Consider the following 205,046-nt stretch of genomic DNA (forward strand, 5'->3'; position numbering starts at 1 on the left):
CCAGATATGCTCGCAGTCATCCCAAGTAAAAGCAAACAAATACTGACTCTAGGTCCACTGGAATACTAAAGAAGGCACTACATAAATGAGTCACAGTGTCTCACTTCCAGCTGCCGAAAGAGGATGGGGCTTTGGTACTACCAGATGTCTGGGGATCACAGTGTTGATGACAGTTCTCAAATCTTGTACAGAATACCAGCTCTTCCCAATTGGCTTCCTTACAAGAAGGATTGGAGTATTACATGCTGGCGCAAGGAATAATTAGACCCCTTTTAATATAGTCTTTTGTTACGGATCTTATTCCTTCGGTTGCTTCAGGCCTTAGAGGATATTGTCTGATATTGGGTAAAGGATTAATCGGGTTTACTTCCACTTTAATGAAAGTGGCTGAATATATTTTACTGATGTCGGTGGAAGACTCTGACCATAAGTGGTCTGACAAAGCTTGCCCTAAGCCATCCGTGTCATTAGTGCCAGTTGAGAAGAAAGTTGTTTGATCTGTATTTTTATAATTTCAGTAATTTCTCATTCTGTAGTTTTTCCATTTGCTCCTTCCATTCTAAACCTAAATCCATTTCTTCCTTTTGGGAGAAGGAAAGCATGCATTGTGACGTTCCAACACAAAATGTCTGCCTAAGAGATGTCTGGGAGGTGGGGGAATGAAGAAAAGAATGAGGGCCCTGGGATTCTAAGGGCTTGGACTTGTATCCAGTGATAGGCTGATGAGATAACCCTACCGTTTGTACAGTTCCGTTACTCCAAGGAAGGAGACAACTTAAAGTGGACGAAAAGAGTGGCACCAGTGTCTTTGAGGGCATGTGTCTGTTCTTCATTTATGGCAACGTCCATTTCTCCTAAGGCATTAGTAGAAATAGGAACACCTCCCTTCGATCCTCAGAGCAATCCTGTTCATCATGTGGGATCCTGTTTTTTCACTGGTCCTGCTGTTAAATTTTCTACAATCTTTTTTGAAATGGCCAGGCTTTTTACAGTAGAAGCAAACAGCCCTTTTATCATTAGAAGGAGGCCCTGTCTTTTCTTAAAAGGCCTCATTTGGTTAGTCAGTTCTTGTAGTTGCAAATTCATAATCTTTGAGACCTTAGTTTTTTTCTTCCTTCTGAATTGTCTTAGGAAGTTGATCTGCATAGCTTACTAATTTGTGGGTTTGTATATTCACCCGGTTAAGCTGGTATCTTTTTAACTTAGGTAACCAAACCCTCACTTAAGCCACTGAGGAAAGTAGAATTTATGAGGAGTTATTCTAATGATCTTGGAGGCTAACAGGCATTCCAGAATATTATTTAAAGGTTTTTACAAACCCTTCAAAACATCTAAGCAGAGATTTGTCTGACCTTTGAGTACATTGTTGAGTTCTCCTCCAATCTACATTTTTAGGAAAGAACTGGGGCAAGGCATCAGGAAGAGCCTTGGCTAAAGTCCTTATTCAAAAAAGGGGGGCTTTGGAATTGACCGGGAAGGTGGAGCACCAAAGCCCTACCCATCAGCTCTCACACTTTGGCTTGTTGGGTGAATCTCACTGTCCTCTGGGAATTATGTACTTGTTTTCCCCGCACCCAAGGCCATCTCCCACCTGCAGCCTTTTTTTTTTTTTTTTTTTTAGAGACGGAGTCTCACTCTGTCACCCAGGCTGGAGTGCAGTGGTGTGATCTCGGCTCACTACAGTCTCAGCCTCCCAAGTAGCTGGGATTACAGGTGCCCACCACCACACCTGGCTAATTTTTGTATTTTTAGTAGAGACAGGGTTTTGCCTTGTTGGCCAGGCTGGTCTCTTAACTCCTGACCTCAAGTGATCCACCCACATCAACCTCCCAAAGTGCTGGGATTGCAGGCGTGAGCCACCGTGCCCGGCCTTGGAGCCTCTCTTCAATGCTCTCCAGCAAGCACTGAATAATCCACCTGCTTCGTTTTAGGGAATCTTTGTTTCAGTGAAATAAACCTCTCTGTCCTTAAATTTTGGATTCACTCACCCATTGTCATCGCCTCTGCTGTCTCTGATGCAGATATTTAAAGAAAACGGTTATTTTCCAGCAGCAACAGTGGACAATGAAGCTGTCATGTGTGGCAGGACAGCAGGGAGCAGGCAGTTGGTGAGAACTCAGCTTCTACAGGCAGGAATGGAGTGGGAGAGGCCCTCAGTGGTCCAGGATTTGGGAGGATTCTGTGCCTAGTCCCTGTGAAAGCTGCCAAGTGTGTTCAGAATTATTGGACTAGGTTTGCAGACAGGGAGTCCCCAGAGTTTTGGGGGTTGAGATTTCTTCTTGGTACAGCTATGGGTAGATAAAGCAGATGTAGGAATCCCAAAAGGAGCTAATTTGGAGAATATCTGTTTGGAAACAGTGGAGAGGTGGGTGCAGCCAGAAGCAGAAGTTACTTTCTGCAGGGTTAACCAACGAAGGCTCGTTCACCAGAAAATGTGCCCTGCTGATGATATTTACAGAAGTTACTTTCTGCAGGGTTAACCAACGAAGGCTCGTTCACCAGAAGATGTGCCCTGCTGATGATATTTACAGAAGTTACTTTCTGCAGGGTTAACCAATGAAGCCTCGTTCACCAGAAGATGTGCCCTGCTGATGATATTTACAGAAGTTACTTTCTGCAGGGTTAACCAGTGAAGGCTCGTACACCAGAAAATGTGCCCTGCTGATGATATTTAAAGAAACGGGCTGGGCACAGTGGCTCACGCCTGTAATCCCAGTGCTTTGGGAGGCCGAGGTGGGCCAGTCACCTGAGGTCGGGAGTTTGAGACCAGCCTGGCCAACATGGAGAAACCCCATCTCTACTAAAAATACAAAATTAGCTGGGCGTGGTGGTGCATACCTGTAATCCCAGCTACTCGGGAGGTGGAGGCAGGAGAATTGCTTGAACCTGGAAGGCTGAGGTTGCAGTGACCCAAGATGGCGCCATTGCACTCCAGCCTGGGCAACAAAAGCAAAATTCCGTCTCAAAAAACAAAAAAAAATGTCTGCTGCAGGATTGCAGGGGGCATCACAAGTGGTACATTAGTTTTTTTTTATGATTTCATAGACAAAAATTATTTTTTGAAATCTGACAATACCAAATGCTAACCAGGATATAGAGAAACAAGAACTTGACAAATGGGATCTAGTTAAACTAAAGAGCTTCTGCACAGCAAAAGAAACTACCATCAGAGTGAACAGGCAACCTACAGAATGGTAGAAAAATTTTACAATCTACCTGTGCGGTGGCTCATACTTGTAATCCCAGTACATTGGGAAGCCAAAGCAACGACCAGCCTGACAAAGGGCTGATATCCAGAATCTACAAAGAATAGATTTACAAGAAAAAATCAACCCCATCAAAAAGTGGGCGAAGGATATGAATAGACACTTCTCAAAAGAAGACATTTATGCAGCCAAAAAACACATGAAAAAAGGCTCATCATCACTGGCCATCAGAGAAATGCAAATCAAAACCACAATGAGATACCATCTCACACCAGTTAGAATGGCGATCATTAAAAACTCAGGAAACAACATGTGCTGGAGAGGATGTGGAGAAATAGGAACACTTTTACACTGTTGGTGGGACTGTAAACTAGTTCAACCATTGTGGAAGTCAGTGTGGCGATTCCTCAGGGATCTAGAACTAGAAATACCATTTGACCCAGCCATCCCATTACTGGGTATATACCCAAAGGATTATAAATCATGCTGCTATAAAGGCACATGCACATGTATGTTTATTGTGGCACTATTCACAATAGCAAAGACTTGGAACCAACCCAAATGTTGATCAATGATAGACTGGATTAAGAAAATGTGGCACATATACACCATGGAATACTATGCAGCCATAAAAAAATAGGATGAGTTCATGTCCTTTGTAGGGACATGGATGAAGCTGGAAACCATCATTCTCAGCAAACTATCACAAGGGCAGAAAACCAAACACCGCGTGTTCTCACTCATAGGTGGGAATTGAACAGTGAGAACACTTGGACACAGGAAGGGGAACATCACACACCGGGGCCTGTCATGGGGTGCGGGGAGCGGGGAGGGATAGCATTAGGAGATATACCTAATGTAAATGACGAGTTAATGGGTGCAGCACACCAACATGGCACATGTATACGTATGTAACAAACCTGCACATTGTGCACATGTACCCTAGAACTTAAAGTATAATTTAAAAAATAAAGATAAAAGGTAAAAAAAGAACTTTCATATATTGCTGGTGGTAACATAAAGTGGTACAGCCATTTTGAAGAACTGATTGCAAGTTTTTCGTGAAGGTAAACACGTGATCCAATAATTCTCTCAAGTATTTCTCAAGATAAATGAAAACATATATCCATAAAATGACGTTTACAGATTTACCTTATTCATAATGGCCAAAAGTCTAAAATAACACAAATGTCAATGAACAAGAGAATGGATAAACAAATTACAGTATATTCATATAATAGAATTCAGCAATAAAAGAAATGAACTACTGATACACGTAACAACATGGATGAATTTCATAAACGTTAGGTAAAAGCCATATACAAAAGAATACATACTATATAACTCCACTTATATTGTAACCGCCCAGTGGTTTCACCTTGTGGAGCTGCCTAGACACAACCAATTTATCAAGACAGGGAAATGGCAATAGAGAAAGAGTAGTTCACACAGAGCCGGCTATGCAGGAGACTGGAGTTTTATTATTATTCAAATCAGTCTCCTCAAACATTTGAGCATTCCGGATCAGAGTTTTTAAGGACAAACATTACTGTTTTTTGTTTTTTGTTTTTGAGACAAAGTCTAGCTCTGGAGTGCAATGGCACTCCAGGCTGGAGTGCAATGGCACGATCTCGGCTCACTGCAACCTCCGCCTCCCGGGTTCAAGCGATTCTCCTGCCTCAGCCTCCCAAGTAGCTGGGATTACAGGCACCTGCCATCACGCCCGGCTAATTTTTGTATTTTTAATAGAGACAGGGTTTCACCATGTTGGTCAGGCTGGTCTCAAACTCCTGACCTCAGCTGATCCACCCACCTTGGCCTCCCAAAGTGCTGGGATTACAGGCATGAGCCACTGCGCCCAGCCCAAACATTACTGTTTTAAACTACTATAGACTCTAGTCCTTTCTAAGAAAAGTTAGTTGAAGCAAAATGAAGCATGTAAATGGAGGTACAAACTGTAGCAGAGGGAAGCCCAGTCCCTGAAAGGCACAAAGTAAGAACTGAGCAGAGGGAGATAACTGTGACCGGACATATGGCAAATGTTTTTTAAAAAATAGAGACGGACTGGCTTTGTTGCCCAGGCTGGTCATTAACTCCTGGGCTCAAGAGATCCTCTTGCTTTGGCTTCCCAATGTACTGGGATTACAAGTATGAGCCACCGCACAGGCCCCAATGACACATAAAGGGAAAGAGGAGGGCCCTGGAATTGTCTACCAGACCAGCTGGTCTACTAAGAGAAAAGGAGATAGAAAATGTGAACTTGATGGAGAGTTAGAAATGTTACCAGATCAAGTGGTTTCTTTGCCTTTCACATGAAAAAAGGAAAGGTTCCTCACAGCTTCTCAACTTCAAACCCTTGAATAGAAGTGACTTCCTGGACTGAGTCGTTGAAAGCTTCCAGAAGGGAGAAGCGCCCCTCTTTGCATGTGTCATCCACCCCCCAATGCCCTCCCATCACAGTAGAAAATAACTGCTGCTAATGTGGCTGAAAACCCTAAGGTAATTGTTAATAAATTATTCCTGAGATAGAATGAAATAAAAATATAATCTTGCACTAAAATTCCACAGGATTTCAGTTAGAAATTGGAAGAGAGGCAAGGAACTTGTACGTTACAGGACATTCAGGAAGAAAAGGCTGTAGATACTGATATGTATAGAAATATGTTAAATATGTTGATGGAAAAAGTAGAAGTTGAACTATGTTTCTTAAAATATGAAGATAACGGGGCCGGGCACGGTGGCTCACACCTGTAATCCCAGCACTGTGGGAGCCCAAGGCGGGCATATCATGAGGTCAGGAGATCGAGACCATCCTGGTTAACACGGTGAAACCCCGTCTCTACTAAAAATACAAAAAATTAGCCGGGCGTGGTGGTGGGCGCCTGTAGTCCCAGCTACTTGGGAGGCTGAGGCAGGAGAACGGCAGGAACCCGGGAGGCGGAGCTTGCAGTGAGCCAAGATCATGCCACTGCATTCCAGCCTGGGCAACAGAGCAAGACTCCGTCTCAAAAAAAAAATATATATATATATAAAGATAACCACTAGAAGACTAGATTTAGGCCCTCAACTTTCAAACTACTTGAGAAAAAAAGAGAAAACTAGCAATAGGAAAGGGGAAATAGCAAGTATATAAATAAAACAGTTAACAAACTTGATTTTACATGTCTATATGAACTTTCATAGCAACACACAGAAACTACACGTTTAAATCAAACACCCTTGGATCTTTTTTTCCAATCTGCTAGGTGTTGGGTCAGTTTTTTAAAACAGAAAACCTCAAATTATCAAAAGTAGAAATTATTCAGGCTGCATTCTGAGTACAATATTGTTCTCAACATCATCTGCAAAAAGAAACCTCCCGCCAGAAATCATTCCAATTGTTAATTATGAAATCCTTCTGGCCGGGTGCGGTGGCTCATGCCTGTAATCCCAACACTTTGGGAGGCTGAGGCAGGTGGATCACCTGAGGTCAGGAGTTCGAGACCAGCCTGGTCAACATAGGGAAACCCCATCTCTACTAAAAATACAAAAATTAGCTGGGCGTGGTGGCAGGCACCTGTAATCCCAGCTACTCGGGAGGCCGAGGCAGGAGAATCACCTGAGCCCGGGAGGCGGAGGTTGCAGTGAGCCGAGATTGCGCCGTTGCACTCCAGCCTGGGTGATAAGAGTGAGACTCCATCTCAAAAAAAAAAAAAAAGAAATCCTTCTAAGTTACTCTTAACATAAATTTAAAGAGGGCCAGGCACGGTGGCTCACACCTGTAGTCCCAGCGCTTTGGGAGGCTGAGGTAGGCAGATCGCTTGAGCTCAGGAGTTCAAGACCAGCCTGGGCAACATGACAAAACTCTGTCTCTACCAAAATGATTTTAAAACTAACAGGGCGCCAGCTATTTGGGAGGCCATGGTGGGAGGATTGCTTGAGCTCAGGAGGTCAAGGCTGTAGTAAGCCATGATCACACCGCTACGCTCTAGCCTGGGTGACAAAGCAAGACCTTGTCTCAAAAAAAAAAAAAAATCACATTTTATAGCACCTAATGAATCAGTGAATCTAACTACTAATCACAGCTGCCGGTATTGCAAAAAGAGACACTGATAGAAATCCTGTGCCTCCTGATGGAAGAGCCTAACACGGTCTATGAAATAGTTTTGTCCGGCTGGGTGCGGTGGCTCACGCCTGTAATCCCAGCACTTTAGGAGGCTGAGGCGGGCGAATCACAAGGTCAGGAGTTCGAGACCAGCCTGGCCAACATGGTAAAACGCCGTCTCTACTGAAAATACAAAAAATTAGCTGGGCGTGGTGGCGGGCGCCTGTAATCCCAGCTACTCGGGAGGCTGAGGCGGGACAATCGCTTGAACCCCGGGAGGCGGAGGTTGCAGTGAGCTGAGACTGCGCCACTACACTCCAGTCTAGATGACAGTACGAGACTCCATCTCAAAAAAAAAAAGAAAAAGGAAATAGTTTTGTCGTTTTCCCACATCCTCCCTGCAAAATAGAACCTGAACCTGATCCAGGCTTTAGAACTGCCTACCAAATTCAGGACAGAGGAACGTATTAAATGACACTGTGGGCCAGGTAAGTTGGCTCAGGCCTGTAATCCTAGGGCTTTGGAAGGCCAAGGTGGGAGGATTGCTTGAGGCCAGGAGTTTGAGATCAGCCTGGCCAACACAGTGAGATCCCATCTCTATAAAAAATAAAATAGACAAATAATACTGTGGAATTGGAATCAGCAAAATACAGCAAGTGGCGAAGTATGATAAATGAGTTTTTCAATAAATACATTGCAAGAGGAAAAATAGGAGATGGATTTGTTCCTTATCTAAACAAACTAAAAGAGGAGAGAGAAAAGGAATTGGAAATTTGAACGCTTGGACATTTGAAGATTTAAAATAGATTATTACTTTTAGATGTGATAATAGTATCATAGTCTTTTTTTGGCATTCTTTTGGCATTTTTATCTTTTAATGTGTCACCTATATGCTTGCTGAAATATGGGTAAAATGAAATGATGTCTTGGATTTGTTTCAACATAGCACAGGAGGGGGGCGTGGCTGAGGGTATGGATGAAACAGGATTTGCTGCGACTTAACAGTTGTTGAAACCGGGTCTTAGGTACATATGGGTCCATGTTATTCTACTATTGTATATGTTGGATATTTTTCACAATAATAAAAAAAGATTATGAAGTCGATACGTGTTACAACCTAAGTGAGAATTATAGCATACTGAACACAGTTTTCAGTGTTGCCTTCCTCTCAAGACCTCATTGAAATGACAGTAAAGACATATGCAAGAGATTAAACCCACAATGGAGAGGAGAACTAGAATGGGTTCCTCAGTGGACCAGCGTTAATAGCATCTAGAAGACAAAGTGACAGGAACACTGACAGTATAAAAGAGCACAGGAAGGCCGGGCACGGTGACTCACACCTGTAATCCTAACCCTCTGGGAGGCTGAGGCAGGCAGATCACTTGAGACTAGGAGTTCGAGGCTTGCAGTCAGCTATGATCGCGCCACTGCACTCCAGCCTAGGCAACAGAGCGAGACCTGTTTCTTACACACACACACACACACACACACACACACACACACACCACGAGGAAGCAATCTAGAATGTCCAAAGCAGAAGCAGATTCAGGCTTCGTAAGACCTTAAAATTATGCAATTTTAAAACCAGCTTTGTTGAGATGTAATTAATGTACAAAACCCGCTCATATTTAAAGTTATAATTTGATGAGATTTACACCTGTAGACACCACAAGACCGTCAGGATAATGAACGTGCCCGTTATCTCCAAAAGGTTCCTCATCTGGCTGCTTCCACTCAGTGTAATGACTTTGGGATTCGTCGGTGATGCATGCATTCATCAGTAGTCGGTTCCTCTTTATGGCTGAGCAGCATCCATTGTATGGATGTGCCACCATTTGTTTACTGTTCACCTGTTGGACATTTGGGATGTTTTCAGTTCTTGCCGCTGGCAAATCGAGCTGCTGGGAACGTTCACGTTCATGTGCCAGCGTTTGTATCTACATGTTCTTTCATTTCTTGCAGGTAAATGCCATGGAGTGCAGTGGCGGGTCGTATGGGGAGGGTGTGCTTAGCTTTTTAAGGAGCTGCCATCGTGTTCTCCAGAGTGCTCGCACATGTTACTTTCCCAGCAGCAGGAGAGTGCCAGTGGCTGAACACCCACGCCAACTGTGGTTTAGCCGGGCTTTTTAATTGTAGCCATTCTAATGGGTGTGTGCTGCCGTCTCGTGATTTTAACTTGCATTTCCCTATCGTGACATCTTTTCATAAACCCGCAAACTTTGCTTGCCATTTGTATATCTTCCTTAGTGAAGTGTCAGTTCAGATCTTTCGCCTAGTTTTTAACTGGGTTGTGTTATTTAGTTCTGAGTTCTGTGTTTATTCTGGATACAAGTCCTTCTGTCAGATATGTGTTTGCAAATATTTACACCTAGTCTATGGTTTGCCTTTTCATAAGTGTCTTTGGAAAAACAAAGTTTTCCATTTTTACAAAGTCCAATTTATTGATTTCCTTAATAGTTCATGCTTCTTGTGTCCTAGTATATTAGTTTTCTGTAGCTGCTATAACAAATTACCACAAAGTTATTCTCTCACAGTTCTTGAGGCCAGAAGTTCAACATCAGTTTCACTGGGCAGAAACCAAGGTGCCAGCAGGGCTGCACTCCCTCCAGAGGCTCCAGGGGAAATTTTTTTTTGAGACAGGGCTTCACTCTGTCATCTAGGCTGGAGTGCAGTGGCACAATCACAGCTGGCTCACTGCAGCCTCGACCTCCCAGGCTCAAGCAATCCTCCCACCTCAGCCTCCCAAGTAGCTGGAAATACAAGTGCATGTCACCCCATCCAGCTAAATTTTGTATTTTTTTTAGACCTGGGATTTCCCCATGTTGCCCAGGCTACTCTTGAACTGCTGGGCGCAAGTGATCTGCCGATCTAGGCCTTCTGGAGTGCTGGGATTATAGGCGTGAGCCACCCCTGGTGCCAGCATAGAAGGAGTAGTGCTTGTGCTTCATGCTCCACCTCGATGGCCATGGTTTACCTGCAGGACTGGCTGACTCTGCTGTCCTGGCCATGTGGCTGCTCTTTGTTCCTGCCCAGTTCTCAAATCTGGGCCCTCCCAGCCACCTGTGAGCCCTCCAACACTGTCAGCAAAGGTGTTTTCCAATTCCATCAGCCAGAGCTGGTCTCTATTACTTGCAACTCAGAAGCTTTCCTGATAAAGCATGTTTACCAGAAGTTCATCGTGAGCACCGTGCTTGGCTGTGAAATATGAGTGGCATTTCCATTTCAGTGGGCAGCAGGCCAGTGGCTGTCATCAGCACCCCTGCTACTCAGCTGTGTTCTGAGGGGCTTAGGCCATGCCCTAAGGCAGGATGGAGAAATGAAGTTTTTCAAATACCAAACAGACACACTGTCTCTATTGCCCGCTATCATCCCCACCGTATGTAAGCTCCATGAGGGTATGGATCCTTGTCTTTTAGGGTTACTGCTGTACATTGAGCACCTAGAACCATGCCTGGTATATAGCAAGTATTCTGTTAACATTTGCTGAATATAAATTCACAAATAATAGTAAAATTGTTCACCTAAAAAATCCAAGAAAATCAACTGAAAAACTATTTGACAAATAAGAATGCAATAAAGTATGTGTTGAGAGGTGAGCATGTATAAATCAGTAGCTTTCTTATATGCTGGTGATGACCCTTTTAGAGATGAACACCACCTCATTTGTAAGAGCAACAACAACAAAATCTAAGAATAAATTTAAGAAGAAATGTTCAAGGGAAGGCTCGTGCCTGTCATCCCAGTTACTCAGGAGGCTGAAGTGGAAGGGTCTCTTAAGCCCAGGAGTTTGAAACCAGCCTGGACAATATAAAGAGACCTCATCTCTTAAAAAAGTAAAAAATAAAAGTTTTTTTAATTTTAAAAAAAGATTTGGGAGGCTGAGGTGGGAAGATCCCTTGAGCCCAGGAGTTCAAGACCAGCCTAGGCAACGTGGCAAAAACTCATCTATACAAAAAATTAGGTGGGCATAGTGGCAGGTGCCTGTGGTCCCAGCTACCTGGAGGCCGAGGTCAGAGGATCACCTGAGCCTGGGAGGTCGAGGCTGCAGTGAGCCAAGATCGTACCACTGCACTCCAGCCTGGGCAACAGAGTGAGAGAGTGAGACCCCTGTCTCAAAAAAAGAAAAATGTTCAAGACTCAAGACATGTACAAAGAAAATCATAAAACTTTATGTTAAAATATAACAGACACTATTCAGGGCCCCCAGGTCCTACCCAGGACTGCACCCAAGCTGACAGGGTCTTCTTTAAAAACAGAAAAAGAAGCCATTACTAAGGATGATAAGACATAGCGTGTTCTTAAAGGACAAAATTGATCATAACGGTGATCATAAAGACAGCTCAGCTTCCCCTTTGCCTCATCTGGGCCCCACAGTGTTCTGAGCACTTGCCATTGAATGACCCGTTTAACACTGTCCAGGACTCATGCAGGCAGGAATGATACTGTTCTTTTTTTACAGAGTGGCGCATCCGTTTTATTGAGGTAAAATGGATTTTTGTACATTCACTCCATGACTGAACTGAAAAGATATCCACCACCCACATAATAGGCAAAGGATTAGTAACGGAATATGCAAATGGATCTAAAAATCACAGTAAATGTACAAACAACACAATCTTTTTTGTTTGTTTGTTTTTGAGACAGGGTCTGGCTCTGTCGCCCAGGCTGGAATGCAGTGGTGTGATCTCAGCTCACTGCAACCTCGTTCTCCTGGGCTCAAGCAGCCATCCCACCTCAGCTACCTGAGTAGTTGGGACTACAGGTGCACCCCTCTGTGCCCAGCTAATTTTTTTTTCTTTCTTTCTTTCTTTTTTTTTTTTTTTTTTTTTTGTAGAGACAGGGTCCCACCATTTTGCCCAGGCTGGTCTCAAACTCCTGAGTCAAGTGATCCACCTGCCTCAGCCTCCCAAAGCACTGGGATTACAGGCGTAAGCCACCATACCTGGCCCCAGCAGTACAATCTGGTAAGTCGAAAAAGAACTGGCACCTCATGAAAACAGAGAAATGGCCAATGAACTGAAAAGACGCGCAGCCTTGGCAGACCCAGGGACGTCATGCTAAAGCAATGAAGCCCTTCCTCCTCTCCGGCTGTGCTCACTGCTGGGAACTGGCAGCTCGGGGTTCTTGGTCCTGCCTGCCTCCCCTCCACGGCCCCTTGCTGCCTGTAGCTCCTCACACCTTAGTCCAGCTCCATCTGCTCATTCCCTGGAGTGCACCCTCAGCTGCCTTGTCCCTCTCACCCAGTTGGCCAAGCCCAGCTGGGCACCGGGCCTGCACCCAAGCTGCCAGGAGTGGAAAGAGAGGAGACACAGCCATGTGGATTGGTTTCATTTTAAATTCATGGCCACCAGCTCAAGTGGACACTTGTTGACTACTACATTTCCCCAGCCTGGTACCACCCAAACATGTCCTCATGTCCTGGCACACAGAGAGGGCAGAGCTGGGATCACACTGCCTGCCCCTCTAAATGAAAGGTTGCTGAGCAGAGCGGGAAGCTGCACCTTTGCAGGCAGGTCAAGGACCTGGCTTCTGGGACCCAGGGGGACCCCATGTGAAGGGGAGTGGGGCTGGGCTTGTCTAGAATCTGCCTGAAGTGGGGACCTGGAAGAGTGAAACTGAAGGAGGCTGGAAGTATTCACCCGAAGGCAGAGAGACTCCAGACCCCGAAAAAGTGGCCCAAGAGGGACAGTCAGCTTTGGTCACCTGGGAGCCCAAGCAGTGTGTAGGCAGCAAAGACCCCCGGCCCTTGCCGCTGGCCTTTGGGCTGTCCCCAGAGGGTCAGGAGCTACAACTGGAGAGGAAGTGGGCAGAGCCCAGGCTGGAGCAGGAGGCATTTCAACTCAGAGTAAAGTTGGGAGTTTTGATGGTTACACCGGCCAGGACACAAAAATTACTTCAGTGAGACCAAATCGAAAATGGGCATGAAAACGGGGCAAGATTTTCACCCGGTGGTGGGTGTGGGGTGGGGAAGAACACTGGGGGAAGGAACAATACAAGTGATTTGTTTCTCTTCTATTAATAACTCGCAAAGCTGCAAAAGTGGGTGGGGGCTTATTCAAATGAATGTAATTCTTCTGTTACCTTCAAACATCAGTGACACTATATGCACAGGGGACCATCAGGGGGCTGGCGCTGGAGGGGTAATTCTTCCAGCTCTGTGGCACCCAGCTGTGCGCCTGCAAACTGATCTGTCTCCCTCCCTCTTGCAGGAAAACACTTTTCTATGAATTCACAATGATATTTGTACTATGCTGGGGCTATTTTTAGGAGTTGGTATGATGAAATATTCAGCATTGTAAACAGTGTGCACACAAACATGTCTCGAGTGTGTCCTTGTACTTTGCTGGTGAGTGGAAAGCAGAGGGTGATCTTTGAAAAGAGGCTGGACTGCTTGCTGGAAAACCTTCAAAACAGGAAGCAGCCACTAGATTCAAGTCACATTCCTGCCGGAGGCTAGACGTGATCCCCCAGGCCGGAATCCCAGCAGTGCTGGGCGGGCGTGTTTATTTGTCCTTGGGTACATGAAGCAATAGCTCCGTTGCTCCTCCGTGAGAGATTGCAGAATGTTCTGGCTGGAATAACCAGTCAAGGTAGTGTCAGAAGACAGAGTTACAGCAGATCTAGTTTAGAGGCCTTCATTGGCTTGGGTTGCTCTTCTAGAATGGGCAACACCTCGTTCTATAAAATAGAGAAAAGGGCCGAGGAAAGCAGAAACCAGAACAGAAAGCTGATTGGTCTTTTCACAGTTAAAGGTTTAAGCAGAGGGCTTCCTTACTGTGCTAGCTGAAACTGGCCTGTTTGGGGATTTGGCTACGATCTCCTTCTCTCCTGATTTCTTAGAAGCTCAAACAATTTTCTCTTGGTGGTGTGGAAACTCAGCGCAAACAACCCTGTTTGGGTTTGGTCTGTTGGGCTTAGTGCGGGAGCCCTGCCCAAAGCCAGTGCCTCCTGTCAATTTCGCTGCACACTGACATGGGACCAACATGCCTAACTCTCGTCTGTCCCGTGGACCCTGTCTCTTTCATTTTTTTATTTTTAGTTTTTAGAGACAGGGTCTTGCTCTGTCTCCTCGGCTGGAGCGCGGTGGTGCAATCACAGCTCACTGCAGCCCTGACCTTCTGGGCTCAAGGGATCCCCTCTTCTCAGCTTCCCAAGGAGCTGGGACTGCAGGCATGTGCCACCAGGCCTGGCTAATTTTTTATTTTTTGTAGAAACAAGTTCTCACTATATTGCCCAGGCTGATCTCGAACTCCTGGCCTCAAGTGATCCTCCCACCTAGGCCTCCCGAAGTGTTGGGATTACAGGCATGAGCCGCTGCACCCGGCTCTGTCTCTTTCAAAGCACAAGTCCACAGTTTTGCTGACACATGGTGGCGATGGGGAAAGGTCAGCAGGGAGTAGAGAAGAGAACACAGGCTTTTGCCACTGTGTGAGGTGGCAGTGGGAGAGTCTGCAGACAGCAGGGGAGCAGAAAGCAGGGGACAGCTAGGGCTGGTATCTGGGCTCTGCTACTAAGGAGCTGTGTCACTTGGAGAAGCGACTCGCCTCTGTGAAGGTCCCCATCTTTAAAATGAGGGTGACCACAACAGCACTGCCCTCTGAGGCTGCCATGATTCCGTGAGTTCACTGCATTTGGTGCCTGGCAAATTACAGTGCTTGGTGGGTGGTGCCTGTGCCTGACACTCCTGCCCTGTGTTGTTACCTCCTAATAGCCAGCGAGGGGAGGTGTGCTTTCCTTATCTCACACAGGAGGGGACTGAGGCTCAGAGAGTCCATGGCCACATGAACTGGGACTTGGAAACAGGCCCTCATGGCTATAAGTGCTGGCCTCATCTCGCGTTGCGTCACCAAAAACAGACAGGATCAGTGATCAGCTAGAGGGGCCAAGCAGGGGCAGGAGGGTGGGAAGAGTGGTCCCTCCAAGGGGACCCAGAAAATGCCAGCGTGACAGCCCTCGGGGCCCCTGGCTGGGCAAGTGGAGGACAGAGCACTGGCCGGAGCCGAGAGCCGGCAGGACTGAGCCTTGGCCTCCGCAAGAGCCCCAGCAAAAGCCAGCCCGGCACAACAGCTTTGCCCCTCGGTGGAAGTCCCCAGGCTGCGTCTGGAGTGGCAGAGCTCGCATTCCAAGCTCGGAGACACTGTCTCCAAGAGCCCTGCGCTTCTAGCCGAGCCCTTTCCCTGGGTCAAAGGAGAATGGTGGAGCTCTTTTGGGTTACACTGAGGGGACCCAGGCCAGGCTTTGTAGGGAAGGCCCTGATGACCAGTAACTCATGAGGACTAAGCTCTGATCTTTTTATCTTGCCCAAATTCCTATCTTAGGGGTCTGGGGAGTCATGCCCTACAAACCATAAATTCTCATGGGATGGGTTTTATTTAACCCTATATATCGTGACTTACTTTCCAAGCTGACTCTGGTATAACATTACGAGACAAAGAATAAAATCAAAATATTTTATCCCAAAACATGTTTCTCTGCCATATCTTGAAATGGCCCTGCAAAGTTGTCCTTTGTGGGGGGAAAATCTCCATCTGTAAAGAATGGAGTATCTAGTAACATAGCTACATTTTTTTCTTCCAGGCCCTCCCAATCCTGAAGAGATTTAAAAATCTAGCACCTTTTAAAGATCTGAATAGGGCCGGGCGCGGTGGCTCATGCCTGTAATCCCAGCACTTTGGGAGGCAGAGGTGGGCAGATCATGAGGTCAGGAGTTCAAGACCAGCCTGTCCAATATAGTGAAACCCTGTCTCTACTAAAAAATACAAAAATTAGCTGTGCATGGTGGTGCGCGCCTGTAGTCCCAGCTACTCGGGCGGCTGAGGCAGGAGAATAGGAGAATGGCTTGAACCTGTGAGGCAGAGGTTGCTGTGAGCTGAGATCACGCCACTGCACTCCAGCCTGGGTGACGGAGTGACACTCCATCTCAAAAAAAAAAAAATCTGCAAAGGAAACATTTGTCATCTATTGTCTCTAAGGGCAGCCACTATGAGATTCAAAAGAACCTTGGTCTCCACAATCTTTTATCTTAACCTGAACATTCCCTTTCTATCCATCCCAGGACTTTAGACAAACTCAACCAATTATCAACCAGAAAATGTTTACATTTACCTATAGCCTGGAAGCTCGCCCCCCACCCATCCCCCCACCCCCCCACCCCACCCCAGCTATCTTGCCTTTCTGGACCAAACCAATGTATTTCTTAAATGTATTTGATTGATATCTTATGCTTCCCTAAAATGTATAAAACCAAGCTGCAAGTTACAAAGCTACACATGAAGACTTAGCCTGAGACCAGTCTAATTGGTTGCAGGAGGGGACCAATCAGAGACACTTTCATTTTTCATCTGCAAAGCAGAAAAGTGGGGCTTGCAAAAGGAGTAGCCTCTGATCCAGAAAACCAAGCTGCACCCCGGCCACCTTGGGCACATGCTGCTTCTTCTTCTTCTTTTTTTTTTTTTTTTTTTTTTTGAGACAGAATTTTGCTCTGTTGCCCAGGCTGGAGTGCAGTGGCATGATCTCGGCTCACTGCAACCTCCGCCTTCCGGGTTCAAGCGATTCTCCTGCCTCAGCCTCCTGAGTAGCTGGGATTATAGGCGTCCGCCACCATGCCCAGCTAATTTTTTGTATTTTTAGTAGAGATAGGGTTTCATCATATTGATCAGGGTGGTCTCGAACTTCTGACCTCAGGTGATCCACCCTCCTCAGCCTCCCAAAGTGCAGGGATTACAGGCATGAGCCACCGTGCCTGGCTGGACACATGCTTTCAAGACCTCCTGAGGGCTGTGTCACTGGCCATGGTCGCTCATATTTGGGTCAGAATAAATCTCTTCAAATATTTCAGAGTCCGACTCTCTTCGTCGACACTCAGCTGAAGAACAAACTTGCCGGCAGAATGAGGCTGGCTCAGGTGACTAAAGAGGGGGCCGTGCTGTTTGCCAAGACACAGCTACAGGAAGAGGAGCCCGCGGGAGGTAGGAAGGCAGGGAAGGAGGCTTTGAGTGGGGCTCACGTGCCTGGGGTGACTATGGAATAAACATCCAGGTGCAGGCAGGACTCAGGCTTAGGATCACTAGGAGAGAGCAGCGTTGAGGCAGGGAGAATAGGGTCTGGAGGCAGGGAACCTAAGGCCGATTCTCTCTGACTACCTAGAACTGAATCAAAAGGAAAACCCTCATCTCTCCACACCCAAGTAACAAACGGACCAGAGGCTACTCCCTTTGCAAGCCTCACTTTTCTGCTTTGCAGATGAAAAATGAAAGTGCCTCTGATTGCTCCCCTCCTGCAACCAATTAGACTGGTCTCAGGCTAAGTCTTCATGTGTAGCTTTGTAACTTCACTTCAGCCTGTGATTGGCCACCTTCCTCAGCCAATCAGACTGGTTGCAGGCCGCTACTTCATTTACATAGGGTGTAAACCAAGTAACCAATGGGAAACCTCTAGAGGGTATGTAAACCTCAGAAAATTCTGTAACCCGTGATCTTGAGCCTCTTGCTTTGGCCTGTTCCTACTCTGTGGAGTGGGCTTTTGTTTTGATACATCTGCTTTTCTTTGGTTGCTTTGTGTGTTTTGTCCAATTCTTTGTTCAAAACACCAAGAACCTGGACACCCTCCACCAGTAACAGCATTATCTGGCACAGCTGCTGGGAAAAGTCACCCCTGCAATTTGCTCAGAGGGTAAGAGACACTGGCTGTGTACTCTTCCGCAAGGCAGCTCTGGACACCAGCTCTCCCATGTCTGCTCCCAACATCCAGGAATTAGCAAATACCCCACCTACCACCAAGGCTGCACCTTATCTGGCTGTCCTGCCTCCAGCCACGCAGGCGCACACCTGCCATCCTCCCTGCCCACACAGAGGTGGGAGGCCAGGATGCCCAGCTGGGCACATTCTCTCTTCTCCTATCACCATTTTTGCTCATTGACGTTGAGGACTAAGCTCTAATTTTTTTTATCTTGCCCGAATGCCTATCTAAGGGGTCTGGGGAACCATAAATTCTCATCAGATGGGTTTTATTTAACCCTATATATTGTGACTTACTTTCCAACCTGACTCTGGCATAATTTTATGAAACAAGGGAGAAAATCAAAATATTTTACCCCAAAACATATTTCTGTGCCATGTCTGGAAATGGCCCTGCAAAGCTGCCCTCCGTGGGGGAAAAGTTGCATCTCTAGTAACATAGCTAGATCTTTTTCTTCAGGCCCTCCCAATCCTAAAAGGATTAAGAGTCTAGCACCTTTTAAGCATCTGAATAGGAAACATTTGTCACCTATTGTCTCTAAGGGCAGCCACTAGAAGACTTCAGAAGAACCTTGGTCTCCACAATCTTTTATCTTAACCTGAATATTCCCTTTCTAGCCATCCCAGGTCTTTAGACAAACTCAACCAATTGTCAACCAAAAAATGTTTAAATTCACCTGTGGCCTGGAAGCCCCCCTTTGAGTCATCCCACCTTTCTGGACCAAACCAATGTATTTGATTGGTGTCTCATGCCCCTGTAGAAGGTATAAAACCAGGCTGCGCCCGAGCACCTTGGACACATGTTCTCAGGACCTCCTGAGGCTGTGTCACAGGCCATGGTCACTCACGTTTGGCTCAGAATAAATCTCTTCAAATATTTTACAGAGTTCGACTCTTTTCATCGACAACACTAATGCCTCAAAAGAAAGAAAAAGGCCAGGCATGCTGGCTCACTCCTGTACTCCCAACACTGGAGGATCACTTGAGGCCAGGAGTTCAAGAAGAGCCTGGGCAACAAAGTGAGATCCCATCTCTACAAAAAAAATGAGCTATTCAGGAAGCTGAGGCAGGAGGATCACTTGAGCCCGGGAGGCCACGGCTACAGGAGCTATGATCTCGCCACTGCACTCCAGAATGGGCAACAGAGCAAGACCCTGTCTCTAAAAAAATAAAGGAGCTCGTGGAAGGTACACTATCTTGCATAGAAGAGATGCTGAGTTCTTCATCCCCTAGTGAGCGCCTTTTCCCCACAGCCCCGCCCTCTGTTCCCTTCCCTGAACCAGAGTTGTGAATTCTCACCTGCTCCTCTCACAGCTGCCAGGTGTTATCCCTCAGGAAATAGCCACCTGTCATGTGTAACAACTTGATCTGCCTCTGAGCCCCCTCTGCACTCAGCTGGTGGGAGGAAAGGTCCTCCCTGGGGGTGTGCCCAGGGCTGTGGTCTTCCTTGGGGAGGGAATGGACTATCGGTCTTCAGAGCTTGCTGGCAGACATCCATCCGGTGGCCCTGTGGTCCCCTGGACTCTGCTGCCCCAAGCTTGGCTGGGAATGGAGCTGCCCCGTGCGGGTGGCCCCAGGCACCCTCAGCTGGCTGCTCCAGCATCTGCCATCCCTGGCTGCCATCTGGGAGGGGCTACTGCGCACCCCGCAATCCTCGGGGCAGGCTGTTTGCCCTGAGCCCCTCTTCGCCTTTCCCTGAGCCTCGGCTTTCGGGAGAAGCATCTGGAAAATGTGCAGGCTGGTGGGTCCTCTGCTCCCTCTCTCTGCATCACTCCTGGCAGAGCACAGAGCCCAGTCCTGCCGCAACGGGATAAAGGAAGGACAGAAGTGTACAGAGAGTGTGTGCAGTATTTCCAAGGCCACCCCATGGGCCTTATTCTTCCCGTCTGTTAAATGCAGATAGTGTGAAACCCACTTCACTGAGTTTGCCGAGGATTACAGAAAGCAACGCATGTGACAGTGGAGCGGGAGACCAGGGTCTGGGGGCAGGAACTTAAGGCCAATGCGTGCTGAATCAAGGAAGAACACCAGGGTCTGGGGGCAGGGAATCTGAGGCCAATTTGTGCTGACTTCTCAACGCTGGATCAAAAGGAAAAACATCTCCCCACCCCGTAACAAAGGATCAAAGGCCATACAGCCCTCCCACTTCCACCAAGAGGGAGAGGGCCTTGGAGTGGCCACAGGGCATCCCCTCATCTGCATAAGGCGCCAATTCACCTTAGCCTTTTTTTTTTTTTTTAGACAAACTCACGCTCTATCACCCAGGCTGGAGTGCAGTGGCGCGATCTCGGCTCACTGCAGCTTCCACCTTCTGAGTTCAAGAGATTCTCCTACCTCAGCCTCCCGAGTAGCTGGGCTTACAGGCATGCATCGCCATGCCCGGCTAATTTTTGTATTTTTAGTAGAGATGAGGTTTCACCATGTTGACCAGGTTGGTCTTGAACTCCTGACCTCAGGTAACCCCTCTGCCTCTGCCTCCCAAAGTGCTGGGATGACAGATGTGAGCCACTGTGCCTGGCCAAGAATGTCATACGTTTATGGTGTGCTATGATCCCTCTTAGGGGTAAAAACAATTAATATATTTGCTCTAAATTCCCTCCAAGCTACTCCAGGAGTATAATTTGCTATTCTTTCCTGGTGAAGCCACCTTTGCTAAATTATGACTGAGACAGTGAAAGAGATCTAATGTAACCAACTCCATCTTCCTCCTAACCTCCAAGCTGTCCTTGTTCATTCCTGGGCGTAGGCTGAACTAACTTTGGGAAGAACTTAGTTTATAGTTTAAACAAAGATGGTAACAGCCCTTTCCCAAAGCTGACCTCCTTCTTGCCTGGGGACTAGATGGCCTTTGTAGGGCTAACATTAGCCACAAGATGAGAAATGATGGTTTAGGAGTCACGCAGCAGGAGGCTACAAGATTCTGACCCTCCCTAAACTGCTCCTAAGATCAGCCCTTGAGATATTGTCCAGAACCTGTACTTGATGGATCAGCTGGTACCACCCAGATCCATAAACTGGCTCATCTGCTCTTATGGCCCCCACCCAGGAAGTGACTCAGTACAAGAAGACAGCTCCAACTCTCTGTGACTTCATCTCTGACCAATCACACTCCTGGCACACTGGCTTCCCCCCACCCACCAAGTTGTCCTTAAAAACTCTGCCCCCTGAATGCTCGGGGAGACCGATTTGAGTAATAATGAAACGCTGGTCTCCTGCACAGCCGGCTCTGTGTGAATTACCCTTTCTCTGTTGCAATTCCCCTGTCTTGGTAAATCGGCTCTGTCTAGGCAGCAGGCCAGGTGAACCCTTGGGCCGTTACACTGGGGCGCTGTAGGCCCCGTTTAGTCCACCCCGGGCCCTCCTGAGCCCCAAGGCACTGAGAGGAGGACAGAGGCTGAGGATGGCAGTGGGGGCCACAGTTCCCACTTCTGAGCCTCCTTCCCTGGGAGGGGGCTCCTCATGTTAGGGGGTTCAAACCAGAGCATCTCCATCTTGAGTGAGGGCTGGGAAAGGAGGCTGGGGCTTGCTGGGCTGCAGTGCCGGAAAGTTAGGTATTCCCAGCCTCTAGATGTTTCTGGTTAAGGGAAAAGATTGACAACATTTACTAAACAGATCCAGACTTAAGAGTGTCCTGATATCCCGATATCTTGAGAACAGAAGCAGTCCTAATTTTGCTTTAAAGATAATATCGATTCTTGCAAAATATAGTAATTAAGAACAGTAAGTCTTCATCACAAACCCTCGTAGCAGAGCACATCTCCCCATGATCTTTTTTTATCGTGTGTATAAACAAGTATTGTACCCTGGGTGGACACATTCCTCCTCTTACTTTTGGGAACACCCTACTCTGTCTATGGAGTATCTGTTCCTTCACCACTTTTGTCAACAAAGAGTCAAACTCTGTAATATATTTGAAGAGATTTATTCTGACCCAAACGTGAGTGACCATGGCCCATGACACAGCCCTCAGGAGGTCCTGAGAACCTGCACCCCAGGTGGTCGGGGTACAGCCTGGTTTTATATCTTCTATGGAGCGGGGGGTGGGGTGGGGTGGGGGGGCATGAGACATTAATCAAATACATTTAAGAAATACATTGGTTTGGTCCAGAAAGGCGGGACCTCTCAAAGTGGGGGTGGGGGTGGGCGTGGGGGTGGGAGGGGATGGGGGTGGGGGTGGGAGAGGGCACTTCCAGGCTACAGGTAAATTTAAACATTTTCTGGTTGACAATTGGTTGAGTTTCTCTAAAGACCTGGGATCCATAGAAAGGAAATATTCAGGTTAAGATAAAAGATTGTGGAGACCAAGGTTCTTTTGAAGTCTCATAGTGGCTGCCCTTAGAGACAATAGATGACAATTTTTTCCTATTCAGATGTTCAAAAGGTGTTAGACTCTTAGTTAACCTCTTTAGGATTGGGAGGGCCTGGAAAGAAAAGATCTGGCTGTGTCTCTAGAGATTCTTCACAGTTGCACATTTTCCCCCACGAAGGACAGCTTTGTAGGGCCATCTCAAGATATGGCAGAGAAACATGTTTTGGGGTTAAATATTTTGATTTTCTTCCTTGTCTCATAAAATTATGCCAGGGTCAGGTTGGAAAGTAAGTCACAATATATAGGATTAAATAAAACCCATCTGATGAGAATTTATGGTTTGTAGGGCATGACTCCCCAGACCCCTGAGGCAGGAATTTGGGCAAGATGAGAAAATCAGAGCTTAGTCCTCACTTTCTTAACAAACTTGCTTTTGCTTTGCACTGTGGACTTGGCCTGAATTCATTCTTGCGTGAGATCCAAGAACCTTTTCTTGGAGTCTGGATTGGGACTGCTTTCCTGTAACACCTGCTGTAACTGCCCAGTGGATTTCACCTTGCCCACTGCCTAGACAGCTGATTTGTCAAGACAGGGGAATTGCAATACAGAAAGAGTAATTTACCCAGAGCCAGCTGTGTGGGAGACAGGAGTTTTATTGTTACTCAAATGAGTCTCTCCGAAAACTCAGGGATCAGAGTGTTTAAGGACAATGTGGTGGGTAGGGGGCCAGTGAGTCGGGAGTGCTGATTGGTTGGCTCAGGGATGAAATTATAGGGAGTCAAAGCTGTCCCCACCTTTTGTTCTTCTTGAGACAGGGTCTCACTCTATCACCCAGGCTGGAGTGCAGTGGCACAATCTTGGCTCATTGCAACCTCCGCCTCCCAGGTTCAAGGGATTTTCCTGCCCCAGCCACCTGAGTAGCTGGAATTACAGGCACACGCCACCACGGCTGGCTAATTTTTATATTTTTAGTAGAGATGGGATTTCACCATGTTGGCCAGGCTGGTCTTGAACTGGCCTCAAGTGATCTGCCTGCCCCGGCCTCCCAAAGTGTTGGGATTACAGGAGTGAGCCACCTTATCTGGCTGAAGCTGTCCTCTTGAGACAGGAAAATAGGGTCTGCAGGCAGGGAACATAAGGCTGATTCACACTTTGACTATAACAGGAAATATCCTCTCCACAGGGCTATACACCGAGTAAGTGACTTTGTAACTTTACTTCATGCTCTTCATTTACATAGGACATACCCCAAGTAGAGGGTATTTAAACACAAAAACTCTGTAACGGGGCCCTTGAGCCCCTATGCTCGGGCCGGCTCCTACACTGTGGAGTGCACTTTCATTTTCAATAAATCCCTTCATCCCTTCCTTGCTTTGTTTGTGCGTTTTGTCCAATTCTTTGTTCAAGACGCCAAGAACCTGGACGCGCTCCACCGTTAACATATTTTGGCGAGCCAGCCAGGAGAAAGAGGTAAGCCCAAAGTTTGGGATTTATTATTCGTTTCTCCTTTTCCTTTCTGCTTCATCCAGGGCAATCTCTTTCTCTCTCTTTTCCTTTCCAAACTGGGCCCCATGTGTAGGTAGCGCCTAAACATGGAAGCAACTGTAGGTTTCCGGCGGTGGCCAGTGAAACTAAGGGGCTTCCATGTGGAGAAACCTGACTGCCACCAACAATTTGCTTAAGGGACCAGGGTCTTTTTCATTTTTTTTCCTCTCTTTCTTTTTCAGTCTTTCAGCGGCTGTTGCCTAGTAGCTCCTTGGAATTGAGGGCAATTGGCTGGGGTCACACCCCGGTATTGCCTGAGGGCCTAGGAACGAATGGGAATAATTGCCCCAAAGGGGAAAGGACTTTATGTATATATATATATATATGTGTGTGTGTGTGTGTGTGTGTGTGTGTGTGTGTATATATATATATTTTTTCTACACGTGGCCCTGATCCGTAAGTGTGACGCAGCTCGGAGCAAACTCGCACGCGTTTCAGGCAACTTAAACCTTTTCTTGGCTGGGCAGGGTGGTTCATGCCTATATTCCCCGCACTCTGGGAGGCTGAGGCGGGCGGATCACGAGGTCGGGAGTTCGAGACCAGCCTGCCCAACATAGTGAAACCCCCGTTTCTACTAAAAATACAAAAATTAGCTGGGTGTAGTGGTGGGTGCCTGTAATCCCAGCTATCAGGAGGCTAAGGCGGGAAAATCGCTTGAACCTGGGAGGCAGAGGTTGTGGGGAGATCTCGCCACTGCACTCCAGCCTGGGGTACAGAGCAAGACTCTGTCTCAAAAAAAAAAAAAAAAAAAAAAAAAACCTTTCTTATGCTAAATTCGTCCCTTCCCCTATTCTACTGGCAAAGGGCAAAGGAAACCCACCCAGCCTCCAGTTCCTGTCTTTAAAGTTCATGGAACAGGAAGCAGGGAAAAGCATGGCCTTATGAAATTATAAGGATGCTAAAAGTCAGGGATTACACTCAGGTACCAAAGGAAAGCTCATAGTGGGCGCTGGAGGGAACACATGCAGAGCGGCACCGGTGCCCACCTAAGGCCAGAGACGTTTGGAGCTCTAAGATTGGACCCCACAGAAGGACACTTCAGGGGATCTTCCGGACCTCAAGCTCTTCAAGGAGGACATTCTCAGCAGAGGTTCTGAGGTCTAGTAATAAGCCCTCCTTAGAATTTTCTCTCACAGTTGCAATGCTGCTTGGCCTCCAAATTTTTTAGAATCTGAAGTTTACTGTCTAATGAGAAAGTGGGATGGCGTCGCATGGATCCAGGCTTTTGTGCTGCTGTTCTAAGCTGGGGGCCTGGTTAACGTGACACCCTCCTTTGGTACTATTTGGCTCCAGTTCTCCTTGGAGTCTCGGGAGGTTTAGCCTTTGCTGAGACTGCTTTACCCGAAATTTTGGTTCCCAGCCTTCCTTGGATTACCTACTGGGGCAAAGTCAAACCGGCGAGCTTGTACTGCAATCTCACAGCTAAGGTTCCAAGCTATTGGGTCTTCATTTATGTGTGTGTATACACGTCTAGATGTGTTTATTTGTATGTTCACTTACTGTTATATGTTGTGTCTACCAAATTGGCTTATAAGTAAAAGAGCGCTCATAAATTAAGTAAATAAGTCTAAGCAATTTTCAAGTTCACATGACTTAAGTATAACTTTAGTAAACAAGCTAGCTTTAAAATTAGTGGTGGAATAAAAATAGAAATGCCTTCAAAATTGTCAGCATACATGTTGTCTGAATTTGATGTTTGTCGTTGCTGGATTAAAATGTCAGCATTAATTCCAGCTGGCAGCTGCTTGGGGCAAGCCTGCCCCCCATTCTTTTCAGAGTCTCGCTGAGATCAATGAATATCTGATTGCTTCCTTTGGAAAGGCTAATCAGAAACGCAGAAGAATGCAACTGTTTGTCTCCCACCTGTGATCTAAAAACCCGCAAGCCTCCTCCCTGCTGCCTCCAGTTTTCCCACCTTTCTGGACCAAACCAATGTTCATTTTGAATATGTTGACTGACATCTCCTGTCTCCTTTGTTGAAAGTAAAAATTAAGTACAGTGAATGAAATAAATGTTTTAGGTAAACTTTTTGTGTAAATTAAAATCTTAAAGTTATTTTTGATGCTCATTCAATATCTGGGTCATTTCCAATAAAGAAAGGGTTGTGATATGGGGAAATATATTTCTGAAATTGTGAAATTGTTCTTATCTATAAATGCCAATGTCTGATAGTTCAGGATTTCCTGCTTTTTAGGATTTCACTGAAGTTTTAGGTTACTAAGGATAAAATTCTAGTTAACATGTAATTCTGTATACAAAATGTACCAGAAAGGGTTACGTTATTAGTTTATAAAAAAAAGAATAATTTTGTCTAATTCAGAAGTTATCTAAAAGTTCAAATTACAGATTTGAAAAGGTTATTTCTGAAACAATGTAGTAAGGAACCATTAAGTACAGGAGAAAGATGTGGAAAAAGTTTAAATAATAAAATCTTTAAAACGTGACACAGAATTGGAGACATTTGGCTAATTAACATTTTCATAGTTAAAGCTCTTAGTCTTGATGAAAGTAAAATAAGAAGTATTGTAAAATGCATCAGCAGCTTGGCAATTTTTTTTTTTAAATATAGTTAAGCACGAAGCTGGATTTAGTGTGAAGCCAATTTTCACATACATGCTTCACACTTTGGAAAATTGTTTCTTGTTTAGTGTGGGTAGTGCTGGAGTACTTCTCAGTCATGTGCCTAAAGTGGATTTCTGGATTGCCCAGAAGGTCTAATGATATTAGGAAACTTAAGGACATTACATTGTGTATCAGGAATAGAATATTCATTATGTGGGTGTTTTGGGGCCCTGGGTAACCATAGCCTCCAGGGCACATTTAGTGTGAAAATTTAGGATTGGTTTTTTATTTGTTTTTGCTTTTACTTTTCATTCATTTGCTGTTTATTCTCTGGCTTTGCTTGTGTATCCACATATGTAAAACCATGCGAGTGAAGACTTTTATTCCGTTCTGTGAATAGTTATTTTGTTTCTTCTGCATTTTTAGGAAGTCATCATTCCTTCCATTTATCTGGAATTCCCAAGCTACCTTTGTCGGGCTGCAGGAATTAATGGAGTACACCAGCTTTTTATCCTTAACTGCACTTTGGGGATTTTAGGCTTCCTGATACTTTAAGCGTGTTGACTATATTCTTACAAATAGAATTTGAGTCATCTTTCTTTCTCTGCTGAGTTTCTCCAAAATGTGTCAACTATATCTGTGAATATTCTGAATTCATGGCGATGTGTTTGTTTGCATACAGTCAGGCAGGGCCGCTCAGGGAGAGAGAACCCGGAAACCTGGCATGCCGGCAAAAGGGGAAGAATTTCTTACCTCAGTCTCTGGCCTCTTTCTCTCTCTGCAAACTGGTGAATCTCCTCTGTGAAGTTTTAAATTAATTGGTTTAATAATAATAAGAGCTTAAATCCAATATTTTGTCAGAAAAGTAGAAAGTGTAATGCCCTTTAGTTCATGTGACTTTAGCAATCTTTGGGAAATAAAGATGGTTTTAAAGATTATTGGTAAAATACAAATGTCTTCAAAATGTAAACGTATGGTCTAAAATATGTTCAAATATTAGGTTTGCTAAATGCTTTAAGGTCATAAACTGTTTCTTTGGGTTTTGAAAATTGTTGGACTTGCCTACTTTCCAGCTAGGTAAGGTCTGGGGACTTGTGGAGTTGGCCACACCCCTGGCTGTGCTGGAAATAGTCAAACTGTATCAGAACATAACTTAGCAGGTCTTACATTAAAATTCACCATTATAACATGCAATTAAGACTGCTAGAAACAGCTTTACATGCAAAGTGTGTAAGAACAGTAGAATGTGTGTGTCTATGTGTGTGTGTGTGTGTTTTGAGATGGAGTTTCACTCTTGTTGCCCAGGCTGGAGTGCAATGGCGCAATCTCGGCTCACTGCAACCTCTGCCTCCTGGGCTCAAGTGATTCTCCTGTCTCAGCCTCCTGAGTAGCTGGGATTACAGGCACATGCCACCATGCCCAGCTGATTTTTGTATTTTTAGTAGGGACGGGGTTTCATTATATTGGTCAGGCTGGTCTCAAACTCCTGACCTCAGGTGATCCGCCCACCTCGGCCTCCCAAAGTGCTGGGATTACAGGTGTGAGCCACCGCAGCCAGCCATGTGTGTGTTTTTTAAAGATTATAAAAGGTTTTTCCTTCTTTAAAATGTCTGAGTCATCATTTTGACAGAATAAGTAAGTAATGGTAATCTGGAATTTCAAAATCAAACTTCAGTTTCAAAATTGTCTTTCCTAATGCCTGGCTTTCTTGGACGAATCAGAGAGCCCCTGAAAGCATCCAGAAATGAGGTAAACAGAATTATTTGATGTGTTTAGGTACACGGGATTGCCACAATGATGCTCAATCTTCTTTAGGTTGTATTTTTGTGAACAATACTAATATATATTCCTAAATTATATGAGATTTCTAAAATTCTAATGTCTAAGTGTATTCCATCAATTATAATTATGGTTATTATGTTGTTTTATTGTAAACCACAAAAATAACCAAATTTCCTTGTCAGTGCTATGCACCTAATTTGGAAAAACAACTGGTATCCAAGAGGATATAAACATGGACTCATGGAGAACCAGGATGTCCACCTTGTCCTTCCTGAGTCCTTAAAGCTTTTATTATTAAAACTTCTGCATTCCATGACTCATCATAGAAACGATATAATGATCCAAATTGGATACATTGGTGTAGTGACTTACAAATTAGTAAAATAGTTTATAACCAATGCTTGATCCCGTATTCCTGGGAAAACAATTAAAGCTTCAGATACATTTGGTCACCTGGTGAACCATTAAACATTTTATAAAGGGATTTCATTCAGTTGTTATTTTTGATGTATGTGTTCTGGTTGTATAAAATCTTTCCCATGCAAGAGGACTGATGTTATAACAATAGATTATTTTGTCACAGTGTATTTTCACCAGGTTGAAAAAAGGCTTTTTATGGTTCAGATCTTCTGGGAACATCAGAGGAAGACTGTCCTTGCCATCCACACTACAACAAAACTTCAGGACCTTGAACTTTGGGTTTATAATGTCACAACTGAGAAGGGTCCCTCCACACTCTTGGAGCTGTGCACCCATTGGAACCCTTAAGGTAAAAATAATCAGGGAAATTTCTCCCAAGACGAGGATGGCATCCTTGTTGTGAACAGCTTTTCCCGAGTTCACAGATTACGACTTCTGTCATGAAACTTCTCTTTGAATACTTTTTCTTGCTTATACCTCTACGAACACTAGAAGTAGAAAAGGATCTGTTATGTGCACTTATGGGTTATACTTTTATTTGTGAAGGAGTTTGCAGCCAGTCTTATACATGGATAACCTTATACTTTGATAGATAAAAGGTGAAGGCCCAATGTAGGTAAGAAATTTTACTGGTACGCACGTTGCCTCGTAATCAATCAAAAACAAAACATTGGTTCACTCCTCTGAACCCACATCATGGATTAAAGAGAACATTGCCAGGAGGCCTTCACTCTTCTAAAAAGGCATCATCTGTTGGGTCCTTTTTCCATGATTTAAAATAAAAGAAGCAATGATTAGAAATGTATCCCTCTTGGGAGGCTGAGGCGGGCAGATCATGAGGTCAGGAGTTGGAGACCAGCCTGGTAAAACCCCGTCTCTACTAAAAAAACAAAAAAATTAGCCAGGTGTGGTGGCGTGTGCCTGTAGTCCCAGCTACTCGGGAGGCTGAGGCACGAGAATCACTTGGACCCTAGAGGTGGAGGTTGCAGTGAGCTGAGATCGCGCCGCTGCACTCCAGCCTGGGCAACAGAGCGAGACTCCATCTCAAAAAAAAAAAAAAGGAAAGAAAGAAATGTTTCCCTCATGATAGGCTCTATGGAAGATTCTCCTGTAAAGGCTACAGTTACGCAACAGACTTTAAATTCTCTTGTGAAAGTTATAATAGAACTGGCTGACCAGAGAAGTATCTGTGCAGCTGCTGGCACTTGTGGCCTATGGAAAAATACAGCAAATGAAGATTATAGAAATTCAGTGGTAGGAGATGGATGAAGAAATTGCTTAGTCAAGTGAGTGAGCTTTTTATGTAGCTCTTTCTTTGATCTATCTGATTTTAAGAGGCTCAGTTTATGAGAACCCTGGCTAAGGGGCGTACTCCAAACTCTTGGTATTATCCTCCCAGTAGTCATAATAATAGTCTCCCTGGCGTGCTGTGTTCTCCAGGTTGTAAATGCTTGCTTGTAGCTATCTCTAGAATGTCACATGGTCTCTCTTCAGCTGAAATAGCAGGAGCTAAAATAAATGTGCAACCACGAGGGCCCCGTAACCTATAAATGATGTGCTGAGACTGGAAACCCAAAATGATGGTAACTGACAGTGGCGTGAAGCCCCTAAGCTTTGGTCACTCTCTCGCCGAAGTGAGAACCTGACCAAAAAGGAGGCATTTTTTAAACAAAATTCTGGGAGGCCATTGTTTTGGACTAAGCATGCACTAGGCCCCAACAAACCAAACCAAACCCAAATGGAGTCACTTGTGCTAAGACTTTAAGGAAACACATAGATTCTAGAACAGACCAGGTTTTGTTTTTTTCTCCTGCAAATCTCTGTAACGAACATTTCTGACTGCATGGGTATCACCTCCGAAGTTCCTATTAAATCTTTTAACCAAATTTATTTCCTCTCGCCTAGAGACCATCAAGCCTCAGATGATCACGCAACAAATGTTCCAGCCAGTTCCAGGTGAAGACACCACCCCTGGCTATCAAACAGCTACCCTTCCTCCACTAGACAGAGCAGGGCGAGAGTTCCATGATTCCCAATAGGAAGGGACTACGCTCCAAGTCAGCACGAAGCAGTTACAGAAAAAAGACCATTGGTCCCTCTGCCTCCCATAAAGATTTATGGGGATCACATATTGGGGGGATATGAGACAGGAAAATAGGGTCTGCAGGCAGGAAACATGAGGCCGATTCACACTTCAGCTATAACAGGAAATATCCTCTCCATAGGGCACACACCGAGTAAATGACTTTGTAAATTTACTTCATCTTTTTCATTTACATAGGACGTACCCCAAGTAGAGGGTATTTAAACTCACAAAAACTCTTTAACGGGGCCCTTGAGCCCCTATGCTTAGGCCCGCTCGCACACTGTGGAGTGCACTTTCATTTTCAATAAATCCCTTCATCTCTTCCTTGCTTTGTTTGTAGGTTTTGTCCAATTCTTTGTTCCAGACACCGAGAACCTGGACACCCTCCACCATGAACACCCATGTCAGGGGCATTCAAATCACAGCATCTCTCTCTTGAGTGAGTGTTCGTAATGCTTATTCCCCGGTGCCATAAAGAAATAGCACTTGAACATAAATTTAATTTCCTCAGCAAGGGCATTTTTTTTACTTTCTGCAGAAAGGGTACACTTGCCAGCAGTTTTGCCATGAGAGTACACCGAACAAAGGAGGCAGGGTCATTTATAACCTGACGTGTCCACCCTACGTCTGTGTCCAGTTTCCATTGGCTGGAACGGGACCTCACATTCTGGTTTTGTCCCAGTTGGCTAGCAACTTATAACAGCCCTGTCGCCCAGGCCGGAGTGCAATGGCACGATCTCGGCTCACTGCAACCTCCTCCTCCTGGGTTCAAATGATTCTCTTGCCTCAGCTTCCCAAGTAGCTGGGATTACAGGTGCCCGCCACCATGCCCGGCCAATTTTTATATTTTTAGTAGAGACAGGGTTTCACCACATTGGCCAGGCTGGTCCCGAACTCCTGACCTCGTGATCCACCCGCCTCAGCCTCCCAAAGTGCTGGGATTACAGGCCTGAGCCACTGCGCCCGCCCGGCTGCAACTTAGAACTTCTAAAAAGAGGCAAAATCATAGGAGAACAAAGAAAGGAGGAAATAACTTGTGGAATGCTGAGAAAGGTAAAAACGCCTTCAAATAAGGAAGAGGAACAGGCTCTGACCTAATGCTTGCTCAGGCTCGTGTAAGCATGCCAGGGCAGATATTTAGGCTCAACTGGGGGAGCTAAGAACTTAAAGGACATTGATTTCTTTATTACAGCTAGCAGATATTTAAGAATGTTAGCACAGGTCTTTGAACAAATTTTTGCCTCTAAGAGAAGTTGCTATTTATTCCTAATTAGATGGGGAGGAAAGTCTTTGAAGAGGAACCTCTACTTTACTTTTTACAGTGAGGGCTGGGAAAGGAGGCTGGGGCTTGCTGGGCTGCAGTGCCGGAAAGTTAGGTATTCCCAGCCTCTGGATGTTTATGGTTAAGGGAACAGATTGACAACATTTACTAAGCAGACCCAGACATAGGAGTGTCTTGATATCCCGATATCTTGAGAACAGAAGCAGTCCTATTTTGCTTTAAAGATAATATCGATTCTTGCAAAATATAGTAATTAAGAACAGTAACTCTTCATCACAAACCCTCGTAGCAGAGCACATCTCCCCATGATCTTTTTTTATCGTGTGTATAAACAAGTATTATACCCTGGGTGGACACATTCCTCCTCTTACTTTTGGGAACACCCTACTCTGTCTATGGAGTAGCTGTTCCTTCACTTTACTTTTGTCAATGAAAAGAGTCAAACTCTGAAAAATATTTGAAGAGATTTATTCTGACCGAAACATTAGTGACCATGGCCCGTGACACAGCCCTCAGGAGGTCCTGAGAACCTGCACCCCAGGTGGTTGGGGTGCAGCCTGGCTTTATATCTTCTACGGGGCAGGGGGTCATGAGACATCAATCAAATACATTTAAGAAATACATTGGTTGGGTCCAGAAAGGCAGGCAACTCAAAGTGGGGGGCGGGGCTTCCAGGCTACAGGTAAATTTAAACATTTTCTGGTTGACAATTGGTTGAGTTTGTCTAAAGTCCTGGGATCCATAGAAAGGAAATATTCAGGTTAAGATAAAAGACTGTGGAGCCCAAGGTTCTTTTGAAGCCTCATAGTGGCTGCCCTCAGAGACAATAGATGACAAATATTTCCTATTCAGATGCTTAGAAGGTGCTAGACTCTCTGTAACCGAAGAAGTTTTCTCAACAGATTCTTTTTCTCTAAACATTCACAAATGCAAAAACACATTTTGTATATTTGTGCATGAGTGATCTACAGAAGTCCTTGTCTTATTAATGAAAGTTCATGGAGACGTGATACCTTTATCACTTACTGTGCACTCACACATCACTGGTTTCAAACATTTCTCACCCGTGTGATGGGGCACTGGGTGCCTCTGAGAACGTGCTGATTTTTGGACTGGACATATTCTCCACTCCTCACTTGACTTCTTGGTTCCTCGCTCATACAGATGTCTCTGTGACTGAAAACCCAACACTGATATCCAGCAGATTTTCCTCTTATGAGATTCATATTCTCTCTCTCCCTTTCTCTCCATGTCTCTATTTTTCTCTGTCAATGCTATTTATTACTGAATCATACTGAATCCTGCCAACAGTCTCCATCTCACATTCTGCCAATCTTCTGCCTCAAAGATAATTAGGGGCAAACTCATCCTTGCCCAAGGTGGGAAAACTCTCCAGACTTATACCAGATTTACAGCCTCATATGAAGAACCATGATCAAACATTATTTGTTTTTATATTATACCTCAAAATGAAAAATGCTTTTTCAAAATAGCTATGGCATTCTATATTCCCACCATTACGCAAAGCAGCATGGAGGCTCCCAAATACATTAAAACAGAAATACCATATGACCAGCGATCCTTCTGGGGCTCCTTCCCTGGGAGGGGGTCCTCGCTTCTGAGCATCCTTCCCTGGGAGACGGTCCCCACTTCTGGGGCTCCTTCCCTGGGAGGGGTCCTCGCTTCTGAGCATCCTTCCCTGGGAGACGGTCCCCACTTCTGGGGTTCCTTCCCTGGGAGGGGGTCCTCGCTTCTGAGCATCCTTCCCTGGGAGAGGGTCCCCACTTCTGGGGCTCCTTCCCTGGGTGGGGGGTCCCCACGTCTGAGCCTCCTTCCCTGGGAGTGTGCTGTACATGGAGCCATCCTGGGACCTCAGAAGCCTGGGCTGGGTTCAGGGGCATGAGGAGCCTGAGGGGCTGAGGGGTGCCCAGGGCTGGGGACCCACAGGGATCTGGGAGGGTGTCTTCCTCTCTGGGGTTTGGTTAACTGTTCAACTCTGACTTTCAGCCACTGCTCAAATTAGCCATTGCCAGTAACAAGGGGAATATTTTGGGCTCCATCTGCTTTTGTTTTATTTCTCTCTCTGTTCAATACTCAAGCAAGGAAAAGGGATGCTGTTCATTGTGGGACTCTTAGAGGCGCTAAACACTTGCAGCTTAAATTGCTGGAGAGGAACTATCTAAAGAGACACCAAAGGCAGGTAAAGTCAGATCTTCAGCATGAGACGTGGGCTTGGGCTCTCATCTGTATTTGTGACTAGGCCTCACCTGCTTTTTTTCTTTTTTTTTTTTAATAAACTTTAATTTATTATTTTTGTGTGTGCGTAGGCATGGGGTCTCATCATGTCGCCTGGAGTGATCTTGAACTCCTGGCCTCAACCAATCCTCTCTCTTCAGCCTGGCTCTGGCCTGGGCGCTGGCCCTCTGTGAGGCTGTGGCTGGACCAGGTGCACTGCAAGCAGCTTTCAAGGCTGCCACTGGGAAATGCAGTGGTGCTGGAAGCTTGGAGACTCCAGGAACCACAGGGCCCCAAAGAGGGAGTTACAGCCCTGGCTCAGGGAACTTCGAGGACTGGGATCCCTGAAGGGCCACAGCTCTTGTCTCCTTCTCTTCACCTGCAACATGGAGAGCAAGGGGCGTGTTTCAGCCCTGTTTGTGTTACTACTCTTTCAGCTCTGCCATTCAGCAGGTCCTGAGTTCTTGTCCTGTGTCCAGGAAGTATGAGGTATGTGGACAAATGGAGGGTGAGCAAGGTGAAGAGGAGCTTCATTTAGTGACAGAATAGCTCACAGGAGGCCCTGGAGTGAGTAGCTCCTCTCTGTAACTGCTCATCCCAACGTCTGCTCAGCTCTGGCTAAGCCCAGGCTTTTATGGGCCTCAGAGGGGAGGAAGTGCGTACCAATTGGTCCATGGGCGGCCATGGGCAGGCCTGGAAAAGGCACCACAAGTCCCCTCTCTGGTCTGCAGGACTGGCAGCCCTGCCCCTAGCCTTCAGGCCCTCCCTGGCCTAAAGGTGGGCTCTCACCAGGGACCCACCCCCTTCCATCCGGGAGCCTGTCTGCCTCCTGCTGCTGTTCATAGTGTCCAGGCTGTAGGTGCCAAGGGCTGCCTGCAGGCCAGCACAGACCTGCCCTCAGACCCCATCGGCTTCCCTCCCAAGCTCGTCAATGCCCAAAGTCTGGAGGGGGCCAGGCAGCAGGGGGTTGGCATGTCAGCAGTGCTCCACGTGTATGCACACCCAACCGGGCTGTGACAGCACCCGGGCTTGGCCCCAATTTTGCTCTGAGATTGGAGTGGACACTGAAAGCAGGGAGAAGCCAGGCAGTGGAAGCAGGCACTTCTGAGCCTGTGAGGGCAGGAGGATGCCTTCCTGGGCCCCCAAGAGTGCAGGGATGCCTGGGTCCACAGCCATGGTTTGGGCGGCTGCAACTGTGCCTGGAGGGTGGGGGGCGCAGGGCTCCTGCCTTCTCCATGGAGTAGGAGGCCCAGGTCTACAACTGTGACTTGGGTGGCTGCAGCTGAGCCTGGGAGGGCGGGGCTCCTGCCTGCTCCAGTCCCCCTAAGAACACAGGGAGGCCCAGGTCTGCAGCCATGACTTGGGCAGCTGCAGCTGTGCCTGACGGGGGTGGGCAGGGCTCTTGTCTGCTCCTTGTAGTGGCAGGCTCCGGTCTGCAGCCACAACTTGGCTGGCTGTGGCTGCACCTACAGAGCTCCTGCTCAGAAGGGGCAGGGATCAACTCAGAAGGGGCAGGGATCCCACTTGTCCCTGGCTCCCGCCGGCTCTGTGGAGTGTGCAGCCCATATGCAGCCCCAGCCACACCTCCCCACTGTACCCAGCATGATGGCAGCCACAGCTCCAGATGGGCCGCCTCTGCCATCATCACTATCATCCAGAGTCCACGTTAGGGTCCACTCTTGGTGTTGGACATTCTATGGGTTTGGACGGATGTGTAATGACATGTATCCCCCACGACAGTAACACGCAGAGCACTTTCACTGCCCCAAGTCCTCTATCCTCTGCCTGTTCCTCCCTCCCTCCCTCCCCTGTCCCCTGGCAACCACTCATCTTTTTACTGTCTCCATAGTTTTGCCTCTTCTGGAATGTCAAAGAGTTGGGATCATACAGTGTGTAGCCTTTTAGATTGACTTCTTTCACAGAGTAATGTGCATTTAAGGGTCCTTCATGTCTTTTCCTGGCTTGATAGCTCATTTCTTTCTAACCCTGAACCACACTTGATGGGATGAACCACAACTGATGGTTCCACTCACCTGCTGAAGGACATCCCAGCAGCTTCCAAGTTTTGGTGAGTATGAACAAAGTTGCTGTAAACATCCACGCGCAGGTTTTGTGTGGACACGTTTCCAGTTCCTCTGGGTAAAAACCCAGGAGCTCAACCTCCACCTGTGTCTCTTAGGCAGCCCTCTTCTGCCGAGCTCTTCCTGCTCTTCTTGTCTCCAAGCCTGGCCCCAGTGCCCTGGCTCTTCTCTCTGCCTCCTGAGTCCTCCCAAGCCTGGCCCAGACCCCGGGCTCACTCTCTCCTCCAGATGCTGCAGCGGTCATTGCCTAGAGACTCACTGAGCACCTGCTCCCTTGTTACCACTGATCTTCCGGGTGTGCGTGTTCTCTAAGGGACTCGTGTCTTCACAGGACAGACTTCGTCGTGCTCCCCTGAGGCTTCTCTCAGGGCTCAGCAGCTTTGGGGGCCAACTGGATGGGTAGTTTGGTTGATGGTTGCTGTGAGATCTCAGTTCTTGTCTTCTTAGTTTAAGGGAGTTTAAACAAGAGACACACAGCAAAGGAGACGGCATGTATAGTGATTTAGTGCAAAAGAAAAATAATATGAGAAAAGTTTGGTGCAGAATGGACGGTACACTCTGAAAGAGAGGATTCGGGGTCGGCTGCTCGTGAGGATGAGACGGCAAAGACTGGAAGGAGGGAGATCCCCTCTATGGGAGTCTTCCATGATTACGCATGAGGAGGTGCGAGAGGCGTTGCTAGGAAGCTTGTTCCGGGTGCTCCTCCAGGTGCGCATGCGCAGTACCCGTCCACGCTTGTTCATACGTCGCCTGTCTCACTGGCATCTTCAACGCTAGGCTCGGTCTGAGGACAGGTAAGCTCACAGTGCGCGTGCTCTCCAGAGGGGAAGGTCCCTACTGAAGATAGCTGTGCTCAAATGAGCTCAATTACACTGCCAATGCTGAGGCTTGCTGTGTTGACCGTACGGTCACCATGGTCGCCATGCCCCGAGGACCTGGTCACTTCCTTGACTACCTGTCCTGCCTCGGGTTTGATGCCCACATTTACAGGGCACTTTGAGATGCTGCTGCTGCCAGAAATGAAAATGTCATTAAGGTGTCACACTTGGCCCTCCTCAATCTATCCCATTGGGCCTCCTCTCTCTGATGGATTCCATGGCAGTGCTGTGCGCACGGGCTGCACGGCTGCTGTGTGGTGTGGGTCCAGGTGCGGGAGAGGCAGGCATTGCAGAGAGACGCCCAGGTGCACAGGGGCGGCTGCAGGAGAGCTTGAGGCTCGGGGCCTGGGAGGGCTGGGAGGAGAGATGTCTCCACACAGCACGTGTGAGCCTAGCACGTGCTCATCACCGGGGAGAGGGTGGGGTGGGTGGAAGAGGTGTTGGTGGAGGGGGATCCAGAACAAAGGGCAGTGTGTCTGGCACTGTGACAGTGAGTGCCGGGCGCTGGCCTTGGTGGGAACAGGCTGGCCAACCCACGTGGCACTCCTTGCCTGCTCCCCGTCCCCTGTGGGTCCCTTTGGTCGCTCAGGACCCCACACCTGCCCTCTCCAACCCACACTCATCAGGCGCTCAGACCTGCAGCTTCCTAACCTGCTGCATGTGGCCTGGTCAGCGAGTTCAAATGACCAATTCCCAGGTCCCAGCCCAGACCTCAGGATTACTGGGGAGGGGGCCGGACTCTGCATTTTAAACAAGGTTTCGATGACTCTGGAAGCCGCACTGTGAACCAAGTCACTCCACTCTTGCTGGAACCAGTCTGTCGGCATCTGATGCCCTCCTGCCCACCACTCTGCTTTCCATTTTAGCGTCGAAAGTGGCTTCCAGCAGAGGACACTTGGGAGGGACACAGCCACACCCAGGACCCAAGGCCCAGGTGAGATCCGGAGGCTGTAGGAACGCTAAGGGGCGGTGCTGGTGGTCCAAGGACGTCCCCCGCAGAGTGGACCAGGAAGAACGTGTCAGAAGATCTCTGCGCCGCAGCATCTGGGTTGCATCCTGTGAGAGACGCCGCGGGAGCCCAGCAGCACGGCGTTTTCTGAGTGTGGCCCCATGGGCAGCAGCAGTGAGGCCTGCAGGGCGTGAGGGCCTCCCCTGCTGCTCCCCTGCCCTGTCACTCACCACATCCCGCATGTGGGGCCTCCCTGCTGGTGATGAAACCTACCACACTTGGGCCACTGGTCATGATTCCTGCAATAACCAGCTCCCTGATAATTAAGATCTGTTGGCCAGGCGCGGTGACTTACACCTGTGATCCCAGCACTTTGGGAGGCCAAGGTGGGTGGATCACGAGGTCAGGAGTTCAAGACTAGCCTGGCCAACATGGTGAAACCCTGTCTCTACTAAAAATACAAAAAATTAGCTGGGCATGGTGGCAGGGACCTGTAATCCCAGCTACTCGGGAGGCTGAGGCAGGAGAATCCCTTGAACCTGGGAGGCGGACGTTGCAATGAGCCAAGATCAAGCCACTGCACTCCAGCCTGGGCAACAGTTCGAGATTCCATCTCAAAAAAAAAGAACTGTCTGCTAGTCATGGTGGTGCATACCTGTGATCCCAGCACTTTGGGAGGCCGTGGCTGGAGGACCGGAGCTTAGGGGTTCAAGACCAGCCTGGGCAACATATGGAGACCCTGTCTCTAAAAAGAAATTGTCGTATCGAACAAAGTTCCTTAATATCTGGAATATGCTGACGCCTTTCTTCCTGGATCTATTCCTGAGAAGGTGGTCACTGAGCTTCCTCTTCCGAGACAGCCTGGCGCTCTGGACGCTTGGCTTCCGCTCGCTGGCTCGCCGACGCCCTCTGCTGTCCACAGTTGGGAGACCTGAAAGTAGCAAGAGCGTGCCCGAGACAGGAGGCTGTGCGCAAGAAGACGTTTACAGCCGTTTTATTTGTAATAGCCCCAAACTGGAAAGCAGACGGGTGTCCTTCAACAGGAGAATAGATACATACACCGTGGCAAATTTGTACAAGAGAACAATCTCCAGCAATAAATAAGAGCACACCACTGATGCGCGTGGCAATTTGGAAACCTTCCACAGAACAGCACACGGATTGCATGGATGCGAAGCTCCCCTCAACTAATCTATGGGGAAAATCATCAGAAAAAATGGGTGCCTCTGGGAAAGTAAGGGCAGGGACTAGCCAGAAGGGGCAGCAGGGCTAGGTGGAGACTCATTCGCCTCTGTGGATACTCTGGTCATGCGGCTTTGGGAGTGCGTGTCCCTTGAAGAGCCTGATCCAGAAACAGTGCCGTGTTTTCTGAAACTGAATGCAACGAAGTGCGGCTTCATCCACTGAGTCACTGCCCATCCCCCCAAGGATCCCCGAGGAGGCGACGCCGAGTCCAGAACGCAGGGAACTAAGTGCGGCTTCATCCAGAGTCACTGCGCATCCCCCCAAGGATCCCCAAGGAGGCGACGCTGAGTCCAGAACGCAGGGAACTAAGTGTTGCTTCATCCACTGAGTCACTGCCCATCTCCCCAAGGATCCGCAAGGAGGCGACGCTGAGTCCAGAACGCAGGGAACTAAGTGCGGCTTCATCCACTGAGTCACTGCGCATCTCCCCAAGGATCCCCAAGGAGGCGACGCTGAGTCCAGAACGCAGGAGAGGGACCGTTCTTCTTCACGTGAGGAACATGCTCCAGGGTCCGGAGTCTACGGAAAAATAGGAGGGTTTGAGAAAGTGAAACCCGTTCATTTTCTGTGGAGCAGAATCAGCAAATGCTGTCTCGGGGGGCCCTGTGGGCCTCGGGAAGCATTTTGGACTAAACCAGAGGATAATGAGACACCACTGGAGGTTTACCAGCAGAGGCGGTGCCATGGGGTTTGCGTCTCTAGAAGATTCTATGGGGGATCACCAGCACGCCCAGCTAATTTTTGTATTTTTAGTCCGTTGGCCAGGCTGGTCTTGAACTCCTGACCTTCTGATCCACCCGCCTCGGCCTCTCAAAGTGCTGGGATTACAGGCGTGAGCCACCATGCCTGGTCCAATTTTTGTATTTTTAGTACAGACAGGGTTTCACCATGTTGGCCAGGCTGGTCTCGAACTCCTGACCTCATGATCCGCACACCTCAGCCTCCCAAGTGCTGGGATTACAGGTATGAGCCACCGCACCCAGCCCATTTCTTTTACCAGTACATCAAAGACTCAACTGTTACCTCTTCAGATATTGCTTCTGGCTATTTCCTGTCTGATCTCTTCTGGAACTCTAATTGAACATATATTAAACTTTTTTTTTTACTCTGTTCTCCATCTCTCTTAACCTCTCTTTCTGATTTTTAATTTTTTGTATCTCTGGGTTGCTTCTGGGTTCTTCTACCTGTTTTATGGTTCACTAATTCTTTCTTTGGCTGTGGCTAATTTGTTGTTAAACCTGGTTTTTAATTTTGATTATTATATTTTCTCATTTCCAGAAATTCTATTGAGTTGCTTTTCAAATATGCTAGTCTATTTTATACAGTTCCTGTCTTTCCTCAGAAAATTTCGTCTTGCTTTTCATGTCTCTAATCATAGTGTGCATAGTTTTAATATCTTTGTCTGGTAGTTTGAATATCTGAAGTCTTTCTAGGTCTGTCTAGCTGTCTTTTCCTTCCCACCCACCCCCTCCTATTTCTTCTCCTGTTTTTCTTCTTATCTGATTCGCTCCCATAATACCTTATTTTCTGTGTCATGATTGTTTTCAGCTGTCCTTGAAAAATTGCTTGTAGGTGTCCTGTGAGCCCTGCACGAAGCTGTCCCTCCAAAGAGGCTGGCATTTGCTTCTTCCAGGCGCCCAGGGGCCGTGGTAATCTGGGACGACTTTACATTAATTACATTAAATTACAGGCTTAAAGAGTTCTCGGTCATGCGTGTGATCCAGGTCACCCATGTGATGCAGTTTTGGACGTGGCTGGCTCATGCCTCTGTCTTCTCTGAAAAGGGTTTTCTCCTGCCCCTGCCCCGCTTGTCTTGCCATCCCTTGATGATGTGGGGTTGGGGGGTGTTACCTCTGATTCACCCTTACCCTCGGGGTATAGCCTTTGGGGCCTCAGTTTTATGGAGAGAGGGCTTCCTCCGACACTCCCCACTGGCTTGGCGTTTTACTCTTGTGCCTCTTGCCCTGAAAGACCATTAAGAACTATGCTCAAGTAAACTGGGGCAGGCGAATGCCCCCGTAGTAAAAAGAGCTGCTGTCTTCAGCCCACCCATCTTGTTCCCGCTTCAATTTAGATTTTTGGCCTAGTAAGTCCTTGCCGTCTCATCACTTCTCTGATGAGTTTAAGGAGATTTTAAAAATCTTAACAGCATTTTCTTTTGTTCTTTTTTTTTTGAGACAGTGTCTCACTCTGTTGTTGCCCAGGCTGGAGTGCAATGGCGCGACCTTGGTTCACTGCAACCTCTGTCTCCCGGGTTCAAGCGATTCTCCTGCCTCAGCCTCCCGAGTAGCTGGGATTACAGGCACCCGCCACCACGCCCAGCTAATATTTGTATTTTTAATAGAGTCAGGGTTTTGCTGTGTTGGCCAGGCTGGTCCTGAACTCCCGACCTCAGGTGATCTGCCCGCCTCGGCCTCCCAAAGTGCTGGGATTACAGGCATGAGCCACCACGCCCAGCCCTTAGCGTCATTTTCATCGTTCTATGAAAGGGTTCGTTCAAATAATCTAATAAAAATATAAGACAAATGTTTATTTTTATAACGATCCCAGTTAACTCCGCGGATATTCACATCATGACCGTGGGTCTTTGCTGGGGTCTAGGCATCTTCGGTTACCAAGCAAACCTCCCCTCCCAACCTAACGTTAACACCTGGGGTGTGTGGACCACGTTTCACAAAACACTCCTCTATATAACCCAGAATATTTGGAGTTTTAGAGGGTGGTCTTAGAGAGAGGTGAGAAGGAAGTGAGGTGGGAGGGAGCAGGAAGGGGGATGCATGCACAGTGGGGTAGAGGCCAACAGCCTTTCCAGGAGCAAAGATGCCTAAGATTGCCTGTGCGGTTATTATTGTTGGACCCTTAGCAAATCTCTCCTTCCCATGAAAATTTTGTATTTGGGTTGGAAACGATAGAGGAATGAGGTTATCAAAAAAGGATTGTGATATGGAACCAACAACATGACCACACCCTCAGTCACAAGCCCCGTGGTAGAGTGATCATCAGACACACGAGTCTCAGAAACCAAAAAGGCTGAAGCATGCTTTGTGCTTCCATGAGGCATGAATTCAAGGCACCTTTTCCAACATCTTCAGGGGGCAGGAAGGCTCCAGGATAGATTTGGATGGCGTGGCTATTTCCTGCACAGTTTTCCACAGCTCAAGCGCTTTCTCATCTATTACTGTTTTTGTTTTTGTTTTTTTTTGATGTGGAGTCTCGCTCTGTCACCCAGGCTGGAGTGCAGTGGCACAATCTCGGCTCACTGCAAGCTCCGCCTCCCGGGTTCACGCCATTCTCCTGCCTCAGCCTCCCGAGTAGCTGGGACTACAGGTGCCCACAACTACGCCCGGCTAATTTTTTGTATTTTTTAGTAGAGACGGGGTTTCACTGTGTTAGCCAGGCTGGTCTCGAACTCCTGACCTCATGATCCACCCACCTTGGCCTCCCAAAGTGCTGGGATTACAGGCATGAGCCACCGTGCCTTTTGAGACAGTCTCACTCACTCTTTGCCCAGGCTGGAGTGCAGTGGTGTGATCTCGGCTCACTGCAACTTCCGCCTCCTGGGTTCAAGCGATTCTCCTGCCTCAGCCTCCCCAGTAGCTGGGACTACAGATGCCTGGCTAATTTTTGTATTTTTAGTAGAGATGGGGTTTTGCCATGTTGCCCAGGCTGGTCTCGAACTCCTGACCTCAGGTGATCTGCCCACTTCGGCCTCCCAAAGTGCTGGGGTTACAGAAGTGAGCCACCATGCCTGACCTTTCTTATCCACTACAAATCCTTGTCCCTACAACCACCTCTGGAGGTAGGAAGTGACAGGAATCATCATCCACATTTTACACACGCCGATCATGCTGTAAAACAGACAGATGGACAGAGACTTTGGGGAGAGCCCCACCGATGACTGCTCTTGTAAATGCTGCACATTCACTCACTACCTGGGAGAATCAGAGGCAAAGACAAAGATGTGAGGCAAAGGGGTTGAGGCTGAAGGAAGCCCTCTGTCAGCACTGGCACTGCCCGTCACGTGGCAGCACTGATGCCCTGGCACCTCGGAATTATAAAAAAAGGGTGAAGCACCAATACTAGTGGCAAACATTTCGCACAAAGGAAAATAATGCCACAATCGCCACCCAAACACAATAATTTCCAGTTATGGACGTCTATTTCCATTTAGCACGTGCAGGCAAATATTATGACAGGGATTTAATGAACACTCTCTTGTCTCTGCTTTTTAAACTCAGTATCTGTTGTGGTCACATGATTGACCCCCAACATTCATTCCACATGGATGAGTCAGGTGAGCTGACCAGGGTTATACTGCCTCTCTCATGAATGATGGTTTAGAAGGGTTTAGATGGTTTAGAAGGAAAGCCTGCTCCAGGGATTCGGGGAAAAGAGGCTGTTCATCCCTTCTTTTGGTCCCTGTCATTACTGAGTGTGATGTGTGGAGCTGCTGCAGCCACCTTGGCACCATGTGGCTAACCAGCCTTAGGCTGAGGATGGGGGTAAGAGGGAAAGGAGCCTGTGTCTTTGGTGATGATGATATGGAGATGTTTAATCAGCCAGTCTTGGTGTCTGCCCTATCTCTGGATTTCTCACTATGTGAGGTGATAGATTTACTTATTCTTTAAGTGTGTTGGAGGGTTTTTTCTTTTCTTCCTTTTTGGTTACTTGCTGCTAAGACATTGAACTGATATAATTTTATGTCACAAGACCTTTTTTCTTTTTCTTTTTTTCTTCCTTTTTTTCTTTTTGTTTTTTGAGACAGAGTCTCGCTCTGTCACCCAGACTGGAGTGCAGTGGCATGATCTCAGCTCACTGCAACCTCTGCCACCCAGGTTCAAGCGATTCTCCTGCCTCAGCCTCCCGAGTACCTGGGACTACAGGTGCACGCCACCACGCCTGGCTAATGTTTGTATTTTTAGGAGAGACGGGGTTTCACCATCTTGGCCAGGCTGGTCTTAAACTCCTGACCTCATGATCCACCCGGCTCAGCCTCCCAAAGTGCTGGGATTACAGGTGTGAGCCACCGCGCCCGACCAAAATCTTGTTTCTCTATAGTCCTCACATCTGTAGTTTCTCCACAGTCCTCACATCTGTAGTTTCTCCACAGTCCTCACATCTGTAGTTTCTCCACAGTCCTCATATCTGTAGTTTCTCTACAGTCCTCATATCTGTAGTTTCTCCACAGTCCTCATATCTGTAGTTTCTCTACAGTCCTCATATCTGTAGTTTCTCTATAGTCCTCATATCTATAATTTTAGATACATGCTTTGAAGCAGTTTCACATTGATGGAAGAGTGGCAGCAATGGTGACTGTACCCATGCTGTCCCTCATCCAGCTTCACCCTCTTCCTTCTCTTCTTGCAAAAACACTGCTCTTTCATTGGAGCTTAATTCAAGTCTTTCTGAGCAGACACTTGATAAGCGGTTTTCTCCTCGGCATTCTTGCAGGATTTCCTGACACTTCTCTTAGGACCTGGTTTTTTTCTACCCGTGGGTTCAGTATAGCAGATCACCCCACTCATTGTCTATTTTGACTTCCTTCTGGCACCTTCCTGGATGTAGAGATTGAAGAGTTAAACGCCAGCTCCTCTGGCAGCTCTAGGCTTCCAGGTGCGATTCAGTTTCCACTAATCAAATGAAACTAAACAAGATCTGGGGTCAGGATTTGGTTAAGTGGGAAGAGAGGCTCTGCTGTGAGAGTCATCATTTTACTGCTGTGGATCTAATGGGTGTGGCATATTTCTGGGACCGAAAGTTGTGGTGCCTTCCTGTCCCCCGGAGGGAGTATAGCTGGTGTTGCCTGATCACAGAGCCAGTGGTGGGGTCGGTGGGTTTCTGAACACAGTCTTTTTTTTTTTTAATTTAAAAGTAAACTTTAATGTCAAAAATGCAAACTTGGGGAGGACAGAAAGATCACACATAAGGCTGCCACTTCACACTTGGAGGGTTGCACAGCAGCCGGGCAGAGAGGCTCCTCGTGTCCCAGATGGCAGGGGGGCAGCAGCCAGGCAGAGGCGATCTTCGCTTCCCAGACGGGAACATGGTCTTTTTTGAACTGTGTTTTTTCGAACTCAGTTCTGTTTTTGTCACAGTGGGTGTTCCCTTGCTGGGCTGTCTCTTGGGGGTTATTCTGGGAGTGACATCCTGAGACCCAGCCTGGACCCCATTCTACCAGTCTCTTGATGATTTCATAAGCAGTCAATTTCTTGTTTGAAAATTATTTCTGCTAAAAATTGTGTTGTTTCTTCATATGCATTTGACCTATGACAGTATTATTTCCTCAAGTGGTTGTAAGCAATACATCCTCAGGGATGGGAGCCTGAGACGTATCTGCCTGGCTGAGTTTGAAGACAAGAGATTATCATTGTCTCGTTATGGCCAGCGTCGGGTCACCGTAGTGCATGGTCAGCATCGGTTACCATAGCGTGTGGTTAGCGTTTGGGCATCTGCAGCCCCTGGGCATGGTGGCCTGGAAAGACACGTTGGCTGAAGGCCTGGCTTTGGCCGGCCAGATGGCCCCTGTGTAGCACAGGATAATACAGAGCTAAATGCAAGGAGTGTGAGGGTCTTGGGCTGGAATGGTGGCCCTTGCCGGGGTCTGGGTAATTGTGAACACCCTGAGGAGACTGGTCCTGCTTTGCTTGAAGACTCACGGCAACCTCACCTGTGGTCGTCACAGGCCAGGAGGCTGCAGTTCCCTCTCCTACCTTCTCTGTGGTTCTGGGCCAGAAGGGTGGTTAGAGACTAGCCTGCTGCAGGGACCAATGACAAAGTCAAACCTGGGCAGAGAAGCTCACACATCAGAGGGGCTGCAGGAGCTGATCATGTATTTTGGCAAAATTGTGGGGAACCTATGAGGAAATGGATTCTGAGGGTGCCAGACCACGGACGGGGATGAGAACCTGAAAAAAAATGTAATCTGACGTGATCCAGACTTCCAGAGGATTGTAAGAATAGGGCAAAGAATTATTACATAGACTTCACTTAGATTCCTCAAATATTTTACCACATCTACTTCATAACTATGTATTTATGCATGTGTACACATGTCTGTTTATACCATTTTATGTACATATAATTTTTTCAGAACCATTTGAAAGTAAATTATAAACATGAGGCCCTCTTTCCCCAAATAATTTATTGTGTATTTCCTAAAAACAAGGAGATGTTCTTATGTAACCACCTAAAAACTATTAAAATCAGGAAATTAATATTGGTATAATATTTGCTAATCAAATTTTCCCACATCCTCTAGGCTGGGCGCAGTGGCTCACACCTGTAATCCCAGCACTTTGGGAGGCCAAGGCGGGAGGATCACTGGAGCCCAGGAGTTCAAGACCAACCTGGGCAACACAGGGAGACCTGTCTCTACAGAAAATTTAAAAATTAGCTGGACATGGTGTGGTGGTGCACACCTGTAGTCCCAGCTACTCGGGAGGCTGAGGTGGGGGGATCACTTGATCTCAGGAGGATGAGGCTGCAAGTGAGCTGTGATTGCACTACTGCACTTCAGCCTGGGGAACAGAGCAAGACGCTGTCTCAAAAAACAAAAAAAACCCACCAAAAACCAAATAGATTGTCCCACATTCTACTAATGTTTTTATAGGAAAACAAACTCCTGGATGGCGAGTTGGCCTTTTGTGGCGTCTCTTTGCTTTCCTTGAATTCAGAGCAGCCCCTCAGCCTGCTTTGCAGCATCTTGATATTTTTCTGAGCGCTGGGCTACAGTTATTTTGCAGCAATGTCCCTCAACTTCAGATGTTTGCTCATGGTATGAATTTGGGCAGAAATACCTCAGAAATGAAATTGTGTCTCAGTTCTCTTTTGAGGCTCATAGTTATTTGCCCTCTTACAGATGTCGTTAATGTTAATTTCTCGGTTAAACGGGTGCCTGCCAGGTTTCCCCTCTGTAAATATACCATATCCCCATTTGCTGTCAATAAGCACCTTGGGAAGAGGTGCTTTGAGGTCACTTACATATCCTACTTCTCCTGTTTCTCAGCCGACTCTCACTCGGTGCCGTTTCCACTTTCTTGTGCTGTTATTTGGGGCACATTTTTCTCGACGCGGGTTTGCTCACTTGTGAGTAAGCAGAGATTCTGCGCTCAACGTACAAACTCCAACAATGGGAGCAGTTCCAAATGGGCATTTGTTTCAGTGAGATCTGAGCTCAGTGGTAACTTAAGTGGAAAGCATTTGAGAGGCAAGCAATTCCTTTATGTACACGAAAGCCTCTGAATGCTCAGGGACACAGGTGCATTGAAGTGGATTTTTTTTTTTTTTTTTTTGAGATGGAGTTTCGCTCTGCCACCCAGGCTGGAATGAAGTGGTACGATCTCAGCTCACTGCAACCTCTGCCTCCTGGGTTCAAGCAATTCCCCTGCTGCAGCCTGCCTAGTAGCTGGGATTACAGGCGCCCACCACCATGCCCAGCTGCTTTTTGTATTTTTAGTAGAGACAGGGTTTTGCCATGTTGGCCAGGCTGGTCTTGAACTCCTGACCTCAGGTGATCCGCCTGCCTCAGCCTCCCAAAGTGCTGGGATTACAGGCATGAGCCACCGTGCCTGGCCGAATTTTTTCTTCTTTTTTAACAGTGATGGGGATTTGCTCTGCCACCCAGGCTGGAGTGCAGTGGAATGATCATAGCTCACTCTAGCCTTGACCTCCTGGGCTCAAGCAGTCCTCCTGCCTCGGCCTCCCAAAGTGTTGGGATTATGGGTGTGTACCACCACTGTGCCTGGCTGAGGGGGTGAATTCATTTCTTGCCACCCCCATTTCCCCCTGGAGGGCACAGAGGCACTCCCCTCCCCAGGACAATAAGACACCCATCAGTGAGGCAGGAGCCTGAATCCCTGGATGGCACCTCAGTGGCTGTCTCTGGAGGCCAAGGTAGAGGGGTTGCTGCAAATGGGCTTCCTGATTTCAATGGAGAGTTGGACCCTGTGGAGGCAGAGGTCGGGTAACAGCTCTTAACTGCCAAAGCAACACAGGTGAAGTTACCTTAATTGTCAGAAGAATTGGGTGGTGATCAGAACGGCTTGACCCACAGGAGTGTTTTGTGGTAGTAAATTGCCACGCAGTTGCCAAGAGTGAAATAGATGGGAAGCCCACTAAGGGTCTATTTACCCCCTTTTTTTTTTTTTGAGATGGAGTCTCGCTTCCATCACACAGGCTGGAGGGCAATGGCACGATCTCCACTCACTGCAACCTCCTCCTCCCAGGTTCAAGTGATTCTCCTTCCTCAGCCTCCCAAGCAGCTGGGATTACAGGCATGTGCCACCATCCCTGCTAATTTTTGTATTTTTAGTAGAGATAGGGTTTCACCATGTTGGCCAGACTGGTCTCGAACTCCTGACCTCAGGTGATCCACCCGCCTCAGCCTCCCAAAGTGCTGGGATTGCAGGTGTGAGCCACCGTGCCTGGCCTATTTGACACATTTGATTGAAATAACAAACTCTAAGTTAAGCAAACAGAGCCAGAGCCTTCAGTCACTGTGTAGAAGTTCCAGTTCCTCAGTCCACGCAAGGACCTGAATCCGTTCACAGACCCACAGTCCCTTCAGTAAGGGAAAGGTTTGATGTCCCTGGGGAAGGATCCTATGCCAGCACCAGAAACATGTTTTTAGAAAGTTCCTCCAGCTTTTCCTAAGGAAACTGCAGCCAGGTTCCCTAGACTAGGCGCTGGGGAAAGGGGCGTATTCAGAGCTGTGGGAGATGACTGGACACTAACTCAGAACCAACATGGATCACCAGGAGACAGAACCCAGTGACCTGTTGGGCAGAGTGAGGGTTTATTTACTTATTTATTTATTTGAGACAGAGTCTTGCTCTGTTGCCTAGGCTAGAGTGTAGTGGCGCGATCTCAGCTCACTGCAACCTCCGCCTCCCAAGTGATTCTACTGCCTCAGTCTCCTGAGTAGCTGGGACTACAGGCACGTGCCACCATGGCTGGCTAAGTTTTGTATTTTTAGTAGAGACGGGGTTTTGTCATGTTGCCCAGGCTGGTCTCAAACTCCTGACCTCAGGTGATCTGCCCACCTCTGCCTCCCATAGTGCTGGGATTACAGGTGTGAGTCACCATGCCCGCCAAGAGTGAGGGTCTATAACGAGCAGAATGAACACAAGTTTTGCTGTGAGTCCAACTCCCAGGGGGCCCAGTCCATGACTCTAGCCTGTGGTTGTTCCTTTGCTTTTCAGAATAGAGTCAGAATAGACAGAAATATTCAGTGATGGATGGGATTCCCAGATCTGCTCCCTGATTCTGGAAAGATGGCCGTAAGGTGGAAAGTTCCTGGGATCCTGTGGGACCCCTGCCCGACACCACGACAGTAACCCCAAAGCACTGTTGCCTACCTGGGGAGAATCACGTAGATTAGTGCCACATCAAAATCTCGAAACATTTGGGGGTGGTGATTTCTTTAATTCACTTTCTGGCCTGCGTGGAAACAGATGGATGATGGGGCAGGACTGTGAGTTATCCTAAGCTTTGTGAAGTCGTGATCTCAATTGAATGGCTACTGCAGATGGGGCATGTTGATTGAAACAATGGAGCAAATCAGTTCACTTCCCGGCATCTAGCATGTGACTATAGAACTGGCAAATGCATTTTGTTTTCTCTGTACCAGCAATCACAGAATACCAGGAAGAGTTCACTTTCACACTGTAGGGACATCAGTACACCTTCACAGTCTTGATTCAACAGTAACCAAGTCTGTTCTGTGCCACAGTTTAGTCCAGGGCGGCCTTTGTCATCCCCACCAAATGATGCTGATCAGTTGTGTTGCAAGCATCACAGCCACAGGACCTGATGAACAGGAAGTAGCAAGTACCCTGGACACCTGGCTAAAGGCACACGGGTGCCAGGTGAGGGGAGAAGATAGTCATGAAAGTTCGAGTCCCCCCTCAGCATCGTTTCTGGGGCTCAGAGGATGGGAACATGTCAGAAAGTCCTCCAAAGTGAGGGAGAGGCAGTCTGCCATAACCTGTACGTGTCACTATTAAAACCTCTTTGAATATTGGAGGCTGATGTGGTTAGGCTTTGTGTCCCCACCCAAATGTCATCTTGCATTGTAACCCCCAGGTGTTGAGGGAAGGACCTGGTGGGAGGTGATTGGATCACGGGGGCGCTTTCCCCCATGCTGTTCTCGTGATACTGAGTGAGTTCTCACGAGATTTGCTGGTTTTATAAGGGGCTCTTCCCGCTTCGTTCTCTCATCTCTCTCTTACCTGCCACCGTGTGAGACGCACCTGCTTCCCCTTCCACTGTGATGGTAAGTTTCCTGAGGCCTCCCCAGCCATGTGGAACTGTGAGTCATTGAATCTCCTTTCTTTATAAATTACCCAGTCTTGGGTATTTCTTTATTGCAGTGTGGGAACGGACTAATACAGAGGCCATATATACAAAATTTGGGTGTGCTTTCCTATTTAACAAGGAACTTTGAGTGAGGTTCAGAGCAAGAGAAATGCTGGCCTGCTGACTAGGCTGGCAGACAATCCTTTCTTCCACTTGGCCCTATGACGTGGTGAACCCATGGCAATCTGAGTGTCTGAGGAGTGTGAGAATGTCATATGGAGGGCCAGGCACATGGGGCTCACACCTGTAGTCCCAGCACTTGGGGAGGCTGCGGCACGTCGATCACTTGAGTGCAGGGAGTTCAAGACCAGCCTGGGCAATATAGTAAGACCCCATCTCTTAAAAGAATGTTGTGTGGAGCCTGTGGCAAACCTTGACAGGACAACCACAGTCATGGTTATTGATGAGTATTGTTGAGTGATCGCCTCATCAACAGGTCACCATTCCCTTTTGAGAAACAGCTGCTGGCTTGCTCATGGGTTGGGTAGACAGTACATTTCACTACAGTTCACTAAAAGATCATGCAACATAAGCTGTCAATCAGTACCTGGTGTTGTCTGATCCACCAAGCCATAGAGATGGGCCTGTCCAACAAAACTATCATAAACATGGAGGCAGTACATGTGAGGTTTGTTATGGACTGAATAGTGTTCCCCCAAAATTCATATTTTGAAGGCCTAGACCCCGTTTGCAGACAGGACCTTTAAGGAAGTGAGGTAACCATCAAGGTTAGGTGAGGTCATCGGGGTGGGTCCTGACCCAATGGGACTAGTGTCCATAAGAAAAGGTGTGGCACCAGACGTGAGCACACACAGGAGAGACCATGTGAGGACCTGCAGAGAAGGCGGCTCTCTGTGAGGCAAGGAGAGAGGCCTCAGCAGAAACCAACCCCATCAGCACCTTGATCTTGGACTTCTAGCCTCTAGAGCCGTGAGAAATACACTTCCATTATGACAGCCCCAACAGACTGACAGGAGGTTGTCCTCAAGCGTATCCCAGACACCCTGAGACACCACATGAGCAGGAGGCTCGCCCTCCAAAGGCACCCACTCCCTCTGCAATCCTTGTTCCTCCACCTGCATTTTTGGTTTTATGGGGAGTTCCCTAAAACAAGTTGAGGAATGAAAAATGGAGCCTGGTGTACAGATGGTTCCGCATACTAGGCTGGTGCGGCGGGCCGGGCTCAGCTTCACGGCCCTACTCCAGCTGGCCCTGATGGACGGGGTGGAAAGGAGTTCCATGCAGCTGGCCAAACTTCAAGCCTCACACCTGATTATCCTCTCCTTTACCTGGAGGGACAGTTGATGATCAGGGGCTTAGAAGGCACAGGTTTGGAGGATTGGGGTTGAGGAGGTATGTGGACCGACAGAACGTGTGGAGGGGGCTGGAGGTGAGGGGGCTTTTGTGCTCCACGTGCGTGCTCCCCAGGGCTCCTCCTGCACCTGCAAGCTCGGTGGGGGTGGGGGTGGGGGGCGTGGTTCAGGGGATTCCCAGCTCTGCAGAGGTCGCCAGATCTGCTGCTCTATCCCAGCCTTTCACAAAGCGCGCATCGGTGTGGCCGTGGTGGCGTGGATGGAGATTATATGTGGGCTGAACACCAACAAGTGGGTGCGGACCTTCCTCCCGCTTTACCCTGAAGTCCCAGCCCGGAGCACGCGGCCGTGGTGAGCTGCGATCCCAGGCCCCGGCGCAGCGCTGAGATTGTGGCTCTCAATCCGCAGCAGCTGCTTCATTTGCTCAATGCCAGACTCCAAAAAGCATTTCTCTCGCAACAGGCCAGGGGAGGCAGCGTTCGGGGATGGGACGCCAAGAGTTAAGGGTGAGGCCGCACGCGTGCAGCTCCCCCGTGCTGCGCATGGCGCTGGGATCGGCCTGAGCGGCGGGTGAGTCCCTCTAAGCCGGCGGCGCCCGGTGCCCGTCACCCGAGCCGCGCCGGTCCCCGGCTCCCTACGCGCGCCCCGCGGCCCCCGGGCTATTTTCAGCCACGCCGAGCCCTGTTTTAGGAGCTTGCACAGCGGCTCCGCGGAGACCGGGACTGCGTGGGGGAGGATCGCGGCGGGGGCCGTCGCCGAGCAAGGAGCGCGGCCGCGGGGACCGCCCGGGAGTGGGGGCGGCGGGGCGGGCCGGGTTCGGGGCTCCTGCCCGCGGTGACGGTGACGCGCGCCCCCGCCCGCCGCCTCTGCCATGGCCGATCCGGTCCGTCGGACGCCGCCCAGAGTCGCTCGCGGGGAGCCTCGGTGAGCAGCGGCCGGGGTGGGGCCGCGACCGGGGGCCGGGCCTCTGCGCTGCGTCTGGCACGGTGCGTCCGGGACGCGGGCGCCCTGGCGGCCGTGGGGCGGGCGGGGGGCGACGTCCCGAGGGAGGGGGTCCTGCGGCAGAGACGCCCCTGTCTGGGGCGGGGTCCTCCTTGCCTCTCCCGGCGGCCCCCCCCCCCACCCGTGGGCGGGTCCTCTCCACGGCACCCCCTGCCCTGCACAGGCCTCGGCGCTGGCGTGACGCGGCCACTGGGTGGGGCCCGCGCAGGTGCTGGGCCAGGGCTGGGGACCCGCATCTCCGTGTCTCCGACTGTGCCTCCTGCGGAAAGGGGCGCCGTGCGATTATTTTTATCTTGGTGTCTGGTTTTTAAATTTCACAGCCCCCATTTCAGGGATGGCCAGCGTGGCCGTGGGATGCTGATGATACGGGAAGCCAGAGAATAAAGGCTTTGGTGGAGGTCGGGAGGAGGCGCCGGCCTGGACAGTTTTCCTAGAAAATATTCTCTGCGTGCACCCGCGACCTTGCCTCTCGTGGAAAGCCGCTGGGAGTTGGAGCGGCTCCCTCCTGCCCCCGTCTGAGGTCTGGCTGGCTGTTTTCTTGGTGAGGTGCTGGAATGCACAGGAGGCTCTCCTAGGCAAGCTGTCTGCAAATGTAAGAAACGGGGTGGTGACGCGCAGACCTGGGATTCGCTTGCAGAACCGTAGGAAATCCGTTGTCATGGAGGGAGCCAGGGAGCTCTTAGGTGTTGGGGAAGCCTCCCTCCACCTGCGGGTGGGTGGCAGGAGGAGAAAGTGCCAGGCCGTGTGTCTGCAGGGGCTGAGGATTAAACGCAGGGGTCAAAAGACCCCTGCTGGATTTGGTGGTGAATCAGTGCTGGCTTTGGCAGCTGGGGCAGGATTCCCTCCCTCAAGTAAAGGGCAAGTCGGGCTGCTCTGCTGACCCCTTAGTAAACTGGAGTGGGGAGGGCGGAGTGTCTCCAGGAGGCTCAGCGGAAGGCGGGCAGGCACCCTGCAGCCCTTTCAGGAGGAAGAGCCTGGCCAAGCGCATATCTGGTTTGGGCTTCAGTTGCCTGGGCCACAGCGCAGGCTTCCCCCTAACCCTGCCCCGGGGGCCTGGCCCAGGGCTGCTCTGGGGCTGTAGAGAACAGCAGTACCAATTGGCCCAGAGTCGGTTACAGCCTTTGCCACAAATCTGGAAGAAGCCGGGAATGTCACTCCTTGTCTGGCCTGGTCAGCTTTCTACTACAAAGTAATATGCCTGGCAAGAAGCAACTTATGTAACAAGTTATAGTTTGGAGTTCATTGAGGATATAGTTTAAGTAGGATTTTTCAAGCAAATTGATCTGTCCATGGACAAGCTTCCTGTTTTAGGACATTATTTATATTGAAAATAGCTGCCCAGACATGATTCTGGCTTTTATTGTCAATTTCCAACGATAGCCACTGAAATCCAGATTTTGAAAGGGAAAGATGAAGAGGACGGGTGGTGGGTTCAGTTCAGATGCCCCAAAACAAGCTGTCACCAGCATGCCCTGCAGTCAGCGTTTCTCACACTCCAGGTGCCCCGCGGGAGCCCACGCACAGGGCACAACCCCCACGGCAGTCAGCTCATGGTCAGCAGGTTCCAGGCTCTGGGGTTTGGTCCCACAAGTGTGCATCCGTGACACTTTTGCAAGATCTAGGAGTTTGTGGAAAATGGCATAACAATAAACTAATTTTTAAAAAACAATGACACAAAGGAAATAGTGATGATCAAAATAGTCAACCATGGCCAGGCGTGGTGGCTTACGCCTGGAATCCCAGCACTTTGGGAGGCCCAGGTGGGTGGATCACCTGAGGTCAGGAGTTCTAGACCAGCTTGGCCAACATAGTGAAACCCTGTCTCTACGAAAAATACAAGAATTAGCTGGGCATGGTGCGCCTGTAATCCCAGCTCCTCGGGATGGTGAGGCAGGAGAATTGCTTGAACCCAGGAGGCAAGAGGTTGCAATGAGCTGAGATCGCGCCACTGCACTCCAGCCTGGGCAACAGAATGAGACTGTCTCAAAAACAAAAAACAAAAAACAAAAAAACAAAACCATCATAAACATACTTGCTGCATGTATGGCAGGCTCTGTTCCATTTCTTTACCTGTGTTAAGGGGTGTGGGTGTCCCCCTGTTGGGGTACAAGAGCTGGGCTGCAGGGGCTCAGAAGAAGCCCGGGATGGGCTGGGAAGAGCTGCAGAGGCAGGTGGAGGCCACACCCTTCACCCAGCGGAGCCGCTCGTGAGGCCACATGGGGAACCAGGCTCAGGCCACATCATCAAGGAGCATGCAGTTCAGCAAGGGAGGAGGTGCAGACATCGCCTAAAATCACCAGAACTAAGGAGTCTGGAGTTGCAAAATCAGCATTCAAACCTCTGTCTCATTTTTAAAAATATTTAAACATTTTTTATAGAGACAAGATCTTGCTATATTGCCCAAGCTGGTCTTGAACTCCTGATCTCAAGTGATCCTCCTACCTTGGTCTCCCAGACTGCTGGGATTATGGGCATGAGCCACCGTGCCCAGCCAGGACCTATGTCTCTTAGCTGTGATTCAGGAGCTTAGTCACCTCAGCTTGGGCCCGGATCCCACACCAGGCCCCTGTCTGCCCTGCCTTGCCCCCTCGGGTTTTGACATCCCCCCATACCTGCAACCCCCAAGCAGAACAGTCTCAGTCAGGCCACCCACCGTTTCCCAGTAGGGCCAAGGGCTAGACCCTTTCTCCCATGGCCCCTGGACAGCGTGCTCCCCGCACAGCTGTGAGGCCTGGCCCTCCACACCTGCCAGGACTTCCTGCTGCATGTCACCTGCCTGTGGCTCACTGGCTTCCCCGGCAGAGGTCTCTTAGTACAGCAGCACATCTGTGCACTCCAGAGAGGCGACCCCCACTCCCTCCATAGCGCTGGGCTGTCAGACCAGTGAGGTCTGAAAATCTGGCTGGCCCCCCATTCCCTACAGCGGCATCTGGCAAAGGTCTTGAAGATGGGGGAGGCTTCATTTCTGGCCTCCTCTCTCGGCCTCCAGCCGCTGTATTGACTTGGCTCTTACAGCCTCTCTGGCTTGCCCCCACCTCCACGCCTCAAGTGCTGGGGTGCCTCTGCAAGTCACGCTGTGTGTGGAGGTCTCACTGCTCCCCAAGTCTTTGCCATGATGCTAAGCACTTGGGTTCCTTCACAAGCTCGTGCTTCTTTGTTTTGTTTATAAAAATTCTGAAATTTCAGAAGGCTGGGGTGAAGACAATCAGTACTCATAACTAACACCTGCCCAGGTGACTTCTGTAAGTCATTAGGTGCTGCTGTGGACCAAATTGTGTCCCCCAAGTTCACAGGTTGTGCTCTGTCCCCCAATGTAATGGTATTGAGGGGTGGGCCCTTTGGGAGCTGACGGGGTGAGATGAGGTTATAGGGTGGGCCCCCAGGATGGGATGGGTGCCCTTACAAGAAGGGACATGGGATCGGGCTCTCTCCACAGGGCACAGAGGCAGCTCTGTAAGCCAGGAAGGACCCTCACCAGGAACCAAACCGGCCGGTTCCTTGGCCTCAGACTTCCAGCTCCAGAACTGTGAGAAATGTCTTGTTTAGGCTGCCTGGTCTGTGGCATATTGTGATGGGGATGAGCTGACCGAGACAGGGCCCTCCACTCGCTCCGTATCTATACATCTGCTGGCTGCCTGCTGACCTCCTGACCGCTGATGGGTTTGCAAACTCCCCCAGCCACACACAGAGTTTGGATCATGCTATAATAATTTTATATCCTGCTTTTTAAAAATGTCACATTCATGAGCATTTTTTTACTATTCAATTGTTTCTTTAATCAGTTCCTTATAAAGTATTTTGGGTTGATTTTAATCCTTTACAATTGTGAACCACTCCCGATGAGCTTTTTTTTTTTTATTTTCATTTTTTTTTTTATCGTGGTAGATAAGAACACTTAACATGAGATAAATCCTCTTAAATTTTAAGTGTACGACACTTAAAGGGTCAATGACCCTTGGTGGTTGGTGCAGGTTCAGCGCAGAATAGCAGATTTCTGGAGGTTATTCCTCTCACTTAACATTAACAGAAACTTTTCTCTGTTGAGAGCTCCCACTTCCTGGCCCTGGAAGCCTCCCTTCCAGTCTTTATTGTTGTGATTTGACTGTTTTCAACACCTCATAGAAGTGGAATCGTGCAGTACTCAATTTTCTGTGCCTGGCTTATTTCACTTAGCGTGGTGTCCTCAAGGTCCATCCAGGCTGCAAATGGCAGAAGCACCTGTGTCTCGCGGCTGAGCGGCATTCGTCAGATGTGCACACCACATTTTCTTTTTGAGATAGAGTCTTGCTGTCACCCAGGCTGGATGGAGTACAGTGGTGTGATCTCAGCTCACTGCAACCTCTGCCTCCTGGGGTCAAGCGACTCTCATGCCTCAGCCTCCCAAGTAGCTGGGACTAAAGTGTGTGCCACCATGCCCAGCTAATTGACACCACATTTTCTATAAACATTCATCACCTGTTTATTTTAAGGCTTTCCTGTGGATCAGACAAACTGGAGTGCATGTGTTTCAGAGAGTGGAGAGCTGGCTGGGTCCCGGTGGGCTGGAGTGGGTGGTAGGTGCCAGTGGGAACAGCCAGGGCGGGGAAACCTGAGAGGAGGTGAGAGGATGAGGGCCGCTGTGTGCAGGATCCCGGCAGCATGGGCTGTGTTCTGGGAGCTGCTGCCCCGGACGGGCACAGCGGTAAAAACCAGGAGCCAGTGTGGCCCCTCTGCCGCGTGTCCCCAGGCCCTAGGAGGTGCATCTTCTGGTGTTGGGAGTATGGGAGACTTGGCTGGGGCTGGGCCAGCAAGGCCAACACCCCCACTCCATTCCCTCGGCCAGTGGCATCATTGAGCACCACGGTCAGGAGAGGTGGAAACATAGCACGCTGCCCCCATGGCCCAGGCTGGGTGGGCATGTGAGCTGCTAAGAGAATTTCATTGTCCGTTATAGCTGGCCTGAACTGTCGCGTGGCCAGCCTGTGCCAGCAGACACCTGCTCTGCCTGGGATCCCCACCCTCTGAGGCCCAGGCCTGTGCCCATGGACACCCGCTCTGCCTGGGATCCCACCTCTGAGGCCTCTTCCATGGCTGCCTGTGTTTCTTTTCTTTCTATCCTTTCTTTCTTTTTTCTTTTTTCTTTCTTTTCTTTTCTTTTTTTTTCTTTGAGAAAAAGTTTTGCTCTTGTTGCCCAGGCTGGAGTACAGTGGTGCCATCTCGGGTCACTGCACCCTCCACCTCCCAGGTTCAGGTGATTCTTGTGCCTCAGCCTCCCAAGTAGCTGGGATTACAGGCATGTGCCACCACACCTGGCTAATTTTCGTATTTTTAATAGAGTCGGGGTTTCACCACGTTGGCCAGGCTAGTCTTGAATCCTGACCTCAAGTGATCTGCCAGCCTCAGCTTCCCAAAGTGCTGGGATTATAGGTGTGAGCCACCGTGCCCCACTAGTTTGCTTGCTCGCTCGCTCCTTCCTTCCTTCCTTCCTTCCTTCCTTCCTTCCTTCCTTCCTTCCTTCCTTCCTTCCTTCCTTCCTCCCTTCCTCCCTCTTTCCTCCTTCTCCTTTCACAGGGTCTCTGTCACCCAGGCTGGAGTGCAGTGGCGTGATCATGGCTCACTGCAGTCTCCACCTACTGGGCTCAAGTGATCCTCACACTTCAACCTCCTGAGTAGCTGGGACTACAGGTTTGCACCACCACGCCTGGCTGATTTTTGTATTTTTGTAGCGACGGGTCTCTCTGTTGTCCAATCTGGTCTCGAACTCCTGGGCTCAAGTGATCTGCCCGCCTCGATCTCCCAAAGTGTTGGGATTCCAGGTGTGAGCCACGGCGGCCTGCTGTGTTTCTCTTTTCCTCTTCACTCCTCTTCATGGTGCGGCCACCCTGGATCACCCGGAGTTCCTCCCTCCCCATCCTGGCTGCAGGGATGAGTGCAGGCTCTCAGGAACCAGGGGCTGCGTGGGGAGAGGGCTGGAGCCCGTGTCCTCTGACAGCCAGGCCATGGCATCCTGGAGCAGCTGTGGAGAGCCTGTCTGTCCCTTTCCTCTGGTTTTGGAGCTCTCTGCCATCGTAACTCACCCTGGATCATTAGGGTATTAGAAATAGTTAAGAAAACCAGGTGCTTGAAGAGCTGTTTTGTATCAGCTTTACTTGGCTGGTCCTATAAAAGGCTTTTCCTTTGGGAGCCCAGGGTGGGTGGATTGCTTGAATCCAAGAGTTCGAGACCAGCCTGGGCATCATGGCAAGACCCCATGTCTCAAAAAAAAAAAAACAAAAATTAGCGAGTTATGGTGGCACGTTCTTGAGGTTCCAGCTACTCGGGAGATTGAGGTGGGAGGACTACTTGAGCCCAGGAGACAGGTTGCAGTGAGCTGAGATCACACCACTGCACTCCAGCCTGGGCAACAGAGCAAGATCCTCTCTTAAAAACACAAAAGGCTTTTCCTGGTTGGGAAGCTTTGTAATAGTTTATTTCTTAATGTGGCTGTGTTTTGTTCCCTCTGCTGGTCAATGTCATAGGCTGTTTGCATTTTACTTTTTAATTTTTTTCTTTTTGAGTCTCACTCTGTCACCCAGGCTGGAGTGCAGTGGTGTGATGTGGGCTCACTGCAGCCTTGACCTCCCAGGCTCAAGTGATCCTCCCACCTCAGCCTCCCTAAGTGCTGGGATTACAGGCATGAGCCGCTGCACCTGGCCCTTTCCGTTTTGTGTGTGTGTGTGTGTGTGTGTGTGTGTGTGTATGTTTGTGTTATACAAATCTGCACTGTACCTTTTGTATTATCCACACATGGTTTCTAACCTGGGCTTTTCTAGGTTGGAGTCTGCTGCAGCAACGCAGAGAGAATCCAGGGGGAAACGGGGTTGGATGCTGTTGCCCCCAAAGCACTTCTTTCCTGTTTTAGTTTTTAAATGTTTTTCAGTCCTAGTCAGGATTCCAGCAAAGCATTTCTCTGATGAGAATCCCACAGGCGCCTGGGCTTTACCAATGTGGGGGTCCAGGAGCCCGTGGACACAGGCAAGCCCGAGGGAAATGTTTTCCACCTGGACACAGCATGACGAGGAGGGCTGGGGGGAGCGGGGCCCTTTCTAGCCCTGGCTCTTCATCAGCTGGACCGTGTGGGGAGGAAGAATTCTCTGCCCCGCCCTGGGCTTCAGGTGTCGGTGTTAATGATTTCCTGGGTGGTTTTCCTTAACATTTGAATTAAAATCCCAAGAGGAGAATAAGGATTGGAAATAAGCTAGGAATTAAACTCAAGTTGAGTTTTTTGCTTTTTGAGCAATGAGATTCAAGATCTTTCCTCTTATCCTCCTGGGCCTGCGTTTGATCCCAGCATGGTCCCAAAATCCATCCAAAGAGGGCGGGAAGTGCACAGACCTCGGGGTTCAGTAGGCTCTCGGGCAGTTCAGATACCGTGTGTGCAGTAGCGCTTGTGGCCCACCTGGGGACACAGGCTGCAGCCTTGATGCTGCTCCCCTGGGACCAGCCCAATGCCTGGTGGGGGGGCTTCTCTGGGCCCTCAGCTGCCCTTAGGGCCGCCCTTCCAGGTGGCTCGCCACAGCTCCTGCTCCAGTGCCCTTAGCAGACATTTCCTAGACACGTCTCCTGGTCCAGGCATCATGGACCTCCCTGGGGTGAGTAGTCAACACAGACACAGTCCCTGCCTGCTGGGAGTGGCCAGTGGCTGAGACAGACACAACTTCAGCCGTCGTGCAAACAGGTCATCTTAGCAGTGACCACTGCCACCAACGAGTTGTCACAATTCTGCAAGAGCTTGTGACGGGAGCTCACCAGTCTAGTAGGGAAGCTCAGAGAAGGCTGCCTGGGAAAATAGTTATGGCTGGTGCAGAGGAGGGTGCGGCCGGTGCAGAGGAGGGTGCAGGAGGAGTGGGAGAAGCCAGTGTGGCCCAAGGGAGCTGGGGTGCACCTGGTTCTAGAGCAGCCTGGGGTCCGGGCGCGGGCTCTTCCTCAGGGCAGCAGGACGCCACCGCATGCTGCACTCAGGATGGAGGTTTTGTTTTAAATTGTGGCGAAATACACATACAAGTCACCATCTGAACCATTTTTAGGTGTGCGGCTCAGTGAGAGTAGGTACAATCGCGGTGCTGTGCAAACCACCCCCAGAACTATTTCATCTTCCCAAACGGAAACTGTACCCCCCACCCAGCGCCTGGCACCCCCACTGGTCTTTGATTCCTTTAGGGCCTCAGCTGAGTAGAATCATGGTATTTGTGTGTGTGTGTGTGACTGGCGTGCTTCACTCGTGTTGCATGCGCGTCAGGATTTCCTTCCTTGAAGGCTGAATCCTACTCCACGTAAGGGATGTGCGTTTTGCTGACTCATCATCCGCGGGTGGACACTGGGGGGCTGCACGTTTCAGTCTTGCGAATCATGCTGCTGTGAACAGGGATGTGCACATGCCCGTCCGAGATTCTGCTTTCAGTTCTTTCATCCCGTTTTCCACAGTGCCTGCCTCAGTTGAGGTTCCCACCAGCCGTGCACGAGCGTTCCGGTTTCCCCACATCCTCACAACACTCCCTTTCCACTCTGTTCCGTTTTGATCCCGGCCATCCTCACAGGTGAGCAGGTGGCTCGCTGCAGCTGGGTCTGCGTTTCCCCAGTGAGCAGGGATTCTGAGCCTGTTTCATGCTTGCTGGCTGCCTGGATGTTGGCTTCTCCCTTCTTCCTGATGTGATTTTGGGCATGTCTCTGTCTCCCCGGCAGATTTTAAGCTCCTCTAGGAGAGGGTCCGAGGCTGACTTAGCACCGCACCACCCTCCACCCGCACCTGGCACAGGTGGGTGCTCAGGAGAGGCAGCTTCCCTAATTAGTGAAGGGCACGTGTGGCTGTGCTGAGGCCCTTGTGTCTTCCAGCCCTCAAGGAGAGCCCGCGGTGTGAGCTGAGGTGTCGAGAGGGAAGTGTACTGAGGTCTGCAGCTCACTTGGAAGTGAATACAAAAGTATGATATGTGTTTATAATTCTTTATTTCAAAAATATACTTCAGCTGGACACAGTGGCTCATGCCTATAATCCCAGCACTTTGGGAGACCGAGGCAGGAGCATCTCTTGAGCTCAGGAGTTCCAGACAAGATTGGGCAATATAGTAAGACCCCATCTTTACAAAACATCTGGGAAAAAAATTAGCTGGGCTTGGTGGCACATACCTGCAGTCCCAGCTACTCAGGAGGCTGAAGTGGGAGGATCACTTGAGCCAGGGAGGTAGAGGTTGCAGTAAGCTGAGATTGCATCACTGCACTCCAGCCTGGGTGACAGAGCAAGATCCTGTCTTAAAAAAAAAAAAAAAAACTACACACACACACTCTTTATATTCAGTTTAAGGTAAAATTTACACACAATGAAATGCGTGGATCTTGAGTGAGTTTTGATAAATTCACACACCTGTGTAACCCACACCCGGCAGATATTACAGAACATAGCCATCAGCCTAGAAGGTTCCTGACACCCCCAGCTTCCACGCTCCCACCACAGATGCATTCAGCCACTCTCTGACTTCACATAGATAAAGCCGTCCAGGGGCCAGGCGCGGTGGCTCATGCCTGTAATCCCAGCACTCTGGGAGGCCGAGGCTGGCAGATCACAAGGTCAGGAGATCAAGACCATCCTGGCTAACACGGTGAAACCCCGTCTCTACTAAAAATAGAAAAAAATTAGCTGGGCGTGGTGGCGGGCGCCTGTAGTCCCGGCTGCTGGGGAGGCTGAGGCAGGAGAATGGCATGAACTTGGGAGGCGGAGCTTGCAGTGAGCCGAGATCGCGCCACTGCACTCCAGCCTGGGTGACAGAGCAAGACTCCGTCTCAAAAAGAAAAAAAAAAAAACCATCCAGGGCGTCCACTTTGCACCTGGCTTTCTGTTCTCAGCATCGCGTCTTGGGTCTTCCATTTCTGTGTGTGTCCAGCTCGCCTCTTCTTACCGCCTCGTGCTGGTCAGCTGTGCGCATCCGCCAGGGCTTATTTCATTCACCTAGTTTAGGCTCTTTTAAATCAAGCTGTCATGAACTTTTAAGTTTTAAAATAATTTTAGATTTACCACAAAAGTTGCAAAAACAGAAGAGAATTCTGTATACCCTTCACCCAGGTTCTCCTAAGGTTTTTTCAACCTAAGAGGAAGAAGCTGAGGCAAAATTAACCCAAGTAGAGAGCTATTTGGGCCAAGCTTGAGGAACTTGCCGCTTGGGAACACTGATTAAAGTTGCCCTTAATATACACTGTGATTAGCAGCAGTTACAACTGGATTTTTTTTTTAGTTGGGGTCTTGCTCTGTTGTCCAGACTGGAGTGCAGGGGCATAATCAGAGCTCATTGCAACCTTGTACTCCTGGGCTCAAGCAATTGTCCTGCCCCAGCTCTCCTGAGTCACTGGGACTGCAGGTGCCACCACACCCAGCTATTTAAAAACATTTTTGTGTGTGTGGAGACAGGGTCTCACTATGTTGCCCAGGCTAGTCTTGAACTCCTGGCCTCCAGCAATCCTCCTAAAGTGCTGGGGTTATAGCCATGAGCCACTGCACCCAGCCACAAGCAGGTTTTTTAAGGTAAAAAGGCGGGGCAGGGAGTGGACTGATATAAAGTTGTTTGTCAGAAATTCTCATTGGTTTGCAGAGATAACATTGATTGGCATTGGCTATCCATAGCTAAGCTACAGGCCATGGGTTATAGTGTCTGGTGCAGCATTACTGCGTTAATTGATAGTTACCGTGGCAATAGCAGTTTCCAGAGAGGAACGCATAACTCAAAGTGGAGGAGTAGGGCATGACTGCTGCCTCGTTTTAATGTGTCTCTGGGCCTGATCATTAAAAGGACCCGCATACTTCAGATAAAGTTCTTTTTCTTTTCCAGCTAGCATCTCGTACAGCCACAGTGCATTTGCCAAAACCAGGACACTAACATTGGTAGAACATCATCACCCAAGCCACACACCTGTCCTAATCCCACAGGTTCCCGTGGGCATCCTCCTCCTGACCCAGGGTCCCCACCCACCCCCGCAAGCTGGCCGTGTGCGGAGCTGTGTGTCCCCCACCCTCCCGCCCCGCCCCCCGCAAGCTGGCGGTGCATGGAGCTGTGCGCCCCCACCGCGCCACGAGCTTTCAGTGCACAGAACTGAGTGTTCCCCACCCCCCGCCCCGCCCTCTGCGAGCTGAGTGTCCCTTCATGGAGCTGTGTGTCCCCCCACCCCGCCACGAGCTTTCAGTGCACAGAACTGTGTGTTCCCCACCCCCCGCCCCGCCCCCCGCGAGCTGACGGTGCATGGAGCTGGGGTGCACGGAGCTGTGTGTCTCCTCGGGCTCCTCCGGCTGTGGCGCCGCCTGTGTCTTGTATTGTGTGGCCTTGGTCCTTCTGAAGACTTCTCGTCGGTTATTTCATAAAGGGTCCCCAGTGTGGGTTTAGCTGGGGTTCTCTGGTGACGGGAACGAGGTCGTGCATTTTGGTAGGAACAGCATGGATGGTGCATCCTCCGCGTGGAGCAGAGCAGGTGTGATGTTGACGGCGATGTTGCTGGACCACGGGGCTGAGGTTGTGTCTGCTGGTTTCTCCTCGGGGAAGGGGCTTCCTTTTGGGAAGTCCCTGTTCAGAGCTTTCCTCCGTAGTTAATGGCTCTCCGAGCGCTGCTTTGAGACTGTGCAGGGCCTGCTTCTTGGGCCTGGTTCTTGAGTCTCTGCTCCTGGCCTTGGCACCGGGTGCTCTCGGGCTCCCAGGCACTGGCCTGTTGTGCTTTTCCATTCCCTGCGATTTGCTGTTAGGAAAGGCTGTTCCTTCTCCCCATGTGTCTGTTTGTTTATGTCAGTAGGGACACGTGGATACTTATTCCATGGGCTAAAATCCGGTAATGACAATATTTGTTTTGTTAAACAAATCACTCCAGCTTTGAGCTTCAGGAGCTCCTGGCTGGCTGCTGTGTTCTGTTGACCAGCTCATCATGGTTTTGCGGTGTGTGTGTGTGTTTTGTTAAGTATTTCCTTACTTTCTGGAACCATCAGAAATTCCAGGCTTGACTGTTTCTTTTTTTTTTTTTTTTTTTTTTTTTGAGATGGAGTCTTGCTCTGTCACCCAGGCTAGAGTGCTCCGCCTCCCGGGTTCACGCCATTCTCCTGGCTCAGCCTCCTGAGTAGCTGGAACTACAGGCACCCGCCACCACCCCCGACTAATTTTTTTTGTATTTTTTGGTAGAGACGGGGCTTCACCGTGTTAGCCAGTATAGTCTCGATCTCCTGACCTCGTGATCTGCCTGCCTTCGCCTCCCAAAGTGCTGGGATTACAGGCGTGAGCCACCGCGCCCGGCCTGGGCTTGACTGTTTCTAAAATCCTTAGTCCGTGCTTTCTTTGGTGGAGCTTTTTTTTTTCTTTTTAATGTTGCCACATTGTTTCTTTACTTCTCTGCATGTCCTGAAAGCTGCTGCTGGTCCCGGCCGACTCCATCAAGTTAATTGACCTTTTTGCCTGGAAGCCTTGAGGATTTTATCTTTAGCTCTGAAATGGAATAGTTTCACCAGCATGTCTCAAAGTTGGTGGTCTGGGTTGATTTTCTAGCGGCTGGCGAGCTCTTTGCACCGTGGATTCGGGTCTGTTTCTATGTAGGGACGGTCTTCCGGGAGCACAGCTATAGCTGTGAGCACCGACCCACGGCTTTGCTTCCCTTCCTTAGGGCTGGGAGTGCTGCCCTCCTCCTCACCTTCCACCTCCTCCTCTTTCTTGCTGACCTGTTACTTTTCTCTTTATGTCATTTTATTTTCTTGTTTCTCCCCTTGCCTATTCTTCAACTGCCTCTTATTAAATTGTCATTTGTGTTATTCTCCCTTGGGCATCTTACAATTTATTTCTCATTTTTGAGATGCTTTTTTTTCCTGAGTTCAATAAATTCTTTTTTCATTTCTCTGATTTTTTGCCCTAAGCTGTTGAATTCCTAAATCGGGGTGTTTTTCCATACCCTTGAATGCTGTTTGCGTGTGCCTGGTTCTGTTTGGATGTACAGGTTTCTTCTGCCTTGTGTTTTTTCTTTTTTAAAAGTGGGGGAGGTCTCACTATGCTGCTCAGGCTGGTCTCCAACTCCTGAATTCAAGTGATCCTCCCGCCTTGGCCTCCCAAAGTGCTGGGATTACAGGAGTGAGCCACCCTTCCCAGCCCTATGGTGGTTTTTAACAGGGAGGGAATTTGTATCAGTTCTTTTTCCTGATTTTCTTCCATAGTCTTCTGTGACGTTTTTGTTTTGGCTATTTTTGATATTGGGATATTTTACAAGGTTCCCAGCTTAATGAATCCCTTTTCTGTCAGCCTGGCGATGTCCACACATTTTAGTGAGGTTTTTTTGTTTCGTTTTGATGATGGAGGTTTGTGAATATTCCCAAGTTCATGGTCATATTCTGTCTCACAGGACCTTCTCTCTTTCTCTCTCTTTTTCTTCTTTTCTCTTCCTCTACCTGATTGCCAAAGGGAGCTTCTCTCTTCCTTTTTGCCTTCTTTTCTCCCCGGAAGCTCTGTGTTTGGAGGACTGATGTTTTCAGTTGCATGCCGGTTTCCATCACTCTTGCCTCTCTGAGCCGGGTTTGCCTCTCTGAAGAGCTCACAGCCCATTTCCTGGCCCTCAGATCCTCGCGCTGCCCGTTAACAGGGTCTGGCTGCTTGGGTTCTCTGAGGCTTCTTTCCGGCAGTGACGGAGGCCCTGCCCAGGCACCTCTCTGGCTCACCCACGTGGAAAGCAGCTTTCTTCTTTGTGGTGGCGTCCAATGGACCCTTCATCGCTCAGCTTGGGTCCCTGTGGTTTCTGCTGGTCGCCTTTGCCACCAGAGGGCGGGAAGTAGTGGGGTGGGGAGCGGGAGGATGTGGGGCCTGGATTTGTTGCTTTTTCTCTTTTTACTCAGTTACTTAGCAGTTTTTGGCACTCTCCGTCTTCATCTTCAAGTCATGCCAAGGGTGTAGTTTGGTGAAGGATTTCTTGAGGTTGTAAAATTATTTTACATAATTTAGGAAGGAGATTTGGGGGGGGGCGTTGATTATGGTAACAGCCTACATTAGCTTCCACCCTGATCATTCCCATACAAGGCACATTTTTTCATTTCTTGTGGAGAACCTTCTAGGGGTAGAACCACTGGGTTGTAAGGTAGGTGTGCATTTTGACTTATAAGAAAAACAAAACACCACATGCACCATTTTGGATGAAAGTTGTTCTGCATCCTTGCTAACATCTGGCACGGTTGGTCTTGTTAATTCCAGCCGTTCTGGTGAGTGGGTACCTGCCTGTCTTTCCTGGCACGGTTGGTCTTGTTAATTCCAGCCGTTCTGGTGAGTGGGTACCTGCCTGTCTTTCCTGGCACGGTTGGTCTTGTTAATTCCAGCCGTTCTGGTGAGTGGGTACCTGCCTGTCTTTCCTGGCACGGTTGGTCTTGTTAATTCCAGCCGTTCTGGTGAGTGGGTACCTGCCTGTCTTTCCTGGCACATTGGTCTTGTTAATTCCAGCCGTTCTGGTGGGTGGGTACCTGCCTGTCTTTCCTGGCACGGTTGGTCTTGTTAATTCCAGCCATTCTGGTTGGGGGGGTACCTGCCTGTCTTTCCTGGCATGGTTGGTCTTGTTAATTCCAGCCGTTCTGGTGAGTGGGTACCTGCCTGTCTTTCCTGGCACGTTGGTCTTGTTAATTCCAGCCATTCTGGTTGGGGGCGGGGGTATCTGCCTGTCTTTCCTGGCACGGTTGGTCTTGTTAATTCCAGCCATTCTGGTTGGGGGGGTACCTGCCTGTCTTTCCTGGCATGGTTGGTCTTGTTAATTCCAGCCGTTCTGGTCGGCGGTGGGGGGGGTGGGTACCTGCCTGTCTTTGTGGGTTTAATGACCATTTCCCTGCCTGCTCCTGATTCTGGCGGCTTCTTTACGTCTGTTGGACATTTGTACACCTACTTTTGTGAAGTGCCTGTTGGATTCTTTTGCCTATTTTTTAAATTAGGTTGTTTATCTTTTGACTTTATTTTTACTTTTTTTTTTTCTTTTTGAGACGTGGTCTCCCTTTGTTGCTCAGGCTGGAGTGCAATGGCACCATCTCAGCCCACTATAGCCTTGACCTCCTGGGCTCAAGCCATCCATCCTCCCACCTCAGCCTCCTGAGTAGTAGGAGACCACAGGCATCGGCAATCACACCCAGCTCATTTTTATATTTTTCTGTAGAGATGGTGTTTCGCCACATTGCCCAGGTTGGTCTCAAACTCTTGAGTTCAAAGTGATCCACCCACCTCAGCCTCCTAAAGTGCTGGGATTACAGGTGTTAGCCACCACGCCTGGCCAGCAGTTATTTTTCTAAAAGCATATTTAAAACATTATCCCAGCCAGTTGTGGTGGCTCACACCCAGTACTTTGGGAGGCAGAGGCAGGAGGATCATTTGAGTCCAGAATTTTGAAACCAGCCTGGGCAACATAGTGAGACCTTGTTTCTACAAAAAATAAAACCACAATTAGCCAGGCATGGTGGTGCATGCCTGTAGTCCCAGCTACTCAAGAGGCTGAGGGGCAGAGAACCACCTGAGTCTGGGAGGGTGAGGCTGCAGTGAGCTGAGATTGTGCCACTACACTCCAGCCTGGGTGACAGAGTGAGACCCTGTCTCAACAACAACACAACAAAAGCATGATTCCATTGTTGTGTGGCTTCCATTGTCCCTATAAGAAGTCAGCTGTTAGTCTAAATGTCCTTCGTTTGACCTTGAGCTTTTCCCTTGGCACATTTTGTTATTTTGTCTTTGTCCTTCCTGCTCCTTCTCCTCCTTGAGTTTTCTTATGTAGATCTAGATTTTGACTTATTTTGAATCTTCAGATTGTTGTCTTTCATCAATTCTAGAGAATTCTGTCATTATATCTTCAACTTTTGCATCTGGCAAGTTTTCCCCTTCATTTCTCCTTCTGAGAGACCTACTCATTCTATCCTTTATCTCTCGTATCTTCTTCTCTGGGTTCTGCCTCTTCGTTTGTTTCTTTGTGCTTAATTCCAGGTAATTTGTTCTGAATTATCTTCAGAGCATCCGTCCTCTCATCTGTTGTCCAATCTGCCACCAAAAGCGTCCATTGTGCCTTTCATTTTAATTATTACATTTGTTATTTCTAAGAATGTTCTTTTTATTCAAATTTGGTATATCACCTTTTATAGTTTTCTACTCCATGAAGTTATTTTCAAGCTTGTAACTTATTTCTTCAAAGAAATAGAAAAAGTTTATGTGGTGGGGAGTAAGGGTATATGGGAATTCTGTGCACTTTCTGCTAACTTTGCTGTGAACCTAAAACTGCTCTTAAAAGTCTAGTTTTAAAAATAGAATTGTTTTGTGAACTGTATTTGTCAATTCCAAAGTTCAAAAAGTCTGGGTCTTTTAATTGTTTGTATCCTGGCCCTTCCTCTTGTGCCTTGTTTCCTGGTTTCCTGGTTCTCATTGGCTGCATGTTAGGACATGTTTGTGGGGTTTCTCTGAGACCTGGGATCAATGTGCCTCCCCCAGAGAGGGTCACAGTTGCTCCTGCCAGGTAGCTGGAGGCTCTCCAGTTGGGAACACTTCAAGCCCTGGTTTCAGTCTGGAGTCCCTTGGTCTGCTGAGGTCATCTGCTGATCAGTCTCTGTCACCACCCTCAAAGTTGGGGTTTCTCCTTCCTTTTCCTTTTCTTCTGCTGCTGCCTACCAAGGCAGGCTTCTCTGCAGTCCTATGGAATTGGGGTGAGGCAGAGTGTGGGTTGTATAGTTCTGTTTCCTCTTACCCTAAGGGTTTGAACAGGGGAGACTGTCCTGTGGAACCCCACACCAAAGCAGACATGGGCTTTGTCTCTCATCTCCCTCATCCCCACAAGGTGATGGAACACAGGTGCAGGCTGGGTGCTGGTGAATGCCCTCAGGTGAGCACTGCTTTGGTTCTTCAGTAACCTGCTCATGTCTCTCAGTCTACGTGGTCCCACGTAATGTGGCCTCTCAGCACTTTTGTTACCTTAAGTGGGAGGTGAGTTCAGACCCCAACCAGCCCTAACCTAACCGTAGTTCTGACCTCACCTCGCTTGCCATTACCTGAGAGAGCTCTTCCAGTCCTCATTGTTTCCATGGATTGAAGAGGGTTTGGCGCTGTTGGAGGAGTGGAGCAGTGAGAACAAAATGCCGGCCACTGAGGATGTGGTGGCTCACGCCTGTAATCCCAGCACTTTGGGAGGCCGAGGCGGGCAGATCACGAGGTCAGGAGATCGAGACCATCCTGGCTAACATGATGAAACCCTGTCTCTACTAAAAAATACAAAAAATTAGCCAGGCATGGTGGTGGGCACCTGTAATCCCAGCTACTCGGGCGGGGGCTGAGGCAGGAGAACAGCGTGAACCCTGGAGGCAGAGCTTGCAGTGAGCTGAGATTGCGCCACTGCACTCCAGCCTGGGTGAGAGAACGAGACTCCGTCTCAAAAAAAAAAAAAAAAATGCTGGCCACTGAAAGCAGGGCTGTGAACATGGGGCTACCACGTCAGTTTTCAGCTCGTTTCTGGAATGGCCAAGGATGGACCAGGGGAACTTTGCATGAACTTGGAAGAGGACATGGAATGAGGCCTCTTCATATAACTTCCCTTCCCAGTGTCTGTGTAAACTGTGGTTCGGAGGAGCTGGCAGGCTCAGGGAAGGTTCTGTGACTGTAAGGGGCATGCCTGGAAAAGGCCTGGGTACCCTCCTCATTTTTTCCCCAATAACTTCAATTTACCAAGAATTTTTAAAAAGGGCGTGTGTAGGAAGACCACCAAGAAGCTTCATCTGTGAAGAAGCTCAGAGAAGAACTTCTTGGTTCGTGTTTCTGGTATCACTCACCTGCAGGGGTGCAGGCCAACATGGGAGGCTCTGCCGGAGGTTAGGGGCTAGCTTGGCAGATATGGGGGGAGACAAGGTGTGGTACAGGTGGGGTGTGTATGAGTCTAGGCCAGAACCACCCCTGGGTAGCCCACCCTACGGACCAGTCTCTGCTAGGGCTGACGCCAAGAGCTAGGTCAAGAGTCAGACAGAGGCAGGATTAGTACCATAGATTAAGGGAGGAGGGGGTCACCACTAGATTTCAGCCCGGGCTAACAGATAAGACTAAGGTGTGGTCAGTGAGCTGAAGTCAGGAATAGAGAGAAGCAGCACCACGGACAGCACTGAAGCTGTTCCCCTGGGCTCGGGGACAGCTGCCCACTTCTTCACAGAGGCAGTTGCAGCTTCCTGAGCCAGCCCTGGCACTGAGGCCTGGGGATGGGGAGAGTCCTGCACTCCTACACTGAGGACCCTCTGCTTGGGGATAGTGAGAGTCCTGCACTCCTACACCGAGGACCCTCCGCTTGGGGATAGTGAGAGTCCTGCACTCCTACACCGAGGACCCTCCGCTTGGGGACAGTGAGAGTCCTGCACTCCTACACCGAGGACCCTCCGCTTGGGGATAGTGAGAGTCCTGCACTCCTACACCGAGGACCCTCCGCTTGGGGACAGTGAGAGTCCTGCACTCCTACACCGAGGACCCTCCGCTTGGGGATAGTGAGAGTCCTGCACTCCTACACCGAGGATCCTCCGGTGCACTTGGAAGGTGTTGGATGCTTTGGGGGCTCAGGGGGCGCAGATTTCTTAGGGCTGCTGGAGTTGGTTTTGTTTTTTCTCTCTCCAGGGGCCTGAGCAGTGATTCTAAAGTTGGACTCTTAACTGGGAGGTGCACAGCAGATTCTTTCCTCAACAGGAGTAGTGCCTTTCTCTGGGAGGCATAGAAAACAAATTGCTATCAATAGAACTCTTTTCAAGACCTTTACAAATAAACCCCAGAAAGACAGAAGCAGATTTCAAATAAATTGTCCAAGTATCAATGACAAACATGTCCTCTATGAAGACATGCAGAGTTCATGCAGGCAGGTCACGTTGGCCACCAGCATTGATCAGTACTTGGTCTCAAAAACAGTGGCTAAGAGCACATGATTTGCAAATGGCATAAGAAAATTAAAATGCAACATCTTTTTTTCTTCAATGTTTGGAAAGAAATTAAAACTGAGCAGGTCTTGCCAAGAAGCCCGCAGGCCATGATGAAATGGGATTGGGAAGCAGGAGTGAAGGAGAGAGGCAAAGGATGGATGTGTGTGTGCAGTTTGTCCGCCGGCAAGCGGGGTTTGAGCCATATCAGTTGGCATGTGCCTCGGTCTTAATTAATGCCTGCTCTCACTTCACTGTCTTTTTATCCCGACATCTTAACATTCTATCTGAACTTGGTCAACTGGAGACTAATGAGCTTCCCCGTGGTGTCCTGGCTCAACCACCCTCTTACCCTTGCCTCCCCCAGGATTTGTGTCCCACTGTGCCATCAGGCGACCTGGGGGTGCAGAGAGCCCAGTAATTAGCCTTCTCCCCATGGGGTTCCTGGGCTTCTGCCCCCTTCCTGCCTCAAGTCTTGTTCAGATATTCTGAAGAGGAATTCCAGCTGTCATTTTCCCTGGAGCTCCCCACAGTGCATGCGGATGGTCCAGAATGAGTTTCCTTCCAAGTGCTGTGAACGTGACTCCGCCTGGGGCCACTTGAGTCCGCCTGGGGCCACTTGAGTCCGCCTGGGGCCACTTGAGTCCGCCTGGGGACACGCGCTGCCCTTGCCCGTCCATTTCCAGCCAGCATTGCCTGCTTGTTTGTGGTCAGTTCGTGTTTGTCTTTTTAAAAGTTTGGCTCAGAAGTTGGAAAATATGGATGAGTCTGGCCTCATTCCTGGTGAGCGGTGGGACCCTGGGCACCTTCTGTCACCCCCACACTCGGTTTCTCCACCAACAGTGAGGGCGCCTCTCAGCACATCGCCACCGGGCTGTAAAGCTTGTCCATGGCCTGTGGAGGTGATGGGTGCAGCTCATCCCCAGCGTCTCTGCTGCTCACTGTTGTCCACGTTTAATTGGTTTAATCGCAAGCTGTGAGCATGTCCTCTGCCTTTATTTTGCATGCAGAGAAAGCCCTGGAAACCCAAATACCCACTAACCCCATCCAGGTGTCAGGGTCCCATCTTTTCCTACAGGGCCCTGACTTTGGTGCTGGAGACCAATTGAGGCCATGTGTTCCGTCCCCTTTGTGGCTCTGCGGCCCTTAGAGTTCCTGCACCTGGTGTTCAGCGGCCACAGGACACTAGGGCCTCCTTATCTGCCACCATGAGGGCCATCGGACTTGGGCAGTGTGCGCTGGGTTGAAAGCGAGGCAGACCGTGCCTGTCATTTTCTTTTTGTGAGGCCACCGAAGCTGCCAGCAGAAGCCCTCTGAAGTCCTCACAGTTGCCCTGACCCATGGGAGCCAAGTGGTCCCCACCTCCCGTCTGTACTTTGTCCCGGTGCACCACCAGTGAGGCTGCTGAATGCCAGGGGCATCGCCACCCACACCCACTGCAGGAGGGCTCTCACCTGGCCTGATGGTGACTGATCCATTTCCAGAATACCAGGCACCCGGGGGTCCAGCTCCCACCCAGTGGTCCAGATCCCATCCAGGGGTCAGAGGTCCAGCTCCCGCCCTGGGTTCCAGGTCCTGCCCTGGGGTCCAGATTCTACCCTGGGTTCTAGATCCTACCCAGGGGTCTAGAATTCCACCCTGGGGGTGGCTCTCAGCCTATATCCCCCAAGTGCTCATCCCAAGCGGAGCTCAGACAAGGACCTGTGTGTAGCATGTGGTATTTTAGGAAGGACTCCGGGGAAAGGAATGGGGGCTGGGAAGAGTGAACCAGGGAGGGAGGAAGGCCAGCCCCAGAGGCTGTGCTGGCTGCTGACCACTGCTGTGGCAGCATCTGGGCGCAACCCCCTGGGACCCTCGAAAGAGCCGGAGAGTGAGCCTCACTGTTGTCCACCCCAGGAGGGAAGAGGCGTGCGCTGACTTCCTGGCTTCAGACCCACTGGCTGGATGTGCATTGGGTGTGAGCTCCTTGCACACCAGGCTTTGCGTGCATGAAAGAGGCCTCATGTCCTGCGGTGCCAGGAAGCCCAGAGCCCAGCGTGGGCAGGAGCACGCCGCCGACTGCCTTGCCACTGTATCGCCCTCAGAGGCTGGTTGCACAGGAAGGATAAACGTGGGACGCTCACAGGACACACGCTGCCCCGCCGGTTAGTGTCAGGACTGCATGAGACATAGCACAGAGTGCATTTAGGAGGGCCCCGGCATGTGGCACAGGCCCCACGAGGCTGGCGATTCCTGTCGTCACCTGAGCAGCCCTGCACGTGTGTGTTCTCCGCTTGGCCTTCTTCTCCTTCCTGTGCAGGTATCTCTGCTCTTTCGAGTGCAGCAGGGGTGTCGACCCCTTGGTGCTGGGCGCTCAGGGCTGAAACGAAGGCAGCTGGGTCCTGTGTCAACCCCAGTGAGAGGGACGCTGTCTCCAGTGCCATCCTGTTCAGTGCCTCCCTCCCTCAACCCAGCATGAATGCAGTGTGTTCTTTGCAGTGGTTTTGGATCAGATACACTAATAACGCACATAATGGTGCTGTGTCCACACTGTACACTGGTGCGTATGAAGTGGAGACAGGGTTTGGGTGACACTCAAACAGGAGGGTCTGCAGTCAGGGCCGCATCCTGGGGCTGGACGGGGCCAGATCCTCAGCCCCTGACGACTCAAGTCCAAATACTGCCTGCCACGTCCTTCCCTCAATTAAGGGACTGGCTTGGTGGCTGGTGTTTGGGGCTGCTTGGTGGTGGGAGTGAGTCTCAGACCCTGTGAGAGCCACCGACCTATGGGAACAAGGCTGAGGTCAACACCTTGGGGCCCAATTTATTCCCATGGATTTGGCAGTGACTTTGGAACGAGGCTGCTTTCATCTGGTGATGGATTCGTTTGGCACCCATGGGTGGAAATACAAAGTGAGGGCCTCAGAGCTGATCTCTGATGTGGTTTGTGGTTCACAGGGCTCTGGAAGTAGCCCCTGCTGCAGCCCAAATCAGCTCCGTAGACCAGGCACAGGTGTATCCAGGCCCCAGGGGCGCAGGGTGACGGTCTCCATCGGGAAGAGGTAGCGAGGCTTTTGCTCAACTTCCCTGCAGGTGGGAGGAGGGGCCTGTCCTCCCCACAGCCTTTCTCCGGAGGGTCCTGTGTGCTGACCCCATCTGCTGCGGAGCAGAGAACCCTCCTCCCCGGAGGCTGCTCCCCTGGGCACGCAGGTGGTGAACTTCAGCAATAACTCATTTGCCGTGGGCAGCTGGTGAAGATGCTTCTTAGTATTTTTATGTGTCATTCTGGTTACATGTGTGTGAGGATCAAAAAAGTCAGTTACCCAAAGCAGTGGGGAGGGGACGCACCAGGCTGTTGGAAAATCACAGGTTGTCTTGATGGGTGCTGCATCCAGATGTTTCTCGACAGACGAGGGAGTCATATGTCTTGATAAATCCACCGTACGTTCAAGCGATCAAAAATGCATGAAGTACCCCGGTAATCCCATCATAAGGTCGAAGCCTTGTAAGTTGGCACCGTCTGTGCTTCTGGTTCAGGATTCCGGATGGAGCTTCTTGTGCGGCTCCTTAGTCATCCTTCGCGTCGCGCCCACGTGAGCCTGGCTGCGTGGCTTGACGCCACCGAGGACTGTCCCAGGGCCACAAGCCCCAGCTGCAGTGGTTAGAGCCATCGGCTGCCCGGCTTGTGTCTGTCTGACTCTGAACAGCTGTTCGCGCGGACGACAAAAGCAACCCAGGATGCTGTCTCCTGTGCGTTTTCAGCTGCCACGTCCCTAAAAGAACATCCTGGGGCTTTTGCTAAACTTCCTGCTGATGGAGAGGAGCCTTTCCTCCCCCGAGCTTCCTTCGGACAGCCTCTGGGTGCCGTCCCCACCTGCTGCTGGTGCCACGTCCGCCATGGGGCATCGTGATGAAGCAGCTTTGGAAGACTGGACCCTGTGCCTGCCAGGAGAAACTGTGCGCTGGCCACAGGATTGTGCATTTGAAGCCTTTGATATGAGCCAATAGTTTCCATTTTTTTGGAGATGAAGGTGCAAGAGATTGACTTGTTCAAGTCAGGGTGAAAATGCCCAAGTTTGTATATTTCTAACTTAACACAGAGCCTGGCGTGGTGACCACAGCAAGGATGACCCAGCCGCCCTGTGCAGGAGGAGGCCGGGCTCAGCCCTGAGGCTCTGTCCCTTTGTGGGGCTCTTGGGCCTCCACCGTCTTGATGTCTGGGGGTGCCGAGGCCGACCCCTCAGGGCATGCAGCCTCCAGCAGTCTTCAGAGAGATGCCAGAGTGGCCTTGGAGGATCGCAGCAGGCGCTTAGTGGGGTGGTTGTGGCGAGGGCCCCACCTACCTGCAGGAATGAGGTAGGCCAGAAATTGTCCCCAGGGAGGGGGCCGGTGCCAGGGCATCCCAGCTCCACCCTACCTGTCCCTTGTCACTGGCCTTGCTAATTCACAGGTGTTCAAATTCCCAGCTATAAGCTGACTTTACCTTGGAGAACCAGAGGGACTGAGAGAAAGAGGGAGGGAGGATGGGAAGCTTTCAATCTGGGTTGCTGGAAAGGACAGGGGAGAGTGGAGCGGTGAGCCCTGGAGCCACAGCCACAGCTGCTGGGTTGGGCAGGCCATGCTGTCCCCGGGAGCCAGAGGCTGCATCTTCATGCCCTCTTGGGAACAGGAAGGGGAGATAAAACGTTGCTGAAGGAGGCTGCTGCGAAGACCCTGGCATAGAGCTTGGACCCTCGATGCACTGAGCCCTGTGACGCTGGACGAAATAAGCCCACCTCAGCACCAAGAGAGGGCAGAAACGTGTCTGTTTCCACTAACTCTGGGTAGGGGAATGTTTTAGGGGGACTTTGAAGAGCTAGGTCTTTGCCTCCCCCAAGTTTGAGGCTGTAAATAATGCAATCCTGTGACTGCAAACCGCCGGGCCAGGAGGTGATGATGAGATGGGGGCCAGGCAGGTTCTGGCGGTGGTGGGGGGGGGGGGGGGGGCGGGGCAGTCACAGGGGCAGGCACAGGCAGGCTCTGAAGAGACAGGGAGAGAACAATACGGCTATTCTAGGAGATGCAGAGAAAGCGCTTGATGACTTGCAGCACCCATTTACAATTTAAAAAAATGGACACTTAGCGAATTCGGAATACAGATGAAGGCTTTAACCTGAGGAAGGGAACCTACCAAAATCCTGCAATGACCCTGGTGCGTGTTCCTGCAAGGCAGGAATGAGAGAGGGGTGCAGGCTATCTCGCATGAATGAATTTGCCTCTCCTGAATGATTAATGATGCTTCGTGTCATGGAAAACCTACCTAGCACAAAAAGGTAGGAAAATAATGTAAAAGTATAAAGATTGGAAAGAAACAAAAATATCATTCACAAATGATTTTCTACATAGAAAATACAAGAGAATGGCCAGGCGCAGTGGCTCACGCCTGTAATCCCAGCACTTTGGGAGGCTGAGGCGGATGGATCACTTGAGGTCAGGAGTTTGAGACCAGCTCGGCCAACATGGTGAAACTCCGTCTCCACTAAAAACACAAAAATTAGCTGAGCATGGTGGTGGGTGCCTGTAATCCCAGCTACTTGGGAGGATGAGGCAGGAGAATCGCTTGAACCAGGGGTGGTGGGGGGAGGTTGCAGCGGGCCAAGATCGCACCACTGCACTCCAGCCTAGGCAACAGAGTGAGACTCCATCTCAAGAAAAAAAAATACAAGAGAATATAGAAACAAACTCTTAGGAATAATAGATTTCAGCAAGCTGCTAGTATAAGGTAAATATGAAGTGAGTAACACTCCTGAGCGCCACCTTCTTGCTGGTTATGATGAGGAAAGGTATCAATAGCACACACACACACCTGCCGTGACGGCACACACACACATATTAGGCACCAAAGAGTAAATGCATCACACGTTGTGCAAAACCTTTTGGGGAAAAGCTGTATAATTTCGTTGAAGACATAAAAGAAGTCCTAAATAAATGGAGAACTAGCCTACGTTCACAGGCAAGATTCAATGTCAAAGAGATGTCATTTCTTTCCCGGTTAATCTATAAACTCATTATAATTCCAATCAAAATTGAAACCAGTTTTTATTGAGCTTGGCAAGTTGACATAAAAAGGCCAAATTTGAAGATTATATCACTAGAGGCACGTTGGGGCAGAGCTTGACAGAGACCATCACAGTAGAGAACTTAGGGTCCCCAAAAATGGAGCGGAATTGCCACCCAAGCTGGCATTGCCAGGTCAGCGGTAGCACGGGGCTCTTGACGAGGAAGGGTGCATGCTTGGCTTTCCACATGGAGAAGACCCAAGGGTGAAAAGCTAAAACAGGCCTCTAGGAGGAAACCTGGGGAGATGTTTTCATGTATGAGACACACATTTCTTAAGAAACAAAAACATAAAACAGAGGAAAACATGTGGGTAAAATGGTTCAATTGAAAGTTTCTGGAGAATGGAAGGCAACATAAAAACTGCAAAGACTAGCCGAGGCTTCACCAACACCGGACTCCTATCCAGATCGTAGAACAGCCTCCTTCAAAGCCACGGGTGATGAGCCACAGAGGGAAAGGGGGGCCGGGTGAGCCCAGACGAAGAAACCTGAGAGCCATGGATGATGAGCACACCACAGAGACACTGGGGAAGAGGGGCCGGGAGAGCCCAGATGAAGAAACCTGGGCAGCCAGTGAGTGGCTGATCATGAGTACTCAGGAAATGCACGTTAAATTCAACAGGGAGAAATCCTCTCTGCCCCTCAGACTGCCCATCAGGCTTGGGAGGTGGTGGGAGACAGGCGTTCATCCTGGTCGCTGCTTTGGGTAGCAGCTTGCAGTGCTGAAACAGTCAAAGATGGCTGTCCCTCAGCCCTGCCACCTCCCATACAAGCGCCTGCTCTGAAAGCTCCTGAGCAGATGGGCCTGAGACGCAGACAGGGGTGCTCGTGGCAGCACCATTTACAATGATGCGAAAACAGAACCCGCCTAACTCCCCGTCAGCCAGGAGGAGGTGGGAAACCAACACAGCGCATGGTTATTTCATATGCGGGGATACAGCGAAGATGGACGAAGATCTACACGCACCAGTGCGGATAGCCCTCGAGGACATGACGTTGAGTGAAAAAAGAAAATTGCAAAAGGATATGTAGGGTATGATGCCAATTATGCTATTTCTCCAAAACACAAAAAGCAATGATGATGAATTCATAGTTGTGTAGTAAAAATACAGAAGCCATGCATGGGAATAAAAAAAACAGGTCTCAGTCATGAGACAGAGGGACCGAGGATGGGAGCCCCTGGGGGCAGTCCTGGCAGGATTCCAGGAGGAGGTGCCTTTGCATGACGGGAGCTGGGGTGGTGGGTCCAACAGCTGTGTGCAGGGCCTGGAAGGCGCAGGCCTGTCTGGGAAGGGAGGAGAAAGGGAAGGCAGCCATATTTTGGCTTGGATAATAACTGGTGAATGGCTGTGTCAGGACCTGCAATATAATAGAAGGAAGAGTGAAGTTTGGGGCAGGGCAGGTTATTTTTGGACCCGCCGGGTCTGAGAGGCCCCCGAGGAATTGTATGGAGACACCGGGCCAGCAGGACGGGTGGGTCTGGGAATCAGCGATGGAGCAGCAGAGCCCCGGATTTGGGTGTGATCATGGGAGTGGCCAAGCTCCCCCAGAAAGGACAGGTGACAACTGCCCGTGGGTGGGAAAGGGAAGCCAGGGACGGGCTGTGGGATCGGACTTGGGCCTCATGGTGCCTGGCGAGGCAGCCACGTGAGACATAGAGACCCTCTGGAGGTCGCGGTTTTCCCAGACCCTGTGACACAAGTGAGGCCTGCTGTTTAAGACTCCTTTCCTCAGAACACGTCCTGGGGGTGCTGGCTCCATCCCGGGTGCTGGGGCTCGGTTTCTGGGATCTGGAAGAATTAGGGTGGAGCTGGCAATGTGGCTGGGAGGCCCCTGCTCAAAGCTCAGCTTCTTGAGGACTAGCAAGGATGGTTTTCTTATTCATCTATTCCTGTGTTTTCCAAATTCTCTACAATGAGCACATTTCACTTTTACAACTAGAAAAATGGATGCTATTTAAAGAGCAGGCTGCTCCCTAAGCTGAATGCCGGGCGTCAGCCCGGCCCAGCACCCACCTGCTCTCCGCCTCAGCCAGCGTGGGGATTTGGAAGGGACAGTGTCTCCCTCTGGGCTCCAGGACAGAACTGACCGTCTGCAAGGGGCATGTTTACTGCAGGAATCAAAAGCACATACATGCACGTGCATCTGTTTGGAAATGAAAATAGATTTTTTTTCTGATTCTAAAAATATTGTTTCCAATTCTACAAAAAAAATACATACAATTCAGAAAGATACAAAACAAAATATCAAGTCACCTGAGATCCTATCACCTGGAGCTATGGCCACTTTAGAGCTTGGTATCTACACTTTCAGGGTTTATTTTTCTTGAGTGCAACACACACAGGCACGCGTTTTTAAAAACAAATAATGTGATCATACTATACACGCTTTTTTAAACAGAAATGTGAGCATACGATACAAGCTTTTTTATGGCTGACTTTAAAAAACTTAATAGGTTGTTTATGTCTTTCTGTTAAGCTTGGACTGGGGACATGTTTAAATGGCCCCATTGTATTTGGACGTATGTGCGTTTCCCATCGCTTGTTAAATCACTCCTCTGTTGTTGGACGTCTAGGATGTTTCCAATTATTCCCTGTTATATTATGGACAACACTGCCGTAAGCATCCCTGAGTGAGTTATATTTAAAGGCTTACAACAGCGCCTGGCACGGGGTAGGTGCTATAAAGTATTTGGACTAAAGTCAAATCTGTGCACACACCATCCTTGTGTTGTTTCCCCAGGATCAATTCCAGCAGGAGGACAGCTGGGCTGAGGGGGCACCGCCCACGTCAGGAAGGTTGTCCCCGTGGCCTGCCTCCGACTGAGGAGGAGCCACCCTCGGGGTCGGGCGTGGACCCCGAGCCGCCGGCATGGGAACCCTCTTTGCTTCGGGGCAACACGGGAGGGGTCTGGATCTCCGACCCACCGTTCCGGGTCTGAATCCAGCTCCGGGACCTGACAGGGATGTGATTGTGGGGCAGCCACATGGCCTCTTGGCGCTTCAGCCTCCTCCCCTGTGACACAGAGGCAGCAATGGTTGGTAACCAGGGACAGCGGGCGGCTCCGTCACACGAGTCAGGACATGTAACCCTTGGAGGGTTGTTGCATCACCCTGGACGTTTGGCCAGACGTGTGGCCATGGTTTTAATCAGGACAATTTTTTGCTTGCTCTAACTTATGAGGGTGGCCAGATCTAGACAGACAGCAGAAGTAACCCGAAGTCCTGGCCGGCCCTGTGCCATCCTCTGACATGTTATCATCGGCGTTCACTCTGTGGGCTCCTCTCGGGGTGATGCCTGCCGGTCTCAGTTTTGGGGTGAAGTGACATTTGGCCTTGACTAGAAGAGGCAGGTTGTGGGGGGCAGGCAGGGTGCAGGCGAGGGAACTGAGGCAGAGCGGGCTGGGAGCAGAGGGGATGTAGGGTCCTCCCAGGCTGACCCCCAGAACCTGGGCGTGCAGGCCTGCTCTGGGGTCCAGGCTCCGATGCAGTCTCAGCGCAGGCCCTGGTGGCCGGAGACAGGGCAGGGCAGGAGCTTCAGGCCACCCGCACCGGCAGCCCTCAAGGCTGCCTTGATGGAATCGGACCTAGATGGACTCTAAGCGGCCTCCTGCTTGGAAACCCTGTCAGACCCTGCGTTTTCTACAGAGCGGCTAAGTCACACGGCTTTTCCGGACGGTGATTATGGACTGCATGTGGGATTGACGGGCCAGGTGAGCTCTCGTGCTTGCCCTTCACACAGGAATGCGGCTGGTCTCCTGTGTCTGGTTCCCGTCTGCATTTTCAGTCCTCACTGTTGAGTGTGTGCAAATCCCTTCTATCACCTGACATTTAAAATAGATACCCTCAGAGTGGAAGTTCGTTCCCATTATTGACCCGCTCACTCTGCAATCTTGAAGGGGGTTCTCCAAGCAGGAGGGAAAGCTGGCCAGAACGCGGTCCTGGAGCAGCCAGGAAGCCGAGGGGGCGGTGAGGGCAGGGATGGCCCAGCTGTGGCCTCTGCCGCTCGCTGGTTTTCACGTGAGACTGCAGCCGGGACAACCCGGAGCCCAGGCCGCCTCTGCATCTGAATAGAGCCAAGCTGCCTTCAGGATCTCACCTGCGTGGCTGTGCCTTCGGCCGCCCGGCCGTGCAGAGCTGCAGGCCCCTTCCCCACCGAGAAGCGTCTGTTCGCGCCCTGCAGGGAGCTGGGCTGGGGGCTCAGAGGATGCCTCTGTGCTTGGCCTTAATGTGCACAGGGAGAGCTTGGGCGATCCTGGCTCAAGGGCTCTGCTTGGAAACAGCTCGGGGAAATGGTTCCTCCCCCTGGATGTAGTCACAGCGTGGTAAATTCCATCTGAAAAATAAAAGCCGAGCTCTTTGCTGAGTCATAGAAGCTCGGAGCTGATTTGCGCAAAAGCCGGACTGAGTCTTGGACGAGCCGGGAAAGATTCTCACAGTCGAGCAGAGCGATGGGAGAGAGGAGCAGACAGCGAGCTTTGGAATGTGAGTGTTTATTTTCTGACTGCTGTAGAGGCTTTGTTGGTTTCGGTTTGGCTGTCTCTGCACAGGCTCTTTCCACCTGGTGCTCTTCTGTATTTAGTGCGCACACGTATGTGGCTGGAAAGTTGACAGTTTGGGGTCTGTCCTCTGAGGGGTGCAGGGACGATCACAGAGGAAGATGCTTCATTTATCCGTTTTCACGTTCATGCTCATGCACACATTTGGAGGAGGCTTGGGCCTGCGTTCCCAGTAGTAGGTTTCTCCTTTAAAGCATGGGTGTGTGTTTCATCCCATATGTAAAGCGGATGCTTGTTCGCACGGCAGCCGTGGTGGGGTGGGTTGGGGAAGCCAGGCTGAGTCTGTGTATTGCCGGCTGTGGTGAGAATCCCACGGACATAGCACCAGAGAGCTGTCTGCACAGCCCGGGAGGCCTGCGGCGGCCGGGTGCTTCCTGGCTGCGTGGGGTAACAGGCTGGACTTTTTTGCTGCTTGTTTTCCTTATAAAGAATAGGTTATCTTTATGGCTTGAGGCCTCACCACCTACCTGCGCATTGATTGGATGGTGTCTTCTCTTTAAAACTTAATCAAGAATCACACATCGCTCATTGATATAACTTCTTATGCAAGGAACTCCAGGTTTTTGGGAAACAACAGCTTATTAACTTACTAATTCACTCTTTGAGGTTATTGCACCATGCCTCAGTTTCTACAGTTGTTCAAAGAAAATCCACTGCTGATTGGGGCTGGCAGGGCTGCGGTGGAAAGGGTGTCACAGGTAACTTGGCAGTACGTTGTTGTACTGATGCTTATTGAGATGTCAGTGAGACTGGCCGGGAAACCATGCAGGCACCCTAGGGATGTAAATACTTGCTGCTGCCGTTGATTTTGTTGTTCACAGTGTGGGAGAACCAGTCACAAAACGGTTTTCTCATTCCAAACCAAGCCTGGAGTAGTAGACTTGAGAGTCCTCTCAGTGGATTGGGCCTTTGAGCAGGTCCGTGGTAAGACGCCACCTCAGTTCCCGAGAAGAGCAGCAGAAGAGGAAAGTGAGCCGGGCCGAGGAAGGACCCTCAGTTTACATTCACAGCATTACCGGCAAAAGGCCGGCGTTTGGATGAGTTTCCCTAAGAGTCCCACAGAGTAGATCAATATGATCAATATGTGCTTGGAGAAGACAAGACGCCTGGCACATTCACATTCCTTCTCCAAGGCTGAGGGTGGGGGGAGGGCATTGGCATTCCTGCTATTCCCGAGGTTTCCCTGCCTCTCCTGTGAGTTGAGGGCACCCCTGTGAAACCTAAGGGCACGCTGTGGCAGAGAACATGCATGGAGCTCCTGTTTCTCTCCCGACAGCCCTGGGAAGGCCTTACTACTTTAGGTCCTAACTAACAATATCCAAACGACCAGGTGATGTTCCCACAGCAAGGGAGCTGTCAGTCAGAGCTGTGCCTCTGCCCCCGTATTTTGGATTGAGCTCCTCCAAGAGAAGTAAGTGTCCTATACACGTTCTTGGAAGGTTGATCTTGACTGTGGACTTCCATGTGGACTGTGGGCTTCCGTGTGGACTGTGGGCTTCCGTGTGGACTGTGGGCTTCCGTGTGGACTGTGGGTTTCTGTGTGGTCTGGACTGTAGGCTTCCGTGTGGACTGGACTGTGGGTTTCTGTGTGGACTGTGGGTTTCTGCGTGGTCTGGACTGTGGGCTTCCATGTGGACTGTGGGCTTCCGTGTGGACTGTGGCTTCCGTGTGGACTGTGGGCTTCTGTAAACTGAATTCCATTCAGGACCAATGCCATATCTTTTTATTTTTCCTTGACTCCTGAGTTTCCAGACAGGCAAGCTAGGATGTGGCTGGATGGTGGGGTTAATTTTCCATTTGGACCCTGAAATGGCCCTCTTTAGTACAGGGATTGAATAAGTTCAGGACACTAGCCACTGAGTTGACTCTTTTTGAAACAGCCTATGTTGGCCTCCTAGGCTTCTTCCATGAATCTCTTGGGCAAGTGTTTCTTATCCATGAACCTCTTGGGCAGGTGTTTCTTATCTCAATATAGCCCTGTTGGTCTGGCACCCCAAGCTGGGCTTTGAGCGATGTGAGGTAGACGTGCTTCGGGAGCCGGAGACTGGAGGTGTCTCCTGTCCTGCACCTTAGCCCCAGGAGCTGCCTGGGCCTGCTTTCTTTGCAGACGTCTTATATTTATCAAACCTGTGCTGCAGGCAAGGGCCATGCTTACTTTCCTTTGGGGTCCCTCTGGAAGGCTCTCAGGAGCTGAGTTCTTGATTGCCTTGGGTTTTTGACCCCAGGACATGACATCAGGAATGTCCTGTGGTTGCCAGTTTCCAAGCAAGCGCAGCTGGCAGGGGCATCATGGGAAACCCTCTCCTTGGCACAGAGAATTGGTCTCCAGAAAAACCGGGCCTCAAAGTGAAGCCGGAATTCAAACCTAGGGAAAGTGACTCCAGCCAGCTCAGGATGAAGGATGTGACTGGATCAGGAGGATTTGCAGACCTTACTGGCCTTAGTGCTCAGCCTGCGGCTGAGTTTGAGGTGATCACATTTAGCTGGACTGGTCCAATGTGTTTAATTGGGTAAGGAGGAATCCTACCCAGGCGCCATTCTTCCTGGGCACGGAGCTTATTAAAACTTGCCCCAGCTGCTGCTCTTCCCAGACATCCACCTGCCTGGTGGGTGGTTGACCCAGGACTACTTTGACTTTGAAGGACCCCGGGTCTTCCTGCCTGAGGAGGACTCTGAGCACCCAGCCAGGGGTGGGAGGCCAGGGGAGGGGTCTGGAGGCCTTGGTTTTTCTTCTGAAGGGACGCTGGGTCTGTGTTACACCCCCGAGGACACGTTTTCCCAGGTCCCCACTGACCTGTTTCGTGTTAAGCTGAGATCCAGTACTATCTTGACGGTGGTGGGGTGGGTCTGAGCAGGAAGGGGCCTGGAATCCATCCCATCTTCACCAGGGACCCCCCAGACAACCTTCTCAGGGGGCTCCTGGGTGTTTTGGTGATGAGCTCCGATGGGGAGGAGTTAGGACTTGGGCTGAAGCTCTGCTGTTTGAAGCTGTCTCACATGTAGGTCTGGCATCCCCCCATGCGTGCAGGTCTCTGTGGTCAACCTCCTGTTGTGTCCAGCGGCCATGTCCATTTCAGAGTTTCATTAAAGAGCACGATTGGCAGGTGCGTAGCACCTGATAGCCTGCAGTACAGCTCTGGTCTCAGAGTGGGAAGAAGAGGAAACCATGGACGGAAGGACCTTCCAGTGACATTTAGCAAAAAGAAGCAAAGTGTGAAAGTGTGGTGGTGATGTTGGGTTGGGAAGGTGGGGGCTTCCTGAGCCCACCCTTGCTGCTTATCCATTCCACCAATGTTCACTGGCACCAGCACCCTGTGTGTGGGCACTGATGGCATAGGGCACAATGGGAGCACAGATGGGGCTCGGTCCCCAGTAGAGTGTGACCCACATGGGGAGTTCTGCAGCCTACCCTGTACCTTAGAGAGTGACACGGGGCTGGCAGGTGGCCGGTGGCATCAGGAGCGGTGAGAGGTGCGGCTGCTGGTATACCACCCTGTGGGGGCTTCGGGCACCAACTCCCAGTGAGTGTCTCCACCTGATCTACCTCTGTCTAAACAGCACTGTCTTCCTTTTTTTTTTTTAGTTGCATTTTTATTTTTTGAGACAGAGTTTCACTCTTGTTGCCCAGGCTGGGGTGCAGTGGCGCGATCTTGGCTTACTGCAACCTCTGCCTCCTTGGTTCAAGAAATTCTCCTACCTCAGTCTCCCGAGTAGCTGGAATTACAGGTGTCCACCACCACACCCGGCTAAATTTTGTATTTTTAGTAGAGATGGGGTTTCGCCATCTTGGTCAGGCTGGTCTTGAACTCCTGATCTCAGGTGATCCGCCTGCCTCAGCCTCCCAAAGTGCAGGGATTACAGGCGTGAGCCGCCGCGCCCGACCTGTCCTCTGTCCTCCCTTTAACAGCACTTCTTACCCTCTGCTGCTTTTTGATGTCTTCAGATCCTTAATCCCATGCGTGATCTTTGCTGTGTGAAGCAGTGGAGCTCCCGGAAGGCCTTTTGACCCTCTTCCTTTTATGTAGATGCGTTTGTCTACTCATTCCTGAAGTCCAAAGGGGAGGGGAGTCCAGCTTCCGAAACAGACCTTGGTACCTTCCTTTTCAGTTTTCACAGATGCTTGTGTACTTTAAGAAGAGCTTAGTCTTTATGACTTTTAAAAGAGCCCCCAAAGGCCCTATGATCTGGGCATGGTGGCACATGTCATAGTTTTGGGGCAGCTACAGTGCTGGCTGGAGCAAACTCAGGAAGAGAGGAGATGGTTTCTTCTCCAGCTGACAGCCACGCTCAGACACAAGCGCTGGGCTTGCAGCTCCCATCCACGCAGAAGGATCTCTATTATTTCCATTTCACTTACTTTGCATTTACTTTTCTTTTTTCTATGTTCTTAAGATGAAAGCATAAACTAGGATTAGATTATGATTGGAGACCTTTCCTGTGTTCCAGTATAAGCCTTTATTGCCGTAACTTTTTCTCTTTATACCACTTTAGCTGTGTCCTGCAACTTCTGATATGTTGTTCTTGTATTTTCATTCAGTTCAAAATATTTCTATAACTTCGTTATGATTTCTTCTTCCACCTATGGGTCATTTAAAAGTGTGTGTGTGTGTGTGTTTTAATCCAGATGTTTCTTTTTTTCTTGATATCTTTCTATTACGTATTTCTCGTTCAATTTCTTTTTGGCCAGAGAACGTACTTTGGATAATTTCAGTTATTTTAACTTCGTTGAGGTTTGTTTTATTACCCAGCAAATAGTCTATTTTGATGAATGTTTTATGTGTGCATCAAAATACTACATATTCTGCTATGGTTGGGTGGTATATCCCACAAATGCCAGTCAGATCCACTTGGTTGATGGTGGTGTTGAAATCTTCTGTGTCCTTACAAATTTTCTCTTGCTGCTTTTTCAGTCCTAGGAAGTGAATATCCTTACCAATTTTCTCTGCACTGCTTTCATCTCTTAGAGGGATGAATGTTGAAGTCTCCAATATGATTGTGAATATCCCTGTTTCTACTTCTGTTTCTATTATTTTTGTTTTATGTATTTTGGGTACATATAGATTTAGGATTGGCATGTCTTCTCAATGTATTGACTCCTGTATCATTATGTATAGCCCTTGTTATCCCTGTATAGCGTTTTGCATCTGTTTATTTTTAACCTGTCTATGACTTTATATTTAGAGTGGGTTTCTTCTTTTTTCTTTTCTTCCTTCCTTCTTTCCTTTTTCTTTCCTTTCCTTTCTTTCTTTCCTTTCTGTCTTCCCTTCCTTTCCTTCCTTTCCTTCCTTTCTTTCTTTCCTTTTTTTCCTTTCTTTCTTTACTTTCTTTTTTGAGATGGAGTTTTACTTCTGTCACCCAGTCTGGAGTGCAATGGCACGATCTCGGCTCACTGCAACCTCCGCCTCCCAGGTTCAAGTGATTCTCCTGCCTCAGCCTCTCGAGTAGCTGGGATTACAGGCATGCACCACCATGCCCGGCTAATTTTTATACTTTTAGTTGAAACAGGGTTCCGCCGGCCTCAGCCTCCCAAAATGCTGGGATTACAGGCATGAGCCACCACACCTGGCCTAAAGTGGGTTTCTTGCAGAAAGCATAAAGTAGATTCTTGCCTTTTTAAAACGTTTAGGCTGGGTGCTGTGGCTCATGCCTGTAATCTCAGCACTTTGGGAGGCTGAGGTGGGAGGATCACTTGAGCTCAGGAATTTGAGACCAGCCTGGGTAACACAGTGAAACCCAGTCTCTACAAAAAGTTAAAAAATTAGCTGTAGTGTGGTATAGTCCCAGCTACTTGGGAGGCTGAGGCTGGAGGATCACTTGATCCCAGGAGTTCAAGGCTGCGGTGAGCCATGATCGTACCATAGCACTCCAACCTGGGGGACAGATCAACAGCCTGTCTCAAATAAATAAATAAATAAAACTTTAATCTGAAAATATTTGCCTTTCAACTATGTTGTTTAGCCCATTTACATTTAATATTTAGTGATGCAATTGGATTTAGATCTAGCTTTCTGCTATTTATTTTCTATTAATATTATCTCTTCTTTTCTTGCCTTCTTTGGATTAAGTATTTTTTATGATCCTATTTTATCTCCATTGTTGGCCTCTATTCATTATACCTCTCTTTTTAGAATTTTTATTTTTATTTCTTTAGGGTACACGTGTAGATTTCTTACATATGTATATTGTACAGTGGTGACAGCTGGGCTATCAGTGTCCCCATTACCTGAATAGTGAACACTGTATCCAATAGCTAATTTTTCAGCCCTCACCCCTCCCACCCTTCCACCTTTTATAGTCTCCAGTATCTATTCCACTCTGTCTGTCCATGTGTTCCCATCATTTAGCTCCCACTTGTGAGAATGTGTATTTATTTGACTTTCTGTTTCTGAGTTATTTCATTCAGGATAATAGCCTCTAGTTCTATTCATGTTTCTGCAAAAGACATGATTTCATTCTTTTTTTGTGGTTGAGTAGTATTCCATGTTGTGTGTGTGTGTATGTAGGGCACAAATTTTTATCCAATCCTCCACTGATGGACACTTTGATCTTCTTTTCTTTTCTTTTCTTTTTTTTTCTGAGATGGAGTCTTGCTCTTTCGCCCAGGCCAGACTGTAGTGGCGCTATCTCGGCTCACTACAAGCTCTGCCTCCCAGGTTCATGCCATTCTCCTGCCTCAGCCTCCCGAGTAGCTGGGACTACAGGCGCCTGCCACCAGGCCCGGCTAATTTTTTGTATTTTTAGTAGAGACGGGGTTTCACGGTGTTAGCCAGGATGGTCTCAATCTCCTGACCTTGTGATCCACCCGCCTTAGCCTCCCAAAGTGCTGGGATTACAGGCGTGAGCCACTGTGCCCGGCCTATCTTTACTATTTTTTTTTTTTTTTTGAGACAGGATCTTGCTCTGTTGCCCAGGCAGAAGTGCAGTGATATGATCTCAGCTCACTTCAGCCTTGACCTCCCGGGCTCAAGCGATTCTCCTACCTCAGCCTTCTAAGTAGCTTGGACTATAGGTGTACACCACCATAACTGGCTATTTTTTTGTTTTTTCTGTAGAGACTCGGTTTTACCACATTGCCCAGGCTGGTCTTGAACTCCTGGGCTCAAGCAGTCCACTTGCCTTGGCCTTCCAAAGTGCTAGGATTACAGGTGTGAGCCACCACACCTGGCCTATCTTTACTATTGTGAATAGTGCTGCAAGAAACATATGGGTGCTGATATCTTTCTTATATAATGATTTCTTTCCTGTTGGGTAGATGCCCAATGTTGAGATTGCTGGATCAAATGGCAGTTCTACTTTTAGTTCTTTGAGAAATCTCCATACGGTTTTCCATAGAGGTTGTACTAATTTACATTCCCACCAGGAACGTACAAGAGTTCCCTTTTGTCTGCATCCTTACCAACATCTGCTATTTTTTGACTTTTGTTTTGTTTTTTTGAGACAGAGTCTGGCTCTGCCACTCAGGCTGGAGTGCAGTGGCGCAATCTCAGCTCATTGCAACCTCTGCCTCCTGGGTTCAAGCGATTCTCCTGCCTCAGACTCCTGAATAGCTAGGATTACAGGCATGTGCCACTGTGCCCAGCTAATTTTTATATTTTTAGTAGAGATGGGGTTTTACTATGTTGGTCAGGCTGGTCTCGAACTCCTGGCCTCAAGTGATCCACCCACCTTGGCCTCCCAAAGTGCTGGGATTACAGGTGTAGGCCATGGCACCTAGCCCCATTTTTTGACTTTTTAATAATAGCTATTCTGACTGGTGTGAGATGGTATCTCATTGTGGTTTTGATTTGCGTTTCTCTGATGATTACTGATATTGAACATTTTTTCACATGTTTATTGGCCGTTTGTCTGTCTTTTGAATAATGTGTTTATATCTATCCTTTGCCCACTTTTTAATGGGTTTTTTTCTGGTTGAGTTCTTGGGGTTCCTTGTAGATTCTGGATATCAGCCCTTTGTCGCATCCATAGTTTGCAGATATTTTCTCCCATCCTTTAGATTGTCTGTCTACTCTGTCAATTGTTTCTTTTGCTGTGCAGAAACATTTTAGTTTAAGTCCCATTTGTCTATTTTTGTTTTAGTTGAGTTTGCTTTTGTGGACTTAGTCATGAATTCTTTGCCTAGGCCAATGTCCAGAAGAGTTTTTCCTAGGTTTTCTTCTAGGATTTTTATAGTTTTCTGTCTTACTTTTAGGTCTTTAATCCATCTTGAGTTAATTTTTGCACATGATGAGAGGTATGGGTCCAGTTTCATTCTTCTGAATTATGGCTATCCATTTTTCCCAGCACCATTTATTGAAAAGGGTGTCATTTCCCCAGTGCATGTTTTTGTTGACTTTGTTGAAGATCAGCTGGTTGTAGGTAAGTGGCTTTATTTCTAGATTCTCCATTCTGTTCCATTGATCTATGTGTCTATTTTATACCAGCACCATGCTGTTTTGGTTACTATAACTTTGCAGTATAATTTGAAATCAGGTAATATGATGCCTCCAGCTTTGTTCTTTTTCCTTAGGATTCTCTTGGCCATTTGAACTCCATATTAATTTTAAGGTTGTTTTTTCTAATTCTGTGAAAAATGATGTTGGTAATTTGACAGAGGGCATTGAATCTGTAGATTGCTTTGGGCAGTATGGATTATACTTCTCTTTTAACTGAATTTTTAGTGTTTGCTTTAGGGTTTTCAAATTTACAGCTTTTCACAGTCCTTCTTGAAGAAATAATGCTCCCTTTAAATTTTTCAATTTTTTTTTTTTTTTTTGCTATTGCTTTCATATACTTCACCTTTTTTTTTTTTTTTTTTTTTTTTTAAGACAGCCTCACTCTGTCACCCAGGCTGGAGTGCAGTGGTGTGATCTTGGCTCACTGCAAACTCTGCCTCCCAGGTTCAGGTGATCCTTCAATCTCAGCCTCCCGAGTAGCTGGGATTACAGGCATGCACCACCACACTGGGCTAATTTATATATTTTTAGTAGAGGCAGGGTTTTGCCACATTGGCCAGGCTGGTCTCAAACTACTGACCTCAGGTGATCTGCCCGCCTTGGCCTCCCAAAGTGCTCATGCCTGTAATACACCACGCCCTGCCTCAGATACTTCTATATATGTTAGGAAGCCTCCAGTGCCTTGTTGCTAGTTTTTCTGTGCATAATCTCTTATCCTTCCAAATGAATAAAAATAAAAAAGTCTTTTTATATACCCCCATTTTTTACTGTTTTGAGAATGCTTCGTTTCTTTGTGTAAATGCAGTTTCCATTTGACAACACCACCTCCCCTGAGGAGCTTCCTTAGCAGGTTTTGTAGTGTAGGTCTGTGGGCCGCAACTCCTTTCAACTTGCATCTGTCTGGAAACGTTTACTTCTCCTTTTTTGTTTTTTTGGTAACAGCTTTAATAAAATGTAACTCACATACCACACAGTTCGTCCACTCAAGTGTGCATTCACGGGATTGTAGTGCATTTACAGAGTTGCACAACCACCACCACAAATTCAGAACATTTCCATCGCCCCCAGAAGGAACTCTGAACCCTTGAGCAGTCACTCCCCACCCCTCCCTGCCCCCAGTCCCTGACAGCCACGCATCTCCCTTCTTCCTCTGTAAATTCGCCTCTTCTGCACCTTTCACATAAATGGAATCATACACTCTGTGGCCTTTTGTGTCTGGCTGCTTTCACTTAGCGTGGGGTTTTCCGAGTTCATCTGTGTTGTCATATGCGTTAGGTTTTCGTTCATTTTCATTGCTGGAATAATATCCTATCACGTGGATAGACCGTTTTTGTTTATCTGTTCACGAGTTGACTGACGTTTGGGTCATTTCCACTTTTTTGGCAATTGTGAGTCACGTTGCCGTGAACATACCTGTGTGTGTTTTTGTGTGGCCTTGTGTTTCCGTTCTCTTGGGTTTACACCTAGGGGTGGATGGCTGGCCTATGGTGGCCCCAGGTCCAATGGTGTGAGGGCTGGCCTGTGGTGGCCCCGGGTCTTACCGCGTGAGGGCTGGCCTGCGGTGTCCCCGGGTCTGACTGACTGAGGGCTGGCCTGCGGTGTCCCCGGGTCTGACTGATTAAGGGCTGGACTGTGGTGGCCCCGGATCTGACTGATTGAGGACTGGCCTGCGGTGGCCCCGGGTCTTACCATGTGAGGGCTGGCCTGCAGTGTCCCCTGGTCTGATTGATTGAAGACTGGCCTGAGGTGGCCCCAGGTCTGACTGATTGAGGGCTGGCCTGCGGTGGCCCCAGGTATGATGGCATGAGGACTGGCCTGCAGTGGCCCCGGGTCTTACCGCGTGAGGGCTGGCCTGCGGTGTCCCCGGGTCTGACTGACTGAGGGCTGGACTGTGGTGGCCCCGGATCTGACAGCAGTGTGAGGGCTGGCCTGCGGTGTCCCCGGGTCTGACTGATTGAGGGCTGGCCTGTGGTGGCCCTGGGTCTTACTGCGTGAGGGCTGGTCTGTGGTGGCCCCAGGTCTGTGGTGGCCACACTGTCTTCAGGCAGCCTCCACCCCAGCGTGTGAGAGTTTTCTGCTCTTCCCCAAGCGGCAGCCAACTTCTGCCCACACAGCTTCCTCTCCTTGCTCGGGAGCAAAAGGTTTTTGCTTCCACGCTTAGCCTAGAAGGGGTAGATTCAGGAAGAAGGGGGCCTCTGCTTCCCCCTCTCCCGGTGACCAGGGGAGAGGGTTTGCTGTGCTTCCCCCAGTGGCTTTGTCCGAAAGAGGGTTCTGGGCAGGGGGTGTCCGGTACCTGCACCTGGGGCCACTTCCCGTCTTCTGCTCTCTCAGCCCTTCCTGTGAGTGCCTGGTGCCCTCCCCTATCTGAGAACTTGGTCCCAGCTCTTCTGAAGGGCACACTGGGCCACAGGGGGCCCGAAGAGTCCTCGTCCACTGTCTCCTGTGTTCAGCTGACTGTGGGGAACCTGGGCCATTTGAGGGTTTGTCACCATTTGGAATTCAGCCCCTTGGGGGCCTGGAGCTCATCAATGGACTCCAGGAAAGACATGATTATGTAGATGAGGTGGCTTTATTTGTTTCCAGGATGGGAGTGACATTCTCTTGTGATTTTCTACATCTTAAGCGGAGGTGGTTTTCTTGTGTTTTTTTGAGACAGAGTTTCACTCTTGTTGCCCTGGCTGGAGTGCAATGGCACGATCTCAGCTCACTGCAACCTCCACCTCCTGGGTTCAAGTGATTCTCCTGCCTCAGCCTCCAGAGTAGCTGGGATTACAGGTGCCCGCTACCATGCCCAGCTAATTTTTTTTTTTTTTTGAGATGGAGTCTCACTCTGTCACCCAAGCTGGAGTGCAATGGCGTGGTCTCGGCTCACTGCAACCTCCACCTCCCGGGTTCAAGAGATTCTCCCGCCTCAGCCTCCTGAGTAGCTGAGACTACAGGCATGTGCCACCACACCTGGCTAATTTTTGTATTTTTAGTAGAGACGGGGTTTCACTATGTTGGCCAGGCTGGTCTTGAACTCCTGGCCTCAGGTGATCCGCCCGTCTTGGCCTCCCAAAGTGCTGGGATTACAGGTGTGAGCCACCTCACCCAGCCTCTTGTGTTTTTAAAAAGACTTTTGTTACCTTGTTTGTAAATTACCTCTTTTGATAGTTACCAGTTTATCTAGTGAGATCTTATTGGTTTTGTTATTACATTTCACAACCTCCTGATATAGTAAAGATACTTTTTGTTGTATTTACTGCAAAGATTATTTCGACTGGTTTCTAGCCTCTCAGTTGCATCACTCATTTATAATAAAGATGTGGAAGGATTTCATTTGCTGGGACATTTTTTTTTCCTTTTGTATATTCCTTTTATCTTTTTTAAGCCTAGAAAGGCCTCTCCTCTCCAGAGATTTGAAAAATGCTCGCTTTTGCTTTTTCCCAGTGGTTTTAATGCTTTGACTTTTTTCACCTTTAATTCCCTTTAATCCATTTAGAATTTTAAGGTAGAAAGGCAATGATCCATAGATTCATTTCTCCTCACAGTCAGCAGCCCAGCATCCCATTCCCTGCACATAACACGCCCCCTTTCCCACTGAGCCCAAGGACCTTCTCTGGGGGGGGGTCCCGTTTCTGGCCATGTGCTCCTGTTCAATCATGTAGCCACTCCTGAGGTTTTGGGGTTTCTTTTCCAGTTGGGTAAAACTGCATTATTTGGACTAGAGAATTGTTTTTCTGTTTGAAACAAAGTTTGCAGCTTTCCCCCCAGGCCCGTTTGAAGCTGCTCCCTTGGCCTGGCCGCCAGAACCTCCCCCGAGCGTGTTCCTCTTCTGTCGTGCTGCCACTGTGCTGGCTGCCAGGCCTAGGAGGGGCTGGGTGATTGGCCGTGGCCGCCGTGCGCCCTGAGCTGCCCGTCACGAGCCAGTGTTGTCTGACTGCACAGGCCGTGGCGTTCGGCAGGCGCAGGGCTGGTGGGTGGCCCTGAAGGCTCAGATAAGCGGCGCATGGGAGTGACCCAAATGCCCACTCCTGTCCCGTCACCCTCTCTCCTGGCACCTGCGGCTTCCAGGAGACCCCCCACAGCCAGCTGCCGAGGCCTGGGCCCGGCTTACAGTGGCCCCCGCAACGTGGGCGCCTGGCCTGGAAGCGGACGGCCCAGCCCCACAGCGCTGGGGTCTGTGGACCCCGGTAGCCCCGCTTCTGGTGGTGGGCTCTGCATTTGTTTTCTCTTGCTGCCATGACAAATTCACATAGAGTTCCCCATATTAGATGGGTCCATTTGCTGCCTCTTGCTGTTTTCTCTGAAGTCTGGGCTGGGGCTCATTCCAGGCTCTGGCCCCACTGCCTTTCCTGGGTCTCATCTCTTGTACTTTTGGTTGTTAGCAGATTTCAGCGGTAGCACTGGAGGGCATGCATTTTCGTTTTTGTTGTTTTGAGGATTGAAAGTTGTTTATTTACACACACATGCCAGCAGTTGGCTGCAGAGATACCAACATGGAAACAAGCCAGGAGGGTTGACACTATTTACATATAAAAGAATCAAGATTGGTACATGGAACACGAATATGCCACCAGTTTTTAAATTTTAACTGTGGTAAAATAGACATGACATAATTTTTACCATCTTAGCCATTTTTAAGTGTGCACTTCAGTAGTGTGAGGTATATTCACATTATTGCGAAACCAATATCCAGAACTTTCTCATCTTGTAAAACTGAAACTCTGTCCCCATTGAACAGCTCCTCACTTCCCCTCCTCCAGCCCCTGGCAGCCACCTTCCATTTTCTGTTTCTATGAGTTTGTTCCAAAGACCTCATGCCTCCGTGTTGTGGCACGTATCAGAATTTTCTTCCTTCTTAAGGCTGAATCGTGTTCCATCTTGTGTGCAGACCACATCTTGCTTATCCATTCATCTGTCAAGGGACATTTGGGTGGGTGGCGTCTGCCTCTAGGCCATGGTGGATACTGCTGCTGTGAACACAGGTGGACAAATGTCTCTTCCAGACCCTACTTTCAATTCTGTTTTTAATATTTTGAGGTGGCATGGTGGCTCACACCTGTAATCCCAGCTACTCAGGAGGCTGACGCAGGATAATTGCTTGAGCCCAGGAGTTGGAGGCTGCAGTGAGCTACAGTCATCACTGCACTCCAGCCTGGGCAACAGTGTGAGACCCCACTCAAAAAGATTTCTTTTGAGGATCCATCATGCTGTTTTCCATAGTGGCTGCACCATTTGACATTTCTGCCGACAGTGTACCAGGCTTCCAGTTTCTGTACACCCTTACTAATACTTGTTATTTTTTGGTTTTTGATCATAGCCATCCTAATGGGTGTGAGGTGGCGTTGCATAGTGGTTTTGATTTGCACTTTCCTGACAATTTGTAATGTTGAACACCTTTTTATGTGCTTATTGGCCATTTGTATATCTTCTTTGGAGAAATGGGTATTCAAATCCTTCCTAATTTGAAGATCAGATTATTTATTTTCTTGTTGTCAAGTTATAGGATTTTTTTTTTTTTTTAGATGGAGTCTCTCTCTGTCACCCAGGCTGGAGTGCAGTGGTACAATGTCAGCTCACTGCAACCTCTGCCTGCCAGGTTCAAGCGATTCTCCTGTCTCAGCCTTCTGAGTAGCTAGGACTACAGGCATGTGCCACCATGCCCAGCTAATTTTTTTTTCTAGTAGTGACAAGGTTTCACCATGTTGACCAGGCTGGTCTCGAACTCCCAACCTCAAGCAGTCTGCCCACCTCAGCCTCCCAAAGTGCTGGGATTACAGGCGAGAGCCACCGTGCCCGGCCAAGTTATAGGAATTCTTTATATATCCTGGACATGAACTCCTTATGAGATACGATTTGCAAATATTTTCTCCCATCCACAGGTTGTCCTTTCAGCCTGTTGCTTATGCCCTGTGATGCACAAAAGTTTTTAATTTTGCCATAGTCCAGTTTATCTATTTTTACTCTTATTGCCTCTGCACTGATGTCATATTCAAGAGATCATCCCCTAAGTGTCATGAAGCTTTTGCCTTAATTTTTTTTCTAGAGTTTTGTACTTTAAGGTCCTATGTTTAGGTCTTTGATCCATCTTAGGTTAACTTTTGCATAGGGTGTAAGGTAAGGGTCCAACTTCATTCTTTTGCATGTGGACATCCAGTTTTCCCAGCATCATTTATTGAAAAGACTATCATTTCCCCATTGAGTAGTCTTACTTAGTACCCTTGTCAAAAATCATTTTATATGTGAACTCACACTTATTTGTAAACCCAGGATTTATTTCTCCTATGTTTGCTTCTATGAGATTATTGTTTTACCTTTCACATTGTTATCTGCAATCCATTGGAAAATGATTTTTTGTCTATGGTAGGAGCAAGCTATATTTTTCTGTGTGAATGTCCAGTTAACTCAGCACTATTGATAAAAAAGACTGCCTTTGCCCAGTGCCTCACAGTGCTGCCTGCATCACAGACCAGCAACTGCTCACATGCTGGTCGGCTCCTGAGCTCTGGAGTGAATCCTGAGTCTCATCTGTTCTTATCCCAGTGCCCGCATCTTTACTAAGGTGCCCTTGGAGAGGTGTGGAGATGGGTAGTGCGAGGCCTCCGGTTCTGCCTTCATCGTCACGGTTGCCTCCGTTATTCTTGTCCTCCTGTTCTTTTATGTATAGCACAGGTCAAGCTGCAGAGATGAGCCAGCCCCTCTGTTTGGGTTTGTGGTTCTGCTGAGCCAACTGGCCTTTCCGAGGAGTCTCGGGGGGAGACGCGATCCTTTCCTGAGGCACGGGAGCAGCAGTGCACAGAGAACCACACGTCGCTTCCCTACAGAGCAGCCCTCATCGGCCTCATTGATTTGGGTCTTTTTAAATCTCCATGTCTCTTCTTAACCGGCCACTGTCTTCCTCTGCTTTCATGCACATAGGGATTTTATTTATGCTGACTGTTTTCCTGTCCCTGCCTACGAATTCTGTCATCTGTGTCATGTCTGCGTTTGTCTCTGTGGGTCGGCTTTACCCTCCTCATTGTGAGTCCCAGGTCTCTGCTCATTGCATGCTTGGCAATTTTTTAAATTTAATTTTTATTATTTTGCTTCCCATTGACCAAACCCAACCTGGTAATTCTTGATTAGATGCCAGACATTGGGCATTGTTTGTTTTGGGGGGGGCTGAATTTTTTTTTTTGCTTCCCTTTAAATAATTTTCAAATTATTATTTTTTAAATTTTTTATTTCCATAGGTTATTGGGGAACAGGTGGTGTTTGGTTACATGGGTAAATTGTTTAGCGGTGATTTGTGAGATTTTGGTGCACCCGTCACTCAAGCAGTATACACTGCACCCAATTTGTAGTCTTTTATCCCTCACCCCCTTCCCACCCTTTCCCCGAGTCCCCAAAGTCCATTGTGTCATTCTTATGCCTTTGCCTCCTTGTAGCTTAGCTCCCACCTACGAGTGAGAGCATATGATGTTTGGTTTTCCATTCCCAAGTTACTTCATTTGGAATAATAATCTACAGTCTCCTCCAGGTTGCTGCGAATGCCATTAATTCATTCCTTTTTATGGCTGAGTAGTATTCCATTGTGTATATATACACCACAGTTTCTTTCTTTTTTTTTTTTTGAGACAGTGTCTCACTCTGTCGCCCAGGCTGGAGTGCAATGGTGCAATCTAGGCTCACTGCAACCTCCGCCTCCCAGGTTCAAGCGATTCTCCTGCCTCAGCCTCCCGAGTAGCTGGGACTACAGGCGCCTGCCACCATGCCCGGCTAATTTTTATATTTTTAATAGAGACAGAGTTTCACCATGTTGGCCAGGATGGTCTTGATCTCTTGACCTCGTGATCCGCCCGCCTTGGCCTCCCAAAGTGCGGGATTACAGGCGTGAACCACCGCGCCCGGCCTATACCACAGTTTCTTTATTCACTTGTTGATTGATGGGCATTTGGGTTGGTTCCACATTTTTGCAATTGTGAATTGTGCTGCTATAAACGTGCATGTGCAAGTATCTTTTTCCTATAATGACTTCTTTTCCTCTGGGTAGATACCCAGTAGTGGGATTGCCGGATCAAATGGTAGATCTAGTTCTTTAAGGAATCTTCACACTGTTTTCCATAGTGGCTGTACTAGTTTACATTCCCACCAGCAATGCAGAAGTGTTCCCTGTTTACTGTATCCATGCCAACATCTATTCTTTTTTTTGATTTTTTGATTATGGCTATTCTTGCAGAAGTGAGGTGGTATTGCATTGTGGTTTTGATTTGCATTTCCCTGATCATTAGTGATGTTGAGCATTTTTCATATGTTTGTTGGCCATTTGTATATCTTCTTTCGAGAATTGTCTATTCATGTTCTTAGCCCACTCTTTGATGGGATTGTTTTTTTCTTGCTAATTTGTTTGAGCTCATTGTAGATTCTTAATATTAGTCCTTTGTCAGATGTATAGATACTGAAGATTTTTCTCCCATTCTCTGGGTTGTCTCTTCACTCTACTGACTGTTCCTTTTGCTATGCAAAAGCTCTTTAGTTTAATTAAGTCACAGCTATTTATCTTTGTTTTCATTGCATTTGCTTTTGGGTTCTTGGTCATGAAATTCTTGCCTAAGCCAACATCTAGAAGAGTTTTTCTGATGTTATCTTCTAGAATTTTTATAGTTTCAGGTCTTAGATTTAAGTCCTTAATCCATCTTGAGTTGATCTTTGTATAGGGTAAGAGATGAGGATCCAGTTTCATTCTCCTATATGTGGTTAGCCAGGTATCCCAGCACCATTTGTTAAAAGGGTGTCCTTTCCCCACTTTGTTTTTGTTTGTTTTGTCAAAGATCAGTTGGCTGTGAGTATTTGGGTTTATTTGAACCCAAAGTTCTCTATTCTGTTCCATTGGTCTATGTGCCTGTTTTTATACCAGTACCACGCTGTTTTGGTGACTATGGCCTTATAGTATAGTTTGAAATCAGGTAATGTGATTCTTCCAGATTTGTTCTTTTTGCTTAGTTTTGCTTTTGGCTATGTGGGCTCTTTTTTGATTCCATGTGAATTTTAGGATTGTTTTTTCTAGTTCTGTGAAGAATGATGGTGGTATTTTGATGGGAATTGCATTGAATTTGTAGATTGCTTTTGGCAGTATGGGCATTTTCACAATATTGATTCTACCCATCCATGGGTAGAATGTTTGTGTTTCCACTCGTTTGTGTTATCTATGATTTCTTTCAGCAGTGTTTTATAGTTTTCCTTGTAGAGGTCTTTCACCTCCTTGGTTAGGTGTATTCCTAAGTATTTTATTTCTTTTGCAGCTATTGTAAAAGGGGTTGGGTTCTTGATTTGATTCTCAGCTTAGTTGCTGTTGGTGTATAGGAGAGCTACTGATTTGTGTACATTAATTTTGTATCCGGAAACTTGTTGAATTATTTTATCAGTTCTAGGAGCTTTTTGGAGGAGTCTTTAGGGTTCTCTAGGTATACAATCATATCATCAGCAAACAGTGACAATTCGACTTCCTCTTTATGGATTTGTATGCCCTTTATTTCTTTCCCTTGTCTGATTGCTCTGGCTGGGACTTCCAGTACTATGTTGAGAAGTGCTCTGGCTGGGACTTCCAGTACTATGTTGAAGAGAAGTGGTGACAGTGGGTATCCTTGTCGTGTTCCAGTTCTCAGAGGGAATGCTTTCAGCTTTTTCCCATTCAGTCTGATGTTGGCTATGGGTTTGTCATAGATGGCTTTTAATACATTGAGTTATGTCCCTTGTATGCCAATCTTGCTGAGAGTTTTAATTATAAAGGGATGCTAGATTTTGTCTAATGCTTTTTCTGCATCTATTAAGATGATCATGTGATTTTTGTTTTTAATTCTGTTTATGTATTGTATCACATTTATTGACCTGCATATGTTAAACCACCCCTGCATTCCTGGTATGAAACTTACTTGATCATGGTGGACTATCTTTTCGATATGTTGTTGGATTCGGTTAGCTAGTATTTTGTTAAGGATTTTAGCATCTATGTTCATCAAGGATATTGGTCTTGTTTTCTTTTTTAGTTATGTCCTTTCCTTGTTTTGGTGTTAGGGTGATACTGGCTTCATAGAATGATTTAGAGAGGATTCTCTCTTTCTCTATTTTGTGGAATAGTGTCAATAGGATTGGTACCAATTCTTCTTTGAATGTCTGGTAGAATTCAGCTGTGAATCCATCTGGTCCTGGATTTTTTTGGTTGGTAATTCTTTTATTACCATTTCAGTCTCACTGCCTGTTATTGGTCTGTTCAGAGTATCTAGTTCTTCCTGATTTAAGAAGGAGGGTTGTATCCAGGAATTTATCCATCTCCGCTAGGTTTTCTAGTTTATACGTGTAAGGATGTTTTTAGTAGCCTTGAATGATCTTTTGTATTTCTGTGATGTCAATTGTAATATCTTCCATTTCATTTTTAATTGAGCTTATTTGGATTTCCTCTCTTCTTTTCTTGGTTAATCTTACTAATGGTCTATCAATTTTCTCTCTTTTTTTTTTTTTTTTTTTTTGAGAGGAAGTCTTGCTCTGTCCCCCAGGCTGGAGTGCAGTGGTGCGATCTCGGCTCACTGCAACCTCCGCTTCCTGGGTTCAAGCGATTCTTCTGCCTCAGCCTCCCGAGTAGCTGGGACTACCAGCGCATGCCACCATGCCTGGCTAATTTTTGTATTTTTAGTAGAGATGGGGTTTCACCATATTGGCCAGGCTGGTCTCGAACTCCTGACCTCGTGATCCACCCACCTCGGCCTCCCAAAGTGCTGGGATTACAGGCGTGAGCCACTGCACCTGGCCTTATTTCTTTTTCAAAGAACCAGCTTTTCATTTCATTTATCTTTTGTATATATTTTTTGTTTCAATTTCATTTAGTTCTGCACTGATCTTGGTTATTTCCTTTCTTCTGCTGGGTTTGGGTTTGGTTTGTTCTTGTTTTGCTAGCTTCTTGAGGTGTGACCTTAGATTGTGTGTGCTCTTGCAGATTTTTTGATGTAGGTGTTTAGGGCTACGAACTTTCCTCTTAGCACTGCCTTTGCTGTATCCCAGAGGTTTTTATAGATCACTGTTGTTCAGTTCGAAGAATTTTTAAATTTTCATCTTGATTTCATTGTTGACCCGGTGATCATTCAGGAGCAGGTTATTTAATTTCCATGTATTTGTGTGGTTTTGAAGTTTCCTTTTGGAGTTGATTTCCAGTTTTATTTCACTGTGGTCTGAGACAGTGCTTAGTATAATTTCAGTTTTCTTAAATTTATTGAGGCTTGTTTTGTGGCCTATCATATGGTCTATCTTGGAGAAAGTTCCATATGCTGTTAAATAGAATATATTCTGCAGTCGTTGGGTAGAATGTTCTGTAAATATCCATTAAGTCCATTTGTTCCAGGGTATAGTTTAAATCCATTGTTTCTTTGTTGACTTTCTGTCTTGATGACCTGTCTAGTGCCATCAGTGGAGTACTGAAGTTCCCCGCTATTATTGTGTTGCTGTCTATTTCTTTTTTTAGGTCTAGTAGTAATTGTCTTATAAATTTGAGAGCTCCAGTGTTAGGTGCATATATAATTAGGGTTGTGATATTTTCCTGTTGGACAAGGCCTTTTATCATTATATAATGTCCCTCTTTGCCTTTTTAATTGCTATTGCTTTAAAGTTTGTTTTGTCTGATATAAGAATAGCTACTCCTGCTCCCTTTTGGTGTCCATTTCCATGAAATGTCTTTTTCCACCCCTCTACCTTAAGTTTATGTGAGTCCTTATGTGTTAGGTGGATCTCTTGAAAGCAGCAGATGCTTGGTTGGTGAATTCTTACCCATTCTGCAATTCTGTATCTTTTAAGTGGAGGCTTTAGGCCATTTACATTCAACATTAGTATTGAGATGCGAGGTGCTGTTTCATTCATCATCCTATTTGTTGCCTGTATAGCTTGGCTTTTTGTTTAATTGTATTTTTGTTTCATACGTCCTGTGAGATTATGCTTTTAAGAGGTTCTGTTTTGATGTCTTTCCAGGATTTGTTTCAAGATTTAGAGCTCCCTTTAGCAGTTCTTGTAGTTCTGGCTTGGTAGTGGCAAATTCTCTCAGCATTTGTCTGGAAAAGACTGTATGTTTCTTTCATTTATGGAGCTTAGTTTTACTGGATACAAAAGAGTTGGCTTGTAATCATTTTGCTTAAGGAGGATGAAGATAGGGCACCAATCCATTCTAGCTTGTACGGTTTCTGCTGAGAAATCTGCTGTTAATCTGATAGGTTTTCCTTTATAGGTTACCTGGTGCTTTTGTCTCATAGCTCTTAAGATTCTTTTCTCTGTCTTAACTTTAGATAACCTGATGACAATGTGCCTAGGCGATGATCTTTTGGGGATGAATTTCCCAGGTGTTCTTTGAGCTTCTTGTATCTGGATGTCTAGGTCTCTAGCAAGGCTGGGGAAGTTTTTCTTGATTGTTCCCCCAAATATGTTTTACAAACTTTTAGATTTCTTTTCTTCAAAAATGCCAATTATTCTTAGGTTTGGTCATTTAACATAATCACAGACTTCTTGGAGGCTTTGTTCATATTTTCTTGTTCTTTTTTCTTTCTTTGTTGGATTGGGTTAACTCGAAAACCTTATCTTCAGGCTCTGAAGTTCTTTCTTCTGCTTGTTTGATTCTATTGCTGAGACTTTCCAGAGCATTTTGCATTTCCATAAGTGTGTCCATTGTTTCCTGAAGTCTTGATTTTTTTTTTAATACTTTAAGTTCTAGGGTTCATGTGCACAATGTGCAGGTTTGTTACATATGTATACATGCACCATGTTGGTGTGCTGCACCCATTAACTCGTCATTTACATTAGGTATATCTCCTAATGCTATCCCTCCCCACTCCCCGCACCCCATGACAGGCCCCGGTGTGTGATGTTCCCCTTCCTGTGTCCAAGTGTTCTCATTGTTCAATTCCACCTATGATTGAGAACATGCAGTGTTTCGTTTTTTGTCCTTGTGATAATTTGCTGAGAATGATGGTTTCCAGCTTCATCCATGTCCCTACAAAGGACATGAACTCATCCTTTTTTATGGCTGCATAGTATTCCATGGTGTATATGTGCCACATTTTCTTAATCCAGTCTATCATTGATGGACATTTGGGTTGGTTCCAAGTCTTTGCTATTGTGAATAGTGCCGCAGTAAACATACGTGTGCATGTGTCTTTATAGCAGCATGATTTATAATCCTTTGGGTATATACCCAGTAATGGGATGGCTGGGTCAAATGGTATTTCTAGTTCTAGATCTTTGAGGAATTGCCACACTGTCTTCCACAATGGTTGAACTAGTTTACAGTCCCACCAACAGTGTAAAAGTGTTCCTATTTCTCCTCATCCTCTCCAGCACCTGTTGTTTCCTGACTTTTTAATGATCACCATTCTAACTGGTGTGAGATGGTATCTCATTGTGGTTTTAATTTGCATTTCTCTGATGGCCAGTGATGATGAGCATTTTTTCATGTGTTTTTTGGCTGCATAAATGTCTTCTTTAGAGTAGTGTCTGTTCATATCCTTCACCCACTTTGTGATGGGGTTGTTTGTTTTTTTCTTGTAAATTTGTTTGAGTTCTTTGTAGATTCTGAATATTAGCCCTTTGTCAGATGAGTAGATTGCAAAAATTTTCTCCCATTCTGTGGGTTGCCAGTTCACTCTGATGGTAGTTTCTTTTGCTCTGCAGAAGCTCTTTAGTTTAATTAGATCCCATTTGTCAATTTTGGCTTTTGTTGCCATTGCTTTTGGTGTTTTAGACATGAAGTCCTTGCCCACGCCTATGTCCTGAATGGTATTGCCTAGGTTTTCTTCTAGGGTTTTTGTGGGTTTAGGTCTAACATTTAAGTCTTTAATCCATCTTGAATTAATTTTTGTATAAGGTGTAAGGAAGGGATCCAGTTTCAGCTTTCTACAGATGGCTAGCCAGTTTTCCCAGCACCATTTATTAAATAGGGAATCCTTTCCCCACTGCTTGTTTTTGTCAGGTTTGTCAAAGATCAGATGGTTGTAGATGTGTGGTATTATTTCTGAGGCCTCTGTTCTGTTCCATTGGTCTATATCTCTGTTTTGGTACCAGTACCATGCTGTTTTGGTTACTATAGCCTTGTAGTATAGTTTGAAGTCAAGTAGTGTGATGCCTCCAGCTTTGTTCTTTTGGTTTAGGATTGTCTTGGCAATGTGGGCCCTTTTTTGGTTCCATATGAACTCTAAAGTAGTTTTTTCCAATTCTGTGAAGAAAGTCATTGGTAGCTTGATGGGGATGGCATTGAATCTATAAATTACCTTGGGCAGTATGGCCATTTTCACGATATTGATACTTCCTATCCATGAGCATGGAATGTTTTTCCATTTGTATGTGTCCTCTTTTATTTTGTTGAGCAGTGGTTTGTAGTTCTCCTTGAAGAGGTCCTTCACATCCCTTGTAAGGTGAATTCCTAGGTATTTTATTCTCTTTGAAGCAATTGTGAATGGGAGTTCACTCATGATTTGGCTCTCTGTTTGTCTGTTATTGGTGTGTAGGAATGCTTGTGATTTTTGCACATTGATTTTGTATCCTGAGACTTTGCTGAAGTTGCTTATCAGCTTAAGGAGATTTGGGGCTGAGACAGTGGGGTTTTCTAAATATACAATGATGTCATCTGCAAACAGGGACAATTTGACTTCCTCTTTTCCTAATTGAATACCCTTTATTTCTTTCTCCTGCGTGATTGGCCTGGCCAGAACTTCCAACACTATGTTGAATAGGAGTGGAGAGAGGGCATCCCTGTCTTGTGCCAGTTTCCAAAGGGAATGCTTCCAGATTTTGCCCATTCAGTATGATATTGGCTGTGGGTTTGTCATAAATAGCTCTTATTATTTTGAGATACGTCCCATCAATAATTAATTTATTGAGAGTTTTTAGCATGAAGGGCTGTTGAATTTTGTCAAAGGCCTTTTCTGCATCTATTGAGATAACCATGTGGTTTTTGTCTTTGGTTCTGTTTATATGCTGGATTACGTTTATTGATTTGTGTGTGTTGAACCAGCCTTGCATCCCAAGGATGAAGCCCACTTGATCATGGTGGATAAGCTTTTTGATGTGCTGCTGGATTCAGTTTGCCAGTATTTGATTGAGGATTTTTGCATCAATGTTCATCAGGGATATTGGTCTAAAATTCTCTTTTTTGGTTGTGTCTTTGCCAGGCTTTGGTTATCAGGATGATGCTGGCCTCATAAAATGAGTTAGGGAGGATTCCCTCTTTTTCTGTTGATTGGAATAGTTTCGGAAAGAATGGTACCAGCTCCTCCTTTTGCCTCTGGTAGAATTTGGCTGTGAATCCATCTGGTCCTGGACTTTTTTTGGTTGGTAAGCTATTAATTATTGCCTCAATTTCAGAGCCTGTTATTGGTCTATTCAGAGATTCAACTTCTTCCTGGTTTAGTCTTGGGAGGGTGTATGTGTCCAGGAATTCATCCGTTTCTTCTAGATTTTCTAGTTTATTTGCGTAGAGGTGTTTATAGTATTATCTGATGGTAGTTTGTATTTCTGTGGGATCAGTGGTGATAACCCCTTTATCATTTTTTATTGCATCTATTTGATTCTCTCTTTTCTTCTTTATCAGTCTTGCTAGCAGTCTACCAATTTTGTTGATCTTTTCAAAAAACCAGCTCCTGGATTCATTGAGTTTTTGAAGGGTTTTTTGTCTCTATTTCCTTCAATTCTGCTCTGATCTTAGTTATTTCTTGCCTTCTGCTAGCTTTTGAATGTGTTTGCCCTTGCTTCTCTAGTTCTTTTAATTGTGATGTTAGGATGGCAATTTTAGATCTTTCCTGCTTTTTCTTGTGGGCATTTAGTGCCATAAATTTCCCTCTACACACTGCTTTAAATGTGTCCCAGAGATTCTGGTATGTTGTGTCTTTGTTCTCATTGGTTTCAAAGAACATCTTTATTTCTGCCTTCATTTTGTTATGTACCCAGTAGTCATTCAGGAGCGGGTTGTTCAGTTTTCATGTAGTTGAGTGGTTTTGAGTGAGTTTCTTAATCCTGAGTTCCAGTTTGATTGCACTGTGGTCTGAGAGACAGTTTGTTATAATTTCTGTTCTTTTGTATTTGCTGAGGAGTGCTTTACTTCCAACTATGTGGTCAGTTTTGAAATAAGTGTGATGTGGTGCTGAGAAGAATGTATATTCTGTTGATTTGGGGTGGAGAGTTCTGTAGCTGTCTATTAGGTCTGCTTGGTGCAGAGCTGAGTTCAGTTCCTGGGTATCCTTGTTAACTTTCTGTCTTGTTGATCTGTTTAATGTTGACAGTGGGGTGTCAACATTATTATTGTGTGGGAGTCTAAGTCTCTTTGTAGGTCTCTAAGGAGTTGCTTTATGAATCTGGGTGCTCCTGTATTGGGTGCATATATGTTTAGGATAGTTAGCTCTTCTTGTTGAATTGATCCCTTTACCATTATGTAATGGTCTTCTTTGTCTCTTTTGATCTTTGTTGGTTTAAAGTCTGTTTTATCAGAGACTAGGATTGCAACCCCTGCTTTTTTTGTTTTCCATTTGCTTGGTAGATCTTCCTCCATCCCTTTATTTTGAGCCTATGTGTGTCTCTGCACGTGAGATGGGTCTCCTGAATACAGCACACTGATGGGTCTTGACTCTTTATCCAATTTGCCAGTCTGTGTCTTTTCATTGGAGCATTTAGCCCATTTACATTTAAAATTAATATTGTTATGTGTGAATTTGATCCTGTCATTATGATGTTAGTTGGTTATTTTGCTCATTAGTTGATGTAGTTTCTTCCTAGCATCAATGGTCTTTACAATTTGGCATGTTTCTGCAGTGGCTGGTACTGGTTGTTCCTTTCCATGTTTAGTGTTTCCTTCAGGAGCTCTTGTATGGCCGGCCTGGTGGTGACAAAATCTCTCAGCATTTGCTTGTCTGTGAAGGATTTTATTTCTCCTTCACTTATGAAGCTTAGTTTGGCTGGATATGAAATTCTGGGTTGAAAATTATTTTCTTTAAGAATGTTGAATACTGGCCCCTACTCTCTTCTGGCTTGTAGAGTTTCTGCCAAGAGATCCACTGTTAGTCTGATGGGCTTCCCTTTGTGGGTAACCCGACCTTTCTCTCTGGCTGCCCTTAACATTTTTTCCTTCATTTCAACTTTGGTGAATCTGACAATTATGTGTCTTGGAGTTGCTCTTCTTGAGGAGTATCTTTGTGGTGTTCTCTGTATTTCCTGAATTTGAATGTTGGCCTGCCTTGCTAGGTTGGGGAAGTTCTCCTGGATAATATCCTGCAGAGTGTTTTCCAACTTGGTTCCATTCTCCCCATCACTTTCAGGTACATCAGTCAGACATTGATTTGGTCTTTCCACATAGTCCCATATTTCTTGGAGGCTTCGTTCATTTCTTTTTACTCTTTTTTCTCTAAACTCCTCTTCTTGCTTCATTTCATTCATTTGGTCTTCAATCACTGATACCCTTTCTTCCAGTTGATCGAATCGGCTACTGAAGCTTGTGCATTTGTCACGTAGTTCTTGTGCCATGTTTTTCAGCTCCATCAGGTCATTTAAAGACTTCTCTACATTGGTTATTCTTGTTAGCCATTTGTCTAATCTTTTTTTCAAGGTTTTTAGCTTCTCTGTGATGGGTTTGAACTTCTTCATTTAGCTCGGAGAAGTTTGATCATCGGAAGCCTACTTCTGTCAACTCATCAAAGTCATTCTCTATCCAGCTTTGTTCCATTGCTGGCGAGGAGCTGCATTCCTTTGGAGGGGGAGAGGCGCTCTGATTTTTAGAATTTCCAGCTTTTCTGCTCTGTTTTTCCCCCATCTTTGTGGTTTTATCTACCTTTGGTCTTTTTTGATGGTGACGTACAGATGGGGTTTTTGGTGTGGATGTCCTTTCTGTTTGTTAGTTTTCCTTCCAACAGTCAGGACCCTCAGCTGCAGGTCTGTTGGAGTTTGCTGGAGGTCCACTCCAGACCCTGTTTGCCTGGGTGTCAGCAGTGGAGGCTGCAGAACAGCTAATATTGCTGAACAGCAAATGTTGCTGCCTGATCATTCCTCTGGAAGCTTCATCTCAGAGGGGTGCCCGGCCGTGTGAGGTGTCAGTCTGCCCTTACTGGGGGGTGCGTCCCAGTTAGGCTACTCGGGGGTCAGGGACCCACTTGAGGGGGCAGTCTGTCCATTCTCAGATTTCAAACTCCATGCTGGGAGAACCACTACTAACTTCAAAGCTGTCAGGGACGTTTAAGTCTGCAGAGGTTTCTGCTGCCTTTTGTTCGGCTGTGCCCTACCCCCAGAGGTGGAGTCTACAGAGGCAGGCAGGCAGGCCTTCTTCCCGGCGGCTTTGTTTACCTACTCAAGCCTCAGCAATGGCGGGCGCCCCCTCCACCAGCCTCGCTGCCGCCTTGCAGTTAGATCTCAGAGTGCTGTGCTAGCAATGAGCGAGGCTCCGTGGGCGTGGGACCCTCTGAGCCAGGCGGGGGATATAATCTCCTATTGTGCCATTTGCTAAGACCGTTGGAAGAGCACAATATTAGGGTGGGAGTGACCCAATTTTCCAGGTGCTGTCCATCACCGCTTCCCTTGGCTAGGAAAGGGAATTCCCTGACCCCTTGCACTTCCTGGGTGAGGTGATGCCTCGCCCTGCTTCGGCTCACGTTCGGTGGGCTGCCCCCACTGTCCTGCCCCCACTGTCCAACAAGCCCCAGTGAGATGAACCCAGTACCTCAGTTGGAAATGCAGAAATCACCCCCGTCTTCTACGTCACTCACCCTGGGAGCTGTAGACTAGAGCTGTTCCTATTCGGCATCTTCTTGATTGTTTTTTATTTGATTTCACTGAGTATTTCTCCCTTCATTTCTTGTATCTATTTTTTTTTTTTTTTTTTTGAGATGGAGTCTTACTCTGTCACCCAGGCTGCTGGAGTGCAGTGGTGTGATCTCAGCTCACTGCAACCTCTGCCTCCCAGGTTCAAGCAATTCTCTTGCCTCCGCCTCCCAAGTTGCTGGGACTACAGGCTCACGCCACCATGCCCGGCTAATTTTTATATTTTTAGTAGGTTCACCATGTTGCCCAGGCTGGTCTTGAACTCCTGACTTGTATCACTTTTTTTTTATTTCCTTAAATTGGGCTTTGCCTTTCTCTGGTGCCTCCTTGGTTAACTTAATAACTGACCTTCTGAATTCTTTTTTAGGTAAGTCAGGGATTTCTGCTTGGTTTGGATCCATCGTTGGTGAGCTAGTGTGATTTTTTTGGGGTGTTAAAGAGCCTTGTTTTGTCATATTACCAGAGTTGGTTTTCTGGTTCCCTCTCATTTGGGTAGGCTCTGTCAGAGGGAAAGTTTAGGGCTGAGGGCTGTTGCTCAGATTCTTTTGTCCCATGGGGTGTTCCCTTGATTTAGGGCTCTGCCCCTTTTCCTATGGATGTGGCTTCCAGAGAGGTGGGCTGTAGTGATTGTTATCTCTCTTCTGGGTCCAGCCACCCAGCAAGTCTACCAGGCTCCGGGCTGGTACTGGGGGTTGTCTGCCCAGAGAGCTGTCTGTGGGCCTCTTGGCCATGGACACCAGCACCTGTTCCGGTGGAGGTGGCAGGGGGTGCAATGGACTTAGCTTTGGTGGTCTAATGCTGTATTTTTGTGCCGGTTGGCCTCCTGCTGGGAGGTGGAGCTTTCCAGAGAGCATCTGCTGTGGCAGCATAGAGAGGAACCCGCAGTGAGTGGGGCCCTGGAACTCCTAAGAGTATATGCCTTTTGTCTTCAGCTACCAGGCTGGATGGGGAAGGACCATCAGGTGGGGGCGGGGCCAGTGTCTGAGCTCAGACTCTCTTGGGCGGGTCTTGCTGTGGCTGCTGTGGGGCATGGGGGTGAGATTCGCAGGTTAATGGAGTTGTGTACCTACGAGAATTATGGCTGCCTCTGCTGAGTCATGCAGGTTGTCAAGGAAGTGGGGAAAAGCCAGCAGCACAGGCCTCACCCAGCTCCCACACAAATTGAAGGGCTGGTCTCACTCCCACTGTGCCCCCCACAGCAGCCTTGAGTCTGCTTCCAGGCAGTGGGCCAGCAGGGTTGAGAACGTGCCCCAGGCTACCTGCCTCCCAGCTGTGAAAATGGGGCTTTCATTCTTCCTCTACCTGTGGAGTCTGTCACTGGATTCACACCCTCCCCCAGGTTCTGGCCAGGAGGCTTCTCCTTAGGTTGGAATTGTTACACAGTTCAGCTGGAGGTTTCCTTATCCCTGTGGCATTTCCCCAGTGCCTCTGGCTGCCCTTCCGAAGGACCCCTCTGAGGTAAGGCAGAAATGGCTTCCTAGGGAACCAAGAGAGCCCACAGGGCTTTTCCCACTGCTTCCTCCGCCCCTGTATTTCACTCGACTCAGCTCCAGGTGAGCTCAGAATCTTCTCCCGTCATCTAGACCTTCAGGTTCTGCAGTGGGGGGGTGTGTTTGGGGGTGAACGGTCCTCCTTTCCCACTTCCATAGCTTGGGCACTCACAGTATTTGGGGTGTCTCCCAGGTCCTGCAGGAGCAATCTCCTACCTTCAGAGGGTCTGGGGGTTCTCTCGGCTTTCCCGATTTATTCGTGCAGTCGTTCTGGATGCAGAAGTTCACGACGCGAGACTCCACACGCTTTTTCTCCATCTGAGTGGGAACTGCAATCTGGTTCTGCCTGCAATCTAGTCCCATCCACCATGATCCTCCTCCTGGGTGTTTACTATTCCTGATAGGTGTTTTTGAGCTTTGTTCTGGGACACTGCTGAGTTGTTTGGGAAGAGCATTCTCTGTGAGGCTTGCCTCCAAGATTGGGGCAGGAGTGGCCCACCACAGAGACAGTGCCTGTCTGGGTGCTCTGCCCAATGCCCTGAGTATTACAGCTCAGGCTTCCACCCATGGTAGAATCCGCCGGCATACTGTCCCATGCTGCTGTTGGGGAGAGCAGGCGGGATCCAGCTCTCTCGGGAAGCAGGTGCTGTGGTCTTGGGGGGTCTTCCTCTGGATCCTGGTTTCCTCACCTGAAGAGCTGGGGGATCTGGCCAGGTGATCCTGACATTTCTTCCTGTGCCAGAAACCTCCCTTTTTACACTGGGATCAGTAGACAATTGGTCTGGGCAGAAGCTGAGCTGTGTGTAAATCATGCACAATTTTGTTTTTAGTTCTGATATTTTTAAAACACTTGTACTACCACTTGGAAAACATAACATGCTCAGTGGTTTATTTTATAGAGTGATCGTTGCTGCCAGTTCTTATATCTCAAAAGGGACTTCTAGTTATTAATGTGACCTAAGCCTTCCTGCCAGTAGTAACCCAGGCAGACTGAAAACCACCGGAGAGTGACTCATACAACATGTGTCTCCTTTGAAGATGGCCATGCCCTTGAGCCCTGGAGCCGACGGCTGTTTCCTTAACACGCAGTGGTGGTTACTGTACTTGGTTAGTGTAATATCTGACTTCCACCCCAGGAAGTGCGCTCGCAAATTTTAAATCACACTTGTTGTGTAACTGAAATGATAATGGTAAATACAGGTGCAAGAGTTTTTTCCTTGATGAAAAAGTTGTGGCTTTGGACCTGGCCGTGATTTTTTTTTTTTTCTTTTTTAAGTTGTGGCCAGCCTTCTGCCTCTGGATAGATGGAGGGGACATACTTTTCCCTGCTCCCCCATTAGTACAATCAAAACCCTGGACATGAAATAAGAAACCAGCGTAAGAAGACTCTGAAAGGCAGGCTGGAGAAAGCGGCCAGCCAGGGACCTCAGACCCCAGGAATGACACCATGGCAGGGTCCCTGGGTTTTCTTTTTGCCTGGGATGTCCCAGACACAGAGCTGAAGAATCCAGCAACCCAGAGCCAACTGGCTCAGACAAACCATCCCCAAGAAGAGCCTGCTTCCTCCAGCCACAGAACCAGTTAGGCAGCAGCCTCACAGCAGACATTTCCCGACATGGATGTGCAGATGGCCAAGGCACACAGGAGAGACGCCACGGCGAGGTGCTAGGGAAATGCAGACAGAAGCCATAGGGCCTGTGAGCTCACCTAGGAGAACGGCAACGTTAGAAATGGCACCACCACCAAATGCAGGCAAGGGTGTCGGGAACCTGGGTCCCTCATACACGGCTGGTGGGAGGCAAGGCCCCTCTGGAGACCAGCTGGGCAAATAAACATCCAGCTGCTGTAGAGCCCGGAAATGGTTCAGCGCCAGGTGTCCTCCGGTGGGCGAGTGGCAAAAGATACAGTGGTGCAGCCACACCGTGGGTCACTCCGCGGTGAGAAGGGTGAACCGTGGGCCACTCCGCGGTGAGAAGGGTGAACCATGGGTCACTACCCAGCAGTGAGAAGGGTGAACCGTGGGTCACCACCCACCAATGAGAAGGGTGAACCGTGGGCCACTCCGCGGTGAGAAGGGTGAACCGTGGGTCACCACCCACCAGTGAGAAGGGTGAACCGTGGGCCACTCCGCGGTGAAAGGGTGAACTGTGGGTCACCACCCAGCAGTGAGAAGGTTGAGCTGTGGGTGCCCATGGTAACCTGCGTGGCCCTCCAAGCATCACACGGACTCTCGGGAGGTTGCCTACTGTATGACTTCATTTCTATAACATTTCTGAAATGGCAAAATTATGTAGTTGGGGAGCAGATCGTGGCTTCCCATGGTTACGGAGGGGGCAGGGTAGGAGGGAAGTGAATGTGACAATAACAGGGACCCTTGTAGGGACAGGAGTGTTCCCAACCTTTGTCCCCTGGCTGTGATACTGTCCCACTGTTTTCCAAGATGTTCTCATTGGGGGAAATAGGGAAAGGGGATGTGCGGCATCTGTATATTCTGTCTTACAACTGCATGTGGGTCTACAATTATCTCAAACTAAAAGTTTTTTTTTTTAAGAAAAAGTCATGGCACTTCTGAAAATTTAGAATTTTAATGCATTTGCAGGTGATTCAGAACCTAAGCTTCCTATCACAGAGATTGCCCTTCCTTCCTTCCTTTTCTTTTCTCCCCTTCCCCTTCCCCTTCCCCTTTCCCTCCTTCCTTTTTTTTTCTTTCTTCTTTTTCTTTTCTCTTTCTTTTTTTGAGACAAGGTCTTCCTCTGTTGTCCAGGTGGGAGTGCAGTGACATGATCACAGCTCACTGCAGCCTTGACCTCCCAGCCCCAAGCGATCCTCCCGCCTCAGCCTCCCAGGGAGCTGGGACCACAGGCGCCCACCTGGCTAATTTATTTGTTGCAGAGATGGGGTCTCCCTCTGTTGCCCAGGCTGGTCTCAGACTCCTGGGTTCAAGTGATCCTCCCACCTTAGCCTCTTAAGGTGCTGGGATTACAGGCCTCGGCCACTGTGCCCAGCCAAGATCGCCTTTCAGTACAAAGTGAAATGTGCTAGATTCAGTTCTGGAGATGAGGACTGATGGCTCGCTGTCACCGTCTTAACATTCATTGATCAAAATGTGAACGTGTTGAAGTCAGTGCAGAGATTTTGTGGATGATCCCAAGCTGCTTTTCAGAAAGTCACTCATGGCACTTCCTGAGGGCTGTGTGGGTTGTTGTGGGATGAAATGGCCTCTTGTCCATCTTGAAGCATCTTTAGCGTCCATCGGAGTGGCCACTGCAGATCAGAGTGCGGACGTCCCTTAAGAGCCCTTCTAGGTATCACCGTGAGGCCAGCTTAGTGGCGTTGCTCTTCTCCTGGGTGCTGAGTGGCTGCCAGAGCCCCCGGCACCTCCACCGGGCTTCTCCCATCCTGGGCCTGGTCTTTACCGTGACCTCTGGCCACACCAGGGGCATTTGCAGTGAGGAAGGGGCTCTTTACCACAGCGCTCCTCTCTCAGAGCTGGGTTTGCGACACTGGTCTCGTGATCAGGAGCCGGGGGTGAAGTCCTGGGTCCTCCTTCCTCCTGGAGAGACAGGCCATACTCAGTAAGCCTCCTCAGGGTGTTCTTACACTCAGCTGGGTTTGGGAACCGAACCTTGGACTTCTCTGTAGGTAAACCATTTAGCCCAGAAAGAATGCAAGTCAAATGTTTACAGCCTGGTGAGGTCACAGGAGCTGCAGAGACATGGACCGTCCCACCCCAGGATGCCCCCGAATCACAGGAGGTGGCTCTGAAGGCTGCTCGGGTGTGGACAGGTCTGACTGACTTCTCGGTGTCCTCTGCATCGCGTGGTGGTATTGAAGCCCAAATCCAGAGGCTCAACACTGAGTAAACAGCCCGACAGGGACAGAGTGGAGCAAAGCTCTAAGGGGGCCAGCCTCCTTGTCAGCGACACTGAGGTTCACTGTGGTGATTCACCGGCGGTGGAAAGACATCCATCAGCCTTCCACACAGAAACAACCTGCCATAAAACGACTTTACCAGAGGTCAATCCAAAGCACTTCTTCAGCCTTCACATGATGACTGGGAAATAAATTGTTTCATTACCTCCTCAGAGACCCCGAAATAAAAGATAGGCAATCTGCACTGTTAATTTAACGACTTCCCCGAGGAAAGTATGAAGGTGCAGTCCCGGTCTGAAACTGACAGCGAAGCCCACTGGGGAACCCTGTCCAGCAGAGGAAGCACTCTCTCTATGGGGGTTTGGGGAGGCCCTGGTGCAAACTCCACCTCTCTTGCATATGCTGTGGGTTTTCCCCGACTAACAGGCTCAGGACCCTTATTTTTCCTGGTCAAATGCAACTCAGCATGTGTGTTAAGACGCCCAGTGCTTTAATGCACGTCCTGATTGTGTCAATGAATCAACTCATGGGTACATTCACAAGTCCTCATCAGGCCAGTCCCCTGGGCACCGCCTGCCCTGTGCCTTGTGGCTCAGGTGCGTGTCACGGACGGCACATTCCTCGGCACCCCAAACCCCTCACACTGCCACACTGTCCATCTGCAGCTCCCGTGCTCACCCTGGTGATGGTGGGCTTGAGCAGAGTCCACAGTGTCTGGAGGGCTCGTCTGCATCTGAGATTCATGCTGCGTTGCTGTGATTCCCGGTGAAGGGACAGCCCCGGTCCCAGCCCTCCTGTGATCCTATCGTGGTGAGGGGCTGGCACAGTGCTGTAGGGGGTGTCTGCTCTGAGCTTGCGCCCACCCTGGCTCCTGCCCCCGGGCTGATCCAGGCTCCCCAGGGCAGATGCAGCTGTGACCGGACTCTGCCCAGTGGGTGTCCCACAGTGTGCTGCCCTCACAGGCCCCCACACGGACCCCCCGCACGGACCCCCACACAGGTCCCTCAGACCCGCTCCCACCCCGTTGGAGAACCGTGGGTCTCCTCGAGCCAGGAACACCATGGTCTGGGACTCAGTGCAGAATGTGCCACGTGGGGCCGAGCCCTTGGCATGAGCCGGCTGGACCTCCCGCATGGCTGAAGCCCATGCCACGCCCAAGGTGGGGGTGTCTGGGCCGCCACCAGCTGAGATCTCCCACTCCCGCAGCCTTTGGGTCTCTCTCCAGTCGCCCTGTCTGCCTCCCAGGGTGTAAGGAAGGCCGCGAGAAGACGTATTGACCAGAACAGCCTCACACACCCTTGAGACTGGATGATTCTCTGCACCCTGGTTCCTTACGAGGGTTGGGGGGTGGGCAGAAAAGCTCATGAAACCCAGCAGCCACCCCCAGGGCCGGAGCGCAGGCCACGCCCCCCCAGCAGCTATGAGCTCCGTCACCTGCCAACAGCAGCAGTGTCCTTGTGGGGAAAGGAGATGCCTCCATTTACCAAAGCTGTGATCATCCGAGGTGCGGAGCCTCCCAGCCGCCCCAACATCATTTCACTTTAGGATGCGAGGCGAGACTTGAAAGCCCCTTTCTCTCGGCATGAGGAACCCCGGCCGCGCTCCCCATTCTCTCTGCATGAGGAACCCCGGCCGCGCTCCCCGTTCTCTCTGCATGAGGAACCCCAGCTGTGCTCCTGGGCGGGAAGGAAGAGCTTGCCGCAGACCCCAGCTGGGTGCCTGAGCCTTGCCACTTGGGGGAGATTCACACCATCCCTGCTCGTTTTCATAAGGAATAAACTCAACATAGTTACCGTATCAGTTCCCAGATTGGTGCTGGAGAAAAATATCAACTCTGCCTCTAGGGAGATGCCAGTGAAAGCTCTCAGACCAGGATGGCCAGTGCGGGACCCAGAGTGGACTTGAATCCGTTCGGAGGAGCTGGGCACTCCCAGGCCTGGGACGGGAGGAGGGAGGCCAGTCTGGGGAGCTTTTTCTGCAATGTAGACAAGGTTTTAGCTTTCTATACTTTCCCTCCTCCAAAGTGGAAATCCATACATGGGAGGCTGAGGTGGGAGGATTGCTTGAGCCCAGGAAGTCGAGGCTACAGTGAGCTGTGATCGCACCGCTGCTCTCCAGCCTGGGCGACAGAGCAAGGACCCACCCCCCAACCCCACCACTGAAGTCTCCCCGAAACAAAATTAACTAAATGCTACGAACAGTGGGTTAATTAGAAACTAGCTCCTGGGATGGGTCTAAACGTTGACCATTGTGTATTAGCAACCATGACCCTTTAAAACAGATTCTCTTTCAAAAAACTGCTTCATCTATTTTAAATAGCAAAACTATGGGAACGACAACTGTCTCGGCAGCCAGATTTTATTTTCCCTTTTCCTCAAATGCTCAATGCCCTATGACAGCCAGATGGGAATGAGTTTCTGCCGCCATCAGTGAGCACTGCACAGAGAGTGGTGCGGCAGCCAGGAGAGGGCAGTGGTGGCCCGGGGCTCGGTCCTGGGGTGCCGCTGGAAGGAAGCCGGAGCCCTGTCTCTCGGGGGCTGTCTATGAGGACTTGAATGGAGGTGGGAACGTGTTATTGGAAGTGGGAAAGAATACCCTTGTGTGGAGGTGGGAAGTTTACCAGAACAGTCACCTGTGGTGGTAGAGAACCCGAGTGCACAGGACAGGACCCGGCCCTTCCTCAGTGGGTTCTTCATCCCCCTGGAGAGTCCCCTTCATGGGTCCCCAGGGAGGACCGTGGGAGGTGGGCCCACAGTTCTGGAGCCCGCAGGAGCCCACCTGACGCTCATGTGGTTGGGGCCAGGAGTCACTAAAAGTCACTTAGGTGTCAGCTGGTGTCTCCCCTTAGAGCAGCTTGTTATCAAGAGACAGCAAAGCACCTGCAGAACCTCCTGTCCCATCTCTAGGAGTCTGTGCCCACCCAATGTCCTCTCATTCTCCAGCAGCAAGGCCAGCTGAGCCCCCTTTCCTCCTCAGGCCCTTCTTCTTGCATACTTCTCAGGCCTTTCCCAAGCTGCCTGGGGTTTTGTCCTCAGGATGGAGCTGGAAAGGGGAGACAGGCAGTGTGCCGGGCCCGGCGAGCACCCTCTCCTTTGTAAATGAAGATGCCTCTGATGACGTCCGCGGGGCGACCTGGGTGCAGCCTCAGCCCCGTCCATGGGTCCAGCCCCTCGGTCTGCAGTGGCATCCTGAGGGCACCTTCCTCCCTCTGTACCCCATGACAGCTCCCAGCTTTGCCAACTGCCCGAGCCTGGTCCCTCCAGTCCCCGTCTCACACGTGCAGAGCTGACATCCACCCTGCCGGGCCCTTCTCCCCATCCAGGTGGAGGCCGGCGGCCCTGCAGGGTGAGACGTACCCAGCCTCTTCCCAGTTCACCTGTCAGCCCCGCAGGCTCCTCGTGGTTCCTTGGTGTCTGCATCGCCTCCCAGGTGATGGGTCACCTCCGACCCTCCTTTCACCCTCCCGCTGTGAGGCCATCTTCACTCACCCGTGGAAGTCTACTTGGCTGCCCTGTGGCCCTCCCACCTGCCCGTCCTGCCACCTCCGCTGGTCTCTGAGCCCCACACCCACACAGCTCGGCCTTCATCAAACTGCAGGGCCCATGTCCAAGTCTCCCTCCCGTGGTCCTGTGAACTGATAAATAGGGGGCTGGAGACAGATGCAGGAGTAGGCGGGGAGGGCTGTGTTCACCAGGCCGGAGAGGAGATGCAGGAGTGATGGGGGCCTGTGTTCACCGGGAGAGGAGACGCGGGCGTGGGGTGGGGGGAGTGTTCCCCGGGAGAGGAGATGTGGGCGTGGGGTGGGGGTAAGTGTTCACCAGGAGAGGAGACGCGGGCGTGGGGTGGGGGGAGTGTTCCCCGGGAGAGGAGACGCGGGCGTGGGGTAGGGGGAAGTGTTCCCCGGCAGAGGAGACGCGGGCGTGGGGTGGGGGGAGTGTTCACCGGGAGAGGAGACGCGGCCGTGGGGTGGGGGGGAGTGGTCACCGGGAGAGGAGACGCGGGCGTGGGGTGGGGGGAGTGTTCCCCGGGAGAGGAGATGTGGGCGTGGGGTGGGGGTAAGTGTTCACCAGGAGAGGAGACGCGGGCGTGGGGTGGGGGGAGTGTTCCCCGGGAGAGGAGACGCGGGCGTGGGGTAGGGGGAAGTGTTCCCCGGGAGAGGAGACGCGGGCGTGGGGTGGGGGGAGTGTTCACCGGGAGAGGAGACGCGGCCGTGGGGTGGGGGGGAGTGTTCACCGGGAGAGGAGACGCGGCCGTGGGGTGGGGGGGAGTGTTCACCGGGAGAGGAGACGTGGGCGTGGGGTGGGGGGGAGTGTTCACTGGGATGCGGGCGTGGGGTGGGGGGGAGTGTTCACTGGGAGAGGAGACGCGGGCATGGGGTGGGGGGAGTGTTCACCGGGAGAGGAGACGCGGGCGTGGGGTGGGGGGAGTGTTCACCAGGAGAGGAGACGCGGGCGTGGGGTGGGGGGAAGTGTTCACCGGGAGAGGAGACGCGGGCATGGGGTGGGCCTGTGTTCATCAGGAAATGGGAGCAGGAGTTGTGGGGGTGGGGGCTGTGTTCACCGGGAAAGTTCCCATGTGTGATCTGCCTGCTGGTCCCTTCTATCCTGGCTGCCTTCACTGCCCTGTAACAGGTGACAGGAGCAGAAGGTAAACAAGGACAAGAGGGAAAGGTGCTTTTTTCCCTCTGTCGGGGAAAGCTGGTCATGGTGGGGATGGAAGGAGGCCCCAGGAGCAGGAGGGCCACAGAGGGGCCCAATGGACCTGTTAGGAGCACCGGGGGTCCTTGACCCTCTGGGCAGCCAAGAGGAGCATCTGAAGGAGCTAGGGTAGAGAAGCAGCTGCTGGAGAGGAACATCAGGGGGAGAGAGGAACATCAGAGACGGGGAGGAGCACCTGTGGGAGAGGAGCACCTGGGGGAGAGGAGTAGCTTGGTGGAGGGGAGCCTCTGAGGGAAAGGAACAGCTAGGGGAGGTGCCTGGCAGCACAGAAAGAAAGTGTGAGGATCTCACCAGCTTCGTCCAATCACCTCTTCTTAGACAATGAGCAGCTTCCCTGGGGTTGAACCTGGAGGACTTGCTGTGACCAGTGGAGATCACTGATTGTCTACACCAGGTTCCTAGCGCCTGACCATGGATCGGTGCCTGTCCGTGGCCTGTTAGAAGCTGGGCAATACAGCAGGAGGCAAGCAGTGGGCAAGGGAGGGAAGCTTCCTGTGTATTTACGGCCACTCCCCTTGAGGGACACAGAGCCAGACCCTACCTCCAAAAAAAGAAAGAAAATCCATCTCCATTAAACAGTAGCTCCCATTGCCTCTCCTGCCAGCCCCTGGCACCCACCATTCTACTTAGTTCCTGGGTTTGCCGACTGTAGATCCTGAATATATAAGTGAAATCATGCGGCATTTGTCCTTCTGTGACCGGCTCATTTCACCCAGCCTAATGTCTTCAGGGATCCTCCTGTCATAGCGTGTGTCCGAATCTCCCTCCTGGTTACAGCTGGGTAATATTCTGTTACGTGGATATTCTGCATTTTGTGTAGCCACTCATCCATCGATGGATGCAGGTTGCCTCCACTGTGCAGCTACCTGGATTGTGCTGCTGTGAGCTGGGCGTGCGCTTCTGTTCCAGTCCCTGCTTTCCGTACTTCTGGGCATTTCCTGGGTGCAGCTTGTGGGTCTCTGTGGAGGAGCCTGGTCACGGGGTCCCTCTGCCGTCTGAGAGCTCATGGTTTATACGTGCCATTGCTGCGGTGTGGCCTCACAGCCATGTACAGAATTCTGAGTTCGAAGTTGGGTGCCCACTCCCTCACTCTCTGATTCCTAAGAGGGAAAAGAATTCACCCGTGCTGAGTGTTCATCCCGTGCTGGGCGTGGGGATGTCCTCTTAGATGTGGGGTCCCTGTGTGGGGGCACCATACGACGGGCAGATGGGCTCTGAGGTCTGGGGCTGGTTCCCTGGCCTGCGTCGTCCAGGTATCATCCTCAGTGCTGCAGTGAGGTGGGGGGTCTACGTGCCCCCGCCCCGGCACACAAGCCCCTGAGCTCCAGGCCACGGCTCCGGAGGGAGCTGCTCACCGCGGTGTGCTTTCCCCTCCAGGTGAATGAGAAGATGTAGTGTGACAGCAGCCCGGGTGACACCTGCTGGGAGCTTGGCGTGGACACCCCAGCCACCCCCAGCCCAGCCCAGCCGGAGCACCCTACCCCTGGGCATCCCCCCGGCCATCCAGCCTCACCATGTCCAAGAGGGGCATGAGCAGCCGGGCCAAGGGGGACAAGGCAGAGGCCCTCGCGGCGCTGCAGGCGGCCAACGAGGATCTTCGAGCCAAGCTCACAGACATCCAGATCGAGCTGCAGCAGGAGAAGAGCAAGGTGGGCGCTCCCCAGACCCCCACCCTTAAATGTCCCTCTCTCCCGCCTCCCCTGGGGCCCAGAGGCTCTTCCTGGAGTGGGTTTGGCCAGATCCCTGTGGAAACCCCCACCCAGTCCCAGAGGCTGCTTGGGACAGACCACATGGTGGGGGGTGGGGTGGCGGGCAGTGGGAGACTTGAGGGCCTGTAGGCACAGGTGCCGTGGTGGTGGCCGCAAACCACGCTGAGCTCACAGAAATTATCCTCTGCTGCGCGGGGACAGCCCTCCCATCTGGGGCCGCAGGGCCTTGGGGTCTGTGTCCAGTGGTGCCATCCCTGGAAAGGACGCTGACTTTCCCACTGCAGCGTCCACGGTGGAACTGACCTGAAACAGAGTGGGCAGGTATGGCTCTCACATGGGAATAAAGGAAAAGGATGGGCCATCGGTTTAGAGCTTCCAGATTTGGAGGAACAGCACCCGTTAGCAAATGTGGAGATGCAGGGGCAAGCCCGGGGGATGGGGAGGCCCACGATGGCCTCTGGCTGGATGCCCAGCACTTTGGGGCTTTTGAAGCCTCGGGAAAGATTGGGCTGTGCTGAGCTGTGCTGGCAGCCAAGGGGGTGGGGGTCTGGAGCAGGGGGAGGGGCTGACCAGAGGACAAGCCAAGCCCTGGGGTGGGCTACCCACGCCTGAACCTCTTTCCACCTCTAGCATGACCTTTGCCCTCTCCTTTCCATCTCCTGGTCCCCAGGAGCCATTAAGAAGTGTGCCCAGGCTCCTGGAAGGAGAAGGCGAGGGAGAGAGCATCCGGAGAGAAGGCAGCTCCAGGAAGGGGCTGGGAATGAAGGCAGGTGCCTGCCGTGGGCTTGGAAGGGCCTGGGTCACACGTGGATGGTGTCCCCACTCCAGGCCCTAGTTCTCTCCCTCCCCGTTTCTTGCCCATCAAAGGCATCTCTCTTGGGACCTGCATGGTCTGGCGGTGGAGGGGAGTCGGGTTATTTGGGGCTGGTTGCTTAACCTCTGACTTATTCACCCTCCTGTGATTTCACCTCCTTGTTATATCAAAAGAAGAAGAATGTTTCGTGACACGTGATCATCATGTGTAGCTCAGATTTTGGTGCCCACACCACAAGGAAAGTTGTACTAGAACATGAGTCATCCCAGCACATTAGGAGGCCAAGGTGGGAGGATAGCTTGAGCCCAGGAGTTCGAGACCAGCCTGGGCAACATAGGGAGACCTCATCTCTACAAAAAAAAATGGACACGTTACGCAGGTGCGGTGGTATGCTCCTGTGGGCTCAGCTGCTCGGGAGGCTGAGGCGACACAATTACTTGAGTCTAGGAGGTTGAGGCTACAGTAAGCTGTGATTGTGCCACTGTACTCCAGCCTGCATGACAGAGTGAGACCCTGTCTCTAAAGAAATAAAAATGATTTAAAAAAAAAAAACCCACAGCTGCACCTGCTCATTTACATATTGTCCTTGGAGTTGACCCACAAAACCTAAAATATTTACCATCTGGCCCCGCCCCCGTTCCTCCCCCTCCTGCCATGAGTCCCTCCTCTGTAGAATGGGGATGAACACAGCCTGTGGCCTGGAGGGGGGAGTGCTGCTGAGGCTTCGGGGCACAGCTCGGGGAGTCTCGCTTTTCGGATACCAGAAGGCCGATGGCATGGGGACACGATCAGTAAATGTGCGTCTAGCACCTGCTCTGTGCCAGGTGCCCATAAATCCCAAACAACAAGGCCCAGAGGCCCCGACTCGCTGCAGGAGCACAAGGTCAGGGTGCTAATGCCCCCCCCTCAAAAAATGGGGAGTTGCCCCAAATGGAGAGACCAGGCTGCACGGTGAGCCTCAGACATGGCTGTCATCTTCCTTCTCTGCATTTTGCTGGTGGAAGAAGAGATGACTTGTCAAGAGCCCAGTGAGAATGAAACCCTTTGTTTTATTGAGTAAAAATATAACAATTATCTTTTTTTAAAAAAACAAAGTCTTACTCTGTCACCCTGTCTGGAGTGCAGTGGTGCGATCTCAGCTCACTACATCCTCGACCTCCTGGGCTCAAGCAATCCTCTCACCTCAGCCCCTCAAATAACTGAGACCACAGGTGTGCACCACCATGTCTGGCTATTTTTTTTTTTTTTTTTTTTTACTTTTTTGTAGAGACTGGGTCTCGCCATTTTGCCCGGGCTGGTCTCAAACTCCTGGACTCAAGCGATCTTCCTGCCTCAGCCTCCCAACATGCTGGGATTACAGGGCTAAGCCATTGCCCCCAGCCAATAATTATCTTCTTAACAAAAACACCACATGTGGACATCCCCAGGTTTAGTCCCCAGTTCTCTGTCCACCTAATTACAACAGCATCATGTGATTTTTTGTGCAGTTTTGCCAAAATACATCCATCTGTGACGCCCCGAGGGACACACGCTCCTTGATGGTCAACAGGCCAGGCTTGCGGGCTCCCCAGGTGCCGGCAAGGGTTCCAGGGCCGGCGTCTGAGGGCTGCAACCCAGACCCGCTGGACACCTTGTGGGGCGTGTTTAGTTGTACCTGGAGGAGAGGATGTGCTCTCTTGGCACAACACGCAGAAGGCACCGGAGGAAAGGAACGGAGCAGAAGCCTGTTTGCCTCAGAGCTCCTCATCCTGGACGCCCTTGCCAGAGGGTTCATGTTATGGTTTCCTGCATAAGCGATCTGAGCCCTGCCTCCTCAAGCGTAACTGACAGCATGCCGGACGCACAGGCAGCAACTCCCTTTTGCCAAGTGATCACAGCGCCTCTTGGAGTCAGTTCCACGTGGAACAGTGCAGCTGGCACAAGCTCGTCCATGTTATTCACATGCCCCACCGTGGTGGGCCTGTCGACGGCATCCAGGCTGATTCGATTCTCGGCTGATACTGCAGCCCTGTACCTGGGTCTTGGACTACATGCAAAAGAACTCCTGCAGGAGACGTTCTTGCAAGCCAAATTGCTGGGCCAGAGCGTGTCTATGTTTGCAGTTTGACGGTGACGTCCCCAGGGCCCATGGAGAACAGAGAGGGCCCTTCAGGGAGATCCAGCTGGCTCCCAAGGGCAGCTCCAGGAGCTGGGTCCTGGCAGGGTCCTCACCGCTGGCTCACACTGGTGGGAAGGTGCTGGCTGCTCTGGGACCACTGGGGTTCAAGATCATGGCTCGGTGTTGCTCCTTCCTGCAGACCTAGTTATCCTGGCTTAGCCAAGGACTCTGAAATATTCTCATCTCTGCCAGGGGGTTCTTTCTAGGTTGGGGTTTTCACACCTCACTGTGCAGCAGAGCCTGGACCTTGGTCCTGCTGGAGCAGAAGCTGCTGAGAGGCATGGGGAGGCATTGAACCTGCCCAGGGCCGCTCAGCGTCTGCATCGTGGATTTGCCCTCCCACACCAGCTCCTCTGGCCAGCTCTCTCCCTCTCCCAGCCCTTTCATCCTGCCAGTCCCGGGGGACAGTGGATTTCCAACATTAAAGGAGTTTCCAGGAGATGCAGAAAATAATTATTCTTTGTCTCCTCAACTTCCAGGGTCTGCAGCTAACGGAAGCAGGGGGCTGGAGAGGAAAAAGGACAGGTGGGACACAGGTGGAGCCTCAGACAAGAGAGAGCCCCTGGGCCACCAAGACCCCAGAGCGTTCTCTGACCCTGCTCCTACCTCATTAACTCGTCCCTCCCCTGCCTCCTTGTCCCACCCCTCCCCTGCCTCATTCACCTGCTCTTCTCCTACCTAGTCCTGTCTCCCACTGGTGCCTCCAAGCCAAACCTGGACCTTCCCAGCCAAGTGTCATTTAAAACATTCAAGGCCAGGTGCAGTGGTTCATACCTGTAGTCCCAGCACTTTGGAAGGCTGAGGCGGGAGAATCACTTCAGCCCAGGAATTCGAGACCAGCCTGGGCAACATAGCAAAACCTGGTCTCCACCAAAAAAAAAAAAAATTATGTATATAAATTATATATACAAATGTATATATATGTATACAAATGTGTGTGTGTATATATACACAAATGTATATACGTATACGTATATACACAAATGTATATACGTATACAAATTATATATGTGTATATATACACATACATACATGCACATATACACATACACACACATATATATACACACACACATATATATTATATATATACACACACACACATATATTAAAAAAACTGGGCATGGTGGCACTCACCTGTAGTCTTAGCTACATGGGAGGATGGCTTGAGCCCAGGAGGTCAAGGCTGCAGTGAGCCATGATTGTGCCACTGCACTCCAGCCTGGGTGACAGAGCAAGACTGTCTCAAAAAACAAAAATTTTTTTAATTAAAAACATTCGAGGTTAAAAAAAGATTGTGTGCACACAGAAAAGAATACGGCAGACAGGCAGCTAGGCACCCCCCACAATTAACGAATGACCTCATTTGGGTTCAAATATAAGCAAACTAGAAGCTCTCCGCCCGGCTGCCTGCCCTTGTTCCTGCGTGCCCGCAGAGAGGTGTGGGTCCCCCTGCGCCTGGGCGTCTTCCTGGCCTGAGAACGACAGTGAGGGTCTCACAGACGGTAGTGAGACCTCAGCTCATTGCACCTGAGGGCCCTGAGGATCCTGAGGACCCTGGAGCCTCCGGCCTCCTTTCTTCCAGCTCCCACCTGGGCTTTCTCCTCTCCCTACTCCATTCCATAAATGGAATATCCCATCTGAGTTGACCTTTGAGTCTTCCTGAGTGGGGAAGGGCTTGAGGCTGTAGCTTCTGCGTGGTCAGAAACAGGACTATGGGAAGCCTTCGGGGCCCCTGGGCTCTTGCAGCTCCGCAGCTCACACAGCATCTTGGCCTCTACCACAAAATGTGGGGATCCTTGATTTGCAAAACACTTGCATAAGTCTTGGCCAAGCAGGGAACAGAAAATAGGAATTCAGTCATTACAATTACAATTGGCAGCATCAATGCTTCTGAAGTCTTTACTGTGTCCGTGCCAAAAGTAATATCGTCATTACAACCCCAGGACAGGATTCTGTAACTAGGCCTGCAGCTGTGGAACTGGAGCCTCCTATCTAATTTCCAGCAGATCCAGATGCCTCAGAAGCACCCGTGGGGGAGAATCCAGTTCTGGACCTCAAGAGGGAAATCAATGGCCAGCCAGAGGAGCCCTTCCCAGAACAGACCGACCCTGCCCCACCGGCCTCCTGTAGCCTGGAGGGGACAGGCAGCCCCCAAGCCAGTCTGGAATCCAGCCGTGCTCTGGAAGCTCCCACAGCCCACTGGTGGCCTAGGCGGCATCTGGTGGCCTCCACCAGCTCAGGCACGGGCAGGTGCTCCCGGGCTGCTGGTGCCTCCAGCAGGGTCTCAGCCTTTGCAGCTCCCAAGGCCGGATCCCAACGTGGGGCCCACGATAGATGGGCTCAGCCTTCTGTGCAGTTTTTGCCTGTGGTTATGTGAAGATGTGCTGTCACGTGGTGGTTAAATCCGTTTACATAGAACAACCGAGGGAGGGGATGCTGCTTGTTTCTCTGCCACGGTCCTGGGCTGCCGTGCAGTGGGGAGCTCATCTCTTTATCAAAAATCATCAGAATTCTGCAACTGCTTCATCACATTTTGCAGACTGTGATTTTCAGGATAAAGAAGGTCCCTGTGAGTTCTGAAAAAAGCATCTTGGATTTCAGTCCGATGGTTAATCGATCACCGAGGAAGACTTGAGCAGACTGAGATCTGACAACTCAAGAATAAAATGATTTAAATAAAAGCTGACTCCTCCAGGTGCCAGCCCTCTGTCGGGAGAGAGATGGGACCGTTCCCAGTGAAGAAGGGGAGGGGCTCACAGGGAGGGCTCTCGAGGGAACCGCAGGGGCGTGAACTCAGCCTTGTCTTGAGGAAGGTGCAGCGTGGGCTCCTTTAAAGCAGGGAAGAGCCATACGTGTCATGAGGATGTAAGTCACCGTGTTTTTGTCGTGGACACGAAGGCTCCAGCTCTGGTCTGGGCACAGCAGGGCCCCTGATGCCTGTTCTGGGGTTTGGCCACTGCCCGCCCTCCTGCAGGCTGAGCCCCGACTCTTGGAACTGTAACCTGGATGAGGAAGTGCAGGGAGCAGAGAAAATTCACGGCTATCACACCTTTCAGAGGTGCCCGGAAAGTCCTACAAGATCCCAGCTCTAACGGAGGGGCCTGCCTAGAGGTGGGAGACGCCATGGAAGCTCCGGCCTCCTGCCCCCACAGGAAACATGTCCCAGGCAGCTGTGCCCCTGCAGACCTGTGGAGGGAGGCAGCAATGACGGGGACAGGGGCCGAGGCAAGGGGTGGCAGAGCCAGCAGACGCAGTGAGTAGTGCTGGGGTCACTGCTGAGGAAGTGGCCTTGGAGCAGAGAACCCCCATGAGCACAGCAAGGTCCCAGGGTCGGGGGTGGCTCCAGGTGGGGCTAGAGCCCAGGTAGACATGGGGTGAATGGGCATGGGTGTGACCTCAAGCGCCGGGAAGTCCAGGGCAGGTGCAGCCCTCATGGGGAGGGTGCAGAAGAGGTCAGCAGAGGTGGCCATGGGCCCCGGGGGCCATGCAGGTGTGGGGCAGGAGGGGGCCTAGTAACCTATAGTCTGCATGGGGACACTTTGGAGGGAGAAAGGGGGTTACTGATCACTATGCTGGAACAACAAGGAAAGCCGGCCTCCCTGGACCGCTGGGCATCCCACCATGGCGAGGCAAGGAGCTTGGGCCATGCTCCGGGCACAGCCAGCAGCCTCTGGGAGCCTTAAAGCTGGACATGACCTGACTTCTATTTGCATATTATATATTATAAATATGTTTATATATTTAAAATATTTTGACGTGTTTAACATAACCTCTGGCTGCTGTGGGAGGGGCTGAGGGGAGCAGAGAGCAGTGGGAGGCAGCTGCTCAGAGGTCCGTGCCAGGGCTGAGGGTGGCAGCCGTGGAGGGGCATGGGGCAGAGGCACCAGGATATGTGGGCAGGCAGGGGTAGAATCTGTGGGTGGATGGTGTGTGGAACTGCTCTGGGACACGGGGGAGAGGAGCCAGGAGGTGTGGGCAGGTGGGGGTAGAGCGTGCGGGTGGACGGTGCATGGGATGCTCCAGGCTTGGGTCTGAGCAGCAGTGGCAGGGCTGCCCTTTGCTGAGGTGGCATCTGGGCGAGGATGATGGGCACTGGGGGCCGGAGGACATCAAGAACTCTGCGTGAGACAGGACACCGTGGAGCCTCACACCAACATCCAGGCGGGGGCTGACATGTGGGTGGTGAGCATAGGTGCCTGCTGTCCCGCGGGGCACATGGGCCTCAGGTGTGGGAGCGGGGTCTCCGGGTGGTGGGAGATGCTGCCCAGAGAACAGTGCGAGGGGAGACAGGGCTGGGACGTGCCCTGGGCACTCGGCTCGTCAGCTGGGAAGCCCAGAGAGGGCAGCGAGGAGGCCATACTCTTGGACTTCACCCACCTCATACCTGCTTCCAGAACATTCCATCCCGCCTCTGTTCTTTCGGGCTGTTAGGTTTTAAGAAGGGTCTCTTTTCCTGGTTCCTTATTTTGTTCAATTGTATTCTTCAGTGTTTTTGTCTACAAAGTCCCGCGTGGCTCTGTGTTCACAGAGATTTATGTGAATGTCTTGCATTTTAAAGAAGTCTCCTGCCTTCCCCTGGGGACTGTCTGCTTATTACTGTGGGTACCTGAATGTTCTGAGCCTATAGGAGTGGGGAAATAGTTCCCATGAAGAGTCGGGGATTCGGATTCTCCTTGTCCACAGCCACGTGTCTCCTTGGACAGGGCAGCTCTCCACCTCCCCTTGGACACCGGCTCACATGGTGGACGCGTCTGACTCTCCAGCCGCCGCTTCTTGGTCAGCCTGCTGCTGCCTGGCTGCGAATCCCCTCTCTCGCTCCCTCTGTCTTTCCCTTCTGCCCCCTTTGGCTGCTCCATTCTTTCCTACTTCTTAGAGAAAAATAGACAGTTCTCATCAGAGAGCATGCACAGCTAGGGTTTGAAAGACTGTGACCGTCCCACTTTCTGAAGCGTGACTTACTGAAATATACAAGAAACACACCTACCTAGTGACCAGGACGCTGTATATCCCTGGTCTGAAAGCAGTTGTCACCTCAGTTCAGGGCTCACTAGCCACTCTTGGCCTGCTTTAGGGGATTCAATTTGCACCTCCCAGGATTCTGTGATAAAGCTCAGGAGGTAGATGATCTGTGAATGGCCGAAAGCATTAGCAGTATTATTTAAGGACATGCAAATCAAAACAAAGTTGAATGCACCCAGTCGCTTTTATACATGGCAGATCCCCGGGGTCGCTGATTGGGTGGAGAAGTGATGCCCTCAGAAGCCGCTGGAAGCCTCTCTGCAGGTGCCTTGGCCACCAGTGCACGGCCCTGAGATGCTGCCAGGCTTCTGTGACAGTGACTCCACTGTTAGAAAAAGCGGAATCCAGCGGATACACAGGGTGTTGGTTTTAGCTCTGCTAATGATAAGGAACAAAGCGGCCACCTGGCTGTCCCAGCCTGAGGAAACTGCTAAGGACGTTAGGTTGTATTTACGCAGCAGACTGCCCTGCAGCCATTAGAATCTTGTTGAGGAAGAATGTTTGCTAATAGAGGAATTCCTCATCATAGGGCCAAGAAAAGCCTGGGAAAGAGACAGCGGGGCTTTGTGGAGTTTTCCTTTTGAGGAAATCTTTGCCTGTACCAGGTCATGGAGACACTTTCCTATGTTTTCTTCTAGAAGCTGTGTTGTTTTACCTTTCAATTTTATATCGGAAACCTACCAGGGATTGATTTTGGCACATGACGTAAGCAGGGTATGACTGTGGATATGAGATGGACCTGGCACCATTCACGTAAAAAAGGCTTTACCCGCTGCACTGCAGTTTCACTTTTACAATAAATCCATGGCCACGTGTGTGAGCCTGTGTCATAGACAGCGTTACTGTCCCGTCCTTCGCCTCTCCCGGGAGGATGCCTGTGCCGTGCGACTTTGTAGAGCTTTGCTTTGTTCTGGCCAGTGCAGCAGTGATCTGGGCCAGGCCCAAGCCCAGCCCTCTGTGTCCCTTGCTTACTCCTTCACCTCTGTCCTCTCTGTGAGGACACTGTGTCTAGACTAGTGGCCAGTCCTGGGAAAATTGCCGCGTGGTACCCACTGAGTCCAGCCTAGGCCACCTGACTCCAGCTGACTACTAGACTCATGAGAAACAAGGAATGGTTGTTGCTTCTGTGCAGCATGGCACAAGTTTACTTATTATTTCTGAGACAGGGTCTCATTCTGTCACCCAGGCTATAGTGCAGTGGTGCGATCACAGCTCACTGCAGCCTCTACCCCCCGGCTCAAGCAATCCTCCCACTTCATTTTCCCAAGTAGCTGGGACTACAGGCGTGCATCACTGCACCTGGCTAATTTTTTACTTAATTTATTTTTTTGTACAGATGGGGTCTCACTGTGTTGCCCAGGCTGGTCTTGAACTCCTCAAGCCATCCTCCTGCCTCTGCCTCCCACAGTGCTGGGATTACAGGATGCGCCACTGTGCTGGGACAGCAGAAGTTGGCTGTTAGTCATGGTAGCTCCCTGAGAGAGTCTGTTTTGGATTCTGTTCTGTCTTGGTTCTTTGCATTTCCATCTACATTTTAGAATCCATTTGGAGATTTGCATTTTTATAAAAGCTTCTATACATTGAATTGCATTGAATCTATAGATCAATTTGGGGAAAATAAACATGTTTATAATATTGAGTCTTTGGGTTCATGAGTATGATATATTCTTCCATTTATTTAAACGCTTTTAAATTTCTGTCAGTAACACCTGGTAGTTTTCAGCACCGAGGTCTTGGGCGTGTTTTCTAACACGTCTTCAAAAGTGTTGGTTTTTTTGATACCATTATAAATGGTACATTTGGTATTTTCATTCCTAATTATTTGCTGATGATATATAGAAATCCAGTGATTTAAAAAAAAATTGAATTGAGCGTTCCTCAATGAATTCATTTCTTCATTCAACCAATGTAATGAATACATATTTTTCCAGGATATGGGAAAAGCATGGTGAGTGGCTGCTGTGATCGGGCGAGGGTGAATTATGCATGAAGTGTTAGCTGGTGTGGCTCCGATTCCATAGACACTTCCCCAAGCTGCCAAATGCCTATCTGTTCAAATTAGCGCTGAGCACTGTTCGTACTACACAGCTCTGCAATCAGCTCCAGCACTGGCAGGTCACTGCGATCACGGCTAGGGGTCACCCTGGCGGGTCACCGCGATCGCGGCTAGGGGTCACCCTGGCGGGTCACCGCGATCGCGGCTAGGGGACACCCTGGCGGGTCACCGCGATCGCGGCTAGGGGTCACCCTGGCGGGTCACCGCGATCGCGGCTAGGGGACACCCTGGCGGGTCACCGCGATCGCGGCTAGGGGTCACCCTGGCGGGTCACCGCGATCGCGGCTAGGGGTCACCCTGGCGGGTCACCGCGATCGCGGCTAGGGGTCACCCTGGCGGGTCACCGCGATCGCGGCTAGGGGTCACCCTGGCGGGTCACCGCGATCGCGGCTAGGGGTCACCCTGGCGGGTCACCGCGATCGCGGCTAGGGGTCACCCTGGCGGGTCACCGCGATCGCGGCTAGGGGTCACCCTGGCGGGTCACCGCGATCGCGGCTAGGGGTCACCCTGGCGGGTCACCGCGATCGCGGCTAGGGGTCACCCTGGCGGGTCACCGCGATCGCGGCTAGGGGTCACCCTGGCGGGTCACTGCGATCGCGGCTAGGGGTCACCGCGATCACAGCTAGGGGTCACCCTGGCGGGGCACTGATCATGGCTAGGGGTCATGCCAGTGGTACACTTCTGTGATCAGAGGGGGACTCTCGGCCCCCTGCTACCGATGGGCTGGGATCCCACCAGCGGCCCAGAGGAGGCCTCCGCACAGCCGCTTGTCAGCCCGGCTGCACTCATCTGGGCCCTTCTAGGCGCCACAGCCCTGATCTTGCACTCTAGTTTTCTGCATTATCCTGGAGTCATCTCAGGGGAAATCACGGCTGGTTTAAAATAGAGATGTTGACCTGTGACTCGGTGCCGGCAGGACAGGACTGGCAGAGGAGGTTGGTGTGTTCCTCTTCAGCGTGTCATTCACGTAAAGGAAATAGTGCTTAAATAGTTGTCTCCAAAGAGGACCCCAAATTCTAGAGCAATTGTTGGAGGTTAGCAGAAGGTAATTTCTCTGGAAATAAGATGTAAAGAAAAATGTCATTTCTAGTAGAAATGTGGCTTGACTAAAAGTTAACTCGTGAAAAAAAAATGAAAGGACCTTTGTCCATTTCATTTAAGATTCTGTCAACCTTGGAGCAGCCCTGAGGGCTCAGCTGTCCTCCAGCTCCCACTGGAGCCGTGAACATTTGGCAACGTCATCAATGAGTATGGCCGTGTCCAGCCATAAGAAGGGCATTGGGCCGGATGTGCTGGAAACTCCTCGGAGCGGGAGAGCAAAGCCCTTGGCAGCAGAGCCTGGCCCACGGCAGGCAGCGGTCCCGGCACTGTGATCTGGATGTAGGACCCCCACAGCGTGTCCTTCCCTAACCCCAGACAGGCCCTTGCTGGGCTATTTTGCTTCTTAGAAGTGCCTTTTCTCCGCGGTTTCAAACAGTAACAACACAATCTCAACTTCTGGGATGTATTTTTGATTCAGATGCCAACAATTCTCATGAATAACAACTGATAAAACCTTTCAGCGCGTTACAGATTCTGCTGGGTGACCTCAGGTTTGCCTGAACAGTACCTGCTGCTCAGGTGTTCAGTGATTTTCAAAAAAATCTTCCCCAAGTGCACATTCAGATGTGTGAGTGTGTGCATCATGGACGCTCCCCCCGAATACACATTCAGGTGTGAGTGTGTGCATCATGGACACTCCCCCCGAATACACATTCAGGTGTGAGTGTGTGCATCATGGACGCTCCCCCCGAATACACATTCAGGTGTGAGTGTGTGCATCATGGACGCTCCCCCCGAATACACATTCAGGTGTGAGTGTGTGCAACATGGAAGCTCCCCCAAATGCACATTCAGGTGTGAGTGTGTGCATGGCTGGAGCTCCTGCCACACTCGGTCTCGCTGTTGTCTTTCAGGTCAGCAAAGTGGAACGCGAGAAGAACCAGGAGCTGCGGCAGGTGCGCGAGCATGAGCAGCATAAGACCGCGGTCTTGCTCACGGAGCTCAAGACAAAGCTGCATGAGGAGAAGATGAAGGAGCTACAGGCTGTGCGTGAGACGCTGCTGCGGCAGCATGAGGCCGAGCTGCTCAGGGTCATCAAGATCAAGGACAACGAGAACCAGCGGCTGCAGGCACTGCTCAGTGCCCTGCGTGACGGCGGCCCCGAAAAGGTCAAGACCGTGCTGCTGACCGAGGCCAAGGAGGAGGCCAAGAAGGGGTTCGAGGTGGAGAAGGTCAAGATGCAGCAGGAGATCTCCGAGCTCAAGGGCGCCAAGAGGCAGGTGGAGGAGGCGCTGACGCTGGTGATCCAAGCAGACAAGATCAAGGCCGCAGAGATCCGCAGCGTGTACCACCTGCACCAGGAGGAGATCACCCGCATCAAGAAGGAGTGCGAGCGGGAGATCCGCAGGCTGGTACGTGGGCAGGCAGGGGCGGGCGTGGGCGAGGGTGCAGGCGTGGGCTCGGGGAGCACGCGGGCAGCACCGGCTTCACCCCCCATGACATTCTCAGCACAGGCTCCTCATGCCACCCCTGTTGGTTTTGAGGACCCTAGAGTCACGAGACAACTAGAAAAGGTTCAGACCCATAGTCAGGCCCGCACAGGGCAGGCCAGACTCTCACCTCCCCTTTTCCACAAACACCAGCTCTACTTCCTTTCTTAACTTGGGCCAGAGCAAGAAACCTAGAAATCGGCACTGCCCATCCACACCACAGGGTTCACGGACATCTCTTCTTAGTGTCTCGGGTCACACCTGACACCAGGCAGGGCTCAGTGTTTCGCAGCAGGAGTCCCACACATCCTCACGGGGGGACTCAGAGGGAATTCTCCAGTGATTCTCCAGTTGAACTCACTGGATCCAGAGAGGCGAGATCAGGAGGCCCCGGGGGGTGGGATGGCCCCCGGCTGCCCTGAGGTCCCTGTCTCTGCAGAACCGTTGCACTTGGGCTGGACCAGATGAGCTGCCGGTTTTGTGGATCAATGAGGTCTAACGTTGGCATCTGGTGCATCCTAATAGCTCCAGAGACCTGGGCACCCATGGCAGGCACCAGGAGAGTCGATGTTCTCAAAGGCCCAGGGTTCAGCTGACGAGAATGTCCAGGGATTGCAAGGGACTGATTCCACCCGATGCCCCTTGTCCTTTGGAGAGGAGACTGTCCTGTGATTTTGGGGGAAATGGAGCTCTGTCTTAGAGGTGCGTGCCCCAGCCCTGTGCCTCTTCAGGACCTGGAGCCCCGGGCACCTTGGGTGGGATGCAGTGGTCTTTCCACGGGGCGTGGCTGTGCACCTGGGGCAGCCTCCCTCTGCCTGCTTCCCGGGGCCTCTGATCTCCAGGGATGGCCTCCAGGCTGGGCCAGCATGTGGAACTCCCAGAGAGGGGCAGCCGCTCTCCACACCCACAGCCAGGAAGGGAGAACCAGCCACTGTGGAGTAAATATGACCTCGCCACGGCGTACACGTGGGTGCCCCCAAACGTGCCTAACCCGGGTGATTCCCTTCCTTTCCAAAGTGGTCCCTGTTCCAACCTCCCCTACACCTCTTTGCCCCGTCCCAAGCCACATATCGATGTCACCTTAGCAACCCAAGGACCCGGCCCAAACCAGCACTCATAAGAACCGGGTGCTTTCTTCGCGTGACACGATGCTTCCTTTTCTGTGCGGGGAAGGAAGGAAGCGTTGCCACTGTCCCGGGAAGGTGGGAGGGACAGGTGGCTGCCTCTGCCCAGTGCCACACGACCCTTTCATTTGTCTTGGTTGGATTCGATGCTCTCAGTAGAGGAAGGCAGCTTTTTTCTTAAGTAAAGGCTCGTAACAGAAACCAGCAGTTCCCTGCCATCCCTTCTCACCCCCGATCTGAACCCCCAGAGGCAGCTATTCACAGTTCCTCTGGCTGATTCTTCTGGATTTTATTTCAAATTTTCAAAAGCATGCTCCAACCTGTGTCTTCACTCTCCATCCTCGCCAGATCTCTCCCCTCCGTACAGGCTTTTTTTTGCAGCTAGGGGCAAGCTGGTCCTAAAACTTACACCGAAGTGCAGGTGTGTTCCCCGTTCTGTGGGTTATCTTTTCCTGTGCTCAACAGCATCGTGTTATGATCTAAGGTCTTAAATTTTAAAGTAAAACAGTCTAATTTGCTTATCTTTCCCTTTAGGATTGGTACTCACTTTGTCTTGTTTAGGAAATCTTTCGATCCCAGAGTCAGGAATCTTCATCTTTTAAAAATGTTATAGTTTCGTCTTCCATACTTATGTCTGTAGCAGCCCTTACTTCAAAGACCATCTCCCCCTTTCTCACAGCTCCTCTCTGCCAGATTGCACCTGTTCTTACAAGAGTGGACTTTCTGGTGTCTCATTGTCAGTCCCTCCTCCGCCCTACTTTGTAGTAATTATTCTAGCTTTATAAAAAGGCTTCATTTCTGGAGTAGCACATTCTCCTGCTTTGTTCGCCTTAAAGAGTAACCTGCCTCTCCTTGGCCCTCTAGAATTCCATATACATTTCAGAATCATCTTTGCTGTAAATTAAAAAAAAAACTGTTGGAATTTTGGGTTTTTAACCAAACTGTTCAAGGGTAAATTTTAGCAGAGGGTATAATCATGACTGTCATACAAACTATACAATGAACACGTCAAAGATTTTATTAACTCATTAATTGATGAGGAAACAAGATGTTACAACCAATTCAAATGAGGATTTGGCCCACAGAGATTCACGTTTCCTGCCTGACAAAACCCATTTGCATTCCCGTGAGCAGGAATCATGTCCACCTGTGCCCAGGAAATGCGCACTTTGCTCACACTCTTCTCCAAGTTTAACTTTTCTTTCCATGGAGTCGTAGAATAGCCTAGTCAGAGACAAAGGCACGGGCCTCCCGGGGTCAGGTCGTCCCCAGGGCCTCTGGCATTCCAATACAAGGACAGTCAGAAATCTTCTCTTGCCTATTTCAAAGTCTTACATGATCTTTTCCTACAGAATCCATAGATTTGGGACATCTCCTTTATTTACTGTTTCGATGCTTAAACCCCTGTCAGTGGGAGGACCAGTGTTGCCCGTGAGAGCCCCCGCCCCACCACCAACATCCAGGAACTCTGGGTCTGCTTGGGTCCTGCGGGGGAGAGATTGGCTGGGGGCTCATATCCCATCCGCTGTGTGACTCGCCCCTTCCCCCAGGGGTGGCTGCTGGAGCCCAGCTCAGTCTGCACAGCTGCTGGGATGCACTTCCTTCTTCCACCCCTGACCACAGCTGCCCAGGCCTCATCAGGGACACAGCTCCCATCAGTTCACCCTCAGCCCCATTCCCAGAGCCCAGCTATCTATCTGTCTATATCCTGGTTTTGTGCAATTTAAATAAAATAATAAAAAACCCAGGGAGTACTTGGCTCCATGCCCATATCACAAGAGGTGCCCTGAGGGCATCAGCTGTGGTGAGAGGTGCCCTGAGGGTGTCAGCTGTGGTGATGGAGCTTCTGGTGGCATCAGGAATCCAGCCACCGGGACCCTTTCTTCCTGGGGACCCTGTCCCAATGGGGCCCCCTTGCCTAACTGACAAGGGTCCCAGGACCTCAGATCTTCTCTTTTAAGGCCGTCATTTATGAGAGAACACCCCGGCCTCTAAATTCCCGTGGTGACGTACAGGGCTGCTCCCCAGGCCCAGCTGTGAGGGAGTGTCTGGAGTTAAATCTACAAGTGAGGTGGAGGGGCTGGGAGAGCCAGGCAGGTGTGTGGCCGCTCGAGCTGCGGGGGCTGCGGCACAGCGTGGTGTCCAGCCTGGGCACGAGGGGCAGCTTCATGAGGATGGGGAAGTCTGGGATGGAAGCTGCTCAGAGAGGGACTCGGAACAGGGCTGGGACAGAAAAGTGGGAGGAAGGTGGCCCAGCCCCAGGGGACTGGGGGTGGTCGGAGAAGAGGCAGGCTGGGGTGAGGGTGGGGTCCAGAGGCAGGGCCCTTCCCCAAGTGTCAGCAGAGTCAGTAGAGCTGGGGGTGCTGCTGGACCTTTAAGCCCGGGGCAGGACAGTGGCCTCCCGGGCCTGGCAGGAGCTGCAGGCAGGAGGAACATCATTCCCAGGTTCCAGGACAGCCACCAACCCAGCTCATGGGGCCCCAGCAAGGCTAGGTGGGCGACGGAGGCCTCGGGTTCTCCCAACGAGAGACAGCTGCTATTACAGCTGAAAATATCACATAACCTTGGTTCCTTACATCAGGCAAACATTTTGCTGTTTCTGTGGCCATAGCACGGGCCGGCACCTGAGTCCTAGAACATTCTGGTGTGGGACACTCGGCCTCGCCAGGCCCTGGGTGAGGACATAGCGGGTCAGGGATGGGTCTCTGCTGCAGGGAGCACCAGCCTCTGGGAGGAATCGATCTTTGCTCACGGTCAGACATTGCTCCCTCGAGAGCTGTCCCATGATGGCCTCCACCCCCAGGTGTGGGCACATTGCCGTGGCCCTGGGAGGGTGGTATCTGAGTCTGGGGACGGGCAGGCCTGGGGATGGAGCACTGTGGACGAGGCTGGCCTGACTGGGACGCTGTGGGAGCTGGGGGTTTCCGTGCCTCCCTTGCTACTTAGTGCCACACGCATGGCCACAAACCCAGCAAGGATGTGCTCTCTAAGGGCGCTGCTTCTGTGGGGTGGAACCTGTCCCACCAAGGTCTACCCTGAGGACAGTCGCGTCTGGCAGGGCTGGTGAAGGAGGGGGAGGGTCTGAGGGAGTCCTGGGTGTTCAGCACACACTCAGGACCATCATCTTCTGTTCCCAAAATGGACCCCGTGATTCAAGGTTCTGCCTCCCTAACTCTGGCCAGCAAAGCCTCCTGTCTTTACTTTGGGTCTGTTTTGTTCACTACTCAGTCCCCAGCACTTACAGTAGGTGTTCAATAAATTTTTGTTGAATGGATTTCAACAAGAGGTGGCCCATTTGTAAAGAGCACAGCACCCCCGTCCCCACAAAGGCCCAGAGTCAGAGGCCTTCCCAGCCCCCCTGGTCGGCTCCCCGGCTGTTGGGGCCCTGACTGCCACCTGCCCCAGCACCCCAGCCTTGGCCCAGACACCAGCCTGACTGTGGGTCTTCTGGGCCGAGGCTCCTGGGTGCCAACGGGAGGCTGTTGCCATCTCAGGGGCCCACTGGGCACCTCGGTTAGCCCCTGATGGGGAGAGACTGGAGGGGCCACACAGCAGGGCAGGGACTGGGCAGGGGCAGAAGCCCAGCCGGGCAGGGCCACACCTGCTCTCAGAGCATGGAGGCTTTAACAGGCAAGCCCCCTGTCTTGTCCTGGGACCCTAAGTGCAGACCTGGAAGTGTGGCACCTGGTGGGGGCTCAGGGTCTCAGAGAGGAAGCCAGAATGAGGGAAGACAGGAGAGGCCTGCAGGGTGGGGATGTGGGAGCCAACAGACACCCCAGACAAGCACGGTCGCTGCTGCCAGGGCAGGGCTGGGCACAGCAGGGCTGCAAGGCTGCACTCAGGGCTGGGCTGCTGGAGAAGCTGGGTTATCCAGTGGGTCAGGGACGCCCTCTCCCTGCCCAGAAGGTTGTGGTGGGTGGCACTGGGGTTAGAGTTGCTGCTCTGCCCTGTACGTGTCAGAATGCCTTGGCTAGGGAGCTCAGGAATCACCCACTGGCCCAGGGCCCATCATCTTCAGGCCCCAGTGATTCCACTGTGCAGACCCCTTGATTTTACAGCAGAGGAACCTGGAGCCTCGGAAGGCTCCGGAGCCAAATCCTCATCTGCGCATGGCCCACTCTGTGCTCCTGGAGAAGCTGGGCTCCCAGCAGCTTTCTTGGCCAAATTTCTGCTAAAGTCAGACGTGGAAGGGGCGAGGCACTTTCCACCCACAGGTGCGATGACCAGTGCCCCATCCTGCCCGTGCATCTGGCTGGTGACAGGCTCTGAGGACAGGGCCGAGCTGGGGCCCCAGAAGCAGCTGCGTGGCAGATCTGTGCCATGTCATCACAGAGCCTAAGAGAGCCGTCTGGGTGCACGCAGCTACTGCATGCACGCTCAGCACGTTTGCTAAAATACAAGTTCAGACGTTGTTAAAGACTCTATAAATCCAAAGAATTAGAGGCAAAAGCCAGTTTCTCCTTCCCATAAAGATCTGTGATTTCTAATATTGGTTCCTCCTCCCCCAGTTGTCTAGACAGCTAGTTAAAGTGGAATGCTAATGTACAGCAGTGATTAAAACCCCATTCAAATATGGCTAGAAAAATGAGGTCAGTTTCTCCCCAAGTGCTATTTTGGGGGTGGGGGTAGGAGGAGTAGCCTGTCCTTGCTTTTAGCCTGGAGACGGGTGTCAGGTAAGTGACTGAGAGCTTGTGCCAGGCCCTTGCTCTCTGATGGCGTCACTCAGAGTCTGGGCATGAGTGTGTCTTCAAAAATGGCATTGCTGAGTGCAGCAGCAGCAGCTTCCTTTGCACCCCAAGCCTGGCTCCCACACGATGCTTTGGTTTTGCTGAAGACCCTGAATTGTGACTTCCAGCCACCCACAGCCAGATGCAGCATCGGCTTCTGGGGCCAAAGCCTCGCCGTACAGGTGCTTGCCTTGCAAATGATGAGGGGGTCCCTGAGGTAAGGCCCACCCTTGAGTAGCTGCCCACGGTCCTGGCTGTGGATGTCCAGAGACACCTGCTGGGGACGAGTTTGGGAATATTGAGAGCCTTTACAGTCCCAGGGCGTGGCTGTGCCCACAGCCGAACTAACCCAGAATTTCTGGAGGGTAACGCCTGGCATCAGGGTTCGCTTTTCTTTCCATTTTGTGGATGTTGAGGAAACGTCTACAGAGAATGGGCTCAAATCCGGAAGAAATGTGTGATGATCTGGGGTTGTGTGTCCACCATGACCCAGCACTGGGGTGGGGGCCCAGCAGGATTGCCCCTCCCGGCAGCACCCGTCCTTCCGCTGCTGCTTTGCCCACCCCGGTGCGTCACAGCCGAGCCGGCCACATCACCTACATCCATTGCCACGTGGTCACCCGTCCCACCCTGGCACATCACAGCTGAACCAGTTGGCTGCGCCCTACACGTCCATTGCCACGTGATCACACGTCCCACCCCGGCACATCACAACTGAGTCGGCCGGCCACACTGCACACATCCATTGCCATGCAGTCACCTGTCCCACCCTGGCACATCACAGCTGAGACGGTGGGCCACGCCATACACGTCCATTGCCACACACATCCATTGCCACGCGGTCACCCGTCCCACCCCGGCACATCACAGCCGAGCTGGCCAGCCGCATCGCACACGTCCGTTGCCACGTGGTCACCTGTCCCACCCCAGCACATCACAGCCGAGCCAGCCAGCCGTGCTACACATGTCCATTGCCACACGGTCACCCGTCCTTCTGTGAGAGGCATTTGAGTCATGTCCCACACTTGGCCATCATACGAGCACCTATCACATCCTGGGTGGCCGCGTGCATGCCTTTCTCTTGTGCGTTCACGGGGCGACGAGGGGAATTGCAGGGTGGTAGGTCGGGCAGATGCTTCACCTCAAGACAGAAGAGCCATTCGGCTGGTGGGCAGAGCCCCCCTTCGTTCCACATCCTCGTCAGTGGCAGTATTGCCATTTCTTTAGGACAGCGGCAAGAAAGAGGCTGGCCATTCCACTGCCCATCTGCATGTCACCTTTCATAAAACACCTGCTCATGTCTTCCCTGCCATTAAGCCAGAGTATTCACCTTCTCCCCGCTGATGGCTTCTCTCAGTCTGTGGCTGACCCAGTTGTCTTCCTCATGCTGGCTTTGGATGAAAGAAGTTTGGCATTTTAAGGAAGCCCAATTTGTCGGTTTCTTTTGTGTGCTGTGTGTGTCTGGTTTGGACATCCTCTGCCCCTCTGAGGGCGTGAAGTTGCCCCCTCTGTGTCGCTCAGATGCCTTATTGTTTTTCTCTTAACATTTAATTCTATAATTCATCCGAGTTCGGTTTTTGTGAATGGTTTGAGATGGATTGAGTTGGATTGAGTTGGATATCCCTGCTTGCCGTGTGGATATCCAACTATTTCAGGACCGTTTTTTGAAAAGACCGTCCTTTCCCCCTGAACTGCGATAGCACTTTGGTCGTGCATCAAGTGAGCCCACAGACGCGGGTCTCTTTCCAGGCCCCGTTACCTTCTGCTGGTCTGGCGCTCCGCCTCGCGGCGTTAGTACCACGTCTTAGTTCCGACGCTCTAAAGCACATCCTGACATCTCGTCGTCTAAGTTCTACAACTTCCTTCTTTCCCTTCTTCAAGATTGTTACCGCTTTTCTTTATGAAACTTAAATCAGCTTGTCAGTTTCCACAGAAAAACTGGCACCTTGAACCTTAATGAACCTGGTGTATTTACTGTTAGATTTTTCTCTTCTCTCAGCCATGTTTTGTAAATTTCAGTGTAGAGGTCTTACATATCATTATTATAATTATTCCTAAATATTTAACGTTTCATGCTATTATAAAGGGTCTGCTTTTCAAATTTTAAAATATTACTTTCCAATTATTTTTCGCTGCTATACAGAAATACAATTGATTTTTATATCGATCTTCTAACCTGCAGCCTTGCTAAATTCACTTATTCATTCTAACAGCTTGTTTGTATATTTCAAAAATATTTTCCATGTACATAATGTTGTATGTGAACAAAGACAGTTTTGGGGGTTGTTTTTTGAGAGATAAGTTCTCATGATCGTATCTCACTGCAGCCGTAAACTCATGGGCTCACGCAGTCCTCCCACCTCACGTCCCAAAGTGCTGGGATGACAGGAGTGAGCCAACATACCTCATCCCGAAGACAGTTTAAGTCTTCCTTTCCAAGCTCATACCTTTTGTTTTTTTCTTTGCCTTAATGCACTGTGAAGGCCTGCAGTGTAACTTTGAACAGAGAAGTGTTGAGAGTGACCACCCCCTGTCCTAATTCCCAGCTGCAGGTGAAAGTATCAAATATTCATTTCACCGACTGTGATGTTAGCTGCAGGTTGGTTGGTTGGTTTTGGTTTTGGTTTTGGTGGGTTTTTTGGCAATACTTTTTTTTTTTTCCTGGACACGGTCTCGCTCTGTCACCCAGGCTGGAGTGCAGTGGTAAGATCACAGCTAACTGCAGCCTTGACCTCCCAGGCTCAAGTGATCCTCCTACCTCAGCCTCCTGAGTAGCTGGGACTACAGGCACATGCTGCCGTACCTGGCTAAGTTTTACATTTGTTGTAGAGACAGGGTCTCGCTTTGTTGCCCAGGCTGGTCTTGAACTCCTGGCTCAACTGATCCTCCCAAAGTCCTGTGATTATAGGTGTGAGCCATTGCACTCTCCTAAAGTACTGTGATTACAGGTGTGAGCCATTGCACTCTCCTAAAGTACTGTGATTACAGGTGTGAGCCATTGCACTCTCCTAAAGTACTGTGATTATAGGTGTGAGCCATTGCACTCTCCTAAAGTACTGTGATTACAGGTGTGAGCCATTGCACTCTCCTAAAGTACTGTGATTACAGGTGTGAGCCACTGTGTCCAGCCAGCAATACTCTTCATCAGATTAAGAAAATTCCCTCGCATTCCTACTTTGCTAAGCATTTTTTTCATGAATGGTTATGGAATTCTGTCAAATGCTTTTTATGCATAAATCAAAATGATCATGTGTTTTTTTCTTTATTCTGTGGATGAGATGACACGTTAATTGGCTTTTAAGTATAAAATAAGCATTGTATTTTTGGAATAAATTTTACTGGGCCATGATATATTGTCTATTTTATATATAAGTATACACTGGATTTAGGATTTTTTCCCACTTTTTATAATGTCCTTGCCAAGTTATGGTATCTAGATTTGGCTGGCCTCATAAAATGATTTTGGAACTATTCTCCTTTTTCTATTCTCTCAATGAGTTTGTTCAACGTAAGTATATTTCTTCCTTAAGTGTTTGGAAAATTCACCAGTGAAGCTATTTGGGTCGGGAGTTTTGTGATATATTTTTAAATTATGAATTAAATGTATTTAATAAATATAAAGTTCAGATTTTATGTTTCTTTTTATGTTAAGTTTGGTAAAATAGATTCTTCAAGGAGTATATTCAGTTAATACACATCTCCCCACTTATTGACATTAGACTTTTCTTTTTTTTTTTTTTCTCGAGATGGATTCTCACTCTCTTGCCCAGGCTGGAGTGCAATGGTGCCATCTTGGTTCACTGCAACCTCTGCCTCCTGGGTTCAAGCGATTCTCCTGCCTCAGCCTCCCAAGTAGCTGGGATTACAGGTGTGCGCCACCATGCCTGGCTAATTTTGTGTGTGTGTGTGTGTGCGTGTGTGTGTGTTTTAGTAGAGACAGGGTTTCACCATGTTGGCCAGGCTGGTCTCGAACTCCTGACCTCAGTTGATCCACCCGCCTCAGCCTTCCAAAGTGCTGGGATTACAGGCGTGAGCCATGGCACCTCACTGCTTGCTAGACTTTTCATCGGAGCTTCTTGTTATCCATTCACTGTCTCCTGTTTCATTGCTGATGCTGAGAATTTGTGTTCTTCTTCTCTCTGTTTTTTACTCTCATCCCCCTGTTCCTTTTTTTTTCCCTCCCTCCCTCCTCTTCCCTCTCTCTACTCCTTGCCTTGGATGGGGTTATCCCATGGGGTTATCCAATCATTGTATGGGATTATCTCCTTTTTTGTCAACATTTAGTGTTATTCCTTTAGTAGTTACAGAGAAATATTAATATGTATCCTTAACTACGTTCTATCATAAATTAGTAATTTTGCCATATACCCAAAATACAAGTACCTTATAAGGCAATAGGTCAACTCCATTTACCCACTTCTATGATTGTCATATATTTTACTTTGACACATATCATAAGCCCCCAAAGAAGTGGCTTTTGCTGTTCCCATAAGCAGCCAATGGTCTTTTATATTTATATCTTCACAATTTCTCATCTGCAGTCTTTTCCCTTCAGCCTGAAAGATTCCCTTTAGAATTATTTGCATTGTGGGTGTATTAACAAAGGATGCTCTCTACTTTTGTCTAAGGACATCTTGACTTGCCTTCATTTCCAAGGATGTATTCATTGAACCTGGAACTCTCACATTGTCAGGCGTTTTTCTTAACACTCAAGAGATGTCCTGCCAGTGTCCTCTGATTTTGTTAGTTTCCATTGAAAAGCCAGCCATCGCTCTTAGAATTGTTCCTTCAGGCAATGTGTCTTTTTTCCTGTCTACTTTTAAGATATTCTCTTTAACTCTGGTTTTCATCAGTTTCAGTATGATGTGTCTAGGTGTGTTTTTGTAACTTAAAAATATACTGCTTGGAGACAGCTGAGCTTCTTGAATCTGAAGGGATGTCTTTTACCAGATATGGAAAATTCTGGACCATTATTTAGTCAAATATTACTTCTCCTCCTTCCTCTTTCTGGGATTCCAGTCACATGTATGTTAGACACTTTGACTATACCTTACATTTTTCTTGAGCTCTATTCTGTTTTATTTTTCTATTTTTTCCTTTTGTGCTTTGATTGGATATTTTCTATCATTTTATTTTGGGTTTGTGATTTTACTGTGTCCAGTCTGCTTTTAAACCTTTGTAATGAATTTCTAATTTTAGACCTTGTATGTAGGATTTGAGTGCCTACTTCTTTTTTAAAATAGATCCTAATTCTCATTTGAATTACTGCATTTTATTCATTTTCTATCTCTATTAGAAAAATATTATAAAGTTTTAATTACATTATTTTTAGTGAGTTAATTACAATGATTTAAAAAGTTCCTATCGGCTTACTTCAATATCCTCATCATCTCTGGGTCTGTTTCTATCAATCACAATTATTTTTTAAGTTCTTGTTGGCTAACTCTAGTCATCTGTTGATGTGCTGCCATAGACTTAGCTTCGTTATTGGTTATTTTTCCCTGCTTCTTCACGTGTCTAATGATTTTCATTATATTCTTGGCACTGTGGGTGATGTGTTGTGAGGCTGCGCATTATGTTATTGTTGTCTAGAGAATGTTGAGTTTTGTTCAAGCAGACAGGTACTGACCAGCAGACTACCTGGATCCTTTTGAGGTGTGGTTTCAGGCTTTGTTAGGGAAGGTATGTTAGTTTTCTCTTAATATGAAGTTTTAAAATCCTAGGACATTGTCCTGCCCCTGTAGTGTAGCCAGGGTCTAGAGAATTCACTATGATCTTCTATTCTGTCTGGGCTTGAGTTGCAGTGTCTTGACAGCCATGTGCAGCCACTTACATTTCTACTTACCATTCGGATTCTCAGGAACTGTTTCCTGCAAGGCCTCTGGGAGTCCTGCCTTGCACATGTACAGCTTAGCAGTGGACCAAGGACCTGAGGGAATCCTTAGTCAGATCTTTGGCACTCCTTTTCTGCCATTCCCTCCTCTGCTCTCCAAATCCCAGCTGCTGTGGCAGCCCCAACCAAATTCTGATCTTAGTGTCCTGCAACAGAAGAGGCCTCTGCAGCTCGGGCTCTGTTTCCCAGGAGAGAGGTTGCAAGAACGCCCTCAGGGAAAACGTTAGGGGAGGCGGGGCCCCGTGATGACAGGCACTGATCTACAGGCTCAGGGATCTGCCTGTGGACAGCGGTCGCAGGGGCTGTGACGCTGTGTGTCCGGGGCCCTGTGCTGACAGGCACTGCTTTCCTTGTCTCCTTCTCCTGCCCCTGCGTTGTGTATCTTGTTCAGCTTCTAGACTTGTTCACCGCAGAAGGGTAAGTCTAATGCCAACTACCCTATCACGTCTGGAACCAGAAGTTTCTGGGCATCAGTACCTTTTTTTTTTTTTTTTCCCACAAAGCTGCTTAGGTGATTCCAGCACGAGATCACCAAGCTTGGGAACCACCTTCTCATGGTATTGGCAGATTATCCCACGATTGAGGGGGACCTGGACATTCTGTCTAGAGAAAAATTCCCAAGGGTTAATTCCCAGACATGCAGTAAGTCCTGGTGTCTCTGGGACATCAAGGGGCTTGGGCTCCTAAAATGTCACATTTCCCTCATCATACGAGCTCTCCTACCCCACCAGAGGCTGAGGGAGGCTTGGCGGCCTCTTCTAGCACCTCCAACGCACCCCCACCCAGGTCTCTGCTTTCTCACAGGGAATAATAGGACCAGGCTCTGTATCTCATCTGTGTATTTTTTTCCCATCTCCCCCACCCATTCTAAGCTCTTGGGAGCTGGGTGATGGGGGTCCTTCCTTCTCTCATTAAGACACTCTGTGCTAGGAAAGCAAGCCCCAGCTAGGACAAAGCACATCTCATTCCTTATCTCTAGCACATCCGCTGGGAGCAGCAGCCTTTTCTGTCTCACAAGGCGCATTCGTATGCTCACGTCACCACCCACGGAACCAAGAGTTGATGCGGAGGGAGGGCTCCCCTGAGGTGCAGACCCCTCTGGAGGAAGAGGTGGTGTGAGTGACGCCTGCCAGACATGAGGGCTCCCTGCACAGGCCCAGTGTTTGGAAGGATCCTGGCTCCATGGGCCCTGGGTCAGGAGACCTGCTCAGGGGTTGCAGGTACTCTGCCAACACCTTAGGCAGTCACCTGTCTGCAGCACTGAGGCGTGGTCAGCCCAGATTGGGAGCAGCCACAGCTGCCAGTGACCATGCTGGGGGTGATGACGTGGCCTGTGTAGTGAGCATGCTTCATGGCTGTGGTGAGACGCATGTGTGCAGGGGCCTCAGCACTGTGGGGCAGTGGTGAGATCATGTCCGTGGGCTTCACAGCAGGGAGGCTTATAAAATGCAGCTTCCCAGGCTCCACCCTAGAGGTTCTAAATGCTCATCTTGGGGGGCTCAGGGATCTGCCTATGGACAGCCGTCACAGGTGGCTGTGATGCTGCATGTCGGGGCCCCATGCAGAGAGACACTGTGTGGGGCATGCTTGGGGGCAGGCAAGTCGGGGGCGGGCAGAGTGGAGGGGCATCTTCTCTCCTCCAGCCTCAGTGTCGGCCTGCACACCCCCTGTCCTGGAGAGTACCGTCCCAAGGGGCTTCTCTCCAGTTTCCAGGCATCCTCTGCAGCTGGGAGTGAGGAGGTCCTGGTGGGTGGGGAAGGCAACAGAGGGAGCTCATGGGGTGAGGGGATATGGGGGCATTGTGGGGAGACGGGAGTTCAGGGGATGAAGAGTATGGGAAGAGTCGGGGGGCAGGGAGATGGGAGCTTATGAGGTAAGGGTGTGGGGGACTGGGGAGATAGGAGCTTATGGGGTGAGTGTGTGGGGGCTTGAGAGACAGAGGACTTAACGAGTGAGGGTGTGGGAGATGGGAGCTCTGGGGTGCAGGTGTGAGGCCCAGGGGAGATGGGAGCTTATGGGGTGAGGGTATGGGGGCCTGAGAGACAGGGTACCTAAGGGGTGAGGGTGTGGGGCCCAGGGAGATGGGAACTCTGGGGTGAGGGTGTGGGGCCCGGGGAGATGGGAGCTCTGGGGTGAGGGTGTGGGGCCTGGGGAGATGGGAGCTCTGGGGCACCCGGGGGCTCCAGCAAGTGTTGTGGATCCTGTTCTTAGTGCCGGGTAGGATGTTTTATGACAGCCTCTGACTCTTGTTTGTGGAGCTGACTCTAGGGTTGTGAGTGGAGCAGCTTGGGTAGGCACAGGAGAGGACACAGGGTGGCCGTTTGGAAGCCATAGCATTCGTCCCAGTGGAAGATGCTGGCAGTGGGGTGATGCTCGCAGCCTGGTTCACCAGGACACCTGTTTCGGCTTTGAATGTCCCATGTCCTGGGAGCCCTCTCAGTCCAGAACCCGCTGGGAGGGCTCTTCCCCCGGGTGTCTGTGTGGGTGCAGGTGGGACAGGAGACAGGTGTGCCGCCCCCCATGGGAAGAAGTGCAGGGTGGGGTGCGGCGCCTGTACAGGCATGGGAAGCCCCCAAATCCTGCCCTGCCTGCTGCTGGAAACAGCCCACCGTGAGCAAGGTGGGGCTCCTGATAAAAGAAAATCTTGTTTGAGTCTGAGAGTGTAAATGCCAGGCCGCAGGCACAGCTGCTGATGGACACGCTCTTATTTCACCGGCCCCATTCCCGCTAACTGACTGTGTTGCCTCTTTCAGCATTGCTGTGTGCAGAGAAAATGGGGATTTAGCAATTAAGGATTTATTTTCTTCTGTTCAGCTCATCACTTGCTCCATCCAGGCTAATTAGACATCTCATTTCTTTGTTTCCAAGCTAATTTCAGCAATAGCAGATTTATTAGCTTGTTTAAACCTCAAACAATGGGTAAAGCAGCAGGATATCCCATTCTGCTCTGTTGTTTGAAAATATATTTCAAACTGAGTTGTTCATCCCCAAAGACCTTGTCTTTTCATAAATCTAGTGCCGTGGAAAATGACGCCCAAAGTGCCGAGCGCGTCTGTCTGAAGAGCGGGGGCTGTCGGGCCTGCTGTGCCCGCGTTCTGGCTGGCACATTCCTGCCCGGAAGCGGGGCGGGGTGCTTGCAGGCAGCGGCTGCCATGTCCCCGGAAGGAAGGACCTTCTTCCCTTCATAGTTTGAGCACAAAGCGCCACGTTGTAGGGAGGGTGGGGAGGGCCGCCGACCTCTCACAGCCACTGGTGGGGCAGACATCCTGCACACCCCTGGGCTGCCGTCTCACCCCAAAAGCCCCGGCTCGCAGCCGGATTAATGAGCAATGTGGCTCTGCCTGAAGACAGCTGTGCGGGGCTCTGGCTTTGTAGCCATGCCCAGAAGCATGGAGGGGCGGTGTCCAAGGACCACAGTGGTGCCCCTACGTTGCACAGCCCTCCCCTGGGGAGTGGGCCCAGGCTGGGGAAGGGGTAGCACTGGCTTTCAGGCTGGAATTTCTGTTCCCCATGGTCTTCCCTGCCTGTTTAGGGAAGAAACTTGGCCGTGGCACCTTCCTATTGGCAGAGTGTGGGTAACTTGGGTGTCCTCCTCTCTGTCCAACCTACAGCAGAGGCAGGAGCTGGAGGTGGTTTCTGCTGACCCTGCTAGAAAGCACCACCCCTGTGTGCACCCAGGGCACCGGCAGGACAGCATGGAATGGGGTGCCTTGCTGAGCACACAGAGCCCGGGGACCGTCAGGAAGGAGTCTCCCGCTGGCAGCAGCTCTGTGTAGCCGGCTGAGCCAGGGCCTGCTGGGAGCCCGGGTGTCGTGCCTCAGCCCAGGGCCGCGGGCTCCTGCTCTTAGTCCAGGATGCTTCGCTTTTGCTTCCGGTCTCAGAGCCCAGAGCCTGGCAGGGCTGCGCCCGTTTCTATGGTAACTGCAGATCCGTGTCCTGCCGCCTGTGTGATTGTGTTCTGTTCTCCTTGTAGATGGAGGAGATAAAATTTAAAGACAGAGCAGTCTTCGTGCTGGAGAGAGAGTTAGGGGTTCAAGCCGGGCATGCTCAGAGACTGCAGCTCCAAAAAGAGGCTCTAGATGAGCAGCTGTCCCAGGTCCGAGAGGCCGACCGGCACCCGGGCAGCCCCAGACGGGAACTTCCTCATGCAGCTGGTGCAGGAGACGCTTCAGACCACTCGGGAAGCCCTGTAAGCACCTCCCAGGCCCACCGGCCCACCCCGTGTCACAGACAGACCCGGCCATGTGGCTGCATGGCCCTGCATGGGCCACTCCCCCAGGAGACCAGAGCCCGAGTTGAGCCAGCACCCTCCTGCCTGGGCACCTCCCCACCCAGCCTGGCCCTAGGTGCTCAGCTCCTCTGGCTCTGGTCCAGAGGGCTGGTGGACTCGTCTCCTTCCTTTCTGTCTACATAGCATCAGCCCTGGCCCTGTCACCCTCCCGTGGGCCCCAGCCTCATCACCCTCCCGTGGGCCCCGGCCTCAGGCTTCTGCTCCAGTTCATGGCACTTGCTGGCCCGGAGTCCGGCCCTGGGTTGGTGGGAGGAGGCTGTGCTGGGTATGCACTGCCACCATCTCCAAGCACACGGCCTCTGCCTCTGGCCCGGGAAGGCTGGTGCACCGGCTCCCTGCCCACCGCGTGCCCAGCTGGCCCCTCAAGGGTGATTTCTGGCACTCTCATCACCAGTCACCCTCCCACCCGCTTCTCATGTGATCATGCCACTCTGTGCTCCTCCCTGGGCCGCTCTGTCATGTGGGGTCTGCCGACCACCCCGGGCTGAGCTCCACCCGCTTCCTTGCTGCCGCTCCGCACTCATATCCTCTGTCGTGGTTCTGGGACGCACTGGGGGATCTGAAGTCCAGGGACCGTCCAGCTGGTCCTTCTGGGTCTTTGACCCCGAGCCTCTCCTGCACCTGTTGAATGAGGAACTCGAGTCGGGCCCAGGACCATCCTGGATGCTGCTTGTTCGCTTTGAGGATAAAACTGTGTGTGAGCTGAGCCGGTCCTAGGACAGCGACATTTCAAGAATAGAAAATATTATTTTAAGATCTCATTCAGACGGCTTCATTGAATGAGATCCAGCCCCTCCTGCTGGTGCGTGGTAGACTACAGCATTCACTCCAGAGAGATTTGAAACCGGATTCAAATGTCTTCACCAATTTTTGAGTGAAGTCCCAGGGGTCCCAAAAGTGGCTCTTTAGAAGCCCCGTTGGAGGCAGGTCACCTCTTTTGGAAGTCTCCCACAAGTGTCTTTCCCGTGCTCATGTCATCGTACCAGAGAAATGCCGCCCCGTGGGGCAGGGGGCGCACCCTCCTGAAGGGGCAGCGGCAGGGGCCAGGCAGAGGGCTGGGAGCTGGCAGACGTCCTCCTGGCATCACCCACACTCGCGGTTTCTGCATTTGCACGCCCCCGCCCTCTCCATCTGCATACTTCTAGACATGTCTGCTCCTTTTCATTATTTTACTTTATGTTATTTTGAAATAGTTGTTGTGTGTGAGGCAGGGTCTCGCTCTGCCCGTCGGTTCTGTCGCCTCACGCGGTTGCGGCGACCACAGTGCCAGGCCAGGTGCCTTTTCCCCGGGGGGCTCCGAACCTTCCCGGCAGCCGCGTGGAGGCAAAGGTGCACGTTCCACGGCAGCGTTTTGGTTCCCGTAGCGTGCTGGGATTTGCAAAGACTTCCCAGGCTTGTGGGTAGGAACCGTTATTTGCAGTTGATTTTTGTTTTAGGAACAGCAGTTGGATGAAAAAGATGCCCGGCGCTTCCAGCTTAAAATCGCGGAGTTAAGTGCGATTATCCGCAAACTGGAGGACCGCAACGCATTGCTGTCGGAAGAGAGGAATGAGCTGGTGAGCGTGGGCGGGGGCTTCTGGTTCCCGGGGGTTTGTGACTGCGGAGTTGGGGACCTGGGGGGCATCCACTTTCAAAATTCCTTGCAAAAAGGAGTGGTCATTGCGAGGACCAGCCTTGCGTCGAAGTCTCCTGACTGTGTTCCAGTTGAACTTTATTAGCAAAAACAGGTAGGGGTCACATTTGCCCCTTGAGGGCTGGTTGACTAACCCCTGCTCTGCGTCAGTGGGGGCAGAAGCCTCCTCTGTTCTGCAGATGATCTGGGATGTGCAGACGCGGCCTCTCAGTGGGGCTGTTGCCATTGGTCCTTATAGCCACTGAGATTTCCAGGTAACTCGATATCCCGGAGGGTGCGTGCGCTGTCGCGTGTCTGCAAGGGTCCAGTGGGCTGGGCGGTTTTACCACAGCCCTTCTTGGCAAAACAAAGCGCTGGCCCCAGACTGCTGGTCTTCATCTTCATCCCCATCTGTCAATGGGACGGGACTCACCCCCGGGGACGCCGAGCCCAGCCCTGAGCTTGGGTTCACTAGGGCACCGGGCGAGTGGGTTCACCTGGGCGCTGGGTGAGCGGGTTCACCAGGGCGCTGGGCGAGTGGGTTCACCCGGGCGCTGGGCCAGTGGGCGCCACTTGGAGGCGTGGACTTCCCAAATAGAGGGCTGGGGACTGCGTTGTTGCAGCCCAAGCTCTGGTCAGTCAGCCGACTCTGCGTGGAGACCTGCTGGTTCTCCGTCACCTAAAGAACAATCACCTAGTGCGATTAATTTTGTCTTTCAGTTGAAGCGCGTAAGAGAAGCTGAGAGTCAGTACAAGCCTCTGCTGGATAAAAACAAGCGCCTCAGTCGGAAGAACGAGGATTTGTCTCATGCTTTACGCCGAATGGAAAACAAGTTAAAATTTGTCACCCAGGAGAACATAGAAATGGTGAGGGGGTGGGGGGCTCCACGGGGCCACGGTCGCACCCGAGCTCCAGGCAGCATCTCCTCCCTTCTCCACACAAGATTTAGCATGACAGCCGGTCCCGGGCGGGTGGCCAGGCCTTCTGCTGGAGTCTGGCCTCACGCATGTTTGAAGGGGAGCAACCGCCAAGCCCAGCCCTGGGGAGGGGGAGCTTTGGAGGAGGCCCTGACCTTGCAAAGGACGCGGCTGTGGGGCGTCCCCTCCCCAGGCCTGTTTGCCCACGTCTCACTCGAGGGCCCGGAACAGGTGGCCTCCAACTCAGAAAATCCCGGGCGAGGGTAGTAAGAGGCTGCGGAGTCCCGGCTGTTGGGGAGGAGAGGAGGCCTGGCACACAGCGCCAAGCAGGAGTCGGGGGCAGGGAGTCTCTGCTCCGCCAAGGCCATGAGCCAGGAGCAGGGGGCCGTCAGCCGGTGTCACCACATTCCCCTGCCCTGAGGACCCCGAAGGCCATGAAGCCAGAGTTTACTCAATGAGTAATTCAGCCAGATGTGGGGGAGAGGCGCTCTCCTTACCCCTCTCTATGGAAGACCCCTTCTTTTCACACTGAGTTAGAGTCAGGAGGGATTTGGGAGAGGAGGCCACGTGGGAAATGGGCACAGATGACCCAGTGTCAGCTTCAGGGCTCTGAGCGATCCCCTCCAGCCACGCTTTCTGGGAGACCCGCAGGGCTCATGTGTGTCTGTCCGGGCTGCACACACCTGCCCTTGCTGCGGGACTGGGCCCACATCGGCCTCATTTCCCCAGGGACTCTGCAGCTGGGCTGTTCCGAGGCCTGAGCAGAGGCCGCCAGCCGGGCAGCTGAGAGTGGCAGCATGGGTTGAGGGAGAAGACCCCCCCCCCCGCCGACCCACTGTGTTCAGCCAGACCCCTTCACTCCCCAACTTGTGATGTGGGCTGCTTGGCGTTTCAGAGACAGAGAGCCGGAATCATACGGAGACCCAGTTCCTTGAACGACCTTGATCAAAGTCAGGATGAGAGAGAAGTCGATTTCTTGAAGCTTCAGATTGTGGAGCAGCAAAACCTCATAGATGAACTGTCTAAGGTACCCGGCGGGCTGTTTGCTGCGGCCCCGTCCTCTGGCTCCCAAGGGGCTTGGCTAACAGGGACCCTGAGCAATTCCGTAACATGCTGTCTTCCTTTCCTAGACCCTGGAGACCGCCGGCTACGTGAAGAGCGTGTTAGTAAGTACGGTCAGCGCCCGCTTCCCCACGCCTCCGCTCCCCGCGCAGTTGCCCGTGGGACCCACTCTGTGCCCAGGGCTCCTCACAGACCAGACAGAAGCGGCCGCGGCAGCCTTTCGGGTGGATTTTGTTGTTGCAGTGCCACCTGACCAGGGCTGTGCACGGGTGGCTGACGCCCTTCAGTGTGGGTCAGAGAGGAGCCAGGGACACCCACTGATGCCCCAGTTGAGACAGCACCAGCTTGGGACGATCATGTTTCTGAGTTAATGGCCAGGGTCAGATGGCTGCCCTTCTCCGGCTGCTCACCCCACCATGCATTTCTCCCTGGCCAGCACAGACAGGCAGCCGCAGCCCAAGAGGTTCACCATCACGGCCATGAAACCACAGCATGGGTTCCCCGGAGAGCAGCAGGACCCCGGTCTCCTTAGTATTTTAAGGGCGCCAGTCCCCACACAGATGTGGACGCCACCCCTGCAGGGTCCGGAGGGGCACTGGCCATGAGTCCCCTTCCAGCTTCCCACAACTGTGTGCCCCTCAAGTCACCTGCCCCGTGTGGCCCCTGGACACATTTAGAAGGGGAGCTGGTGGACCATTGAGCAAGACAAGCTCAGAGCCCACCTAACTGGGGAGCCATCCGTGTCACCCTGGCGACAGGAGCTCCCCGAGCAGCAGAGCTGGAGCCAGGGCCTCCCGCTGTGGTGTGGGGACAGCCACCCCAGACACCGTCTTCCCTGTCATCCAAATGATGGCACACGGGCAGTAAACCGTGGACTGAAACCGGTGGAGCTGCTCTATCACTTACACAACCTCTTCAACTGGCTTCCGCAGGAGCGGGACAAGCTGTTGAGATTCCGGAAGCAAAGAAAGAAAATGGCAAAACTTCCCAAGGTAAGGAACAGCACACCGGCACGTGTGGAGAGTACGCCGGGTGTGTGCGGAGAGGACCGCGCCCGCGTGTGTGGAGAGCGCTGGTGTGTGCGGAGAGGGGTGCGCCGGTGTATGTGGAGGGCGCTGGGTGTGCGTGCCGAGGACCGTGCCCGCCTGTGTGGAGAATGCTGGTGTGTGTGGAGAGCGCTGGTGTGTGTGGAGAGGACCGCGCCCGCCTGTGTGGAGAGCGCTGGTGTGTGTGGAGAGCGCTGGTGTGTGTGGAGAGCGCTGGTGTACATGGAGGGCGCTGGGTGTGTGTGCCGAGGACCGCGCCCGCCTGTGTGGAGAGCGCTGCTGTGTGTGGAGAGCATGCTGGCGTGTGCTTAGTTAGGAATCAGTCTTTGGAGATGAAAAAAAAATTTTATTATTTCTAAAAATTGTTACTGTGAAATGACCAAAATAGGACCCAAAGAAAATATTCTGTTTATCATTTTTAATAAACTTGTTTCTTTCAAATTTCCAAGAGAAGATAGGAATTGGTAACAACCATACCAGCAACACTAGCAATGAAGAGGTGCCGGCTCTGGTGTCCTCACTGCCTGTGTAGGGTCCGAGTCCCCACGACCTGTGGGATGCATGGCTCTGAGGACGGGCGGCTGCGGCTGCGGCTGCTCACACTCACCCGTCCTGGCTGTGCCACACACCCCACGCTCGCCTGTCCTGCCGTTCACCGTCCTCGGCCACACCTGCAGGCTGCGGCAGCCTCATCCACAGGCCCCACAGGGCAGACCCACGTCCCCAGGAAATGTGAACACCTGTCATCATTTGTCTACAGTAGAATCGTTTGTGATGAACCTATGGTTTTTATTAAGGGAGGCTTTGGAGCAGCTGCCAAAGGACCTAACCCATCTCCTGCTTTATGTTAAGAGTGTGTCTGTGTGTGTGTGTGTATGTGTATGTGTGTGTGCGTGTATGTACATCTGAGTGTGTGTATGCATCTGTGGATGAGTGTGTATGCGTCTGTGTATGTGTGTGTGAGTATGTGAGTGTGTGTATGAGTGTGTATGTGTATGAGTGTGTGCGTGTGTGTTTGTATGTGTGTACATGTGAGTGTATATGTGTCTGTGCATGTGTGTGTGTGTGAGTGTGTGTATGTGAGTGTGAGTGTGTGTGTGGCTTTTAAGCTGTCAGCAGTGTTTTTCGCTGTTAGACTGTGAGATGCTCCTCGGTCACAAACACTTGCCCTCCGAAAGGTGGAGAGGAGGAGCTGTCCAGGCTCTCCCCGCTCAGGACCCCTCTGGGATTTGGAAGTGTTCAGCAGACGCCTTGGCCCTGTGAAGGGAGGACACAGTGTGTGGGGAGGCACACAGGACAGGGGCCAGTGGTTGGCAGGGAGTAGGGGAAGTCGGGTGGCCCTGGGGTCCCTGAGGGAGTTTTGCTGGAAGGTTCTGGCAGAAGAACTGGGAGGAGACCTGGAGGCCACCGTGGCCACGGCAGAAGGGACTGAAGAAGATGGCAGGCTTTCCATTTTGTAACACTTCTGAAGGGGACCCAGATGAGTCCCCCTTTGGTTCTCAAAGGCAGGGATGAGGGGACCCTAAAGATGCAGATGTCGGGGTGAACCTGGGGGGTCCCCGAAGGCAGGGCCTCTCACACCAGCTGGCGGAGGACCCCATTTTTGTTTTTATTCCAATCAGTCAAGGACTGAAACTTTAAAAAATGGAACAGAAATGCATCACTGGGAATGAGATCACACAGGGAAGGCACCCATCGTCGGTTCTGTTACCCCGGGTACCACCCTCAGGGAACCGCAGGGATGGTGCCCCACGAAGGGCCTCATTCCCCACCACCAAGGGCAGGGCCAGGACCCGCTCACCCACGGGACTCCAGGCCCCTTCCCCACCCACCCTGCCAGCCTTGCCATAGAGCGCCCCTCATACCCAGGCCACCTCCTCGGCCTGTGCCAGGGCGGCCAGGGACAGAGATGGGAGTGTGTCGCAGGGTGGGGCTGCGGCCCCCACCGTTGGGCAGCGGGAGGAGGCGGCGGTGCCTGGGTCTGGTTTGAACTGACACGTTGCATTTTGGTCACAAGCCGGTGGTTGTGGAGACCTTCTTTGGATACGACGAAGAGGCTTCCCTGGAATCCGACGGCTCCTCCATCTCTTACCAAACAGACAGGACGGACCAGACCCCGTGCACCCCGGACGATGACTTGGAGGAGGTAACGAGGGTCTCCTGCTGGGTCCTGGGCTTGGAGGAGGTAAGGAGGGTCTCCTGCCGGGTCCTGGGCTTGGAGGAGGTAACGAGGGTCTCCTGCCGGGTCCTGGGCTTGGAGGAGGTAACGAGGGTCTCCTGCTGGGTCCTGGGCTTGGCTGGGCATGGGCTGCCAGCTTTTCACGGGGAAGCCCTTCGCGGCCCTCACTGGCACTGACCCACTGATAGCCGACTCGGGCACAGTGAGAAGCTCCCATGACATGGCTTGGGGTGTGGGCTGAGGCCCGCTCTTGCTCCCATGAAGGCCAAACCATGCCTCCTCCTGCCATTGAGCCTACGCCCCTTCTGCATAGGGGTATGGTGAACTCTCCCTTCCTAAGGGGCCTCCCCAGGAGGGTCTGAACCACTCATCAGGGAGTTTGGTCTCAGTGCCAAGAGCACATTAAGGTGAGGGGTGTTCAGCAGGAGTTTTCTTTCTGATAACAGCACAGGTGTGTCTGCCCACCAGCCCCTTCTTCCAGAAGGACGGCTACCCTCAGGCGCAGGCAGCCATTTCAGCACCAGGTCGGGGCTTGGTGTTGTGGGGCCCAGGCCCTGTGGCTGTGGGACAAGGAGTGGGGTCTGCAGTCAATGGCACAGCCAAGGATTGGGCCTCCCGTGGCAGACCCTAGAGGGTGGCCCAATGGCCATAGACCTGTTGAGGGATCTAAGACATCCTCTCACAGCCTCAGGTGCAGGGTTGGGCAGGGGAACTGGGCCAGGCCAAGGCTTCTGGGCTCAGTCACTCCTAGACATGGCCAACCCTTCCAGCCCCGGGGGTCCACTGGGACCCTTTGAAGGCAGCAGCCGCCTCACCTGTCTTCTCCCTGGGGTGATGGGGGGCACTGCAGCTAGCAGGGTGAGCCTGCAAGAGTGCGCCTGGGAGGAGACGTGCTGCCTGGGGTACTTTACCCCCTTCACAAAGCCCAGCTTTCTTCCCAGGACGTGTTTCAGAGAGCAGAGCGTGTGCAGGCCTGGTTGGTAACAGAGGGTCTGCTGGGTCAGGGCAGCCTGGCTAGCAAGCAGGAGCCCCAGCTGAGCCCCTAGCCATGGCCACCAGCCCAGCAGGCTCACCCTGTCCTCAGCCGTGCAGCCAACTCAGCTCCCACCCCAGGGCTCGGTGCTCCCCTCCCCAGGGAAACCTTTCTCCAAACAGCACTGAGTCCCCAGGCAGCCGCCCCTCCCTGCACACTGGAGCAGGTCCCCTCCCTCATGCTGCTAGAGAGACCCCCCCATACACCATTTGATATCTGGGGAGAAGGGAAGCCCCGGGGCCCCACCATCGGAGGAGGTGCTGGCTACTGACACTGTGTCTCTGTGCGTGTGTGGCATCCGTGTCTCTCCAGGGCATGGCCAAGGAGGAGACGGAGCTGAGATTCCGGCAGCTGACCATGGAGTACCAGGCCCTGCAGCGCGCCTACGCTTTGTTGCAGGAGCAGGTTGGAGGGACGCTGGACGCAGAGCGAGAAGTTAAGGTCTACGTGACTTCCACCGCGCGCGTTCCGGCCCCCCTCGTGCCTTCCCGCTTGACCCCGTGGCCTGGGCTGGGACACCCCCCTCACTAGCCCTCCTGGGCCTGGGCCCCTCCTCTCCTGCCCTTGCCTTCGGTCCTGGTGGTGCCCATGGAAGCCGATCAAAACCAGGGATTGGGGACCCCGGTGCTGGGAGTTGGCCCAGGTGGGAGGGACTGGCCCAGAGCGGTGCCAGGCACAGGTGTGAGTAAGGGTCCTGGGGGAGACGGGGTGGTAGTGGTGGCAGGGGCCCACAGCGCCCAGGGTGGGTCTCCTTCCAGACCACCTCTTCCACTCTTGGCAGCATGGCGATGACCCATGGCAGCATCGAGCTCGGTGTTGAAACCTGTGGAGGTCATTCATTCTCAAAGGCCGAGCTCACACAGGCTGTGCCTGCCCTGGCCCTGGCCCTGGCCCCGGCCCCGGCCCCTCTCCCCTGGCCTCCCCACTGGGCAGGACCCCAGCAGCCGTGTCCCTCCGCCCACTTCCCTGGCTCACCTTAGCGTCATCCCCCAGGAAAGGCCCCAGTGTGGCTGGCGGGTGCCCTCTGCGGGCCGTGGAGGGCAGTGCAGGCACCAGGCCTTGTAGGGAGAGCGTGGGTCATGGGTCGGGGGTCCTCTTGCTGCCCCACCCTCCCTTACTGAGGCTCGGAGGGGAAGCCTCTGGAGGACGTGAACCTGGTACCCCTCACAGCGAGACGGGCTGCTTTCTGGGGGAGCTGAGGGGTTCTCCAGAGCAGGCAGCTGTGGGGTGTGGGGTTCCCGTTGGCCTCCCCACCCCAAAACCACCCTGCAGGGCCAGAGATGCCAGTGTCTGGCGATTCTGCAACTTAGGGTGGCTGAGCTGGGTGGGGGACGGACCTCTTGGGGCGAGGGGAGAGTGTCCACAGAGCATCCCCAGCGTGGTCCACGCTAGTGCCCCAGGGAGCCGCCAGCCTCACCCTCTGTCCACCCAGACCGCCCTGGTGACGTGGCTGGTTTCCCTCCTGCCTTCCTGGCACCTCATTGGGGACGTCTGTTATGAAAACTAAGAGAGAGCTCCACCCCTCCGTGCCCTCCTCCTGTCCTGAGTCGGGGGGGCTGGCCCTGGAGGGGACGTCCCCTCCTCAGGCTCGGAGAGATTTGTCTCCGTAACTGGGGACTTTAAATATCGCCTCTTTCACTTTGACTTAATTTTTGCATGACCCTTGGAGAAAGGAAAAAGTCAAGGCCTCGGTTCAGAGCATCATAAAGCACAGCAGCCCCGAGCCATCCCGGAGCCTCATGGGCCCAGCCTTTCTCCCTCACAGTGGGGGCAGGGCAACAGCTGCATCCTCCTGGCCAAGCTCGCCAGGAGCTGGAGGAGCTGGAGAAAGCATCCTGTCTTCCCTTTTTCCTGTCGGGTGCCAGAGAAACATTTGCTCGGGGGCCACATGAAAACAAAGAACTCAGAAGCTTTGCTTAGAGAGTAAAAATGTCCAAATTGCATGTAAAAAAAATTTTTAATGTCATTTAGAATCAGAGGAAAATCTGATGCCAAGAAGTGCTGCATGGTTATTTTAAAAACTGGAAGATACAGAAAAGATTAATGAAGAAAATAGACTAGCCGGCATCCTACAGTCTGATTCTGTATTATAATTGGAAATGTCCCTCCTCACTGTGGAAATCGAGGAAGCCTCAGGATAAGGAAGGGGGCAGGAGAGGACAGGCGTCTGAAGACATGGACGTGGGCCCATCCCTGCCACGGTCCTGAGGCTGCAGGGGGCCCACAGCCCTCTGTGGGCTCCGTTTCCCTGTCTGGAAACAGGGTTAGGACTAACTGGAATTCCCTCTCTGCTAAGCATTCTCCAACCCAAGGGCTCACATCCACGATTGTGACCCCTTAAGGGAGGGAAGAGGCTGGGGTGATGGGAGGAGCCCAGGACGGCCTGGGGGCAGGGAGCTGGGACCAAGCACTCGGGGGCGGGCACCACAGGTCACGCCTTCGCCCACCCCCCACCCCGGCTGATGGATCCTCTGACCCTGCGTTCTGTCCCGAAACGCACCCCTCCCTTGGAAGCTACCCCCAGAGAGAGCAGGAGCCACTGTGGCCCCATGGTTCGGAGCCACCACAGCAAAGCGAATTAAGGGAGGTGGCTCAGACCTCGGCTAGAAGCCTCGGTGGCACTCGGGAGGGACTTCACAAACCAGGATGCAGACGGGGAAAGCGCCAGGGCTTTTCCTGTAGGTGTGGGGCGGCCTCTGGCAGTTAAGGAACACAGAATTCAGGAAGGCAGTGAGTCCTGGGCTGAGGCAGCTCCCGCACAGGCAGCCACACCACCCGGGGCTTCCAGAGGGGCAGCTCCAGTACAGGCAGCGGCACCACCCGGGGCTTCCAGCGGGTCCATGTGGAGAGTCCCTCGAACGAAGCCCTCTGGCCGGCACCCGGCAGGGCTGAGCACACGCTAGGCCTCAGTCATCCTCATTGGCTGTGTCATCCTCATTAAACAAAGATTTCTCCTAACAGGCCCTCAAAATTAACCTGCAGGATTTCCCCTTAGAATCTAAGTGAGATCTCTTGCTTCAAATAAGCCTTAAAGTTCTCCCTCCAGGGCTGGGCGCAGTGGCTCACTCCTGTAATCCCAGCACTTTGGGAGGCTGAGGCAAGTGGGTTGCTCGAACTCAGGAGTTTGATACCAGCCTGGGCAACATGGTGAAACCCCGTCTCTACAAAAAATACAAAAATTAGTGGGGTGTGGTGGTGCATACCTGTGGTCCCAGCTACTCAGGATGGTGAGGTGGGAGGATCACTTGAGCTCGGGAGGCAGAGGTTACAGTGAGGCAAGATTGTGCCACTGAGCTCCAGTCTGGATGACAGAGCCAAACCCTGTCTCAAAAAAACAAAACAAAACAAAACAGTTCTCCCTCTCTTAGAAAGCATCTCTTCCAAAGGAAGGGCGAACAGTCACTTCTCAATGAACTGAACCAAAAGACAGACCCTTCTGACATCTCACGAGTGTGTGTGCTGTCTGTCCCGGCTTTTAGAGAAAATTTGATGTATCTTTCCTCCCGTCCTACAGACCCGTGAGCAGCTACAAGCCGAAGTGCAGAGGGCGCAGGCGCGGATAGAGGACCTGGAGAAGGCCCTGGCGGAGCAGGGGCAGGTGAGCCTGCAGCCATCTGCATGGGCGTGGGGGCACACGTGGGTGGGAGGTATTTGGCTGTACCCAAAGACAAGCTTCAGTGGTGCGATCATAACTTTCTACAGCCTTGACCTCCTGGGCTCAAGCCATCCTCCCACCTCAGCCTCCGGAGTAGCTGGGACCACAGGCATGTGGCACCATGCCCGGCTAATTTTTGTATTTTTTGTAGAGATGGGGCTTTGCCACGTTGGCCAGACTGGTCTTTGGTGTTCTGCCACATCACGATTTAAACGTTCGTTTATGAGTTCCTCCCTCAGTGTCTTTATTTCTTTCAATTCCATTTGCAAGGATATGAAGTGGATTGAAGAGAAGCAGGCACTGTACCGGAGAAATCAAGAGCTTGTGGAAAAGGTGAGCCCCGAACCCCTGGAGGCCCTGGCAGGACTCGCTCTATGCTCCTGGGGGTTGCAGTGGTCCCTGCGGGGCTGAAGGGTGGAGCGAGGGCTGAGGCTTCTGAATGGCTGTCCCAGGCCCCTTCTGCTCCACTCCCTCTTGCGGGACCCCATCAGGAGCCCTGGGGAGGAGGACGGCCTGGACAGAGGGAGCTGGGGCCTGTTCTCCTGGGTCCGGGCAGGCCCCTATCTGCGGCAGCATCTCCATTCGTGTCCTGTTGTGCTGATGGTTCTGTGGGTGGGCTGGTTAGAGCATCGTGACAGAGGAGCTTTATTGAGACCACTAGAATCATCCCCCTGGGAAGCCTGGCTGGGTCAGGGAAGTCTCCTTCCAGTAACGCTTGTGGGGAAGCTGAAGTCCTCAGGGAAGAGCCCATGGACCAGCCTGGCTGAGCGAGTGCGTGTTTGAGACTTCGGCAAGGCGTCACCTGGCAGGCCCAGGTCCAGGCTCTCTTGGTCCCGGATGACAAGAGGCTCCTGAAGTGCTGCCCCGCCCCCACCCCCACCCTGGCCCGGGCTTTGTGGTCTGGAAGACTTTATCAGACGTAAAACAGATCAGAACATGCGATGTGTGGCCAGGCTGCTCTCAGTGGCCTTAGCTTCTGCCTGAGGTGCAGGGAAGGGAGCGCAGGTTTCTCTCAGGGCACCTCCCACCACATCAGGCCCACCTGGCTCAGCTGCTCCGTGCACTGGGTTAAAGAGGGAGTCGCAGCACCGAGGGCCCTAGACTTAGGTCTGGGCAGTCCAGGGCCATCCCAAGAGGGGTGCACCTCACAACTGTGGGAGCAGGTGATGTGGCATGAGGCAGGGGCGGGGCTGGCTACGGGTCCAGGGGCAGGAAGGCCAGCAGGGCTGTCATTACCACGCAGAGGTGAGAGGTGCTCCATGTGACCCCCACCCCACTTGTCCATGGGCAGGGACAGGTGTCCTGAGGAGGCAGCGATGTCTCACACTGGCAGGTGCGGCCCTCTGGGGAGAAGCTAGGGTAGCCTGGCTGATGAGTCTGATCTGTGCCAACAGGACAGAGCTTCAGACAAACAGAGGCGTCCAATGCAGACTCTGCACTGCTGCCAGCCCAGGGCTGGTCATGCCCTCTGGGGGTCCTGCTTTAGGCTTGGTTTGCATCTTGAATGGCGAACGACACCCCCATGTTTCCCGTGGACACACGGAACATCTCTCAAATTAGAAGTGCGTTTCCACAGGGCTCAGCACAGTGCTGTGTGTGCCACGTAAATGCCGGCACAGGCAGAGATCCACGTGCACTTAAGGGCACACACTTGAACACGCACACACGTAAATGCCTGCGTGCACACTTGAACACGCACACACGTAAATGCCTGCGTTCACACTTGAACACGGGCACACGGAAATGCTGGCATGCACACTTGAAGACATGCACACACAAATGCTGGCACGCACATGGAAATGCTTGTGCGCCTACACACATGCCCATGTGCACACTTGAAGCCATGCTTTTTTCTGGCTACACTGGGTGCAGGTCACATTCCTGGCCCTGCAGGTGTTCCACGGCAGGCCCACTGTGCAGCAGTACACAGCTGGCCCTGCAGGGGGGTCCAGCTCCCACTGAGCCGGCTCACTCCAAGGATGCAATGCTTCTGAGTTTATCTTGGTCCCCTGAGCATCAGAGCAGGCCCCTCAGTCCCTGGAGCTCAGCTTCAGGGGATGGACACAGCTGTCTGCCCCTGGTGGCCCCTGCCCCCATGAGGCTGCTGAGGACACATGCCGTGGGCCGTGTCACTTGACCCTTTGGAAGGGGTGGGGGACTCCTGCATCCGGTTTACTCGTAACTGGTTCCATTTAAACAGCTCCTTAATTAGCCAAGTGAATTCCGGTGGCCAGGCAGCCATGGTACCCGCTCCTTCCATTGGGCACAGCCTGGGCTCCAAGGGGCACCCGGGAGCCACCTGGGACATTTACCCTCCACGGCCTCCCTTCCTCATCCTAGCTCAGAGTCCCGCTAAGGCCCCCATGCTTCTGGCTTGTGATGCACAGCCCCTGCTGGAGACATTTATCCTTGACGGCCTCCCTTCCGCATCCCTGTCCAGGGGCCACCCAAGCTCAGGGCCCCAATATGACCTCCAGGCTCCTGGCTTGTGGTATGCGGTGCTGCCTGCCCAGCCCCACCCACCACCGGATGGCTAGGCTATCTCACTAGGACAAACCCAAACATACCCAGGGCTGTGAGGAGCTTCCAGGGCTGGGTGCCAGGCCAGCTGGCCTCCCCAGCAGTCAGCAGCTGTCCAGTCAGCCTGGAGTTGACCTCCCAAGACCTCTGGTGAGAGAGAACCAGACCCCTCACCTCATGCATCTTTTATGTTGCAGATCAAACAAATGGAGACAGAAGAGGCTCGGCTCAGACACGAGGTGCAGGACGCCAGAGACCAAAACGAGCTGCTGGAGTTCAGGATCCTGGAGCTTGAGGTAGCTGAGTGGATGGCCAGCACTGTGGCCTGTGGCTTGTGGCTGTGTCAGGGATCTAGTCCTCAGCCTTCCTAACCCACACAAAGCCCTGAACATGAACATGAACATGAACCCAAAAGGCTGCGTCAGGGAGGAAAGAGGCAAATGGCCGTAAACCGCCACCTCTTCATACCGGCCGTCCAAACATCCAACGGGGAACATGGGCCATGGAGCTCAGTGTCAGGCAGGGACCACCTCTTCATACGAAGGATGAGGCCAGCCACCCAAAGCACGTGTAAATATGGGGGAAATGGCCCGTGGCGCTCAGTGTCATGCAGGGAAAACAAAACAAAAGCACGACGGGTGACAGTGCAGCATCTGCTCCAGACCTGTGGGGTGAGGAGCCGGCACGCCCGTCCTCCATCCGCCCGTCCTCCATCCACCCCCGAGGAGCCGGCACGCCCGTCCTCCATCCGCCCATTCTCCATCCGCCCGTCCTCCATCCGCCCGTCCTCCATCCGCCCCTGAGGAGCCGGCAAGTCCGGTCTCCATCTGCCCCCATGGCCCTGCTGCAGCTGGTGTGGGGCTCTGTCCAGGCCTCCGCCGTCGGCAGACATTTGTTTCTTGCCCCTGAGTGAGGATAGTGGGGGCCACGCGGTGACTGGGAGCCCTTTGACTGTGCCCTGCCATCCCTGGCCCTGTGTCCTCTGCCGTGACCTGCACAGGAGGAGGGAGGAGGGGAATCCCACGGGCAGCTCAGGCTGGGTGTGGGCAGCCACGTCGCTGTGATTGTTTCACGGCAAGGGTGGTCCACCTGTGGGGCTGGGAGGAAGTGGCCCACACAGGGGCCGCCCCTGCCAAGCACCACACACAGCCCCGAGGCCTCCGTCTCAGGCCAGCACCTGGAGCCTCAGAGTCCAGCTGGAGCCGCCTCTTAAGAGTCTTCCCGTCCACTGCCGGAGGACAGGGCAGCTGTGTGGTCACTCCATGTGTGGATGACCTCGGCCACGTGGGCCTGCCTGTGGGGACAGTGGCAGCACTGCCAGCCTGTGTTCTCCAGAGGCTCCTCTGGTCAGACCTGAAGGGGATGCAACCTGCAGCCCCTCCCCTGATCCTCCCCATAGCCCCTGGGATTCACTGAGGGATGTGCCCGTGGGCTCAGGGTGGGACTGCCCAGGCCACATGGTCACAGTGTGATGAACTCTGCCCGGCACATCTGGGGTCAGCGAATATACAGGGGCAGTCCTTGTGGGCAGGTCCAGGTCCAGTGCAGATTCTGCCACCACTGCTGCCGCTGCGGTTGGGTTTTCATAAATGCTGTGTTAATCCCTGGTTCATGGTCTTGGCCCGTGTTCCTCAGGCCCCAGCACAGTCCTCTTAGAGGGAAGGGATGGGAGGGGAGCGGCTCACCCTTCTGTCCCTCTGTCCTAGGAGAGGGAGAGGAAGTCACCCGCCATCAGCTTCCACCACACGCCCTTCGTGGACGGGAAGAGCCCCCTCCAGGTGTACTGCGAGGCCGAAGGTGTGACGGTGAGTCCCGCCCCTCCTGCCCACTCTGCCCCACCTCACCCCTGCCCCCACCCCACCCCCTCCCCCGCCCCACCCCCTCTCCACCCCACCCCCTCCACCCCACCCCCTCCACCCCACCTCCTCCACCCCACCTCCTCCACCCCACCTCCTCCACCCCACCTCACCCCCGCCCCACCCCGCCCCACCCCCTCTCCGCCCCACCCCCTCCCTGCCCCACCTCACCCCTGCCCCACCCCATCTCACCCCCGCCCGGCCCCCTCCCTGCCCCACTTCACCCCCGCCCCACCCCACCCCCTCCCTGCCCCACCTCACCCCCTCCCCACCCCACCCCCTCCCTGCCCCACCTCACCCCCTCCCCGCCCCACCTCACCCCCTCCCCGCCCCACCTCACCCCGCCCCCACCCTACCCCCTACCCGTCCCACCCTACCCGTCCCACCTCACCCCTGCCCCCACCCCGCCCTACCTCACCCCTGCCCCCACCCCGCCCTACCTCACCCCTGCCCCTCCCCACCACCTCCCCTCCGCCCTTCCCTGCCCTGTCCTTCCCCACCCCCTCTGCCCACCCCGTGGCCACTCACCCCTGCCTGTCCTCTGTGCCTTAGGACATTGTGGTTGCGGAGCTGATGAAGAAGCTGGACATCCTGGGCGATAACGCCGTAAGTGTATGTCGCTCTCCTGGCTTGTGCATGCCTCTTACACCCACAACCCCCAGCCCAGCCCCTCTGGGGTCCAGGAGGCCCTGCCAGCCTCCCACAGCCCTGCCATGGGCCACCCTGCCTGAGACCCTCCACTAGGCCCAGAGCCTGCTCAGAACCGGAGCCTTCCTCTCACTGCTCCAGGGCCCACGGGGGCCTCTGCTGTGCACACCTGGTTCTTCCAGCTGACGGCACTTCCCATCACATTGCCCAGCTTCTGGGATCTCTCAGCCCTTCCATACTTGCCATGAGGATAGGGGGCTGTTGCTCTTAGACAAACCAAGACCCTTAGGGGTTCCACTTCCTTGGCTTGGGGGAAAAGCAGACTCTATAGATAACTCCTAAATTTCATTTGGGGTAGAGTTCCAATTTCTATAGCAAACTCCTTGAAAGAATGTTAATTACTGAGTGGGCAAAATAATGCACCCCTTCATCCCACTTTTCATCCGCCCATTACTAATCCTCCGCTCTCCATCTATTTATTCCCCATCAATGCACCATCTACCTAGCCCTTCATTCATGCTCTGTCTTATATCCATCCATCCATCTATCCTGTGTAATCCATCCATCCATCCTCCATAATCCATGTATCCATCCTCCACAATTCATTTATCCATCCTCCATAATCCGTCTATCCATCCTCCATAATCCATCTATCCATCCTCCATAATCCATGTATCCGTCCTCCACAATTCATTTATCCGTCCTCCATAATCCATCTATCCGTCCTCCACAATTCATTTATCCGTCCTCCATAATCTATCTATCCGTCCTCCATAATCCATCCTCCATAATCCATCTATCCGTCCTTCATAATCCATGTATCCGTCCTCCATAATCCATCTATCCGTCCTCCATAATCCATCTATCCGTCCTCCACAATTCATTTATCCGTCCTCCATAATCCATCTATCCGTCCTCCACAATTCATTTATCCGTCCTCCATAATCTATCTATCCATCCTCCATAATCCATCTATCCATCCTCCATAATCCATCTATCCATCCTCCATAATCCATCTATCCGTCCTCCACAATTCATTTATCCGTCCTCCATAATCTATCTATCCATCCTCCATAATCCGTCTATCCGTCCTCCATAATCCATCTATCCGTCCTTCATAATCCATCTATCCGTCCTCCACAATTCATTTATCCGTCCTCCATAATCCATCTATCCATCCTCCATAATCCATCTATCCATCCTCCATAATCCATGTATCCGTCCTCCATAATCCATCTATCCATCCTCCATAATCCATGTATCCGTCCTCCATAATCCATCTATCCGTCCTCCATAATCCATGTATCCGTCCTCCATAATCCATCTATCCGTCCTCCATAATCCATCTATCCGTCCTTCATAATCCATGTATCCGTCCTCCACAATTCATTTATCCATCCTCCATAATCCATCTATCCGTCCTCCATAATCCATCTATCCATCCTCCATAATCCATCTATCCGTCCTCCATAATCCATGTATCCGTCCTCCATAATCCATCTATCCATCCTCCATAATCCATCTATCCATCCTCCATAATCCATCTATCCATCCTCCATAATCCATCTATCCATCCTTCATAATCCATCTATCCGTCCTCCACAATTCATTTATCCGTCCTCCATAATCCATCTATCCGTCCTTCATAATCCATGTATCCGTCCTCCACAATTCATTTATCCATCCTCCATAATCCATCTATCCGTCCTCCATAATCCATCTATCCATCCTCCATAATCCATCTATCCGTCCTCCATAATCCATCTATCCATCCTTCATAATCCATGTATCCGTCCTCCATAATCCATCTATCCATCCTCCATAATCCATCTATCCATCCTCCATAATCCATCTATCCATCCTTCATAATCCATCTATCCGTCCTCCACAATTCATTTATCCGTCCTCCATAATCCATCTATCCGTCCTTCATCCTTCATCTATCCTTCATCCATCATCCTTAATCCATCCATTTATCCATCATCCACAATCTGTCCATCCATCCTCCATCTATCTATCATCCATCATCCCTAATCCATCCATTCTCCATCCTCCATCTGTCCTCTATCCACCATCCTCCATCCATTCCTTCTCCATCTACCATCCTCTACCCATTAACCTTTCACCCATCCATCCATCTCCCATTCATCCTCCATAATCCATCGATCCTTCATAATCCATCTATTCATTCTCCATCCATGCTTTCTTCATCCTCCATTCATTCATCCATTCTCCAAAATCCATCAATCCATCCACCCTCCATAATTTATCTATGCATCCTCCATCATTCATTCATTCATCCATCCTCCATAAGCTATTTATCCATCTTTCCATCCTTCATCCTTTATCCTTCCACCTATCCACATCCCCTCCCTCCATCCATCCATCTATCCATCCCTCATCCTACCTTCATTGACCTTCCACTTCCTCCATCCAGTGCTCTGCATCCGAGGACTCCCTTCTCCCCTTGCCTGCCCAGCCCCTGGGGAGCAGTGAGGCACAGGGCAGGGGTGCTTTCAGCAGGGAGGCTCTGGGTGTGGGTCTGCTTCTCTCAGAGCTGGGGGCCCCATTGTGGTCATAGGTGGCCGAAGAGCCACAGCAGGGTGGCCGTGGACCTGACATCTCTGGGGTCCAGTCCTGGGTATCAGCCCCATCATGAGGTCTTGGGAACTGTATTGGGCAACTCTGATTCACAGTTGGAGAAGCTGAGTCCCCAAAGGCACTGCCCATGGTCACAGAGCTAATGTAGTGGCAGAGTTGGGGGCACCCAGCCCCACCCAGGCCTATTTCAGGGTTCCTGCCCAGCCCCATAGCTGTCCACCAAGAGTGCCACTGAGTGTGACAGCCCTGCAGTCATCATGCAGCCTCTGAGGCCATTGTCACAGAGCCCAGGGACGGAGGAGGTTGGATACTGGAGGGCTCATGGCCAGGCTTAAGCTCAGGGGACCTGTGGAGATGCTGGGGAGCTCTTGACAGTGGGCTGACAGTGGCCCTTCAAGCCTGGCTGTGCAATCAGTGTTGACTTCACATGCAACTTGTGGTTTAATCACATCTGGGTAGATTCCCTCAGTCACCCTGAAGCCACCTGCTCAGCCTCCCCAACTTAAAGTGTTGGGAGAGGTCTGTGACCTGCCCAGCCCTGCCATGGGAGAAGGGAGCAGGGCAGGAGAGATGAGGGCACCTGGCCCCAGCCATGCAGGATGAGGTTCTTGCCTGAGTCAGGAGTGCAGCTGGCCCCCACCATGGACTACAGACTGAGCCTGACTCCCCCCTGTGGGAGACCCTGTGCAGACTTTGGGGTTGGGGGACAGCAAGAGATGCCTGCTGTTAGGGAGCTTGCACTCTAGGGAGAGAATGGCATGGACAGGGCTTTTGGAGTGAGCTGGCAAGAATCAGAGAGGCCCCACGAGCTGGAGCCAGGCAGCCCTGGTCTGGATGCAGGCTGCAGCAGAGTCTGAGAGTGTGAGGTGCCCACATCCAAAGCCATAATCACTCTACCCAGAAGGGCCACCCAGGGGCCCCTCGGTTGGGGAGGAAGCATGAATAAAACATGCATAAAAGAGACAAAACCTTCCAGGGATTCAGCCATTTCACAGCCATGAACATGTGGTCTCTCCTCCACTGTTTCCAAGTGGTGTTTTAATAACCACAGGTGCATATGCAGAGGCTGGCTTTAAACACAGAAGGGGACAGAGGCTGGGCAGAGCAGCAGCCACTGCTGGGGATGTATTGGTGGCCTGCCTGCATTGAGCAGCGCATACGCATCTGCCTCAGCTGGTTACCTAGACCTGGTGATTACCAGCAGAGGGATAATGAGAGAAAACAAAATCGGCAGCACCCGGAGGGAACAAGCTCAAGTCAAGGGTGTCAGAGATGCTGGGAGGGAGATGTCAGTCAAAGCGCTTTTTAGCTCTGGCCCCCACCCAGGCGTCCCCAGTCAGCCTCCCCAGTCAGCTTCCCCATGCATCCATCACTCACCCTCACCCGCAAAGGCACTGCTTCTGACCGCACCTGTGTTCTGCTTTTGGGTGCAGAACCTGACCAATGAGGAGCAGGTGGTTGTCATACAAGCCAGGACAGTCCTGACCTTGGCCGAAAAGGTAACAGCAGCTGTGTGGACAGTCGGGAGAGGGCCAGGCTCCTGGGGTCTCCTGCCCTGCTCAGCTCAGAGGTGGTGATCTCGGGAGGAGGGCCTGCAGGGCCGAGTATGGGGGGTCCACTAAGCCCCGTCTGCCCTGGGAGATCTGACACACTCAGGTCAGACAGCACCCACTGTGCATCTTTGCAAAGGACAGATTCAGCTCCACTTTGCTCTGTCACCAACCCTGTCTGCGTTTCCTCCCAAAGGCGGGAAGGTATGGTGAGTCTGCAGGCAGCGTTCTCTGTTCAACTTACCCTGACCCCCTTCTGGGGCCACCCAGCCCACTACCTGCTCCTAGTCCCACCCCTAGCCCTGACCTGCCTGGTGAGCTGGGCCTCCCACAGCAAGGAGAAGGGGTGCTCCTGGCACATAGGGGTTTGGAGAAACAGGCCACCCCTCCCCGCCTGTCCTGGCAGAGCTCTGCAGATGTGTCTCTCCTACGGTGCCCCAAGCCAGTGTCCCTCCTCTCCTGGAGAAGGTGTCAGGGGTAGACTTCCTGGACACCTGGAGGGTGGGAGGGGTGGGGCCATGATGCCAGCACAGCCTCAACTCCCTGGAGAGGGCTGTGCTCTCCCCTCCCTAAGGAGAAGAGGAAGGAAGACCCAGGCCGTCCTGGCTTTTCTCCCAGCTGTCTCCACGAGCTGGGGTGGGGGACCCTAGGGGTCACTGTCCTGCTTGTTCTGTTTGTGTCCAGTGGCTCCAGCAGATTGAGGAGACAGAGGCGGCGCTGCAGCGGAAGATGGTGGATCTGGAGAGCGAGAAGGTTGGTGGCACCTTCACCGAGGTTCTGCGGCTCGGTGCTGCAGGTGGGACATCCGAGACCGAGGCATGGCCCTCCTGTGTTTCAGGAGCTGTTCAGTAAGCAGAAGGGCTACCTGGACGAGGAGCTGGACTACCGGAAACAGGCCTTGGACCAGGCCAACAAGGTGAGAGGCACGAGACTGCTGGAACGCCAGGGAGGGGCACTGGGGTGAAAACGGCCACGTGGCTCAGGTGCCCAGCAGTGCCTCAGGTGCCCATGTGGGTCAGGTTGCAGGGCCCCTAATGGCCCCTAATGACACCTGCACAGCAGGCTCTGGCTCTCCAGAGCTGCCTGATGGGGTCTTCACTTGGAGCTTCATAAACGGAGCAGGATTAGTTGAGGAGGCCTAAACCCACACTGTGCAGTGAGAATGTTCTACAGCCTTTGTGCAGGTCACTCGGGCACAGAAACATGCCCGGATTCCTGAAGGCCGTCCAGGTGTCGGTGTGGGCTGGTGTCTACCTCCCACCCTTCCCCTGAGGAACTGGAGAAACTGGTGGCTGTTCTGGGACAACAGCCTGCTCACTAGTGGGAGGTGTGGTCTTGTTCTATTTCATCTGGTGTGGCTGGGAGGAGCATAGGACGTTTCTAGGTTGAAAACTAGGCTTCAGAACTGGGTTCCCCTCTGGGAGCTACTTCCCCCGTGACCGCACAAGCAAAATCATCTGTCCCTGCTGGACTCCTATCACGTGACGGAAGGTACGACCAGGAGGATATCAGGCCATGTTGTGGAAAGACAAGTGTCACCCCCAAGAGGTTCACCTTGGGACCCAGCCCAGCAGGCAGGGTCTTGACCCTCATGCCTGTGAGGAGACCTGCTTGGCTACTCAAAGCAAGGGAAAGTGGGCTGGGATGAAAATGCTCATTCCTGGGGCCAAGTTCAGCCTGGGAACTCTCAGAGTGATAGTGATGATAATGGTGATGATGACAATGGTGGTGGTGATGATTGTGCTGGCAATGGTAATGGTGATGGTGGTAGCGGTGGTGGTGGTGATGGTGGTGATCATGATCATGATGACGGTGGTGGTAGTGGGATGGTGATGATGGTGATTATGATGGTGATAATGGTTATCATGATGGTGATCATGATGGGGATGATGGTGATTATGATGATGATAATGGTTATGGTGATGACGGTGGTGGTGATGATGATCATGATGATGGTGGTAGTGGCAATGGTGATGATGATGGTGATCATGGCGGTGATCATGATGGTGGTGGTAGTGGTGATGGTGGTGGTGATGATGGCAGTGATCATGATGGTGGTGGTAGTGGTGATGGTGATGATGATGGTGATCATGGTGATGATCATGATGGTGGTGGTGGTGGTGATGGTGGTGGTGGTGATGATGGCAATGATCATGATGGTGGTGGTGGTAGTGGCGATGGTGATGGTGGTGGTGATCATGGTGATGATCATGGTGGTCATGGTGATGGTGACAATAGTGGTGATGATGCTGGTGGTAGTGATGATGGTGATTATGATGGTGATAATGGTTATGGTGATGATGATGGCAATGATCATGATGACATGGTGGTAGTAGTGGTAATGGTGATGCTGCTGGAGGTAGTGATGATGATGGTGGCGATGATGGTCATGATGATGGTGATGGTGGTGATATGGTGGTGATGATCATGACAGTGGTGGTAGTGGTGGTGATGATGGTGATCATGATGGTGACAATAGTGATCAATGATGATGGTGATGATGGTGGTGGTGGTGATAGTGTTATAATGACAGCCTACTCAAGAGCCTTTCCTATGTGGCAGGCACTGGTCTGGCCAGCCAGGCACAGAAGCTGGTGACCTGCCCAAGGACACGCAGTCAGAATGAAGGCAGGAGTCGAATGTCAGCATTCTTCTCCTGTGCCCACAGCCATGACTGCTGCACTAGGCATCTCTCCTTCCTGCACTTGTGGATGTGAGTTCCTCACACAGAGGGGCCAGGGCTCAAACGCAGAAGCCTACAGAGCAAAGAACAGCCACACCAGGCACCTGGCATCCTGGGTGGGGGTGTAAGGCCCATGTCAGTTGCTGTGGAAGCCAGTGTGTGAGCCATGGGAGGCTTTGGAGGCAGATGACCTGGGTTTGAGGCCCAGCTCAGCTGGTAACCACTAGGGATTGGGAGTTCCTGTAAGATGCTGGGCATGGAGGCTGGCCCTGGCTAAACTGGTAATGGCCCTCCTGTTGCTATGGTTAGTGTCACTATTGCTGACCAGCAGTGTGCACATGACTGCGTGGGAGCAGCTCACAGGTTGCCAGCTGTTCTTCCTGGGCCACTGTCCTCACGGCCTCTGAGTACTGAGAGCCAGCCCCGGGTGAGCTGGCCCCAGTGGTGGTGAGACCTGAGTCCCTCCAGGTGGCCGGGGACCTGTGCAGCACGGAGCATGTCTGTCCACCCTGCTCATGGGGCGGCTCCCAGGCACAGGCTGCTGTGCGCTTAGCTTACCCAGGCAGTCCTCTGGGCCTTGCATGCTTTGGTCAGAAGGAAGGAGGCTGGAAGTAGGTGGTCACTTGATGTAAAAAGCAGAGGCCCCTCAGTGCCCCAGACCATCCAAACTGCAGCCAGCTGACACTCCTCTGCCCGCGCCTTCTGGGACTCCCAGCTGCCCTTACTGGAGAGACCTTCTTGCTGAGGCGACAGGTCCTGCAGGCTCCAGGCCCCCGCCTCCCTCCCTCGGCTCAGTCTCTGTCCCCCGAAGCTTCTTGGCCTCTGCTCTCCAGCCTCCTTGTACCCCCTTCTCCTCCTCCATCCTGCTCATGCTGATTGCTGGCATGGACAGGTTCCTCTCTGCTGGATGAGGAAGAACCCTCTAGAATAGTGCTCTCCCATGAGCACCAAGGCCCATGTTGCTGCCTGGGTGGAGAAGGCTGGGATCCAGCTAGGGAATCAGCCTAGCTGGCAGGCATCTCCACTGCTGTGCAGCCACCACCACAGCAGGCCGGGAGACAGAGGACCCCACCCAGCCTTCGCTGCTGCTGTTCCATCCTCCTGGGGCGCCCTCCCTTTCCTTCTCCTGCCCATCCCTAATTGACACTGCAAGCCTCAGTTTGGCACCTCGTCTCCTCTAGGAAACCTTCCCTGACCCCCAGTGAGGTGGCCCTGACATGCCCCACTCATGGAAGTGGTTCTGCCTTTCTATGGGGCAAGCAGGGACCATGTGCATCTGCTGCCATCTGGTCTCCTAGACCAGCACGAGGCCTGGCAGGCAGCAGGTGCTTTGCGGGTGATGCATAGGTGAAGAGGAAAAGAGCTAAGGATTATGCGGAGGTTTTTAAATCCAGCCCACCTTGAGACAGGAGAGGGAAGAGAAGGACATGCATTTCTTTTTTTAATATTGCATTTTTTTCCTGAATGAAAGAATAATCAATGTACAGTTCTGATTTACAACACAGAAAAATCCAAGAAAAAAGTTCACTACGTGCCCAGCACACAGAGAAAGACTGTGGGCATTCTGGTTTCTCTCCTGATGGTCTCTTGGCAGGATGGGGATACACATAGTATCTTTGCAAAAGCGGGGTCCCCATGCTTATCTGAGGCTTGTTCTCCGAGAGATGGTCATCATGCCAACGGTAGGAAATGTTCACAGTAGAAAAGGACATTTTCTTCCCGTTCCTGTTCTCTGGACTCCAGATGCCACCAACAAAGGGGACCCCACTTGCTGGTTCTCTTCTCCTCCGAAGTGCGGGGTGTAACCACGTGTGTGCGCATGTGCGTTTTCATGGATAGCCTGAGAAACCCACCAGCTGCAGCACGCTTCCCTTTCACCTGACTGTGCACAGCCAGGGCGCTTCCCACCAGCCCAAGGAGTGACTTGGTGTGAGCGCATCATGGACTGTTCGTCCCCAGTAGTGGACTTAGGTACTGTCCATGCATTAGCTATCACCAGCAAAACAGCAATTCCTATCCATTTCTGACGTCCCGACACACAAATGGAGATTATCTGCAGGAAAAGTTACTTGGAACGACCAAAGGGTATGCACGCTTAAGGTGTTGTTAGGAACTGCCGAATATTTCTCCCCATAGTAGGTATAACTTGCAGCCCAAACTTCCACTGCATGATATGCAACCGCCTGGCGCAGTCCTAGCAGGCATGTCTCTGGTGAGCTCAAAGTCTAACATGTTTCTATGCAACTCCACGCCACGTCTGTTTGTAACCTTTCCCACCTTTCTCATGCTATCTGACATGTTGGTCAGAGCTCTTGATAAAAGAAGGCAACCAGCCCTTTGCCATCCATTGCAAATATTTCCTTTATTTCCTTAGTCAGAAGAATGGGACATGGCAAATATTTCACCCAGCTTGTTGTTGCTCTTTGATATCAAACACTGTTTTGAGGGCCTGGCAGAATTTGGGTAATTTTTACGAGGTTGATGGCCTCCAGGTTTTATGGCATAATTTCAACTTCGTACAGAAAAAAAAAAAGATTGTACAAAAAAATTCCAATGTTTTCTTTCAGCATTACTTTGAGGTGTGTGTGAGGCAGGTGTAAAGAGGAAATGGAAATTTATGCACCTCCAGGATGGCTGCCCACCACCACCCCCCCCCCCGCCCCGCCCCGCCTCGCCCCGCCCCACCCCTGGCAGCATCTGTCTACTCAGCCATCCACCTTTTCCACCCTAACGTCACAGATAATTCCCCTTTGTAAGATTGTGTCTGGAGTGATGCCTCAGTCCCAGAATCCCTCCACTGGGTCGGGAGAGTTGTCCCATGAGTGGAGAAGTGGCCTGTGGGCCCCCTTGACCTGACCAGAATGCAGGATCTGAGCATAGAGAGCTCCAGGAGTGGGGGCCCTGGCCCAGAGCAACTGCCACCATGGTCCTTGTGATCAAACATCCCATGGATACCCCATGGGATTAGAGATGTAGGTCTCCACACACATTTCCAGAAGATCAAAGCCCAGCTTCAGCTTTCTGTGAGGCCACCTCTCTCTGCCACCTCCACAGTAGCTGTGTTCTCAGACCTCAGATGGGGCCAACTGCTCAGGGGATCATTCAGCCCCAAAGACCAGTGGGGAGGCACATGGTTGCTGGTTGGGCCAGGATTAATGGCCCCTACTCTGGAGGGGACTGGGGGCATCCTCCGGTGAGATGCTGTGGGAGGAGCATCTTCCTGTGTGATGCTGTGGGAGGAGCATCTTCCTGTGTGATGCTGTGGGAGGGGCATCTTCCTGTGAGATGCTGTGGGAGGGGCATCTTCCTGTGAGATGCTGTGGGAGGGGCATCTTCCTGTGAGATGCTGTGGGAGGGGCATCTTCCTTTGTGATGCTGGGGGAGACCTCTTGCTGTATGATGCTGGGGGGGGACCTCTCGCTGTGTGATGCTGGGGGGGGTCTCTTCCTGTGTGATGTCAGAGGGCCCTCTCCCTGTGTGATGCTGGGGTTGTGTCTTCCCATGTGATTCTGGGGGCGTTTCTCCCTGTGTGATGTTGTGGGGCATCTCTCCCTGTGTGATGCTGGGGGGGCCTCTCCCTGTGTGATGTCGGGGGCACCTCTTCCTCTGTGATGCTGGGGGCGCCTCTCCCTGTGTGATGCTGAGGGGGCCTCTCCCTGTGTGATGCTGGCGGCAGGGGGGTCTATTCCTGTGTCTTACTGAGGGGGCCTCTTCCTGTGGATGCCGGGGGTGTGTTTTCCTGCGTGATGCTGGGTGGGGGTGGGGGCTCTCTTCCTGTGTAATGCTGGAGGAGCCTCTCCCTGTGTGATGCTGGGGGTGTGTCTTCCTGTGTGATGCTGGGAGGGTCTCTCCCTGTGTGATGCTGGGGGGGCGTGTCTCCCTGTGTGATGCTGGGGGTCCTCTTCCTGTGTGATGCTGGGGGCATGTCTCCCTATGTGATGCTGGGGGTCTTCTTCCTGTGTGATGCTGGGGGTTCCTCTCCCTATGTGATGCTCAGGGGGCCTCTCCCTGTGTGATGCTGGGGGCATGTCTCCCTGTGTGATGCTGGGGGGCCTCTCCCTGTGTGATGCTGGGGGGGTCTCTCCCTGTGTGATGCTGGGGGGGTCTCTCCCTGTGTGATGCTGGGGGGTCTCTCCCTGTGTGATGCTGGGGGGGGTCTCCCTGTGTGATGCTGGGGGGGGTCTACTCCTATGTCTTACTGCGGGGGGCCTCTCCCTGTGTCATGCTGGGGAGCCTCTCCCTGTGTGATGCTGGGGAGCCTCTCCCTGTGTGATGCAGGCAGTGGCCTCTTCCTGTGTGATGCTGGGGGGATCTCTTCCTGTGTGATGCTGGGGGGCCTCTCCCTGTGTGATGCTGGGGGGTCTCTTCCTGTGTGATGCTGGGGGGCCTTTCCCTGTGTGATGCTGGGGGGGCCTCTCACTGTGTGATGCTGGGGGGGCCTCTCACTGTGTGATGCTGGGGGCGTGTCTTCCTGTGTGATGCTGGGGGGGTCTCTTCCTGTGTGATGCTGGGGGGCCTCTCGCTGTGTGATGCTGGGGGGCCTCTCGCTGTGTGATGCTGGGGGGTCTCTCCCTGTGTGATGCTGGGGGTGTCTCTTCCTGTGTGATGCTGGGGGGGTCTCTCCCTGTGTGATGCTGGGGGGGGTCTCCCTGTGTGATGCTGGGGGGGCCTCTTCCTGTGTGATGCTGGGGGGGGTCTACTCCTATGTCTTACTGCGGGGGGCCTCTCCCTGTGTCATGCTGGGGAGCCTCTCCCTGTGTGATGCTGGGGAGCCTCTTCCTGTGTGATGCAGGCAGTGGCCTCTTCCTGTGTGATGCTGGGGGGCCTCTCCCTGTGTGATGCTGGGGGGGTCTCTCCCTGTGTGATGCTGGGGGGGTCTCTTCCTGTGTGATGCTGGGGGGCCTCTCCCTGTGTGATGCTGGGGGGGCCTCTCACTGTGTGATGCTGGGGGCGTGTCTTCCTGTGTGATGCTGGGGGCGTGTCTTCCTGTGTGATGCTGGGGGGGTCTCTTCCTGTGTGATGCTGAGGGGCCTCTCGCTGTGTGATGCTGGGGGGCCTCTCGCTGTGTGATGCTGGGGGGTCTCTCCCTGTGTGATGCTGGGGGGGTCTCTCCCTGTATGATGTTGGGGGGGTCTCTCCCTGTATGATGCTGGGGGGGTCTCTCCCTGTGTGATGCTGGGGGCGTCTCTCCCTGTGTGATGCTGGGAGAGGGGTCTCCCTGTGTGATGCTGGGGGAGGGGTCTCCCTGTGTGATGCTGGGGGTGTGTCTTCCTGTGTGATGCTGGGGGGGCCTCTCCCTGTGTCATGCTGGGGAGACTCTTCCTGTGTGATGCAGGCAGTGGCCTCTTCCTGTGTGATGCTGGGGGGGTCTCTTCCTGTGTGATGCTGGGGGGCCTCTCCCTGTGTGATGCTGGGGGGTCTCTTCCTGTGTGATGCTGGGGGGGGCCTCTCCCTGTGTGATGCTTGGGGGGCCTCTCCCTGTGTGATGCTGGGGGGGCCTCTCACTGTGTGATGCTGGGGGGGCCTCTTCCTGTGTGATGCTGGGGGGGCCTCTTCCTGTGTGATGCTGGGGGGCCTCTCCCTGTGTGATGCTGGGGGGGGCCTCTCCCTGTGTGATGCTTGGGGGGGGTCTCTCCCTGTGTGATGCTGGAGGGTGTCTCTCCCTGTGTGATGCTGGGGGGTGTCTCTCCCTGTGTGATGCTGGGGGGTGTCTCTCCCTGTGTGATGCTGGGGGGGCCTCTTCCTGTGTGATGCTGGGGGGTGTCTCTCCCTGTGTGATGCTGGGGGGTGTCTCTCCCTGTGTGATGCTGGGGGGTGTCTCTCCCTGTGTGATGCTGGGGGGGCCTCTTCTTGGGTGAAGCTAGGGGGTCTTTTCTTGGGTGATGCTGGGGGCGTCTCTTCCTGTGTGATATTGGGGGGGCCACTTCCTGTTTGATGTGTGGGCCTCTCTCTCCACTTCCAACAGGAAGGCCCCCTTGTTTGGGATGCTCCGAGTTTTCTGAGTTCACTGTTGATTTCCTTCCCTTTCCCTGCACACTCGCCCGGTTCTCTCCTGTGTCGTTCATGGTGTGGCTCTCGGTCGCTCGGGTGCCCTCAGGTGACCCACAGGCCTGTGAGCACCGAGGTTTTTTTCTGCACTTCCTGCTCTGCTTCTGGGAGACACTGGGGCCAGGAGGGGAATGACTGGTTCCTCCTGGGGCAGTGGTGGCTCTTTATGGCAGGGGCTAGTGCTGACTTTGCCTCTCTGGACATGGGTGTGGGAGACCGTGGTCTGTGTGGCTGCCGAAGGCAGGGAGGCTCATCCAGGCAGCCCACAGTTCGTGTCACCACGGAGGTCCTGATGAGCACCTCCCACCACAGGTGCACGTGAAGCCACCGTGAGGTTAGTTCCAAGCCAGCACTCGACCAGGTTTATTTTTAGAAGCTGGAGCTCATCTTAAAGGCACCAAGCTCTTTTGTTCTAAGAAGTGGAGGTTGACATGTGAGCTGGTTGTGACTGTAAGAAGTGGAGGTCGATGTGCGAGCTGGTTGTGACAGCTGGGGACAGTTTATTTTGTGGCCGCCAAGAACAATAAAGTGTAACTGAGGCCCAAAATCATTTTTTTCCATTTCCTAATATTTCTACTATCGCTGAAGATGTTACATTTGGTTGGGAAGAAAGAGCCTCTGTAGTGTGAGAATTTGTTTTTTACAAAGATTGTATCAATAAAATTTGCCTAAGAAAAGCTTTGAAATACACAGAGCAAACTGCCAAACCCCAGGAATTCATGAAAAGGTGTGTATTTTGGCTGCTGGGTTATTATGTATTTTGGCTGCTGGTTATAGCACCAGGATCGGGTTACATGGGTCTGTGAATTGGATTTGGGGAGGCAGCGTGTGACCCCACACTCAGCTCCCTCCCACCTTGCTGTATCCCCACAGGCCACCTGCAGCCCCTCCACCTCCCACTCAGCTTCCCCACTTCATAGCTCAGTCCTCCCCCACTCTGGGGTCAGGGTCCTGGCTCTTGCTGGCCTGGTCAGCGTCTCTGCTTCTAGGGTCTTCTCACAGACTGGGGAGGTCCGTGGGGCCCCTGGTCCTTCTGCAGAGGCCACAGCACTGGGTCCCTCCCTGTTGCATATCCTCTTGGCCCTGCTCCCAGGCGGAGGGTGGCCCGGCCTCCGTTGCTCTTCCTGAAAGGTTTGTTCTGGGGAGAAGGCAAGGACTAAGGCGTCTCCCCTTCCGCCCCAGCACATCCTGGAGCTGGAAGCCATGCTGTATGATGCCCTGCAGCAGGAGGCCGGGGCTAAGGTGGCTGAGCTGCTGTCAGAGGAGGAGCGCGAGAAGCTCAAGGTGGCCGTGGAGCAGTGGAAGCGCCAGGTCATGAGTGAGCTGCGCGAGCGGGACGCCCAGATCCTGCGGGAGCGCATGGAGCTGCTGCAGCTGGCTCAGCAGGTGTGTGGCAGGCGGGGGCAGGGCTGGCGTGAAGACCTGGCCAGGGCCTGCACAGAGCCAGGGGGGGTCCTCCCACGGCCACACCTCCAATGACTACCCCTCTATGGCCCCACCCTCCAGTGGCCACACCCCTCATAACACACACTCTGATGGCTACACCCTGGTGGCAGTGCCCCCAATGGCCATGGCCCCTGATGGCTACGCCCCCTGCTGGCCACACCCTCTGATGGCCACACCTCTGGTGGCCATGCCTGTCAATGGCAGGCACTCAGGCCAGACTGCCTCCCCTACCAGCCTAGTGTCCTGGGCGTGTTGCGGAGGCCTCTGGGTGGCAGTTCCCCTCTTTTGGACCCCTGGGTACTGTCTTTTCCGTGACACTGTTTCCTGATGGCAAGGATGTTCTCTGGGGACAGCAGCCCAAGGCCTGCCTTTGCCTCAGGGCATTGTGGGACCTCAGGCCTGTTGGGTCAGTTCTGCTCTAATGGGAGGTGAGAAGCCCTGCTGACTAGATGGCCTGGATGTGTAGGACATGGCCCAGCTTCTCCGTGAGCCAGGTTGGCTGGGAGGCGGCTCTATGGATGTATTCCTTGTTAAGAACACCACTAGCGAAGGCTTAGTTGAAATTCACAAACAAGTGTGCTGTGTGCCAGCTGGCTGTGGGCATCGGTGGGCTAATGTTGGCCATGCTCTGCTGGCTCCTCGTTAGCCTCCTGGGCCTCTTTGGTCTCCAGGGGCTCAGGGTGAGGACAGTGACCTGCAGCCCCTTTGCTGCCTCAGAGGGGCTGTGGTTGGAGCTCGGATGCTTGGGGGACACCAGGCGCCAGCATCCCCCTCACCAGGAAGCTCTCTCTGTGCCCAGCTCCCCTGCGACCCTCTGGCGGCCCCTTACTCCGCTGCGGTGGCATCTGGGGGACCGGGAATCCATTCCTACCATTTCCCTGGATGTCAGGCATTGTGCTTTCTGAGTTGAAGTTGCAGGAATCGGAAGGATACTGTTCCCATCATGGGGAGTGTGGCATGGCGAAGACCCTCCACTCTCCTGCCAGAGCAATGCAGCAAAGGCTTGTGTCCTCGTCAGGAGCCACGGGCCATGGCCATGCCAGCTTCTCTGCCACCATCTGTTACCAAGGAAATGAATGAAAATCTTGAAGGATTTGGGTTTCCCGAGTACTGTGACTATTGAAGATGTTCTTCCTTTTAATCTTGCAGAGAATTAAAGAGTTAGAAGAAAGAATAGAAGCTCAGAAGAGACAAATAAAGGAACTAGAGGAAAAGGTAAAACAAATGCAGTTTTGGGGGTTGCTTGTTAAGATCAGGGGAGAGGAACCCAGTGTCACCCCAACCTGAGTCACTCAGCTCCAGGCCGCTGGGGCAGCAGACTTCGCTCCCAACAGCAGCGGGAAGCGGCCGCCTGGAGGCCTGAAGGCTGGGCGGAGCTGAGCTGGGTGGTGGCTGCAAGGGCTCTGGACCGGGAGACAGGAACCCCGGGGTCTAGGAATGCCCCTGCCAGGGCCCAGCCATGCGACCTCAGAGGAGCCACTCCTCTTGTGGCCTCAGTTTCCCCATCTGGAGCCAACGGCCTCGGGTTCCTCCCATCACTGAAGCCTGGGCTGTGTGGAAGCCTTTGATCCGTGCAGGTTCACCTTGCACTGCTCTAAGAATCCAGTTCCCGGATCAGAAGCACCCGTCGACGTGCAGTTAGGCTGAGGCCACACACCAGGGCTGGGGAGGGCTGTCTGGCTCTTTCTCGGGGTCCCAGCTCTGTGAGGTGTGGGGTCAGGGCTGCTCTGTCCATGCACATAACAGACTTGGTGCTCCCCAAGTCAGGATGAGGGGAGCACAGCAGAGTCCCGACCCTCCCGGGTTTGCCTGCAGGCGTTCAGGGCAGCGCTTGTTCTCCCATGTGGGGCTGGTTCAGTCATGTCTGGGGTGACAGTGTTCACTCCATTGTGATTGGTCCTGGGGGCCCGGCTCCCGACCCCCAGCCCAGAGTGAGACTTTTTGCTAAATCTACTATGCGGTGGAGCTCACTGAAGTGACGGGCTCCCTCCGAGGGCTGAATGAAATGGTCAGTGGCCCCACCTTCTGCCTCATCCTTCCGGAGAGAACAGGAGGCTGGCATTGGGATGCCCCTATGGTTGGCATGTGCTGGTCCCGGCCTGAGGAGGAGCCCACAGATGCTCTGCAATTGCCAGGAGAGACCGGGTCCCTCTGGACAGCAGTCGCCTTAGACGGGCCGTGTGTCATCCCACATCCACCCTAGCCCTGCCCCGCCCCTCGTAGGCGGTGACACCCATGCCCTTCCGCTGGGCACTCACTGCCGCCTGTGAGAATCATCATCCTGAGGAAAGAGTTACTCAAGGCACAGCCTTTGAGGCCCTGGTGGACACGAGGCCACGTGGGGAAGCACCCACTAGCACGCAGGGGCACCCGGCCTTGCCGGGAGGGGACACAGTGTTCTGGGGGCTGGAGCCTCAGAGGGCAAAGCCTCTCCCCAAACCAAATGTCTGTTTCATTTTGCATCTTAACCTAAGGATATTTGTTTGTATCAAATACTAGAAAAATGTGAGGGCTGGACATGGTGGCTCATGTCTGTAATTCCAGTACTTTAGGAGGCCTAGATGGGAGGATCGCGTGAGCCCAGGATTTCAAGACCAGCCTGGGCAACATAGTGAGACCCTGTCTCTAGAAAAAAATTTTAAAAAATAGCTGGACATGGTGGCACGTGCCTATAATCTCCATTACTCAGGGGGCCGAGGTGGGAGGATCACCTGAGCCTGGGAGGTTGAGGCTGCAGTGAGCCATGATTATGTCACTGCACTCCAGACTGGGTGACCGACTGAGATCCTATCTCCAAAGAAAAAAATAGATCAGGTGTTATTTCTTAAATCTAGCTAAATAACTCTTCATTTCCAAGCGATGCCCCACTGCCCGATTTTCTCTCGTGTCCAGATGGGCCTGGCTCCCGACCCCCAGCCCAGAGTGAGACTGTGTGCGCTTTGTCTGCTCAGGGTGCTGGTTGTACTTTGCTGCTTAAGGTGGGACTGAGACCACAATCTTCTCACAGGCCTGCTGCTTTTTGCTGGGCACTTGGAATGTCTTTCAATACAACGTTCACCATTATTATTACCCCATTGGTGATCTCGCCAAAAATTCCTGCAGCACGTCTCAGCGATGGGTTTCACTTCAGGAAGGAGGAGACCCAGTCCCCGGGAGGCTGGCCTTGTGGTGCTGGGGACACGCTGGGTGTGGGGCCCCCGACCAGCGCCCACCACCCACATCTGCCCGGTGCAGAGTCCCCAGTGCGTTCCTAGGGGTGGCGGCACCACCCCTCAGACCCGGGGATTTGGGCAGCATCCCTCCCTCGGCACAGTCCTTAATAGCGTCCTCTCCTCCCTGCCAACAGCTCTGTCTTCAGTCTGTAATCGCGTGTATTTCTCGCCAGAAGCACTACAAACTCTTTTTTCTCTCTTTCCTTCCGTTTCTCCATCCTCCCCTTTCCGTTTCAGTTTCTATTTTTGTTCTTATTTTTCTCCTTAGCTTTCATTCTCTGGTCATAGTCCGTCTTGGCACCCTGACGTGGTGAGTATTTCGTTGGCAGGGCCCAGCAGGGGTCCCGCTCTGCTTCCCGGAAGACTCCTCCGCCCCTGCCCTGCCAGCAGGGGTCCCGCTCTGCTTCCCGGAAGACTCCTCCGCCCCTGCCCTGCCAGGGAGCTACCCACCTGCCATTCGATCAACTGGAAGGCGATGACCCAGCATCCCCAAAAGGGTTGTTAGCCACCCGCGTCCTTCAACACTAGAAGTCCCTCCCTGGGGGTCAGGACCCGGAGCCTTCCACTGTAGAGGCCGCAAGGTGCTCACCTTTCCTGAACGGGAAGGAGAGCAGGGTCCCCACCACCACCCCAGTGTAGCAGAAACATGCAGGACCCTCTCTAGGGGGTCTTTCTGCTTTGGTGGCACTCGGCAGCAGGCCCTGGGGGCAGACACGGTGGTTCTGTGATTCGTCCTCGTTCTTTTCTGGGTGGTGCTGAGCACAAGCTCGGGCGGTGCTGGAGATTCAGCCAGGAGGGCTTGGTCTCCCTGCCAGGCCGGGCAGCTTAGGCCAGGATAGCTGGAGTCTGCAGGTCATGGCTGCTGCTACCATGGCACCCACCAGCATAGGCGGCTGCCTCCTTCCAAACTGGAGGAGGGGCAAGTAGGACGTCACATCATCGTTAGCCTCGGTCCTCGAGTCTGCGCCCTTCAGCAGGTCCTGAGAGGAGCTTCCCCTGGGAGCAGGGCTCTCCCTCTCCATGAAGCCCCTCATCCCTCACCCCTCACCCCTCACTCCAGCCAAGCGGAGCCTCCCTGACATCCTCTCCACGCAGCCCTTCGGTCCTCACCCCTCACCCCTCACCCCTCGCCCCTCGCCCCTCGCCCCTCACCCCTCACCCCTCGCCCCTCGCCCCTCACCCCTCGCCCCTCGCCCCTCACCCCTCGCCCCTCGCCCCTCACCCCTCGCCCCTCACCCCTCGCCCCTCACCCCAGCCAAGCGGAGCCTCCCTGACATCCTCTCCACGCAGCCCTTCGGTCCTCACCCCTCACCCCTCACCCCTCGCCCCTCACCCCTCGCCCCTCACCCCAGCCAAGCGGAGCCTCGCTGACTCTGCACTCTACATTTCTTTTCTTCCAGCCCCACATTGAATCGGACCCTTTTCCTCCAGTGGGACCAGAGAGCAGGGACAAAATGGGACGTCGCGTCTCCATCCTGAAGACCCAGGGAGATTTGGTCTCTGCACGCCCGTCCCGTGGAGGAAGAGTGAGAAGGGGCAGTGTGTGGGGCGCGGAGCTGCCGTCCACATGGGATGCGCCAGAACTAGAACTGGCTCTGCCGACTTCTCGGGGGCTTCTCCGGGAGAGGCCTGGCCTTGGCTGCTGGACCCTGGGTCCCTTCTCCTGGACGGCAGCCCCCATCCCATTTCCAGGGATGTGTAGCATTCCCTGCCAAGCAGGGGTGAGAACTGCTTCTGTGCAGAAGCACCAGCCGCGGGTCCCCTCCTCTCTCTTGGTTCTCACAGTAGCTGCCACTGGTGTCTGGAGGAAGATTTTCAGAAACAACAGAGGCTTGGCCTGATGACAAGATGAAAGCTGGACGGTGACCTTCATTCAGGGGAACCTGGAGGCTCCCTGGGATGGTCCTGGGAGGGCTCCCCGACGCCTCAGGGGCCCCTCCGATGCTGCAATGTGTTGCTGGGGTCCTGAGCATCTATTGGCCAACAGACCCCACATCCACCCTCGTTCATCATCATCTCTGTGGGGACAGACAAGAGCCGTGGCCGCCACGGGCCGCGTGGTGCCATCAACCCTCTGCCTCCCTACTCAACCTGAGACAGGAAGGCCAAGATCCCGCCCAAGCCGCCAGCTGGGAGCACCGCGGGACTGAGCCAAGGAAGGCGTGGGGAGCGTGGTGACAGGAGGTGGGACAAGGGGGCAGAGCTGGCTGGAACACGGATGCCAGAGGCTGCCTCCATAGTGAATCTCCAGAAGTCACAGAGGCCCTGGGCACCCAGAGCCACCCAGCTTGGAAGCCCCTGCACGGGCCAGCCCTGCAGGCCATGGACCCCGGCAGGCACCGAAGCCTCACCCCAAGCCTTTGCACACAAGGAGCAGCCCAGGTGGGGACGGCGGGCGCAAGAAGGGAACCGCGGGGACGGCCTTTCCCCTCCCGCCCTGTGTGGGGATGCTGCACGAGCCGTGGACCAAGAGGCTGACAGGTAAGGGCTGCCATCTGTCCGCGGGGAGGGCCTTTTCCCTCCCGCCCTGTGTGGTGACGCTGCACGGGCTGACACGCCTCCTTCCTGGCCTGCTGATTCTGCTTAGAGAACGCGGCCCCATTTGAGATGAGAATTAAATTCGCTGGTGCACCCTCCCTGCGAGGTGAGCCCCAGCTTCTTCACACCTCTGTGTCCCCGTCTGCACATGCGTGGCGCTGCCACCCCGTCCACTGCTGACCCGTCAAGATCACCTCTCCCGCCGCTGACGGGACAGGGCCTGGGGGCTGGTGTGGAGCGTGGCGTGAGCTGTCGCTGGGGCAGTGTCTGCAGACATGGTGCTCCACGGGGATCTGGCAGAGCTGGCCCTCCTCCCACTTGCAGGAGGAGGCTTGCGGGGAAAGGGAGAAACCCCGTAGGTGCAATGAGGCCGCTCTCTGAGTGCGCCTCCCTCCGCTGCTCCCGTGCACTTGAAGGTGGATGCCGCCCCACACTCGGACCCGGCACCTGAGGTGTCCGCTCTGGGGAGGTGACTCTGGGTGCTCCCAGCAGGGAGGGAGGGAGGTCAGGACTCTGGGCATGCTCCACCGTGGAGCTTTCCTCGCCAGCGGGGTTCCCTATGGGAGGGTTTGAGGATCCGTTGTGTCTGTGGGACTCAGTGGGGCCCTGGGGCAGGGTGAGCCGGTTCTTGGGGAGGCAGTGGCAGCCCCATGGGGGGCCGCCCAGGGAGCGCTCCATCTCCCCTACCTCCGACCCACACCCTGTCCGAGAGCCACCTGTGTCTCCTACAGTGGGCAGCGGCTGTGGGCCACGGGCACTGTTGTTCCCGGGAGATGCTCCCTGTGTAGAAAATGGGAGGGGGAGGAGGAGGTGCGACCACCACCCTGGACTCAGGAGAGGGCGGCAGCTCCATCTTCACCCTTGACTCAGGAGGGGTCCGCAGCGAGGAGGAGGTGCGAAGGGGGCGGCGGCTCCGTCTTGCAGGTCCCCTGGGGTGCGTTCTTCAGGCGCGTGGTGGACGAGGCAGCGTCCTCGTGTGGTCGGGACCTGGGTACCCAGCAGCATCTGGCTCCTGCATCCACCAAGTGCGCCCAGGCACAGACTCAGGCCAGAAGGTTCGCTGCAGAGGTTCATTCTAGAAGGAGCGGGAGACCAGCAGTCCCAGCCCTGTCCAAGGACGCCTGCTGCTTGGCACACGAGGGCGCCGCAGGCCCACCATCCCTCAGGACATGGCTGCCGAGTCCCCAGAGACTTCTGGTCCCACAGCAAGAGCTGGAGCTCCAAGCATAACATCTCTAACTGTGCAGCAAGGACAGCGCAGCCAGAGGTTGGGAGCTCCACAGCCTCCAGGGTCCCCCGAGGGCGGCTGGGGGCAGGGAACGCCCCACAGCACAACAACACACACGGCGTGGACATACGCACGTCCCCGCCATACGCACCTCCCCGCAGAGGCTTCCTGGCTGCGTCACTCCCACCCCCTGCGGGCCAGGCCTCACAGCAGGGGCAGGTGGACCATCCAGGCCATGCTAAGCCCCGAGCAGGTTCCCACAACAGGTCACAGAGGGGACGCCGGGCCAGGAGATGGGGGCCTGGGGAGCAAGGCCCCCCACAGCTGCCCTCGGTGACATCTGGGACTTGGACATCCATGGACGGCATCCCTGGATGGAGCCATTTCCTGGGTACTGGACCTGGAGGTGACTCGGAGCTTCTCCTGCTCCCAGCGTGTGTCTGTGGGGGCGGTCAGGGTAGACAGGCCACACCGTCATCAGGGAGGGGCAGCCGGCCGCCAACGTGCAGACTGTGTCTCAGGCCTGTCGGCATGGCGGGGACAGAGGTGGGCGGGCGCTGCTCCGCTTGGGGGCTGACAAGCCACAGGCTCATCGTGGACAAGGCGTCTGTACAGCTCCGCACAGAAGACTGTTCTCAGCCAGTCCCGTCAGCCTCCCGGGATCAGGGAGTGAGCCTCGAATGCTAGATCAGAAAGGAAAACGTGTGAGTCAATTGGCCCCAAGCGTCACATTGCACCAGGCGGAGCTGTCGGCCCCAGATGCTCGTGGAGGGCTGTCACCCAACCCTGCAGCTACCCCGGGGGTTGGGAAACCTGTGAGCAGAAACCTGCCCCCCCTGGAGCACCGGAAGCAATGCTCTCTTGAGCATGTTCAGTCAAGTGAGGAGAGGAGAGCGATGCCTTTGCAGGCTCCCTTGGGGGAGGTTACGGAGCGGGGACCTTGGGCCGAGGCCGCCAGCTCACAGGGCTCCTCTGAAGCGAGGTGGCTCTCATCCTCTCGGGATCCTCTCCCACCGCGTCTGCTCCGAGCGTGCAGTCTCCAGCGTGAGTCTGAAGGGTGTCAGGAAAGAGCTACTACCTAAACTTGCAGCCAGCAAGGGGCTTTTGTGCCCTAGTCCCCACTCCCAGCCCTGGACCAGCAACCCCACACCCACGGGAAGCAGAGGGCCCCTCACCCACAGCCCGGCAGGTGCACTGTGCGCCCTGCTCTGTGGCAGAGGAATTGCGACAATGTCCGTCCGAGTGTATTTTTGCCCAGTAAATGAGACGCGAGACGTTACTGTGCTGTCCCAGTGAGCATCTCCCTTCTCTCCAATTAGCTTTTTTCCCCAACTGTTTATTTTGAAATAATTTTAGACTTAAAGTTGCACAAATTGTGTAGAGAGTCCTGTGTACCCTTCAGCCTGCTTCCCCTGATGTCCCTGTCTTATTTTTTTCTTTTCTTTTTTTTTTTTTTTTTTGAGACAGGGTCTTGCTCTGTCACCAGGCTGGAGTTCAGTGGCGCGATCTCTGCTCACTGCAACCTCCTCCTCCCCCTGGGTTCAAGCAATTCTCCTGCCTCAGCCTCCCGAGTAGCCGGGATTACAGGTAGGCGCCACCACACTCAGCTAATTTTTGTATTTTTAGTAGAGACGGGGTTCCACCATGTTGGCCAGGATGGTCTCGAACTCCTGACCTCGTGATCTGCCTGCCTCGGCCTCCCAAAGTGCTGGGATTACAGGCATGAGCCCCTGCGCCCGGCCTGTCCCTGTCTTGCATAATCATGATAGATTTTCAAAACTTAACTCAGCCACACCCTGGGTTCTGGTTTCTCCAGGTTTCCTCCTGGCAAATGCTCCTTTCTGTTCCAGGACCCCACGTTGCATTCACTCATCCTGTCTCTGTAGTGCCTGCCATCAGTGACACTTTTTTAGTTCTTCCTCGTCACTCTTGGCCTCGACGCTTGGATAAGAACTGGCGGGTTATTTTGTAGAAGGTTCCTCAGGAGGATCTGCCTGGCCTGTGGTTCCATGGAGATAATGCATCTCGGGGGAATGCCCCAGGAGTGATGGACCCTAAGTACCACACCAGGGTGCCCGAGGTGGGTGTGTTTCATCACCGAGGCCATAACCTTGATCACTTGGCTAAGGGGGTGTCTGCCAGGGTCTCCACTGAGAAGGAGTCCTTTGTAATCTATGCGTGTATTGGGGGAGATTCGCCGAGACTGAAAAGACCACGTTTCTCTGTGAACGTTGCCCCAATCTCCGCACCCGTTGGTGGATCTTCCCTGCAGCACGTCTTCCTGTGGGGACGTCCTCTCCCCCTTCCTTCTATTTCATTGGTTAGAATTTTCCTATAGAGAAGACCTGCCCCTTTTCTCCTATTTCTTTGCTTATGTATCACACTGTATGCTTCCAGCCGTTCAGTCTGTCCCTGGGTCATGGCCCAGCAAGGCTGTTAATGTCTCTTCACCCAGACGCTGCCGCGGAGCCTCCAGCGCTCCTCCAGGCCGGCGCCCTGCAAAGCACTCTCTTCCTCTCTGTCCCCACAAGGCGGGGTCCATAACCCCTTCCCCAAGGAGCTCTGGCTTCTGTGTTGGAGAGCAGTGTTCAGAAACCAAGGTCTCTGGACCGGGGTGTGCTTGTTGCTACTGGGGTTGACAGTATTTCTAGGCTGTCTCAGAGACAGCCTGGAAATACATGTGCAAACCCACACACCTGTGCTTTTCGCCTTCCCTCTCTCCTTCCTTCTCTCTCTCTTTCCTTCTCTCTCTCCTTCCTTCTCTCTCTCTCTCCTTCCCTCTCCTTCTCCCTCTCCTTCCTTCTCTCTCTCTCTCCTTCCCTCTCCCTCTCCTTCTCCTTCCCTCTCCCTCCCTCTCTCTCTCCCTCTCCTTCCCTCTCTCTCTCCCTCTCCTTCCCTCTCTCTCTCCCTCTCCTTCCCTCTCTCTCTCCCTCTCCTTCCCTCTCTCTCTCCCTCTCCTTCCCTCTCTCTCTGCCTCTCCTTCCCTCTCTCTCTGCCTCTCCTTCCCTCTCTCTCTCCCTCTCCTTCCCTCTCTCTCTCCCTCTCCTTCCCTCTCTCCCTCCCTCTCCTTCCCTCTCTCTCTCCCTCTCCCTGCCTCTCCTTCCTTCTCTCTCTCCCTCTCCTTCCCTCTCTCTCTCCCCCCTCTCCTTCCCTCTCTCTCTCCCCCCTCTCCTTCCCTCTCCTTCCCTCTCCCTCCCTCTCCCTCCCTCTCCCTCTCCCTCCCTCTCCTTCCCTCTCCTTCCCTCTCCTTCCCTCTCCTTCCCTCTCCTTCCCTCTCCTTCCCTCTCCTTCCCTCTCCTTCCCTCTCCCTCTCCTTCCCTCTCCTTCCCTCTCCTTCCCTCTCCTTCCCTCTCCTTCCCTCTCCCTCCCTCTCCCTCTCCTTCCCTCTCCCTCTCCTTCCCTCTCCCTCTCCTTCCCTCTCCCTCTCCTTCCTGCTCCTTCCTGCTCCTTCCTGCTCCTTCCCTCTCCCTCCCTCTCCCTCTCCCTCTCCTTCCCTCTCCTTCCCTCTCCCTCCCTCTCCCTCCCTCTCCCTCTCCTTCCCTCTCCCTCTCCCTCTCTTTCCCTCTCCTTCCCTCTCCCTCTCCTTCCCTCTCCTTCCCTCTCCTTCCCTCTCCCTCTCCTTCCCTCTCCTTCCCTCTCCTTCCCGCTCCCTCTCCCTCTCCTTCCCGCTCCCTCTCCCTCTCCTTCCCGCTCCCTCTCCCTCTCCTTCCCGCTCCCTCTCCCTCTCCTTCCCGCTCCCTCTCCCTCTCCTTCCCGCTCCCTCTCCCTCTCCTTCCCGCTCCCTCTCCTTCCCGCTCCCTCTCCCTCTCCTTCCCGCTCCCTCTCCCTCCCTCTCCCTCTCCTTCCCTCTCCCTCTCCCTCCCTCTCCCTCCCTCTCCCTCTCCCTCCCTCTCCCTCCCCCTCCCTCCCCCTCCCTCTCCCTCTCCCTCCCTCTCCCTCTCCCTCTCCCTCCCTCTCCCTCCCTCTCCCTCTCCTTCCCGCTCCCCCTCCCTCTCCTTCCCACTCCCTCCCTCTCCCTCCCGCTCCCTCCCCCTCTCCCTCTCCTTCCCTCTCCCTCTCCTTCCCTCTCCCTCTCCTTCCCTCTCCCTCTCCTTCCCTCTCCCTCTCCTTCCCTCTCCCTCTCCTTCCCTCTCCCTCTCCTTCCCTCTCCCTCTCCCTCCCTCTCCCTCTCCTTCTCTCTCCCTCTCCTTCCCTCTCCCTCTCCCTCCCTCTCTCTCCCTCTCCCTCCCTCTCCCTCTCCCTCTCCCTCTCCCCCTCCCTCTCCCTCCCTCTCCCTCCCTCTCCCTCTCCTTCCCTCTCCTTCCCTCTCCTTCCCTCTCCTTCCCTCTCCTTCCCTCTCTCTCTCTCCCTCTCCTTCCCTCTCTCTCTCTCCCTCTCCCTCCCTCTCTCTCTCCCCCTCCCTCCCTCTCTCTCTCTCTCCCCCTCTTTCCCTCTCTCTCTCCCCCTCCTTCCCTCTCTCTCTCCCTCTCCCTCCCTCTCTCTCCCCCTCCTTCCCTCTCTCTCTCTCCCCCTCCTTCCCTCTCTCTCTCTCCCCCTCCTTCCCTCTCTCTCTCCCCCCTTCCCTCTCTCTCTCTCCCCCTCCTTCCCTCTCTCTCTCCCCCCTTCCCTCTCTCTCTCTCTCCCCCTCCTTCCCTCTCTCTCTCCCCCCTTCCCTCTCTCTCTCTCCCCCTCCTTCCCTCTCTCTCTCATCATCTACCTACCTATCTAATGCTGTTACAAAACCACAAGTTCTTAGTGATGCCTCCAATTCCAGGCCAATGGTGTGTGGTTCTTCGCAGCCATCTTCCCCTCCTTGTTTGTGACACTGGCGGTAGCAGATACTTGGCGCTTGCTGTCCGCGATGTACCTCTCATCTGTTCAGCCCTGGCATACACCCATGTTGCCTCAGGATTGCTAACCCAGACCCTGTAGGAAACAGATGCCCCAGCTGGAGCACAGTTCCTTTCCCCCCAGCCTCACGGTGTCCACACATAACACTGTTTTCCAAACAACTCAGGTGGGGTCTCTTCTTACCCACCCTCCCTAGGGCTGCTCATTTGTAATACAGCCAGGTGCCTTTGTACAGCTGATATTTCATTCATGTTTCTTCACATATTGACTCTTTGAAAAAATTTACATGTAGTACAATTGACTATGGTATGCTTGCGGTGGTGTGTGGTGGCCTGCGGTATGTTCATGGTGGGGTGTGTGTGGTGTGTCTGTGGTGGTCTGTGGTGTGTTCGTGGTGGTGTGTGGTGTGTCTGTGGTGTGTTTGTGGTGGTGTGTGGTGCGCCTGTGGTGGTCTCTGGTGTGTCTGGTGGTTTCTGCTGTGCTTGTGGTGGTGTGTTTGTGGTGTGTGTGGTGTGTCTGCAATGGCTTTCTGGGTTGTGACCCATGCACAGTGCATGCATCCACCAACCCAGCCCCAACACAGACCGTCCCATCCCCGAGCTGCCTCCTGCTGCCTGTGCAGCGGCCCCTTCCTGGCAGCCCTGACCTGTTTCTCATTGTGTCAGTTTTGCCTCTTCCGCATCAGGTAAATAGAGTCACATAGTGCAGCTTTGGGGATCTGGCTGTGTTTACATTCAGCAAAACCCACATAAGGTTCCTTGTGCTGTGTGGCTCTGTGGGCTCTGTGGGCTCCGTGGGCTCCATGGGCTCCGTGGGCTCTGTGGCCTCCATGGGCTCCGTGGGCTCCGTGGGTTTTCCTTCTGTTCCCGAGCGGAATCCCCTCGGGTGAAAGGACCACAGTGCACCAGGGGCTTGTTGAAGGACGTCAGGGTGGTTTCCGGTTTGGGGCAAATGTGAACAAAACTGCTATAATGTGTGACAGGTTTTTTCACGAAAGCAAGTCTTCCTTCTCTTGGGTAAATACCTAGGACTGGGTCTGCTGGATTACATGGTGAGTGCATGCTTACTTTTTATAAGTAACTGTTGTCCAGAGTGACTGTTTCATTTTGCATTTCCACCGGCGCTGGGAGGATTTCCGTTGCCCCACGCGCAACGTCTTCACAGGTTAGGCTGGTTCTCCTTATTTGGTCCCTTCCAGTAGAGGGGGAGTGGCATCTTATTTGGGGTTTCATTTGCATCTCGCTTCTGACTAATGATGTTGAGCATCTTTTTGTGTGTTGATTTTCCATACATATACCTTCTTTGGTGAAACATCTGTTCAGATCATTTGCCCATTTTTGAATTGGGTTGTTTGCTTTGTTATTCCTGAGTTTTGAGAGGCTCTTCCTCTATTCTGGATACGTGCCATTATCAGATACACCACTGAAAAGTATTTCTTCCAGTCTGTCTTTCGTCTTTTCATTCCCTTGAGTGTCATTTAAAGAGCAGAAATTCTTAATTTTGATGAAGTCTAATTTATCTACTTTAAAAAAATGAAGCGTGGTTTTTGATGTTAGAACTAAGAAAACCTTGCCTAACTCAAAGTCACAAATATTTTCTCCCATTTCCTTCTAGAATCTGTGGTTTTATGTCTTAAATTTAAAACACCTGTGATTCACTTTGAGTTAACTTTTGCATATGGGGCTCAGTATGGATTGAAGTTTATTTTTTGCATGTGAATGTCCACCCAAGAACATCCTTGTCTCCTTCCACCCCATGGTCAATAACTCCTCCTTTTTGTTATTAAAGTCCCTTCTGCTTGGCTCTGTGGTCAGTGCCATCCTGGCTGGGGTGTCCACCTTACTCTGCCACCACAAGATGGGAAAGCAGGGATGCTAGTGGGGTCCCTTGAGCCGGCAGAGCCAGCGTGTCTGGTCCCCATTTGACCCCAGGGTGGGCTGGATCTCTAGGGCCTGGGCCTGTGGCCACTCAGGGTCTGGAAGCTCGAGGTGTGTTGATTAACTGTCAGCAGGTTCAGATTTACAGCTTCTGTGGAGCAGGCACCTGAATGCCAATGAGCAGCGCTGCTCTTCTGAGCTGGGTCACAGACTGCCACCTCCATGCTGCTGCTGGAGATGATGTCTGTTTGGTCATCTTAAAATCCAGGGATTTTAAAAGGCTGCCCCTGTTCAGGATGTATCCACAGTTCATGGCCATCGTGCATGATGGAGCAGGAAGCTTCACTTAAAAGAAATGTGTAATGCTCTGCATCATAGACCAGTGAAATTGTTTTCTTACTGAATTTGTCTATATTGTTAAAGAAAGAGAAATACAAGATGAGGTGTTTAGAAACAGCTCACCCAAGTGTGAACAATTAGTCCTTTGGGGCTGTCCCCTCCCAGGGCAGTTGCTGAGCTGGGGGAAGCGCCCCTCCCTGAGTACTGCCCAGGCACTGCCTGTCTCTCTTGGAAGCAGAGGCTGCCAGATCCCGATCAGGGGGCGGAGTCTTCAAGGTGCCCCACCACGTTCCCTGCAGGATCTGCCCCCCAGCAACTGCCCATTAAGGCAGCTTCATCAGCCAGGGCTCCAGCCCCAAGAGGGAACGGGGAGGGGCTCCACCCTGGGCTCAGCCGTGTGTTTGTCTGATGGCAGAAGCAGCTCCCGTGCAGCCTCCAGCTCACAGGCAGCCATGGGGTCACGTTGCATTTGCATGGCAGAACCAGCGGGAGGGTCCCTGCTGGCAGCTCCTGCCTGGTCCCCTCATCCTCAGCACAGCATCGTCCTCGTGCTTCTTGGTGCACAGCATGGCCTTGGTCCTGGTGTTGGTGTGTGCCTCGCTCTTGCTGCTGGTCTGCAGCAGCTGCTTGCTCATTTCATCCCTTCATTGTTACATCTGTGGCTTGCCACCCAAAACAAACACTGACCTCTGACTTCGTGGCCCATCCCATCCCCTCCCCATGAGGGCTTTTTGCAGTGCTTTGTAGCAGACACGTTTCCACAACGCAGACTACTAACCGCTATACGATCACGGCAGCAGACACGTTTCCAAAAGGCAGACTCTTTAATTGTGTTTGAAATCTTTGTTAACAGGCATTTTTTTGGGTGTTTGTGCTTGGAATCACTCTGCAGGGATTCAGCCATGTGCACCCTCCAATCTGCGACCTCGTGCTGGGGCTTTACCTCCCCTATGGTGGACATTTGGTTATTTCCAGGCTTCTGCTTGTTATGAGTGCTGCTTCTTGAACATTCCTGTGGAGTCTCGGGATGCGCTGGTGCCGCGACTCCTCATGGGTCACATTAGGAGTTGGAATCTTCGACTTTGGGAGATGATGCCAACCTCTTTTCTGGTTCCTATTGGCTTTGGAGCTATTTCTCTTTGCTCTTTGTTTAGAATCTTTCTGTTTTTACCAAGGGCAAAGATGTTTCTCAAATGTTACTGGGTGATTTGCACAAAACCTCAGAAACTGAACGACTGACTTGAAACCATGAGTCCCCCTCCCCGCTTTATTGCTCTATTGTCTAATTTATTCTTTTCAGCCAGCAGCTTACAGCCTGCGGGCCAGCTGTCTTGCAATCTATAATGCAACCATCTTGGTTAAAGCAATAATGGATCCTTTTACTAGCCTGGCCATGGGGCCGTTAATAGGGGATGTCATTATTAGAGAAGCCAATTTCAGAAAGGGTAGCTGGGCATCGCTGCGGAGGCCTGTGAGAACAGCTGCCGCCACCAGATACAAAATGAAACCAGGAACCCATGGAGAACAGGCAGAAAGTGTGCGCACGTGTGTGCACACATGCCAGTGTGTGGGGGGAGTGTGCCTGTGCATTTGGTCATGGTGTGTATACACTTGCTCCTGTGCCCTGGGTAGTGTGCATGTGTGTGTGCACACTGCATTTGGTCGTGGTGTATATACACCTGCTCCTGTGTCCTGGGTAGTGTGTGTGTGTGTGCACGCGCACACTGTGCATTTGGTCGTGGTGTGTGCACAACTGCTCCTGTGCCATGGGTAGGGTGCGTGTGTGTGCACACTGTGCATTTGGCCGTGGTGTGTATACACTTGCTCCTGTGTCCTGGGTAGTGTGCGTGTGTGTGTCCACACTGTGCATTTGGCCGTGGTGTGTGTGCATCTGCTCTTGTGCCCTGGGTAGTGTGTGTGTGTGTGCACCTGCTCCTGTGTCCTGGGTAGTGTGCGTGTGTGTGCACACTGTGCATTTGGTGGTGTGTATACACCTGCTCCCATGCCCTGGGTAGTGTGCGTGTGTGTGTGCACACTGTGCATTTGGTGGTGTGTGTGCACCTGCTCCTGTGCCCTGGGTAGTGTGCGTGTGTGTGTGCACCTGCTCTTGTGCCCTGGATAGTGTGTGTGTCTGTGCACACTGTGCATTTGGTTGTGTGTGAACCTGCTCCTGTGCACCCGCTTCTGTGCACCCACTTCACTGTCCCACCTGCCACCTGCACCATCAAAGTGGCTTCTGCCTTTATTATTTATTAGGGAGCTGTAGAGCCAAAATCAGTAGGAGGGTGACCCAGAGCAGAGCACCACGTGCCTGAGGACTGTCCCAGGATGGGAGGATCATTCCAGCATCCGTGTGAGCCACATGGGGCTCCGCCGTGGTGGCTGGGGAGAGGATGACCTCAGAGGCGGCCCTGGGCAGACAGGGAGTTGATAACAGCACTGGTCCCCTCTGTAGAGTTGAGAGAGACCCCATGAAGGGGGTAGAGGAGGAAGAGGGAGGAGGAGGCACAGCCTGTGTCTGGGTAAGGTCTGTTTCATATTTTCCCCAAATCAGAGCTTCAAGAAAAAAATACCTTGACTGTGGGCAGAGTTAGTGGCTGCCATTTGTTTCTGTTTGGTTTGAAAATGTTTGGCTAAAGTTTCTCAGACGAAAGAGCATATGGGGGAAGGTCCTGTTCTCGGCCCTCGCTCCATGTCCTATCAGCTGGGAATCTGTGTATTTGTGGGGCGGTGTTGGGGAAGAGCAAGGATCCAGACTGCAGGGTCTCACCCCCTCCCAAGCGGCTCACCCTGTGTGAGAACCCTGGGGTTGCTTGTCTCATGCACATTTTTGGAAACTGAGGCTGTAGGTCCCGAGCCTTCCAGTGGCATTCATCATCTGTTGATTCTGAAGCAGGCAGAGTTCCGGACCCCAGGAAGGTTCTTGTCTTCCTTGCCAACTGAGTTATGTTTCCAAACAGTTGAGATCCCAGTGGAAATTTCCAGCACACACAGACGGCAGGGGCCTGTTCCTCCGGCTCTGTTTTGACATCAATCAGAATGCTGTTTCCTGATCCATATGTACGACTACGTCTGCACGTGGTACCCGTGGTGGTATTGATGAGGGTTCTGCCCTGCAGCTTTTAGCGAGGTTCTGGTGCCTTCGTGCCCGTGGGGCTGGGGGCTCCGACCTGTGGAAATGCCCTGTGTCAGCCCTGGGTGGTGCCCCAGGCATGCTGCCATCTCCTGTCCCTGCTGCCGCCCTTGGCACTGTCCAATGAGCCAAGTTCATGATTGTGGTTGTCAACTTGTTCCTACACTTCATCAGCTATCCTCGTTGCAGCCCAAGATGAAATTACCCAGGCTTTCCCCTCCAGCGTGAAGGGCAGGGGCCCTCAGTGCTCATCCTCCCCTAGCATCATGCACGGTCACGGGGCTGTATTTGTTGACGGGACTTTTGGGCTCCCCGGGCTCTGAGCTGGTTGGGGCTCCACCTGCACCATGCCTGAGCTCCCCACATCCTACCTCTCTCCTGTCACTCGAAGCTCAGCCACCTGAGCAGCACTTTCCTGCCCCCTCCCTGAGAACTGGGAGCTCTTGGGATGAGGATTGTCTGGGTTTCTCCCGCGGAACCCTTGCTGTGGCACTGATACACTCACATAAACATTTGCCGTGTGAATGGCCAAGTACGTAAAAGAATGCGCTCCCTGAAGGCAATTCGCAGCCCCATGCTCCCCCCACCCCCCACACTTCTAGGCAACAGTGAAAGCACATGTTCTGGGGGTCCCTGAGACCACCTGCATCTCTGGGGACTCGCTAGGATTCACAGGACTCAGCACACAGTCACACCACAGCAGGGCCACACCACGGCAGGGTCGCACCACAACAGGGCCACACCACGGCAGGGTCGCACCACAGCAGGGTCACGCCACGGCAGGGTCACACCACAACAGCCACACCATGGCACAGCCACACCATTATCGCAGCCCTATAATCAGGAGGCATGGCTGGATCTGCAAGGGAAGAGTTCACAGGCACAGCCTGGAGAGGCCTGTGAGCAGACTTCCTGTGCTCTCTCCCCTCCCATGCTCTTCCCCCTCGAGGTGCACACGGGGCACACACTCCCTCCAGCAGCAAAACACAGCCCCATATATGCAGTGTTTCTGCTCGGGGAATTCCAGCTAAGACCCAAAATTCATGGTTTTGATTTGGGGGCTACTCAGTTGTGCGCCCCCCGCCCACTAACATGCCAGGCCCTCAAAAGAAAGGCTGGTGTTTGCCACGAATCACATTGTTTGCACAGTCTAGGCAGGAACCTCCTCACTAAAGGAATGCTTCGAAGCCAAGTTCCCAGACGCCAGCCAATGGCCACCGTTGCAAGCAGGCACTTCTGCAGCTAGCAGCCTCAGGCCTGTCCACAGAGACACTCTTGAGTGAGGACTCTGGGGTGCCAGAGCTTGCTTGGGGGCATTGAGGAGCCCCATGGAGCCACAGAGACCAAGGCCAGACCCATGGATGGCTGCCTCCCACCTGTCCTGTGCCTGACATGGCTCCAGTCTGGATGAGGTCCTCAGCTGACTGTGAGGGACAGTGCCCAGAAAGGGGACGGTGGGTGGGAGGGAGAAGATCACATCCCCTAGAAGAGACGGAACAGACGGGGTGGGGCGGAAGGGATTTGGGAAGACTGCAAACCTGGAAGCAGAACTCGTGTGTGTGTGTGTGTGTAGTGTGTGTGTGTAGTGTGTGTGCATGCATGTGCTGTCTGTGTGGTGTGTTGTGTATGCATGTGTGTATATATCGTGTGCATGTGTGTGCTGTGTGTGAGTGGTGTCTTTGGGCATGTGCATGTATGTGTATGTGTTGTGCATTGCATGTGCCTGTATGTGTATTGTGCATTGTGTGTACGTGCACATGTGGTGTGTGTGTGTGAGTGGTATGTTGCGGCCATGGATGGGGCAGAAAGTCTCCTGTTCTGGAAATAGGGCAGTGAGTGGAGTGTGCTGACAATGGAGAGCAGCAGCTGGCTCTGGAGAGGGATCAAGTGACCACAGGAAACCAAATGCTCTGGTCTTGTTCCTCCAATTTGGGGAGTGAGTTTTTAAAATTCAGCACCATATTTTCAACAAGACCTCTGTTCTCTATTTGCATGTGCCTAGTTCATACTCCAGGCAGTTGATCACATAATTCAGAGAGGCATTGACGGGGTGGGAGTGTTTCTGGGTAGGTGTCCAGATCCCCGGCCCTGCTCAGCCTGGAAGTGTCACCGAGGGAAATCCCTGTTTTACATGGGGCTTCACCTTTTCCCTCTGTAAAATAGGAGGGCTGGACTGGCAGGTCCCCTTCCTCCTGTACCTTCTAGAGATCGATGGTTCTGGGACAACCTATTTAGAAACGAACCCGATTAAAGGCACAAAGAACAAGGTACCATGTTAACTGCAGCAGAGATTTCAACTGTGACGCTTAATACGGGAAGAAGTAAACATGTATGTGTCATTTGACTACATTTATTTTTCATTCTGTTTGAGGTAATATCTGCTTACTTAGAAGTTAGGTTAAAAAATCAAAAACCAAAAAACTCTTCAGACCTCTCCTAGATTAGAAAACCGTGGTGTCTCTACGGCCGGGCCCTCTGCCTCTGTCCCAGTGTGCCCTCGCTCCCGCCCCTCAGCCCACGTGGCCTCCCACCCGATGCTGCCATGCCCCAGGGACTGATCCAGGGCCCGCCCTTGTGAAAAGCAGATCCTTCATAACTTCTTCAAAAACATGAAAAAATGGAAAGGTAATAAAAACTTTGAACCTAGCAGAGGCCCACTTTCTAAGCAATGAGGGAAGTTGGGTAGAAACCGGGCCGCTGGCCCAGACATGGTGAGAAACATCCAAGGTCACTTCTGTAGGGGCTTTGTGGGGAGCATGGACTCATCTTCCTGAGAGTGTGGCCTTCGGTGGGTGCCAGGTGCGTCTCCCGGGCTGGAGGCTCAGGACGTGGCGCTGTAGCTGGTGCTGGACCCATGAGGGCAGTGCCTGCCATTGGCTCAGTGACCATCCTGTGCAGAGCCAGTGCCTGGTCAAGGCCCCAACTGCCTTGAGTGCTGACCTGTGGTGGGTCACACACATTCCCCAGCTCGTCACACTAAACGGCGTTTTCTCCACTCTTTTTCAGAGAGGAAGCAGTGCATTGGTGAAGGCAACGTTAGGTGTGATTTCCACTCCTGCTGGGAGACCCAGGCCGCAGCCCAGGAGCTTCGTCCAGCCTGTGGATGGAGCCTGACTGGCTGCAGATGGAACTTCTGTGTCCTCCCACCCTAGGTGGGCTAAGGTTCTGCTCTCAGAGCTGAATTGACAGGAGGTGTGTGTGTGTGCTCACTTGTGTGCACAAGCATGCGTTTATGCATGTTTTCATGCAACCAGAAGAGCCATTCGTGGGATTTAGCCATTTCGAGGCACCTAGAAGTTGAGGCAGCCAGCTGTGCAGCCAGGTGTGACTGTTACTGGCAGCATTGTATAAAAGACACGACTCAGCTGCCGTAGGGAGGACTGGGTTGTCTGGAAGTATTAGGCTCATTTTATATTTGTGTCAGAAGAAATGTCTGACTTTGGGGCAGATGACACAGTGGCTGCGGACCAGGCATGGCTCCCTAGGTTGAAATCAGGGAAAAGCTAATAGTATCAGACAGATATGCTTTTTCTTTGGTGGCTGCAGGATTTCTGCTGGAAAATGCACTATTAATCAGCACTTGTCCAAGAAAGACCCATCCATTTCTGTTGTCATTCAAGCCACAGTTCCTGATTTACTCGGCAAGATACTGGGCCAGTTCAATGTCTCTAGCTGAGCCTGACCTCGGGGTTTGCGTCTCGAGTCTGAAATCCTGTTTAGTCCTCTGTGCATAGTTTTGTCTCATTTTAACGACTGCATCTTCTTGGCACATTTATTATACTCACAACTGAATGGCACACAATAGCCTTGTGTTAATAAAAGCTACCGTGGCGCTGTGGGTGAACCGCTGGGTTGAAGTCCGATGGACTCTACGATGCAGGCATCCAGAAATATGTTGTAACTCTACCTGGCTCCCTGCCAGCCTGGCCTCCTCCTCTGGGAGAGCTCCTGGCATGGTCCCAATGTGTACCTGCATGGGAACAACAGCTGCATGGGCCAGCTGTTTCGGATCTAAAGATGTGCAGTGAAACTCACATTCCCAGATTCACATCCCTCATGTTTATTTGGGTCATCATGGTTTAGCATGTTGTATATATGTCTGGAGCACTTCATACACCTCTATCCACCACAGACACTCTTAATCACAGTTCTGTAATAATAATAAGGCAAACTATACGGCAAAGAGAAGCATGTAAATATGTACCAAATCCTTATGAAGTTGTAATTGTTTATATGTAAAAAGTATGTATATAGGAAAGGGAGAAGGTGCAAGGAATGTGCTGAATAACCAAACTGCATCGCGTCTCTGCCCCATTCCTGAAAGCACACATCTAGTTGGAGCGTCAGTTCCTCTCCTTAGATATCATTGTTTTCACTCGTCTATCATAGGCACCTTCTTTACATCTGATTACAATACCCAGCATTTCAGAACTGGGTTTTTGCCCCCAAAAAGGTAAATATGAGCATTCATCACTGACTCCTCCTGGTCCAGTGAGCAGCAGCAGAATTCAAGTATTTAAAAATAAGGTGCATTTCTAAATTGCAGGCTATACCTTCTTTTCCAAACCAATGGGCTAGAGTGAATTTCCTCCAAGTACTTGGGCTGTCTTACTGCTAGCTCTTCTAACAGGGGAAGTCTGTATGAATGCATCACCCCCTAATAAGGCAAGAGGAAGGACCCTGAAATGTTGCCAGAAATGTTTACTGTTACATCAACATTTACATTATATTAACATCATCACACTCTGTGTTCAACACACAGAACAACATAGATACTCTAGTTTGTCTAAAGTAAAAATCCACATAAATAGCAGATTCCTTTGTTGACACCAGTGTGGTGTTTACCTTGTGCCCATGGTCCAGATTTTGAGCTGGAGAAGGACTATGGCTGTTCCTTAAAGTCTCTGCCCTTGCAGAATCTGTAGCCTTCAGGATACCCCGAGTGCCTTACAGGGCTTGTGAACACCGATACTAGAAGTCAAAAAGAAGAGAGTGCCCAAGTGTGGGTTTGGAGGCACTGACGCATTCGCCAACTCACTGTCATCCCATCCTTGAAACCCTGAGAGAGTGTGTGTGTTTTATCACAGTAATGGAATTCAGTTTAGGCTCAGGAAACTCATATTGTGAATATAGGTATCAAATCATATATTTGTTTACTGTATATTTTTTAAAAAGCTTTATTGTAAATTTATGCAAAAACTAACCGGGCCTGTTTTCTTATGGCGGCATGCCAGGTAGTGTGTGTATTCTCCCAGGCACTCCCTTCATAGTCACCCTCTAACCACGTGACATTCCGTTCCATGCTAAGCAGTATTCACAGGCCTAAAATAGGTTTGTATGGTGATCTACAAGATTTTACAAATATTTTTGTATTGTGATTCCTATGATATATACCAGAGAATTTTTTACTCGTTTGTAAATTATTGTACAGTTTTAATAAAAAATGTTTTAAATCTTAGACGATTAAAGTCCCCTCAAAGGTATTAAAGTTTGAACTGAAAGCTGTATGAGCCATTTCTGCACTTCTGAGTTCATTCTCTGAACAGTGCCTCTGCACACCAGAAACGGAGTCCGCGCCTTCCGCCCACTGTGGAGGAAAGCCCCAGTTCTCACCTGCGAGATCACCTGGAGGGCAAGCTCTGCAGTCGGGTGCCTGGCAGCACCTGGCTCCGGTCGACCACCTGGGAGGCTCCCTCCTGTGGCTGTTGGTCAAATGTGAACCATGGAAGAGATCAGACAGTTAGGAAAGGGACGGAACTTCTGCACGTGCATAAGAACAGTTGGTGATATTTGCCGTGGACGGTCCCACGCAGGTGAGTAACAGACATTGCATTAATCATTTAGGGGAGGGGGAGCCCAGAGGAGGACGAAGGGGTGGGAGGCTGCTGGGCCTAGCTCTGCTGGCTCAGGCCCCGCCAGTACTCGAGGTCATGGTGACTCAGTGGCCAAACTCTGGCTTTGAAATGCGGACTGCGGTAACAACGCAAAGGCCCGAAGTCTCTGGGTTCGAATTCAGCTGCTGCAGGCTGGGTAGAATGACAGATGGAGTGACAGCATCGCCCGTCACTCCTGTCTCGCCCCAAGCCTCTAACTCGGCTTTAAGGGAGATCAGCAGCAGTTTGCGTGGGCGGGTACACCCCACCCCGCGCGCCCTCCACACTCGCCCAGGGTTTCGGAGTCAGGGCTTTCTTGTCTGGCGTGGGACGGCCCAAGGGGCCTGGAAATGTGGCCGGGATTCCCACAGCGGTTTCTCCGGTGCGCGCTCCCTGCCCGGCCTTCCCAGCGCCCAGTGTGTCCCGAGGGCGAGCAGCCACGCGTGGCCGGGACTAAGCGAGCACCCAGGGGCCAGAATGGGGCGTTCAGCACCCGCTACGTGGACAGCGCCAGCTCCGCGCCGCGCTGCCAGCAGGAGGCGGGGGGGGGGCGGGGGTAGGGCGCGGCCTCCAGGTCCGCCCAGTGCACCTGCCGCGCAGACCTCGCTACAGGAGCCTCCGAGACCGGATTCTGTCGCCCGCTCCTGCCATGACCGCGCGGCAGCCTCAGGAGCCCGCGAGGCCTCTGGCCCGGCCCAAGCTCGGCTGCGTGTTCCGCTGCGTGGAGGACGCCTTCGAGAGCAAGACGCTGCCGCTGGACGCTCTGGGCGGCGGCCGCCCGGGCCCTCGGGTTGGGAGGCGAGTCTGCGCGGCGCGCGGAGACCCCTCAACGGCCGCAGCAAGTCCCCGAGGGCAGCCCGGCGTGGCCCAGGCCCGGGACCCCCAGCAGGTAGTGGCCGCGGGACAGAGGCCGTGGGCCCGGGCTCGGA

General features: G+C 51.7%; 1 protein-coding gene across 21 annotated transcripts; it reads left to right on the forward strand.

The window, feature by feature from the left end:
* The first annotated feature begins 52,890 nt into the window (after positions 1-52,890).
* JAKMIP3 (Janus kinase and microtubule interacting protein 3) lies at positions 52,891-203,754 on the forward strand. Of its 21 annotated transcripts, XM_063782294.1 has the most exons (25): positions 81,586-82,532; positions 121,283-121,554; positions 133,620-134,117; positions 149,913-150,128; positions 151,667-151,786; positions 152,563-152,709; positions 153,656-153,787; positions 153,891-153,926; positions 154,755-154,814; positions 156,886-157,014; positions 158,393-158,521; positions 161,595-161,678; positions 162,006-162,068; positions 164,453-164,551; positions 165,962-166,060; positions 166,664-166,723; positions 170,794-170,859; positions 171,595-171,663; positions 171,749-171,826; positions 180,824-181,027; positions 182,237-182,302; positions 184,568-184,609; positions 185,700-186,780; positions 187,762-188,769; positions 201,251-203,754. In XM_063782294.1, exons 2-23 carry the CDS (start codon positions 121,420-121,422, stop codon positions 186,138-186,140), a joined length of 2,973 nt encoding a protein of 990 aa, XP_063638364.1. In that variant the 5' UTR covers positions 81,586-82,532; positions 121,283-121,419; the 3' UTR covers positions 186,141-186,780; positions 187,762-188,769; positions 201,251-203,754. The 21 variants fall into 21 exon arrangements, with proteins under 21 accessions (XP_063638363.1, XP_063638371.1, XP_063638372.1 ...); XM_063782293.1 differs by lacking the exons at positions 81,586-82,532; positions 187,762-188,769 and adding an exon at positions 52,891-52,995; XM_063782292.1 differs by lacking the exon at positions 187,762-188,769.
* The last annotated feature ends 1,292 nt before the right edge of the window (positions 203,755-205,046 follow it).

The sequence above is a fragment of the Pan troglodytes genome, chromosome 8, assembly GCF_028858775.2.
Source record: "Pan troglodytes isolate AG18354 chromosome 8, NHGRI_mPanTro3-v2.0_pri, whole genome shotgun sequence".
Lineage (NCBI taxonomy): Eukaryota > Metazoa > Chordata > Mammalia > Primates > Hominidae > Pan > Pan troglodytes.

Coding starts and splice junctions, on each gene's coding strand:
- JAKMIP3 (XM_063782293.1), top strand. CDS start 121,420: ATGTCCAAGAGGGGCATGAGCAGCCGGGCCAAGGGGGACAAGGCAGAG. Junction 121,555..133,619: donor TGCAGCAGGAGAAGAGCAAG/GTGGGCGCTCCC, acceptor GTTGTCTTTCAG/GTCAGCAAAGTGGAACGCGA. Junction 157,015..158,392: donor CGGACGATGACTTGGAGGAG/GTAACGAGGGTC, acceptor GTGTCTCTCCAG/GGCATGGCCAAGGAGGAGAC.